Source organism: Puma concolor, chromosome D2 (assembly GCF_028749965.1).
Source record: "Puma concolor isolate L17-30 chromosome D2, mPumCon1.1.hap2, whole genome shotgun sequence".
Classification (NCBI taxonomy): domain Eukaryota; kingdom Metazoa; phylum Chordata; class Mammalia; order Carnivora; family Felidae; genus Puma; species Puma concolor.
This window is the reverse complement of record NC_141677.1, coordinates 32,784,772-33,031,084: the sequence shown is the minus strand read 5'-3', so window position 1 is coordinate 33,031,084 and position 246,313 is coordinate 32,784,772. Positions and strand designations below refer to the sequence as shown.

The 246,313-nt window shown below is 53.3% G+C and overlaps 2 protein-coding genes and 2 long non-coding RNA genes across 5 annotated transcripts; 1 reads left to right on the top strand and 3 right to left on the bottom strand.

The window, feature by feature from the left end:
- Positions 1-5,823: 5,823 nt before the first annotated feature.
- On the bottom strand, positions 5,824-49,725 carry SLC29A3 (solute carrier family 29 member 3). The gene is made up of 6 exons (XM_086679915.1): positions 49,587-49,725; positions 46,282-46,580; positions 24,708-24,790; positions 17,159-17,385; positions 13,470-13,632; positions 5,824-8,077 (listed from the first exon to the last, which is right to left on the bottom strand). Coding segments are annotated over exons 1-6 (1,428 nt in total). The 5' UTR covers positions 49,588-49,725; the 3' UTR covers positions 5,824-7,422.
- Positions 49,726-59,777: 10,052 nt separating this feature from the next.
- UNC5B (unc-5 netrin receptor B) lies at positions 59,778-141,633 on the bottom strand. Of its 2 annotated transcripts, XM_086679913.1 has the most exons (17): positions 141,502-141,633; positions 79,927-80,151; positions 75,929-76,072; positions 75,367-75,470; positions 74,429-74,609; positions 73,610-73,777; positions 72,637-72,801; positions 72,358-72,390; positions 70,399-70,593; positions 69,800-70,189; positions 69,063-69,150; positions 68,012-68,180; positions 67,601-67,834; positions 66,061-66,210; positions 65,205-65,369; positions 64,262-64,443; positions 59,778-63,427 (listed from the first exon to the last, which is right to left on the bottom strand). In XM_086679913.1, exons 1-17 carry the CDS (start codon positions 141,578-141,580, stop codon positions 63,262-63,264), a joined length of 2,838 nt encoding a protein of 945 aa, XP_086536039.1. In that variant the 5' UTR covers positions 141,581-141,633; the 3' UTR covers positions 59,778-63,261. The 2 variants fall into 2 exon arrangements, with proteins under 2 accessions (XP_086536039.1, XP_086536040.1); XM_086679914.1 differs by lacking the exon at positions 72,358-72,390.
- Positions 123,497-125,157, bottom strand: LOC147575977 (uncharacterized). Its single transcript, XR_015241637.1, has 2 exons — positions 125,063-125,157; positions 123,497-123,711 (listed from the first exon to the last, which is right to left on the bottom strand). It is a non-coding gene; the product is annotated as an uncharacterized LOC147575977 (long non-coding RNA).
- LOC147575976 (uncharacterized) lies at positions 141,605-162,579 on the top strand. The gene is made up of 2 exons (XR_015241636.1): positions 141,605-141,894; positions 162,289-162,579. It is a non-coding gene; the product is annotated as an uncharacterized LOC147575976 (long non-coding RNA).
- Positions 162,580-246,313: the final 83,734 nt, after the last annotated feature.

Below are 246,313 nucleotides of genomic sequence, written 5' to 3'. Positions count from 1 at the left end.
CAGACCTGCGCTCGGACCTCAGCTCTGCCCCTCAGCAGCTGTGTGTCTGAGTCTTGGGGTGGCATCTATAAAACGGGGATGATAACACTTCCTCGTGGTGGAGCTGAACAGATTAAGTAAGATTATGCACTGACATGCTTGGTTAATGGGCCCAACGGGCGGCGGCAGCTCTCCGTTTCTCTGGAAATCAGATTAGCCGGGGTAACCCCAAGACGGCCGCCTTGGGGGTGCTCACAGGCCACCTTTTGGATGTGTGGCTTCTGACTCATGCCTGAAGCCACCTCCAGCACCGTGTGATCCGGTGACTGGTTCCCAGTTCTGGACCAGGACTGACCCATTGTGGGTAGGTCTGCTTGATTTTCAGCTTCTCCAAAGGAAACTCTCCCAGGCGCGCTGAGGTGGGTTGCTCAGTGGGTTGAGCGTCTGACTCCGGATTTCGACTCAGGCCACGATCTCACGGTTCATGAGTTCGAGCCCCGCGTCGGGCTCTGCAGTGATAGCATGGAGACTGCTTGGGATTCTCTCTCTCTCTCTCTCTCTCTCTCTCTCTCTCTCTCTCTGCCCCTCCCCCACTGGCACATGTGCTCTCTCCCTGCCCCCCTCTCAAAATAAATGAATAAACTTAAAAAGAAAAAGGAAAGAAAACACCCCCACCTCTAAGGATTCAAATCGGGTAACCTGGCTCCAGAGTCCCGGCCTTCGGCACTGAGCTCTGTCCGGGGACACCATCTCAACAGGGCAGGTTGTTGGCATCCAGGGGGTCTGAAGCCTTCGCACGCGCAACCCTCTGTTTGACAACCTGGTAGATGCGGTGGCCCCTCTGCCCGGGAGAAGCACGCAAACTTCTGCACACGCTCTCAGGGTTCCGCGAACCTCTTACCGCACCCAGGGGTCCCAGGCAAGACTTGTGTGGCTCTTGGAAGTAGGAAGGGGCGCCTGGGTGGCTCTGTCGGTTGAACGTCCAGCTCTTGATTTCCGCTCAGATCATGATCTCACGGTTTGTGGGTTCGAGTCCTGCATTGGGCTCTGTGCTGACGGCACAAAGCCTGCTTTGGGTTCTTTCTCTCTCCTACTGCACCTCTCCCCGCTCCCCTGTCTCTCAAAACTAAATGGATAAACATTAAAAAAGAAAAGAAAGAAAGAAAGAAAGAAAGGGAAAGAAAGAAAAGAGAAAGAAAGAAAGAAAAGAAAGAAAAAAAGAAAGAAAGAAAAGGGCAAAGAAAGAAAGAAAGAAAAGGGCCAGGGTCATTAACATGTTCTGCCCTCGTTGCACTCCAAAGACCAGGCCTGGGGCCGGAGCAGCAGGGATGAGGCTGGGGGGCAGAAGGGCAGGACTGAGATGCTCAATCTCCTTGGGCCTTCAGGACTCGGTCCGCAAGAATCTTCAGAGCAGCACGGGCCGGGTGCCTGACAGTCTAGAGCAACCCAAGGATCATCCTGCCAACGGGCAGTGGGTGGACTTGGTGGCCTCAGGACCCCTCCCAGCTCTAGGTGCCTTTGAATCAGAGATAGAGGTGTGGTCGGCTCAGGACTTCCCACATCACCCTGCTCAGTGCCTGGGGGGGGGTGGGCCCCACCCCTGGTTCCTTGGCACCCCGGTGAGGATACACGTGAGGCATCTGATGTGTAAGGTCTAGGCAGTGACGCTCCCTGCCTGTAATCACATGCTCTGTAACCTTGCACTTGGCTTCTGCCCCCAGTGCCTGTAAAGCCTGCAGCCTTGGTAACTGAAGACCAGTGGCTCCACATCGGACACCACGGAAGCGCCGAGGGCAGGCTGGGTGACCGCTGTGACTCACGCTGGACTGGTTAATCCGGCCTCAGGAAGGCTGTACGCTTCATATTCCACACCGCCCGCCCAGCATGTGGCCCTGGGCTCCTCAGATCGGAAAACCTTCTAGAGAAAACCTTCTAGGCAGCAGGGTGACCGGGAGAGAAGTCAGGCTCTGGAAACTCACTGCCCTGGTCTGAATTCCAATTTGGCCTCTTGCTGACTTAACCTGAGCCCCAGTCTCCTTCTCTGTAAAATGGGAACGACCGCCCCCTCTCCACCCCCCCCCCCCCCCATGTGGTGTGGACCAGAAACACCTTTCTGGTACCTCCAACAAAAGATGGGTAAGTGAGGAGGGAAGGAAAGGAAAGCAGCTGCTTCTTAAAGACAGACTCAGCAGCCAGGGCTGGAAACTGGCTCTTTCTCTTACTCTTACTCCCAGTCACCAAAGCCACCTGCCTCCTGGGGCTGGGGCGAGACCTGATTCCCAGCCCACCCTCATCACCTCCCTTTTTGCTTCCCTTCTCCTTCCTCCCTTCCATTCTCCCCGCCTTGTCCTCCCCCCCCCCACCCCAGTGACTGTAAAACAATCAAGCCACATTCCTGGGGAGGGTCCAAGCAGCCTCTGTTGGCCCCAACTGTGGGAGGTGTGGCTTTGAGAGGTGGGCGGGGGAGGGACCAGGCGGCAGGCACAGGGGGCAAGCCCAGAACCTAGGGAGGGAAAGAGGCAAAGTCAAGGAGTTAGTCCTGACAGGTTAGTCAGGTAAACCACGAAGGCGTGAAGACAGAGTCTTCCAGAAGCTGGTGACCAGCGCCGATTACACCAGGCTCGATTCTAAAGGTTTTCTTTGTGTCAACACCATTCCACTTGCCGCACCCAACAACCACACGCCCCGACTGTCAGATGCGAAAATGAGTCAGGGTCAACTTGCCCATGGTGCGAGGGCAAGGAAGTGGTGAGGACCCAAACCTAGGCAGGCCGGCTCCAGAGCGGAGACTCTCAGAACCGCTTGGAGACGCGACCAGTGTCTAAAGGGCATCTGGCTAGCTGGCCACCTGTCAATGATGGAGCCAAGATGCGTGTTGAGGTGGCCATTTTTCCAACTGAGGCTTAGGAAGAAAGTGAAGTGGCCAGACCAGAGGCCAGAGTGAGGGGCAGAGTGTGGTCTGGGGTCTCGGATCTCCAGCTTTCTGCCCCATGCATCCTGCCCCGCAGCTCAGGCACGTCTAGGCAGGACCCAGAGAGGGTTATGGCAGAGCAGGTATCAGGACTGGAGGCGCGGGGCCCCGGGGCCGGGCACCGCAGGGAAGGAGTTGAGCATCACAACAGACTGTCCAGGCAGCAGCAAACAGCGGGAGGAAACACGTTCATTGACGATCTGCCACATGCTAGGCACTTTTACCCACAACCCTGGGGCTCATTTAACTCTCGCAACCGCCCCGAGAAGCCTCTCGTTTCAGAGGTGAGAAGGCATCAGCAAGACTGGGCCAAAGTGCCCAACCTAGAGGTGGTAGAACCGGAATTCCCGCAGTGGTCTGGGTGCCTGAAGCCTCCGACTGTCCAGTCCCTGACCCCACGCTGCAGGCCTGGAGCTCTCTCTCACTGGCAGTCAAGGGCAGGGAGCATTTGGGGTCAAGCCCACGGCAGCCTAAGTTGAGGTGGTCTCTCAGGCTGGCGCTCTTGAGTCAGCCTGTTACACACACTGTGAGCCCTGTTGCCACTCGGCCTACGTGGGCTTGGGTGTGTGTGTGTGTGTGTGTGTGTGTGAGACCAGTGGTGCCAGGCGGGCTCCGTGGCACAGTGGACGGTCACGTTCCGGAACTCCTGATCATCCCCTTTACGGACAAGGAAGTGCGGCACCAAAGGCGATGCGACTCACGTAGCCAGTGCCTCGTGGGGCTGGGAGCAGGGCTTCCTGACTTCCAAACTTCCTACAACCCTGGGTCCACAGATGGGTGGTGCAGCAGCAAGCAGCCACGCTGGGGTGACCTCAGCAGCAGGTGCGGTGTGGCAGAGGAGGGGCCGTGGGGACCAGAAGGGCAGAGGCTGGGGACCGGAGTGGACCGAACCGGGAAAGGCCTGGAAGCAGCCCAAGGTCCTGTGGTGGGGCCCGCAGGGACCCAGTCCAGCAGGGGGCCCGGTCAGATCAGTTAGGCCAGGGCCGGTGCCAGCGTTCTGGGCAATACATCTACTGGGCGTGACACTCCCACCAGGCCACGGAGTGAGGAGGAGGGGAGACGGGTATGAAGAACCAAGGAGAAAATCAAGGTTCAACCAGGGGAGCAGGAGAGCAGGGCAGGCGAGGACCTGAGTTTAGGAAGGCCTAGGTTTGAATCTTGTCTAGGCCACTTAGTTAGTAGCTGAGTGACCTTGGGTAAATTACTTAGCCTTTCGGAGCCTCACGGTGTTCATCTACGGATGGGAAAGTAATTGGGGTACAGTGCCTGACGTAGGGCAGCACTGGGCCAGGGGTTCTGGGCAGCTGGTGGCAAGGCGGCCCTGGACCCTGGGTCTGTGGCCAACTGACTACTCCCAGCCTCCACCTGCTGTGGGGCCGGAATTCGTTCTGGGATCCTGCCAGGGTCAAAGATGAACTAGGAAGCGGGCCTACCTCGGCCGTGGGTGAAAGGCAGCGGTGACCCGGGGCCATGGCCCTGACAATGCTGTCACCAGGGAAGTGATGACGGAAAACAGATAGATAGGTAAGCCTGGGCTGTAAATTTAGCCTCCACTGGAATAAAAGCGCTCAACTGATTTTTGGCCTCTTTCTTCTACTTGGGAGGTCTCTATAAAAGCGTTACATTGTCTCAGAAGCCGGGGTCCTGCAGTGACCTCTTCCCACATCACATCCAAGCTGATTAAGGGGCCCCAAATCTTCTCCAGGGAGCACTGGGCCGAAGACAGCAGAATGAAGAGTCTTTGCTAATAATATCCCCTCTTGTAGGAACAAGCATGTTCTTAGAAGCACCTGTCACCGCTAGATGAAGAGTCAGCTAATTTAGCTGCCTCCGGCTTTCTTCGTAGAATAAAAGGAGGAAAGTGAAGCTGTGCATGGTCTGGAAGGTATACAAAGGCCTGCACTAAAGGGGCGCCTGGGTGGCGCAGTCGGTTAAGCGTCCGACTTCAGCCAGGTCACGATCTCGCGGTCCGGGAGTTCGAGCCCCGCGTCAGGCTCTGGGCTGTTTCCGATTCTGTGTCTCCCTCTCTCTCTGACCCTCCCCCGTTCATGCTCTGTCTCTCTCTGTCCCAAAAATAAATAAACGTTGAAAAAAAAAATTAAAAAAAAAAAAAAAAAGGCCTGCACTAAAAACTGGCACGTGGGACTAAATCAGAGACTCTTAGGCAAAGCCAGCTTCTTGGGGACTCCCCCACCCTCACACTGAAAAACCCCCTTCTCCTTAGCAAGTTTCGTTCACTCCCCCAAAGCATGTGAACTAGTCCCACAAGCCTGATGGGGTCACGGGAGACTAACCCCATGAGCTAGTATAGTGACCGGGGACAACGGGGTCTGAACGTCACCGTCTGCCCTTTTGCAGGGCGATGCCGCCTTTGTCTCCTTCCTCCCTGCCCGGGAAGGAATGACCCTTTGTGAAATGCCCACTAAAGTGGGCAACAAAGACCAGTGAGCAAAAGTCTGGGTAACTCCCACCAGCCAAGCAGCAGCCGACGCCTCCTCTGCCACCCCCCGGCCCCCCCCCCCGCCCCCAACCAGGAAGCTGGCATGTCCCCCGTGCCCCCAGGGCTGCATCCTTGCAGCCGGCCACCCTCTTGCCCCCGGCACTCCACACTCATTTCACATCACGTCCCTAACAGGGACACCGCTTCGACTTCTGAGAACTAACTCCCTCCAGTTGAGCCCCCACTACTCGTTTGGGCCAAGGTGGTCCCCATCTCCAGGCTCAGAGACCGCTGTTCCACTTGAAAACAGACATGCCACCCACCTGTAACACACCTGAGGTCGTGATGGGTCACCACCCAGACCACTGCCCCAAACGACCACCAGCGTTAAAATCGGTGAAAAAAAAAAAAAAAAAAAAGGGAGATTTCAGGCTTCTGCAAGGGGCGGGAAGACGGGAGAATTTATTTTTAGTTAAAAAAAAAATTATTTTTTCAAGATACCAAGTTCCAGAAAACCTTTCAAGGTGTCTGTTTTAATTCTCTGGCTGAAGAGAGGGAGTGCGTACTAGCCTGAGCCGGTGGGGAACAAAAGCTGCTCCCACCGGGTGGATTACCGGCTGCTTCCCCGGCCGGTCGGCTGTCTGTGGGACACCAGGGCGCCCGAGCCCTTCGGAGAAGGAGCGGGCTGATTTATGGCTCTCAGGATTGCTGCTTCTTGGGGTGCAAGCTCTGCTCTCTCTGCACGACTCTCTCAAGAAAGAACTCCTGGTCTGGTCTAGTTCCTTTCTCTCTGATTCCCAAGCCAGCCCGTTCCCCCAAGGAACAGCCCTGCAGAAGCCCTCGAGGAACTGAAAGAAATGTAAATTGTAAGTTACTACTGGTGTCAGAAGATCGTGTGGGGGCCACACAATCTGAGGGTCGCCTTTTGAAACAACAACTTCAAGATACCCAGCTCTCTGGGACAAACCAGGCCAGAGTAGCACCGAGCACTGCTGGTCAAAGCTTCAGAGCTGTACTGATGTGAATACTAAGTAAATCTATGAAAGCCAGAGGGGCCGATGGCCCCACTCGGGACACCTTCTGTCCTTCCAGCCGAGGCTCTACCTCTCTGCCTGCTCCGTGGCTGTGGTTCAGTCCACAGGGGCCTTCGAGGAGACGGGAGGGAGAGAAGAACCAAGGGAATACACCTCCCGTGGGTCACGGTGGGCTGGATACGCCCCCTGCCCCCCAGCCCTGGCTGGAGGTAGAATGATCTTCCTATTTCTGGGATATAAAACACAACCCCTTAGGATTCCTACACCCACTCTTCAAATATTCTCAAATTATCCAATTTGAGTAAGTAGGCTGTTTCCTGCCAAGACCCCAACTAATACAGCCACCAATCTGGCTTTCATTGAATATCCAGGCATTTATGCCCTTGAACCAATGGCCTTGACATGTTGTAAACACGGACATTTAAAAGACCCCACCCTGACGCAAGCCACAGACCACTTTAAGGATCCTTGTTTGAAAACGCAGGCCTGGCATCCTCAGTCCCTAGCACAGGGATGACTTCCGGAGGCCCAGTTTAGGGAATGAAGGGTTCCTGGAAGGCCTGTCTTTCTGGGGTCCCCCGCCTGGTTGGTGGGTGCACTCTCACCCACAGAAAGCAGGGGTCCGCAAGGCCTTGGGTCTCGGGCCTGAGAACTGGCCGTTCCAGGGGATTCCCATTCCCCCCTCCGGCCCCGGATAGGGAGGACTGGCAATTGTCACATTTTGCTGTCCTCTGGAGGGAGAAAGTCTGGGACAGGCAAAGGGCCTGTGGTCCGGTTTCGGCACTGGCCTCGTTAACAGCCCCGAGTCAACACTGGCAACAAAGTTCCGAAGAGGCTATGAAACAAGATGGAATGTAACCAGCAGCTAGAAAAGGGCTGGGCGTGCCCAGCTGCAGCTCTGTCCTGCACGCTGCCCCAGCCCGGCCCGGCCCCCGCTCCCCATCTCCCTGAGGCTCCCGAGGGTCACACGGCACCGAAGTCCTTGCCATCGCCCCTCTTTAGATGAGGTGCACGAGCAGGGCAGAGCAGGCCGAGCCGAGTACCAAGCCCACGCACACGTAAAAGGACATCACCACCCCCGTGGCCTCGGCCAGCTCCCTGGGCACGATCTTGGGCCCGTACATGAGGGCCAGGGCGCTGAGGTAGCCATTGCTGAGCCCCAGCAGGGAGGTGAAGAACACCGGGTAGAGGTCGGACCGGAAGACCACCGTGTGCAGGTGGACGCGGGGCTGGTAGTTGCAGAACACGAACAGGGGGATGAAGCAGGTCCGGAGGAGCACCAGCCCGGGCAGCACCTTACTTCTGGGCCCTGGCGCCTGAATCCAGGCCGTGACCTGCCGGCCACACAAGTCCGCGAAGTTAAACAGGAGGAAGGTGGTGAGGGGGACGAAGAACGTGGTAGTCCACGGTGAGCCCGAGTCCTTGTCCAGGGACTCGATGTTGGTGGAGATGGCGGGGAAGACGAGGCCGGTGATGAAGAAGAGGTAGATGATACAGAAGCCCAGGCCGGCTGTCTTCTTCAGGATGGGGCGGAGGGGCGGGATCGAGGACGCGCCGGATCCAGGGGCTGCCGAAGGGGCGCTGGGGTAGTCCTGGGGTGGCTGCTCTTCACTGGGAAACACACAGGCCGGCCAGACAGGCCTCAGGTAGAACCTGCAGGGGGAGAGGGCTTGTGGTCAGAGGGCCCCTGAGAGCAGGGTCACCCGGGATTTCCAGGGACAAGGTAGGTCCCCTGCCTCAAGCCTAAGCCCCAGATGGCCGGCAGCCTCGGGATGCCCTCCGATGATGTATGTATTTCGGGTGGCCAGAGGGGGGCCTGCACAGTCCCCGGCCTGCCTGTCCTGGTGCTGCCCGAAAGGCAGGTGACCGTGCCACGAGCAGGGACGGAGGAAAGCAGCAGTAATCGCCACCTGGTGAGCCATTGGTTTTGGTTTGCTTTGGAGAAGAAATGGAGATAAAATAGCATTATAAAATATCAATTTTTAGGGGCACCCCGGTGGCTCCGCTGGTTGAGTGTCCGACTTTGGCTCAGGTCACGATCTTACAGCCCGTGAGTCTGAGCCCCGCGTCGGGCTCTGTGCTGATGGCTCGGAGCCTGGAGCCTGCTTCGGATTCTGTCTCCCTCTCTTCCTCTCCCCTGCCCATACTCTGTCTCTGTCTCTCTCTTTCTCTCAAAATAAAGAAACATTAAAAATATTTTAAGGGGAGCCCGGGTGGCTCAGCCACTTAAGTGTCCGACTTTAGCTCAGGCCATGATCTCGTGGTTCATGGGTTTGAGCTCCACGAAGGGCTCTGTGCTGACAGCTTGGAGCCTGGAGCCTGCTTCGTGGATTCGGTCTCCCTCTCTCCCTGCCCCTCCCCCGCTCGTACTCTGTCTCTCAAAAAAAAAAAAATTAAAAAAAAATTTTAAAAACAATGAAAAAAAGTTTTTAGACTTATAAAAATAACACATGCTTCTTGCAATGAACCCAAATAACACAGAAGAAAAATGACAAGAGTAGGATGAGAACTTCCACCCTGGGTCTCTTTCCTTAGAAGCACCGACAGTTTGGGGCGCCTGGGTGGCTCAGTCGGTTGGGCGGCCGACTTCGGCTCAGTCGGTTGGGCGGCCGACTTCGGCTCAGGTCATGATCTCGCAGTCCGTGAGTTCGAGCCCCGCGTCGGGCTCTTTGCTGACAGCTCAGAGCCTGGAGCCTGTTTCAGATTCTGCATATCCCTCTCTCTGACTCTCCCTGTTCATGCTCTGTCTCTCCCCGTCTCAAAAATAAATTTAAAAAAAAGTTAAAAAATTAAAAAAAAAAAAAAAAAAGAAGCACCGACAGTTAAAAGCCTGGAGTCTATTGTTGTTCCATGGGGGTGCTGACACCCCCCTCCCCGACACACACCCAGTTCCTAGTTCCATTTCTTTCTTTCTTTTTTTAATGTTCATTTATTTTTGAGAGAGAGACAGAGTGTGAGCGGGGGAGGGGCAGAGAGCAAGGGACACACAGAAGCTGAAGCAGGCTCCAGGCTCTCAGCTGTCAGCACGGAGCCCGACGCGGGACTCGAACTCATGGACTGTGAGATCATGACCTGAGCTGAAGTCAGACGCTGAACCCACTGAGCCACCCAGGCGCCCCCCTCGTTCCATTTCTTTGAAGCGAAGGAAAGTGGGATCAAGCTATACACGTTGTAAAACTTTCTGCAACAGGACCATTCCTAAATAAATTTTATAGGTCGTGTATATAAATACATTATATGACTGCCCGAATACGCACATAACCGCAATACCTAAATGCGTGCACATAGTTGCGTTAAGAACAAGATCTGGTGGGGGGCGCCTGGGTGGCACAGTCGGTTAAGCGTCCGACTTCACCCAGGTCACAATCTCGCGGTCCGTGAGTTCGAGCCCCGCGTCGGGCTCTGTGCTGACCGCTCAGAGCCTGGAGCCTGTTTCCGATTCTGTGTCTCCCTCTCTCTCTGCCCCTCCCCCGTTCATGCTCTGTCTCTCTCTGTCCCAAAAATAAATAAAAACGTTAAAAAAAAAAATTAAAAAAAAAAAAAAAAGAACAAGATCTGGTGGTTTGTCTTTACCATGAAGACGCGTGACTCGATGTGACTCGATGCCTCTCTGTTGTGTAGCTCACAGTAATTCGTTGTATAAACATACAATGTAACTGCTCCCCTACTGGTGGACATTTAGGTTAGCTCCATTTTCTCTACTGCAAATACCAGTGCGATGAATAATCCTATACAGACACCCTGTGCATGTATGCTCGTATTTCAGTAGAACAGATTTCTAGAAGACGACCTTCTGGATCAAAAGGTTTGGACCTTTAACATTTTGATAAGGTATCAGGAAACTGCTCGGCAAACAGGTAGGAACAATTTATCTCTGCGCTGTCCCACTCCCCCGCCCTATCGACAGTAACCTGCCCCTTTAAATCGCTACGCGATCGTCTGTCTCTGAAAAAACTGACCACGATTTGTAATCATTAGATGAGTTTACTGGTTTTATCATCTGGCTCCTCCAATAGAAGACAGCTCCCTGGGGCAAGGACCCTGTTTGCCTGTTTCCAGCTAAATCCCCAGGCACAGAGTGACCCTTCAAAACACAATTGTAACTAATAAGCCTATACAGGTGTCTTTCCCGCCCATATCCTCAACACTGAATATTATCAATATTTTCGATTTTTGCTCCTCTGACCAGAGTAGAAAAGGCTTGGGTCACCTGGCCTTGCTACCTTGCTGTGTGACCTTGCCCGAGTCACTCAACCTCTCTGGGCCTCAGGTGTCTGAGAGCCAGGAGCCATAGGCTGAGCGCGTGATCGCACCTCAGACCGAAGGCCTGGGGTGGGGTTGGGAAAGCGGTAGTTTGGTGGGTGGCTTGGTGGCGGCTGGCTTTGGTTTCAGCCCTACTTCTCTCTCCCCATGTGACCTTAGGCCAGGTACTCCCCTCTCTGGGCTCAGTTTCCTCCTCCGTAGCAGGAGGAGCGCTGCAGCCATGAGCTTCCGAGCGTCCTGCGGGTCCACCCATCCTAAGTGCCTACAGATGACAAGCGAGTTGGCGGGACGGTTCCTCCTCCGAGTCACATTTCCATGCGGTGCTGAGCTGGGCACTGCGGCCTTGAACTCTGTCTTGTTTCACAACCACTATTTAGGGAAAGGAGTTTTCTGACTTCCCCCTCTACTCAGCAGCAGGTCCCAGCCTTAAGTCCGTTCCGGGGAAGGTCCACGCCAAGTTCCCCTGGCCAAAGCCCTTCCTCATTAAGTTCTTTCAGATCTGTCTCATGTGCCCCCTCCCCCAGCCAGCAGTCTCCCACACGGCCCTGCGGCTCCGTTCCTCCTGGGGCAGCACCCATGGGCTCCCTTTTAACTACGAGTTAGTCTGAGCAGCTCCAGGAGCACCGGTGTCTCCAAAGCCCCCTCCTCAGATGCGCTTCTGTCAACCCAGAAGTCTTGACCAAAGTTTTAGTCAGCAAAGAAAGAGAAGCTTCCACGGGGCGGCGTAGCCCTTGGGCGTTCCCTGTCTCACAGGCTCAGCTGGAAAGGATTTTGGCCTGCCCACGTGAGACTGGAAACGAGGGTGACCCACTGTCTCTGCTGAGACTGCCCTGGTTTTAGCACCGAAAGCCCCTCATCGTGGGAACCCCTTCCGTCCCGGGCAAACGGGGAAGCCTGGCCACCGCAATGGAAACAGACCCGGGTGAAGCACCGTGAAACAGGACACAGGCAAAGAGCAGGGGCCCTGGGAGGCTCCTGCCTTCTGTCCACTCTGTGACTCGAAGCAGCAACGAGGTATCAGGCAGTGTGTGTGGTGTTGGGGACAGTGAACAGCCAGACCTCAGGGATCACAGGGACGGTGCCGTGCAGCACAGCTAGGCAACTTCTGATGAAGGGCCCTGAAGGTGCTGCGGAGGGGGTGGGTAGGCTCATGGGTCCGTGGCCACCTGGGACACCCAGTGTGGGGGCGCTCGGTCCCCATTCATCCCCGGGAGGCCACTGAGCCCTGCTGAAGTGATACCGGTCCTCCAACTGGAGAAAGAAACATGTGCCTCGGCAGACTCTGGTGAAGGCAGGGGGCCCTGGGGGTCACCGAGGAGACTTTCTCAACGGGACAGGAGGAAGGCGTGCGAAAGACCCTCGCAGTCACAAGCCGGGGATGCGGCATGATGTGGCGCAAAGGGCGCAGCTGTGGAAACAAATCCGGGTTCAAATCCCAGCCTGTGACCCACCAGGTGGGCAACCCGGGCATCTCTGTTAACTTGCCAAAGCCTCAGTTTACTCATCTGTGAAATGGGGGAGGGCAGTCACGGCGGCACGCAGTTGTCGCACACGATGAACGAAGAAAAGAAACGCGTGTAAACTGCTTAGCTCAGTGCCGCCACACCAAATGGGGTCCTGTGGAAGGGCTCTGCCAGTTCCCACACCGTGGGGCCACCGGCTGCTCCCCCAGCCTTCGCTGCCTCGGTTTCTTCACCTAGAGAATGGGCTAGACAATTCCTGCCATCTCCTACATGAAGATGCCTTGAAAAGCATAAAAGCCGAGAAAAAAAGCCGAGAAAAAAAGCCGAGTTAAGGGTTGTTTTTAAAAGAACAGCAGGAAGCAAGCAAGAAAGAGGAGGAGGGACGCCTGGGTGGCTCAGTCGGTTGAGCATCTGACTCTTGATCTGGGCTCAGGTCATGATCCCAAGGTGGTGGGATCGAGCCCCGTGTCAGGCTCTACACGGACTGTGGAGCCTGCTTGTGATTCTCTCCCCCCGCCCCCTCTATCCCCCTTCTCTCGCTTGTGAGTACGCTTTCCCTCTCTTAAATAAACAAACAAATAAATTAAGTTGGGACTTGAGAAAGAAAACAAAAAGGGGGAAAGAGAGAGAGAAAGCGTGAGAAGGACGGAAGTAAGGAGAGAGGTGCCGCAGGGTGGAGAGAGGCCTGGGAAGACAGAGGATAGAACGCAGGTTTGGAGTCGGGGTTGAGTCCTGCTTCTGCTGCTGGCCGGCTGTGGGCCTCGGGCAAGAAATTCAGCCCCTGGGAGCCAGGTTTCTCGTGTGCGAATGGGGACGGTCGTGATAAAGCGTAGTGCCTCACCCTACGAGGAACAGGTGCGTGAGCCCCAGATGAGAGATGGCCCGTCAGGCCGGGCCCAGCACAGGGCAGAAGCCAGCGCGGGCGCTGGGCGAACGGAGCTGGTTTTCATCGTGATCTCCCCTCGGTCCCACTCCCGCCGCCTGGCATCCCCGTCCGAAACGTGGCAGACCCCGGCCGGGCGGGGAGGCGGGGGGCAGCGCAAAGCCCACCGCCCGGATCCACTGGCCCGGCCGATGGATGGGACAAGTACGAGCCGGGGAGAGCTCGGGGCTCCAGGGTGCGGCACCGCGCGAAACCCACACTGTCTCTGCCCTCGGGGCGGGGGGGGGGGGGGGAGGCTCCCACCCCAGCGGGGCGGCGGGCAGGAAGAGAAAACAAAGCGGACACCCACTCGGAGGGCGGAAGACCGCAAGCGCATCACTGAAAGGCGGAAGCCGGGCCCGAGAGGAAGGCGCGGGCACAGGCGGGCGGGCCTCACCTGGCGTAGTCCAGCCGCGGCAGCAGCAGGCAGAGCCCCACGCACAGCCCCAGGAACACGTCCGCGGTCAGGAAGAAGGCCAGAGTGCTGTCCGTCACCTCGCTGGACGCGGCCAGGTCCACCAGCAGGGCCACGGCACTGATGGTGCCCCCCATGGCTCCTCCTGTAGAAAGCACGAGAAGGTCGGCGTGGGTCCACCCTCCCGGGCCCGGGCCCGGCCCCTCTCTGCTCAGGCTTAAAGGAACCAAGATAAAAAAACTCCCCCTGCTGAGAGCCGGCTGCGGCCTCTCCCAGGATCCGAGTGCGGGTGGCCTGAGCACCCACCCTATGACCGTGTGGGGTGTCAGGCTCCCGGGCAGATGGCTTGTCAGTCTGTAAAATGGGGCTAATACTCGTCCTATCCATCACGGGAGGGCTGGTGGGTATGTTGCACCGCCTGGCTGAATGGATGAGTCTGCCCACAACAGGGGATCGGGATACGGATTCTCAAGGAGGCAGGAAGGTGCTTCGGTGCAAAACGCAAACAGCAAGCCGGTCGGCGTGGGCACGGGCTGCTCTGTCATTGCCACACAGCTCTGATCAGGGGGCACTTTCCCGCCCACTGTTGCACAGAGCAGGAGTGGGGAGGGACAGTGTAGGGCCTCGCCCACACTCTGCCCGTACACCTCTGTGGCTCTGCAGGGAACAGCCCATTGCCCTGACGGACGACCCTTTCTCCCTAGCCTCAGGGTGAGCCTTCTTAGCCTGGGTGGGCCAGAGACTGGGATTTAAATTTTTTTTTTTTCAACGTTTATTTATTTTTGGGATAGAGAGAGACAGAGCATGAACGGGGGAGGGGCAGAGAGAGAGGGAGACACAGAATCGGAAACAGGCTCCAGGCTCTGAGCCATCAGCCCAGAGCCTGACGCGGGGCTCGAACTCACGGACCGCGAGATCGTGACCTGGCTGAAGGCGGACGCTTAACCGACTGCGCCACCCAGGCGCCCCCAGAGACTGGGATTTAAAAGGATTGCAAAGAAACGAAAGCTAGCACAGTCATGAAGAGCTCAGACTCTGGAACCGGAACACCTGAGCCCAATACCGGTTCTCCCGCTTCTGGCGGCGTGGCCTCCAGTAAGTCACTGAACCTCTCTGTGCCTCCATTTCCTCATCTGTAAAATGGGGATGCTACTCATACCCACCTCAGAGGGCTGTGGTGAAGATAAAAAGGGTTACTACACATAAAGCATTCAGAAGGGTGCCTGGCACACAGAAACGCCCTATCAATCCTCTCCGATTCCCAGTTAAGCGTTCGGCCATTTCCTGTCCCTCCTACATCAAAGCGGCAACAACAGGGTAAACCCCTTGCCAAGAGGGAGCCAACTTCCGAGAAGCTGTAATCCCCACCTGGGTGTTTTGTAAGAAATGGAGCTAAACTTCAGTAAGACACTTCCCGGCTGCCCTGAGGAAGAGATCTTAACATCACTGCCTATTGATTTCCCTCTCTCTCCCCAACTTGTAGGGAATTTACAATATTATCATCAACAACAAACCAGGCCTCGGGGAGCTCATCTTTCATGACTCCCTCCTTTTATCTCATCAGTTATGGAAATACATGCAAATGAGGGGTTTAAGAAAAACACCAGTCCAAAACAAATGAATTGTTCCTCAGATGCCAACACACACAGAATTCACAGATGGGCTCCTCTGGACGAAAAGCGATGGGGGCCGGTGGGGTGGGGGTGGGGGGTCTCTGGGAGACGGGGCCACCTCCGATTTTCCAGGGGGAGGGACACCCGATGGGGGCGCCACAGAGTGATGATACTGGCTTAGGGCCCAGGGTAATTAATACTGAAGCCTGTGTACCAGAATTCTCCACTTTTTCAAAAACGGGCTTTCTGAAAAATTCATAGGAGAGTCCCCTTTTCTAGAAGATTCACAGGTGGCCAGCTGTACCTGAAAGGCCCCTTGCAGGATGGAGGGAGAGGAGGGGACAAGGACTCCTTTCGGAGACTCTGGTGACAGAAGAGATTACATCCAACGATCAGGGCCATTTCCCTCAGGCTAGGCGGGTCCTTCTTGAAGCACTGCTAGGGGCTTATCGATTGTATTCCAGAAACTTAGAATAGGGACTCCTGGGTGGCATCCGACTTTGGCTCAGCTCAGGTCATGATCTCGTGGTTCCTGAGTTCCAGCCCTGTGTAGGGCTCTGTGCTGACAGCTCGGAGCCTGGAGCCTGCTGCAGATTCTGTGTCTCCCTCTCTCTCTGACCCCTCCCTGGCTTGTGCTCTCTTTCTCTCTCTCTTTCAAAAATAATAAATAAACATTAAAAAGAAAGAAGGAAGGAAAGAAAGAAAGAAAGAAAGAAAGAAAGAAAGAAAGAAAGAAAGACCTGGCAACGGGTCTCCTTTATTTTCCTTTAGGCCCCAGGATTTCCCGGGATACAGCCAAAAGCCTAATCTGATGGCGAAAATGGCAAACAGACTTGAGCTCACGTCTGAACTCCGATCTGGTGATATGAACACCTCTAGTGGGTGAGTTGAGAAGGGCTCAGAGGCTCAGGAGGCAAGGTGCGGATCTATTAGTGATGTCTGGCACTGGCATGGGCACACTTGTGCAGGGTATTTGTCATCCCTGCCACGTACAGCCTGGCATGATTAATTAGTGGACACAGAGCAGATTCTTCGTGAAATCCTTCTCGGGTGGGCAAATGCTTACGGCATTCCCTCACACAACAGGGACGTGCCCAGACACCGAACAGGGCAGCTGGGCCCCTGGTTCTGCCTTAAGGGATGGTATCTTCTGCAAAAGCACAGATTCTTACTGACCCACCTCCTTTTTATCTTGTTGGGACATCTGAGCGAGGGAGCAGAGCTGCCGAGGCCTGGACACCAGGCTTAGGATCAGCATCAAAGTTCAGCCAGAGGGGTTGGCCCGAGTCACACGTCTGCGTCCCCAAAGGATGCCAGAGTTCAAGGTTAATGGAGGTGTTTATTTGCTAGGCAGGCTATCTATCGGCTGCTGAGAGGCTGGGTCTCGTTCATCTGTGAATCCCTGGCACATAGGTCTTCTATAAAATGAGAAAGGAAGAAAAGGGGGAGGAGCTAAGAGGAAGGAAGAGGAAAGACGGAAGGGGACAGAAGGCGCAGGGACAGGGAGGAAGGGGAGGAAGGGATGCGGTCCCAGGAGGTGGCGCTTGGTAGGCACACATTCTTGCCAAAATTGGCTGAAACTGGCTTCCTCCCGCCTGCTCTCCTTACAGGATGATTTTCATGTTGTCCCACTGTCACACGTGGGTCTGTGTCCTCTCCCCTCAAATCCAGGTGGGCTCGTGGCTACGGTAGACGTGGCCCTAAATGGCTTCCTCGTCTAAGTCATGAAAGGAAATGATGCTTCTGCCTGGGTCTCCGGGGATGCTCACTCTAGAGACCCAGCAGGCACCATGCCTCGGGGAAGCCCACCGCCGTCCCCGCCGACTCCTGCCCAGATCACAGATGTGTGGGCCAAAGAAATGACCGTTAGTGTTTGAAGCCACTAAGTTTTGGGGTGCTTTGTTACTCAGTACCAGATAGTGGACACACAGCTAACAGTCGTTTCCTTTTCTGGAAGGACCACTGCATGCTCCCCTCTGCCTCCCCCCCCACCACCACCACCACCGCGTGACTCCCAGGGGGCCCGACTTCATCCGATGCCCGGAGCCCAGCTCTCACCTGATATCAGTGCCTGAGAATTCCTCATGGGGAAGGAGCCAGTCATGCCGAAGACAGTGCTACTGAAGACAGTGGACGTGCCGCTGAGGATTGCCATGCAGACAATGGTGACAGCAAAGAAGCCACTGGTCCAGGACGAGGTGTCCACCTTCACTAGCACGGTCATCAGCAAGAAGACGGCCAGCATGACGGTCAATGAGGCCAGCACACGGACACGAATCGGAACCCTGGAGTGGGGATGCCAGAAGCGGTCAGAGATCCCCTCGGGGCCTCCCACGCCAGACCAGGGTTGGCGAAGGTTCTCAAGGGAAGCAGGTGAGCTCAGTGGCTGGGACGGCCCACTCTGCAGCCTGGAGGCCTGGGCCTGAATCCTGCCTTTCTGGCTCACTGGCTTGTGGCCTTGGGTCAGTGACTCAATTGCTCTGGTTTTGGCCTCTGCGTCTGCATAGCAGGGAGGAGAACGGATCCACCCGAAGGGAGGCTCTGCAGAGGGGAGGGTGCAGAGTTCAAGGGCAAGTATCAGCTCAGGGAAGATGCTCCTTGTCATCTTGCTTCTTTTCATCTTGCTGTGAGGTCCAAGGACAGGAGGACATGGGGGCTCTCGAGGCAAGTCCCCGCTCCCCCACGACAGGGCTGAGCCCCCACCGGCTCTGTCTAATGTTTCCACGGAGCAACCACCCTCTGGGCTTCCCTCTCCCAGAACTTAGCAGCGGGGGGGGGGGGGGGGGGGGGGGAGGAGGGGGAAGGGCAGAAAAATCATCATCCTCATACAGCAATCACCCAGTGAGTACTTAATTTGTGCTAAGTACTCTTCGAAATGTTTTCTATGTGCTGGCTTGCTGAATCACGCCAGCCCCATAAGACAGGCTCTCTCTCCTCTCCTGCACAGACAGGGAAGGAAACTGAGGTCAGAGATGCTGAAGAACTTGCTCCACGTCACTGGGCTGAGACCCCAGGAGGTCTGGCTCTAGTCTGCGCTCTCAGAATGACACTCTACCACGTCCCCGGAAGGAAGGAAATACGGGTGGTCCAGAACTGAAGGATTCTCCTGGGATGGTCTCAGTTGTCACGGGCAGCCACTGATGCCAGGCTCCTGCACCCAGGGCGGACCCCCAACTGAGTAGGGTATACACTCCTCCCAGCCCCCATCTGCCCAGACACTGCCCTGAAGGGAGAAGCAGAGAAGGCTGGCTCTCTAAGAAACTGCACATTTTTATTCCAGGGAGTATATCATCTAAAGGGGCTGTTTAAATCATCAGATTAGACTAAGCTTTAAGCCGGATTGGATGTTTGCTTAATTTTCCCGCTAACCAGTGGGTGAGGGGCTGGGAGAAAAGCCAGATTAGTTATACACGGGTATTTTTCTTTTTTTTTTTTTTAATAAAAAAGAAAGACCTGAAAGGTAAAAAGAAAAAAAAATACATATATATGTACATAAATAGGTGTGAAATGATGAGCACGAGAAGCAAGGATTTTTCAAAGTGCTTTCGTGGCCCCAGGCTAACTTGAGTTTTTTCTGATCCTCGTTCTGATCCTCGCTGGAGGGAGAGCAGGTGCTGCCTCTGCTTTGTAAGGGGCAGAGGGGAGCCTGAGAAAGCCAACAGGCAGTTCAAGGTTGCGGCGTGAGTCCGTGGGGAGCGAGGATGAGGACCCGGGTCTGCTGAAGCTCTGTTAACACACCTTCTCTCTGGTGTGTTCATTCCACAAATGTGTGTTGGGCAACTACTGTGTGTCAAGCGCTGTGCTGTGTGGGACAGACACAGGACAGACAAGGGTCAGTGCTCCATCGGGAGGGCCACAGGGCATCCTGGGCACGTCCAAGGGGGCACCAAACCCACCCTGGGTGTCACACAGTCTTTTGGCAGGTGCTAAGCTGGAGTGTAAGGTGTGTCGGGCTGTGAGCACACGCGTCTTGTGAGAGAGAGAGCACGGCACGTTCAGGGAACTGAAGTGGCCTCTGGGTGCAGGTGAGATTGGGGGCAGAGGCTGGAGAGAAGCAGAGCCCTATCCTGGAGGGTCTTGCCTCCCTGCTAAGTGCCAAGACTTGATCTCCAGAGTAGGGTATAGAGTTGGAGTGCAGGCTTTGTCTGCCAGCATCCCTTTACCCAAAGAACACTCTTCCTGGGGAGCCTGGGTGGCTCAGTCGGTTGAGCATCCAACTTCGGCTCAGGTCATGATCTCACGGTCTGTGAGTTCGAGCCCCGCGTCGGGCTCTGTGCTGACAGCTCGGAGCCTGGAGCCTGTTCCAGATTCTGTCTCCCTTTCTCTCTGCCCCTCCCCCGCTCACACTCTGTCTCTGTCTCTCGCAAAAATAAATAAACATTAAAAAAAAAGAAGAACCCTCTTCCCTGTGTGCCAAGTTGTTCTGGAGAGGTGGCCCGCCATATTGTCCACACTGACCCAGCCACAAATGATGATCACCCACGTGATGAGTGGGTCTGGGGTGACTGGAGCGTCCCATGCCACCGGTCGCTGCACTGGGTTAGGCACTGCGTGCGCTAGGCAGGGTCAGCCGGTCCTCCCCAGGACTGAAAGGTGGAGAGAAGTTCACTCTCTGCCATGACCGTGTTGGGGGCTGCTGGTTGCCACCTGGCCGGCTGCACGGAGAGAGATCACATTTGGGATGAAGCCAGGCAGACACACACACAGAGCCCAGGGATGGTGCAAGAGAAGGAGAGCCCTGGGGACGTACGCAATCTCCTAGATCCGACAATGTGATCCCTTTTCGGGTCACTACTGTTTATTACCAAGAATGCCAACTAGCACCAAAGAGGCACCTCAGGGTTGCTAGCTGGGGAGGAGCATGGTTAGATGCTCCACCCCTATGCCCTGCCTCTACCAGGAAGCAGGCTGCAAGTGACAGGTAATTAACACGCCCCAAGAGCAGCTTTCAACCAATGATGGGGAAGTGGGTGGATAAACACCCCAGCTCCCTCCCCCTCAGGTGTGTGCTCCACACTGGCTCCCAGAGTCCCCGGGTCCAGCTGGGTCACTCTCTATGGGAGCTGGTTTGATAGGCATCCTGTGTTAGCAGCCTTCTCCTTCTATCCCTTTTCTCCATTCTTCTACCTCTACTTCCCAAGTAAACTCCTCTCACTTAAATCCCTGTTCCAGGGGCTGCTCCTGGGGAACCCCAAACCAGGATGCATCTTCCCAGGGTCTGCAGGGGCCTCACCCTGGGCAGGAGCTGATGGGCAGCAGATGGGGCACTTGGGCCCCTGGGGGCCCAGAGAATTGGGTGTAAGTGCACACCAGGTGCCCTGGAGGCTGTGGTCAGGCCTTACCTCTGATGCTTGGGGTAGTTCCACACATTCGGCCTTGTCACACCGTGCCCCCCACCCTCTCCCAGCAACTGGAACTGCCCCAACACCCCAAAGATAAGAGCTAGCAAGGGCACACAGCCTGGTTCAACATAATGTTCCAGTTTACGGTTATAAATGTTAAGGAAATCAAGTGGAGAGAGAGGCTGCGGACCGATGCCAAAAAGCTTTAACATGATCCTTGGGGCAGGAAGAAGGCCCAGGACAGCCTGGGAGACATGAGGAGGACAGTGGCCCATCTTGTTCTCCCACTGGCCCAGGGTGGGCACAGGGCCCGGGAGGCACCGGTGAGCATCTAGTGAATGCACAGGCAGGCAAGGGCTACGGGCAGTGCAAGGAGGCTCTCACGCTGGGCCTAACCCCCCGTCGCTCTCTGCTTCTTGACCCCCTCAGCATAGCAGGGAGACCCCTGGGAGCACTCGCAGCCCTTGAAGCCAGCCTCGGAGAGCGGCCTCTGCCTCTAACCACCTCCTCCCAGACCCGGCCTAAGACGAAGTCCACCCCAGGAATGCTGATGGCACCACGGGAGCTTCTGGGGCCTGCCACAGCAAAGTAATTAGTTGCCCCAACGGGAAGGTTGCTTTGGAGAGAGCTGGGGGGGCTTCTCACCCAGCACCCCCGGGGGCGGGCAGCCGAGGGAAGAGTGGGAGACGAGGAGGTAAACGCCAAATTCAGGACAAGAGCAATGCAGTTCCCTGCTCCGCTCTGCTGCCCCCACAGGCCCCTCACCTGCACAGGCTTCCTCCTTGCCTGCGAATTACCTGCCGCAGGACCCTTTCTCCTCCTGATCCCTGATCCCTGGGCCCCAGGACCTCAGGGATCTTGCCTGGGGCTATTTTCAATGCCCATAAAGCTTTATGGCAAGAAGCCCACCCCACAGGCACTAAGGGGGGGGACAGGCTGGCTTCACCCTGCTTCTTCCACTTCGGCAGGGAGCGTGGCCCAGGGGACGGCGATGCCGTTAGGATTGTGGGGAAAGTCCAGGCAAATGTTGCCCCGGAGTCCGTGGTTCTGCTCTCGGACGGGGGGATAGCCAAGATGACTGCTTTAGCCCCGGGACCCTGGGGCAGGCCATGTTAATATGAGATTCTTTGAGAGGGCTGCCAGCTCCCCACCCCCTTGCTCATGAGGGCTCAGCACCCCAGGGGACTGATTTCTTCATAAGTCTCTCAAATGTAAATCCTCCTCATAAGTATTTATGATGCTGCAGATTTAACATAATAAAACACTTGGAGATTATGGATGAGCCAGTCAGAGAAAGCCAGGGTTCTCCAGGAGGGGAAGAAAGGAGACATTTCAATCTCGCACATTAAATAAAAAACAGCTTAGCCCCAAACCATCTTCCCACAACCCAGAAACAGACGGAGGCCTGTGAGCATTCCCCACACTGCCCTCGCCCTTCTGCTGGAGGCAGGAGAGGGGCAAGGGCAGGTCCTGGGGTGGGCTGGACCTTCTGGAGGGTGCCCTGTAACGCCAAGCCTTCAGAGCCAGCTCCCTGCCTGACCTCGGGAGGGTGGCTGCCTTGGCCATCCACTGTCCCCGCTACACACAGACCTAGACCTTCTTCACCACCTCCTTCCTTCCGGGTCTGCGGTGCATCTCTGGCTGTAGGGAGGGGCCGGCAAACTAGGAGGCAAGTGGTCCAGGGGTTCCAGGTACAGGTGTAGGGCGAGAAGGGTCCCAGTTCTCATCTGGCTTCACCCTGCTAATGGCCATGTGACCTCCGTGAGCCTGCTTCCCATCTATAAAACAAGGTAACAAGTTTCCAGCTCTCGGACTGTTGTAAGGATTAAAGGAGATAATGCTCGGGGCGCCTGGGCGACTCAGTCGGTTGAGCATCTGACTTCGGCTCGGGTCACGATCTCACAGTTTGTGGGTTCTAGCCGCACGTCGGGCTCTGTGCTGACAGCTCAGAGCCTGGAGCCCGCTTCGGATTCTGTGTCTCCCTCTCTCTCTGCCTCTCCCTGCTTGCACTCTGTCTCTGTCTCTCAAAGTTGAATACAAGTTAAAAAAAAAAAGTGCTAACTCCTCTTATTAGAGATTACTCTCCTAGATCCCTGTCACAGCTGGCCCCTGACACCACTGCTGACCCCTGTCCCGGGCTGGCTTCTGGCCTGCTAGACCTCACGACCACAGAGGAGGCACTCCCAGGTACGATGCCAGCTTGGGCCATCCCTTACTGGTCCTGTGGTCTTGGGTACATCTCTTGACTTTCACCTGAAAAGTGGCTAATGTCATGGCCTCCCTCCCGGGTCGCTGTGTGTCACCAGGTATCAACCCTTTGTTATAGTTCAGACAATGACTCCAGATCTGTCACTTGTACGAGCCTGGGCTATCCCTGCTGGACAAAACCGCATCCCTAGGGCCAGCCAGGCGAGTGGACAGAGAGGATCACTAGAGTCCTGAAAAGGAGGGAGTAGTGAGAGACCCAGGGGCTCTCCACCACGGCTGTCACCCCCTCTTCATCCTCCTCCTCCCTTTGTGTCCCCTTCCTTTCTTCCTGCTTTCCCTCCGGTGAGCCTCTGCCAAAGACACAGCTCTTCCCTCCAGGGGCTGGCAATGCTGAGGGGACACGTGGCCCTGCTCTGAGCTCCATTCCTCTCCCTCCTCCTGGAAGCGGGGCGGGGGGGGTCCTCTGGAGGCGGCACCCCACCTTTGAGGACACTGAGGGTAGCCCTGTGCACCAGGGGAAGGCACAAGGAGGCAGGTTAAGGGTCAGCTGGTTTATGATTGGGGTTGCAAAGCCCTCAGGCCATCTGGACCCCATTCTGCTTCTGGCTCTTACAGCCTGCACCTTGGTTGTAAAATGGTTGCAAATCCTTTCACTTTCCTTCTCTCGACAGGCGGGTCCGTGTCCCCTTGAAACCAAGTGGGCTTGGTGAGTGCCTTGACCGGCTGAGTTCAGCGTCAGTGCCACCATGAGGCTACAGAGACCTTGTAGCTTCTGCCTTGCTCTCTTGGAGCACCTGCTCTTTAGCCACACCATGAAAAATCCTCCTGCCTGAGGCCAACTTGCAAGAGACCACGGGAGGGGAGGGGAGGGGAGGGGAAGGGAGGGGAGGGGAGGGGAGGGGAGAGGAGAAGGAGACAGGGGCCGGCGAAGGCCCAGCAGCTCCAGCCCAGCTGTCTGCAACCACATGAGAGACACAAAGCCAGAGCTCCCAACTGAGCCTGATGACTCCCAGATCCTGAGCGATACTAACCACTGTTACGGTCTTAAATCACGGTGCTTCGGGGTCATTTTAGCGCAATGACAGGGGATTGGAACAGCCCCATAGCTTATGTTTGGAGAGACCGGTCTATCCAGGCTTAGCACACGTGAGGCACACGTGCTGCCCTCTCTCCTCCCATGCGCGGAGCAGACATCACCAATCAATCGCAGCACACTCCCTGCGGCCGGACCTGCCTCAGCGTCCTGTTCCACCCGAGATCCAGGCAGTCACGATAAATGTGGCTGCACTGAATGAAACTGATTGGCCATCGGTGAGCTAAGGTTTCAGTAGGCTGTGCCCAGAGAAGCCCAGGTCTCTGGTGGTAACTCAGGGGCAACATAGGCAGAGTAGCTAGGGCTGTTGCTCTTGTGAACCTAAATGACAGTGGATGGCAATAGTCCCCCAGTGGGACTAAGGGCCATGCTAACTTGCCTGGCTACTTCCTAAATCAGTCCTTCCTCCACAGCTCTCTCCCGGCCCCCACTCTAACACAGTGTCAGACGTTCCCCACTGACCCTCTGCGAGTGGTCAACACGTGAGCCGGTGACCCATTCCCCCAGAGCGAGAGCCACGATTGGGGGGTGCCAGCCTCTCAACTTCCCACGGGTCTCAGAAATGCTTGGGAAACCAGCCTCCCTTGTTCCCCAGCCCCTCCCAACCCCCCGCCGCCATCTACATGCTGTCCTTTGGTTGCTAAGTCTGCGGCCCAGGTAGCTGTTGACAGGCTCCCATGAGAGGGAAAGGAGGAAGACCCACGTCCCCACATGCCTCCTGCTGGCTGCTGACACCATGCCACGGCGTGTGGCTGGGAAGTGAAAGACCAGCTCCCCAGCTGGGCATCCCATCGGGAGGTCACGGATCTGACTTCTCCACCGTTACGGAGGAGTGTGGGCTGCCTGCCTCCTACTTAGGCCGCTGCCCTTGAAGCCGGCAGAAAAGCAGCCGCTGTGAACGAAAGGCAAGTGGAGACGCAAGGAGGTGAGGGTCAGGGGCTGGCAGAGAAAGGAAGTGGCCTACCTGTTGACGAGCAGGAAGTTCGCCATGAGGCACAGCACGGAGGAAACGGTGGAGGCAACGGTCAGGTAGCTCTCAAAGTAGTTCTGCAAGCACAGAAGCGAGGAGGCTGCTGATGTCACCTGGGAGGGACGGGAGGGCCCCACTCGAGAGCGGAGCCAGGGCCCTCCTGGGGGGCTTCTCCCCACTGTCTTCAGATACGACTGATGGATAAGTCTAGCCCAAGACGGCATGGGCCCACCTCTTTACGACCTAGGACCACTTACTCGGTCACACAACAGACGCCTACATAAGCTGTGCTAAGTGCTGGGGACACAAGTTAGGATAAGACATTGTCCCTGCCCTCAGGCCGCCCAATGCTCTGCAGCCCACACTCCCACCTATTCTTTTTTTGTTTTCCACTCCCACCTATTCTACGTGTCCATCCACAGGGGAGGCAATGGGGACAGGACTCAATTGTGAGCACGTATACACAGAAAGACTGTGCCCCACCGGCCTTCTTTGCCCACTGCCAAATTTCAGTTATCCAAATGCGTGTTGTGACCCAGCCACATTCTCATGTTCCTGCAACCAAGTCAGGCCTGTGAGAAATACACCAACCCTGGGGTGCCTGGGTGGCTCAGTCGGTTAAGCGTCGGACTCTTGACTTAGGTCCAGGTCATCATCTCACAGTCGTGGGATCGAGCCCTGCATCGGGCTCCTTGCTAAGCACGCTCTCTGTCGGTCTCTCTCAAAATAAACATTAAAAAGTTAGTTTAAAAAAAAAAAAAAAGACATACACCAAGACTGATCCCTGTAGGGAAACTTTGTTCCAACTCTGGATTTGCTTCCTCAATAGAGCTGCTATCCAAGGTCAAAGCCATTTTGGAAAATGGCTCCTAGACTGGCCAAGATGAGGACAAAGGGCATTTTTCTAGAAGCAGTTCTGGGTTATTCTAGACGAACTGTACATGAGACCACACGACAAAGAAATCCTGATTATGAAGGCTGTAGGGCAACTGTGTGTGTGTGTTTAATTTTTGTTAAGTTTATTTATTTATTTTGAGAGAGAGGGAGAGCGAGAATGAGCACGAGTGGGGTAGGGGCAGAGAGAGGGAGGTAGAGAGAACTCCAAGCAGGCTCCACGCTATCAGCACAGAACCTGACTCGGGGCTTAAACTCATGAACTATGAGATCACAACCTGAGCCGAGATCACGAGTCGGACACTTAACTGACTGAGCCACTTAGGCACCCCAACTGTAAGCGTTTTTCGAAACTCAGAGAACTGTCCACTCATCAGAGTAGATTTTACTGTGTATCTGGTATCTCTCAATATACCTGTCTTAAAAAAAATTAGAAAAGGCTGACAGATCTTGGCTTTGGTTGTTGTATGTTCCACCACGGACCCCAGGTTGGTAACGATCATGGGTTCTGAACCGTGGTAATAGATTACACGTGTTAAGCGTTTACTGTGTTCCGAATACAAGGGCTTTATATGAAGTATATTGTTTACTCTACAAAATTAAAAAGAAGCTGTGAGTATTCTACTCTGGAAAGCTCACCAGATTGACTTCACTGAGGAAATATTTTGAGTTACAAATGTGCCAAGCACAAAGGACAATGTGTGCAAAAGCTCGCCAACGTGCAAAGAAGTGTGGCGACTGTAGGGATCACTACGGAGAATGAGACATGCTTCTTGCCCGTTAAGAACGAAGCATCCCACTGGGAGTGTCGGATAGAGTGTGAAGGTATTTTCATCTCAAAACACCACAGGAAGAGATGTCAGAATTCTGTGGGTTTTTTTTTTTGCCAAGTCAGAGGTAGGAGCAATGTGTTCTATAAGGGGTTCCGGGTGGGGGGAGTGGGACCGGGAAGGCGGATCACGAGAGAGAATGGGAACAAGTACCAGTTTGGGGAAAGGTCCCCGAAGCGCTGGGAACGGAGTCAAACCTTGAAAGAGAGGGTCAGATCTGTCCTTTCTGGGGGAGTCTGACTGCAGCGTGGAGTCCAAGAAGGAAAGATATCATAACGAGCTCCTCCTGGTCTGCAACGGATTGTTCCACGGTCGCTTTTTAAGCCTGCAGAGTGCTTTGCGGTCTTTGAAATCTGCACCCTGAATATCAGGTTGTGGTGGCCTTGCAATTAAAATGATAATCACAGCTAGTGCGGTCCATCAACCATGAGCCTAAGAAATAGCCTTCCTCCTTTGAGGTGCTACCTCATTGTTCCTGCCCTGATGGGCTCGGTAGAGCCTGGACTGGTCCGAGGCACTCAGTCAATTACGTCTTGACACAGTGGCTGAGCCTACGTGAGGCCAGGCAGGTGGCAGGCGGGAGCCATGGAGAAAGGCCCCGAGGAAGAGACAGCTGCAGGTGGGGGCCAAGCCTGCCCCAAATCCGAGCCCCCGGCGAGGCTCCCTTTACTCAGTGGCTGCTCGCTCCGTGGCCAGTCTACAAACGGCCATCACATGGGATGCAGAGTCTCCGTCTTTGTTTTTTCAAGCAAGCTCAGGTTCCCTGAACATTTTAGGAACGGGGATTTTCTAGGTAATTGAACGTTCTGGTTTGTTGATATTTAAGCAGAAAATTATCCTTCTAATGTTGGAGAGGGTTTTAAATATTGACACCCGAGTAGGGCTTGTGACTCCCTTTCTGTTGACAGAGCTCCTTTTCTCTGCTTCACAAAGAGCACACAGAAGGGGCAGAATGGACTTGACCCTGGGCCATTTGTCTACTGGTACAGATTGGGGACCGCAGATGGTTATGTGGGTTGACTCAGCATACCCCAGGGAGCTGTTTTTTTTTTTTTTTTTAAACTTAGTTCCTGATATAAACATGTGGGCGGGGGGGGGGGGGTTACTTACTTGCTGCTTTTGCCTGTGAATAGAGTTCTAGCAAAATGAGGTGTGGTGGGCAGACCCTCCCGATGGTCCCCACAGTCCCAGCCTCCTGTGTTCACACCCTTGTACGTGATCCCCTCTGCTAAGTGTGGGTGGGACCTGTGACTTGCTTCTGACCAAGCAAGGGGCCGACATCTGTGATTGTGTGTATGGGGGTATGTTACACGACATGGTAGCACCTGTCTCGTTGGACTCCTTTCTTCTCTCCCTTGGTGGCTTAGAGGGCACAAGTGGCCATTCTGGGGAACCCCATGTGGCAAGAACTGCAGGTGACCCCTAGTTGCTCAGAGAGGCTTCTGGCCAACACCCAGCAAGAAACTGAAGCTCTGAGTCCTACCACAACAGCAAGGAATTGCATTCTGCCAACAATCCAGGTAAGCCTGGAAGTGATCCTTCTCCAGCCGGGCCTCCAGCGAGACCACAACCCTGGTGACCCCCTTGATGGCGGCCGTGTGAGACCCGGAGCCGAGGGCTGTGCCCCGCCCCCGGACCACAGATACCGTGGGGTAATAAATGCGTTATTTTCAGCCACTAAAGTGTGTAGTATTTTGTTACACAGCAATAGATTCCTAATTAAAGAGGGCTTTAGACAGCTGAGGTCCTGCTATCGGGGTTTTCCTGAATACCGCCAGCTTCTTGTAGTTTAAACTCAGCGTCTCATCGGAAACAGGGACAGCTGAGCATGATCTTGCCAGACACGAAGACCAATATGTCTGCCCACGAGGGGGACAAAGGTTATGCTTGCTGAGGTCCTTGTCAAATCCTCTGAAATTAGGATCCTTTTTGCGGGTGGCGTGCACGGATTCCAAGAAACAGGACTCAGTTCATGGGCCACCACCAGATCTGCTCACCTTGCCTGGCTCTCAGGACATCTGCCTCGCTACCTGACCTCCCGGTCATAAAGCCACTGTCACTGCTGCCCCCAGAGAAGGAGCTGGCTGCTGAGGAGAGATCCCTGTGCCCGGGCCCTGGCCAGGCTGCGTCCCAGAGGCTCTTGCTCCCCGGGTGACAATGAGAAGGGTCAGGCGACACTCCCCGAAGTCGAGGAAGGCGAAGCCCCGCGAGGCAGGCTGTGCCCAGTGAGAGGCAGGAAATGGAAAGGAGACAAGAGATAAACTTCTTGACTTTCATCTCCCCCAACCAACTGTTCAAAAATGCGATGGCCCCACGTGGCTTCTCTGGATGCGTGCTGGGCGCCTGAGCAGCCAGCTGTGTTTCGTCGCAAAGCTGTGGCCAGCCCAATAATGCTGCGGCCTGCGTTTTCGCTCTCTCATCTCTGCCTCACTTCCCTTTTCCCTCACTCTTGCTTCCCTAGAACTGCACACCCTGAGATGGCATTCGCATGGAACGTGTGGCCTTGGGCTCCTTTCTAAGAAGCATCCCCCAGTGAAGGCCCTCCTTTCCATCCTGGATGATGCCCTTTGCAGGCTCGCAGCTGGCATTTCCCTCCTGGGTTCATCTCGTTTTCTTCCAAGGGATGTTGGGGCCACCGTCTCCTATTTTACCCCAGGAAATGCAAAAACGTTTGAATGCTGGTTCAAAAACATTGGTAACAGGCCTGCCCCCTCCAAAGCAACCTGTCGTCTCCATCCCATGGGGCAATCTTATGTCATGCGATGTCTGGGGATGGTTCATGCCATAGTTCGCCTGCACTTGGGACTGATTCCTAAGAGCTGTCTCAAAAGGCTCTGTTATTTATCACACCAGGTGCCCCCCAACGTGACTGACGAACGTGACCATGAACAGGGTGAACCCAAAGACCCCAACGCCCAGCTCCAGCCATGCAGGAGTGCAGGAATGAGGAGAACACTGGGGCAGTGGCACCAGGCCACCTCGGGTGACAGCGGAGGCTATGCTTTCCACACCCACAGGAGGCACCAGTCCTGAAGCTATGATATAAATGAAGCTCTTCATAGTTGTGCAACATGGCAGCCTTGTTTTTGTTTTTTGTTTTTCAAATGTTTGTTTATTTTTGAGAGAGAGCGCGAGTGAGCACGAGTGGGGGAGGGGCAGAGAGAGAGAGGGAGACAGAATCCGAAGCAGGCTCCAGGCCCTGAGCTGTCAACACAGAGCCCAATGTGAGGCTCGAACTCATGAACCATGAAGTCCGAAGTCCGACCCTTAACTGACTGAGCCACCCAGGGGCCCCACGGCATCCCTGTTTATAGGTTTCCATGGAAAACCTAAGTCCTAAGGAGATCGGTCTAGGGCTCACGTTACTGCAGGCAGAAAACTGATTCAGCAAGAAGGCAGGGCCGGAAGGTGGGTGGATGCAGCAGGGCGGGGCGTGATGAGAAGACAAGGCCTCTCCAAGCCGTCAGGAGACCCAGAGGCAAATCCCACGGCCCTCAGCCCGGCCGGGTGGCCACTGTTGATCAGATTAACAACCCCTTCCCTTGTTTACCAAAGATGTAGCCACCCCTGTGTGCCCCGCACTGTGCTGGTGGCTTGGTGTATAAGAGAGAAAAGACAGGGTGCCTGATGCCCTCTGGGAACACGTGGCCTGGCACGATCCTATAGCCTGAGCACAGTGGACACGAGATGTGGTGGGAGGACAGAAAGAGGGGCCGGAGGGCTTCCCACAGGAGGCCCTCTCAGACTGTAGCCTGAAAGACCGGGGGAAGTGTGCCAGACAGAGGGGGGAGGAGGGGCTGCTGGTGGAGGGATGGCACTCCAAGAGGAGGGAACAGCATGTGCAAAGGCATGGAGGGATGCTTCCTCGCCACTCACGAAGTTCCTTTGTTGGAACGGACTTCCTGGGCATTGACAGGAATCTGCTGAACTGAGACAAAACCGTTGAATCCAAACACGCTGGGAGAGGCAGGAATGTAACCAGGGCACGCCATGCCCTCCCCCCTTTCAGGGTGCTCAGGGAGTGGCCCCATCCGCCACCATTCTGAATTCGCCAAGCCCGTGGGAGGCGAGGCCCAGCTGAGGAAGAAAGAGTATCTTTCTTGTTGTGTATCTAACCTAAACTCCCCGCCCTCAACCATCTCCCTGCATGCTGCAGTTACCTGGGGGCTCGGGGGGGGGGGCTCAGCACCCTGGCAGCAGTAACACCAAAAGTCATCCTTGGCACTGGTCAGGCAACCCAAGTAGCAACACGGAACCCCTGCGGAGCACCAGGTAACTGCCAGGTGATCAAAAGCGCTCACACGTGGCCTGCACGGACCCCAGGCCCTTTGCTCTTGACGCAGCTTGTAAGAGCAAGGCAGCGCTGATGTGCTTCCGTTTTACAGATACGGAGCCAGAGACCCACAGAGGGGATCACCTGCACAGAGGCGCCTCCCTGGCGAGTGGCAGATCTCCTGATGCAGGCAGGGCAGGGGTGGGGTGGGGGGATATTTCGCCACTCTAGCTGCGGCCGCCTGCCTCGCAGATGTCCCCGGGATTGAGGCATGTCACCGGGCCGCCCCAGTGGCCGGCGTGGGCAGCCCATGCGTCTTCCCGGCAGTGAGCACGGACCAGCTCGTGGAAGTTGAGGTGCCACCAGGGAGGCATCGGCTCTCTGCCCCAGCCCTTAAACACGGGTGACCTGCCCAAGCCAGCAAACGACGGGGTTCGATTCCTCTCCCCTCTGCGGTTCACTCTCTTCTCCTTAAACCCCAACGGTCCCTTCCCCAGGGCATTTCCACAGGGCTGTGGCTCTGAGCAGAGTTAAAAGGAAACATTTTCAGAGAAGAGCCGTCACTTCTGTCAGCCACCCGAAATGGATGGCCACGGTCCGCTGAGGAGCACGGACCATGGTACAGAGGACATAATAGGTGGGAAGAGCCGGGCAGGCTTCCAGCTTCTCTCTTGGCTGTGCAAACTCGGGCAGCACCCCGCGCCCCGGGTTGAGGGGAGGTGGGGTCCCAAACCCAGACCAGGCACGGAGCCTGGCCCCGCGGTGCCAGCTAGGCGTGGGGGAGCCGCTCTGGCCTGGGTGCAGGGCACTCGATCCGCTCGTGATGGAGATGAGAAACTCATTTTCATCCGTCCCCACTCCGGCCCAGTTTGCGAACCCCAGGAAAAGGGGAGAGCCGTTTGGCAAACGCAATTTAAAAACCCATCGGAGCCAGCTGGCCAGATGTGAGGCCCATTTTACGACGGGGAACGCTTCCCCCCTCCTCCGCCACGCCGAGAGGCTCCGTGCTAAGCGTCTCTTCTGGAAGAATTTAATTCTGGGCTCCGAGTCCAGGTAAAGAGGTTTCTTCGGGCAGGGAGGCCCCGAAATGAGTCCGTTTATCTCTGGCAGGCCCTGGTTAAGCTGCTTCTCCCCTAAATGCTATTTGGGCACTTTGAAATAAGTGCAGCAAATTAGTCACGAGCTGCGGCAGACTGACTCGGTGCCCGGCCGCCCGGCGGCTCCCAGGCAGCTTCGGGCAGCCCCCACCTCAAGAGCGCAGTGGCAGAGGCAGCTGGCTCCTGCGGGGCGAGAAAAAGCGATTCAGGCCCGGGGGTGGCAGCTCGAGGCAGCAAAGCGTTACCTGGATCACAGGGGCATGAAATTAGCAGCAGCGAGCAGGCTGGAGCCAAGAATAGTTTGCTGCAAACTTGCTGCCTTCGGATGGCCGAGCTCTATGGCCTGGGATGCTGCGGGGAGGCGCCATCGCCCCGGCATCGGCCACGAAGCGAGCCGAGGGCAGGTGTCCCCAAGGGCTGCAGCTGGCCTCCTGCCTCTGGGTTCCTGTGGGGGCACTGGCCCAGGAAAGCTAACGGGGGCGCGGAGGGGCGGGGCGGGGGGGGCAGCTGGGCAATGCCAGTTTCAGGGCCCAGAGAGGTGAGGGACCCGGGAGCCCGGATCCACCAACGCCTGATGGGGTATCCAGGGGCCCAAGGGCAGAACAAAGCTGGGTCAGAATCGGACAGGTAAGGTCCGGAAAGATGCTGGCCAGACAGGCCCAGCCACTCAAAGGACAGACCTGTGTACTCGGTTCCCCCATCAGCCCACCGAGGCTCGGCCTCATGGATCACCTCCAGGCCCCGGTTCCTCGGGGCCACTGTAAATCTTGCTCACCCTGGAGGCCCTCCCCAGTCCGCGATCCTTTTTTACACCTCCTCTGGAATCCCCGCCAGGGGACAAGCAGAGTGGCTGAGATTTTCGGGAATGAGCCTCCCTGCCTCCCCCACCTCTGTTGTAGAGCACACCTTCTCCCCCGAGCCTCAGCTGACTTCTAGGAAATCTGCACCATGAACACTTGCCTTCCCTGCCTGCATTTTCCGTCTCTCCTTCGCTGCTGGCTCTCCTTCTGATCTAGCTAAGGAAAACAACCTGTCTGATCTCATTGCCTCCAGCCCCAGGTCCCTCTTCCCTTTTGCCACAAACTCCTTAGAAAGGCAGCCTATGCCCTCAATGCTTACCCTTACCCCTCCCAGACTGCTCCGGGGAAAGACTCCTCCAAAGGGGCCTCTTTGCAGCCCACCCATAACCAAGGCGTGGTCAGGCTCCTTATACCATGGGCCACCCCGGCTATAATGGGTTGAATAGCGCCCATGTCTAGCCAGGACCTCAGCATGTGACCTGATTTGGAAAACAGAGTCTTAGTGGATACAATTAGTTAAGATAGGGTCACACGGGACCAGGGTGAGCCCTAAATGCGATGACTGGTGTCCACATAAGCAGGAGAGGGCATTGGATGCTGAGACACAGCCACGTGAACAGAGCAGAGACCGGAATCGCACGGCCACAAGCCAGGGAGTGCCAAGGAGCCCCCAGGGCCTGGAAGAGGCAAGCGAGATTCTTCCTAGAGTCTTTGGGGGCAAGCATGGCCCTGCTGGCCTCTTTGTTTGGGGCTTCTGGACGCCAGAACTGTGAGAAGCAAATCCTGTGCCCACATCTGAGCGCCTGGTCACGGCAGCCACAGGAGACGGCCACACCTTCCCTCCAGCGCTCTGCACTTGAACTCCCGGGCCACCCCTCCTCCTCCTCTTTCGAGGCAGCTCAGTCCACCTCTGCTCTCTGCCACCAGAGGTGCCTCCCGAGCCGCACGTTGAGTTTCCTCTGTCCCACACTCCTGCCTTGGGACGCTCTTGTCTCCCGGCTTCGAGGAGTCCCAAGCCCCGTGCCTACATCCATCCGTCTCTGCCTCCAGAACAATTTTCACTGAAATTCAACAATTTTCAAATCCCGCCTGGGTGGCCTGCTGAGCCCCGGCTCCAAGCTCTCAAATCACAGGCCTTCAGGCACACCTTCAAGAGGACCCCAAGCCACCTCTCCCGAGGCTCCATTTCTCAGTGGCCCTCCTCAAAGTTTCTCTGCTTTCCTTCACCACCCCAGGTCGATCACTTGTCCCTAGATCCCACATCCCTAGAAAAGGACAGTGGCTTGCACTCCCACCCGCACCCCCGGACTCCCCTCTGCCACCCAGGGCTCCAGGCCCTCCCCCACGTTTCCACCACACCCCCTTGCTCAAGCTTCTCCCTGGGCCTGGCCACCCTCTGCCTCCCCAACTCCAGAGCGACTCTGGCCCTTGTCTGCGTTGCAGGGCTCGGCTACCTCCCCGCGCCTGTATGGAGCCTTGGCCCCCCAGTCCTCCTCAGGCTCTTCAACACACAGGCCCCTCTCCTTGGCCCCCTTCCAGGACACCCTGGGGGCTCAAGTTTGGTTAAATGACGGGGCATGTGAGGTGAGGGAGGCAGGGAGGGGAGACTACGGATGGTCTCAGGTAGCAGGCTGAAGAGGGGTGTTTGTCTCAGAAGGAACTAGGGAGCCATGGAAGAAGGCTTCTGCACAGCGCTGATAAGATCCGTGCCGTGCACAACAGGGGTCACCCGGCAGGTGAGGTGGACTGAACTCAGGGGGAGCAGCAGGTAACAATGGCTATGTGTTTATCCATTCACTTCTTCATTCAGGAAACAGCGAAGGCAGATAGAGCCCATTCACTTATTTGACAGTAACGACTGGGCACCTTATGTGTGCCAAAATGTGCTAGAGGCTGAGGATGCCATGAGGTTCTAGTGAGGGAGGCAAGAAAAAGCGTAAACAGCAAATTAAGGGGTGGGGATGGGGGAGACTATAAGTTATATTAAGTGCAATAAACAGAAAAACCAAGTAAGGGGCTATAATAGAGCCTCGTGGGGGTGCTGATGTTGGCGAGGGTGGTGAGAGACAACCTCTTGAGGGGCGTGATGTTTGGACCCGAGGATAAGCTACGCGAGGGGTGAGGGGACAAGCATTCTGGACAGAGGGAACAGCATCCGGTTGGCCTCAAGGCAGGAGTGAGTTTGGTGTGTTGAAGCAACTGACAAAGCAAGCTGATCCTGGATTACAGGGAGTAAGGGAGAGAAGGGGGAGACCGAGCTGGAGGCAGGGGCGGGGCGGGGCGGGGCGAACAGGCAGAGGTTGGAGTTTGGATCTTATTCTAAGTGCAGCAGGAAGCCACTGCAGGATCCTAACCAGCTGGGAAACCTGGTCCTGGCACACATTCCCAGAGCCCTCCCCGCACTCTGCTGTTCTGAATGCTTACAGCATCCCTCTGAGGGAAGATTCATATTGCAAATGAGGAAACTGAGGCTCAGAGAGGTCAGGCACTCGCCCAAAGTCACACAGCTCCAACCCAGCCCTCTGTCCACAGAGCTTGTGCCCTTACCTGGCGCAGTGGATGGCCTATTTTGTATCTCAAAGAGACCCCCTCTGTAGCCTCCATGGCCATGGAATTGACCTTAGAGGGCCAGCAGCCAGCAAGGCTGAGGCAGGGGTGCTGGCCACGGAGGAGAGAACCGGAGGCACTTGAGACGTTTCGGAAGCTGGAATGAGCAAAACTCGCTGACAGACCGGGTGCGCGAAGACAGAACGAAACAAAGGGGAACCCGGAAGTTTCAGGCTTGACCAACTCGTTGTTAAGTAGAGCACACGGCGGGTCGGGCAGCGGAGACTGTCTGCTCCGGTATCACCCGAGTGTGCCGGTCAAACAATGACCCTGCCGTGAGTCCAAACCCTGAGTGCGGGATCACAGCGCACAATCCTGAGACGAGGGCCCTCCTCCTGGTCCCTCTCCTCGCTGGCCCGGCACCAGCCGGGCCCTCCGCAAACCCTTAGAGATGAGGTCATCATTCTGCACGTATTGGTTGAGCTCAGTAGACATCCTAGGCACGCGGGACTCGGCCCAAGTTCCTGCTTTCATGGAACTGACTGCCTGGTCAAGGAGAGTTGGCAAATGCATGCACAAATAACTAGATGATACGTCAGACAGCGGTCAGCGTTCCAAATAGAACCCAGGCCAGGGTGGGTGCCTCTATAACAGATCTCAGAACACTAGTGGGGAAGACCTGTAAGGGAGCGCCTAGTCCAGGGCTCAGCAATCGGCTGTCCCCAAATCTGCCCGTCTCCAGTTTTGTAAATACTAGAAACCAGTCAGGCCCATTTGTTTATGGATTATCTGTGGTACAGGGCAGAGTAGCTTACAAAAGAGATCACATGACCCACAAAGCCTCCACTATGTACCATCTGGCCGTTTGCAGAAAAAGCTGGCCAACATCCACCTCGGTTCTTTTTTTATTTTTATTTTTTTAAATTTTTATTTATTTATTTTTTTAATGTTTATTTTCTGAGAGAGAGAAAGACAGTGCGAGCAGGGGAGGGACAAAGAGGGGGAGACACAGAATCCGTAGCAGACTCCAGGCTCCGAGCTGTCGGCACAGAGCCCGACGTGGGGCTCGAACTCACAAACCTTGACATCATGACCTGAGCCCAAGTCAGACACTCAACCAACTGAGCCACCCAGGTGCCCCCCACCTGGTTTCTTAAGTAAGGAAACAGAGCCCTAAGTCACCCAGCAAATTTGAAACAGCATAAGAAACCAAACCAGCTCTCCCCGACCTCAGGTCTTTCTACCGCTGGAGGGGAGCATTACTTCTGTCAAGCCTTCCACCCCACCCCTCCACCAAAGCTCTCCCAAGCTCTCCAACAAGGCAAGCTGGCCTCTGATTTTCATCCTTTCTGTTCGCCTACCCGCCCTTCAGGCTGAAATCTCAGGAGGCAGAGAAAGGACTCAGAACCAGATAGAGGGAAGGGCCAGAGACACAGTGAGCCTCGTCAATCCACGTGCAAGCGATCCTGACCTCTGAGGGGTGAGAGCTGACTCGGGGCTCGGTCACTGCTGATGTTCCGGCCGGCCTGTCCTTCCTCTTCTGCAGCCTGACCACGTGGCCAGGGCAAGGAGGAAGAGGAGGAGGAGGAGGAGGAGGAGGAGGAGGAAGAGGAGGAAGAGGAGGAAGAGGAGGAGGAAGAGGAGGAGGAGGAGGAGGAGAAGGCCTTCCAAGAAGACACCCCATCTACCCACACAGCCCTCTTCTCATCAGGCCCCTTCTGCAGTCCCCCGAGGGCCGACAGGCCTCAGTGTCCCAGGACTGACAGCGGGGCAGAGGGACCAGGCATACGGCATGTGGGGGTGCTCTAGCTGTTCTCCATAGAAGGAAACCCAGGACAACCACCGGGCAGAGGAAGAAGAGGGAGCCCTGAGTAGACCCAGCCAGCACCTGACATGTGTGCAGGGAGATGGAAACCACGGCCGCTCAGGCCTCAGGTGTGTGCACAAACAACACACACAGAGGACCCCCCGAGAGGCCAGCCGGGACCCTCCAGCCCTCGCTGCCTCCAGAGACCCCTTCCAGATGATGATCCCTGTAACGAAGGCACCAGGCAAAGACTGTGGTCTGGCTCCGCTCTCAGGATACACACGATGATCAATCAAGTTAAGGAGACACTTGAGCACTTAAGGCCCAGGCCATGTTCTAATTTGTCGAGGAAATCGCCTCTGGATTCCAAGGACGAGTGCGGGAGGAAATAAAATCGAAGGCGGAGGGGGGGTGGGGAGCGATCGATAGCCCAGGGGGGCCAGGGAGCAAGGCGTGGGTGGGGAGTGGAGGCCGCGAGCACGCTCGGAGAAAATAAGAAGAGTATTTGAGAAGTCGAGGCCACCAAAGGCATGACTGACAGCGTTTCAAGTCGGGCTTTTTCTCTCCCTCTGCAGGACGCAGCGAGAGCTAAAAACAGAAGAAAAAGCCATCACAGGTATATTTATTGGGAATAGCATGCTGGCTGGGCCTGCAGTTAGAATCAGAGGGTGGACAAGGGAATAAAAAAAATGACTCACGTTTGGTTCTAATTTTTAAAAATGGTTTAGGGCTGCCATCCCACTAGCCAAAGCCACTGGGCGGCTGTGGGGAGGGGCCTGCCCTCTCTGCCCGATGGCCACTCACCCATGCCCTGCACAGGAAGCCCGGAGTCCGTTCCTGTCCTGCGGGAGCCCCAGACTGTCTCTGCCATCTCCCCTTCAGGAGATCAAATCCTGCCTCGATAGACTTTTGGGGGGGAGGAAGGCGTTTCAACACCATTCTTTGGAATTTTGCTCTTAAATAGCAGATTCCCAAATGGAGTCCGTGCATTTTTTTTTTTTCCATTTGGAGGGATCCGAGTTGCACTAGGATTGGTCTGCAGGAACATGTCGATACGTCTACATTCTTCTGGAGGAACAGCATGTGGCATGGAGAAGTGATTCCCTGATATATCAGGGGCACCGGGCCCACCCTGGGGGGGAAGGAGCCAGCGGGGCGGGATCTGGGAATCTGGGTATTTGCCAAGGGCACGAGGAAACATGATGCAGGCTCAGATACCCTTGGGATGCAATCCTGCTCTTGTCTTCACAGTCCTGTGGCATCAGCAAGTTACTTACTGCTTCCACTTTCCTCCTCTGTCCAATGAGGGCAAAATGCATTCTCATGGCTGGCTCGAGGCAAACAGGTAGAACAGAGTTTTTCAAATTACAGGCTGCAAGCCACTGAAGAATCTGAGATCCATCTAATGGGTCACGACTACAGTTTTATTTCCTTTTATCGTTGGCTGCGTTCTCTCCTACGGATGAATCACCTGCATTCTTTTCTGGGACCCCCCCCCCCCACCCCGTGCACCGGAGCCGATGCCCTCCGCTCATGGATCGTGCTCACCGTGCGTCCTCCTCTTCCTCAGCACCGGCCTTCCCCTCTCTCCTGGGCCACTTGCATGAGCACACAAAGTGGCTGCTCTTTCTCCTGAGTCAAAAATAAAACCAAACCAGGAAATCCATACCCTCCTTGACCACACTTCCCTGGAACTCCTGCCTCACTCCTCTAGAATGAGAGCTTTGGTTCTTTTGTTTTGTTTTGTTTTGTTTTTTTTTAGTGTTTATTTTGTTTTCGAGACAGAGAGAGACAGAGCATGAGCGGGGGAGGGGCAGAGAGAGGCACAGAATCCGAAGCAGGCTCCAGGCTCCCAGCTGTCAGCACAGAGCCCGACTCCGGGCTCGAACTCATCAACCGCGAGATCATGATCTGGGCCGAAGTCGGACACTCAACCGACTGAGCCACCCAGGCGCCCCTAGAATGAGAGCTTTGAAGGCAAAACTCCGAGAGACAATTCACATTTGCTGCCTCCAGTGTTGTTCCTCTTGTGCCCTCTGGCTCACAGCCTGGGGTCCAGATTCTGTCCCTCCCCCTCGGCACTGCTCCCCAAGGCCGCAGAGGACCCGCGCGAGGTTAAATCCAAAGGCAGCTCTCCGTCCTCAGCCTAGGTGGCTTGTAGCCACTTATGAGATCATCACTGGCAATCACTGGCTCCTCTTTGCCAACTCTGACCAGAGATTGTTCTCGAGTGGATGCTACTGTCCCTGTCACAGACACAAGTCCTGCCCAGTGAAATGTGCACTGTGGTCAAAAGCCGTCTGAAAGCACTTGCAAACGCTGGTACGGAGGACAGGGTTAGGACCATGGACAGCATGGGTTCCGGCAGCCCAGCTGGAGTCCCAGTTGTCACTTAGTTCGCGCTTAGTGAGCACAGATTCCCTTGTTTTTTTGAGCCTTGGTTTCCTGCTCTGTAAAATGGGTATAATCCCTATCCCTTGGGGCTGTAGGAAGGACCAAAAGGGACAATGAAAATAAAGCCTCTGGCACACAGCAGAGTGTTTAACAAATGCTGTGAAACTACTGAACGAACCAGGACCCTCAGCACAGTGGCTGGGCTCCTGGGGAGCACTTCCCTCTGGGTGGTATCTCGAACACTGTGTAGATGCTGCCGGGGTCTGTGTGCACAGGGGGCCCAAAGCCGGCAGCCGAGGGGAGCTCTGATGACCTGTCCGGGAGCCAGTTCTTCCAGAGAACTCTCATCATGCAGCCTAAGTCTATCCGGTGGGTGCTCTGGTGGGGGCAGAGAACAGCTCCTCCTTACCCCACCCCCCCCATGGTAACGGTTCACTGGGGTCATGTGGCTGCATATTGGCCTCACCTGGAGAACGTAACAATGCTCGTGCCCAGGCCCCTCCTTCGATTACACCAGAATTGGATGGGTGCTTGGGGCAGGCAGGTAGGCTTTAAAAGCTCGCCACGGGATTCTAGTCTATTCCACCGGGGTAGATGGGGAGACCAGAGAGCACGCTGGTTGGCAGCACAGGCCCTGCTCACCTCTGGACTGCTCCAGAACCCAGTTCTGTCACTCGCTAGCAGATGACCATGGACCAGGGAGCCTCAGTTACTCCGTTAGGCAACTGGGGAGCACAGCACCTCACTCACCAGGTTATCCCGCAGATAAAGACAGTAGGTCCAAAGGCGGATAGGCATGGGCTTCATAGCAGGGGTTTTATAAAGTCAGCAGGTCATTGCCAAGACCCCTCTGATAACCTGTCCTCCAGTTTACTCTTCTCCAAACCAGTTACCCTGGTTCCTTTAACCCCACCTCTCTGGATTGAGATGTCTGTCCTTATTCATAGGAATAGCTTCCAAGTCACGCTCTGCTGCTTTGGCGGGGGGGGGGGGGGGGGGGAGTCTTGAGGGGCTGGGCCAGGGCGAGGGTGCTATAAATTATAAATGAGGGGATGTCCTAGACCCCCACCTGCTGAACTAGACCAACCTGTGTCCCTTCCCTACGTCAGGGTCTTGCTTCATGTCCGTGGCAACGCCCGCGAAAGGACTACTTTCGTGGTGGCCACCGTGACTCCCGGATCTTCTGGTCCTTTGCAGACCCGGGCCATCCCTATCTTGGATTGGGGTGATGGAGCTCCCCTCCCCAACCATACAAAAAGTAACGCAACAAATTTTTATTGTTGCTACGACGTGCTGGGCACTGTGCCGGCCGAGGGCACAGGGATATATGGTTAAGAGAGCTGCATTCACCGTCCCCAACGAGCTCACAGCTCAGTGGGGGAGGCGTGCCCATCGGTGAAGTGGGCACTCTCATCATGGATCATAACAGCCCTGCCTCGTGGAGGTGCTGCAGGGTTAAATGAGCTGAGGCCGGCAACGTGCTGAGCAGTGCCCTGCCCACCCCCCCCTTGCCCCCCGCCGACACTCAACATAGTGAGTCGTGGGGTAAGCACCTGATGGGGGTACACTGGGCTACTGGGGCTCCCTCCAGTTACGGGTTGGATGGGGCAGCAGCAGATTGCCAGGCCGGGGACCCAGCCCTTCTGACATCAAGGCAGACTGTAGGTTGCCCCCCCACCCCCCCAATGACCTGGCCGTGTCCCGCAGTCCCCTCGGAGAGGAGCCCTGGACAGGCCGAGGCACATAAGAAGAGTGTGTGAGGAGGCGGCCACGCAGGGCTAGTGGCAGGGAACGACCAGGAGAAGGTGCAGTCCCCCTCCTCTTGGGGACAGGCAGAGGGGCGTGTCTGGCTTATCCTCCCTGGCCCAGGGGCAGCCCAGACAGGCTTGCAGGAGAGGCCAGTGGAGGGCCAGGAATGCCCCGCAGGATCAGGGATGGCTTACAAACCCCAGAGCCAGGAGGGCGGGGGTGGGGAAGGGATCGGGGATGCCGACAGCTTGGAAGGTGGGTCCAGAATCCAGGGGCTGGATTCTGCTGAGGCACCTGTTCTCCCAGGGTGGAAAAGGAGGCCGGACCAAGGGCAGGTTCTCCATCTGGCGGAGTCAGGGTGCGGGGTGGTCCCCTCTCCGGGAGAGTCCCCTCTACGCCACTCTCTGAGCCTGACCAAGTTTGCAATCATGTGTTCATCTAAATTCTCCGTGACATTCTCTACAGCCCTTCCTCGCTATGTGATTTGAGGCAGGTTACTGAACCTCTCTGGGCCTGGATTTTTGTCTGAAGAAACAGAATTAACGAGAGGCGAGTTGAACACCCCTGCTAGCTCAGGGGGCCCAGAGTCGGGCTCAGCAAGACAGAAGACAGAAGACGGTGGCCACCGTGGTGCCCTGCGGCACAACCTTTTCAGAGAAATTCTTCCTTGTTTATGCTGTAATTTTGTGGGCTCTGGGCTCTGGGCCCAAAGGCCTGTGGGGGTTTATTCAAAGTTCTTATTCCGGGGACTAGAGACAAGGGGGCGGGTGAGCAGGACGCTTTCTAAATCATCCCCCAAACTGTTCTAGGCAGAAGGGAATGAGCCTGCGACGGGCGGTGACCTTGAAAGTGACATAAACTGGAGGGGAGGGGCTCTGTACAAACAATCCTACTAAGCCCAACTCCCCACCCAATGGTATCCATCCCTGGGAAATATTAAAAGGAAAGTACAGAAAAAACCCGACATCCAGACCCACAGCTTATGGAGTTGCAGGTGGTGGCTGGAGACAGACCCATCTGACTCTCCCCCTCCTTTGCCCAAAGTGGCCCTCAGGTGACAGAGCCGGCCAGCCCCTTCTTGCAGGGAAATCGGGAAGAGAGCAGGAAAGAACTGGGGAGGTGGGTGGCAGGAACGAGGAATTAGGCAAAGAAAAACAGCCTGCAAAATGCAGAGACGCCCCAGCATGCTCGCTTCCCAAACCCGGCCCATGAATCGAGGGGTGACAGGTCTCTCATCTGTGATGCCAAGAGCCAGGAGCTCCGGGCAGCCGCAGGTACTACATCTGCACCTGCCAGCGCTTGGAAAGAGGCAATAAAGCATCGTAGCAGGGCCTGGAATGCTAAGTGCCTGCAGCTGGGAAGGGACCGCCTTACAGCGAGAGCAGTTCGCGGCACACGTCCACTGCGCGAGGCCCCTCTCCCAGACACCGGCCTGTGCTTCCTCTCCTGCCCCAGGCAGCCTGCTCCCGGGGTGAGGGGAAGGGGGGGCGCTGGACAGAACAGGTGCACGCTCCGTCTAGCCCTGGGGGCTGCCATGGCCGGGTGCTGGCCCAGACAGACGGGGATCTTCTGGATGAAGCCCAAGTGGGCTGGGTAATTTACCGAGGCTGGCAGAAACCGGGATGCTTGAGTCACTGGTACATAAAAGCGGATCATAAAGCACCCCAGCCAAGCCAGACGTCTGGAAATACACCAGGGCCACACGCAGCTTAGAAGTGTGGGCCCCATCCCCCAAGTGATAATAACGATAATAATGTTTATACAGCAACTTAGAGGGGTAGCTTCTCCGAGCCTGTGCTCAGGGCTTTGTACGCGTCTTAATTTACTTAATCCTCGTAAGGACCCTAAGAAGCTGGTCATAGTAGCATCCTCCTGTCACATACCAGGGAGATGAGGCAGCACGGGGGCCAGAGAGCCACGTACAAACAAAGGCAGGCTGTGAACCCCTGCAGTCTGCTTCCAGAAGCCAGGCCCCAGGCAGTGTTTCCCAAACTCTACTGCGCCCCTCAGGAACCTGGGGGGCTTGTTAGCGTGCAGCTGCTGACTCAGCTGGTCTGGGGCAGGGGCCTGCCTCACTGCCAAGCTTCCAGGCGATGCCCCATCCGGGGACCACACCTTGAGTAGGAGGCTCTAAACTACTAGACAAAAATGATGGAAAGAGCCTAAATGTCCATCAACTGACGAATGGATGAAGCAACAGTGGTTTAGATACACAATGGAATACGACGTGGCAACGAGAAAGAATGAAATAGGGCCTTTTGTGGCAACGTGGAAGGAACTGGAGGGTGTTACGCCAAGTGAAATAAGTCATACAGAGAAAGACAGATACCATATGTTTTCACTCCTTTGTGGATCCTGAGGAACTGAACGGAAGACCATGGGGGAGGGGAAGGGGGGAAAAAAAGGTACAGAGAGGGAGGGAGGCAAACCATAAGAGACTCTTAAAGACTGAGAACAAACTGAGGGTTTATGGGGGGGTGGGCGGGGGGGTGATGGGCACTGAGGAGGGCACCTTTTGGGATGAGCACTGGGTGTTGTGTGGAAACCAATCTGACAATAAATTTCATAAAAAAATAAAAAATAAATAAAAATAACCTACTAGACTACTTTCCCATGACATCCCTTCAGCTGTGGAAATGGGTCTACACCACACTGCTCTGGCTCTGGGGGTGTCCACAAATTCCTCAGTCAATAGGAACAGGCATTGGCAGGGGGTCAGAATCAAGGGGCTGGGGCCAGGGGAGAGGGCGTGAAGTCTTAAAATAACCCTGTCCATTCCCCACCTCAGCCTAATTTGATCAGAATCTCTGGGGTGGGGCTCAGACCGGGATTTTTTTTTTTTTTAATTTTTTTAATCTTTGCTTATTTTTGAAAGAGAGACAGCAAGTGAGCAGGGGAAGAGCAGAGAGAGAGAGGGAGACACAGAATCCGAAGCAGGCTCCGGGCTCCGCACTGTCAGCACAGAGCCCGACGCGGGGCTCGACCTCACAAACCGTGAGATGGTGACCTGAGCCAAAGTCAGACGCTCAACCGACTGAGCCGCCCAGGCGCCGCAGACTGGGATTTTTTTCAAAACTCCCTGGGTGATTCCAACGTGGAGTCATGTAGAGTCCCTGAGACAGACAACAGGGCTGCTCCAGTCAATGAGTCAGATTTATCCCTACAAGACTGGGGAAAGTTCTTCAGGGTTCGGTCGGGGATTTCAAAAGTGCTTTCAGAAAAGGGGGTGGTGAGCCACTGCCTGGGCCAGTTGAGGGGCATGGCTCCGGTCTGCTAGCGTTCCCTCTTCTTGTGTCCTGGAGGAGACAGGCAGCTGGCAACCCCCAATCTGGCAGCCTTTCAGAGATGCCCCACCTTCCCCATCCGTGAGCTTTCAGGAGTAAGCAGACACCAGCCTAGATCGGCTGTGGGCACCGAGGCTCCAGATAAAGATTAACCAAACCTCTGAGTCCTCTTCTCCACTAGGCCTTGACCTTGGCCCAGCCCAGTCCTAGCAAGAATCCTGCTAAGTCAATTTCTCGAGAAGACCCCACCCTTGATATCTGATCGCCCCGGATATAGGGGCAAGCTCCACATCCCCCACCCCTGGTGGACAGGCCCTTGGCCTGCCTTTAGCAAGAATCCCCCTGCCCTTGAGGGCTCTTCATACTAATTTTTCATCCACTGAGCCCTCACCCTCCTCCTCGGCTATAAATCCCCACACGTCCTTGTAGTATCTGGAGTTGAGCACGACCTCTCTCCCTTAGTGGGGCCTTCCTTACCGTCTTAACAAGTGGCAGAATAGGGGCGCCTGGGTGGCGCAGTCGGTTAAGCGTCCGACTTCAGCCAGGTCACGATCTCGCGGTCCGTGAGTTCGAGCCCCGTGTCGGGCTCTGGGCTGATGGCTCGGAGCCTGGAGCCTGTTTCCGGTTCTGTGTCTCCCTCTCTCTCTGCCCCTCCCCCGTTCATGCTCTGTCTCTCTCTGTCCCAAAAATAAATAAACGTTGGAAAAAAAAAATTTTAAAAAAAAAAAAAAAAAAAAACAAGTGGCAGAATAATCTCTTCAACACTGCCCCTGCCGGAGGGAAAAGTCATACCACACAGTGAAGGGCCCCGATGGTGGGAGGGGGCGTGGTGCCACTGCCGACTAAACACAATGTCCACTCCTCACCTTGGCATTCAAGGCCTGAGCAAGGACTTCGGGGCCCGGGCAATGACCTCAAGCCTCGTTTTTCTCTTAGGTGCACCCCACATCGAGTAACGCTCGGTGCTTTACTGCCCCTCACACACCAGAACTTTCCCCCATCCTGCCTCTGCTCAGGTTTTTTTCTCCCACCTGAAAGTTCCTCTCCCTTCTTATCCACCTGCTCTGAGTCACAGCCATCTCTCCCCTGGTGACAAGGACTTATCCTCGAGTCTGCGTTTCCCCCCATCGCCTTTAACCGTACCACCTCTCAGCTTATCCGGGCACACGGTTCTCTGGGATAATGACAACATTTAAAGGCTACATTTCCCAGCCTCCTTTGCAGCACATGTGGTCATGCGACTCAGTTCTGACCAATGCGATGTAAGCAGAAGCAGTGAGTGTGACTTCCAGGAATGTGCTTATGCCTCTCTTCCTCCTCTTGCTGTAATGGCTGGAGCTCCAACAGCCATCTTGGACTGTGAGGGGATCCTTAATATGGAAGCTATACCTGATAGAGCAACAAAATTTCCGACCCCACGGAACGTCACACCAGCGCTGGGCTGGCCCCTCCAGACTTGAACACGGGAGAAAACTTGCCTTCCAGCTTGTTTTAGCACTGCTTTTTTGGAACTTTCTGTAACAGCTGACCTTAATGCGATTAGAGCCACCTTTTCCAATCCCCAGAGTCACGAACTCTGGATTCTTGGGTTCGCCCTGTGACACTGCACAGAATCACCGTTCGTGTCTTCCGCCCGAGTGAAACAGTAAGCAGTCTGAGGGCTGCCATCCTGTCTTATCCATTTCCATTCTCCCCACCACATGAAGCATGAGGCCTCACACACAACGCAAAGCATGTCTCGGGATCAAAGCCTTTCTACTGTGCTCCACACGACTCACTGGCTTGCATCCATATTCTCAGCATCCTGGAAACCCAAGCAAAGCTGCCCTTCGCCCCAACCAGGCTGCTTGCTCCCACCGCCCCCACCCGCTCCCGGGATGAACACTTCCTTACCAAGATGTCCGAACCCGTGGCTTCCTCCCCTGCAGTTGGGCTGGAGCAGTTGCGGAGTTTGAATAGCCAGTACTCCTTGGCAGCGACAAAGAAGTTCCATGGCAGTAGGCCACCGATGCCCAAGCTGAAGAAGATGATGTAGGTACCGTTGAAGCGGTCCTTGGGCCTCTGCAGGCCGGGCGGCGGGCGGTCTAGAAGCTTCTCAAGGAGCGCTTCCTGGTCAGCTCGGAGATTGCTGCCTGCAGGTCTGTAGGTGGCGTTTGCACTGTGGTGAAAGTCATCCTCTGAGATCATGGCCACTATTGGAGGAGAGGGAAACGGAGGCAGGGCAGGTGATCAGAAGCTTAGCCTGGGCACAGCTAGGGACGCACCGTCCTACAAGCTGACCACGCCCCCACCCTGGGTCACCAAAGCACGGTTAGAGAGCTTCACGTTTAAGGATCAGGGAGAAAGACAAGATATCGGAACGGTAAGTGACCAAAGGATCACCCCCCGCCCCCCGCCCCCGACTCCCACGCAGGCCAACACAGGTAGCAAATAAGCCAGAAAGCAGGGCTGGGCTGCGTGGGGAAGAGAATATATACACATACGTATGTATGTCCTCTGGAAGGACACACAAGAAATTTCAAAGAGTGGCTACGTCTGAGGCGGGAGGCTGGGGGCGATGGGGAGGGAGGGATCTTCACTCCCTACTCTTGTGTGCCTTTGGAATTTCGAACGACATGAATGTATTATGTGTTCAGAAATAAAACCATAAATAGAAGCAAAGACATTCAAAGTAAATAGCATTAAAAACACAACCACCGCCAAAAATCCATGGTGTCTAAGAGATCTAACAGTCCACTCGCTCATTTAATTTGCGGGAGCTAGAGGTCCGAAGAGTGGAAGGTCACACACCAGGTCCACGGCCAAGGCTGGGTTGGCAGTTCCTGCCCCGGCCCCCACCTCTGTCCCTCACATCCCACCGGGAGACGGCCACTCCCAATCTGCGATAGCACCTAAGACTAACCGAAATTTCTGCTAGGAACCATCGCCGACATGACCTTGGGCGAGTGGCCATGCTTCGGAGCCTCGATTTCCCCGTCTGCAAACCGAGGGAGGCCTTCTTACGATGGTTATACAACTGCAGCTGGCTGTCAGTGCCTGGACCGTGGGAGCAGCTCTTACACAAACGTCAGCGTCTTCCCCGCCACCGTGGGCTTGTCACCTGGCGGCTGGCTGCTGGATTCGGCTGAAAAGTCGTATGCCCGCTTCTATGCTCTATATAGCACCTAGGACATGGCAGCAGCTTGATAAATGGCAGTACTTCCAAAGAGCTGACGATGGGACACTGTAGTGTCTCCCGTAGCAGCTCCCCTCCCCCTCCGTCACCCAGTACATCAAGAAATAAACGCAGCGCAGCTCGGCTCCCATTAAGAGGCTGAGCCTTAAGTCACAGCATCAAGCCAGGCGGAGTAGAGCCTTTCTTCCCTGGGGACAGGGGAACACCCCGTCCCGCAGGCACAGAGCCTTCTCTGCTATTTCAGGAGGGCCACACAACATTCCTTGGAAGTCAGGACAGGAATTATTGCCTCCTTTTTTCAGGGGCGAAGAACGAGGCCTTGATTTGTCCCACATTCGAGCAGTAAGAATCGCCAAGAGTTAACACGCAACCCGGTACTCATGCAATGCCGGTCAAAGGCCCGCACTTGAGCCTGACAACAGCCCAGCGTGATAGGCACTACGCTGAGACTCATTTCGCAGAGGAAGAGAGAGTCTCGGAAAGGTTCAGTCATGTGCCCGAGGTCACACAGCCCCCCAAATGGCAAGAGAGAGGTCGCACAGCCAAGCAGACTGAGGCCCGGGCGGGAGAGGAGGCTGGCTGGCAGTGTGAACCCACGTCTGCTGGCTCCAAGTCCAGATCTCCTTCTAGAAGGCCTCACGGCCAGGGAGCTGTGAGCAGAGGCAAAGAGGGTGCAGGGCACCCTCAGCGATGTTTGCTGAATGAATGGATTTTGCGTGGCCAGGATATTCTCTCCTACCGGGGTAGCTTGTACCCCGGAGCGGCAAGCAAGAGGTACATACCTAAGCCTCCAAGCCAGCAAGTCTATTTTCAACTCCCCTGGTTGAACAGAGCCCTTCCTAGCCTTGATCCACAGGGAGCCCACCACTAACAAACTAACCAGGGTGGGCACACAGGCATGTGCAGACACACACAAATTTCTATATTAGTGTGGAAAAATGTAAAAATGATGACCCGTGTAGGACAACAGACATAAGGGCAAGTGGTTCCTTCCAGATGCTCCAGCTACAGGGGCGGGTGCGGGGGCCAACGGTGGGGTCACTCCAGCCCACTCTCATCTCCAGGCATTTATTTGTCCGGGACCATTCAGCCTTGACTGAGCTTCTGAAGAAGGAGCCAGAAATTTTCTCCGACCTGGGTCACAGGCCAGGGCATTGGAGTGAGCAAAGTCTTATTACGGTTCATAAAAGCTAGCTGCTGGCTTTTGGATTAAAAAGAAAGAAAAAGAAACCGAAGGAAGAGCCGTGGTATCGTCAGCACGGGCGGGCTGTGGCCTGGCGTGTGCCCCTCAGGCATCTGCAGGAGCCGGCCGGGCTTGGCCCTGCTCCCTTCCTGGGGGATGTGGGGGTAGGGGCAGCGCCCGCACCAAGAAGCAGAAGTGGGTGGTGCCTGGGGCCGCTGCAGGCCACCATCTGGAACTGGCTGCCGGTTCCGACCCGGTTTCTGACTGTGGCTAAGTCAATCTCCCCTTCGGGCCTCGATCTCCCCGCCTGTGAAACGGGGACAGGGGAGCTGGTGCTAACCTATGGGAAAACATTGCTGGGGAACACAGGGCGCCGCCCAGAGGCCGTGGCAGAATGGGCTTTGGGGCTGTGGACACCTCCAGCCTCAGACTCCCCAGTTGGAACTGAGCGTCAGCCACCTTCTGGATACTTTGGGCTCATGTGTCCATACCCGGGCCCCCCAGGTGGTGAGGTCCGGTCTCAGGAAATCCACGAGGAGGAGAAAGAGGAGGGCAGAGAATGGGGCGCGGCGAGAGAAAGAGGATAGCGACCCGGAAAGGGGGAAATTGAGGGCGAGGGGAGCAAGAAGGAAGAGAAGGGATGATGGGGTGGGAGACAGCGACAGGCGCCCAAGAGGAGGGGCCGGGGCTGGGACGGAGGCCCTGAGGTCTCTCCCGTGGAGCAGTCCCCGGGAGGGCTCGTGCGGGGAGGCCGCCGAAGCGCGAGCCCCAGGGGACCGCCGGGAGCCTGAAGAGCTGGGCGGGTGCCAGGCCCGCGCCCGACCTCCGGCCCGCACTTACTGTCGCCGCCGCGCCGCCGCCGCCGCTGCCTCCCCGGCCGCCGCGGCCACTGCGACTAGGGGCTCGGCGGGGCCGCAGGCCGAGCTCCGCCTCCCGGCCCCGCCCCGGCCCGCTGACGCCGGCGCTTCCCGGTTTGCAAACCCTCTTCTCCCTTTGTCCTGGGCCGGCCCCCGCGCGCCGGCGCCGGGCTGCGGCTACGCGCCCATTGCACGGGCGGACAAAGCGAGGCGCCGGCCGCCCGGTGCACCGCCCGTGCTGGCCCTGGAGCTCGCGGGGGCCCTGCGCGCTCCTTCCCCGCCCCACCCCCCCCCCCCCCCGCAGGAGCCGGACCCGGGGACCCGATCGTCTCCAAAGCCTGCACCCCGGGACCCAGAAGAGCTCCACCTTGCCCCCAGACTCCCGCAGAGGGCGCCCCCTCTAACTGCAGCGCCTCACTCCTCCCTGATCCCTCTGCTGGCCCAGCCACCCAGCTTTTGCGCATGGTGTCCGGCCTTCTGTATGCCAGGCCAGCGCCATGGCGCTTTGCCTTGTCACCGCCTTCCGGAGACTCCTTGTCTGGCTGAGGCAGAGGGGTGGCTGGGCTGGAGGGCACACGGTCCTCAGGATCGTCTGCCAGGCCCTCCCACCAGCCCCCAGACATTTGTGTCTGAGTGACAGGCCGAGGGGGCCACCTTTACCAGACGTACCCTCTCTCTCTGCCATGCCCCTTATGTCCACTGTGTCCTGACCCCTCACATGCCTGAGGGTCAAGGAGAGCTGGGCATATGGGAAACCAAGATGCAGCCGCGGTTCTAAAGCCCCTGCGGGCCTGTGATGGATGCCCCCCAAGGCACAGGGTGGGCTCAGTGCTAGGTGCCCTTGGGGCAAGGTGAGACTCAGAACACCGTGCTTCCTTCATTCAATAGGCCTACTGCGTGCCAGGCCCTGCAATGAGGACCTGTGATATCGTGATATAAGAAAAGAAAGCCACAGGTCCCAGATGGCCATTTAGACTGAGTTCCCAAACCGCAGCTTAATCCCCAAACTCAGCGCAGTTTCAATCTCCCCTCCAGAAAGGTGGCCTTAACTGGTCAGTCAGGAAATACTTCTTTCCGTCGGCCCCAATGAATCTGTCACCTAGGGTCCTCCCCATTCCCCTCCCTCAAAGAAAGATAAGGCAATCCGCATAATAAGGCTCTTGCTTTTCCCCCGGCAAACAACCTTCTCTGAAACAATCTTTATTTATTTACTTTGTTTTGCTAATAACGTTCTCACCCCCACCCTCCGTCTATAAAAACCTTCCATTATGTACAACTTTCCTGAGTGCCTCTCTCCTTGCTAGATGGATTGCTTCCCGGCCCCATGGATCATTTAATAAAGCCAATTAGATTCTCAAATTTACTTGGTTGAATTTTGTTATTTAACATAGGTCTGTCCCAGTTCCCGACGTGAGAGCTTCTGAAATTCTTGGAATTTCCTGGGCAATACGGGTGAGAGGAGCGGTTTTTGTTTATAACAAGCCCCTTTCAGTCACACCAGGGTTTATGCTAATCCAGTGACTCCTACTGGGCCCCAAGATAGCTTCGGGATGGGGGCTGGTTGTGCCGAGGGAAGCAAGTGTGAAATTAAGAGGTTGGGACTTTGAACACCACGCCCCACCTCTGCAGAGAAGAGGGGCTGGAGATTGACTTAACCACAATGGCCGATGAGATGAGTTAATTAATCATGCCGGTATGCCTCCATAGAAACCCCTAAGTGACAGAGTTCGGAGAGCTTCTGGGTTGGCAAACACATCTACTTGCTGGAAGGGTTGTGCACCCTAACTCCATGGGGACAGAAGCTCCTTTGTTTGGGACCTTGGACCCTGTTCATCTGCATCCTTTACGATAAGCCAGTGATGGTGTTTCTTGAGTTCTGTAAGCCATTCTAGCAAATTCCGGAAACTGAAGGGATGGGTGTCATAGGAACCCCTGACTTTGTAGCCAACAGCCAAGTCAGACAGAAGTTTGGGTGCCCTGGGCACCCCATGCTTGCGACTGGTGTCTCAAGTGGGGACAGTCTTCCGGGACTGATGCCAGCTCCCGGTAGTTCGCGTCAGAACTGAACTGAATTGCAGGACACCCCACGGTGTCTGGAGAGTTGGAGAATCGGTTTGTTGGTGGGGAACCGCCCCCCCGCCCCCGCCCCCCCACATTTGGTGTCAGAAGTATCGAGGGCGAGAATCCTGCCGAGGCCCAAAGCTACAAAGGGCTCGGTTCTCCTGTTGGAGGAGCTCCCACCCTCCGCAGGGGAGACAGGCCAGTGAGCGCAGAGGACACTGGGAGCCCTGCAGGGACATGCCTGGTGCAGCGGGGTCAGCGGTGGGTCGGTGTGGGAATGTATGGAATTTTCCTTTTTTGGTACAACCCCCCTAGGGTTCTCTAAGGAGCCTGTTTGGGTGGTCACCGTGGGCCCTTTTACCTTGCCCAAGCCTGTTGCCTAAAAAATAGCCTCTACAAAGGGTTTCTCAGAAGAGGGGATCTTGGAACTGAATCTATAGGACGCCTGTGGCCCATTGAGGAGAGCAGCGAGGACCTTCCAGAAGGAGCAGAAGGCTGAACAAAGGCAGAAGGCAGAGCAGCAACATGTCCACGGAGGGAGGGCTGTGGGGCTGTGAGAGAGGCTGGGCCCTGGCTGGGATGGTCACAAAAGCCAGAATGGACATTTGCACATCGCCCTGCAGGCCACAGCCTTCCATAAGGGTTTGCAGACGAGGAGAACGGGTCCCGGGGGGGTTAGAGAGGTGACCATGGTGATCAAAGTCAGGGCAATGGACTGGAGGCTGGGGCCACTTGGCTTCAATATCCGACAGATTTGTCCAGCCTAAGAAATCAGATCCACATTTGGGAAGTTTTAATTTAGCATCTTATCCCTTCTAGGCCTTGAACCGTCCTGGCTCCCAGCCCCGCCTCCGCCACCCAAGTCTATACAGTTGGTAACACCCTGCCCTGGACACCTGGACCCTACCTGCAATCTGGAGATGGGGTGGGCAGGAGGAGGGAGGTGCAGGGGGCTCCAGGACACTCTTTTGGGGGATTTGGGGGCCCCTGTGTGGTCGCTGGGAGGAAGGCAGAAGACCTGTCTTGAATCTACATTTGCTCAAGCAAGCTGGCTCTTCCGTGGAGCTGATGCGATGTCCAGATCGGGGAGAGCAGCCAGATTTCCCCAAGAGGCTCCTACCTATATACCATCCTGCACAGCTGAGACAATGGCCACTGTCCACAGGGAAATGACAAGAACCTAAAGGCTGAAGACTGTTCCTGGATGCTGTCCCTGATGGGGAGGGGGCACAGTCGGGAGGTCCCTCTTGTTGTACTTGGCCTCCCAGGGCTGGGCGGATGTTTTTTCGAGAGACCCAGAACTTGACTCAGAGCAACGCCACAGAGGAGGTGTTCAGTAAGCAGTACCGAATGCCTGGCAAGGAAGGCGAGACTTCACAGAGCTCTGCTCTGGCTGCCCCCGTCCCCCGCCCCCCACCCTGTCCCGCGGGGACCACCGGCTCGAGTCCAATGTACAGCTCCATGAGGGAGGTACTCTGATTAGCCTCATTTTGCATATGAGGACCCTGGGGTACGGAGAGGTTAGTATCTCGCTCAGAGTCGCACAGCTAAGTGGCAGAGCCCAGATTCAGATTGGCACCTTACTGAAAGCCAAGTCAGGGGCATCGTCAGAGGGGTGGGTCACACAAGCTCTTACCCAAAGCCCGCTGACCTGTCTGCAGGTTCTTCCCGCAGATTCACACAGCCAGCGCTTAGGAGGTCGGCCAAGTGTGTGCTAAGGCTTCCAGGCATGGGGTTGGCAGGCCATCTTGTGATCACGCCCCGTCACTGCAGTGCGTGCGGGCTGGCTCAGTGAGGCTGCACGTCCTGCCTTTCGGGGGTTTTTGCTGGGCCCGCCAGCGGGGCACGTGGATCCTGGGAGACAGGGACTCATCCATAACTGCCGAGCCTTAATTCTCTGCTCTCGCGTCACCAGTTCAACCCCTCCACTCTACCTCCCCTTCTGCGTCCAACGGCTCCCTTTGGGGGCGATTGCTGGAGATTCCTGGAGATGCCAGCCCTTGACCCCCTCCGTCTCCCCTCCATGCCTCGGGCATCTTTCCCTCCACCCCGAGTCGGCTTGGAGCCCCTGGTCCATAATTGCAATAGAGTCTCAGCAATGCCCGGCACTCCCACGCCCGTCCTCTCCTGGTGGTACCGATGGCCAACCCGGGATGCAGCCACCTACATCTGAGCGGATGAGCCTTGCTGGAGAAAGTGCGCAGCAGGCAAGGGTTCCACTCCGAGGTCGTGCTTACCAACCTGCGATGGGCCTCCGGGATGCCAGCGGTCCCGTGGCACATCTCAGCTCCTGCTCTCCGTCAGAACTGTTGCCACCTTCCTCCTTCGCTGGCTTCAGACCCCTGAACGCACCCCGCCCCGAGATGGCCTTGCCTCCCGCCTCCCACCCGATGAAGAACACAGAAGTCGCCAGGGAGGCACATCCTCATTTCTCCACACCAAATGTGCCCCATCGGCTTCTGTTTTCCTCTCTCCAGTTACCACAGGGCCGTTGCTGTCCTCCGTCCTAGGGAGGGGATGGGATCCGGAGCCAGGAGAGCGTCAGACCAAGCCCTGTGCTCAGCACCTCCCAGTTGCCAGCGGCTCTATGCCTCCCCGACCCTGTGAGGTTGGCCCATCGTAACGCCCCCGCAGGAGTCGAAGGAAGGGGGACAGGCCACCAGGAGCCGGAGGGAGAGCAAAAGAGCATGTGGAGGCCGACCCACGTCACGTGAGGACCTGGCAGTGTTTGGATGGAGGGAGAATGGCTTCAGGGTGGAGCGTGAGAGCTGTGTCCAAATCTTTGAGAAGCTGGCAGGGAGTGTAACACTTAGACGTCCTCCTAGTGATGGTAAAACTAGCTGAGGGTAAAATTAGCCCCTACAGGGGCGCCTGGGTGGCTCAGTCGGTCGAGCGTCCGACTTCGGCTCAGGTCATGATCTCACGGTCCGTGAGTTCGAGCCCCGCGTCGGGCTCTGTGCTGACAGCTCGGAGCCTGGAGCCTGCTTCCGATTCTGTCTCCCTCTCTCTGCACCTCCCCCACTTTCTCTCTCTCTCTCTCAAAAACTAACATTAAAAAATGTTTTTGTTAATTAGCCCTTACAGTGAAAATAAGTAAGCACCCAATCAATAACATTTATCACTATTCTTTTAGTAAGTAGTGTGTTCAGCATCTCTGGAAGTCGTCAAGTGGAGTCTGGACAAGCCTGTGTCTGGGCTATTGTGGAGGGAATTCTGGCATCAGGTGAAATGGAAGTAGACGGTGGCCAAGGACAACCCCCCCCCCTCCACCGCCCCCGACCTCCACTCTTCTAAAAGTCAGTGAAGGGGAGCCTGGGTGGCGCAGTCGGTTAAGCATCTGACTTCAGCCAGGTCACGATCTCGCGGTCCGTGAGTTCGAGCCCCGTGTCAGGCTCTGGGCTGATGGCTCGGAGCCTGGAGCCTGGAGCCTGGAGCCTGTTTCCGATTCTGTGTCTCCCTCTCTCTCTGCCCCTCCCCCGTTCATGCTCTGTCTCTCTCTGTCCCAAAAATAAAAAAAAAATAAAAAAAAAAAACATTAAAAAAATAAAAGTCAGTGAAACTGATTCCAGTGAACCTTTGCAGTTCATAGCGACAGCCTCTGCCCACTGTAACCCCCTTGGGTAATCACAGTATTTACTGATCTGAGTACTGGGCATCTATCTGTCCCTGGGGACCTGGTGGTAGGGGAATTGCTGGGGCCCCGGGGCCTGGCAGCTAAGCCCTGTCTCGGTTTTCATCAGGCGGTGGGGAAGCCCTTGGGAAGAGGACCAGCCACGGCCACCATCCCGTGAAGGGATGCGGAGGGGCACCGAGGCAGGCGCCACTGTCCCTCTGACGCAATCCCCGCCAAGAGGCACGCAGGCAAAGGCCTCTTGGCAGTCTGCACAGAGGGCCGGGGGCTCCGGACCGTCCCAGCCAGCAAAGCCCTGAACCAGAGCAGTTCTGAGCCTGACCCTCCCCTGCTTCATCACCTTTCTACAGCCCACTGGTGCCCAGCAGATCCTAGACTGGGGGGGTCTTATTTGGAACCACAACTTAGAGCCAGTGGTGAGGGCCTTCCTCTCCACTGGGCTGTATGGTCTCCACTTAGCTACAGTCTCCACGTCTCCCTATCGCTCCCTAGCACGCTGAGGCCACATGTGAGAGGCCGTTTGATGGAGATCCATGCTCCCAACAAAAGGAGGAAGCAAGCGAGCTAAGACGGCCTTGTGTCTCAAGAACCGGCCAAGGGGGCAAAAGTATTAATATGGCTGCTTCTCTATTCATGTCATGCGCAGCCTGGATCCTGGAGGCATTTGTTTTTGAGCCAGGCTTCTAGACCAAGCCCTCGACTCCAATGTTGAGGAACAGATCTGCGTGAACCTGGAGTGGGTGGCCCCTGGCAGCTGGGTCAGGATGGCCCCTCTGACCTTCCCAGATCCCAACCTGATCCTTCAGTCTCTCCGCTACGAGCTTTCTCACCTCCATACCTCTGATCACACGGTCCCTGCTACCTGATGGTTCCTTGCACCCAGCCCTCCACCCCTATCCCCCCACCAGCCTAGACACCACCACAAGGCAGGCAGCCGGAATGACCCCATCCCTGCTTCGTGTTCGTGCCGCGTTGGAACCACTCCCAGCTGGCTGCTTCCCGGTCCTTGTGTACTATGGAAACTCACTTTTTATTCTGCGGTGAGCTGCTAGAGGGCCAAGTCTAGGCATGACTTAACGCCCGGTATCCCCTGTGCTGTGCCCATCTATGGATTAGATCCATAGACATTGACTGAATTTCCAGGAATCCCGGACCCTCTCTTGGGGAAGCTCCCCAGGCTGAGGAGCTGTGATGGGTAGATTCAAGCTACCTGCAGTGAGGCCGGGGCTGGGTCGGGCCCTCATGGCTGCTGGAGGAGCACAGACTCACGGGTGCCCCCTCCCGGGGATTACCCCCATCTCCTGGGTCGGGGTCTCTGAGAGGTCACCACCTCACACTCCCCCCACCCCACCCCCCACACACCCAGATCGGGCCCTGAGACTATTTCAGCACCTGCGGCTGACAGCGGCCTTGACATCTGGCCCATTACCTGCTGAAGGGGCATCCGTATCTTCTCTTAGCAAGACATTTCATAAAAGAAAGTTGCTGCAGACTTTTGCCTAAAAGCATCTCCCCTAAAATACATAACTGAGAAACTATGGCTCAGGGAAACCAACCCCAGTGTTCTAAAATATCACTGTTCCAGAAAGCCTTTCTTGACTCCCAGGCTGAGTCAGCAGCCTCTCTGGGCTTCCGTGGCCCCCTTGTCCACCGGTTTCTCTGTCTCTCCATTAGGCCACAGGCTCTGAGGGCAGTGTGTGAGGCCTGGCCCTCGTGCCCAGGACTGACCGACAGACACGGTGTGCTGGATGACCGTGGAACCCCAGTCCCTGCCCCGACAGTTTGTGTTTGGAAAAGTTAGGACTGGGGAAGCTCCAAATCTCCGGTGCCTCCTGTCCCTAGAATGCTGAATCCAGGACAGGGATTGTGAGAGAAACAGACTTCTGTTGAAGACAGTCACTCAGTTCTCCAGGGCCAAGTGCTAAGAAGCCTGGGCTCTTGGTGTGAGATGCCTGTGCCCAGCTCAGAGTGCCGGGTTTCACGGCAGCTTCTCCCGTGGAGTGGTCTGGAGGGAGGCAGGTGCCCCTGGGCCGAGGCTGCGAAGGGAACAGCATGGAGAACAGGCAGCCGCAGCCACCAGAGGCCTACGCAGGCGCGCCAAAGGCTTTAGTTAAACAGGAGGCTGGAGATCCGAGATGGATGGGTTGAGCCTTAGCAACCAGAACGAGACCGAGACCGTCTTGATGACAGCAAGGGAGGGAAAAGTTAGGGACCTCCATGGGGACGTCATTAAGGGGGCCTGTTATCCTGTGGGAAACACAGTGTCAGCAAAACGAATTTCCAAGCAGTTATTGGAAAAATAAAACTATTTCATGTTTATACCTCAAGGGGTTGAGACTCTTGGCTCAGATCCATTATATTTAAATATTTACGTGCAGACGTGTGTGTTTGTATTTGCATAGATCTTCCTGAGAGGATATATAAAAAATAAACCAATTATCTCTCGGGGTTGGCGGTGGCGGGTGGGGGGGGTGGGGGGGTGGGGGGGTGGGTACTGGGGACAAGGAGGGAGCGGGGGGGAGGAGGTGATACCTGAGTGAGAGGCATCTGCTTCTTACCTATTCTTTTGTTCCTTAAAAAATGTTTTTAGCCATAAACATGTGTCACCTCTTGAAACGGGCAGGGGTTTTGGCCAGTTTGCTAAATGGAACTAGTTGAGGTCTCCCTATGCACGATCTCAAGCCCTAGGCTGGGGTTGGACTTGTTTTCTCATGGCGCCTCGTGGAGGAGGGGGGCAGCTGGTGGCCAGCTTCGTCACCTCACAGCCCTGCTCTAGGACACCTCATGGGGCAGCCAGTCGGTTACAGGGTCAGAACCAGCCCATCTTCTGCCGGCTTCTGGTTTTTCCTCATGCACCCCCGGGACTGTGACAGAGGAGGGACCACGGGTGGGGTTGTCCCAGCCCGCCTGGAACCAGGACACCCAAATTACGGAACTACACCAGCCAGAAGGAACTCACAGACCAGCGGGTCTAAGGCCCACATTTCATGGGTAAGGAAACTGAGGCCTCGGGAGGGACGGGGACCCACACAGCATCAGAACTAGAACCCAGGTCCCTGCTCCCCAGGCCAGAACTCTTGTCACCCGACAAGAGGCAGGTGGCAAGGAGAGGCCCTCCCACTTAGGTAGTGGGCAGAGGGGGAGTGGTTTAAATGGGTACCCCTGACTCCTAAGGGACCCCAGACAATCTGCCCGCTGGTGGGGGCTACTTGCATGAAATAACTGTCCCTCACCTGACTCTGCCCACCTCCTCCCTGCGCCGCTGCCTCACCTCAGGCGATACCCCCCTTCCTACACACCCGCCCCAGACGATGCGGATGTTCCTGGGTCCCCAGGGAATGACGACGATCTGAGTGGCGGGGGTGTGTGCCTTGACTGTCCTGCCGGCCCCACTAGGCCATGAGCTCCGAAGGGACTTGCCCACAGGTGCTCCCTACCCCTGGGGGGACGGCAAAATGACACCTGCCACAGGTTCCTGAGAGTCAGAGCTGGCAGGGCCTGTGCGTACCATATACGTATACTTCGGGGCGTGGAAAGGTTAAAAAGGCCAGATACACCGGGGACGCACTACATGAACATGAAGAGACCGGCTTGTTCTCATAGGACTTCTCAGAGTCCCTCTTGCGCTGATGAACACTATGTTTCTACTCTGAGACCAGAGGGTACTCTCACCCCCACACTTCAGAGATCACAGAATCCCCCGCGAAGCAGGCACTGCAAGCTGGAAAATGCTGGGACTAGACTCAACGCACACAGGGAGGCCTGAGGACCAACTCACAGGGCCCCTGCCGGTCATTCAGCACCTTCCTGCAAAGTGGGGGGAAAAAACGCCCCTTCGAAATACTTCCACCTATGGGAAAATTAACAACACCAAGAGGTTGATTTTATTAGAACAAGACCCTCTACTGCCACCTGCTGGAAACATCCCGCAATAAACGCAAGTGTACCCTCTGTGGGAATGGCCCCATCCCCGCCTTTAGGCATGGTACTCTTGTTCAGTGTGTAACCTGCCCAGCCACGCATAGCAGCCCTGGGTCCAAAGTCACGCGATCGCAGCCCACCCATCAATCCCTTTCTACGTGCATGATTATGTTCCAGGTGAGTACTCTAAACTGACCTCTCTGCCTCAGACGGGTATCTCCACCAATCACCTAGCCCACAGCAGGCTCAACGGACTGACCCCTGAACACGCTCCTTGGGTGCTTATGCATGGAGAGTGCTGACTGGGGAGCAGGGATTGGCATCCAGCACGGGCTCTAACTTGCTGTGCGACCCCGGAGAAATCCTTAACCTCTCTCTGGGCCAGTTTTCCCTTCTGCAAAATGAAGCAGTTGATGTTGATCGTTTCCAGGAGCTCAGAGAGCTCTGACAGCGACCGCCCCATCCCAAACCCGTGGAATTGTGAGGAAAGCAGGAAGGTCGTTCCAACTGCTGATAGAAAGACAGTCAAGAAGACAACAGAAGACAACCAGGGTTTTTTGTTTTTTTTTTAATTAGACTAGGAAATATAATTTATTTTGTAAAAATTAATTTTGTTACAATAGGAATGCTAAACGTTATTTACAGATCGAAGTTTACAGACTGAACAGTGGTGGGATTGGGCCATCCCTGCAGCCCTACATCCCTGGGACACATAACGCATGTCCACAGCCCAGGCAGGGGGTCCAGCCCTTTGCCCCCAGGAGATCTGCTCCCTGCAGCCGAACTCCTGGTCACCTTCCCTCAGAGGGCCTACTAAGGGACCTAGCTCAGCTGCCTGGTTGCTGGGGAAAGGACCAGAGGGTCCTGGATCGTCCAGGAGATGGGGTCCCCCACACCCTCAGGAGGACCCCTGGCCCGGAGCTCTGGAGCCCGGGTCACTGCGAGAGAAAGCAGAGGGAGAGGCACGTAGAAGATACACCAACTGACCCTGTGGACTCGGAGAGGGCACATGCTCGCACCCGGGTGGGGACACGTTCCCGGAGGGGTACCCTGATGTGCCTGCAGATAAAAGCACACGCGCGCGGGGCACGCACACACGCAAGCACACACCCCGGAGATGAGAGACGTAAACGCCCACGGGAGGGCCCTGCAAGCCTGCGGTGGCCCCTGATCTGCCACTCTTGGCGGTACACAGGCCACGTGGGGCTGCCTCTCAGGCCTGACTCAGAGGAGAAATCTTGATCCTACCCTAAGGCGGGCAGCGTAGGGACGCAGCCACAGCAGCCTCAGCAGAGGTTTGATTGATGGAGGCAGCAAACCCTTTCTCGGCGTTTCTTATAAAGCTGGACAATTTGAACCCTCCCAGGAGGCCCCAGCCAATCGGTTCTGTGCTCCAGGCCCTGGTGCACAATTTCTGGAAATCAGATGAGAAATGGCACGTGTGCGGCTGGCTTGGCCTCATCCACCAAGAGCTCCCGTCGTGGCTGCTGAGCGAGCGGGGCAGGGAGGAGGGGCCCGGCAGAACACGGCCTGGTTCCCTCCCACGAGAAACCCAGAATGACCGTGTGTGTCAGCACCCAAGGGCAGTCAGACAGCAGCCGCAGGTGTAAATAGGAAGTGAGGCCCAGAGAAGGCAGTCCTATGCCCAAGGTCACACAGCAGTTTACTGGCACAGCTGGAGCTGGGGTGCTGGTCTTTGGACTCCAGGCTGCCTGTGAGCAGAGACTGATGGGAAGGGTCCGGGTAAAGCCTCTCATGGCACTGGTCAGGCTGCTCTCTCCGGGCCATGCTGTCACCCCTGCCTGCACAGCTCAGGCCAGGACTCATCAGGGATGCTGAGCCCACAGCGGATGGGCACCTTTGGCAGGGAAGCCTCGAGGCCTGCGAGGCAACACCACACAGGCCCTGGGGCAGAGAGCCGTTGTTGCCAAGCCCTGAGTGCAGGCCCGGCTCCTTCAGCAGCGCTGATAGGAGAGATCCTCTCTCAAACCGAGCAAGCCTCTGTCCGTGGCCAACCTACCCCCCCCTCCCCGGGTCACCGGCAGGGGGCGAGAACCCCCATGAGCCTGAGTCCATGGTAGGGAAGGGTAGGCTGAGGTTGCCGGCTAGGACTGGAGCCCCCAAACCTGTTCTCCTCCCTAGAGACCAGACTTTCAAGGGCCAGGATGCGCCCAGGCTGGTCATGGACCAGCTAGGGCGAGCCCTGGGGTCAGTGCCCAGAACTTCTTGCTTTGCCCCGGGTGCCAGGGAGAGGCCTGCGAGGAGGCCTCTGTGCCAGCCGTCCTGGTCCCGGCCATGATCAGCCAGCCCAAAAGGGATCCTGCTGGGCCCTTGGAGCATCCCGGAGCAGGCTGGTGAGGAGGTACCAGCCCCCTCCACTCTGGCAGTCCCGCCTGTTCAGACCTCCCAGACTGCAGTGGGAGGGTGAGAACAGGGCTAAGGGAGCTGCCGGTGGAGGTCAGAGCTGGGAAAACAGCCCTCCCCAGGTCCTCCTTCACTGGGGCGTGCACGTAGAGCACAGCCAGCCCGCCCACCTCCCAGCCTCCCGGCCCGCAGGGCTGACTGCTCACACATTCCGTAAAGCCACGCTGAGGCCCAGAAGCTCAGGCTTCTGCCGTCAGAGGCCCGCTTATCCAGCCCTCCTGCTTTATAGACGGAGAAACTGAGGCTGGGGGAGACCAGTTCCCGGATTCCTGGGCATTAGCGGAATGTCAATTTGCGCCAGCCCACCTGGTGTGGGGGCTGCTAGGTAGGGGGGTGACCTGGCTGCTCCCACCCTGGGGTGAAGGAGGGAAGTGCCCATGGGAGACTCTCCCCGCCCACTTCTTTCTCTGCTAGAGCCCCACTTCTGGGCCCCACCCCCTTTTCCAGGAGCCACCAGACCGGGGCACTGGAAACATTGTCCCTGGCTCACAGCTGGCCTGGTCTGCCCAGTTCCCATCCCTGGGCTTCTTAATCTGGATTCTCCAGGAGCCCAGGGAGCCTGTGGGGCATCTGCCTGGGGATGCGGGAGGGAGGACCCCAGCCCACTCCAGATCTCAGGGCTCCTTGCCTTTAAAGATTCAGCATCTGCTCAGAATTTTAGAGGGAAACATGGTACCATGGCTAAAACCCCGTTTGACCCTGTACACCTGGGGAAACTGAGGCCTTGTAGGAATTTAGCCTAAGACAGAACCATTAGCAGCAAGGTGTTCCCTGTTCTCTCTCTCCCTGATAATCTCTCTCTCTCTCTCTCTCTCTCTCTCTCTCTCTCTCACACACACACACACACCCCCACACACGCACACACGCTCACTCCTGGCCAGAACCATGAGCAAGCCCACACTCATCCACACTCAAGAAAAGAGTTTTCTATTTTTTTGTGTTGTTTTTCATTTTCTTTTTTTTTTTTTTTTCTTAAAAAGGACTCATCCAAATATCTGGATAATAAATCATTTGCGTTTCCTAAGAAACTGGGTTTTTCTTTTCCCTTGTGGTTTTGGTGTTTCTCTTTTTTCTTCTTTGAGCCTGACTAGGGGTCTGAAGCTTTCTTTCTTCCTTTCCTTTTCCTTTTTGCTTTGGACGACAGAAAGCAGTTCGTCTGAATTGTACTTGACTCTTCAAAGAGGAAAACGGTGTGAAAGGAGAAGAGGACTTAGGCGGGAGGGAGAAACCAGTAACGGAGGAAGAAACCGAAGAACGCATCTAAGACAAATGTCACCCAGAGCTCCTGGGGCGGAGGTGGCTGGTGGGGGTGGGAGGAGGGAGGGAGGGCCACCTCCTGGCTCCCCTCGCTGCCTCCAGAGGCCTCGTCTCGGTTCCTCCACGGAGATCCAAGGGCAGGGGGGACAGCAAGGGGTGGAGAAGGAACACTGGGGCTTCCTGACAACAGAGTACATGGATTTTCTAAGGCTGGTCGTGGTCTGGGAATGGGGCAAGGGGAGGAGGAGGAGGGGGCGCCTCTGGCTGTGAGCTGGGGGGCAGCAGGGGCCGCACTGCCTCACATGAGGCTGCCTCCTCTGTGCCCGCCTCCTGCCAGCCCTCCCAGTCCACGGTCCGGGGCGGCTCAGCAGTCCCCGTCAGTGGCCATGGCCACCAGCATCTCACTCTTGCCCATCTCCTCCAAGGCACTCGCCAGGCTGTTGAGGTCCCCGTCATCCTGCTGCAGAGCTTCCCAGAGGTCCAGGATTACACCCGTGGGGCTCGCTTTGGTGGCAAAGTAGTTCAGGTACCTGGCGGAGGGAAGGAGAGGGTCACTGGGCTCCCCCAACACTCAGCACCTCCCGGGGGCTTGGAAGTGGACAGAGCACCAGGAAGTGGGAAGGCTCTGAGGTCCCCCGACCCTGGGTCGGAACCCTAGCCCCTCTGCTTGGGGGCTGTGTGGCCCTGGGAAAGCCACTGCTCCTTTCTGAGCCTTGGTTTCCTCATCCCTAAGATGGAAACTGTCTTGCTCATCATCATCCATCATCATTGTTATTATTACCCGTTGAAAGACACTGGCCCCAGGAGAGACTGTCCAAACCTAGCATTCCAATCTTTCCTCCTCCCGCATCTGTTCCCTGCTTGGTTTTGCCCCACACACTACCCCGAGAGCAGGAACAGAGCCTTAGACTCTCTGTAAAGCCCATCCATTTCTAGTCAGGTGTCTTCTACGTGGCATCTGCTCAATGCAGGTTTATTAAATGGTTTCTCAGTAAGTATAATGTAATTCTAATAATTACTATTGCCATTATATTTATGCAGCATTTTAGATTCTCCAGAAGGGCTTCGACACCAAAATACACCGTCACTCAGCAAACATTTCCAGAACACCTGTTCCGTCCTGGGCCCGGGGGTGCAGATGGTGATGACCCCTGGTGTCCTGGCCTCACCTGATCCTCACGGGCCAGCACGCTCAGTATGGCACTCCCCAAAAACGGGCTTCTCAGACTGAGCACACCCAAGCCTCAGCTCCTGATCTACCGCAAATGGAAGGATCTGAGCCTGGACTGTCGGGCTGCCTGCCCCACCTGCCCCTTGGGGGACAAAGGGAGGTTGGGGTGGGGCCGGCCTGGCCCAACACCCACCGGTCCATGGAGAGCTTCTGCGCCAATAGCCGCCAGTCATTGCCCCGCGAGTTGGGGGCATCCAGGCTGTTGCATATCTTCTGGCGGATGGACAGTGGAATCTTGAAGGCGTAGGGTCCCAGCTGGGTGGTGACCGTGCTGCCAGGGGCAGAGCAGAAGGCGTCCAGGGAGCCAGCAGGTGTCTAGAAGGGCAGGGGGCAAGGTGAGAGGGGCAGGGGGCTCCCCCATGCACAGCACTAGCATCCGCCCCTCCGACCTTCCTGCACGGGGACTGTGAGCTTGTGGAGGTTCCTCCCCACGCTCTGGGCAGGTCAGCTGCTCAAAAACCTCCTCCCCCAGAAGGTCGGCTTCCAAGGGCCAGGGCTGCGTGCCCAACGGTCCTTGCGGTGGACCAGGCGAATGCACTGTCCCAGGCTGATGCGGGTGCAGGCTCGTGATTCCAAAGCCATAAGGAGCCTCAGCCACAGTCTACTCCACATGGACGCACGTTTACACACGTGGGAATGAAGTCCAGAACGGGGAAGTGACTTGCCCATGGTCACGTGCCAAGTTCGGTAGAGAGCTGGGTCTAGGCCTCTGATCGGCGCTTTTTACATTGCCCAAGAAACTTCTCGCGCTGCTGGCCTGGGTGGCCTGGGTTTTGTAAACCTCAATGTGGATGTATAGTGGAGGAGAGCCATAGGCTTGGGCTAAGCACTGACCTGACACAAGGTCAATGGTCTCTTCCTCCCTAAGACCTACCTTCTGACTTAGTCATCTCATCTGTTGCCTGGTACCGGCCAAGCACAGGACCAGCCACTCAATAAGTGTGCAGAAAGTGACGGAGTCCCAGCTCAGACCTGGGAGCTGACGGGGACATATCTACGGAAGGCAGCATCCCCATGCACGCGGGTCTGAACGCTGCCTCCCCCGGCCCCACGGGGTGTCTGTCCTCCCGCCTCACCTCTGCCAGCGTGGTGTGCAGCTGGCAGATCTGGCCCTCTCCTTCCACCTGCCGCACACAGATCTTGCAGGAGAGCTCTGTGGAGGCCAGGCTGTGCCTCTCCAGGGTGAAGGTGCAGTGCAGGGCCTTCTGGTTGCCACTCCAAATGTGATAGAAGGGGATCTCCTGGGGGAGGGGCGTCAGGGTCAAGGTGAGGCCAGCCTGCCCTGCCCTGCCCTACCCTCAGGGAATGGAGGCAGAGGCCGGTCAGGGGGCCAACCTCAGGGAGCCATGGGACCCCCCCCCCCACACACCAGGGGGCAGGGCAGGCCTCTCCGTCCAGAGAGGAAGAGGAAGAAGAGCTGGTCAGGGGCCCTTCAGCCGAGAAAGGGAGCGTCTGGGGAAGGCGGCACAAGTCTGGATGCGTGCGCGCATGTGTGTATGTGTATGCACACACGCGCATGTACGTCTGGGGCTGGAGGCCCTGCAGAGTCCATGGGGTTGCTCAGGTGGGTGTAGGCACAGGGGAGTGACCATCCGAGACGACTCCGGATGGTCGGCCAGGCATGAGCACTCTTAGAGATGGCAAGGCCTCTTTGAAGATGATGTCTGTAGACATCTGTGTGTGGGAGTGTGACGGGGTGGGGGGGGGGAACGTGGCTGTCGGTGGCATCGAACGTGACGACGTGCCTAGGGACGACTAGGGGCATGGAGAGTGGGGTGGGAGGGAGACAGAGACTCGGGGAGGCAGGGGCAAGGCTAGAGGAAGGAGACATGAAGGCCAAGGCCCCGGGGCGGGGAACCGATCTTCCGCGGGCAGACCGAATGTTCCCCTTGCCCCGGCGTCATTCGCCACCTCCTGTGGCCCAGCCCTCACCTGGTACTTGGCCAGCAGCTTGCTTCTCCAGTGGGCATGGGGGATGTCGTGCAGAGACAGGCGCAGATTGTGGTAACTGTCTTTAAACAGCAGGGGTTTTGGCTCTTCCACTAGGTAGCCACCCAGGGTCCGCTCCAGTTCCAGCACCTCCTGTGGGCAGGAGGCAACGGGAAGGGGGAGCCCGTCATACTTGGCCAGTTGGGGTCTTTCCTGCTGCAAGCTCGGGGTGTGGGGACACAGGCGGGCAGTAGGAGCCAGGCTGTAAGACTGAGGGCAGGCCACCATCTGAGCACAGGGCTGGGCATTTGGTAAGTGCTCGGAGAAGACACACCGTGTGAATAGACGAGGGAATGGACAGATAATGGGACAGATGGATAGATAACTGGATTTATAGATGACTGGACAGGTAGGTGGATGAATGGATGGATAAATAGTTGGGTAGATAGATACAGACAGACGATGGATGTGTAGATGGATATGCAAACGGATATACAAACAGAAGGACAGACGGAAGGAAAGACGAAGGGATGGTTGGCTTTGGCTGCACAGACAGATGGACTGCTGAGTGAATGAGTATACAGATAGATGGGCAGCAAGCTGGATGGATGGATGGATGGATGGATGGATGGACGGACGGACAGACGGGGACTGAATAAATAAGTGATGCCATCAAGCTCAAATGTGGTGGCTTTCCTCCTGCCGTCCCCCCCATTCTCTGATCAAAGCTGGACACTGGCCAGCGCCCCAGTACTCAGAGATCCAGGCCGCGAGAGCCTCTCCTCGCAACCCCCGATCCCTTGTGGGCCTTCTGCAGTTTCAGGCCAGCCTGGCCCAGCAGAAGACACTCACTCTCCCATGAGGACTTTTCACCCATGTTGCATCAGTCCTCGACTTGGAGCTGGGGACAAGTCATGTGAGAGTGGGAGACAGGAGCTAGAGGGGACCCTAGACCTGGGTCAAGGGAGGTCTGGAGCTACAGGAAAGGCCCCGGAGGCTTCGCAGAGAGGTGGGCGGCAGGAGAAGGTCAACACAAGGCCAAGGGGCTATGCTCTTCCAGTGTCAGGATGAGCTCGAGGTCTTAGAAACAGCCCCTGCGTGCTTCGGTCACATGGGACAACACACCCGCCTTTGCGTCCGCGGCCGCGCCCACTGGGATGGCCTTCACCCTTCTCTTCCGGGCACCCTTCCTTGGCTTTTGGAGCACAGGTCTAAGGTTAATGTGCCGTGAAGCCTTCTCAGATCCTCTCCCTCCCAGGCTGGTGCTCGCCTAGCCCTCCATCAGCGAGGTCCCCTGTCATTTCCCCTGCCTCTAGCCTGCAGTTTGGTGAGGGCAAAACTGTATCTCGCGGGTCTGATGCCATTTCAATGTTTGAGCAATGAGTGATTAATGAGGTTGATGGCGGTAGAGGGGTGCCTGGAAAGTACCACGATTCTGGGAGGCGGGGGCACTGGAAGGTACCGCACAGCCGGTCAGCTGGGGGGAGGGGGTGATACAGCCACCGTGTGCCAGGGCTGTGTGCTACCGACGGCCTGGCCTTACCTTCAGTGCTACGGGCGTGTCCTCTAGGCAGTAGACCCTGAGGCTATACTCCAGGGAGGTGCAGAGGGCAGGGGCGAAGATGGCCAGCTGGAGACGCTTGACTGCCGAGCGGGAATAGGACTCACCCGTGAACACGTAGGTGCCCAGCTGGTCCAACAGGATGTGGCAGGACCTGGCCTCCAGCTGGCAGTAGCAGGGCGTGTTCAGGGTTTCCTCGTCCAGGGTCACCACCTCCTACACGGGGAGGCAAAGAGGTCACAGTCAACGCCATGGAGAGATCCACCCGGGTTGGGCTGGGAGAAGAGGGGCTTTCTTTCAGCTTCTGAGGCCTCCCAGGGCAGGTTCAGATAGTAGATCTGCCCCGCTTTCCCTGCCCCCCCCCCCCCCCCCCCGCCAGCCTTGGCTCCTCACCTCCCAGTGGCCCTGGTGGGCCTGGGTCTTGAGCTGGAAGATCCAGTCGCCGGCACGGACTTCAGCACAGTGGGGTACCGTGAGGATGACGGGGCGGCACAGCAGGAGGCCCGTGGGCCCACAGGTCACCGAGGGGCTCAATACCGTCTGGGTCCCTTCTGAAAGCGGGCTGGGGACAGGGCAGAGGGCAGGGGGGAGGCAGTGAGGGCAGGCCTGAAGCTCAGCAAGGGACCGGTGTGGGACTGCCACTTCTACCCCGGCTCTTGGGTGACAGAGGCAGGTCTCCACCCCTGGGCCCCCGGAGGTGAGGGGTTAAGGAGAGGCAGAAAGACAGCCTAGGCCTTGAGAGTGTGTTCAGATTTCTGCTATTCCACTGCAGCGTTCTCAGCTATGTCTTTGCTTGTATTTTCAAAGGTTCTGCACGCTTGGGATGCTTTTGGTTAAGCGTTGCTAAACTGCCCTCTGGGAAGCTGGTACCAGCCCGTGCTCCCTCCTGCGTGTCATGGGAGGGCCGAGGTCCCACACTCTTGTCAATATGGAGGTCAGGCCGTTTGAAAAAAATCTTTGCAAATTCGAGAAACAAAAAACTCCTAGTGTCTCATGGCTGTTTGAATTTCTATTTCTCGGACTACAAAGTAGGCTGGCCATTTTTTCATAATCTATTGGCCACTGTGTGTGTGTGTGTGTGTGTGTGTGTGTGTGTATATGTGCTTGCATCAGAGAGTATGTGTGAATCACTTGTTCGTATCCTTTGCCCATTCTTGTAGTGAAATATTTACTTTTTTTATTGGTCTCTAAAGCCTCTTTACATAGTAAGGATAAGCATCTTGTCGTATTGTAGCTACTTTGTCAATCGCCTTTCAGTTTTATGATTCGCTGTGTCGGCGCTGCACATTTTAAATGTGGACGTAATAAGATCTGTCAATGCTTTGCTTGGAGGGCTACTTTAGGATCTGGCTCAGATGGTGATATTTGAACCCAAGGTGGCCAGGCAGCAGGGAGAGGAAGAGAAGGGGGGCAGCCCATGCCAGACTGAGGTCTGTCCACTCACAGGGTGTTTTCTGCCTTGTTGATAAGGAGGTACATCTCGTAGAACTTGCCCTGGGGGATGGCTCCATTGGGTACCAGCAGGCTGACCCCTAGGGGCAGAAGGAGGTCAGCAGGGAGGGGCTGGAGGGAATCTAGGAGCCTAGAACGGGGCGGGGGGGGGGGTGGTGGTTGGTTGGCTCCTAGCTTGGGGCAGGGGGAGAAAGGCATCTCCTGAACTCCAGGTGGTCACCAGCAAGGTTGGGGGACAGAAGCTCGGGGACTAGGTACAAGGGGGAGCCCAGGCCACTGACCGCTGTGGTTGTATCCGCTAACACAGGGGCCTCTCGCACTGCGGTGGGGTATAGAGATGGGGCAAAGTGCCAAAGTTCAAAGGCCCCAGGGCCAGCTCCAGCCCCAGATCAGTGTGACACTGGGAAACTATCAGCTGATGGCTCTACCTTCTCAGTAGTGCTCTGTAGGCCTGTTGGATTACAAAGACATATTCCCTCCCACTTAACAGATAAGGTTTAGAGAGGGGCTGGTCCAAGGTTCCCCTGCTTTCATGAGACAGAAACGCCTGGACCCCAAGTCTTCTATGTTATAGTCCCTTCTTTCCCCTGGACCGCATGTTCCCCATTTGTGAAATGGGATCAGGGAAGCCCTATCTTCTGCTGGGGGGAGAGGGGGGAGGGGCTGGGGATGCCCAGAGGGGACATGCAGAGGCCGGGCTGACAGGCGAGCGGGGCAGGAGGAGCCCACCTGTGCCCGGGATGCTGAGCCTCCCACCCAGGCAGCCAAAAGTGCCGCTGACGCTGCTCCCCGGGTCTCGGGGCAGGCCCAGGAGCTGCTGGGAGCCGAGGCTGGCACTGCGCAGGTGCAGTAAGTGGGCATCCCGGGTGTAGTCGCCGGAATACGTGCCGGGCGGCAGGACCCCCAGCAGGTCAGCCGCATCTGGCAGGCCTGGCCCCGAGCCGGTGGTGCTGGAGTTGTAGACCTTGATCTTGAGACTGGGCAGGGGGTCCAGCAGGGGCGAGTTGGTCATGGGGATCTTGTCGGCGGAGTCCTGCAGGGCATACACGGGCCCGCGGTAGATGCCGGCACTGGCCGTGAGGTCCGGAGGCACGGATGGGTGCAGGAGCTGTGGATTGTCTGCAGGGGTTGGGGCTACAGTCAGACCCAGCTGTGCCTCGCTGGCCCGGTCCCATCCTCTGCTCCCGCCAGGGGCCCTTCTGTTGCAAAATCCCACCCAAAAGTCCAGTGGGGGAGGCCCCACTCCAGTCTGGCCGGTGTGGCTGGCTGCCGTGCCCCTCTGGGTACCCTGCCTGCATCTGCCACCCCGGGTACTCCCAGGTCCTTACTGGGCCTCGCAGTCTTGAAGTTGACGGGGTGGAAGCCGCCAGTGAGGGCAGCCGACGAGTCGGTGATGTCCGTGTCAAAGTCCCGGCAGTTGCGGCGGTAAACCACCACCCCCACCACCATGACGACGCCCACGACGACGAAGATGGACACCACGAGGCCCGCGTACAGCGCCACGTCCCCCGAGGTCTCCAGCACTGCGGGGACAGAAGGGCTGGGTGAGGGGCAGGGGCAGAGACCCAGGTCCTGGGACAGACCGGCGCCATGCTAGGTCCTAGTCTGAGCCCTCGTGACTGGCCGGGACCGCAGGCAAGCCTCAACCTCTCTGCGCATCAGTCTCGACGAGTAAAACGGCCTCAGATCCCCTATCTTGCTTCCCTCCCAGTGCAGAAAAACGCAAGAGGACTCATGGGCAGTCCCAACAGGTAACTCCTTGCTCACTGCTGAGAAAGAGACAGTGTCCTGTCCCAGCCAGGATGCAAACGGAGGCCCTCGCTGCGGCCTGCAGCACATCCCAGGGCCGGAGGTCCCGGCTCCCGGTAATCTCTGTAAGCAGCCACCCTGAGCTCAACTTGCATTCTGGGCTGAGGGGAGGGGATGGCGGCAGAGGGGGAGCAGGAGGAGGGAATGAGATGCAAGGCGATGGGGTGGAGAGGAGGTGAGCAGGTGGAGGGGAAGGAAGGGGCTCAGGGGGGGCCACCCACCGGCTACACTTTCCTCCCCCAGGCAGGCTGCCACACAGCTGCAAGGAACCCCACACGGCCCAGGCAGGGAGGTGGCATTGACACGATGACAGGCATTCTGTGTCTGCGTTGTCCCACGTGACAGCCACTAGCCACGTGTGGCTAACGAACAACTAAAACGTGGCCGCTCTGACTGAGGCACTCAGTCTTTAAAAATGTATTTAGTTTTAACCAAGTTAAATGGAAGTGGGAAGAGCCACGCGTGGTGAGTGGCTAGGACACTGGACAGCCCACAGGCCGAGCCAAGATGCCTGCTCTTCCCTCTTTTTTGTTTGGGGACCTCCAGGAAGCCAACGTCCAGTCTCCCCTCCTGGGAGGGCCCGCGGACAGAGAGGCCTGCTTTCCCTGCCTGGACCCTTCCAAGCCCCACTTTCCTGGTGCCGACTGAGCCTTTGGGAGGCAGGGCACGGCTCAGTCCTGGTGTCCGCCCACTTCTGCCACCTTCTGGCCCCATCTCTCCTTGGTGGCCCTCACTCTTGGGCTCCCCAGAGGGCCCTGGCGCCCGGGAGAGCTGCCAGGAGGCCCTCGGGGCTCGGCTCTGCCTCCTGATGCTCTCCCTAACCATCGAGGGTCACCTGATAATCGCTCACCAGTCACGAGCCTGGTCCCCCTGTGAGTTGGGCCCAGGGGCCCACTGCTGATTTTATGAACCCGGAATTATTTGGAAATTATGGTTTAATTACCAGAGGCCGATCTGCCCGGGCAGCTTTACTGCTCTGGTGTGGCCTCAGGACGGCCTGGGGGGTAAGTGGACCAGACCCCCTCGGGGCTGACGCTAGGAGAACCTCGCTGGGGGATACAGTAGGGGCACCGGAAGGGGGATGGTATGGGCCTCTGCACCGGCTCTGTTGTGGAGAGGAAGGCTGAGGGGACAAGGTTAAGAGCACCGGCGTGGGTCACGTAAGTACTGATGCTCAAATCCTGGCTGAGTCCGTGGATAAGTCCCTTCTCTCTGAGGCTCATCTTCTCCCGTAATGGGAGGGTCGGATGGTGTCCTTTCTGTGGGCTGAGGGTCTGCCTGTCTGCACATGACGGAGGGCGTGGCACGTGCAGCATTGGGGGCCAAGGTGGGGGGGGGGGCATGGACGGTTGGTGGGGGGGGCACCTTCAAGTCTCCCTGTGCCCTGCCCTGCCCTGCACCCCACACCCTGGAAAAGCCAGCCAAGGAGAGCAAGGGTCCCCCAGAGAAAAAAAGGACAGCCATGAAATGGGACTTACGGTGGCTTTTGGGGTCACTTAGAGTTTTCTTATCTGTCGAGGGAAATAAAGGGAAAGACAATGACATAGGTGGCAAAGAAAGGATGGTGAATGTGACAGGAAACGCGCAGATGAGGTGATGCACGTGGCGAATGGGCAGAGGCCCCAGGGGCTGCCCCACCGAGGCCAGCGCTGGAGGCCTGGGGCCGGCCTGTGGGGCGGGGCGGGGCGGGGCGGGGTGGGAGGGGCCTCATCCGGCTCGAGCTCCCGCCCCCGGGCCCCGCCTTCGCAAGGACTCACTCTGTATGCACAGCCCGTCAGTGCAGTTCTTGGAGTCGAGCAGGGTCCCGCTGCAGTCTCGGCCTCCGTTCTGGGGCGGGGGCGCCATGCACTCGCGGCTGCGCCAGTGGGCACACTCAGTGCTGCAGGCTGACCACTTGCTCCACTCCGTCCACGCTCCGTCCACTGCAGGAGCACAGCACACGGCACGTGGGGCACATGCGTGCACAGGTATGCGTGCAGAGCACAGCGGTGCACGCGCACGCGCGCGCGCACACACACACTACGGCAGGAGGCGAGCCCAGGGCACACAGCGGTGCGCGCGCACACACACACACACTCCAGCAGGACGGGAGCCCAGGACACAGAAGCCACACGAAGAGATCCATCCACCTATGGCCACATGGCCCCTTGCCAGCGCAGTCAGGGGCACCGTGCGGGCAGAGAGGACACAAACAGACACAGGAGGCCACTCACACAGACACAGCCCAGTGCACCCGCGAAGACACAAACCCAAGGGAAATATACCACATGGTTCACGCAAACGTGGAAGGGGCGGGACAAAACCAGGCGCGCACAGACCCACAGACGCGGACGCGCAGACTGAGACAAAGGTGAGGGGAGAGAGGACCTTTGCAGGATTAGGGGCGGCAGCCAAAGTCTCAGGCAGGAGGACAGGCTCTCTGACCCCGGGCAGTGCTGGGACCCTGGCCCACGGCCCGGAGGGTGGAAGGGCTCCCCTCCCTCCCCCCCGCCGGCAGACTGCAGCTCAGAGCCTCTCTCTCCGTCCCTCTAGCAGCCGGGCGCAGAACGAGAGGGCACAGGCCACAGCATCGTGTCCAGCCTGCTCGGCCAGCTGTGGGCCCCGGAACAAGCACCACCATGGGGAGGGAGCGGCTGTCCTGACCGCAGCAGACGCCACGGCACAGAAGGCAGGGCTGGGGACCGGGGCGGGCTGGGTGTGGGCAGGACGCCCGCCGGCCCGGGGCCTCACCTGGGCACACGGTGGTGCAGGCGGTCTTTTGGAAGGCCTGGCCCTCGCAGAAGGCGCCTCCGTTGAGCGGGGCCGGGTTGGTGCAGGTCCGTGTACGTTTCTGCCAGCCACGGCCGCAGCGGTTGGAGCATGGTGACCACTCCGCCCAGCTGGACCAGCCACCGTTCACTGCAAGGGCAGCACGTGTCACCTGGTCAGCCTGGCTCTGCGGCCCGTGGGTCCCCTAGACCCCATCTCCAGTCCTGACAAGGCCCTTCTGCTGAGGCCTTTCCTAACTGGACCCCACCGGCTGCGGCACTGGGGGCTCAGTTTCCAGCAGACAAATCTGGCTGCGACTGTCAACACTGGAGGGGACCGGGGGGCGGGGGGGTCACTGTCTGTTCCCAGCCCCATTGTGCGATGGCAAGCAAAGGTCCAGGGAGGGCTGACGCTTACCCAGGGTCACCTGGTAACGGGGGACCTGTGCCTGAAACCCGACGCAGGGTTCTTTCTACCATACTCGGGGCATCTCAGCTATAGCTCTGCCCCTCCCAGCGGAGGGAACAGCAAGGAACATCCTACAGGCCTGGGCAGCGGTTCCGCACTCTGCTGGGTCACCAGGCTTGGGAGTGAGGATGCTGATGAGGCCCTGTTCTAGCCCCAAGCCCACGAGTGCCTGACTCGACCACTAGCTGCTGTGTGATCTTGGGGAAGGCACCTCCCCTCTCCCGGCCGCATCCTCCCACGTGTCCACCAGGGTCCTGCCGACCTCCAGTGTAGGGTGGGGTGAGGTGGGCATATGGCCCAAGCTGCCCCCCCACCCCCACTCAGGACCCCTACCGAAGACAATGACCGTGGCAGTGGTGCTGCGACGCTTGGCCACGATGTTCTTGGCCACACAGGTGTAGTTGGCCGTATCTGCCAGGCGGGCCTGGCGGATGATGAGGTTGTGGTCGATGGTGAGCAGGAAGTTGGTGTCCTGGGTGGGGTCGATGATGTCCTCATTCTTGAGCCATTCTACCTACAGGGATGGGGGTGGGGGGCATGAGGGCCCGCTACCTGCTTACCTGCATCGCGGGGAGTGGGCCCTCTCTGGAGGGGAAGGGAGGCCCGGCCATAAACAGGACCGCAGTTCTATCCGTGTCTACCCGCGGTGGTGACAGAATGAGGCTGCACCTCCACGGGCCGGGCCCCGTGGCGAATACTGCAGAACACAGTGGTTGCGACGAGCACCCCACCAGCTAGACGGCCCTGGGGAGGGGCTTAACGCCAGCCTCGATTTCATCATTCGTAAGGCAGAATTTATTAGCACCCACCGCATAGGGCTGATGCAAGGATTAAACAAGTTAGTGTGCAAAGTGTGGAGGACGGTACTTGACTCCCTGGACGTGCAACACAAGTGTTAGCCCTTCGCCGTTAGGGCAAAGACCACGTGCTCGGACACATGCACGGTGAGGCCCTTTGGCATCCACAAAGCTGGGACTTCGGCTTCTGGGCGGGGGAGGAAGATACAGCCACAGGCACCTCCGTTGCAAGAGACTCAGCCTGGGGCCTGCTCAAGTAGCCCATGGGGATCTGGCCCCAGCTCTTCCCCATCCCGAGGGGTTATATCTGTGGAGGGCCGAGCTGGGGTCTAGCACATGCCGAGTTCTGCAGAGGCCGTAGTTCTCTTCTCTGTCTCAAGCCTCGATATTCCCATCTATGAAACGGGGAGAGCTCTGGAAGGCTGAGGCATCATGGTCTCTGCCATGCCGAGTATTCTCCTAGTCCCCGCTCACCTCAGCCACAGGCACGCCCTCTGGTGGGCGGCACTGTAGGAGAACCTCCTGGTCCAGGGGCACCTCCTTGCCCAGAGGCTCCTGATCGAAGTTCTTGCGCAGGTCTGGAAGAAGGAGTGGAAGAAGGAAGTGGGGTCACCAGGCACAATTGGGCGGAACAGAAGCCGCACGCGTCCCACTCTAGCCACTAGGGGGCAGTGCACGCCAAGGAAACTGGGCTCTGCCTGGGCATCTCCTCCAAAGTGGGGGCCTCACCAGGTGGGGTTGGGGGAACAGGTCTCCCTCCCTGACGCTGGGATCCTAAGCACACAACAACCCAGGCTGGTGAGGAAGCTGGCAGCTCCCTTATACAGACGTAGCTACAAAAAGCTGTTAGAAATCCTGAGGCCAGAGGTGGCTTAAGTTCTGGGTCCAGGAGGCCTTTTCTGAGCTGGCATCCGTGTGCCCTCACGTCTCTGCAGCGGGCAAGGGATGCCCCCACAGCTGTGGAGTTTCCTCTCCAGGGGGTGTGGGCAGGGGGAAGGGGCCCAGGGGAGCGGGTTGGGGTGTCAGGACGGCCTACATGCGATGCGGACGTAGGCCCGGCGACTCTTGGTGGTACCCGCGGAGCTCCAGGCCACGCACTGGCACCAGTAATCCTCCAGCCCGAACAGCTCCTCCACCTGCTGCCGCGACACCTCGATCTGTACCTCTCGTACCCGCAGGCCTGAGAGGAGGAGACAGATGGCATCAGGGGGCGGGTCTGAGGATAGGAAGCATGGGACGTGGCACCAGGACCTCTGTCTCTGCCAAGCGCTTCCATTTCCATCTATTTTCTCGTCTCTTCCGACTCCACCCTGGCCCCAGCCACCACTGCCACTCCCCTGGAGACTGCAAGGGCTAACACAAGCCCTCTGCCCCGTCCAGTCCGCTTCCTGCCCCGCAGCTGGCGTGCGCTCCTCACAGCGCACAATGCCACGCGTCCCCTGGCTGTGCCTCCAGTCCTCACGACGTGAAGACCCAGATCCCCCACGTGGCCTTCTGGCCCTGCACAGTCTATCCACTACAGCCTCACCGGGCATCTTTCAGTTCCTCATGGTCTCCCCGGCCACAGGGCCTTTGCACACCCAGTCTCCTGCCTGGAACTCTCTTCCGTCGCCTCTGTGCCCAGTGGACTCCCGGTCGCCATCAGCTCTGGGCTGGGCCTCACTTCCTGAGGGAACGCCTCTCTGACCCTGGCCCATCTCCACCCACTCTCAAAGCACCATACTGGACACTGGGCTGCGTAGTTATCAACCCCCGCCCAGCCTGACTTCCCCACGGCCCTGACTGCTATCCGGAACTGTATTATCTACTGATAATTTGTTTGTTAAATATTTCCCGCGGGAGAATAAAGCAGGGCTTTGCCCTGCTCACTGCTGTGGCCCAGGACCTGGCCCAGGAAAGGTGCTCCAGAAATACATGAAGAAAGCAGGTGGCCTGTCTCTGGTTAGGAGCTGGAGCTGGGGGGAGGCCCCTCTTCCTAGGACCTCTCAACAGCTCCCAACCAGGGCCTGGGGGCTTCCCTGCATAACAGCATCCACCAGCCTACCCAGAGAGGGTCACACACTCTCCTGCCAACCCTCGATAAAAGCCCCTTGTGCTCAGGGAACGAGTGAACCCTCTGGATGACGATGCCCATCCAAAGCTCTTCCCCAAAGCTTGTGGGAGGACTGTGAGGCCCCCTCCTCCAGGAAGCCCTTCCTGACTGTCCCCGTCTCAGAATTCCTAAAGCTGTTCCTCCCTGCCACGTGTCCCAGCTCACCCTCTTCTGCCCACACATGGGCTCTGATGGGCCTCTCGAAGGCGGGATTGTCAGCTCTATACTCTGTGGTACTGTGGCATGATGGTCAAGTGTAGGGTTGGGTGGCTGGGCAGGTTTGAGTCCTGGCCCCACCCTCACTCCCCAGCTGTGTGACCTTCACTAAGTTACTCAGCCTGTCTGAGCTTCTGTTCCCTCATCATAGTAAAACACTCGGGGTAAACTCTAGAGCGATCATGGCAATCACTCTGCCATAGCACCCAGCCAAGGCCGAACACAAATCTACTCGGGAAGGTCATTTGGGTCTCATCCAGCCCCTTCCTTCCACATATGAAGAAACTGAGGCTCAGAGAGGGTCAGTGGCAGGCCCTAAGTACCACCTCGAGATACCGGCAGAGCTGAGATCAGCTCTCTGGTATCTTGCCCTGGTTAAAGCTGTCTCCAGATGCATGACCTCTTTGGACCTTTCCAGTGAACTCATTGCCTTAACTCTCCCGCACCATGGGGTAGGATGCCCTTTGCCCGAGGAGCCCAGACAGTAAGGAAAACCCCCTCCCGACGGCCAGGGATCTAAATGCGAGGGGGCTGGGGTTCTGCCCCTGGGGAGCACCAGGAGGGCAGAGGCTGCTTCAGAGGGATGACGCTGGCTGCTCACAGGGGCTGCCTGGAGTCCTGGCCCTTTGAGCAATGCTGCATAGCCCAGGGCAGCACAGAGGGGGCCCCCACTCCTTATTCACTAGGCTGTGAAACTGACAGGGGGGTCCCTCTCAAGGGGGTCATCCATCCAGAAGCACCCAACCGCTGGACAGAGAAATCATCACCCAGAAGGAGGACAGGGACCTGCAGTCTCACTGACTTGGTCCCCAGCACCAGGTGCCCCCGCCCCCATGCCCACCTCCTCCAGCATGGTGATTAAGGGGCAGGTGGGACCTGGGCCAGGACACCCAGGACTGGGCTCTTGTCCCGACCTGGCACGAGCTGGTAGGGTGGGCTCGTCCTGCCTCTTCTGGCCCACGGCTATCATCCCCTGTCTTTCCAGAGCCACCGAGAGGGCCAGGGTGGGGAGCAGGAGGATGAAACCAGCCATACTGCTGCCAAGGGAGTGCCCACAGGACCACAGTCTATTCTTTGTAGCTAATGGGGACAAGAGTGCCCCAATTTCTCGGGCTGGCATGGCTCGTGAGCCCAGTACCAGGGGAGTAGATGCCATGCTGTTACTATTACTACTAATTGCAGGGTTTTTGAGAGGCCCCAGGGGGGTACACCATCCCTCTGCTCTGCCTGGACCCCCACAAGTGACCTCTGATACAGGCCGGAGGGGCTCAGGGGGACAGAGAAAGAAGGACAGGCTTCAAGAGGAAAGAGGCCAAGAAAAAGCCAGAAAGAGGACGGAGGAAATGGGGGTTTACTGAGCACCTGGCACTTAACGCCGTTAACATCCCAGTTTACAACGAGAGGACCTGGGGCTCAGAGAGGGTGGGTGACTTTCCCAGAGCCACACAGAACAGGGAACAGGGGCAGCTGGGGTATGTTCCTTTTTTTTCCTCTTTTCAACATTCCTTTTTTTTATTTTTAGATTTTGGGTGAGCCTGACACTCTAAATCTATTTTTTAAAATGCTTTCAGAATTTTGGTAAAATATACATAACCCAAAACTTACCGTTTTAACATATACGGTTTGGGGTGGTATTAAGTACATTCTGGGGTATGGTTTTAGGCCTGGGTGGTTCTGAAATCTGCGAGCTTTTTCCAGGAAAAAAGAAGTCGGAAGGAGGCAGAAAGGAGAGAGAGTATGTGGTGGCGGGGGGGAGGGGGGGTGGGTGGTGGCAGACAGACAGACATAAGGGAAAAAAGATGGACACAGAGAGACAGGGGTGAGAAGGGGGAGAGGCAGGAGAGACAGAAGTAGAGGAGAGACGGCTAAGAAAGGAGGAGAAGGATGAGGGAAGAGGTGAAAGCCTCAAAACCAAAGCTGAGGCAGGCTGTGGGGCGAAGGACCCCCAGAGCCCGGGCTTGGCTGGGCCTGCCCGACACTGGCCACCTGCAGGTAACCAGCAGCGGACGCCCCCTCCCTGGCCTGAACCCCGGATAGGCTCTCCACCCCAGAGGGTCCTGTACTGTAAACGGGGGCCTGGGGACGGATAAGCAACCACCTGGCCTCGGGGGCCCCACTGGGGGTGCCCCGGAGACCCCAAGTTCACCTCACCCTCGGGATCTGGGCTACATCCTATAGCGCACCCTCCGTGGTTATTTACGTGACATCACCAACCTCTTGTTTAAACTGAAAACAACTGATGTCTATGAAGGAAACGCAGCATTCTCATGAAAAGAAACAGAATCACTTCCCACAGACGCTGAGGCCCTCCCGCACTCACGATGGTCTAGGATTCTAGTTGCGTGCCGGTGGGGGGCTGGGGGGGAGCTCTTTGTTAAACGGGGAGCACAGCAGGTGCTGGGGTGTGCGTGCGTGTGTGTAAGAGCTCTAGCCCCCCACCCCCACCCCTGCCCCCAGACTGCTCCGTGATGTGAGACAGAGAGAAACCAGAAAAAGAGTGAGCACTCAGCAAGGATTCGGTGCACTTTCATTTGGTAACCCAAAGTCAGACTGGGACAACCCTTGGGGAAATACTGATCAAGGGTGAATCCCAGAGGGGAAACTGAGGCGGCGGATGGGGGCGGGGGGGAAGCTATGGCCATGTGAAGTCTCACAGGGAGCCCAGGGTGGAACCCCTGGGCCCAGGTGTGCTGGGGGTGACCGGACGAGGTGGGGGGCAGGCTCACCCGTGGCCTCATCCAGGCCCTCCTGCATGACGTGGTCATTCTGGCTGACCCACTCGCCGTTACACTTGAAGTAGATCTGTGTGGCGGGGAAGGCACGGCAGCGCAGCTCCACGGGCTTGTTCTTCACGATGTAGGCATCCTGTGGCTCCTGCAGGAAGTGGGGCAGGGGCTCAGCCGGCGCCGAGGGGAAGGAGTCGGGGAGCACCTCGCTGCCGGAATCAGTGCCTGTGGAGGGAAGGCGGGCTTCGTGAGGCTGCAGGCTCGGAGGAGGGGTGGGCAGCTGGAGACCAGCTGGGATGCCCTCCGTGACCTCCCGGGGGCCTCAGTTTCCCCATCCCACCCAGCTTTTAAGAGCCTGTGCTTTGGACACACCAGTCCTAGCTCTCTGATACTGTGTGATTTGACTTGTTTCCAGGAGGAGCAGTCAGGGTGGCCCGGGATGCTGAAGCGATCCGTCCGGGTGAGGATACCACCCACCCTAGCCCTCTCCAATGTCTCCTGCACTGGACCTCTGGAGCTTCCCTCCAGGGTCCCGCGGTGATGTCACAGCAGGTGAAGGGTGGGAGTGGGTGACTGTGCCTGGAGCACAAACCAGGCCAGCTCTGCCCTGAAGGCACAGCTGCCCTTTGCAGGCAGCCAGGCTGATGGAAGTGGGGAGACAAGCCGGGGTCCACAGAGGCGTGACAAGGGGTGACGTGGGGCGGTCGCGCCGGGCCTGGGCTCCTTGGTGCTTGGCCTGCCCCCTCCTCCAGGAAGCCCAAGGCAGACAGCCACATAGAAATGGAGCCCCTCTTCCCAGCAGCCTTTACCCAGAGCCTCCCCTCCTCTGGACTGTTGTCTCTGCCACAGCAAAATCCACACCCTCCACCCTAACAACAGACAAGGAAACTTCAGAGCCTGGGAATGCAGATAGGCTGTGCCCGCAGCAATGTCCTCCCCCAAAAGGGGCCAGATGGAAACCCTGGCCCGCCTGCATCCCTGGAAAGAACAGCGCCTCAGGAGGTGAGACAAACAGGAAGGGAGAGGGGCTGGCCACCACCAGTAGTGGGAGGGAGGGAAACCAGGCCAGGCCAGGCTATTGGTTTGCAATCCACTTAGGAAAAATGACTTTCCAACACCAAGTGCCAAATAATCAGGTGGCTGGGACAAGCAGTGGGGGGCTGTCCTCCTCTGCTAAGCTCCAGAGGAAACCATGAATTAAGCTGCAGGGGTGTGCACCTGCCCAGCCCCTTAGAGCCAACCGTGGCCCTGTCACTGTCCTAGCTTGATTTGGGGGGGGGTTCCCCAGAGGCGCAAGTGGTCCCTGGGATCAGGCACTTGTGTTTCAACCCAGGAGGCCACGATGGGACATGCTCAGTGCCAAGGCATCCCCCTATGGGCCAAGGGGGCTAAAATGCCCAAGCTAGGCCATCCCTCAGTGGACCAGGTTGTCACTGGCTGCTGGCTCTGGGTCCCAGGGAGGGGGGCAGCTGTGTGTGTGTGTGTGTGTGTGTGTGTGTGTGTGTGTGTGTGTGATCTATGGGAACAAAGGCAAAGCTGGCAAGAAGGTATGAATCCAGCTCCATCCAGCATGTTCTGTGTGCCCCTAGGACAGAACTCCGACGTCATTACCTCATCTCTGAAGATGGCAGGAGGTAAACACCGTCCTCTGGACTGTTTTGGGGACCACACGACAAGCCTGAGTGCCCAGGAGCAGCCTGGCGCACAGTAGGTACAAGTCGCAGCGTGAAAATGGCAACGAATGCTCACCTCCCACTCGGTGCTGTATTTTTAGTTAACAATTCTGTAAGGTATTTAATATTAGTCTTCAGTTTGTAGATGGGGAAGCTGAGGCTCAGAGAAGTTAAGCAACTTGCTCGAGGGCACAGAGCCAGCAAGAAGCAGACCCAATAAACAGACCCTGGCGTTTGGGGAGCCGCCCAGGGCTCCACACCGCCTTCACTGGAGTAGCTCCGGGACATGGCGGGGTGTCCCCACATCTGAGGATCTTAACAGATCCTGACACTGGCCAAGACCCTACAATTCCAAGAGCTCTCTCATTAAAGGGTCAGCAAGGCTGGAACTGCCCTTGTTTCAAAGCTGAAGAAACTGAAGACCATCCAAACGGGGTGATGACGGACGCGAGGCCCCCGCTTAGTGAGCAGTTGTCCCGGGAAGAGCACCGAAGCATTCCGGGTCATAAAACAAACTTCCCTCTGCCAGGCAGGGAGGCACCTTCTTGGTATGTAAACCGGCAGCCCCTAGGTTCTGGGAGCTTGAGCGGTTGATGGCAAGATGAAACAATGCCCAGGGAGCTGGACACTGGCCTCCCAGTGGCCAGAGCGCAGGGTGCAGCCAAGAGGTCGTGTGGGCGGCAGAGCCCCGTGCCCACCTCCCGCTGCCGGCACCCTGCTTCTGTCTCAGGCCCAAGGGGTGAGAGGCAGGTGCAGGCTTGAGACTGAGACACCCCTGGGTCTGAAGTCGCCCTTACTGACCTCAGGCACCCCGTCCGTGACATGGGGCACCGGGCCTCCCTCTGGGGGGTGGCGGCCATCAGAGAAGGTGCGTGGGAGCCCGTGGTGCAGGGTCATGCCAGCTCTGCCTTCCAGCCACGCGGCCCCCAGCCCCCAGGTGATGGCTGCCGTGGCTCTCTGCGGCACTGCGGGCTGTATTTACGACTTTGTTTTATCACCCTAATGCGGCTCATTTATAAAGCAGGCGCAGACGCGGCTGAGCAAAGTAAACATTAGACATCCATTAGTGCAGCAGGCCCCGAGTCTGGCGGCCCCCGGCCCCGCCCTCCTGCCCCAGCCCTCTTCTCCACCCCTGCACGAAGCTTCATCTCTGGCCTTGGCAGGGCATCCTCATCGATGCGTCTCTGGCATGGCAGTGCAGGGAGGCTCTAGATGTAGCTGCTTCCCCTTTGCGATGCCCCCGCCCCCCAGGCATCCTGGATTCAGATGCCGCCAGGAGACAAGAACCAGGTCTGACCTGAGAGTTCCTCCCCAGGCGGACCACCGGCAGCCTACAGCCTTGCCAGGCACGTAGTAGGTGCTCAGTGAAAGCAGATCAAATAAAAGTGGGGGTGGGGGGGTGCTGCCAGAGCCTGGGGAACAGCTGAGCTGGGTCCCCGCCCTCATCAGTGGACACTTCTCCTCCACCTTGGCCCCGGCTCGGGTCGTCGCGGCTGAGGGCCACCTGAGCCTGCCGTGTGGGGGCCAGCCTGGAGGGAGAAGAGTAATGGCGTCTCAGGGTTCCCGGATGCTTACCCTGCCCGATGCTGTCACAGGGCACTTCATACGAACTCACGGAGTCCCTGCAACAAGGCTGACAGAGGCCCCTCAACTTCTTTGGTTTTTAGCGTCTTGGTAATTTTTACCCCAAGATTCAAAAGGAATTCCTAATCGTTTATTAAGCAGTTAGCTCTGAACAACTTGTGTGTGTGTGTGTGTCCTAACAAGTTGGTAGCCGTTTGAAAAAATCATACACCTAAACCGAAAGAAACAAATAACAGTTGTACTCCATTCCTAAACCGCCCCAATGACTTACCAACGGGCGTGTGTGCACCACTTGGGCGCTGCACAAGTTCTCAAATCTTGGAATCAGACTGGAGCCTCCACCCTCCTGGTCTGTCTCAGAGTACCTCCAAACGCCCAAATCCCACCTTTGCAAAGACGTGAGGCCACGTAAAGGGAAAAAGTGCGATGCAATGTCAAAATCATAAGCTACCTCGAATCAACAGTTGCCGCTGTATCTTGCAGCTGTTTAGTGGGTCTGTGTTTCCTCAAAGGTTAATAATACCCCGCTGCGCCCCCTGGGAATGTGTCGCGGCACCCTGGGGTGCTTCGGCGCACGGTTTGGGAACCACAGCCCCTATGCCCTATTAGGCACGATCATTATGCCCATGCTACAGATGAGAAACGGAGACCAAGCGAGGTGAAGTAAATGGCACAGAGCGACACAGCTAGTCAGTGGCAGAGAGCTAGGGAGCAAATCTGGGCAGCCGGATACTGGAATCCGACTTCTGAACCGTAATTGGCATTTATTTCTACGACGAAAGTGTGGAACTACGTGCCAGGTACTTGCCACCCTTCACCCCATTTACTCCCCACAAACCCCAAGGTGAGGATTATCTTCCCATTTTCCAGACGAAGCCACGGGGCATCACGGGACTTGCCCGAGGTCGCCTCGTCAGTGGGAGGAAGCGCCAGGTCCCTCCCTCACCTGCCTCCCTGGTTTCCACTACGGTCCTCCCCTTAGCTCCATCTTTACAGAAGAGACAGACACCTCAGGAGACGCCCCCCGCGGAAGAGAGCTTGCACCTGCCAGGCCAGATCTGGATCTGGATTTCCTGCTGGCGGGAAGATGTCCCACGTGAAGTGCGTTTTTCTAATAGAACTCATTTAAAATGCAACCTGCCTTCGCAGCCACATACGCGGGTGGCCCAGCCGTCCCAAGATGAAGGTATGGAAGACGCATAGATGTAATCACACACGCTGGAGAAGAGCAACCCCTGGGGCCAGGGGCTCGGGGCTTGCACCCCAGCTGGGGACTGGCATTGCTCTTGGCCCCCATTTGGCCAGGAAGCTGGTCGAGCCAACCCCTCAAGGCCTACTCTGGTTCGATCACTTTGAGATGGAATCTGTCAGCGTGTGACGGTGTCCTACTGGGTAGATTTTTTTCTAATCTACCCTAAAGCGGGGTCCCCTTTTTGGCCACTGTTATTCCTAGCTCAAAGGCCCAGCACAGACTGTGGTCCTAAAGCAGAAGGTGAGGGGAGCCTGGGGGCAGGAGGGAGGGAGGAGGAGGAACTATTTGCTGCTGGACTCTCCCGGCCATGCCCAGGTTCTCCCGCCCCAGGTCTCAGATCGAGGACCGCCAGCACCTCCAGGTGGGACCTCTTGTGGGTGCCATTCAAACCCTCACTTCCAATTTCCCCATAGCTGCCTGCATGAGGGCTCCTGTCAGCCTGTCTCACTCGGATGCAGCCTCACAGGAATAGAGGTTACTTCAAGGGCCATCTTGAAAAACATCCCCCATCCACTCTATCCAACCTTGACTCACATACCTCCAGGGACGGGGAACTCACCACTGCTTTTCTCAGCCAGGTTCTCCTTTGAACAGACCTAACGGAAAAGTCCTCCTTACTTTCGGCTGAAATCTGCTGTCTGAGGTTCCCACCGTTGCTACAAGTTTAACCTCTGAGGTCACGCAAAACAGCGTGCTTCCTCTCCCGCATGACAGCTTCCAGCCTCTGGGGCGTGCAGCTGCCTGCCCTGGCCTTGTCGCCTTGCTTTCAAATATTCACGAGACACGGCTTGACACCCCCTCACCACCAAGCTGGCTTCCTCACGGACGAGTTCTGTTTTGTTCACAACCCACTTAAAATGCGGGAGGAGAGGTAACCAGGGTGGGTCTGGCAGCGTCGGTGTCCCCCCCCCCCCCCCCCGCCCCCGAAATGTTCAGGACGGGGTAACCAGGCCCTAGGAGAGGAGCGGAACTGGCAGAACAGAGCTGTGAGCCTGACAGGAGGACCCGGCCAGGTGCTGGACCCGGGCAGGACTCAGTGTGGAGACATAGGCTCCCACCTGACAGGGAAGAAGTCAAGGCCACAGGCTTAAGAGGTACCAGCACCTAAGCCGCTGGAATAAGCAGGAGCCAGGGCCTTGGAGGCGAAGGACGTGGCCTCAGGACCAAAGGGAAGAAACCGTATCTTCCAGAGCTGCCGCTGAGAGGAGCGAGAGGCTAGAGCTGTGTGCTCAGATATTCCTGAATGAAAAACCCTCACAGAGGGCTTCTGCTTCCCTTCCGGGGACCCCAAGAGGAATGGGTTCAAACCCCCACTCTGCCACTGAGACCTTGGGGAGGTTGTTTCACCCCTTGGGGCCTCAGTTTCCCCACCTGTAAGAAAGGGGAGAACAGGCAGAAGCACAGGAAGTCACAATCAGAGGGGCCTGGAGTCTCGCGTTCTATCAGCTCAGAGAAGGAAAGCGACTGATCAACATCACACAGCAAATCAGTAGCCAAGCCGGGCCAGAGCGCGGCTTCTGATTCGGGACTGAGGAGGGCAGACAGCACAGCCAGCGCAGGGCTGCGGGGAAACGCTCGGTCTCCGTAGGCCCCCTGCCTGGGATGGAAACTCACTACCATCCGTCTCAGCCGGGTCCGCTCTCGTCTGGCCCAGGGCAGAGACCTCAGCATGAGGCTGAGGTGGTACGCGGGGCCTTGACATCCCCGCCCACTCTTTTTGTCCCCAGGTGGGTGACAAGGCCAGCCCTGAGCCCCCTAGGCTCAGCACCAAGAGGCGGGCATCTCCAGGGCTGTGTCTCCAGGGCTGGCTGGCGGGAGGCGGTGCCCGCACCGGTGGGGCAGGACTGGGAGGAGAGAAGGGGAGCAGGCGGGAGGTGAGGGAGCGAGAAACACCCCACGCTGGGCACATTTATCATCAGCAATCAGTCTTTCTCTAGCCCCTGGACACGGGCTAATTCCCGCCAGACTTGACCTCCCACTGCATGGAAAATCTCTTCCATTCACCGCGAGGCTGATGTGCTCAGTGGGGAGCGGGGAGGGTGGGGGGGACGGAGGCCACTTATTATTATGTTTTAAAAACACATAAACCCCCCATGGAAGGACCCCTCCCTGGACACAAAGCCCTTCTTCCATCTGGCCCTGGCTTCTGGCGGCTGTGGGGTTCAGGCTGGGGCCCCCCTCAGAGGTGGTTACAATGGCCGTTACTGATGACAAATGGGGGCTGGCGGGCTTGGGGGACGCGGAGCTACTTCTAACAAAGGAGGCCCCTTGCGCAGCCCTTTTCCCATACCCTCTGTAGACCTGCCTGTGCCCATGACATCACTTCCTGTGCCGGCCACAGGAAGCGGCCTCACGGAGATGGCCAGCTGTGGCAGGAGCCTGCATCCTGAAGGGGGGTATCTGGCTGATCCTCAATGTCTCCCCTGGAAGGGCTCAGGGGCAAGCGAAGGAACTGACGGGAGGCTGGAGACGAGGCCCCAGGGTGGGCTCAGAATCCTGGAATGGAGCCCAGGCCCATTTTATTGGGGGTCCCACTGCTTACAAAGTTGGGAGGGACACTACAGTTACTGGGCTCAGGCTCCCAGGGGTACGTGGGGAGGCTGTATTCCACACTCAAGGGTCCAGGCCCTCCCTCCCCACCTTTCCTTCGGTCACTGGACTCCCTCAGCCTGGGCGTCTCTAGGGCTAATTTTAGGCTCCCTTCCGAGCCCCGGCTCCCAGCGTGTCACTACACCTGGAGGCTTGGGCCCTCAGGAGGGGGCATTCTGCTTCCCCCTCTTCTCTCTGACAATGGGCTCAAAGCCCTCTCATCCATCACATTCCAGATAATGACCAGTTGCCAGCACACGATGGGATAACACACATGAGCAGCACGACAATCCTGGGACGTAGGCGGTCCATTTCACAGATGAGGACCCTGAAGCTCAAGGAAATGAATAAAAAAGACATGCTCAGACTCATAGCTGCCAAGAAACCCAAAGCTCTTCTTGTTAAACCACAGGCCTCCTTTGGCCCACCATGCCCCCGAGGGATTAGCAGGGGGGCAGCTATTTTCCTGCCCACTTTGCAGATGAGCAAACGGAGTCTCTCCAGAGTTTACTAGCTTGGCTGGAAGGGAACAGGGTCTTGGCTTCCTGACCCCAGCACCTGGCCTCCCTACCTCCACGGGCCTGACAAGTCCTAGACTTGTTCTGGGTGCCTGGGCCAAACAGGGATCCAACCTCGCCCGGTGCAGCCCCCGAGACATCACAGTCAGACACGCATACTCACACCAACAGACACACGCAGACCCCATGCACGGTCCCAGTCCACAACCTCTCTCCCCTGGATGCCCAGGGAGCCCCAACTGGGCTGGGACAGTGACTCCTGTCTCTGGGCCGTTTACGTCCATGCTCTAAGACAACAGCAGTGGCTCAGGCCTGTGGGGACCCCTGTGTTTGGTCATCTCTCCTCCGTTCAGAGTTAGGATGGGGCGGGGGGGTCTGAGCTGCACGTTCAGCCTCTACCAAACACCCAGCTGCTGGGAGTCCTATGTCGGGAGGCCTCCTTTCTCTCCCTGGCATCCCACCCACATTGCTGATGGACCTGGAGGCTGCTAGATAAACCTTCTAGATGTGCCTCAACCACATGGCTGCCCCCACCACCCCCTTCAGTCTCCAAGCCCATGTGCTCCCACTCAGACCTCCTCACTGTGCTCCCTTCTTCACTCCACTCCCCTCACAGCAGCCGGTACCATCTTATGAGACAGAAATAAATTCCTCCCCTGCCTACCCCCTCCCCTCCCGTGGCTTCCATTTGCACCTGGAATGAAGTCCTACCCCTCACTGAACAGTCTGACTTCAGATGCTCACCCGTCACCGCTGTGCTCTAAGCCACCCATGCGTGTTTCCTGCCCCTTGAACGTGCCTCCTTTATTCCCACCGCAGGGCCTTTGCAGTTGTCTCCTTCTGGAATGCACGCGCCCCGCCGGCCAATCTCCCTGTGCTCCTGTGGTGACTCTCTGTCACGGAGACCTCAGTGCCACCTGCTCCTTCCCAGGTGAGGCCTTCCCTGACCGGCCAATGTACTCTGGTCATCCTCTGCTCTCCCCGGTGCTAGGTCTGCACTGTCCTGGGGTTTACGGTTGTTTTGTTTGTTTGTCTGTTTTTCTGGACAGAGTTCATCTCTCTCTGAAATACCTTCTTCCTGTATTTGATTGTTTGCTGTCTGTGTCTGGACAGGTCTGCTCTCTGGAAGGCAAGCTCCTGGAGAACCTGGAAATCCTGTTTGCATGTTTAGCTGGGCCTCCTGGGGACGAAGGACTTTCTCTAACACCTGGGGTGGCAGGTGGAGGTGGGAGGGAGTGGCCAGAGGGGATGCCCACCGGTTGGGCTGACCTGAGCCATGGGGGGGGGCAGCCCCTTTGGAAACCCTATGCTGAAGGATGCCACTAACCTCAGGGACCATCTAATTCCTGTCCTCTAGAATGGAGATCAGAGAGGGTGTGGCCTGGCCTGAAAATCACACAGCACCTGAGCAGCAGAGCCAGTAGAAAAAACTGGACTCTAGACTCCCAGGGGAGGAGAAGGGACTGTATTTTAAAAAACCTCCTTAGGGGCGCCTGGGTGGCTCGGTCGGCTAAGTGTCCAACTCTTGATTTCAGCTCAGGTCATGATCTTACGGTTTGTGAGGCTGAGCCCCCTCATCTGGCTCCAGGTTGTCAGCCTGGGATTCTCGCTCTCTCTCTTTCTCTCTCTCTCTGCCCCCCCACCCCTCCCCCCACTCTTGTGCACTCTCTCTCTCTCTCTCAAAATAAATAAATTAACATTAAAAAAAAAACTTCCTTGTCCTTCTAATGAAAATGCTTTTTTTCCCTTGGCCTTTTCTGATTACAATTTGGGAAGAAACAAGAATGAAAATAAAACCAACCCATTCCCACCCCCCCCCCCCACCCCCCGTGTCCCAGAATGAACACGGGACATCGGTCCTCTTGGACTTTTCTAGACACAACACATATTTTGTTACTTAATGAGGTGTCACCATATACAGCGGCATATTCTGTTTCCCTTGCAAGGCTGTTAACCGAAGACTTTTAAGCCGCTTTGAACCTACAGCGAAATGCACAAGGCATCTCTCTGGCGCTCGGCACAGTCCCACACATCACGTCACGGGCGCAGGCCAGCTGGCCCGTCTGCCCCTGGCACAGCTTTCCGGGCCGCCGGAGAAGCCGCAGGATGCGGACGCAGAGCTGGTGTGGGAGCCACTGGGCGGTGACATGAGGTTGGCTTTGCACGTTTGGGCGCTGGGCAGAAGGATGCCAGCATCCTGTCCCTGTGTTCTGGAAAAGTCAAAAAGCCCGTGCATGCAGCCTCTGGCTCGGGGGCTGCCTGACAGACTCCCCTTGCAGGCAAGGTGCCTGCATGTTCTCCCGGGAAGTCTGGAGTCAGGCCTGTTCTTAGGGCGCTCCGAGGCACAAATTTCCCCTGCCTTCTCGGCATCACATCATGCTCTAGGGCTGCACAAGCCCTCCTCGCAGGGGGGAGACAACTGCCAACACTTTGCAAAGTGGAAAATCTGCTACGATCCTTGCCCGCTGCCGTTGGCACCATCACCACGCCCGGCCAGACCCTGCCCCGGTGCTGGCTGTGGGCCCACCTGGCAGGCACCGGGGAGGCAGATCAGACCCTGGGCTGCGGGCCCTTAGACCTGAGTCTAAGGCCTTCACGTCCAGAGAGGAGCAGTGACTTGTCCAAGGGCAAACAGCCAGTCAGTGGCTACAGCGACCCTGGTATCTTGGCATCACGTTCGCACAAAGAGAACCACGGCAGGGACAGAGAGAAAGGGGGTGCAGACTCTGGCCTTTGCCCATCTGTGAAATGGGGCATGGGACGAAGGAGGAGAGATGAATAGAGGTGGAGGCCCAGTCACGGGGAGAGGAACAGAGGAAGAGAAACCTGACGGCGCCCGCGGCCGAGGGTGAGCCGAGCAGTGCGGGGGCTTCTCCTCGTACGTTTCCAAGCCTGGAATCCACCTGGGTTTGCACTCGGGCCCTGAGAGCAGGGGAAGAAGGTGGCCATCCATCACGGGCCTTCATCCACACTCCTACGCTCCTGCTCTGCCTCTTCCACGCGGCCAGGACGGGGCTGGGGTTCCGTGACGCCAAGGAAGGCGGACCTTGCAGACTCAGCCTCCCAGAGGTGGGAGCAACTGGGTTCAGGTCACACGGCAGGTTGGAAGCAAAGCTGGACAGGAACGTGGGCATCCTGGCACTCGGCCCAGTGCTCTTGCCCTTGCCTCCCTCTGGTTCCACTGGTGGAGAAGACCCTGGCCCTGGGCCCGGTGAACAGCTGAGTTGTCAGCAGTTAAGACGCGGGGAGACAGGTGTCTCAAGCCAAGGGGAAGACCCAGATGGCCGCTCGGGTATACCTCGAGGGGGACAGGGTGGTGGGCAGGGACTCACCCCTACTCTTTCATTCATTCATCAAACATCCTCGCCTCCCCTTGATCACGCCTATGGGAGGGCCTTGGAGAGCAATGGCCAAGCTTCAGTCCCACCCAGGAGAAGCTCACAGCAAAAGTTCAAGGTTAAGGATCCCAAATCTTGACTCAGGCTCCCGCTCCGTCTGCCTCTAGCCTAGCCTCACAGTCCTGTGACAGCCCTTCTGCCTGCTGACCCACCATCAGTGCAGAAACAGAGCTAGAGCTGTGTCTGAAGCTCCCTCCTTCTCAGTCAGGGAGCCGGCCCACCTCCTCCAGGAAGCATGCTTTGACTACTCCTACCTCGACTGCCATAGGGATTTCTCATTCTCCAGGCCCCCATAATCCCTCATATTTTTCTCAAGCCGAAACACATGGCGCTGTCATTGGCTTCTGAAGCAACCCTGGGCAAGCCGCTTCCCTCTGGGCCTCAATCTTGCCTTCTGGGAAATGGGGCCACTTTTACTTGTTTCCCCCCACCCACCCCCCCGCCCAGGGTTGTTGGCGCTATCAAGGTCCCAAGTGTGAAACTATTTTGCCAGGTGGGCGGCCCAGTGCTCCGGCTAATTCTTTATCGTTGTTGAGTTTTGCAGTAAGAAATGGTGGGCGTGCCTTGCCGGGGCCTGCCGGGATCACTGGCTGACATGACCAGTAGGTCTAGGTTCTTCCTCTGGGCCCGCCAGCCGCCCCACTCCCTGCCCACCCTGCCCCAGCCTCCCGGCCGCTGCCCCGGCCCACGCGGTGATGACAGGAGCTGCAAATGGCTGATGCAAGCTGGAAGAAGGGAATGAAACAGACTCGCGTGGGGGGGGTGGAGCTCCACCCCCGGCCCCGCGGGACTCCCAGCCCTGCTCCTGCCTGCTTGTTTGTACCTGCTGATGTAATCCCTGGGCCTCCTTGGCTCAGGGCTCGGCCTGCTCACCTTGACCTCTGAGCCAGAGCCAGAGGAAGGGTGAGAGGGCAGGTGTCTGGCCGGTGCACTGAGTGACGGAGCTCTTCTCCAGAGAAGGGCAGCTGGGCCCCAGTGAGGGCAGAGGGGAGGAAAGGGCCTGAAACACAGTGTGAAGAAGAGTAGGACCCGGTCAACCCCAGCTTTGCCACCGTGTCACTTCAGGGCAGATGTCCCATGGCTCTGAGCCTGTTCCACCACAGCCCTCAATGTGCCACTCTTTGGTGGATTTCTCCCGGGGGGTAAGGGAGTCTGAGAGGGGAAAGGAGAAAAGGGAGAAGCGTGGCTCCGTGGAAGGAAAAACCAGAATAGTCCCGGGCTGGCCTCCCGCTCACCGTGCGGCTAGGCCGGCTGCCTCACCCTCTGGGGCCTTGGCTTGTCTGGAAAATGGACACAATCTCATGAACGCGTGTGCTCACTTCGCGGCGAGAGCTGCGGCCACTGAAGCGTGTAGGTGGCTCGGGGGCCCTGGGGACAGTTGTGGGAGGGTTCCCACCAGAATCCTGGAGGGTAGGGCTGTGCTCCCTGCCGGGCCCGGCCCCAGGAGCCTCCTCTTGGGGAGAAAGGGCATGAAAGGGAACAGGGCTCCCCAGAGACCTCCAAGGAGCCGTCAAAAACACGCAGGTGGTGAGGACAAGAGCTAGGACACTCTCCTGGAAACCGCAAGGCCACCCGCGTGCAGCCGAGGGCCCTGACCCCATGAGCCCAAGGTCTGGAGATCTCCCTGACTCCAGACTAATTCTCAAACCTGGTTTCCCTGGAGACGCCTCTGCTCTTTCCCTGAGAAAGGGGAGGAGAAAAGGGCCTCATGCGGTTCATGTGTCTCTTTGATGAACACTGAAGGCTCCTGAAAGCCGGGGAGCCAGCCCGGTGGGGAGGAGGTCAGCCACCCTCGACCCCTCAGCCCCGGGCCAGTGGGGTTACCTTCAGCTCTGCTAGGCTGCTTCGGAGGGAGAGCTGCACTCCAGCTGGGACGCGTGGGCTTCCCTGGCCACACAGGTCCACCTTTCCCTTTGCAATGGCCTTGAGTCATAGCGGGTCCCCTGCTGTGTACAGGCCAGCCCGTTCCCAGACACTGCCCAGGGCGCTTGGCATACATCATCCAACTGAATACTCCCAACAACCTTTGAGGCACTACGATCCCCGGTACCCAGGAAACTGAGGCACAGAGAGGCTACGTCACTTGCCCAAGGTCACAGAGCAGGGTCGTCGGCACTTAAATCTGGATCTCGCCGACTCTAAGCCCCTGCTCGTTAACCTCTATGCCAGGCGTTCTCAAACCGCCGCATGCACCAGGGTCACCTGGGGGCTTGTAAATCCCAGCTCACCATGGCCTTCCTCCTCCTCTCCCACCAGGTCCCCCCCTCAGCAGGTCGGCAGCAGGGCATTTCTAACAAGCGAAACGTGTATTTCTAACAGGTTCCCAGGGGCTGCTGCCGGTCCTCTATGCTCTCGTGTCTCCCAACAGAAGTATCAAACGCTTAGCCCACCTAACAGTGCTTGATGGAGTCAGCTCCCTTTCCCTGAGCTTCTATGATTCCGCTGGACGCTTTTCGAAAGGAACCGAAGGAATCGCATGGCAGCATGGTGCCCGCTACCTCAGCTTTGACTCGGGTTCCGGCGAGTGGCAGTAAGGATAATGACAGCCGTCACCTGCACCTGTGTCCTTGGACCTTACTACTTAGCCCCTCCGGACCTCAGTGTCGTTATCGGCAAAACGGGAGTGATGACACCGCTCAGAGCAGCGCCTGGCACGCAGCACAAAGACGTATTGAGCATAAGCTGCGTTGTTGTTTTTACTGTCACCATTGTCACCATCTTTCCAACACTGTGACTCTTCACCTATCCACCTCCGCTGTTTACCCGAAGCCACTCGGGAGGGTGAGGAACTTGCCCGAGTCCCCAAGCAGCAGAGGAGAGATTCTAAGCCAGGTTTTGGGAGCCCAGTGGTAGGACCTGTCCCCGACAGGCAGAGAGATGCCTACTCTGGCCACTTCCTCCACAAAGGATGGAGAGTTGTTTTCTTATTTATGTTTCTTGCACTTCCTTCAACAACCCCCCCCCCCCAACCCTCCCGCTCCAGCCACTCGGCCCAGGGCACAACGGTGTCACTACTGAAGGGAGAAGGTCTCCAGTAGAGAACCAGAGCTGTGACAGCCAGCACACTTGGTGCCCTTGGCCAGCCAGACCCCTTCCCTCCCTGTCTGTCCCTCTGTCCCCTAGCCTGCTCCTCCTTACTGGGCACCCTCGAGGTGTGAGGGATGGCTTGGGATTGGCTGGTCCAGTCCCTGGGAGAGAGAAGTTCACGTGCTTGTCCTGAGACCCTCTTGTTCCCACGTCCTCTGGGATCTCAAGTTCAAAACAATAGAGGCTTCAGGTTGCCCTTGATGTAAAGGTTTAGTAGGTGTCTAATTTTAGCTGAGAAATACTCGGCATTTTCCCAGCCGCCGTCACTGCCGCACTCCGTGCTGGACAAATGGCCTTGCTTTTCCTCCCCGATTGTTCTCGGCTGGGGGGCTAGGGGCAGACTCCAGCTCAGGACAATTGCCTTTGTGTCTGCTTCCGGGTGGCTCTTAACTCAGCAAAGAGAATGGGACAGCCTGGAGTTCTCAGCCCCAAGCTCTCAGCCTCTCAGCCAGAGCTCCCGGGCCTCCCTACCCCCACCCCGGCTGCAGGGCCCTCGCTTCAGTCAGGGCGTCCCAAAATGTGGTATTTCAATGCGATTTGCTACTCACAGCCTCCTCAAATAGCCAGGGGTGGTGGCAGGGAAGGAGGGCTTGCAGGCTGCAGGGGCTTCCCAGGGGACAGATGAGGATGCCAAGGCCCAGAGAGGGTGTGACTGGCCTCAGGTCACACAGCACTCTGGCAGAGCTGGGCCGGGACTGTACATCCACAATCACGGTCGAGCCCTCTTTGCGCCACGTGCAGGAGAAATCCCACCGCATCTGCTTCCACCTGGCATGGGGACACCTCAGAGCAGAAGCTCCCAGCCTGCAGGCCTCCATTCTTTTGGCCTCCAGTGGAGACACCTGGAATGCTGCATCATCACCCCACCGTCTTCGCCTGGCTGAGTCCTTCTGCCTTCAGGTCTCGCCTGGAAGGTCACCTCTCCAGAGAGCCCGGCCCTCCCTGCCCTTCCTAGCTACACCGGGGCCCTGGCTCCTCCTCTAGTATTTCTTTTCCTTATTGCCCTCATCACCTTTTCGAGTTACATACTCATCCGTGCATTTCCTTGTTCAATGCCCGGGTCTCCACCAATCCTCGTCCCAGGGGCCAGATGCACGGTGGCAGTCGCAGCATTTAACCACCTGTGTGGGCTCTGGGCCAGGGTCCTCGAGCTCCTGCTGTGCCAAGTGAGGCTGGGGAAGGGTCCCTGGAGAGTGAATGGGGCAACTGGGGACCCTCAAGCCTCGAGACAGGGGCTGTTTGCCACCCCGGGTGGACATACTCAGATGTTTTCAGCAGCAAGATGTCCTTAGTGGCACTTTCTGCCTGAACACCATCCCTGGCTGGGTGGGACACGTGTGCCTCCTGCTGACTCCCAGTGCCAGCATGGCACACAGTAGATGCTTAATAAATGTTTTTTGCATGAACGGATGAGCCTCCTGGGCTCCTCTGGGTCCTCTTCTCCCTGGGGAAGAGGCCTCCATTCAACCTATGCCCCACCCTGCCCATGAATGGCTCTGGAAGCTAGAGAAATGAGGAGCCTTGGGGAACGCACTGCGGCCCCACCCCGGAGAGCCGTTTGCTGGCCTTGCAGTTCCCCCCCCCGCCCCGCTCTGCCTGGCCCCCCACCACTCCAGCCGGGACCCAGCATGCTATAATTAGAGTCCTCCTTCCAGGCTCCGGTAATGAGGGGTGTCGGGTGCCAGCCCTAATTACAGCCTGGTTAAAACGAACAGGAGCCGCCTCCAAGCCAAATTACAAAGTCTGCAGCCGGACTCCCTCCTGCCCTGCTCCCTTTTTATGGGGCTGGTTAGAGGGAGGGACCGGGGAGTTTACGGAGAAGCCAGCTCAGGCTGGGGCTATGGTTTCGGCACCGCAGAGCGCGGCGGAGAGCCGAAAGTCTGGGCCTGTGATGCTTTGAAACTGCCCTTGAACTTCCCCCGCCCACCCTCATCAAAATTCCCATCCAAAGCCCAGGTCAAGAATGGGCAAAGAAACTGGCTCTTCTGAGCCTTTCACAAGCACCCCCATCTTGGGGCTGAGCACGCTACACATGCAGTTGTGTTCCATGGGCACGGACACCATCACCCCCACTTTACCAACCACGGGTCAGTGCTTAACTGACTTGTCCCAAATCACACAGCCAGTAAAAGGGAAACTCCCAGGGCTCAGCCAGGTTCACACAGGGAGAAGGTTGTGGAACACGGGCACGCTCCATCTTGCACACAGCAGGGCACAAGAAAGGGCTCGGTGACCCTGAGAACGATGAGTTTTAGAGTCAAGGCCTGAACGGCTCAGTGAAGGCCTTCTCTCCCTTTTGGAGATAGAAAAATCGAGACCCATTTCCACTGGCATCTCAGGATCCAGAGGCAGCACCAGGATGTGGGAGGCCTTGTCAGACAAGCCTCGGAATCTCAGGATGGTAGAGAATATGAGGGTTGTAGAGAAAACCTAGTTCATGTGCAAAGACACAGCAGCAGGGCCCATCCAGAGGCTGTGGCAGACATTACTAATCAATCATCAATCTCCACCTGCCTGGACAGGGCCTCAGACTCCTTCTCAACACAGGGCTACACCCAGTCACACCAATCAAGTGATGAAAAACAGATTCCACTATCTCTGGCTTGAACTGTCCCCACTCACCCCTACTTAACCCAAGGGGGAAACAGGACCCAGAGAGTTGGGGGTGACTTGTCCCAGTAATGGAGCAGCTCTTACTCAATGACCAGCCTCCGTGGGTGCACACTGGCCACTCTCACTGCACCCTCAGCCCAGTCCCAACTCTGGGCTTCCAGTGTGGGGGAGACTCAAGAGACTCAAGCCCGCCCCCGCCCCCGCAGTACTGACCTGGCCGTCTGGTCTGCTGCCCTGACCTAAGGCGGCTTGCGTAAGGGACTGCAGAGGAACAGGCTTGCTCACCCGTGGAGGTGTCCCGGTGAGCCAGTGGCAACGTCTCCACAGGGCTGCCAGCACACCCCTTTCCTGGGCCTCTTGGCTGGGCTCTCCTCCCAGCCCGAAAAGCTGGCTCCAGCCACCCGCTGCCCACTCACCACAATTGGCCCGTGGTGACTCAGTCTTCTGGTTACCAACTCCCCCCCCCCCCCCCACCCGAGCGCCGTTCTGCCCCTGGCATCCCCCGCTCTAACAAGCCTCTTCAATAGTGCCTTTGATCCAGGCTCTCCGGACAAGGACAGCCTGGTGCCTTCAGCAAGGGGTGTGGGAGAGGTGGGTCTGGGGCGCCAGTACCCTGAAAAGCCGGGCACGACCCTGAGGTCCTCACTTTCACAGGACTCCCCCAGCCTCACCAGGATGACCAAAGGCCCTGAGTCTAGAGGCCCTCCAGAGGAGGTGAGAAAGCTGCTGAGGTTTCTGGGAGGGGCCTGCCTCTCCCAGCCCTGCCAGGCCTGGACCGGAGGGCATTTTCAAAAGGACACTTTAATTAGGGAACAGGGCGGCCAGCCAGCGGGATTACAGGCCACACCCGGTGCCATCAGAGGCCTCTAAACTCCCAGGCCCAGCCTGCCTCTTTTTGCCTCCACCTACTGCCATCTCCTCCCTGGGATTGTGAGGAAGGGAGGTGGGGGCCCTGAGCACCCCTGCTTGCTGCCCCCGGGGTGGGGCCCCCGGAAAGAAAGACTGGATGTCTCAGGTATGCTTTCTTGAGCTGAAGTTTTAGATCTCAGGCGTGGAAACACAAGGGCTGGAGACAGTTGGCAAAAGCAGAGAAGCCACCCTCTGGGCAGGAGGCGGGAGCAGTTCTGGGCCACCCCTGTGCTGGGCCATGAAACGGAGTGGGCCCTAGAGCTCCCACCCCTGGCCCTGTGTGCCCCCCACCTCTCTCCACCTCAAGGGCCAACGACGAAGGTCTGTCTCCTAGAGGCTCTGGCTCAGACCCAGACCGTGCTGTTCCAGGCATCAGCAGTGGTCCCACGTCCATGACGGCAGATTTGGAGCTGCCCAGGGTTGTCTGCCTCTAAATGCAGGAGTGGGGTAGGGGGCGTAGGCCCACCGACCTGGTGCGCTTGGCTGTGGCTGAGAGGCACTGTGCCCACAGGTCTTCTCTGTGCGCTAAGTTCCTTTCTCTAAAATGGGGAGGCGTACGTGAATCTCCCAGGCCTGTTGTTCAGCTAAACAGTCACATATGTAAAAGTAATCACAACGGAGTCTGGCCGGAGAGCTTAGGAAACTCAGTCCTGCTCATACATGAACTGGCTGTGTGGCCCTAGGCAAACCACCTCACCTCTCTGAGCCTGAGTTTCTTAATCTTCAGATGGGGTGAACGGTAGGTTCTCCTTAGACCTGTGAAAGTGCTTTAGAACCAGTAAAGGGCTGTCCACGGCTGAGATTAGCCATGATTCTTTTTCTAATGAACAGCTACACCTGCCCTCTCTTCACCCTGCCCACGAGGGGAGGCTGGGACATTTCCCAGCTTCCCACTCTCAGGCTCAGCCTACCTCTTGTCATTTTCCAGCTGGCTCTTGGACAGGTTGGTGACTGCGGGTCCTTGGACAGCGAGGGGGAAGAGGGGCTCAGCATGTTTAGTTCTCTGGGGAAGAAGTCTGTGCCCACTGGTGAATCCTCTGCTCATCTGGGCATCAACCCCAAGAGAAAAGACAATGTTGGGGTAGGGTAGGGACAAGGGTGGTGATCTGAGTGACCATGGGAGCAGGTGGGTGGGTGGGAGCCAGATGGGCAAAGCCCATCCTTGGTTCTTCCTGCCCTTTCTCTGAGGGAACTCTAGAGGTTCCTTGGGAGGCCCCAAGCAGTGTGACCTTGGGTCAAGTCCCTTCCTCTCTCTGGACCTTCTTCTTCTATAAGGACACTCTCCAAGGACATGGTTTGTCCTGCTGCTCTCGGATGCTGGGAGTAGAGGGCTCTGGCAAAGACACACTGGCAAAGACACAAAGGAAGCCATCCCCTCCACACAGCTCAGTGACAAGCCAGGTGTCCTGGGGGCCCCAGGGCTGGGTCTGAAGGGACGCAGGGTGGCCTCTGGACACTCAAGAAGCAAGAGTGGTTGAAGCACCAGGGCATCACTCTGGGACCCCCTGATCTGCAAGCCCTCGCCTCCCATCCTGCACTTGGCCAGCAGGCAGCCAGAGACAAGCACGAGGCAATGCGCGGATTCCTCCAGCCCGGACCAGGAGGTGGGAGCTCCGCTTGGAGCTGAGGGCACCCACGTCTCGCCAGGAGGGTGGGGGCCCTTGCTCTCAGCGGAAAGAGCCCCAGCACCCCGGGGGAGAATCTTGGCAGCTACAGTTGTGGGATTTTAGGCAACTGATTTTCCCTCTTCGGGCCTCGATTTCCAGACCTGGAAAACGGAGCTGTGAGGAGCCCCGGCCTGAAAGATAGCTGGGAGAAATGAGCGTGACCGCATGTGGAACGCTTTAGTCCAGTGCCTGGACTGAGACATTCACCAACCATGCCCGGTCACTGCAGTGCCATCCTGGGCCATGTCGCTCCAAGACTCTGGGCCCCTGTGCTGCATCTGTGAAGTGGGCATCAGGGCGTCGCCCTCCTCGAACAGACCACACGTACGGCAGGCACCGGTCTGGTGCACGGCAGGCACACTGGGCGTCTGCGGGAGCCTCTGAGGCTGGGTGGCCTGGCAGAGCTCCCCACACACCTGGCCGCAGCCTGCCCCAGCTCCAGTGAGGGAACAGAGCCTCGCCTCTGCCCTGCAACAGGCACAGGTTGGCTCCTTCCTTCTGGCTGTCAGGCCCAGATGGCTGCTGGGTCCCCAGCCAGGGGCAACACCTTCCACACCCACACAGCACCTCCGCACGGCACCTGGCGTGCAGAGGCGGGAGCTCACTGCCCGGTCCGGGATGCCTTCCAGCCCGGGAGCCCGGCGCGGCGGCCTCGATTCTGCCCATTCCACAGACGGGACGCATCACCGAAGTGGCTAGCCACCTACGTGACTGGTCTGGGTGACCTGAAGGGGAAAGGGGTCCCAGAGAGACACGGGGGTCCTTAGACACCCGATTTGAGGCCGGCGGCAACTCCTCACTCAGGCTTACTCTCAACTCAAACTTCCTAGTTCACCATCTGTTTGGTAGGGTGGGCAGAATGGTCCCACTTAACAGATAAGGAAACAGAGGCTCACAGAGGTTGAATGGCATGCCTGGCTCAGAAGCTGGGCTGGTGGCAAAGCTGAGATTTGACCCCGGGCTCTCCTCGTCCCACCACAAGGCCAGACACGCTGGCGGGGGGCGGGGGGGGGTTGCTAGTGGAGAGGAGCAAGGCGGGACCTAGGGGTGCTCGGCTTGTCCCTTAGTGCTTGGCAAAGGACCTCAGGGAGCACCTGCTAACTAACAGAAGGGATCCATCGAGGTGTAGCTTTCCAGGGTCTCCCCCTTAACCTGTCCTTGCCAGGATGGTATATACTGGCTGCTGGACCCCTTCCCCTCCTGCTACTGGGGCTGTCCCAATGCTCCTCCTTAGTATACTTCCTTCATCCTGCACCCCTCCCTCTCCCTGGACAGGACGGCCCACCCCCACATTCCACACTCTCCGCTTTGTCTCATACTCTGTGCCTTTTTTACGGCCTTCCTTGCCATCCCCCTGGGCTCCACACTAGCTCGTGTGTTCTTGTGACAGCCCAGGGAGGCAGGGGACCTGGGCTCCTGTCTCAGTTCGGTGGTCGACTGCTGTGTGACCTTGAACAAGTCCCTGACCCCCTCTGGGCCTCTGCTTGCTCGTCTGTCATCAAGGGGTTCGGTGAGAAGTTCCGATGTTCTGTGAATATCAAAATCCCCACCAAATGTTCAAGCTGGAGCGCCGGTGGACATCTGGGACCTTGGGCTCCTGGCTCACCTCTTGGCTCCCCACCGGGGCCCTGAAGAAGCTGGTCCAGGGACTGGACTGCCAGGCGGGGCTATCCTCTACACCTCTTAGTCCCTGCCTGGGTTCCATCTGTTTTCTCAGAGCCTTCCGTGTGCCTCTGTCTCTGGCCTCTGCTCTACTTCCCTCTGTTCCCTATCCCGTCCTCACCCCCAGGCAAGGGTGGTTGCCCCTGTCACCGGAGCCAACTCCTGGCAGAATTATTTCCCTCTGCGCTGGGCCTTCCATTAGTCAGTAAGTACACCGGGCCCGGGCAGGGCGCTAGGGGACAAGGCGGCCGTAAATCACCATGGCTCTCTCCTAGCCTGACTGCTGACCGCCTAGGAGCTCTGCTGGCTCAGCTGAGTCTCCTGTCCCAGAGGAGCCGGGGCCAGGGCTGGAGTGGCTGTGTGAGGAGCACTGGTGCAGGGTGTGGTGGGCTCACGGCCACTTACCCCGTCACCTCGGGGTAAGACATTGTGGCAGCACCTCAGCTCCCTGTGGGGTGCTACCTGGTAATCATTCAGGGAAGGGGACGTGGTAGGGACCTTGGCAAGTCATTGGGACTCAAAGCCTCAGTTTCCTGGTCTTTAAAATGGGGTGATCATACACCAACTGCATGGGAGGGCGCCTGAGGTCCCCCCCCCCCGGCCCACGGCGGCCCGCACACACACGGAGAACGCCAAAGAGTACACCTCAGTAGACAGTCCCGCTTTCCCTGTAGCAGGGGAGGGTGGCCTGTGTGCCTACGCGTGAAGCCATGTCTCTTACACTATACCCTTCCCTCCTGTAGCTGGACGGGGATAGGTCTTCTGCTTGGGGTGAAACAAATGCCAGCAGTGTTTTGGGAGTCAGACCCTGCCTGGAAAGGGTGAGGACTCAGCCCGGCTGGTGGAGCACGGAAGCCTCTGGCACCCTCAGCGAACCAAGTTTGGCTGCGAAAATTAAATGAGATCACAGGGGTGAGATTAAAAGAGCAAATTGCTTTAAAGGGCTTCCGCTCATTCCAGATCTCACTGCAGACGGATGGCGCTAATTACCAACGAGGAGGGACCCGCTCGGTAAAGCAGGTCCCTAGGGGCCCCCCAGTGTTTCTGAGGCAGGGCCCTGGCGATTCACATCCCCCTGCCCCATAACGAGGGGCACCTGGTGGGGTCCGGCAGCGTGTGAAGTCTGCAAAATACTGTTTTGCATTCATCGAAGAAGGACAACCTGCGGATAAACTCTTGCTACAAATCCGCAAAACTCTGTGGCCACGTGTGTCACGGACGGCACGTCCTCAGAATTCCACTTCTGGGAAGCTCTCCCGAAGAGCACTGCGGTGCTATTTACCAGGGCAAAATACCCAACGATGGGGGAAATGGTTGAGTAAATGAACGTATATGTCCCCAGCGTGGAGGATGCTGAAGTAGGGAGAGCGCTAAGTACGAAGTCTATGCAATCACACGGGAAAGGCTGGTGCGATCGGGTTAAGTGAGGAGGCCGGGGGGTGAGATGAAGTGCTCGCTTTGATTTCACCATAAAACAAACCGAGGCCTGAGCCTGGAAGTTTATACGCGGATATGCAATCCGTGGCTAGGTCTGGGGGGCGGCGGGGGGGTGGGGGTGGAGTGGGGAGGATTAGGAATGCTTCTTTTTCAGACCCTTGTTCCCCATTATCTGGGGCAAGATGGCAACATTATCTGGACTGTATAAGCAAGCAAACAAGCAAACAAACAAATACATCTTGGACCCAGTGGGGAGAGGGCTGGAGCCTGGTCTTTCAAAGAGCCTTACAGATTGTAACAAGTAACCCTCAGGCTGCTGTTCTGAGAGCCTAGCAAACATGAGCCAGGCTCATGGAGTGTATAACAGACTTGGGGCTGGAGCTTGTGGCGGCCAGAGGCCATCCCCCCTGCTCTGTGCACCTGTTGCCCCAGGAAGGCCTCTCTGGGGATGTCCCATTGTTCTCTGGCCAGAAGGAAGGTTGGGGCGGGGGGGGGGGGGGGGGGCAGGGAGAATGGCTTGTTCCAAAGCCAGGAAATAAATCTCCACAACCCAGCCTCTCCATTCAGGCCGGCTTATTGATGGGGACCCAGGGGGCCTGGGGAGAGCTAGTCACCTTCCCAGGATGCGTGAGAAAACCTCCCTGTGCTGGGCCCATGGCGTCTTATAGACTCTGGGGGCCCATCCTGGAGGCTTCCTCTGGCTACTTCCTGGCGTTGTCATCCCCGCAGCAGGACGCCAGGCGCCCACAGTCCCAGAGTCAACACACACCCCTCCTCTTTCACCACAGCCCGCTGGGACTCGAGCCTTGGGGTGGGCAGGATGATCTCCATGGGCCTTATTGGATCTGATCGTCTGTGAAGGGAAGAGATCACCATCAGCTCCCCTGCGACACCCCCCCTCCCCCACCATGCTAGGGGTAGAGAGCCATGGACATTTGCATACAATTTACATTAATTTGATAACCACCCGCTATAGTGGAAAGAGCACTGAACCAAAAGTCAGAAACCTTGGAGTCCAGTCCTAACAATACCACCAACTCGATGTGACCTTGAACAGATTTCCGGGGACTGCGCTGCTGGTCTGTGAGCTGAAATGATACAGTGAGCAAGGACACACGTGGAGCAGGGAGGGGGGGCCCTGGACGCCCCTCCCAAGCTGTGACCCCACCTGTGACAGGTGCTCCCTGAACACCTCTTGGGAGACATTCCTGAGACAGCTGCTCCAACCTCTGGGCGCCCTCCCGCCCTCAGGCTGTGGGGATCCCTTGGGAGGGAGGGCGGACGGGTGAGGGCTCACAGCCCCATCCAGCTCTCCTGCTCCTGCTCCCCGCGGCAGCCCTTGGGGAAGCCCAGCTTCTGACACCCTGGAAATGTTGTGAACCAGGTGCCGGGGAGCCTGGCAGGGCCTGAGGGAAAGGGAGGCAAAGCCCAGGCTGTCCAGGGAGTGAGTGGACTCAGCACACTTACGTACACACACTCACAGACGCAGGTACCACTCCCCCCAACACACACTCTAGCCTGGACCAAAACAGCGCCACTCCTGACGTGTAGCACCCAAGCCTTGCCTGCGAGGTATCGCCTGGGCAATGGAAGAGGGGCTGCTGGAGAGCAAGCCTCATCTCTGGAAAGTGCCATTGCTGCTCCTTGCATCAGGATCTCTGGGGCATGGTGCCAGGGGAAGGGCCAAAGCTCAGGGAACGGTCTACTCCGGTGCCTGGGCCTTGGCCTTGTGAGTGGGGTGGTGAGTATGGCCTTGCTGGGGGGTGGAGCACCTCTGATCCTCAGTGCTGGGAAGGGCTGGGCCTCTGGGGATCCCCTGAGCCCACAGCCAATGCGGGGTAGGGTGTAGGGGAGGAGTCGGGGTCTGAGCTGCAGAGGCAAAGAGCTAAGAGGGAGAGGGTAGAAAAGCCCTTAGACCTCAGCACCCTGGAGCCTGTGCTCTGCCCTATCTCCTCTCGCCCCCGAAGTCCTCCAGGAAAAGCCCCTCTTCTCCCCAACCTGTACCCTTCTTCCCTGCTTGCCCTCTACTCCTCTGGGGAGAACAGACTGCCAGGGTCTGACTTAGGTTCCGGTTGTCTCTGGAATGTACTTTAATGCCTCCACCGCCTTCACTCTCCCCCAGAGTTCACAAGTGCTGTCTAGTGAGGCAAGTCCCCATGAAAGACTCTGGACTGGGACAGGTCACTTCACCTCTCTGAGCCTGTTTCCTCCACTCCAAATAGGAGAGAGGATGTCAACCTCTTGCGTGATTTAAACAAGCTAAATGGGGGGGGGGGGTGATTTAAATGAGCTCAGCACAGAGCCTGGCACACGATAAAACAGTAACAGCCAGTGGCTGTTATTATTAGCAACCTCTTAGAGCCTCGGTTTCCTCTTTTGTACAATGCAATACAAGTCCTGCCTTCACATGGTGACTGAGAGTAGAAAGAGATTGGGGCGGGGTGGGGGGGGGGGGAGCGGAGGCTGGGTGGCTCAGTCGGTGAAGTGTCTGACTTCGGTTCAGGTCGTGATCTCGTGGTTTGTGAGTTCGAGCCCCGCGTCGGGCTCTGCACTGGTTTCTGCTTGAGATTCTCCCTCTCTCTCTGTCCCTTCCCCACTTGCATGCTCTAAACAAACAAACAAACAAACAAATAAAACAGATGGGAGAGATACGATACGAATGCATGCTGTAAACGTGCAGAGGGCATGAGGCCGTGTGCTCTGGGACTGATGCCCGGCCCCTGGGAGGCACAGGTTAAGCCTCCCCACCCTAGCACAGAGCCACAAAAGGGAGCCGCATACTGTGGCCAGGTGCTCCGTCACGATTTCTGCTGCCCCAAGCCCAAAGTCATCCTGTTTGATGGGTGAAAAAACAGAGGCCCAGAGAGGGCGACAGACCAGCCCACAGTCACGGCACACAGCGAGTGAGCAACTGTGAAGGAACCAGACCCGGAAAGATAAAACTCAAGATTCAGGTCCCACTGAGGAGAGCACTGCTTCACCTTTTCCCATTTTTAAAGGGCAGACACGGGGCAGAATATTGTAATACATACGATACTTATTTTAACCCAGATCGCAAGTCACTTTTTTTTGTCGAGGAGGGAAAGAAAGCGCTCACTTCACGTGCTTACAAAACTCCCTGCATCTCCCTTCATTTACTTACAAAAACGGCACTCTGCTGCTTTCAGAGTCCCAGAAAAGTACAGTCAGTCTGACAGCGAATGAAATGACAGGCTTGAAATATACATCCCCAGCCTGTGGATTTTTTTCAGAGGAAAAAAAAAAAAAAAAACCCACAACGCTTCCAGGAAAACAAAGATCATTTTCACTTCTTCCCCGCCTGAGCCCCAGGGTGTGCAGACAGAAGACCCCCCCAGCACAGGAGTTCCTGCTTCATTCATTCATCCCTCCGTCCGCTCAGGACTGGGTGGCAGAGGGTTCCGATGGAGACAGAGCTTAAGGTCTCCTCAGGGGCCGTATACAACTCTGCAACTTAGATCACCTTGTCCGCAGGCACGCGCGAAGCATTTGAGAGACGGCATGTCAAAGCAAACTTATTAAAGTGCCGGCCACCTTCGTGACACACTGGCCCAAGTCAGTCTCATCTCCCATTGTTGGGCAAATGGAAAATTGCTCTGGCAGATGGGGGGCTGTGTTCTGTGGCCCGCGAGTCCCAAGTCCAGGGCAGCTGCCGGAAGAAAATCCAATTTGCCTTTATTTATTTATTTTTTTTAACATTTATTTATTTTTGAGACAGAGACAGAGCATGAACGGGGGAGGGGCAGAGAGAGAGGGAGACACAGAATCGGAAGCAGGCTCCAGGCTCTGAGCCGTCAGCCCAGAGCCCGACGCGGGGCTCGAACTCACGGACCGCGAGATCGTGACCTGAGCTGAAGTCAGACGCTTAACCGACTGAGCCACCCAGGTGCTCCCAATTTGCCTTTAAATGCCATTTACAGAGTGTTTCTGTCACACCGACCACCTACGGTATAAAAGGGTGAGAGGTAAAAGTTTAAAAGCTGCACGAAGACTAATGAAGACCACAGCTATGGGGAGCAGACTCAGACAGACATATCGCCAGGGTGTCTGCCCGTGTCCCACTGACCAGCTGAGCAAGGACGAGGTTTACCAGGGGAGAAGGCAGAGTGTGTGTGCGTTTGCGTTTGTATGTATTTGGGAGCACGTGTGTGTGGGACCGTGAATACCGTTAAGTACAAGTGAAAACTGAATGGACTGGGAAATCTGCCGTCTATACTTTGACTATCTTAGCAGGAGCTAGGATTCTAGAACCATTCAACCAAGCGATGCAGTGGGGTCTGACGGAGTACCCCTCTCGGGGTCCTAGCTCCAGATCAGTATATTTAGAAGACTGAAATCGAGCCCAGACCGCAATACCCTGGTATCGTTGCCACGGCAGAGCCGGTAACAGACATCACTAGCTGCTTATGGCACTCTCTCCACTTTCCAGCTGAGCCTGATCTTAGCCTCAGAATCAGCACAACTCTTGGAAGTCACTACTGCTTGGTCAGGGTTGGCTGGCAAGAGGTAGCCTATCTGTCATCCTTGAACTTGATGGTCTCTGGGGTTTCTTCCACCCCTAGCATACTCTTAAGTATTCCCCTCCTCAGTTTCTGCTACATCTAGGCCTATGTTAGAATCTGTGAGGGGCAGAAGTAAGTTCTGCCCTATGTTGTTGTGCTGGGGGTCAGGAGGGGGATAAGCCTTCGTGAAACCACGAGACAGTGGTTAACAAGACCGTGACGGAGGCCTAGAATGGATGGCAAATTCCTGGCCTCAGCGCCACCAACTCTAAACTCGTGCCCAGAGCAGACATTCCTAACTGAGGCCACTTTTACAGACGAGGCCAGATGCGGCCCTAGAAGTCTTCTGAATGTCACATATCAGGCGGTCACCCTCCGACTTTCAAAACAGCCACCGGAGATGAATCGTTTTTGCCATTGCTGCCCTGCATTTTGAGCTACAGGCTACAGGACTAGGGAGGCTAGGGTTATCAGGGAAGGCTTCCCGGAGAGGCAGGAATTAAGCTGGGACTTGGGAAGCACCCAAGCACCCAAGCCAGACCAGACAGATGAGGGAGAGAGAGGCCAAGGCCGGGAGAAAGGCAATGGTGGGAATCCCCAGGAGGACTGGGAAACATACCACCTAAGGCGGGGAGCATCCTGTTTGGATAGAGCAGCTGGAAGGTCAGGATTGTCCTGAGGGCCAAGTCGAAGGGGCTCTGGCGTCTGACCCACTGGCACTGCCCCCACATTAAAGGCATTCTGGGAACAGGAGCTGGGAGCCGGGGCCCCCACAAGTAGGAGGCCTTCAGCAGCCGGGAGACCCAGGCCCAGTGTACCCCGGGCTCCCAGTGCCCCTGCCCTGCTCAGGAGTGGGGCAGTGCTTGTGCTACGGGAGCCTCCTGAGGGGGCAGGAGATGGGCACCTGTGGCCCACACGTTTTCCACCTGGCTCCCATGGCTGTTCTCCTGAGCCCGGACATGTGCTCAGGGAAGAGAACCATATCCCTACCCCAGCCCAGGTAGCAGGGCAACAGTCTGAGCACCAGGGCAGGAAGAGAGAAATCAGGGCTCCAAAAGGCCCCACGGGCACTGGGATGCATGGCCAGTACCCTATGAGGGACTTTTCTGGGGGGGTTCTCTAAGTGCTATCCCATGACCTAAGAGGCAGTCTTGGTTTTCCCTCTGTATAATGGGCTTGCTCCCACCAACTGGAGGCTGCACTGCACAGAGGGCCACCTGTCCCCTAGCCAACTTGTGCTTTGGGGGCTGTAGGGGACAAGTGGGACGTGATGAGAGGGAGGGGCCATGCTGGGGGCTCTCCTAGAGCTAGGGACGACAGCTTGGAAGCCACAACCTCCAGGACAGTTCTGGATCCAAAGCGGCTTGCCTGGAAAGCACGGTCTCAGCACAGAGCCGCAAGGTACGTTCCCACAGGGCTAGGGCCCCATCTCAGCTGACGAGCTCGGAAATACAACACTCACCCGAAGGAACACTGTTTTCGGTCATTACTGTCCCCCCCCCCGCCCCGTCCCCGGAAAGCCCCCGCCCTTACAAGCTGGCATTGGGGCAGCTGGGCCAGGATTGGAGGGGCAGCAGGGAGCTGGCAATCCCTAATGGGTTCCCCTTGGCAGCCTAGCTTCGGGGCAGCCTAGCTTCAGTCTGTCGTGCCCAGGCTGTAAGGCTCTGTTGCCAAGACTGGGTGGGCAGCCCAGTCTCTACCAGAGACTCGTAGGAGTCTGGTGCTGGTGCCAGCCCATGGTGTGTGAGTGGGGTGAAGACGTGGCCACGATCTTGCTCTCATGTGTGTGTTCAACCCCGGGCTCGGTCAGGCACCCACGTGGGGCTGCGCACGAGGGATGGAAAACTAGGGCACAGAACGGTCCACCTGAACGCCAGCTGGAGCCCACCCACCTCTTTGCCAGAAGGAGCTATATTTGGGGCCACCTGGCCAGCCGATGCAAATACAAACATATGCAAATACAAACCATTGCCCGTAGGAATAAGGAAGGGTGGACAGTGGGGTTGGAGATTGTAGGCCAATGAGGTGTGGGCTTTACATCTTGCTGTGTGAGTGTGTGTGTGTGTGTGTGTGTGTGTGTGTGTGTGTGTGTGTGTCGCCCGTGTCCTCTGCCTCGGTGTACGTGCATGTAAGTGGGTGCACGTCAGTGTTCACCGTGAGTTCAGGCATCCTCCCCTGGGCACACATGACCCCGTGCATGGGGCTGTGTCAATGTACATGCACAGGAACTGCTTTTAAAACAAAGACCTTGGGCTGCAAAGGAAAATGATGAGATTCTTAAGAACATCAAGTGCAGCAGATACTAGCTGGTCTTCTGGGGGCTGTTACACTAACCGCGTGTCCATTCTGCCTAATACATAAATTACTAATGTAAATTAAAGGATAATTGAAGCCCTTTAGGCCCAAATATTTATTTTTTTTTTTTTTTTTTTTTTTTTTTTTTTTTTCAACATTTATTTATTTTTGGGACAGAGAGAGACAGAGCATGAACGGGGGAGGGGCAGAGAGAGAGGGAGACACAGAATCGGAAACAGGCTCCAGGCTCTGAGCCATCAGCCCAGAGCCCGACGCGGGGCTCGAACTCACGGACCGCGAGATCGTGACCTGGCTGAAGTCGGACGCTTAACCGACTGCGCCACCCAGGCGCCCCAGGCCCAAATATTTAAATTATTTAACAGGCAGTAGGGAATGGGAGAAAAAGGAAGAGCTGAGTTTAACACCCAGAGAAAAAAAAAGTGCCAACTCAGGGGAAGAAGCGGAGGGCGGGCCTCCCAGCGGCCCACCCCTCCTGGATGAGAGTGAGGATGTGTAGGTCCCAAGAGGAACCCGGGCAGTGGAGGGCCTTCTCCTGCTCCGGGACTGGTCTCTCCACACTGTCTGTACTGCCTCCCTCCTTGTCTTCCTCCCTCCTCTCCGGCTGCAGCCTCCCAGGGCATTCCTGCTTGGGTAAGCGCTGCTGAGGCCAGAGGTAAGGCTGCCTGCCCGGGGGGGGGGGGGGGGGGGGGGCTGACTGTCCCCTGCTCAGAGGCTGTGCCACCAGGAGATGAGAGCTGGTCCAGGGGCTGGGGCCCTCAGAAAGGTCCCCAGGGTGAAGCCAGCATCTCCTTCCCCGAGGTATCACACACCTGGCAGGGCAGCACTAAAAGAGGGACTCTGGGTGGGGGTCACGAGTCCCCCCCCCCCTTGTTACACAGAGGAGAAAGATAAAAGCACACAGGAGGAGGGACTCGGCAGCTCGCCAAAGGCAGAAGTGACATTCCCTGTCCTCTCTCCTATTCCGAGGCCTTGAGAGGGTCTCCTGGAACACAAGTAACACCCCAAATCACTGGGGAGCTTTACCCCCTGGCAACAGACACCAGGGCAAACCGAAGAAAGCACGTGTTTCCTAAGGCACTCTGTCTGATGTCTGGAACTTACTGCCGGTTTCTCATAGACCCATACGGCACGGAATTCCCAACCACGCGCAGGTTCCAGTGTGGGGAGTATGGTCATTGCTTATATCCTCGCCAGGGCCCAGGGGCTGGGGGCGCAGAGGCGAGGAAGACCCGGTCTCAGATCAACAGTGCACAGGGACAGGTCTGGGGAGCTCAGAGGGGGAGGCCCCCGGCTGACAGTGCCCCGTCTGGGAGCTCATCCAAGAGTAGAGCGTTCAGTGGCAGAGAAAAGAAACAAGCCAGGCCTGCCCATTCACCTCTCCTCTCCAGCATGTTACCGGGCCGGGGTGGTGGGGGCCTGCTCAAGTGGCTGGCCAGATCGAACGGTGCCTTCTCCACAGGCCCCAACCCTCCCTTCAGGCCCAGCTCCAGCGACACCTGCTCCAAGAAGCCTACCCTGATGTTCTGGGGACGTCTGCACCACAGCCCGAGCCGCTGCTTGCTACCTCTGCACGACCGCTTTGTTCTCAGACACCGTGGGCACCTTTGCAGCAGAAACCGTTCACTATCCTTTATTGTCTTGAGGAGCCACTGACAAACAGCTGGTGCTCAATACATGCTCAGCGACGAGCTTCCTGGACAGCGCTGCTGGGCCCGGACATGCCTCTGGTGGACAATCAGGGCCACTGACTTTCTCATTTGATTCGTGCTGGAGTCTGGGGACGGAAGGGGCTGGCCGTGCTGGCGCCCACGTCCTGTGAGCCGCAGGGGCATGATGAGGCGGGCTGTGGACTGCCTGCAGGGTCGGGGAATGGGCCGGGGAGGGTGGATGACTTGGTGCCCAGCCCCCCTCCGCGGCGGGGCACTAGGAGGCAGGGGTGCTAAAGAAGCGCTCTTCGTGGGAGACCGCTGGCAGGTCAGCTGCAACTCTCTGGGTCTGGGTCTTAGTCTCGTGGAGAAATACTCATGGCTTTTCTCCCGCAGACGGCAAGCGTGGGAGCAAAGGCATGGTGGGTGTGAGAGGTTTCGACAAGTATAGAATGTTAGGACGATCCTTCCACCCATCCATCCGTCCATCCATCCATCCACCCATGCACTCGTCCCCCCGCCCCCCTCCATCCACTCACTCACCTGGACACTCATCCACTGACAGCCAATGTATAATGTGCACCTACTCTGACACACGATTTGGTCACCTTCCACGGCGAAGGAGCCAGAGTGCCCGCAAGGGCAGTCCTCACCCGGGTCCCACCTCCTCAGGGAGGGCCCCAATATCATCCTGAGCCCCATCCCATGAGGGACTCACCTCGTGCCCTCGGACCCATCCCTAAGGAACCTCTGGGGGCCTCTCGCCCTGGGGTCTCCCCCTTGCTTGGGCCTCTCCTCATCCTCACTCCCTCAGAATCTCACCTCTCGAAGCCTGTAGCCCCCCTCCCTGCAACCCCATCTTGGCCAGGAAGGCATTCATGTCCTTGCTCGATGGGCAGCCTTTGACAGCTGGTGGTCTCCTGGCCTGGGGCTGAATTTTTCCTCAACCTTCCGAAGGCGGGAATCTTGTTGCCCCCACTTAAGCCACCAGTTAACCTGAAGTTGAGCCCAAGCCTGGGTCATCACCTTGGAGCTTGTTGCAATGTAGACTGTGATTCAGGAGGTCTGGGGCAGGGCTGAGACTTCACATGCTTAACAAGCTCTCAGGTGATGCTGGTCTGGGGACCACACTTTGAGTAGCAGAGCTCTAAGGGGCTCCGTGCTCTGAGCCCCAGCTTCCCTACAGTCTTCAGAGATGCCCAGCCTCAGCTTCCCAGAGAGCCAGCGTCACAAAGAGAGGACACGTCATGTAGAATAAAAAGAAATCTTTTCAAAAGTGGTCCCCGAGGGTGGGGGGAGCAGAGGTCAGACAGAAGAGAGCCTGGGGACAATAGTGAATAGAGTTGGGATTATTTCCTGAACTCTGACTCGCCGTGGGAACGGGGTTATGAAAAGCTTTTCTTAAAATGGTTATTATTTAGTGGGCTGTCCAAAATAAACACACACACGAACTGCACGGAGCCAGGCAGGAAGTGAGAAACATCTGGGAGACATCTGGCTGCCGGAGAACTGGGAAGTGGGTTGGGGGGGGGCGCAGAGAGAGCTGGAGATGGTCTATGTGCCGTGATCACCCACAGATGCGCGCTGCCACGCCAGCAGGACGTGGGGCACGCGTGCACGCACATGCATACACTCTCCCCCCCTCTCTCCCTCTCGGAGCAGTTTCAGTGACCTGCAGGATCCTTGCTCACAGTGGGTCCGGAGAACATGGGTTCTCGGAAGCGGACATCCTTGCTCTCAGCATCCGCCTCCCCTCCTCCCTCGTCTCCCCCTCCTGGATGTTATTATATTTATGACTCGCCTCTCTACGCAAGCTGAGAGAGCTTTCCTTCCACCTGCTCCCTGGTTATCCTAGAAAAGCAGCCGCAGAAGCGCGCGCGAGAGACCTGGAGGAGGCGTCAGGAGAGCCGGGGAGCCCTCCTGCTTTGCCCTGAGCAAGGGCATGACCGAGGCCGAGTCTTGAGGCTCCTCTAAGTCTCCATCCACTCCCCTGAAAAATGAGACGTGATCCTGCGGCCTGGCTCACCGAAGACAGAACGCTAGAGAATGTTCATGCAACAGATATTTGCTGCAAGCCTTCTGCAATGCCAGAAAACTGCTGGGTGCTGGGTGTCCTCTTAAGAGACTACGATACAAACCTCGGCATCCAGGTTTAGGGCGCAGTCATAATGGCTGAGTGGCCCCAGGGTGGGAAGCCACCGTCTCCCTGGGGGCTTTGGCCGCCCAGGCTGGCAACAGCCCCTGCACACCCTGTGGAGGCTGGAGCTCACACAGCTCGGGGCATCCCTTACCACTTCTGTACAGGGAGTGATGCGTGAAGGAGACTTGAAGGGCAGGGACCCGGCACCGTACAAGTCCGTGTCCCCAGAGCTGCCCGGCCCAGGGCTGGCCACAGAAGAATAGTGGAGGGTAAAAAAAAAAAAAAAAAAAAATGGGGCCACAGGGGGTTGGGAAAGGGCATGGACTCTGGAGACAGACAAACCTGGGTAAGGATGCTGGTGCTGTTGCACGCTAGCTGTGTGACCTCTGGCTGGTTGCTTCACCTCTCTGGGCCCCGCCCGGCACCCTCCACTACAAAACAGAGAGAACCATGCTCAGCTGTAGTGGCGCGAAACGTCAGGCCCTTCGCACGGCGTCTGCTGCTCAGTTAGCACTCGATACGTTGCCACTATGATGAGGCAAGGGGGAGATTTTAAGATTTTAAGAGCGAGCGGCCGCCACCATCCCCGACCCCCAGCGCCGCAGCTATGGTTTTCCTCTGTGTTGTAGAGAGGGCCTTCCTGAGCCAAGCAGACAGACTTCTGGCCTGCCCTGGCCTCTCTGGTCCCCCTGCCCTGGCCATCCAGGTCGGGTGGGGTGGGGAGTGGTGTCTGAGGAGCCCCTGTGGGGAGGAGAGAGGGGACTAACTCCCCGGCGGATGCTGATGCCGTACTAGACACACAACGGATGGCATCTTCCCAGAACCTCCAGAGCCGCGCCATCCGACACGGCCGCCACTAGCTGTTTAATCTTTAATTAATTAGAATGAAAAATTCAGGTCCTTAGTTGTATAGCCATCTTTCCAGTGCTCAACAGCCACATGCAGCCAATGCTGCCAGGGCTGAACAGTGCGGGTAGGGAACACGCCTGTCACTTCAGGGAGCTCCTCGGGGTGGCCTCCTGGAGCACCAGGCCACGGGTGAGCGTGTCACTAGGAGCCGGGGACTCCCGGGGAAGTCTTACCTCCTCATTCCGTGGCTCCGGGCCAGCCCCGCATCCTCTCTGGGCTGTAATCTCATCTGAGGTGGTGTGCGAGATAACAGGGCAGGGGCCTGGGCTGTTATTATCCCCATTGTTGGAGGTTTATTATTAAGGTGAACCTGGCCTTAACCCACTCAAATGGCCCAGGAGCACCATTATGATCCCGTGTCCTTGGGTGGCACTTACAGGCTTGGGGCCTCAACTTGGGCCACGGGGATAGAAGGCTCCTTCCGGCTCTGACAGCCTGTGATTTAAAGACACGGATCTCCTGGTGCACTGCCAGGCCGAGAAGAAGGCGAGCCTCGTGTCTTGGTGCCCGTTACTACTGTTGCTGTTCAAGTCCAGGCCGTGCTCCCAGGGACAAAAAGCTAGTATGCCTGATAGCACCTTGCCCTGCGCGCCTTCCCCCTACTCAGCTAATCCAGGGCTACCTGGACAGCGCTCAGCGTGGGGGAGGACAGCAAGGTCATTCCTAAGGGCGGCCCTCAGCCCTCGGGTTCGCGTGCTTGCTGTGGCCTCTGGCCCATTCCTCGAACAGACCGAGGGCCGCTGGAGCCAGCACTGACCTTGGGACATGGCCAGCCACCAGGCTCCCTGACGCGAGCCTCTGATTCCAGAAGGCTGAGCTGCAGTACCAACCTGGGGTGGTGGAGGGGGCCTTTGCAACAAGCCGAGGCAATGTCTAGGATGTCTGCAGGGGGCCCCTGCTGCAGTTGTGGTCTCTCTAGGGGGTCCTTTGGGCACGTGTGGCCCACCAGGCTTCTCAAGGATGCTTGGGCAACCTCTCCTCTGGCTGAAGCCCGTGACAGGGAACCGAATCTCAAGACACAGGCTCTGGGCACCACAGAAGGCAGCCAGGCATAATGCAAGCACGGCAGCAATGCAGGGATTATGGTGTGGGGTCTGGAGGTGTGCTGGCAGAGTGTGAAACCCCAGCTGGGCACCCGGCTTCTCTGGAAGATGGGGACAGAATTCCTGCCTAAGGAGGCTTTCGGGATGAATGGGGTCGATACACGGAGAGCGCATGGAACTCGCAGACGTGGAGGATCGCTCCTGTGACGACTAACTCAGAAATATCAACCCCCTCCCCCCCCCCCACCCGGCGCCCGGGTGGCTCAGTCAGTTAAGTGTCTGACTTTGGCTCGGGTCACGATCTCACGGTTCATCAGTTTGAGCTCCGCGTCGGGCTCTGTGATGACAGCTCGGAGCCTGGGACCTACTTCCGATTCTGTGTCTCCCTCTCTCTGCCCCTCCCCTGCTTGTGCTCTCTTTCTCTCTCTCTCTCTCTCTCTCTCTCTCTCTCTCAAAGAATAAATACACATTTAAAAAAAAAAAAAAAAAAACTTAGAAATATCAAGCCCCAAAGCAAGAAAATCAGGGAATCGTGGACTCCCAGGCTGTTAAATGAAAAGAAGCTTAGCAGGCCTGCCTGAATCCCCCTCCAGGCAGGAATCCCTACCAAAGTTGTCTTTGGCTCTTGGGGACTGGTACCAAAGAACCTGCCTCCTCTTACTTCTAAGGGCCATCAAAGGAACTTTCTTCTGATTTCTCAGTCACAAGCATTCTCAGGCTAGACAAGGATGGCCAGAAATATCAAATATGCCTTCCGCTTGCCTTTGCCCCCATCACCCGCCCCCCCCTCCGCCCCGATCTCCTAGAAATGAGACCACGTAGTAGGAGGAGGAATGGGGGGGCAGATGGGAGGGCAGGAATGGGGTGGGTATCTATCTGCTCGGGTCAGAGAGAAGGCAGGCATCTGCTGGGCAGGGAGGAAATCATTGCTGCTGGCCTCTGCTTGCCGTGAGCCTAACGGGAAGCAATGCATGGGCCCCTTGGGAGGCTGGAGTCAGAGGGAGCAGAAAGCAGGGCGAGGGATAAAGCTGGCCCTTCCAAGCCTCACCACCCACACCCTCCATGCTGGCCCTGTGCCCACACTGGAGCCTACCAGAGGCAGGCCACACGCAGTGCCTCAATGTCTGGGACCACTGGCCATGCCCTGGGAGCTTCCTTCCTCACTGGGGATATTTGGGTCCCAGGGAAAGGGGAATTTAAGGCTCAGCAGGTTATGCTAGCAGAGGAACCATAGCGGCAAGTGGCTGGCCCAGGGCCAGCGGGTGGAAGCCAGAGGAGGCAGATTTAGGCTTGACCGACAGCTGCCCAAGTTGTCCCAAAACGGAGCAGGCCACATGGCAGGAGAGCAATAGTGCCACTCGGGGGTGTGGAGCAGGTTGGCACGTGAGAAGCGTGGCTTACGATGTCTGGGGCTGTTTCGGAGGCAGAGCTTTTTGGCGGAGGGGAGAAACCACAGCACAGGGGTGGGGAGAGGAGGGGAGGCTGGCTCGACATCCAATGTGCTGCCCTCCTGCACCAGCCTGAACCTCCTGCAGCCCAGCTGTTCCCGCCTCCCAGCACCCCACATAGGATACCTGCTTATTTTCCCTCAAGGCCAAGGCCAATCTCCCCCGCGGAGCAGAGAGCTCCCCGAGGGCAGGCCCGGAGGTTTACATGTACAGGGTGCGTGTGGAGAAGCGGGAGAGAGGCCTATGTAGCTGCCCTGAGAAATCGGGGCTTCAGACTCACCAGGAACCCTCCGGCACTGGCTGTCACTCATGGCCCAGGAGAAGCCTGCTGCCCACTGCCCACCTGGGGAAACTCTCTGCTCTTGTGCTGCTGAACAGAGAACGGGGCAGGGTGGCAGGAGGGGTGACAGAATTGGTTGTCTTGGCTGGGCCCTGTCTAGCGTAGCCCCAAATACTACTAGCCCGCAGGCACTGGGAGGGACATGGGGTGCACTTCTGAGCACTTCCAGCCTCCCGGCCCTGGGCTGAACTTCTCGGGGCTCCTCCAACCTCCTTTGAGGTAGGTGCTGCTGGGAAGGGGGAAACGGAGCACAAGGTGAAGCGATCTGCCCAGTGACACACGTGGGGAGCTCCTGACTGCTCAGCACGACGAGGAACCACAGCCCGCTCCCCAGCCGTCCCTTTCCCCCCCCCCCCCCCCCGCAAATGAGTAGGCTACTGTCAGCCTCACTCACCCCTTGGGCCTGAGCCGTCCTGCTGCTTCAGGAGCCCTTTCCCCATGGGGAGAGGTCTCTGTTGACCTCAGGTTCGGAAGAGGTTGCCTCTTCCCAGGGCCGCTGCCAAAACTCACCCCGCTCCCCGCAAAGTTATCTGCTGCCTTATAAACCCCAGACTATGAGGTGTCTGTGAGGTGAGAGACAGTGAGAAGCCAGCTTCTCCTGGGTCAGAGGCCCCTCCCCGCCCCGGGGGACAGAGGGCAGGTTTATGGTGGCCGGAGGAGGACCAGCCACTCAAACCTGAACCCACCCTCTCCCCTACCATCCACCATCCAGGGCGGCTCAGTGGCGGGGAAGTTAGCCAGGAGTTATCGGGCCTCAGTTTCTAAGTCTGGGCCCAGTAGGCCCCGCAGGAGACTGTAGATGGAATGGGAGGGGGACAGAACTCGTGGAGCAAGGTCAAGGCAAGTGCGGAGGAGAGAGGACAAGAGTGAGTGTGAGCAGAAAAGCCTGCAGTCGGTGGAAGCTTCGGGAAGACAAGAACATCTCTCGGGAAGCCGCCCAGGAACAGGGTCCCCCCCCTCCCCCCCCCCGCCCGGGCCATAACCAAGCCTGTGTGCCAGTGTCCTGGCTATCACGTCCCCTACGGGAGCAGCAGGCACTTTCCAGAATGGTCGACCCCTGTGTGCAGTCAGCAATGCCTTCCTGGGGCTCCAGATCGCTGGGAGACCGGTGTTTCCACCTGGAGCAGGGCGACTGGGTCTGTCTTATTTTTAATGATCACACTCCTATTTATTTCTTTCATTGCTGAATGGACCCCCGATTTCTGCCTCAGGGAGTTTTAGGCAGTCGGGCTATTTGCGGTGGAGTTTAATGAAGTGACACAGAAGCCGCCTTCTCTCCCACCCACTGTGGGAAGACAGAGGAGGCCCCTCCGTCCCCAATTACCTGCCCAGTGGGGCTGCTCCCACCTCACTCCCTCTCCCCAGCTCAGGTGACCGTCCCTCCTCCCCCCCCTCCTCCCCCGAACCACCCAGCTCACCACAAATGAGGGAAATGGACAGGCATTTGTTTTTACTTGCCTTAAGGTAAGCATTAAACATTTCTCAAGACGGGGGGGGGGGGGGAGAACTTAAGGAGGAGCCCTAATAAAGACCATTCCTGCTCCCAATAAAGCCGTCCCTTCCCGACCCCATAGAGGCCACAAGCTGAGGACGGAGACACCGACCCCGAGACAGATGCTGTATGTGCGCCGCTTTACAGACGGGAGAATGGGGGCCACCAGAGGTAAAATGATCACCCAAGGCCCTATGGTCAGAGAGGGGTGCAACTGAGTTTTGAATCCAGGCTCCCAAACTCCAGAGCCCCCTAACCACCGAGTGATACCTCCCCTCTCAACATAACGTCATTTCAACTTCACGGCAACAGGTGCTATGGGAGTAGATTGCTACTAATTCCATTCTGAGGTTGAAGGGGGGTGTCAGATGGGCTGACGTGCCTAAGGACACACGGCTAAGGAGTGGGAAAGGTGACAACTGACCCCTTCTGCTGCCAGAGCTTGTCCACATAAGCGCCAGTCTTGGTGACCAAGAGAGAAGGGTCCTTGCACATAGAAGAAACCAAGGCACAGCTAAGGGTGGCAGCAGGAGGAAGCACGGGTGACTGGTGGCTCAAGCGGGGGGCCCAGGCAGAGGGAGCCCCACAGCCGTCAGGGTGGGGTGGGAGAGCCCTGGGCCCAGCTCCGAGAACCACATTATGACTTTCTAAGTGGGCGCTCTGCTGACAGCTTAACGGCCAGATCCTCTCAGCCCCGGGCTTCATATTTACGAGCTGAAGGCTCCGGACGGGGAGGCTCAGGAATTCAGCCCACACCACCCAATCCTCAGCCCTCTGGCTCCGGGGCCAGGAAGCCATAAAAAATGATCTTGCATGGCTTCCCTTCCCCCAAATGGTTTTAGGGGGCTGGGGGAGGGGATGGCGAGCGGAGCTTGGGAGCAGGGAAGATGTAGGGCCTTTTCCAAAGCCTGCACGGGCAAAAAGACTCATGGAGGGAAATGGCTGATCCCCAGCCTCCTGACAGACCGCCACCCAGGCTCCTGCAGCGGGCTTTGCCAGTCCTGAGGTCCCTGCTCATGGCCGGACACGATCGTTTTTATGGGGCACCTACTCCAAGCCAGAATATTACCTCCAACACAAGGCCATATGTCCTCATCCCACGTGGGCTGCCTCCCCAGTTTACAGCTGAAGAGTGTAAGGCCCAGAGAGGAAAAGGAACTTGCCCAAGGTCACACAGCATGTTAGCGTTAACACACTGACCTGAATCTAGGGCTCCCAACTCCCAGTGCAGTGGATCCGTGATGCAGACTCCTGACCCCTGGGAAACGGAAGAGCATCCAACTTGCCAGCGGGCGATAGGGGCATGATCCCTTCTTGCTCTGAACAGATCTCCCTATCTTGCCTGAATATGACTCGCTGCTCTCTAGGGGTGGCCCTGGCAGTCTAAGGCTGGGGTTCTACCATGGAGCCAGGTCCTAGGCCCAGGTGATGGGGAGTCACCCCTCATTTCCTGGTTGAAGCCAGGAGGCCCTGCCAGCCCTGGCCATCTCTGAGACCAGTCCCCAGAGCTGGGGGAGAGGCTCTAGGAGCCCTTGAGCACCCTCCCTCTTCTGTCCCTAAGTGTCCTCAGCCCCTGTCTGGCCTGGGAAGGGCCAGCGTCTCCCACAGGATGTGGCTGTCTGGCTGGCTGTAGCCGCTACCACATCCCCTCTGGGCACCATCCAGGCCCAATGCTGAGGAACGCTGACCACGGAAGCGACCCCACCCTCTGGCCCACTCCGTCCACATACCCCTCTTCCCACTAAAGTGGGTCAGTCCACCCAGAGATATTAGCCTTCAGCTCTCTGCTAAGCTGAGGGCTCAGGCTAGAGTGAGGGCTTAGTAAATGGCCGTCAGGCCCCCAGATGCGTGCAGGGGGTGAGGGGGGGGTGGTTCTGGCCAGCAGGGCCTACTGGTGGCTACAGGCCTCCTGGGCACCACCCCCTCCTGTCTTTCTCTGTGAGCTGGGCCCTCTCCCTGGTGGCCCCCCAGTGAGGGGCTGTCTGCAGATAATCAGGGAACAGATTCGGAAAGAAGGAGGAAAAAAAGCACTCAGGCGCCAGACAGGATCCTTATCTTCTGGGGCGGGATGTCAGAGGCAGCAGCAACAGGGCAGGAGTCCTGCAAGGAGGCCCCGGCATTTGCTTTGCGGCAGCCAGAGGGGAGGAGGGGACCTGCCCTGGGTGCTGGGGAGGAGGGGGATAGGGTGGTCTGTTCTGGGCCTGCAGAGCCTGAGGACCAACGGAATCTGGCCCTGCCCCGGAGGGGGTCTAGATACCAAGGCTCCAGGCCAGTTCAGGCTGGCCCTGGGACCTTCAGGAGACAACAGGAGAGGAGAGCTGAGCTGAACTCCCCCCTCAGGTTCCCAGCCAGACCTGAGCTGGCTGGGCCGTGGCCTTAGCCCTCAGACCCGGGCCGAATTCCCTGACTAGCTGTGCTTTGGTGCTCTCACCTGTAGGATGGGGGCTAAAACCACCACTGAACTACTGGAACCCTCCATGGAGACATGGTCCGTGAAGACTAAAAAGGGCCACGGAAAGGGGGGCTGTGTTCTGCCTGGTGCTGAGAGCCTTCTATGCCAGGAGGCTGCCTCTCACCTCTCACACAGCTTGGGGGCCTGCAAGGCCACAGAGGGACTCTGCTTCTTGGAACTGGCCCGTACACTCTCAGTGAAACCCCATGACGTGACAGTGGTCCCTTTCACGAAGCGGAAAAGTTTTCTGATGGGGCATTGTCTTCCCAGGGTGGTCCATAAACTAAGAATAGCACCAAGGAGCCTCGTTCTCCCAGGCTTGGACTTCCCCTCTGGGGCTAGACTGAATCCCAAGGATGACGGGTCATCTGTGGGGCTCCAACAAAGGCCTTGGGAGGAGAGCACTGTCAGTGGGGGTCAAGGGCACAGGCCCTACATGTTCATTCAAATCTAGCGGCTCTGCCACTTTCTAGCTGTGTGACCCTGGGAAAGTGTTCCTCACCCCCCACATGCTCACCTGGGGCCTCAATTTCCTTGTCTATGAAAAGAGAGAGAGCTCTGACAGTCTGTGATTTTATGTTTGACCTGACAGTTGGGTCTCTGCTCCTATAAATGCTGAGCTGTAACGCAAAGAGACAGGAAATACACCCTCATATACACATCAAAGCACTATCACTAAGTGTGACCAATGGATCCTGGAGCATCCTGGGGCCACCTATGCATCCCGGGCCCTAATTTCCTGCTAGCCTCAGCCAGGAGCAATCAGAGTAGAAGACTTCTTGCTGGAGTTGGCTAGTTCATCTCCCAGGGAGGGGGCTGGCAATGCTAGGGAGGATCCCACAAAGAAGGAAAGACTTCTGGCTGGCACTGGGGATTAAAAGCACACCCCCCAGCCCCACCCCTAGCTGCATGAGGGTCTGGCTGGTGTGAGCTCCAGCTGTCATCCGCAGAGCCATGAACTAAGGCCAGTCTGGGACAGTGCCTGCCTCTGGGGCTGGAGTGAGTGATGGACAGTGGACGGGAGGGGGAGGGGAGACAGTGCGAGGAGGAGGCACAAAGCCATGGCCAGCGGGAGGGGTGAAGGTGAGCGCTGGCTGGAGCCCCAGCATTTTCCGGGCTGTTATTCTGGGCAACTTTTTATTTATTCAGAGGCTGGGGATGCGGCTTAGCATTTGTTGGCTCAATATTTATTACATGCACTTCGGCCTTGTACCACGGATCCCGTGACGGGGCCACCGTAAGACCCTCCTCCCCAGCTTCTCAATGCTAGAGCGCACTCGGAAACCTACAAGGGGCAGCTAAGAGGTAGCACCTTCCCGAAAGACCACCTAATCCAACTCTTTTGGTTTATCTTTGGGGATACTGAGGCCCCAAGAGGGAAGCAGCCTTGCTCAAGGTCATCACAGGCACTCGGATACTCCGTCTCTGATCTCTCGGCTTTCAGGTCACCAGCACAAATACCGATGGAGTAAAAATACTGCAGGGCACACAGAGATGAGATGGTGATCTGCCCTCCAGTCCCCCACCAGGTGTAGGCGGAGCCAAGAGAAATTTCGGCGCAAGGTCGCTGCTCTGCCATGGGAGCCTTTACGAGGTACTCAGCGCTCCCGAGCCTCAGTTTCTTCCTCGGCACAAGCGACGTAATCACACCCACCTCACAGAGTGGCTGGGGGGAGTGCAGGACGACACCTTGGAACCTGTAGAGTCCTGGACAACTGGAACTGGTTTATTGATGTTGATGCCATCAAAAAGAAAGAACAGAGGCAGGACACCGCGGGGGAGGAGCCGCATCTGTCCATGGCCACCGAATCCCTCCCTTATCACAGCCTCCAAGGCGGGGCAGGAGGCAACTAACAGGTCAACAGCAACAGCAACTGACAACATGTAAATGACCAGGAGCAGCACAGTGGAGGGCCCCCCCCCACCCCCCGCTGGCAGAGCTGCTGGTGACCTCACACTCCCACCCAGCTCCGAGCCTTCCAGCAGCCATGAGGTCAGCCGGCAGAGCGGGGGCACCTCCCCCACCCGCCACACGCTGAGCCCAGAGGAGCATGGCACTACCAGGGCCGGGGCAGGACGCCAGCTAGGATTCCACGGGTCTCTCCTTCCTCCCTCACGCCCCCTGCAGCCACTTCTCCTCCAGCACCCCCCTCTTCCCTGCCCCCCCCCACTACGTCTCAGTGCACTTCCCCACGAGCCCAAGACTGCTGCTTCTCATATAACACATAAGCTGTGGTGTGAACTTCTGGTAAATGAAGATCTTATTTAAAGCTGTGTGCTACCAAGGGAGGGGAAGAGACAGGTTCCAACACAGCTCAGCCCTCTTGCCAGGAAAAGGAGGTGCTGGGCTGTGCACAGAGCCACCAGTGCTCCTGGGGAGTCGCTGGAGGAGAAGGGCCACGGGGCCCTGGGCACACCCCTGCCTGCCTGCCTGTGAGGGTCAAACAGGGCATCGCTTTCTTTATCTGTGCAGGAGGGTAGGGCAAGGAGGTTCCCCCCCCACTGGAGGTTTGGGTTTGCCATGCGGGACACAGAGTGGTTTAAACTTGCAGGGCTTTCCAAGAATGACAGAACTTTGCACCAGAAAGGCCTTGGAGAGGATTGGATCCTGGGCCCTCTACCTTAGCAGCAAAACAGGATCACCTGGGTGCTTTTTAAGATTCCCAGTGCCCAGGGCAGACCCTAAGACCAATTAAGTCAGAATCTCAGGGTGGGGGGACCCAGGCAGAGGTGATCCCATCATACCACCGAGCAGGTCTCTTCTCAACAAGGGGTGTGCGTCTGAAACGTCAAAATTCGTATGCCCAGCCTCCCTGAGTACGAACTGCCAGGGGTGAAGGCCAGACATGTGAATTTTGAAAAAAACTCTAGGAGATTCACACACACGACCCTGCGTATTCATTCACCGAGCCCCTGTTCACCAAGGGCCCACTCTGTGCCAGGCACTGTTCCAGGCCTGCGGGTATATTACCGGGTGAGGGTGACATATGTGGCCTGCCTGCGTGGACTTTACATGCTGGAGGGTACAGATAATAAACCAGCTAGCGTGGGAGTCCGTGCTCGTTTGATCATCCCAGGTGGCAGTAGGTGCTAGAAGAAAAGTAAAAGGGGCAGGGGATCAGGGAAGGGCTCTCTGAGGAAGGGACAGCGGGGCTAAGACCAGGATGACAGGGAGGAGCCAGCCGTGCCGAGTTCAGTGGGTTGAGGGGGGCACTCTGTGTGGAGGCATGCCTACAGACATGGGGACCACGCACCCCTGCAGCTACAGGGCCGAATCTCTCATCAGCCCCTCTGTTGACAGGGTCCTGGCTAGACAGGATGTGCTGGGAAAGAGCCAGTCAGTGTCGCAACTGCCCTCTTGGGACCTCAGGAAATTCTACAGGCTGCTGGGCTAAGGGGGGGGGGGGGGTAGAAAATGTGCAGCTGAAAGCTTTCAAGGGCCTCAGAGTTCACAGGTTCAAACCCCTCACTTAACAAACGGGGAAACCGAGGCTTAGCAAGAGGCAGTGGTGTGCTCTGATGTGGCATCTCAGCTCCCAAGAGGGTGACGTGGGACAATGACTCCACTGTGGAGCGCGCCTGCCTGCTGCGGTCAAGCTTACTGTCTTCCCCTCCCCCCAGGTGCTGTTTGCTGCTCTTCATAGAAGCAACCCGTGTGTCCCAGCCATGGCCGAGACCCGTGACACACCCGGGGAGCTTCTTCCCACACCAGGAAGCCCATCGAAGGCCAGACAGAATGGTGCCAGAGAAGGCCATGGAATTCAGAGTCTAGTGGGATCCGGAATTTCCCTTCGCAAGCTGTTTCCAGCTGTTCACCCGTGGTGAGCATCCATGGGAAGGGTGTGACATATTCCGGGGAGGGGACAGGTGGCCCAGGTACCCAGAGTCAGAGGCCTGATGTGGCAGGGAGGGCAAAATGGGCAGAGAGAAGGCGGCTGCCTGTCTCTGCAACACTTCTTCCCAGAAGCAAGCTAGCTCTCCAGGTCACTCTGCACAGACCGCTGAAAGCGGCCACTGGCTCAATCTTCCTCGAGCTTGATTTCCTTCTTTGGATGTGGTGTAGCCAGGAGGGGTAGAGGCTGGTGGAGGTGGGGGGCGCTGCCTATTCTGGGACCACCAGCTTTCCCAGGCCTAGAACAGGTAAACACCCTTAGCCTCTCGGACCAGTCAGACCTAAAGCCCCAACAGCCCCTCTCAACTCCTGCTGAGCTCCCTGGAGGTAATACCTGCAGGTACAACAGGGTGTCCTGGAAAGGCAATCTAGAATAGTCTCAAATGATTCTTTTCTTAACCTTTCTCAGCTGTGCAAGGGCAGAGAGGGCCTGGTAAGGGTGAAAAACCAGCCAGCCACAAAGCAACACCCAATAACTCGGGCAAGCCATCCCTCTCTCTCTCTCTGCCTCAGTTCCCCCACCTGTAAGAGGGAAGTGAAAACACTCACCCTGAGGACCTCCTGGGCTGTGAAGAAGCTCAGATTTCCACCGAAGGTGCTCTTTGCTCGAAGTGCTCCACGCCAGTGAGCAATAATGGGCACCACCTTGGCATGTGGTGGGCAGGAGAGCCAGAAACGGGCCCTCACAGGCCCCTTTGCGAGGTCTGCCGGGCTGTGGTTTCTGCGAAGCTCTGAAGGCTGGCCCTCCCCCACAAGCACTAGGGTTCCCTAGGAGAAGCCTTGGAAATGAAGTCCAGGGCAGTGAGGTGGACAGGCTCAAGCTCCTGGGAACTTGTTCAGCCAGCTCTTTTCAGCAGAGATCCGCAACCCCCTCCCCCCCACCGCCAGGGGCTTGGGCGAGCACTCTGGGCCAGTGGGCCGTGCTGGAGAGGTGGGGGAGTTACTTCAGGCTTCCAGCGGCCCCTCTCCCTGGAGAGGCCAGACCCTGAGCTGGCCAGGCCCTTCCCTCTGCAAACTGCACAGGGCTCAGGGCGGAGGCAGAGGAGGACGCTGTCAAGGGTGTAATAAACGACTTATTGACTGGTAAGCAGAGTTCTCAGGGCTCGGAGCATGACCTTCCGGCAATTATGCCCTCCACTGCCTGCCCGAGGCCCCCTCCCTCTCTGTGGAGGCTTAGGCCTGCCTCGGCGCCTTCCCCTCAGACTATGCCCCACCTGCAGGGGCCCGAGGCATGCAGACAAGGTGCCCCCGGGGCTGCCAGTGTTCCTCCTCATGTACCCACGTGAGCATGCACCCTCTTGGACCAACCCTTAAAATGGCACAGGCTGGAGAGACAGGTTGGCGTGCTGGCCGGTAAAGGCCGGTGGGAAGAGCCCAGTTCTGCACATCAGCTCTTTACTGAGACCACTGTCACCCCGGTGGGGCTTCTGCCTTTGGCAAAGCGGCTCCGGTGCTCCCGAGCGTCACCACGCAATCACTCCAGACATCATCACTGCGTGGCCAGCTCTCATGGGGACATCCAGGGATGTTCACAGGGGGAAGACCTGCTCCCAGCCCGGGCAGTGGATGCAGAGTGGGTTCCTGGAAGGAACACGGAATGTGGAGTCCAGACTAGGGGAACACCCAGACTAGGCTCTGACATAATTGCTGGAAGACTGGGGTGGGTCATGTCACTTCCCTGAGCCCCGGTTTGGTCCTCTAAGACCTTCTTCGCAGAGTCATTAAAAGGACGAAATGAGACAGCATGTGCAAACTGGCTGATGGGGGCAAGAGAACAGACCCAGAGCGGGAGGGAGGCCGGGGCCGCAGAGGGCCTACACTACACCTGGCACACAGATGGAGTGCGTGCGGGTGGGACCCTCACTAATCAAGGTGAAAGCCAACTAAGCAGCCACCTCAGCATGTTCTGCGGCTCTGCATAGAATGGAGGGGTGTGTGTGTGTGTGTGTGTGTGTGTGTGTGTGTGCGCGTGCATGCGTGTGTGTGGCAAGGGACTGGAAAGGGAAGATCCAAGGCTTATCTGAGGCCCAAAGATCAACCTGCGGACCCCGGGGGTAAATAATAAATAACGTGCAGAACCCTTTGCACCATGAACTGTGATGACCCCACCTCCTCTCTGCGAGGCAAGCGGTGTGGGATTCATTAGCCCCCATTTTACAGAAGGGGAAATCGAGTCCGAGGGAGGGGGCCGACGGGATGCGCTCAGGACCACAGGAAGCCAGGGCAGGGACAGCACCTGTGGGTCCTGCCCTCTCCATCTTCCCTGGGAGCAGCACGGGAAGCTGTCCCCCCACGCGGCGCTCACTGCTGGGACCTACGAGCACGTATGAGGAAGCGGAAAGTATTCAAATGGCCGTGAAAACACAATGAGAAGGCAGGTGCGGATCTGGCCTGGTCTCGCACCCACTTCTTTCTTACGTGAAAGGTAGCATCCTATAGATACTATCTTGTGCTTCCTTTGCTTCTCCATACGTCCGGGAAGTCACACCCTATCAGTCCCCAAAGAATGCTATCATTTTTCATAGCTGCCTTGGTGCCCAGCATGTGCTTGTCCCATAGCTGACTCAAGGCCTCCACCAGGGCACTCCGGTGATTTCCAATATTTTGCAATTACAAACAACATGCGTATGTATTTTTGTATTGATAAAGGTGTATCTGAAGGGAAGATTTCTATTTTTTTTTTAAGTTTATTTATTTTGAGAGAGAGAGAGAGAGAGACAGAGAGAGAGACGGAGAGAGAGAGAAGGGAGGGAGGGGAAGAGAATCCCACGCAGGATCCACAGTCAGTGCAGAGCCTGATGTGGAGTCTGAACTCACAACCGCAAGATCATGACCTGAGCCGAAATCAAGAGTCAGATGCTCAACCGACTGAGCCGTCCAGGTACCCTGAAGGGGAAGATTTCTAGAAGGTGGTTGGGCCAAAAAATATAGGATGCATGTGCGGTTGTTAAATATCGTCAGATTACGTACCCGAAGGCTTGCACCAATGAGCAGTTCCAGGCAGGAACATGCGCCAATGTGATTCCAACACAAGGTGTGGTCATAACTTTTAATGTTTTCCAGTCTTACAAAGCGGAAAGTGGGATCTCAGGGTTGCGTTTTAAAACAGTCTGCGTTTTTCTTTTTTTTTTTTAATTTTTTTTTTTAACGTTTATTTATTTTTGAGACAGAGAGAGACAGAGCATGAACAGGGGAGGGGCAGAGAGAGAGGGAGACACAGAATCTGAAACAGGCTCCAGGCTCCGAGCTGTCAGCACAGAGCCCGACGCGGGGCTCGAACTCACAGACTGTGAGATCATGACCTGAGCTGAAGTCGGACGCTTAACCGACCGAGCCACCCAGGCGCCCCTAGTCTGCGTTTTTCTAACTATGAGTTTTAATGTTTTCATGTGTTTAAGGGTCATTGTTTTATTATCTTATCTTGTGAATTATCTATTCATGTCTCCCCCCCCCCCCCCCCCCCGCCTTTATCTTTTTATCAGGTTTTTGGGCCTTTGTTCCTCAATATTTTAGAGTGCTTTCTGTACTGGGATATTAGGGTTTTTTTTGTCTGAGGTATCCGTTACAAACATTTCCTCCTTGTTGGTCACATATTTTGTCTTTCGACTAGTTTTGGGTGCTTTATTGTCAATTTTTTTTCTTTAATATTTATATGATAAACGCGATCGTTCTTTTATTTTGTTGTCTCTAGATCCTGAATCCTAGTTAGAATGCCTTTCCTACCCCAGTGTTAAAGAGGAATTCACCCTCTCTTTTGTATAGTATCACTCTTTACATCTGGACCTCTAATCCATTTGGAGTTTTGTTTTGTTTTGTTTTTCTCTATGGTACGAAATGCGGATCAAAGTTTACCTTTTTCCAAATGACTACCCAGTTGTCCCATCACTAGTTATTTCAAAGTCTGGCCTTGTCCCAGTAGGCCGTCACACGATCTTTGTCGTATGCTGGATTTCTCTACGCACTGGGTCTCATTCTGGACTTTTCTATTATGTTTGACTGGCCTGACACTTCACACATTTGTGCCACAGCTTTAATTATGCAGGTGCTCCAGTATGGTTTTAACATCTGGTAGGGATAGTTTTACTTCATTTTTACCCATTTTTATGCCTCTAGGTGATTTCTCATTTAATCACATTGGCTAATGCTTCTAGCACAGTGTTGAATAGAAGAGATGATGGGTGCCCGCGCTTCACTAGTGATCTCAATGGAAATGCCTTTAGTGTTTTCCCATTAGAGAAGATACTGGCTTTAGGACTAGGGTATGTATATATTTTATCATGCAAAAAAGAATCCCTTAAGTTGCTGGTTTCTTGAGTGTTTATATGATGAAAGGGTGGTGAATTCTGACCAACGCTTTTCAGCATTTATAGAGCTAATCATATGATTTTGTTTCCTTAGATTCATAAAGATGGTATATGGTATTAATTTGGCATATGTTATTAATATTAATGGATTTTGAACCAACCTTGCATTCCTAGAATGGACCAGAGTTGGTCATTCTGTATTATTTTCTTAGGAAGAAAAAAAGAGAGAGAATGGAAATGGAAACCAAGGATGACAACTACCATTTATTGGATGCTTTCTCTGTCCTCTGCATGCCTTATTATCTGATTCAGTCCTCAAGAGAGCTATGTGAAGCAGGCTTTATCATTCTCATTTCACAGATGAGGAAACAAAGACCAACAATGTCGAAGAAACCTGGCCGATATCACACAGCTAGCAAATAAGAAAGACAGGACTGGATCTTGGGTCTTGGAAATAAGTGGATAGCATTATGTGGCTGTTACTTAGATATATTAAAAATGCTCACTACACGACAAAATGTGGGAAGGGGAACGTCTCTGTAGCAACTGCGGGAGGGTCTGCCCTTGCTTCCCGGAAGCGTGAGCTGCCCCCCTGGCCCCACCCCATCAGAGCTCAGCAGAGGAACGAGCAAGGGGCTGGTGAGCTGCGGGCCAGGTGCCGTCAGCAAACAGCCTGCCGGAGGCCCCCGAGGTCTGCGAGGCCAGGCAGCAAGCAGCCCTCGAGGCCCGCCACGTCCCCACCCAACCTCGGTCTTGCTCTGACCCTGAATTCATGTCTCGGGCACCGGATGGTGTGGGAGCAACTCAGAGAACGAACACCGGGCTGGGGAGGTGAGGGCTGCCAGGGAATACAGTGCAGAGAAGAAAACCCTAGTCCTCTACTCCCCGTTGGTCCTGCCTGCCCCGTTTTCTAAGAACGGGCAGCCGGCCGAGGGATTATGTAAGTTCTGGTGGGCATGGCAGATGGTGTGCTGGCTCAGACACATCAAAGCCGGCCCTGACGCTAACCTTCCCTGACGTGGCACCCCGGCCTCCTCTGCTCTGGGGTGTGGAGCACGCAGAAGGATGGGAAGTGACCCAAACGCTGTCATCTAGCTCAATAGCCATGGCCAGCCGGGTTAGGGGAAAGGCCAGGGCCTACCTACCAGTGGGAGGTTCCAGCCAGGGAAGTGAAATCATGGGCCCTTCCAGCCCCATAGCAAGCAGTTCTTGGATGAACCGCACGGTGTCTGGGGCAACAGACCCTGCTCTGCCCACCTCCTTCCATCGCAGATCGGCTCTGGAAGTTTGGAGAACGGTTTGTCCAACTCCGGGGGGGGGGGGGGGGCGGGGGGGCGGTTCTCCTTTGGCCCTATCTGACATTCAGCTTCTTTTATTCCTTTTGCTGATGGGTAAACTGAGGCTCAAAGAGGGTGAGTGACTTCTCTGTCACACAGAGTTGGCCTTAGAGCTGAAGCTTGCAGATGTCTAGTCCAGGGCTCTTCTAAATGCATAATGACCCGCAGGCTTCTCGCCCTCGCTGTAACCCCAGGTGGATCAACCAAGTTGTGCTGTGGGCCACCCTGTACCTTATGTCTAATGCGCCCCAGGTCAAAAGGGGACTATTAGAAAGAAGCAAGGGGTGTAACCAGCAACTTGAGATTGATTTCTTCCTCGGCAGAAAGAAAAGGAAACCAACTTTTACTGACCGTGCCCCATCTCATTCGATCTCCCCAACAACCAATCAGGGCTTCTTTTTTTATAGCGAGGAGATGTAGGCTCAGAAAATTACAGTTAAGGACGGAGACAGGACTTGAACCCCGTTTTCTAATTCTAGGGCAGATCCTTTGGACAGAGGAGGGCACTGAAGGCCCAGAGAGGGAAAGGGACCACTTTAATGCCACACAGCACATTAACTGTGTAGGCAGGATTAGAATCCAGGCTTCCCAACCCTTAGCTCCGGGCTCTTTCTGCTGCACACCAGCAGGAGAACATGGGGCCAGGTCAGATGTATAGCAGGGGTCACTGTGCCCAGCAGCCCTGGCTGTCCGGCTGCCAGGCAGGAATTCCAGATTAGCCTGGGACAGGGGCTCCTGGCAAGGACCAGGGGGTGCCCAGCTGGGAGCGTGATACTGGCCAGGGCTACCGCGGCCTCAGCCAAGGGCCTCAGGGTGTTTAATCTCCCAGGGAGGCTCCCTGAATGTTAGCGCTGAACACAGAGCCAGGGACGACCTGGCTCGGCCACGCCCAGCAGCCAAAACTGCTCCCCTGCACCAAACCCAGCTCCAGCCAAGGAGCTGGCAGTAGCTGCCATGGAAGGCGAAGGGCTGCGGTCAGACCCTACCCATGGGCCTTTAGAAACACCCTCTCGGCCCACACCTACTCCCGGGCCCCAGAGCCCAGGTGCATGCGACAGGCGTTCTCTTGAGCCCTAGAAGGCAAGCTGGAGGGGAATGATCGATGGGCCTGGGAATGCAAGCAGGAAGCAAACATTGCGCGAGGGCCTGGGCCAGCTGCGCCTGGTGAAGGCCACCTTGCAGAGAAGTACAAAGTTTACCAGCCCGGCAAATGCCCGCTAGAGTCCCCTCTCTCCACACAAAGGGGTCAAAGGCACTTGACTGCACTACTTGGTTAATTCCTTGTGGCTCCATTGGACTTAGTGAGTCAACTCTCTCACACCCGGGGGCTCTGACTTTCGTCACTGGTACGTAGTAAGTGCTCCGAGGCAGAAGCAGAAGAGGATGAAGGGAGAGAGGCAGGCAAAGGCGGGGGTGGGGTGGGGGTGGGGAGGCTGCAAGCAAAGCAGCAAGAATCTTCTGGCTCTTTGGTTACGTCGACAACTGTCAAGTCCAAACACGGTAGGGACTGAATCGTAGCGGCACCTGGGTGAGTAAGGCCTGACCGCGAGTTCGCATCCATCCGTTCTACGAGTGTTCATCGAGCACCTTCTAGGTGCTGGGGTCTGTGCTGGGTGCCAGGGACACACAAGGGAGTGAACTCAGGTCCAGTCTCCTAGTCACCTAGTGTCACAGCTGCTCTTTCATTAGCTGGTTGTTCAACCCCATCCTGCCTCCACCCAGGTCCCCGGGGCCCTGGCTCAGTGACAAGGAAAGGGAAGGGTGCCAGGCTGTCCCATGGAACCCTTGCCACCTGGTCCTGGGCCACTGCCCACTCTGTGAGCCTCGCTCTGCCCTGCTGTGTGTCACAGAATGCTCCAAGGTGGGATGGGGGAAGGAGCCAGGCACGACTTTCCTGGAATTTCTGACTGAATTTCTGGTAAGTTCTGCATCTTCCATGGGTGCTCTGGCCCCAGGCTGGGCAGGCGGGCGCCTCTGATCACATTACAGAGCTGCTTTCCTTCGGCTGTCTCCTGACTCCGGTAATGCCTCTAGACGCCACTCGGGGCCTCAGGGGGTTGCTGGCTCCTGGGTGATCTCAGTAGAAGATGTTCCTCCCAGACCTTGGTGATGCCTTCCTCCCAGACCTGGTGATGCCACCAGGCCTAGGGAACCAGAAAAGGCAGGCAGCCTCTCTCATCCTGCCACCTCTCCCATGCTCTCTGGTCAACCTAGAAGCTGTCACTCTCTGCCCGCTTGCTCTCCTGCCCAGAGATGTACAGGGAGAAAAGCAGGGGTCAGCCAGATCAGGGTAGGGGAGAGGCATATGCCATCTCACAGCACACCAGGGCCCAGTGAAGGTGGCAGGCCACCTCACAGGTGGGGATGTGCAGGTCCAGAGACACTGAGCCACCTGGCCCAGGCACTCAGTGAATGAATGCTTTCAATTCCAAAGCCGTGGCTCTTTCCACAGCACTAAGGGACCCCTGGCCCCAGAATTCTTACTGTACCAGATGATCAGATACTAATCAGTGGCTGAATTTGGAATCTGTTTCCTGGATGGACATGCCAGATGTCCCCACCCCCAGCCGGTCGCAAATATACCCCCTCGTAGGAACGCCCTCTCTGCTTACCCAAACTCCGCTCCTCTTTCAAAGGCCAAACGACACCCTTCCTCCTGCAGGAAGTCTTCCCTGACCAGCCACGCAGGTGCTCAGGAGACTTCTCTTTTTTTTTTTAACATTTATTTATTTTTGAGACAGAGAGAGACAGAGCATGAACGGGGGAGGGTCAGAGAGAGGGAGACACAGAATCTGAAACAGGCTCCAGGCTCTGAGCTATCAGCCCAGAGCCCGACGCGGGACTCGAACTCACGGACCGCGAGATCATGACCTGAGCCGAAGTCGGCCGCTTAACCGACTGAGCCACCCAGGCGCCCCCAGGAGCCTTCTCTTAACAGGAGCAACACTCCGTGTTGTACCACTCAATACGTGGCACCAGTAATAATGACGCTGAGGAGGACAGCAAGGCTACTGAGCACTTGAGAACGTGCAAAGTTCTTGTGTGTGTGACCTCGTTCTTCCCCACAGCAATCTGACGAGGACTGGCATTGTTAGCAGTCCCGCTTTACCAATGAAGAAACCAAAGCTCAGGAAGGGAGGGCAACTTGCTCTAGGGCACACAGCCGGAGGGTGCCCCGGCCAGGATTTGAACCCAAGCGGTCTGACTGCACAGCCTGCCCCCTGAGCGTGGCACTGGATCCCTCCCAGGCCACACGTGGCCTGGCTCATCTTTGAGTGAGCTCCTCTCCGCAGCGCACACCTGATGCACGGCTCGTGCGTCAAGAAGGGACACAAACCAATTCAAGGGTCAGGCCCAGGCTTTGCCCAACTTTCACCGCAGAGCCCAGTGCCTGCTCACTCTGAACGAATGTGAGGGTGCACCAAGTTTTAGGGCTGGGCCAATATTCCAGGGGGGAGGTGGAGACAGATCCCTCGTTCCCCACCCCGAGATCAGTCACCCTCCATCCCTGAGAAATGAAACAATGAATGGTCTGGCTAGGTCTGAGAGTGTGTTCCTCCCACATCCTCCACGGGGCCCCCCTGAGCCTGGCAGGGTCGGGGAGAACAAGGGCCTCTTCTCTCAAATGCTAGGCTGTCTGCCACAGGGTCCTTCTCTGTCCCCTGGGCCCTGCTTGGCATCTGGGGCTCTCTGCCTCTGAGACAGGAGATGCTTATGGAACAGGAAAAAGGGACTGAGGTCCTGAAGGGTAATTTATGGCTTCAGAGAGAGACCCAGGGCCACATAATGCTCACAAGGGCATTCCAGTCGATATATTGATGTTCTAGAGGGGCCTCTGTAAACACAAGTGGTTCTGGGCCTCAGCTACCTCTCTGTCTCTTGCTGGCTGCTGGGGCCTCTTCAGCTGGAATCAAGCAAAAAAAAAAAACAAAAACAAAACAAAACAAAACAAAACAAAACCTGAGGCCCTTAAAGGTCATCCTTCCACCTTCCCCAACCTTAAACTTACAGAAGGGGAGACCAACCAGGACCCAGAGAAGAAAAGGCACTTGTCCCACAGCGGCAGAACAGCAAACACCAGAACTTCCTAATTCCCAGGCCAGGAGTTGCTGGGCCTCCAGGCCATAAGCCTCCATCCTTTCTCCTCCCCCCAGGCCTCTAGAGGAAGCCGTCTCTGGCGTCACAGGGCTGTCTCCTGAGGAGGATGCACCCGAGTAACCACTGTGTGCCATGCACTGTGCGAAGTACTTTATCATAACCAGGGCGCAGGATCCTTGAAACAGCTCCATGAGGATGGTATTATTGCCCCCATTTTACAGATGAGGAAACTGAGGCCCGCGGTAATGACAAGTGAACCTTCCCCTCTGGCCGGCTCATAGAAGTTCCTGGGCACAGGGTTCTGTCCTTCCCTTCTTGTCTGCCCTGGGGGCACAACAGAAGGCACAGAAGCATACCACCCCATGCTCCCACCCCCGACACCATGCCTTCTAGTGCTTAAGAAGTATTTTCTGAGCTCACTCCATCTTTAAGAGCCACAGGGAACAGGGGCGCCTGGGTGGCGCAGTCGGTTAAGCGTCCGACTTCAGCCAGGTCACGATCTCGCGGTCCGGGAGTTCGAGCCCCGTGTCAGGCTCTGGGCTGATGGCTCGGAGCCTGGAGCCTGTTTCCGATTCTGTGTCTCCCTCTCTCTCTGCCCCTCCCCCGTTCATGCTCTGTCTCTCTCTGTCCCAAAAATAAATAAAACACGTTGAAAAAAAAAAAAAAAAAAAAAAGAGCCACAGGGAACGAATCAAAAAATGAGATTATCTTTTCCTCTCAAGCCTCCACCCCAGGTCCCAGCCTGCAGTCAGAGGTAGCTGAGGGTCAGGTCCCCAAGGTGCACCCCTTCGGATGAGGCTGAGAGGCCCAGGAGTGGAAATATGGCCAGGGGGTGTCTCACCAAGGACCGGGCTTGCCCAAGACGGTGGCCGAGCAGATGCCGATACAGCCAATTCTCTGAGAGTGGGAGAGGCCTGGGGCCGGCCACCCCTGCCCAGGTGCCCCAGCTAGCTGGCTTAGCCCCCATCCCATCTTTTCAGGACATGCTGTTAGAAAGACCTGAAAAAGAGAGAGTCAAGGTCTGGCTCCCATCACCTCCTCCAGGAAGCCCCAGGGCTTAACAAAGTTTACACTTTGCTGTGCTCTCCCTACCTATATGGTCACTGCCCCCATTTGGCATCTGAGGCTCCCTGAATGGCATTTCACGGTTCTGAAGTGGACATCAGCATCCAGCATAGTCACCACCTTGAGGGCTGGGGCCAGGGCGGCTCCGGCTCTGATCTGGGTCCCAGGTCAGTTTCCTAGTGAGCGTCCTCCTGTCCGGTGGGGTTCTTACAAGGACCAAGTGAGGTCCCACCTCTAAGAGGGTTGATAACACTAAAGCCATATGCACCAGCAGTGGGGCTGTGACTTTCCTATAGGTCTCCCTGCTCCACATTGGCTCATCTCTTATCCGAGAGCTAAGGGTGGCAGTCAGTATAGGCCAAAGCGCGAAGGCAGGGGGAACCCTTGGTGACCAAGGAGGTGGTAAGACAGTGGAGTAGGACTCCTGTGTGTGTCTGGGTGCACACGTGTCCTCCTTCAATCGCCTCCACTGAGACCCCCGGCCCCAGCCATGCCTGCTTATGTTGCTTTCCATCAGGGGTGCCACTCACTCCAGCTCTGCCTGCCTCTTCTCTAGCAAATTCCAGAGGAGACCCCACTGCCCCTAGAGGGCTGCAGCATGAGCCTGACCCAGGTCAGAGAGCAGATCTCCAAACCCTAGGTGCCGCCACTGTTCTTGGTAAGCTGGAAGTCAACCGGAGGCGACCCAAGGACTCAGACGCTTGTCCTGGGGGCTGTCAGTCAAGCTCCTGGACTGGCTTTAGGACCTATCTATGGCTGACCTTCCTCCTTCTGGGGCAGCGGGACCTATACCCTCAATCAGGCCTGTTCTATCTGTCCTCAATGGGGGATGCTGGCCTCTGCCCTTCCAACTCTGGAACCTGGCACTTGAACCAAATCCTGCTCACAACCCCCAGCACAGGGCAAAATCAGGCCGCCTTAGTGCTGAAGGGCAAATGGCCTGGGTCCCACCAGGAAGAGACATCCCCAACAGCATACAATGGATGGAGCTTCCCATGCCTGGTGGTGACTCACTGTCCCCACACTACACATACCTATTTATACACAAACACACCACAGCTGTGCCCATATGCACATTGCACACACCCAAACACACATAGCCACGTACATCACACCCCCATATACAAAAGGCATACCTCTCCCCTACACATCGCCTCCTCCTGCACCTTCACCTCCACAGCCTAACACCCCCCACCCATCCTCACCTCCCACCGCACACTCCCACCTCGGCCCACGTCCCTAATACACATTTTCACGCCCACAGCTTGCCTGCTCTGAGAACCGAGCCACAGGGCTCAGGAAAAGTTGTGAGGCACTGGGGGCAGCCCGTTCAGGGAGGTGAGGAGGGTGGCTGGGCGCACTGGCGCTGTTGGGAGGTCGAGAGGCGGTGCAGTGTGGACGGATACAGCTCAGGGGAGGGGAGAGAAGAAGGGAAGCGGGTTGGGGGGGGGCGGTGCTGAGGAGGAGCGGGAGGAGCTCGGTGGGGTGCGGGAGAGAAGAGGGAGCGGGGACGCCCAGGTGCAGGGCCCCCAGGTAAGCGCGAGGCCGGCCGGGCGCCACGGAGTCCACCCCCGCGGAGAGGGCTAATCACGTTCAGGGTCAGGCTCAGGCCGCGCTGTCCGCAAGGGTCGATTCGGGGGCTTCCAGCACCTCGGCGCTTTCGGAAAGAAGCAAGAGGGAACAAAAGGGGTGTGGGAGCAGGGAGGTGGTTGATTTATGCCTGCACTTCAGCATGTGTTTTCGCTGCCATTAGCGAGAGAAAAGCCCAGACTGGGAGAGAAAGGAGCGCCGTGGGACCCGCGGTTTGCCCACCCCATGGGGGCGCATTGGCCGCGACGGAGCGGGGCCGAGTGCGAATCTGACTCGCCCGCCCTCCCGGGGCCCGGCTCCGCAAAGTGGCTCGGCAAAGTGAGGGTCGGGAGGCATTCCCCGGGCGGCCGGGGCTCCCCCCGAGCGCAGGCCCACGGGGGGAGGGGGGCGCCCCAGCCGCAACTCCGGAAGCAAATCGAAGGGGGCAGTGCATGAATTCCCCCCACCTGCCCGAAAGTGCCCTTCCTCGTATTATCTTCTTTACGGTATTTTAAATTTCCCTTTAAAAAAAAATAAAGAAACGAAACAGAAAAAGCACAGAAGGCACTTGTTTGGTTTCATTCTGCCTTCACAGCTTTAATGACTCCATTTGTGGAAGCTGTTTAGGAAACTGGTGAAGAGGGGGCCGGGAGAGGCGCCGCCTGTGGCCTGGGATGCCTGCTTCCTCCTTTCTCCCCCCGAGGCTACCCCAGCCGAGGCACCTGGTTGAGATGACTCCACTCCCCAGCCCCAGTCCCAACCCTGGCCCCTGCCTCACCCCCTTTCCTACAGGGTGTCTCCAACCCAACTCCAGAGCTGAGAGTCTAAAGAACGCGCTTAGCCGCCGGCAGGGGAGGAGGGGGGCGCTCCAGGTCGGGCCATTCAGAATCCCTAAAGTTACTCTAAGCACTTGGGAACAGAAGGGGTCTTCCTCTAGCCTCATCCCCAAATTCCTAGGCAGCCCACGCCCTCCTTAGAAGACACTGATGAGGAGGGAAGGAGAGATGGGAAGCAGATCTCATCTTAGGCCCGACAGCCAACAGCCACAGGGTAGGGAGGAGATGGAGCCCCCCAAAGCTTGAAAATAGAAAGTAAAAATATATTCTGCCCCATTTATATGAAGGCAAAGCTTTAAAATGTAGAGCCAGATAGTCTCAGAGCCCAAAGGAGCTTGGCCTGTGATTCGTCTCACCCAGGGCAGATTAGGCACCAGGAGTGGAGCAACCTTTGGGCACTTCGCTAGTCTCAGGACCTTACTTCTGATGTCTGGCCCAGCCCTGTTCCACCCGTCTGGGGTCTGAGTTCCTGACTCTATCTCTTCACCCACTCCCCCATCCTGCTATACAAGTCCCATCTGACCTAACTACCTAACAAACCGTATCTTTAGCCGCTGGCCTTCTGTGGGGCCTCAATTTGGCATCTCGGTCCCAGATCCATGCTGGCCAGTCTGCAGGCTAGTGGAATGAAGGAGCCACAACTAGCCTGAGGTTTGAGGCCTGAGTTCAGATTCCAGATCTATCCCTGAGTCCCCGAGTAACCCCGGGGGGGGGGGGGGGGGGGGCACGTCCGGGCCTGTTCCAAAGCTTCAGCATAAATAAGGGGGTTGGAAAAGAGAGGATTATTTTGTCCTCCGGAATTCCTGAGGGGTGGGGGGGGAAGGGGGGGAGGAGAGAAATTACCTCCGAAATTCCTCCCCTGCTGTGATACTTTCACTATATGAGAAATCTCATTAAGACCCTCTAGATTTTCCATTTTTTTGAGATGGGTGTTTGCTATCGTGTAGAGAGAGACACGGATGGGCCACCACACCACACTACACTACCATCCTCCCCCCCCACACACACACACACATGCACACAGAGCAGAGACACTCGGAAAACTCAGATTTTTAATTGCATCTTAAAAGGAAATGTTATCATGACACCGTGGTCCCTTCTCAACCATCCCAGCCAGAGGCCATGGCAAGACTCATTAAAAGCTCCAGGAAAGGCTAACAGGTGGGTGGGGTGACAGGAGATCCTCAGGGCTAACCCAGGCTTTTGAAGTGGCCTCTGCTGGCCAGTCACTTGCTGACATCCTCTTCTAAGGGTCTGGGGTTTTATGGTTCTGGGTTTGATTTCTCCACCATCAAACTTTATGGCTTAAAAATCCTCAGTGCTGTAAAGGGAGCTCATCTCCATATTTACTGGGGAGGGGGGCGGTGAGAGGAAAGAGCGGCGCCTGCTACCTGAGGGGAGCTTGCACATCTCCCAGAAAGACCCCTCCCCCCTTCTATGGAGACAGCCTTATCTCCCTCAGCTTGATATAAACCTCGAGGCAGAGGTGGATGGGGCCCCGAGGAGGGCTCCGAGGAGGAATCCAATGTGACCTGAACCAGCCTGACTATTGGAGAGGAGCAGCCCTGTGCGCACGTCTGCAATCTGTGGTCAAGTGAAGGCAAGATTTGAGGAAAGCCAACACGCTGGCCTTGGTGTTCCCCATCAGTGAAATGGGACTCATGAAGGATCCAACGGGCAGACCCAAAGAACATTCTGAAAGAAGTTCTGTGCCTGTGGCATCAGAGAGATGAGCTGTGTAGGAGGAAGGCGCCGGTTCTCCCTCCTGAAGGCAGATTTCTAAGGGCTTTACACTCTGGGCAGAGGGAAGGCTGCAGGCCAACCCCACCAGTTGGCCCCTCTCTAGGCTGGTGGGCAGGCAGCCCCTGCCGTGCTAAGTAATGAGCACAATTCCAACACCGGTTCTGCTCACGAGTGAGAAATCAAAGCCTGGTATTAGAGGCCATTTCTGGCTGGGCTCCGTTTGTGCCCAAATCCATCAAAGCCCTGGGCCTGGGGTTTCCTCTGGGAAAGGTGGGGGCTGGATGCTTTGTTAAGCAGGAAAGGCAGGCCACCCCCAGCCTCCCCAGCGGAACCTGGCTCCGGAGAACTCTCGGCCAACCAGTCTTGTCTTTTTCCTGCCCAGCGGAGACCCTCCCCCCACCCTCAGTAACCTCAGTATTTATTCCCCATCCCATTGCCCGGTTGGTTCTAAAACAGTTTCCCAAGCGCCAATCCTGCCCAAGTTCACAAAGACTTCACCCTACCCTTCAATCACCTCCCCTCAAACACCCTCAAACCAGAAACCAACACCCCAGCCCAGCACCTCCCGCATTAAACTGCGCTCTTTAAAACAAGGTTGGTCATTCAGCAGCCTGCCCCCTCCCCCACCAGTACCTTCCAACTTCAAAACACTGCTTTAAATACCAGAGTCTGCCCAAATCGTAATTAACCTGGATCAAATGATTGTGTCGTAACTTTACAACACAGGGCTGGGGAAAAAAAAAAAAAAAAAAAGTGGAGGATGTGCTAAAACCAAGCCCTCGCTCCAAGGCCGTGGGAATCATTAATTCCAGAGTGAGGAATCTTTGGCTATTGGGGTGTACGTGGGGGGCGGATGCCAACAGCACCGCGGAGGGGGAGGGGGAGGGCTGCGTCACCTCGTCTACTTTCTGCGCCAGGTTTCCAGCCCCATTCTCAGCCTCAACTCAGAGGGCTCCGCGCGGGACGCCCCCTACCCATCCCACTCCACCCCGCCTCGCCTCGCCTTGCCTCGCCTCGCCACGCCTCGCCTCGCCTCGCCCCGCCCCGCCCAGGGAGCGGAGGTGTCCGGCCGCCGCTGCCAGCTCACCTACTTGGGTTCCGGCACCAAAGAAAGGTTGGCTCCTCTGCGTCCACCGGCTCGCCGGGAAGACACAGCCCAGACAGCGACGCGGGGCCCAGCCACAGACGAGGGAGACGTGTACACGACCACAGCGAGGTGCTGGAGGCGGTGGCGGTAGGCACTTTATTTCAGGAGCCCACCAACCCCCTTAAGGCATCCTACAGGCCCAATGTAGACAGGCGCACCTCGTCCGCTCCCCGGACCGGGAGAATGTCAGTGACCCATTTAGACGGAAACTTGGCAGGATCACTATGTACTCCCCTCCACCCCAACACACATACATACCAAACCCCAGAAAATATCCCTCCAGACCAGCGGATCCTGCGGTCGCAGGGAAAGCTGTGCGAGCAGTATTCGGCCCTTCCCCCTTCGATAGCCAAAGCCTTTCAAGCCTGCCTCCTCCGGCAGGCCGAGCAGACCCGCACTTCCAGTGCTCCGCAGGTTTCTCTATCCCTCCCTCCCGTTTGCTGATTCCGGAGGGTGCAGCGCGTAGGAGCCTGGACGAGCCCGGACCCCGACTAGGAAGTTTCCGGCGAACCGCACATAAACGCAAACCTGACCGAAGCGGCGAGTCTTTCCCCCCCGCCCCCCGGGTCTCCGTGCGCGGGGAACCTGGGGTCCCCTGGAGGCCAGTCCTCCGGTAGGAGCAGACCTCGACTCGGGCACCCGTTCCAAGGAACAGAAGTGATCCCTTCTAGGCGGGGGCAGGAAGCTTACTCTGAACCACCTGGCCTGCGCCGCCCGAGGGGTGGCTGCGCCATCGCCCACTTTGGTGGGCGGAGAAATCTACCTTCTAACTTGGGTGCCGTGGCGCTTTCCCTGTGCACACCGACGCGGTGATGGACCACTTCAACTTCGGGAGACTGGGGCGCAAATGTCCCCTATACGTCCGCCCCCACGCCCGATCGCTCCCTACCTGCTTGGCTCAGCCTCGGGTCCCAGCAGAGCAGCAGCGCCAGCAGCAGCGCGCCCCGCGCTCCGCTCCGGGCCCACATGCTCCCGCGGCCAGGCTCGGGCGCCTCTCCCCCGGGGCTCTCTCCCTGGCCCCAGCCTCGCCGCCGCCGTCTCCGCCGCCGCCGCCTCCTCCTCGCCGTCCTCCCCGGCGCCCGGCCGCGCCAGCCCGTGCCCTCCGTGGGGGCAGCGGCAGCCACGCTGCGCAGAGGGCTGCCGGGCGCTCGGAGCGCAGTGGGTGCCCGGCGCCCGCTCTCCCGCCAGGCTCCGGCGCGCCCCTCTCTGCGCTCCTCAGGCTCTGGGGCTCCGAGCGCTCCCCGCGCTCCCACGCCCTGGCTTCGAAGTTGCGAGACAGAAGGTGAGTGCACTCAGCGACACTCGCAGCAGCCCGCGCCGCGCCGTCCGAACCCCCTCGCGCGCCTCTCTGCGCCCCGCCGCTACCCGCGGCTCCGGCGCCCTCGCCGGCCTCCGCCGCCTGCCACAATGCCGAGCGCCGCCGCTCGCTCGCCCTAGTGAGTCCGCGAGCGGAGGGGGGACGGCTCGCGGCCGGGGCGGGGCCTGGGCGGGCAGGGGCGGGGCCGGCAGGGGGCCCCGGAGGGGGGGAACCGAGGGCCACCCGGGCGCGGCCTCTGCCGAGCTGGGGGCCTTTCAGGGGGGGTCCTCGCGAGCCGGTGGGCCTGGCGACTTGGAAAACCCGGCCGCTGGAAATCAGCTGGAAGTGGAGTCTGGCCAATTTTCTTTTCCAAAAACTAAGGAAGTGTATCTAAGCTCTCCTTTGGCTTGGCTGTGTCAGCTTTCTCATCTGATCAAACTGAGGAGTCTCACTTTTGGCTCGCTTCGTCTGTATTACGTCCCATGCCTTCTACATGCTGGGATGTTTCCAAAACCGACTCTCTAAATGAGAAAATCTTGAACGCCGCCGAAGTCGTGATCAAGCTGGGGCTTACAGCTATGTGAACTTGGGTATGAACTTGGGATGTAGATCATCCTGGATGGGTCTACTTGTCTGAATAACCTCAGGCAGAACTGTTTACCAGACCCCTCTAAACCTCTCGTAGCACTTTAGGGGACTAGGGCGTTAAAAACTTGTCCTCCAAGGAACAGTGGGGTAGAGGGCACGGGTACAAACATTTTTGGCTCAGAGAAACTTGGGCTCTGTTCCTTACCTTCTGTGTGACCTTGAACTGAGCAAGTTACTTAACCATTCTGATGCTCCCTTCATCATCATCTAAAATAGAGAAAAAATTATAATTATTTCATAAGGGGGCATAGGATTGAATGAAAAAAAATTATGTATGGAAACTGCATTAAATGTCAGTAATCTCTCTTTCCAAGATCTCCCCTCCCTGCCAGGCTGCTTCCTGGGGGGTATACCAGTCCTGGCCTTCCAAGGGTAGGCCAAAGGCCATTTAGGTGGAGTTTGAGGGATGGTGGTATTTTAAGATTGAAACACAGAGACGTCAGAAGGGGTGGGCCAGCTAACACTGGCAAACACTTGTGCCCCAGGAATGGGGTTAAGCACTTGATACGCATTACCTCAGTCCTCACAACAATTCTATCCCCATTTTATAGATGAAGGAATAGAGGCACAGAGATGTAAAGTCATTTGCTCAAGATCACACAGCTTGGAGAGAATGAGTGAATGAAGGGGGCAGGGAAGATGGGATTAGAAAGAAACTCTGAGCTGGGGAGCCTCCACCCCCCCCCCCACCCCACCTCTCAGGGGCTGGCCTGGCAGAGAAGGATACTGCCAGCCAGCAGGAATGCCTCTTCTCCCTAGCTCTGATCTGTTCTCTACTTGGGATTTTTCTGGAGCTGGGATCTAGAATAGCTCCTCAAATACAGGTGCCGTGGGCAGCTTCAGGAAGGGTTGAAGGAAGGCTGAGATTGGTCCAGCTGGGCCGAGCAGCCTGTAGGGGATGGGCTGAAATAGAGCCAAGTATGCCCAGGGATACTTTCTAGGCTGAAGAAGAAAGGATTTGGGGACCAGAGGGGACCTGGTGGGGACAGAGGAACAACAAGTATTGCCCATACCCTCCTCCACACACCCTGCCCCACAGGTTGGGGTCCGGAGCCTCTGGGGCAGGGTTCCTATAGTCAGTCTGCCCCTTCCGCCCTCTGTGGCTGGGTACTCAGGATCAGGAGGGTGGATGCGGGTAGTGCCGGACTCCCTGGGAAGAACTTTGGCCAACCGAGAAAGGTCCCTGTGGGCAAAGGTAGGCGGGTTATTTTTAGCTTGGCCCAGGGCAGCCCAGGCAAGGGTAGTGGATGAGAGAGTCAATAGCTGATCACACCAAGCCAGCTCCACCCGTCCATATAACTATAAGCACACATACGTACACATACCTCTGGACACAGTTACAGGCATACCTCACTGATACACACCTACAAAAGCACACACAGGTAAACACACAGCAAAGACCCACAGGTGCAAATGCAAACTGACCCTCCCAGAAACACCTACAAATGGGCACCCAGCTGCAGAGACAACCACATACCTAAGACACAGGACCAAAAAAGGCACACGCACACCCCTTGTCACAGCCACAGACATATACACAGACATACACCCCCAAAAGAACAAACATACTCCTAAGATGACACGGAAGCGGTAGATACTTAGATGCCTGACTACCACGAGGAAACCCATACGGGAACACAGGTACCGAGACCCACAACTGACCATCACCGTCTGGGTGCAGACACATGGTCAAGGACACTATGCTGGACAACTCGGCAGGGAGGGACCTCAGCAGAAACATGGCAGGCGGGGATCACAGGGCTGATGTGCACACACGTGCTCGCTCTCTCTCTCTCTTTCTTAATCAGAAAGCCGGTGTGAATTGGAGATTTTTCCAAAAACTTTCAGTCCTCTGGACTTTGCTGTTCAGGCAGTAGCTGCACCAGGTAGGCCCTTCTAGCCTGGTTTCATGACTTTGTTTAATTCCTGGCGGCAGGGCAGGGGGGGATGGGAGGGCAAGCAAAATAAATGTGGTCATTTATTTGCCCCTCTCCTCCCGGCTGTCCTACCTTCCTCCCCAGCCTAAAAACTCTGTCAACTCTTAAAATATCCCCATGGAGGGGGGTGGGGGTCCTGGGCCCGGTTTTCCCTCCAGGACTCCAGCATCAGGGTGGGGAACTTACCACACTGGGGATCCCTCTGTAATTCCCTGCCCCCCTGCCATGCTGTAACAGTGTGAGTGCTGGCCCTCGGCTGGGGTCAGGGAAAGGCCTTCAGAGGCCCTGAGCCCACACCTTTCCCTGGGATGGGTGAAGAATGGGCAAGGCCCAGGCCCTGGGATGACTCATTAGTGTAACTGGATTAAGAATTACCAAGGTGTTCCCAAACCCAGAGCCATCACACTCGCAGTAAAGGTGTTCCTGCTGTGAGTTAAGGAGGAGGAGGAGGAGGTGATGCGCTGCTGCTTCGAGGCAGGGCCCCTCCTTTCCTGTTCACTATCATGTATCTGGCTTGTAAGACAGCATCCTGCACATGGTAGGCCTACAATCAATATCGGTTGAGTGGAAACATCAATGAGGCTGGAAAAAGAGGGGCTACTGAGCAAAGGGTCCCCAGACTTGTCAAATGGGCCCTAGAAGGAACCTTGCACCTCCCCCTCCATTTCCTGGGGGCCTGGGACCTAGGGCTGGAGGAAGGTGGGCGGGGGGGGGGGGGGGGGGGGGGCACCTTTCTGCAACACTGCTGCTTTGAAATCAGTTCCAGAACCAGCTCTGACCCTCATTGGGGGCTGCAGATGCTTCCACGGGCTACCCTCATTTCTCCCGAACCAGAAGAGCCTGTGGCAGCCAGAGTTGTGGAATCTGGAGTTGAGCTGATTGACGTTTGATGGTCCAGGGACAGCTCTTACCTGCTGGGAGAAGGGGGGGGCTGTCTGCTGAGCCTTTCCTAGCATCAGTGTCCTCGATTGTAAAATGGAAACACTATCTCCTAGAATTAAAAAGAATACACACAAAGCCCCTTATCTGGCTGAACACAAGCTATTTATTTAGTAACAATGCTGATTTAAGAGCCGCTGTCGGGGTTGTCTCGGCCGGCGGGGCTGGCGGCTCCGGGTTGGCCCCTCCTTCTGTGACCAGGACCCGTGTGCTCGCAGCTGCCACTAGGCGGCGCGCTGCAGCTCATTTCCCGCGGCCTGCCGCTGCAACCTCCGTTCTAAGGCCGCGGGTAAGGAAGGGAGAGAAGGGAGAGAAGGCCACGGGTCAGGAAGAGAGCCTTGCTTCCACCCGGGAGCCGCCCAGGAGTGGTTCTTGGGCCCCTAGGTGGTCTGGGGAAGGGAGCTCTCAGACTGCTCGGTTTCGAGGATCTTGTTGCGTGAGGGGGGGAGAAGGGGGTAGGGGGGCTGGGGAGTGGGGTTTGGGATGGGGCGGGAGGTTTAAGGATGAATTCGTAATCCCCCCCCTGGCCCATCCAGTCCATTATGGACCCCAAACACCTGGACCCTGGTGGGGAGGCACCTAACGTTGAGGCCTTTGAAGCTCTACCGTCTCTTTGTAATATTATTATAGCTAATGTTGATTGCTTTCTATGTGCCAGGTACTATCCTGAGTCCTTTATATGCTGACAACAACCTTATGAGACAGGCACTGTTACCCCTATTTATTTGCCAGATAAAGGAACTGAGGCACAGAGAGGCAACTGGCCCACGGTCACATACAGCTTGCAAATGGGCCAGTGGAGATTCAAATCCAGACGGAATGGATCTCAAGCTTATACTCTTTCAATTTTGTATCACATGAAATTTATCATTTAAGAGTGTACAATTCAGGGGCACCTGGCTGATCTTGGGGTCATGAGTTCAAGCTCCATGTTGGGCATTGAGCTTAATAGATAATAAATAAACAAACAAATAAATAAACAAATAAATACGATTCATTGTTTCCTAGTATATTCATGATGCTGTACGGCCATCATCATTATCTAATTCAACAGCAATCCTGTCCCTCCAAAAAAGAAATCCCACACCATTAAGCAGTTACCTCCGCTGTGTCCCTTTCACATTCTTCCCTCTCCCAGCCCCTGGCAACCATGAATCTACTTTCTTGTTTCTGTGCACTTACCTATTCTGGGAATTTCGTATGAACAGATGCATAACACTATGTGACCATCAGGCTTGGGTTCTTAACCTCCGCTAAATACTGTGACAGCCCCCACCCCCACCCAGACACACATCTTTTCTCTTGTCCCCAGGCGAGGGCCTTCTCCCTGGGGTTCAAGCAACAGAAGCAGTTAGTCACAAAAGCCTTGGGGTCAGGCAGATCCGGGTTTAAATCCTGGCTCTGTCTTGGACAATTTACTCATTGTCTCTGCTGTTGCCTTCTGTTAATTAATTTAAAAAAATTAAATTTTTTGCTTTGTTTTGCTTCTGTTAATTAATTAAAAAAAAACTTTGAATTTTAAAACACTTTTAGATCTACAGAAAAATTGTCAAAATGGTATAGAAAGTTCTTATCCAGTTTCCCCTACTTTTAATATGTTACATTAGTACGTAGTATGTTTGCTACAATTAATGAACTGATATTGATATATTATTATGAACTAAACTTCATATTTTCTTAGTTTTTACTTATTCTTTTTCTGCTCCGGGATCCCATCCAGCATGCTACGTTACACGTAGTGATCATGACCTCAGAGGCTACTTTTGGCTTTGAAATTTTCTCAGCCTTTTCTTTGTTTATGTGATCTTGACAGTTCTGAGGATTATTATTGGTCAGGTATTTTGTAGAATGTTCCTCAGTTGGGATTTGTCCATCTTAAAATTCTTAATAACTTTGGAACAAAGAGGCCTCTTCAAAATAATTTTGCATTGGGTTCTACAAATGAAGGTCCTGCTTACAGGACAGAGAAAAGGCCCCAAAGCAGGGCCTGGGATGCGCCCCCAGGCTGTGGCTGGCAGGTCTCCGGCCTGCCCTGAGGGGCCTTTGAGCTCTGTACAGGGAGTGCTGGATGAAAGACCCAGGGTGGGGGGCGCCTGGGTGGCGCAGTCGGTTAAGCGGCCGACTTCAGCCAGGTCAAGATCTCGCGGTCCGTGAGTTCGAGCCCCGCGTCAGGCTCTGGGCTGATGGCTCGGAGCCTGGAGCCTGTTTCCGATTCTGTGTCTCCCTCTCTCGCTGCCCCTCCCCCGTTCATGCTCTGTCTCTCTCTGTCCCAAAAATAAAAAAAAAAAAAAAAAAAAAAAAAAGAAAGACCCAGGGTGGGAAGGAAGCCATAAACCTGGAAGAAGATTGCATTCCAGGCTGAGGGGACAGTGTGAGAAAGATTGCAGGGTCAGGAATGTGGATGGTGTGGTCAGGGTGTGGCGAGGCCCTTGTCGCTCCACCAGGGGACAAAAGGGCAGAGAGGTCAGGAGGGGAAAGCTCCCAGCAAAGGCAAGGGTTGCTGTGCTAGAGATTCTGTAGGAAATGGAGAGTCATGGGTTCTGACTGAGCTGGAGAAAGGCCTGATGGGAACTGAGCTGTGGGAGCATATTTGAGGCTGGGGTGTCGGGGGCAGACTGAGGAGGACAGCCCAGGGCAGGGAAGCCAGGGGTTTGTTGCCCAGGCAGTGTGACTGGCCTGGGGCAGCAGGGGTGGGACCTGGGGACTCTGGACTTTGGGCCTCACTGAGCGTGGGAACTTGGGGCTAGGGGACAGAATGGGGGCCGGGGGAGCCGGGCAGGGGAAGGCAGGATTGCAATGGCAAGAGTAGTAAAAAGTGTTGGAGGGGTGGGTTGGGGAGAAGGTGGAGAATTGCGGTCTGGACATGGTAAATTCGAGGTGCCTGTGGACTCCCCAACGTACCTGTGTGAACGCAGGACTGACCAGTGCTTAGGGGAGTGGCCACTGTCTTAAAAAAGCCAGCTAACGTGTACTAAGCACTTACAGCGAGCCAGATGCCAAGCCAAGAGCTCTACATGAATTAGTTCCTTCGATCTCCATGATGACCTGCGAAGTGGATGCTATGCTTATCCCCATTTTAAAAATGAGAAAACTGATGGGTGCCTCGGTGGCTCAGTCGGTTGAGCGTCTGACTTCGGCTCAGGTCATGATCTCGTGGTCCTTGAGTTCGAGCGCCGTGTCAGGCTCTGTGCCTTCAGCCTCCGTCTGAAGTTGTGAATGGGGAATTATCTCTGTAGAGGGAGGAGGAAGAGGAGAGGGTATGGTCTAACAAGGACTTGCTATTATTAAAAGAGCGAGATAGACCTTTTAAACTTTGGTATTCTCTGTTTCAAACATTGTAGTTTATGGGGTGCCTGGGTGGCTCAGACGGTTGAGCATCCGACTGTTGATTCAGCTCAGATCATGATCCCAGGGTCATGGGATCAAGCCTTGCGTCAGGCTCTGTGCTGAGCGTGAAGCCTGCTTAAGATTCTCTCTCCCCCTCTCTCTCTGCCCCCCTCCCCCACTCCTGTGCTTTCTCTCTCTCTCTCTCTCTCTCTCTCTCTCTCTCTCAAAAAAAAAGACTTGGGGTGCCTGGGTGGCTCAGTCGGTTGGGGATCTGACTTCAGCTCAGGTCATGATCTCACAGTCTGTGAGTTCAAGCCCTGTGTCGGGCTCCGTGCTGACGGCTTAGAGCCTGGAGCCTGCTTCGGATTCTGTGCCTCCCTCTCTCTCTGCCCCTCCCCTGCTCATGCTCTGTCTCTCTCCGTCTCAAAAATAAATAAAAACACTAAAATTTTTTTTAAAAAAGACTGAACATTCTGGTTTAAATGTATTCAGGTAACATCAAGTTAGTTTGTCTAATGAAAACATCAAGACGCTTCATGTTTGTCTGAAAACTATAATAATACAGCACTTGGCATGTATAGGAATGCCTTTTGCCCTTTGATTTCAGAACTGCTCATGTGATGCTTCTAGTATTGTTCATGGAATAATGGGCTGCTAATCAAATTAAACACAGTATTCATACTATCCAGAGAGTATAAGATAATTCACTTGCCGAGATTAATATGTAAATCGACTTTATTTACAAATCACTGTCTTGATAATTACAATTCTGTAAAACTTTCATCTGGGCAAAAGTATAATTACTGAGTTCTAGCAGTTCCTCGAACTGAAACTGAGAGGTTATTCAAAATTAATCTGTAAGAGACAAAATTCCCATGTTTCTGGGATTGCGGGGCTCTGGGTTTTCAGTAGCTGGTTCTTTTGAAAGTAACTCACTACTATTGTCAGGGTAAATGCCAAAGAAATTATTCTGGGGAGAGTATTCTTGAGGTGGGCCTCCCAAGTTGTGAATTGGCTGCACGGGCAATGAACATCTTAATTGGAGGAAGAGGGAAAGGAAAAAATCCCCGTGGTGGAATAGACTGTGTGTGTGTGTGTGTGTGTGTGTGTGTGTGTGTGTGTGTGTATTTGAGGAGAGGGATAGTATAAACCTTTCCTTTCTGTTGCACACTGACTCTACGGCGAAGGGCCATATAGGGAGCACCCCTTGTCACTTCCTCTGCCCCATCTTGTAATATCAGCAGTCAGCTCATCTGGTTCTGGATATTTATATTTCTCTTTGTTCCACTCTTTTGCCATAAAATCGATTCCACTGTGAACTATGAATTTAGACCTATTAAGCCTTTCATTGGTTGCTTCTCAGTCTGCGGTTGCTGATGACTCTTTATCACTGCTAGTATCTTTTAAGCAGATGCCGAGTCTGCGGGTGTGCATGGGTATGCATATTCTTTCTTAAAATGGCTAAGCTTTTCAAGGGCTTTACCTTTTCTTTCGAGTAGTTAGGTAAGTTGTATGGTGAGAGATTTCTAAACCAGTGAGAACTTCTGCTCCAAGTGAAGAGAGCTGTAAAAAATTCTAATGATTGCTGTCCAGAATTCTATCACTCAAGGACCAGGGCAGTGGAGTGCCTGGATGGCGTAGTCGGTTGAGCTTCTGACTCTTGATTTCGACTCTGCTCGTGATCCCAGGGTTGTGGGATCGAGCCCCGTGTTGGGCTCTGCGCTGAGTGTGGAGCCTGCTTGGGATTCTTAATCTATCTCTCTCTCCCCCTCTGCCCCTCTTCCCTTCTTGCCTGTGCGCTCTCTCTCTCTCAAAATTTAAAAAAAAAAAAAAAAAAAAAAAGGACCTGTGCAGAAATCGGTACTTAAACTGGTGCTTTCTGGTTGGAGTGACCTACTGGAACCAGGAGATCCCAAATGGTGGAGGAGGTCAAGGTCAAGGAAAGGAAAGTTCAAGAACTGATACACCCACATTCCTGCCCACTGCTTCCTCTTCTTTTAAAAAATTCGGCTGAGGGGCGCCTGGGTGGCGCAGTCGGTTAAGCGTCCGACTTCAGCCAGGTCACGATCTCGCGGTCCGGGAGTTCGAGCCCCGCGTCAGGCTCTGGGCTGATGGCTCAGAGCCTGGAGCCTGTTTCCGATTCTGTGTCTCCCTCTCTCTCTGTCCCTCCCCCGTTCACGCTCTGTCTCTCTCTGTCCCAAAAATAAATAAACGTTGAAAAAAAAATTAAAAAAAAAAAATTCGGCTGAGGTGTAAGTTACATACAAGGAAATGCACAGATCTTGAGTGTAGAGTTCTATGACTTTGACAAGCAAACACACCTAGTAACCACGCTCCCAATCAAGGTATGAACATTTCCATCATCTGGGAAAATTCCCTGGTCTCCTTCCCAGTCAGTCCTCACCCTACAGAGGCAACCACTGTTCCGTTTTTTTAACAGCGTAGATGAATTTTGCTTATTCCTGAATGCCGCATGCATGGAATCAGATAATGTGGACGCTTCTGTGACTGGCTCCTTTTGTTTACCGTAATGACTGAGATCCACACTCCAGCTTGCTGTGGTAACGAAGTTCCTTCCTTGTTATTACTAAATAGTATTAATTATTCGGACATATCCCGATTTGTTTATTCACTCTCTTGTAATGGACATTTGGATTGTTTACCAGATTAGTCTGGTAGGAGTAAAGCCTCTATGAATATTCTGGAACAAATTCTTTTTTTTTTTTTTTTGGAAACATAGGTGTCCATTTTTTCTACAGTAAGCAAGAGTGAAATTGCTGGCTCCTCAGGGAAAAATATATTTAATTTTAGAGAAAATGGCCACAGCAGTTTTTCAAAAGTGATTGTTTCAGTTTGTGCTCCCGCCTTCAATGCTGGAGAGCTCCAGTTTTAGTCCTCACCAGCATTTGATATTGTCGGTGTTTTTGACGAAACCAGAGGGTGTGAAGTGATATCTCATTCTGGTTTTAACTGTGATGCTGGCCACCTTTTCATATGCTTATTAGCCACTCAGTGTCGTCTTTTATGATGGATCTGTTCAAACCTGTTGCCCAATCTTTCTTGGGATGTTTCTCCTTTTACTATTGGTTTGTAGGAGTTCTTTGAACATTCTGAGTACACATCCCCTGTCAGATGAGTCCTTCCGCCTATAGTTTGCTTTTGCATTTTGTTACAAGTGTGTTTTAAAGAGCCGACATTTTCAATGTTGACAAAGATCGAATGCTTTATATTTCTTCTTTTATGATTACTGCATTTTGTGTGATAGAGATATTCTTCTGTTGCCTTCCAGAACGTTTATTGTAATTAGCGTTTTTGTTTAAGTCTATTATCCGTCGCTAATTATGTTTAGTGTGTAGTGTGAGATGGAGGTCGAGGATCATTTTCCCCCCATATTTTTATTCACTGCCTCCAGCGTCATTTTTTCGAAAAGACTTTCCCTTCCGCATTGAATTGCTTTGGCCCCCTTTATCAGAAATCAATGAACTGTGAAAGTGTGAATCTATTTCTTGATCCTCTGTTCTGTTTCATTAATCCATTTGTCTATCCTTACCCCAATACCACACCGTCTTCACTACCGTAGATTTACAGTTAACCTGTTAACTCTCTAACCTTCTTCTTTTTTTTTTCAATATTATTTTGAATTCTAGATCACACACGTTTTTATTACCTTTAGAAGCAACTTGTTAATTTTCATTAAAAAAGTTAAGATTTTGATAAGATGTCATCGAATGTATACATCAATTTGGGGAGAACTGACCTTCTTAACATTGAGTTTTCCAGTCTGCAAACAGGCATCTCTTCATTTTCTTAACTTCTCTGGGCCTTATTCTGTCATTTTCAATGTAGAGACTTTGTATATTTTTATTAAACGTATTCCTATGTATCTTACAGGTTTTTATGCTATTAAAATGGTTTTTCTGACATTTTCTAATTGACTGTATAAACATACAATTGATTCTGTATAATGACCTTGTATATTGTGCATTACTAAATTTACTAATTAATACTAGCTGTTTTATCTGGGTTCTGTTCATGCGCAAACATATCGTCTGTGAATAAAAAGCATTTTACTCATTCCATACTAATTGTTATGAATTATATTTATTTCTCATGCCTTATTGTACTGGCTAAAATCTCCAGCACAGTGTTGAACAGAAGTGATGAGGGCAGACATTATACACATGTTCTGGATCATAGGGGGAAAGTGTTCATATTTCATCATTAAGTATGACGTCAGCTGTCCGTCAGCTTTCCACAGCTGTTTTCCTTCTATTTTATTCCCACTTTGCTTAGTTTTTATTTATTTATTTATTTATTTTTATTTTTTTAGATCATGAATGGGGATTGGATTTTGTCCGATGCTTTTTCTGCATTGATTGAGATGATCATAACTTTTTTCTTCTTTCTTTGGTTCCTGTGGTAAATTACAGTGATTTATTTTCAGGTGAGAAGCTAGCCTTTCATTACTGGGATAAACCACATTTTGTCATCCTATATTATCCTTTTGGTATCTTTCTGAATTCAACTTGCCCATATTTTGTTAAGGCATGTTTACATTGATGTTCATGAGGGATGTTGGTCTATACTTTTATTTTTTGTAATAGTGTTGTGAGGTTTCAGTGGTGAGTCAGGCTGGTATCATAAAGTGAGTAGGGGACCATTTCCTCCTTTCTAGTTTTAGAAAAAGTTGGTATGAGATTGGCATTGGTATTATTTCTTTTTTTTTTTTTTAAGTTTTTTTAAACGTTTATTTATTATTAAGAGACAGAGAGAGACAGAGCATGAGCAGGGGAGGGGCAGAGAGAGAGGGAGACACAGAATCCAAAGCAGGTTCCAGGCTCTGAGCTGTCAGCACAGAGCCCCGTGTGGGGCTCGAACTCACAAACCGTGAGACCATGACCTGAGATGAAGTCAGTCGCTCAACCGACTGAGCCACCCAGGCGCACTGGCATTATTTCTTCCTTACATATTTGAAAGAATTTTCAGTGAAGCCACTTGAAACTAGTGTTTTCTTTGTTGAAGGTTTTAGTTGTTAACCCAATTCTATAATGGATTCAGGCCCGTTAATATTTTCTATTTCTCCTTGGGCCAGTTTTGGTCATCTTTACGTTGATGGAATTTCTCCAGTTCATCTCAATTGTCATATTTATTTGTGTATGGTTTTAGTACAGAACTAATTATATCCCCTGTTTTGTTTTTGGTATTGGCAATTTGAGTGTCTTCTTGTTCTCTTTCTTTCTTTTTCAGTCCAGTTAAGGGGTTATCAGTCTTTTGATAAGATCTCTTTCAATCTTTCAAATGACCAGATTTGTCTTTGAGGACTTTTTCTTTTATCTATTTTTTATATTATTATTTTTTGCTCTATTTTTTTAAGTTTATGTATTTATTTTGAGAGAGAGAGGGAGAGAGAGAGGGAGAGGGAGAGGGAGAGGGAGAGGGAGAGGGAGAGGGAGAGCGAGCTTGGGAGAGGCAGAGAGAGAGGGAGAGAGAGATAGGATCCCAAGCAAGCTTCACACTGTCAGCTCAGAGGCCGATGCGGGGCTCAAACCCACAAACCGTGAGATCATGACCTGAGCTGAAACCAAGAGTTGGACGCTTCACCGCCTGAGCCACCCAGGTGCCCCTGTTTTCTGTTCTATTAATTCTTTCTTTCTACTTACTATGGAACTTGATCTTCTTACTTCTTAACATGCACTCTTGGCTCGTTGATCTTTCGCTTTATTCCTGTCTAATACAAGCAGTTAGAGCTACGCTTTCTTTTTAGCAGCACTTTATTCACATTCCATTCATCTTGATATGTTTTCTTGTCCATCTCGTTTAGTTTCTTCAAATACTTACAAGGAGGAAGAAAAGGCATGGGGCGACAAAGGAATAAGGAACAGAATGAACGAACAAAACAAATAATAAAGTGGCCAATGTAAGCCATAACATATCAATTATTACTTTATCTTTTTAAAAAGTTTGTTTGTTTGTTTGTTTGTTTATTGAGAGTGTGCTGCAAGTGTGAGTAGGGAAGGGGCAGAAAGAGAGAGAGGGAGAGCGAGAATCCCAAGCAGGCTGCGGGTTGTAAGTGCTGAGCCTGATGTGGGGCTCGAACGCATGAACCATGAGAACAGAACTATGACCTGAACAGAAATCAAGAGTCAGATGCTTAACCAACTGAGCTACCCATGTGCCCCTACTTTATTTTTTTTTTAAGATTTTATTTGTAAGTAATCTCTATACCCAATGTGGGGCTCAGACTTACAACCCCAAGATCAAGAGTCACATGCTCTACTGACTGAGCCAACCAGGCACCCATCTAATAATTACTTTAAACGTAAATCATCTAAATACATCAATTAAAAGATGGTGATTGGCACAGTAGATAGAAAATTACCTAGTCATATAGTATCTACAAGACACCCACTTCACATATAGCAATATAGGTAAAAAGAGAAAAAACTATACTGTGCAATCACTAATTTTTAAAAAGCAGAGTGGCTGTATTAATAAGATCAAGTGGACTTCAGAACAAAGGAAATTACCAGGGACAAAGAAGGACATTAAATATTGATAAAAGGGAAAACACACCAAGAAGACATAGAAATCCTAAAAGTGTATGCACCAGACGACAGAGCTTCAAAATCTATGAAGCAAACACTGACAAAACTGGAAGGAGAAATAGAAATAGATCTATCTGCAGTTACAGTTGGAGACCTTAACATCCCTTTCTCTCTACCAGACAAAAAAGAATCAATAAGGATATAGAAAAAGTGAGCAATAGTGTCAGACAACAGATCTAATAGGTATTTATAAAACACTGTCCCCAAACAGTAGAATACATATTCTTTCAGGTGCTCATGTAAAATTCACAAAAGTGTACCATATCCTGGACTTTAAAGCAGATTCCAACAAATTAAAAGAATTGAAATCATGTAGTCTGACCATGAGGGGAATCATACTGGAAATTAATAATAGGATGATAACAGGAAAATCTCCTAACACTTGAAAAAAATACCTAGAACTGAATTATAATGATAGTACAGCATAATTGTGAGATGCAGCAAAAACAGTGCTGAGAGGGAAATTCATAGCCCTGAATACTTATGTCAGAAAAGAGGAAAAGATCTCAAAATAATTTCCCTTAGTTCAAAATATTATCTAACTTCCCAGAGCATTATTCTTTGACCAATGAGTTATTTAGAAGTGTGCTATTTAATTGGCAAATATGTGATGTTTTCTAGACACCTTTTTGTTATTGATATTTAATTTATCCAAGTGTGGTCACAGAACAAACTTTTCATGACTTCAGTCCTTTAAAATTTATTATAATGTGGAGCGCCTGGGTGGTTCAGTCGGTTAAGTGTTCAGCTCTTGGTTTCGGCTCAGGTCATGATCTCATGGTGTGTGAGTTCGAGCTCCACATTGGGGTTCACACTGACAGTGCAGAGCCCGCTTGGGAGTCTTTCTCTCTCCCTTGCTCCCTCTCCCTCCCTCTCTCTGCTCCTCCCCTGCTTGTGTTCTATCTCTCAAAATAAATAAAATAAACTTTAAAAATGTTTAAAATTTACTATAATGTGTTTTTGATGAATATCTGTAACCATAATCTATATAATATCACAATAAGTATTCTGTGTACATATATAAATAATGTATATTCTATAATTGTTAAATGTAATATTCTATAAATGTCAGGTAATTTGTTGAAAACAACTAACAAACTGATAGTTTTCTTCAAATCTACTTCCTTTGTTCAAATCATATTTCCTTTTTAATCTTATTCAAATACTCAAAGAATAATGTTAGAGTGTTCTATTGCTTTTAGTTGTCTGAATACTCGCTTCATGTACTTTGAAGCACTTTGAAGTACTTTACAACATAGACATTTGGGAAGGTCAAGTCTCCTCAATAAATTGACCATTTATCATGGTGTAATGTCTCTTTATTGCTAGTAACACTTTCTTTTGAAGGCTGGTTTGTCTGGTATTACCATAGCAACAACCTTTTCCTACGTAATAAGAAAAATGTGTTTTATATGTTAGAGTACAATATTTTAAGTAGAAAATATAGCTGCCTTGAGCAATAAGAGAAAAGGCAAACAAGTCTATCAAATTGATTCTATAAACTTTGTGTATTTGTTATACATATGGACCAGAACATATACTCTAAACAATGTGGACAGTTTTATTGGAATCTAAATGTATGTTAACGTATAATAAACTGCACATATTTGACGTGTATAACTTGTAAGTTTAGACACCACCCATGGAACCATGACCACCCCAAGATTGTGACCCTATCTATTGCTCCTGCAAGCTTCCTCATGCTCCTTTGTAATCCCACCCTCCTGTCCCTTTATCTTCCCCACCCTCCCAAGCAAACACCAGTCTGCTTTCTTTCACTGGGTGTTAGTTTGCGTTTTCTAAACATGGAATCACACAAGATGTACTCTTCTTTTGTTTGGTTTCTTTCTCTTGGCATACTTATTTTGAGACTCATCCATGTTGTTAAGCATATCCATAGTCTATTCTTTATTATTGAGTAGTAACATATTATATGGATATACCGCAATTTGATTATTCAATCGCTTCTCGACATATGGGTTGTTTCTAGTTATTACAAATAAAACTGTCCCGAGTATTTGCATGTAAGTCTTTTTTTAAGCATTCTCTATACTCAAAGTTGGGCTCAAACTCAAAACCCTGAGACCAAGAGTCAGATGCTCATCTGACTGAAGCCGCATCTGCCCCTGTGTGCAAGCCTTTATATGGATACGTGCTTTCATTTCTCTTAACTATCTAGGGATGGAATCCCTGGTTTATACACTAGGTGTGTATTTAAACTTCTAAGATACTGACAAACTGTTTTCCAAAGCGGTTGTACCAGTTCACCTTCCCACCAGTAGTGGGTGAGAGTTGCGGTCTTTCCACATTCTTGCCAATGTTTGGTATGGTCAGTCTTTTTCGTTGTAGCCATTCTACTGGGTACGATGAAACACCTGTTTCAGTCTTTTGTTCATCTCTCAATTGGCTTTTTATTTTCTTACTGTTGAGATTTGAGAGAGATACATTTATATAATTGAAATATATATACACGTTTGAGATATGTATACACTGGCTCAGAAGAAAGGAAATCCTGCCATTTGCAACACCGTGGATGAAACTTAAGGGCATTATGCTGGGTGAAGTAAGTCAGATGGAGAAAGACAAATACTGTATGGTATCACTTATATGGAGAATCTTAAACGGCCAAGTTTATAGAAGCAGAGTAGAGTGGTGGTGGCCAGGAGCTGCGGGAGGGGGAAATGGGGAGATTCAGGTCAAAGGGTACGAACTTCCAGTTACAAGATCGAGTAAGTTCTGAGGATTTAATGTATTATAGCTAATAGTAGTATATTATAGACTCGAAAGTTGCTAAGATCTTAAATGTCCTCACTATAAAAAAAAAAAAAAGGAATTTTCATTATGTGGTGTGATGGAGGTGATACCGTGTTTTGCAATAAACGAGTGTATCAAATCAACAGGTTGTACACCTTAAACTTTCACAATGTTATATGTCAATTATATCTCAGTAAAGCCGAAAACATTATATAGGTTCTAGCCGGTACAATTAGGCAAGGAAGAGAAATCAGAGGCAAGGAAATTGGTGAGAAATAACTACCACCGTCTTTATTTGCAACATGATGGCCTATGTGAAAAATCTGACGGAATCTCTAAGACAGCCACAAGAATTAAGAAGCAAATTTTGTGGGGCGCCTGGGTGGCGCAGTCGGTTAAGCGTCCGACTTCAGCCAGGTCACGATCTCGCGGTCCGTGAGTTCGAGCCCCGCGTCAGGCTCTGGGCTGACGGCTCGGAGCCTGGAGCCTGTTTCCGATTCTGTGTCTCCCTCTCTCTCTGCCCCTCCCCCGTTCATGCTCTGTCTCTCTCTGTCCCAAAAATAAATAAATGTTGAAAAAAAAAATTAAAAAAAAAAAAATAAAAAAAAAAGAAGCAAATTTTGCAAGGCTGCAGGATATAAGATCAATATATTTAGAAATCAATGTGTTTCTTTTTTTTTTTAATTTTTTTTAACGTTTATTTATTTTTGAGACAGAGGGAGACAGAGCATGAACGGGAGAGGGGCAGAGAGAGAGGAAGACACAGAATCGGAAACAGGCTCCAGGCTCCGAGCCGTCAGCACAGAGCCCGATGCGGGGCTCGAACTCACAAACTGCGAGATCATGACCTGAGCCGAAGTCGGACGCTTAACCGACCGAGCCACCCAGGCGCCCCACGATTTTTTTTTTTTAAAAATTAATTTAATTTAATCTTCCTTCCAGGGCAGTCGATGTAGTGTTACAGCAGTTTCAGGTGTACATTATAGTGATTCGACGGTTCCAAACGTCACCCAGCGCTCGCCACGACAGACGCTTGTGTGGCCTTAAAAAGCCCTCTAGTCTGGCTAACCCTCAGTTCCCTCTCCGGGAAGCGGGAAGCGGGTGCAACACCTGCCTTGTGGGGTCATGGTGAGAAGAAACTGAGTTGGGCTTTGTGGTATGAGGGCTCGGGGGCTTGACACACATCAACTCCTAGACCTGAGGTCAGAGTACCTGTCTCTCTCTGAGGGGCTGCCTCAGTCCCAACCCTTAGCACTGGCAACAGCAAAGGGACCTTGCAGGACCTTTAGTTCCCCCCCCCCTCCACCCCGTAATTGCTACCTGTCTCTGCTTCCAAGCTGTCCCCCACATAATATAGCTTGGTAAGGAAAATAAGGACTTTTTTCTCCAGCTTATAGGTAAGTCTGTCTAAAAGCACTGTTACGGGTTGTGTTGTGTCCCCTCATCCTCAAGAACAAAACAAAACAAAACAAAAACAGGTATGTTGAAGTCCTAACTCGCATTATCTCACACTGTGCCCTATTTGGAAATAGGGTCTTTGCAGATGTAACCAAGTTAAGATGAGGTGTTTGGGGCGGGCCCTAATCCAGCATGCCTGGTGTCCTGCAAGGAGAAATCCGAACTCACACGGAGGGAAGAGGCTGTGAACAGGCAGGAAGAGCCACGTGAAGACAGAGGGTGGCAGCCACAGGCCAAGGGAGTCTGCCGGCCACCTCCAGAAGCCAGGGAGAGCCGAGGAGGGTTTGTCCCCAGTCTCCGCGAGAGCCCTTGTGGACACGCTGATCTCAGGCTTCCAGCCTTCAGGGCAGTGGGACAATAAATGTCCTTTTTAAAAAAAAAATTTTTTTTTAGTGTTTATTTACTTTTGAGAGAGAGACTGTGTGTGAGGGGGGAAGGGACAGAGAGAGAGGGAGACACAGAATCTGAAGCAGGCTCCAGGCTCTGAGCTGTCAGCACAGAGCCAGATGTGGGGCTTGAACTCACAGACCATGAGATCATGACCTGATCCAAAGTCAGAGGCTTAACCGACTGAGCCACCCAGGAAGCTAACACAAGTACCTTAAAGTGCTGCTTTAATACCTCTACATACAACCAAGTGCAAGTCCCCTACCCGCCCCGCTCTGTGCTCCCTCAGTATCTGAGTGTCTTCCCCGCCCCCGCTCCCCACCCTACTAAGTGGGGGGGGGGGGGGGGGCTGTGCAGCTGGATCTGCCCAGCCCCACCCAGACAAGCAGCTACCGGTTCCCCTGCATCCGGCTCCTTCCACCCCCACTCTCTGGTCCCAACCTGCTCTCACTTGCGAGGAACCCCCTCTCTCCTCACTGTCCAAAGGGGGAGACCCCGACCCTCCGGGAGCCCTCCTGGGCTCTGCAGTAGGTGGTCCCGTGGGATCCCACAGCCCCCTTGCACAGGAGGGTGCTGCCGGCCCAGTGCTTAGGCATGGAGACACCGAGGCTCACGGCAGTTGGGTATAACCTGCCTGAAGACGGCCGGCTCATGAAGGGAGCGTCAAGAACCAGGCTCAGGGGTCACTCATCACCTTCCTCCGTGCGGTGCCCCAGGCCGGTGCCAGTGCCGCAAGCCGGCCCCTCCCCTGGGCTGCTGTCCTCCCTGAGGCCATCCCGGCAGGCCTGCAGGGCCGGCTGGACTCTCCCGCTGTCTTCAGGCATTCTTGCTAGAGAAGCAAGCTCCTTTCCTCGTGGTTCTGCTCAGGCAGGAGCCCCCCCGCCCCGGGCTGGGATGGTCTTTTCCTGTTGAACACTGATTTACTGTGTTTCGCACTGAGCTTACTTACCCCAGGGAAAAACACGCTGGGAAGCAGAGAGCAGCAGCTTGTGAAGACAGAGCGTCCTCCGAGGTTCTTTCCTCCCCGCCCTCTTTTTAAAAATCGCTTATTCTGATGTTAGTCAATTGCATAACATCCTATTAATTTTTTTCCATCCTCCATCATGTGCCCTGGAAACTTCACTGATAGCTGACTGGATCTCACTGGGGTGCACAGGGCACTGGGAGGTCGGGGGTCCAGTTCTGGCATGTGTCCTCACTCCCTGTGTGAACTTGGGCAGGTCACCCTGATGCGGACGGTCCCGTCTACTGGGCGCTGCTCTGCTCTGGGCTCTCTGCACCGGTCACCTCACCCGTGCTCACAGGGTGTGGATGGATGTGCACAAATGGCTACAAGGGGTGTGGGAGCCTCACTAGCAAACGTGGGCGCTGAGGCTCAGAGAGGCTGAAGAACTCGAGCAATGCCACCCAGTGAGTAACATCAAGGCCGGGGTTTATGATGAGACCAGTCGACTCCGATTGTTTTCACCACACCGTGCTGGGTGCCCGTCTCCCCAGCTGTGAAATGGGGGAGCGGACCAGGTGGCGAGCTTTCTGGACACATGCCTCTACACTTGTCCCCTTAAAAATCCCTTCTTCATCCCGCAACCAGTGACCCTCTAAAGCATAAACCTGATCATAGTACTTGCACAATCTGCAGGGACCTTGTTTATTTGCTTACTCGTTTATCGCGTGTCTTCCCCCGAGGGCAGCGGGCAGTCTGTCCTCTCAGGGTCGAATCCCGGCACAGAGAACGGTGCCTGGTGACAGCAGGTGCCCGGGCCGTGGCGGCTGCTGCTGTTCAATTCGCACAGCGTGGTGGCCGGGTTGAGAGGTGGGAACCGGGCTGGGGTGGGAGGTGAGTCTGTAGGGCAAACTTGGCTGCCCTGGGTTGGCCTTGAAGTAGGTCCGGACCTCAAGTTTGCCCGGCTGATCATCATGATGAAGTTGGTGAAGTTAGCCTTTGGTTCTTGGGATGCCCCCTCTTGACTGCCAAACCAAGCCCCTCCCTGCCAGCTTATTTTCACCAGTGTCTTACCGATGAGCTATTTCTGTTTCTTCTCTATAGCTGTCTGTATTTTCATGAGATCTGAGTGGAACATAACGTGCTGGGGATCCAAAGGGATGCGGTGCTAATGGTGGAATTTTAGACATTGTGAAAGACTAGAGGAGACATATTTTGGGGCAGTTAGTGTCTAAGCAGGACCTCAAAGCCTTCCTGGTGTGCAGTGACTCACTCCAGATGGGGAAGAGATACGGCTGCTCCCTGGTCACCTGTTTCAGGAAGGGCGAGGCAGCTGTCTCACCCATGCTAATCGTCACTGTCTCCCTTCTCCCCGTTGTAGGATCGTGGTCATCTCTTCTGACTCACCCACCCCACACCCCTCGTTGGACCAGAATGGACCTGAAGCCCAGAGAGGGTAGGAACTTGGCCGAAGTCGCACAGCGCGACAAACGGCCTATGCTACGTAGCCCTATCTTTCTGACTCCTGAAGCCCAGAGAGGGTAGGAACTTGCCTGGAGTTGCACAGCGTGACAAATGGCCTATGCTATGTAGCCCTGTCTTTCTGACTCCCAGTCTTTGTTCACCCAAGTGATTTTCAGTCTTATCATCGTAATAAAATCCAGTGTGCTTTTAGCGTTGTACTGGCCACTTTTCATGATAAATATTAAATTGATGTTTGTTGACCGAATAAGTGAAAAGGTGGGTCTATTCCTGTACAGAGAAGAAGCGGAGATAGAGTGGGGGGTGGGGGAGGGAGAGCCAGAGGAATCCTTGAAGAGAAGTGGGAAGCAGGATGGCTGTAGCTTTCAATTAACATCTTGCTTTGCAGACCGAGCTCTCCACAGGGTATCTGCTTCCTTTGGGTATTGGGTCTAGGATTGGGTCATCGGCCACGGGCTCAGGTCTCCAATCTCTACATGCTTGCACTGGCAGACCTTCCTCCCTGGCATCTCTTCACTCTGTAGAGGTCTGGTCCACGTCAAGTGTGGGACATAAGAGGGGATTCCGGCATTATCTTCCTGCTTGGGAAAGTAGGCACAGAGAAGCAGAGCGACTCTCCCCCAGGCCACACAGCAATTCCTGTCTTGCACTGCAGCCCCTAGAAACTACCTTGTCTGGAATTTTGGCCTTTCACATTCTCTCCCTGGGAGCAGGGCCAGGTTAGAGGTGGTTTCAAGGACTGTGTGAAAACCTGCTCCACGCAAACGGTCCAGAGAAACTCGGGACAGAGGGAAATGTAACAGGACAGGCAAGTCCATCTGGTTCCTCTCTGGGCCCAACTCCTCATCCCTCAGGGTCCTCTCCCTTCAGGCAGATCCGTGATAAGCTAGAGAGTTTCTGGCAGGCTTGGGAGCCCGAGGGGGCCCTGCACACGGGTGACCCAAGCCCAGATATTACAAGGGAGGAACTGGGGTCATATTTCACTGGCCTGTATATCCCTCCTACAGCATCAGCGCTGACAGGCCTGTCGTGTGTCATGATGTGCTCCCCTGGGACTCCCCCCCCCCCCCCCCCCCCCCCCCCCGCCTCCGCCGCCAGCACCCGGCCACAGGAAGCCTGCGGAGGCCTGGCCTGATGACGCCTGCCCCGGTCCTGTCTGATGACGCCTGCTCTTCACGCTTGGCTGGATTTAGGACAGTCTGGGCATGGGGCCTGCTGACAGCTCAGGGTGGTGGCGTGGGACACCAGAGCCTAGAAGCAGAACCCCAACTCACATGCTGCAGTCACAGAGTGCGCATCTCGAGTAACATACGCTTATAAAGCCTTAGAGTCAGAGTGCTTTTTTGTTTTTCAATGTTGAGATGCACACAGGGGCCTCTGGAAGCACACAGAAGGGGCCCTACTCACCTTTGGGGAACAAGGACGACTTCCAGGGCCAGTCACATGGGAGCCATTTAGTGGGTAACGTGTATTCTCATGTTAAATTTAGGCCAGCATTCAAGACTCTGAGCTCTGCACAGCTAAAATATAAAACAAGTCACGTATGTAATGTAAAATTTTCCAGTGGTGCCTGGGTGGCTCAGTCGGTTGAGCGTCGGACTTCGGCTCAGGTCATGATCTCAGTTCGTGGGTTCAAGCCCCGCCTCGGGCTCTGTGCTGACAGCTCAGAGCCTGGAGCCCGCTTCAGATTCTGTGTGCGTCTCTCTCTCTGCCCCTCTCCCGCTCACACCCTCTCTCTCTCTCTCTCTCAAAAATAAACATTTAAAAAAAGTTAAGGGGTGCCTGGGTGGCTCAGTCGGTTAAGCGTCTGACTTCAGCTCAGGTCATGATCTCACGATTCGTGAGTTCGAGCCCCACGTCGGGCTCTGTGCTGACAGCTCGGAGCCTGGGGCCTGCTTCGGATTCTGTGTCTCCCTCTCTCTCTGGCCCTTCCCCTCTAGAGCTCTGTCTCTCTCTCTCTCAAAAATAAACATTAAAAAAATGAAATAAATAAATAAAGTTAAAAAAAATAAGTAGAATTTTTGAGCAGCTACATTTTAATTTTTTTTTTTTTCAACGTTTATTTATTTTTGGGACAGAGAGAGACAGAGCATGAACGGGGGAGGGGCAGAGAGAGAGGGAGACACAGAATCGGAAACAGGCTCCAGGCTCCGAGCCATCAGCCCAGAGCCCGACTGAGCAGCTACATTTTAAAAAGTAAAAAGAAACAAGCGGAATTAATTTGATGATTTTATTTAACTCAATATGCCCAATATATTTTTATTTCACCGTGTAACCAATATGAACACTGTTAACAGTTATTACATTTTTTAAGGTGCTCACTCTTCAGAATCTGGTGTGTATTTTATACTTAAAGTATATCTCAGTTTGAATTCTACGTTTCCAACTGAAATACTTGATCAGCGTTTACATTTCACACAATTTACAGCAGCAAAGTATCCATGTTGTTCTAAACATACTCAAAGGTTTTCCAATAAGTGAATTGAGTATTGGTTTTTAAATTTACAGTAAATTTTAAATGTAAATGCATCAAAATTAGTTTTTTAAAAAAAAAATCAAAATTAAAAAATTAAAACGGAAGTTTCGGTTCCTTAGTCACTGTAGCCGCATTTCAAGTGCTCGGTGGCCGCTTCTGGCTGGTGGCTGCCTCATGGGACAGCGCAGGTAGAGTGCCACCTCCGCCCAACGCTCATCTCCCCTTCCCTCCACCTCCCCTGCATGTGCCTGGGGACCCGTCCTCCTGTCCCGTCATAGAGATGCTCCCTCTCCTCCCTTCCACATGGATAAGCCCTCTTCCCAGACCCCACCGGGGTCACCCCCACCAGCAGGGAGTGTGATACAAGACCCTCACCCTGATAGTCCCTGACTGTCACTGTCATTTCCTGTCTCGAAGCCTGTGAGGGCTGTCTGTCATCACCCGGAAAGTTGGCAGGAGAGCTGGGACCGAAAGTTCCCTTCCCTTTTCCCAGATCTCCCCCCACGTCCCCTTTCCTGCATCCTCCTGGAGCCTGGCCAGACAACAGGAGGCAGGTATGGCCACGATGCTCTAAGACCTAAGGCTGGGCATTCTCCCTGATTCCCTTATCTAGGGTTTTCCAGCCTTGCCCGCAGAGTGGATGGCCCACACAGCTTGCTCCCCTCCTCCAGAAGGCTGAACGTAGGAGCAGAACAATGGAGGGTACCGTGGGGGGCTCACAGGAGGCATGAGGCTCACCCAGGGAGGTATGGCCGTTACCCCAGGACAGCCTCTTTGGACCTCAGTCTTTCCATCTGCCCAACGGGAGCTTCTCATTCTTTTAAAGAGGTGACCTGCGAGAGGGACAGCAGGGTGGCTTGCCAAATCCAGGACATGCTTGCAGCTGTCTCCATGGACACCAGGAGCATCTGCTCAGCCACGCCCCAGGTGTCCCATTCAACCCAGATGGGAGCTGAGGCCCTTCTGTCGTGCTCCCACCTCACCACCAGCTCCTCCCCTGTCCATTCCCCATCCAAAGAGGACCAACTCTCTCTGTCCCTGTTTCTTCCCCTTGGGGGACTTTCCCCCCCATTCTGGCCTATGAGCTTATATGATGTCCTACCAGCTCCAAACAGTGAACGGGCCGGTGTCTCTGAGCCTTTCAAGAAAAGTCACTTTCCCTCTGTCTTCTGTGGGAAGACAGACGTATCTATAACAATAGATTTGTTAGCTGGGCATTTCCCAGCTGGACAGGACTACCTCATCCCTGGCTGAGGCCTCTATCTGTCCCATCCCTCCTCCCAGAGAATAGTGACACAAGCATGTCAAGAGGGGGAAATGGAGGAACATAGCATAATGTCTGGCACATATCGGGGGCCTGATAAGTGGAAAGAGGGCATAGACCTGGTCTCCTTTGAGTAGCTCAGCGGTCCCTGTCCTCAGCACGGAGCCTTTGGGCATAGACCGGAAAGGTGACAGAAGGATCCAGGGAGGGAGGCGGAACCTGGGTGGTGTCTCTGACATCACTGTTGAGTGGGTGATTGGATCTTCCCAGAGCCAAGGCCAGTCCTGCCAAGGAGCCCGGAGCCACCTGTCCACGGGGACCGCTGGCTGTAGCCCTTGCCAACGGGGTGCCCAACACCCCCTGGAGGGGGACACTGCTCCCAGGCAGGAGCCCTGGAGCGCTTATCCGCCAGCCACTGGGATTGCAAGTAGTTTGCTAGAGGCATAAATTTGCCCGCCGTGTTTCGTTCTTTTTAAAGTTTTATTTGTTCTGGGTGGGGAAAAAATAACCCATAATGTCATCACTTCTTTTTTTGGATTATGTAAAACAAGATGTGTTCATTCTCTCTTAGTGTTGTCCTTGCCCGGCCGACAACCAGCCTCCTAATCTCCATGAGCAGCTTCAGGGGGCCCTTTCAAACCAAATCCCCAGATTACACGGACGCATCATTGATAGCAACATGGCTCAAATATGTACTTTTAAGCACAAAATGGGTACGCACGCTTTAGATCGGGACGCAGTCTGTGTGCCCACCTAACGTGATCACGCTGACGTTGTGAGGTCACCACACAAAGATCTACATCGCTCCTCGCGACGCCCACCTAGAGGCCTGGGTGACAGTGAGGACGGTGCCGTGACTTGTGTGCCCGCCGCTAGGAAGGAGGGCGGGCAGGGTGTGCAGATGGGCGGCAGGCCCCATCCCAGGCTCCCACTCCCTCCTGGATGACTGTGGTCATTCCAGGGGGAGCCAGGGGTGGTGAGGCATAGGAGAGTCTCTCTCCTGGAGCTGTGTGGACGAGAAAAGTCTCTGCACACCCAGGCTGGGGACACTAATCAATCCAGGGAACTCGGTGCCCAGAGGTGAGAATGGTGTTCTGGGAGGCACTGTCGGGGCTGGGAAGGGCTTACGGGGTCCCTTCTGCAGTACCAGCCTGGCCCTGGGCCCGGCTGCCGGCCCAGCTGCTGCGGGCAGAAAGAGCTGAGGTTGGGGCTGACCCTCGGTCCTTGACGAGCCACAGGACAAGCTGCCAGGCCTGGCGGACAAGCTGGAGGCGGCCCCACACCCCGTGCCCGTGCTCCGGGCCCTGGACTTGGATGAGGTAAACGGAGGTGGCGACACTATGTTGACCTCTCCCTCCAGCCTGCAGGAGGGGGTATGCTGGGGTCGGCTGGCCGCCTTCTTCCTCCTCCTCCCCTCCCTCCTTCTAGCCTGCTTGGGGAATGCCCCTGGGGCTGCCGACGGGTTGGGGAGGGGATAGGTTAGAGGCATCAAGGGACTTGGGAGGAGGGGAGATGCTATTAAAAAAGTAATTTGTTGTGTGTGTTTTTTCTGATTACAAGCCAATGCATATTCATTGTAGAAAATTTGGAAGTAGAGATAAGCGCAAAAAGCAAATAAAAATCCCCCCCCCCCCAATCTCCCCATTCAGGGACAGTCTCACTCACATTTCCAGGGTAATGGTTAAGAGGCCAGCCTTGGGGTCTAACTACCTGGGCTGCACTAACTGGCTGTGTGACCTTGGACAAGTGCCTTAACCCCTCTGTGGTTTCCTCCTGTCACTGCTGTGAGGAAGAAGGAAACAGGCCTAACGCTCTCAGCACCCACTAAGCGATGGCCGTCGTGGAGGTGAGGAAGCACCACTCCGCCTCCACCCAGAGGACTGACAGTTTTCTCAGACCCAACCTGACTGAAACAGGATTCTGTGTTCCAACCCGCCCAACGTCTGTTCCCCAGCTTTGCCCCATCTTGGGCCACTGTGCCCCCGGCACTTGGGTGGCCAGCACTTGGCATTGTCCTTGAGGCCGCTTTTAGATGCCAACTGTCTACCAGAGGCCATCTTTGAGGTCAGAGAGCAGGAGCCGGAGGAGGACGAGGAAGAAGGGGTGGGAGGGAAGAAGCAAAGGTGTGTAGGAAGGGGAAATCGAGGAACAAGTGACGAATCGTGAAGGAAAGAGAGAGACACACACATATTACTTTTCCGCCTGGGGGTGAACATACGTGCATTCTTCCCCCCCTCCCCCCACCTGGGTCCTCCACCCTAACCCACCACACCTCACCTCGGCAGGCATTATGCACGTGCTGGCCCTAGCCGCCTCCCCTCCGCCCAGGCTGCAGCCCCCACCTCGCCATTCTCTGGATCCTGTCAATAATTTATGGCTTGCAGGGTACAATAATTATCAATAATGCACAGGCAATAATGTTCTACAGCTCTCACACAATTGTGTTACTCCTAATGTATGCAGGGCTGGGTTCCTCCCCCTGCAGGACCCCCCCCCAGTGGCTCAAGACAAGAGCTGGGCCAGCCAGGGCGGGAAGGGATGATGTCAGGCCGGAAGGTCCCCTCTGCCCACCTCACGGAGCTGCCTCTTCCAGATCCCGTGGCCAGACCAGGCCTCACGTCGGGCCCCTCCAGGCGCGGCCTGCCTCCCAGCTCTAAAATTCAGACAAGCAGCGAGGGTCCCCAAAGCCCACCCCAGTGGACACCTACCAGTTTATTCAGCTCCAACCCCGCACCCACTCGCCCATCAGTTTCCTCATCGGCGGAATGGGGCTGCTGATACCCGCTGCTCCCCTTCCTGCCATGCTTTGCTGTGGTTTGGGAGGCAGGTGTGATACTGCCTTGGGGAGCTGGGAGAGCATTTTGCAAGCATTTTGCAGACAGGATGTGTGTCTGAGGGTAGGCACTATTGCCATTTAGCCAGCATCTGGGCCAGAAGCTTTGGGGGCTGCTTAGAAAGGGGGAGAGAACAGGGGCGCCCGGGTGGCTCAGTGGGTTAAGCGTCCGACTTCGGCTCGGGTCATGATCTCACGGTTCGTGGGTTCGAGCGTTGTCTGTGCTGACGGCTCAGAGCCTGGAGCCCGCTTCGGATTCTGTGTCTCCTCCCTTTCTCTGGCCCTCCTCCACTGGCACTCTGTCTCTCTCTCTCTCTCAAAAGTAAATAAACATTAAAAAATAAAAAAAATAAATAAATAAAAAGGGAAGAGAACACAGGAATGCAGAGACCCTGCCCTCAAAAGCCTCCCCCCCCCCCCGTAGGGGACAGGCAGGTCACATACAGTGAATGAAGCTGGCTGGGTGTGAGGCTATAGGGAGTGGTGGGGATTGTGGATTGTGGAGAAGTGGCACATCCCATCCCAAACAGGTGCCTACCAGTGTTACCATATTCACTTCCCTAGCAGGGAGAAGTGGGACTGTGGATCTCTGTGAGAAAAATCTGTGACCTTTATCTGAATGTGGGTTAAAAATTTTAAACATTGAAAGGAGGGGTGCTGGCAAAGCGAACCCGTCAGTGGGCCACACCGTGGTTGCGTTGTCTGGGTTCTTCCAAGAAAAGAATTCATTCTAGCCAGCACAGACCAAGTAAAGGAGCTTTGGAATGGGAGTCGGGGACCCTGGTCTGCTCTCGGCCCCGCCTGGTTGTTTTGGATTGCGCGATTTCTCTTCTCTCTCATCTCCCCTCTGTGCGATAGGGGTGCCGGACTTGATGCCTGGTGGAGGCTCCCTCCAGCGCTATGGCTAGCGTGGAAACATCCCAAAGTTCCAGACGGGCTGGCCGCGTCTAGGCGCTTGGCTTTTAGCAGGTGTCCAGCCAGACAGTCTGGGGTTGGGGAAGAAAGGGCTCAGACGTGCCTCCTAGGAGTAGAGGAAGGGACAGGAACAGACAAGCACGCACGTGTGTGCACGCATGCGCGCGCAAACACACACACACACACACACACACACACGCACACGCACACGCAGGTCTCCCCAGCCTGTGGGTCACTCTTTGGAAGCCCCTCCCCCTTGAGCCTCTTTGGTCTTTGGCAATTACCTGCAGGTAACCCCTCGAGGGCCCGATTCTGCCTGGCAGACGGATGCTGCTAAACTAACCGTGCGTCTTCACGACGAAGACGTGAGAGAAGTGTCCAATCCTGTGAGAGAAGTATCCCTACTTAAGAGGGCAAAAATAATAATAAGCAAAAACTGGCGTGCCTGGGTGGCTCAGTCGGTTAAGGGTCCGACTTCCACTTAGGTCATGATTGCACAGTTCATGAGTTGGCGCCCCACATAGGGCTCTGCGCTGACAGCTCGGAGCCTGGAGCCTGCTTCACATTCTGTGTGTCTCTCTCTCTGCCCCTCCCCTCCTTGTGGGCTCTCTCTCTCTCTCTCATAAATAAGTAAATAAACATAAAAAATATTAAGAAAAGATAATAAGCAGAAACTCCTAAAGCTCAGAGAAGTTAAGCCACTTACCCCAGGTCACACAGACCGTGAGACAGTGAACGTGAGAGCCATAATTCAAACCTAAGTGTACCAAGTTCCAAATCTCAATCCCTCGCTGCCTTCTTCTGACTCAAAGTGGGTTTTAGATTTCTGTTTTATGGCTCTTATCCTGTCTCACATTTAGGTCCTTCAACCATTTCGAGTTTATTTTTGTGTATGGTGTGAGAGAGCGGTCTAGGTTCAACCGTCCGCATGTTGCTGTCCAGTTCTCCCAGCACCATTTGCTCACGAGACTGTCTTTTTTCCATTGGATCCCCCTTCCTGCTTTGCCAAAGATTAGTTGGCCACACATTTGTGGGTCCTATTCTGGGTTCTCTGTTCTATTCAATTGGTCTACGTGTCTGTTTTTGTGCCAATACCATGCTGCCTCGATGATCCTGTCTGGAGCGGGACTCATCACTATGGGTAGGAAGGAACAGTGTTATTTCCACGGAGAGAAGCCTGCCCACCCTCTGCCAGGCTGGGATGAAGCCACAGGGTGGTCCGATGGGGCTTTCAAGGTCACTGCCTCCCAAGTTCCTCAAGACTGCCCTGGTGGGGGCAGGGCAGAGCAAACCGTAGCCATTGTCCAGAGGGGAATATTGAGGCGATGGTGGAGCTTTGACCCCATAGTGGCGGAGCCACGGGAAGAGCACAGCTCAGGGGATGGTCAGCCTAGATTGGGGTCCTGGCTCTGCCGGCATCACGGCCCTCAGAGGCTCTCCTCGTCCTGGTAGGGCTGTTGCCACAATTCAGGCTGACGGCATACGTGGAGGTGCCTGGCTCATGTTAGGTTCTCCGTAAACATTTGTGCAAATGAGAACGTAGAAAGAGAAGATGGGTTTCTTGATTACCACTCCATTTCCCTGCTGTCTTGGTTGGGGACAGAAACATGGCAGCTGTTAAAATAAGGTGACCTGCTAGGCTGTTTGATGTGACATACTGGTTAAAAAAACAAACAAACCCAAAACTGTTAGAAAAGGAAACAGAAAGAACAAGAAAGCTGAGGTGGGGCTGTGAGTCCCGGACTCTCAGCAAGGGAACGGAGCGGGGCTGGTCTTGGGCGTGGGGGGGGGGGGGGTGGGGAGGGTTGGAGGAGATTGAGGTCTCATAGGGGAGGGGCCTCCTGGTGGGACTGCTGGCTCGCCTCAGGCTGTACAACCCGTGAGCCCATCCTGGGGACGAGACCTTTAACTGGGGGCAGCCTTTTTCCAGAGCTAGGACTCAAAGGACTCATCCCAGGCCACGAGCTAGACTCTGATGCATCAGACAGGACCACAGGGGGGCTGCCTTGGGGCTGGCTGCCCGGGGAGCACCCTGCTGGCTGAGTCTTCCCCGGGCCTGAGGCTGAGGTGGGGCTGGGAGCCAAGGGAATCACTTTGAAGGATTCCGGTTAATTCCAATTGGTCTTTTATTTCTCATGGCTCATTTTAGACTTTTCTTACCGCTTTACACCATGTGGTCCTATACGGACGCCCACCTGATCAGAGCAGTGTGTGAATAGTAAGCCAAGTAAGGGTTCAAGTTCTAGCCTAATCGGTGAATTAACACCAATGAAGCCCGGAGAGATGACCCCACGTGTTCAGGTCACACAGCAAAATCGAGGCTTGAATTCTGAAGAGTAAACGCCTCATCATAACGCCCCGTCCAGCCCCAGCCCCTTAGTCCGCTGCCAAGCATATACTCCAGATAAGCCTCGTCTGGGAGAGGGACCCTAGGGTCCTGCCTCCACACCTGCGGCCTGGCCCCTCCTGCAATATTAATCTGGCGCTTATCAATGTTTCATCTGCTTTCTATCCCACATCACCCTGCTACCGTCTTCTCACATTTGAGCTCGGGATCATGAAAAATAGATGTGTTTACTCCACCCGCCCTGACGCTTTTCTCCAGGTTTGGGACTTAACAGGAGGTGATCTTGCTCAGATGTTCTCCCAATCACCCGCTTCCTTGGCCCCTCCGCGCCTCCTGCAGAGGGTACCGAATGTATCTTGTTCTGGGCCCGGCTTTCGCTTGTTCAAGGCACGCTCCTGCACACTGTGTTCCTGGGCAGGCACAAGGAGCTATCTTTGACCACTGGGCTCAGAGATGCTAACTCACTTGCCCAAGGCCACACCGGAGATTTTTAATGGTTTTGAAGGGGCACGAGTCAGCGCTGAGTGTTCTCAGCCTCTGATCTTCTTGTCCTCCCAAAGCGACGCCTTCTAACAGGATGGGCTCTTGAGATCCAGCCCTTCTTCCTCGTTATCACATGATACAAACAATAAAATCTAGGAGGGAGAGAAGAGGCGGGAGGAGGCTGAGGCTGCTGTAGCTGGTACTCAGCTTTGACATGTCATGCCCCTCCTCAGAGACCTTCAGTGGCTCCCCACTGGCCATGAGGAGAAAGCTAAGTTCCCTGGCTTCGCAAGGAAAACGCTTTGCAAAACTGGGCCTGACCCACATTTCTACTCTGTTACTCCTGCCCTGCCCGTAGTCACCACGGGGTTTCACCTTTCCAGGACCCCTGTCCGTGCTGCCTCCCCAGCCACCGGAAGTGCCCATCTCTGCCTGTCTCTTTGGACATCTTTTTCCTCCTAATCCAGACCGGTGATTCCCCAAGCACCCAAGGATTCTGCACAGAGAGCCTCCTGATGCCTGGGTCCTGCCCCCCCCCCCCCCCCCAGTCTGCTGGCACTGGTCTGGGATGGAGCCTGGGCATGCATATCTGCCCCCACATGACACTTGGCCAATTATAAGCTCAGGATAAATAATAAAACACACAGTCTGCAGTTTGCCTCGGACTGAGCCTAGCGGGGGTGGGGAGAATAAGTTTTTAAAGCTGAATTTCTCATCTAGGGATCACCCTTTCCCCTAGAAAGCTGGTGTGCTTGTTTTGCAGAGCTGGGGAGATGGCTTGCCTCATAATGACTGCGCTGGCCTTTTCCCCCTGGCTGCCTTTCCCCTGTCTTCAGGTCCCGGGTGGAAGGACCCCCAGCAGGGGAACAGGAGGGGCTCCCTCCGCCGCCTGCCTTCGCCCCCTTTCCTGTCACTCCCCCAGGCAACAAAGGGCTACAACTTCTACGGCCGCCTCCCGGCACACGGTGCCCGCCACACAGCATGCACTCAGTAAAGGTTAGCCGAACTGATGACAGATGTGGCCCAGCCCCAGCAAGCGACTACCCACGTCCCGGGGGAGCTGGTGGCCGAGCTGGGCAGGGGACGCATCAGCTCTATTCTCCAGGGTGTGCTCCCCATATTCTCCACCCCCCTCTTTACCTCGTCTTCTCCCACCTGCCAAGACTCTGCTCCAGGAAGGCCCAGACATAGGAAAGGGACGAGTGCCCAGCACTGCCTTCCCCTTCCCAAGAGACATCAGTAGCCCTTGGGGTTTGTGGAGTTAGGGGCCCCAAAGCCCTTCAAACCCACGGCGGCCCACTCTCCTTATCCAACCCTGAGGGACCAACCCCAGAGCAGTAAAACTATTCCTATAAACCCAGCTGCACCTGTGTCTTCGTGAAAGGGGGAGGCACAGGCCCTCTGCATCTCTGGAAATTCTAGAACAGTGCTTCTCAATGTGTGGGCCTCACACTCACAATATTGGTACCACTTGGAAACGTGTTTGAAATGCAAACTCTCCAGTCTTACCCCAGACCTACGGAATCAGAAACTCTGGGGATAGGGCCCAGCAATCTTGCCTTAACGAGCCTTCCAGGTGATTCTGATATAGGTTAAAGCATCTGAGAACTACTGTTCTAGAAGAGGCAGGATCAGAGCCCTATAAAAACCGTCAAGTGGACCCTTGTCTGGGCTGATGGGTTCGCCTGCCCGCCTAGGGCTGAAGTGCTCTGCGTCTGAGTGAAGAGGGTAAAGCTCATGGGCCATGACCAGTGGGTGAGGAGCACTGACTGCCTGGGACTGAAGGAGACTCTAGGCTCTACAACAGCCATGACCTTGGGAGGACACACACACCGAGCAAAGAGGAGAGGAGATGTGACCGAAGGTTTGGGCTACGGGATGTGGTCTCCTGACAGCCGAAGACTGCCTCTCCAGGTGATGTGCTTGCTCTGGGCTGGGAGAAGACCCCTGGCTGGGTGACTGGCTGTGCCTCCTTGATTTGGGCTGTGGATAAGGACCGTGTGGGAACCCTGAGGGCCAGCCTGCCCTCTGTGGGGTTCCCTAGTGAACCAGTGCTCAGCGGGGGAGGCTGCCAGCCGGGGCACAGGTGCTGAGGGGTGTGGGTCCCACCTCGCTCAGCGTCCTGCACCCACCCCCCCACGATGCTCTGGTTGGATGGGGCCTGGTAGCCTGCCTCAGTGGGGGGAATCCTGCATCCCCCTTGCTTGGGGGAGGGGAGGTGCCTATGGTGCTCAGTCCAGCAGCCACTTTGAAAGAAAGTACTATGGAGCTGAGAAAGCCCTGGGGCACAGCTGTGCAGGGCTTCCGCCTGATGAAAGTGGAGGTAGGAAGGAGAAAGGAAGCTGGAGCCTGGTCTAGAAGGGACCCTAACCTTGGCTACGGAGTGTGCGGCTGGAGCAGACCCCACCAAGAGGTGGAGGGGAATGGCTGCTGGGTGCAGTCTCTGGATGGCCCTGAACTCCAGGTGTGTGGGATAGAGACTGCGTTCCTAAGGAGGTCTGGGCCAGTCTGGGCTGGGCAGATCTCGGAGAGCTGGCCAGGAAAAAGAGGCCATCCTGACATTGGCTGCTGAGCTGAGACCGGTTCCGGGCCCTGCACTCCTGTTCTTAAAGGGGCTGCCATTTACCTGCTGCCTCAGATGTCTGAGTAATGTCACCGGCGGGATTGCCGAGGATGCTCCTGTTGCACCTGGGGTCACATGCTTCAGGCCTGGCTGTTAGAACTAAGTCCCCTCTGAGCAGGGCTGGGTTTTGGAAAGGAGATCGGGGTCTTTAAGCAGCTACTTGGCTTGTTAAGCCAATGATGAGGTGGCCAGCAGCCTCGCTTTCTCCTGAAGACCCACATGGGGTTTCAGTCCGTGGCTCTTGGGAAAGAGCTGGCGAATGAAGGCTCAGCACACCTGCCAGGAGTCTGGCGCTTGAAATGCGGCGCTACGTGGAGACCCAGGTCCTGGGTGTGCATCTCCTATGTGGGAGCCCTAGTCTTGGACTACCTGCTGCCCCAACATCCAGGCTTCGCTGGTGGGCTTTGGTGTGTAAAGCAGGCAGAACTTTCGTCTGTTCCTCGGTGCTGCCTGGGGAAGATGAGCTTGTGGCCAGGAGGCCCTGAAGCTTGGAAGTCTAGACTGGTGGCTTGAGGACTCCCTACTCTGGAACTAGGGCCAGGAAACATCCCCTCGGTCGGATATACCGAGGACCTGCTCAGCAGTGTTCTTGAGCTGTGCCTTCTGGAGAAGGAATGGCTGAGAGCTCTAGGACCAGGGAGCTTGACCGAGGAGACCAGGCTATGTGTTTGTTTCCTCAATGAGCAGTCACAGCTCTTGGCCAGCTGCTCAGATGTACATGCCTCCTTGGCAGGAGATCCCTCAAACACTGGGTGGGGTTCTCTCCCCCTCTCCCCCGTGTCCCTGGTCTCTGGCCTGGGGCAGCCCCTTGGATTGCCTCGGAGGCCCCTGCCTCCAGGAAGCACGATCCTGGCCCTGTGACGGGTGCTAGAGCCAAGGATGAAGACCGTCTTGCTCTGTGAGCTGAGAGGCCAAATTAGCTGGCTGCTGGGGAAGAGCAGGCCTAAGGGTTCTCTACGGAGTAGAAGGGAGGTGGGGTGGCTGCGGGGGGGGTGGGGCGGTAATCATGTTCTCTCCCTGACAGCAATGAAGGGTGTTAGTGCCCCTCCCCTTTCTGGAGAGCAGCCGGGCTGTGGGACACCCAGCTGAGCTCCACCGAGGAAGCTGAGCCTCTCTAGAATGAAAGCTGAGGGCGAGGAGAGTGGGTAGGCTATGTGTGGAAGGACAAGTTACTGCAAGGGGCTGGAGGGAGGCTGGCTCCAAGCTAAGTACAAGCAGCTGGTTAAACGGCATCGAATGTCTAGGAGGGGCCTCCTCCCCAGCTGGCTAAGCAGATCCTTCAGCCGGGCAGCCCTGCCCTTCCCAGGCCTGGGTCAGCACTGGGGGCTCCATGAGCCAGGCTGCTCTGTTCCCACAGCCGCCCCTGGCTGTCTCTGCAGCCCCTACGGGGAGACGGGGTGCTTCTGCTTTGGCCACGATGAGCCTTTCTGACCATAGCCTTGCTGTGATGGGCCCTTGTTTAGGTGCCCGGATCTTGGCCATTCTCTGGGCTTCAGGAGGTCTGTCCCCAGGCAGGTGCAGCTGTGTGTGCCCTGGCAGTCCTCTCCTGGCTCTGTTCTCTGGAAGCTCACCACCTCCAGAGAGCCTGGCCTTGCCCCTGCTCACCCATCCCGACCCCCCCCCCCCCAAAGCTGTCACAGTGTGCATCTGCCTTCCTCCAGCTTCTGACTTCATAGTAAAGTAGGAGAATCTCCCAGCCAACTCCTCTGGGCCTTGGGGTTTTCCTTCTCTCTTCCTTCCTTGCGGCCCTGTTTACGGTCAACATCTCTGAACCTTGGGATGCTTTCCTCTACATACTACTGAGCTGTCGCTTCCCTGGATATTGGCCTACCTTCCATGTCTTTGCTTTTCTTACGTTGCTCTCCTTCCGGAAGACCCTTCAACCTCAAGTTACTGTGGTGGGTTCCTTAGTGGGGTCCTCAATTATCTATTTTCATGTGTAACTTAATACAGCTGATACCGTTAAAACCCTTGTTGTGCTTAAAGCTTCTACCTCTGGAATCTGCTAGAATTAGCCATCTCGAACTAATTGAAGTCCTTCTCACTAGTGGCAGTGCCTACTTCCAATAAGGTCTGTGAGGGGCAGAGGAGGCCAGATGCTCCAAGGGCTCGCTGAGATGGTGTAGATGATGGGTGGGAGGGGAGAGAGCCTCGGGATGGAGTAAGCAGATGCTGGGAACCCAGCTAATCCTCACCCTTCACCCCACAAAGGGCTTGCCCCTGTTCGGGCAGGGCCTGCCAGGCAGAAGGGCATTAGGCCGGAGTTAGGCTGCAACCTCCCAGTGTTGGGGAGAAGGTGGCAGAAGGGAGGAGGTTCCTTTGCCAAGCGATTCCCAGCCTCTGTGCTTAGCTCAGGGCTTCCGCCTGGCTGTCTTCCTGAAGACCCCTGGTCTGGAGGCATGAGTGAGAGACCTGTAGAAGGCCAGGTAGAGGGCAGGACCTGTCCCAATGTCCTGGGGGAGATGGGGAAGCAAAAGTCGAATGACTTTGGTTCCTAACTTCCACAGCCTGTAAGGCTGCCTCCTGTCCTGGAGGAGAGCCCCCACCTCACAGGTTCACATGGTCCCCACCCTGAGGGTACTCAGCTTTTTCTCCACCTTGTTCCTTGTCTTGGCCTGATCCTGGTAGAAGGAGCTGGCGGTTGTGATCAACAATCTTAGAGCAGGAACGGGACCCAACTCCTTGTTCCTTTCCGAAAGGGGTTTGACAAAGTCTCATATACATGACTGTTGGTTGTGACCATTATAGCAACTCGAAACCAAATATTTAACAAAATGTACTAAGAGGTACATGGTGAAATTCCTAGGTCCTTGCTGCTTTCCTATAACTGCCTCTCTAAACTATCTTAAACTATTTATGGAAGGTCCTCTAGGCTTTCGCTGCCTCTCTGGCAAGGCTGCCGACCCTTGATCCTGAGGCCTGTCTTTTCCTTGGTTTATTCCCATTTTCCCGTCTCTGCTTGCTCAAGTGTTGTGAGGACATCCAGACCAGACCTGGTGTCTTCACTGCTAAATGCAAAGACTGGCCAACAGCTGATCTTGGGCCAGTGGAAAGGCCTAGGAAACCCTGTGTAAGGACTTGTACGTACAATCAGGTCCAGCATCTTTGGAAGATGCAAAATCCTTTGCAAGATCCAAAGGACTTAATTACCTTCATTGTTGAAAGCCTACTACAGTCTTCTGTGCCCAAAGACCTGGTGAGCCTTGTCCAGGTCTTCCAACCCTGCAGGGAGAAGTTGTTCTAGTAACCGGCTACTCGGATATGCACCTTAGCCTTCATTGTGGGACCGCGGTGTTCGTGCTAACTTCTCACGGCTTCGGTTACGTGGTCCTACTTTCTCTGAATTGAGACACTTCGTTCTGACCTGAGGCTTTCCCTGTGAACTGTGTTCCTTCCAGATGCTTGGGATTCCACCCGAAACCCCTTGCCTTTGGGCTTACCTGCCCATACTACTTAGAGCTGGTTAGCTGGTAAACTTCTCAGCTTTTGTCTAAATCTCCTTCATAAGTTTTGAAGGACCTTTGTCGGGAGGCTTTCCCTCTAGACTGTAGAGGTCATCCTAGTCTTCCAGCTCTCTTTTTTGAGAAGTCCATCATGAATCTTCATGGTCTTTTCCTTGACTGCTTTTGGGGCTTGACCTAATGACTTAAAGTCTAGGTGTATCAATTTTGATCGTCTATTTGAAGTTTGAACTTCTTGGCTATCTGGGCTTGTCTACTTTGGAAAGCTCTAGGCCACTTGCAACATTTTGTCCCATTCTCTTCTGTGTCTGACCACACTTGGAAGATCTTCTGAGTCCTGGCTCTGGGCATAAAGGAAGTCACTGGAGTCTTGAAAGCCACTTCAATTCTAGGTTTTTGCTGAAACTTAACCTGAAGAAAGGTGGTCTTCTGCTTCCTGAGCTGGGGGCGGTGAAGTTTCCAATACTAGGGACAATAAGGTGGGAAGCTTAACCTTGAGCTGGGAGAGCTGCTTTAGGACCTGGAGGGTACAATTAACCAGCAGGTACCTTTCATTTTGGAGATCATGGAAGAAAAGCCTACTGGCTCGAGGCTTGAATGCTAGTGCCTCTGGAGATGAAGGCTTAATCCCTTATCTTCTGGCTTCTGCTTCATGAGCCACTTCTAGGGAACAGGTGGGACAAATACTATACACCTGGTAGGACTTGAAGTATTGGAGAAGAAAGATCAAGGTCCTTCAACTAGACCTTTCAGCGGCTTTCCTGGGGCCAGAGAAGATGGTACTGTGACCAAGACCAGAAAGGTGTCCTAGATCAAGTCAGGGTAGACTGCTATCCAGTAAAGCATAAGCCATGTGAACATCCTGGTCCCCTTCTGTGGGTGTCTGTACTGGTCAGAAGATGTTCTCTTCCCGTGGCCCCTCCTAGGTTCCAGTTGTGTTAGGGACTAACCCTCCTGCTCCCAAACATCCAGGCTCTACCTGGGGCTCCTAGTCCTATTCCCTAACTGTCACAGCTGCCTGATGCCTACTCAGGAGGCCCAGTCCCTTACCCTCTATCAGCTTTGCCTTTTGCTTTCGATACTTGAAGGAAGAAAGCTGGCTTTATTTTTTCTTGGTGAAAAGGCTGGGTTTACTTAACATCCAGTGCTGCTAAAACTTCTAATTCTTGACTAGTTTCTCTAGACCCTTTCATCTTAAGAATTCCTAGTCTTTAAAGTCTGATCTTAGGTGCATAAGATACTGCCCTACTGATAAGAGTGAATTCCTGTGGCAAAGTACAGGTATCTGGGAAGGGAACCCAGGTTAAACTGCCAGCTAAGACTTTGGGCATCCTTTGTGATTCCTGACTGTCTATCCCTCCATTGTGTTGACCAGAGGCTATGGGAAGAAGTGGAAGGTCTATCTAGGGCCATGTTGAATAGGCCAACTGCCCACTTTACCTGCAGATAACTTGCCTGGCCTTGGACATGGCATCTGGGTAGGTTTTCCCCTTGCAGGGGAGGAAGCTTCAGGATGGAGCTAACAAGACTAGGATACCTGGCCATTTAGAATATGCCTCAGAGTCCTTACAAAGGAGAGTTGCAGGTCTATAGTGCTAACTGCTCCTTGCCTTGAGCTTAGGGCATGAGGATGCACTGAAACTGGGCAGTCTCCCTAAGGTTCTGGGAGATCATCAAGAACATGCCTCAACTGTGAGGAAAGTAACAAGTACAGGAATACAGAGCCTACCTGTTCTCTATTCCTCCTGAGCAAGTAAGCCAGCAGAAAAGAGGCCAGCACTGACCCAAGCCAGGAGGCCAGACTGGGCAGGGAAGCCCAGCTGGTCCTCAGGTGCAGCCAGAGAGGTAGGGATGTGTAGAGAATGGAGAAGCCTTTAGAGTTCTGCCTGTTGGCTACGGACAGGATCTAGGGATCGAGGACCTGATGTGTGGCTGATCTAGGAGCCTCTTAATTCCAGGAACACTTTGCTCCTGAATCTTTGGGGAAGAAGACTAACTCAACACCTGCTGGTCAGGGATTTGGGTCCATTTTTAAGTTTTTCCTCTTTGTATTTGAGGATGAGGCTTCTATTGGCCTAACTTCAAGTTCTCCATTCCTTCCCTTGGTGTCGGCTCTACTGAGGAGCCCAACAAAGGCATTCTATTCGTGTTCTTGATCGCCAGCGTTTAATCCTTGGAGTTTCCATCTCTGCATGTTACTCCTCTGCTGTGGTGTATTGCCTTTTTCCGTTTGAGCCCTTAACATATTCACCAGTTATCTTAAATTCTGTATTTTCTAACTCCCAAATTGGTCTATCTGAATCTTCCTGGTGTCTACTCTTAGATGGTGTTTCATGCCTTTTTGACATGCTGTGTGAGGGAGTGGTGAATGTTGAAAGTAGGGGCTGATATGATTAGATTGGACAAAATATGGAGGTAGCTGTGAGGACTGGAGGCTTTAGTTTCCTCTTATCTTCCACTGTTCCTCACTTTCCCTATGAACTCCTTCTTAAATAGGGTCCATGTCTTGTGGCTCTCTGTTGTAACCCACTCTAGACTAGAGCCCTACTGGGTATAGGGGTAAGCCATAGCGAAAGTAATGCACAGTCTCCTGACTAAGCTTTAGAACTTTTAGTGGGCCTGGGTGCTTAGGCTGAACTTCAGAAGCCTAGCTCGGCTTCCTTTCTCCTTTCAGAGACGACTAGAAGGGCTGGAGTTAGCCAACTAGCCTTCTCTTAAGTAAGACTCCTGATGTAGTGGTCCTTGGAAGACCAGCCTCTGTCCTGGAGGATGTTCTGGGCAGATCGCAAAATGGTAACCCTTTCCTTCCATCTGCCTGAAATGAGACTTTTTCTTGTCTGACCTTAACCATGAGAACCCGGTGGGATTTATGAAGGTAAAAACTCTACAAAAGTAAGGGACCCCCACCACTGCAACCCCTAGAATTTCTCACTTCAAGCTAGTCTAGCAACTTGGCCTCCAGCAGGCTGTCGAAGTGTTCCTACCAGTTCCAGTGGCTTCTGCAGGGAAGTTGGCCTTGGCTGTGATTCTGTATATCTGTCTCCATGTCCTAGGGCAGCAGCTTGCTTTTATGACCCCAATAGGCTAATGGATCTAAGGAGTTGTTGACTTTGCTCAGTGTTCTTGCGTGAACCATCACTTCAAGTTCTTCACATGCTAGAACTGGCTTTCATCTAAATAGCTTTATCTCTGTTGGTCACAAAACGTGGCATGCAGCCACTCTCTCCCATGATTTGGAGGGCTCACATGGCAAAAGGACCCAGGCTGTCTCTGGGCCTCTTGTGGTGGAGCTGGCCTTCCATGTCTAAGCCAAAGCCATAACCAAGCGTGACGGGACTTCTGGCAGAAGCTAAGTGCAGTCAGGAGGTGGGGCCCCCTTTTTCCCTAGCCCCCAGTATAGGTTGGGGACTCAGCCTCAGGTACAGCATACAGAACACTAGAACCCTCACCACTGCCTGGCTTGTTCCCAAGTGGAGGTTGTATACTTGGGGGGAGGCAAGCTGTCCCCTTCTCTCCCTAGCTCTGCTGGATACCAGCTCTTCGGCCACATTTTTTTTTTAAAAGAGGGCTTTGAAGTTGTTCTCCCCTCCGTGATTTTGTTTGGGGTTCTAACCTCTCTGGTCTGTGTGGGGAAGAATTCCCTCTGGCTTGGATAGAGCTGGCCTTCTCAGCTTGGTCTCTTCAGAGGACCTGCTGTTCGCTGCTGACTCCGTGTTTTCCTGAGTTCTGGAGGAGTCCCTAAACCAATGATAAGCCAGTAACTCCAGGGACTCTGACTTGAGTTAAACTTAGCCTTATACCAATTGACCAACCTGCTGGTAACTCTTGGCCATGGTGCATATGAATTTGGTTTGAGGTCTTGCTCTTACCTGAAGTATTCTGTGCTCCTTTGTTCTTATGTCAAAACTTAATGTCCAACTCTTTCTAGATTCCTGTAGAAGCTTCGAGAATTTACAGCCATCAGGAGAACCTCAAATCCCAAATAAGTGCTCTAATAACATGTGGCCCGGGGAAGCTAGGCCTGGTCTATAGATCTTGGGCTCTGAACTGGAGAAGCTTATTCAATCAACAAGCATGGCTGTCTCTTGGCCTGTGTTTTGGTCATGGGCTACCCCACTAGTGTCAGACTTGTGGTGTCCTTGACACCTTGGAGCAGTAGGGATTCCCACCTCACTCTATTGTGGGGAATAACTAAAAACTCATGTCTAGGGGAAATTCCTATGCTGGGAGGAGTGAGTTTATCCTGGAGGGTGGCTAGAATATGTATCTACATAAATAGTAGGCACATGTCTCCTGGTCACTTCTGAAACTGCTTCATGCTGTTGCTATAGAAGTCTAGGCATTAACTGCTAATAGCATAGCCCTCCATTCAGTGCAGCTTGCCTGTTCATGCTTAACTGACTGCTATGAGGAATGGAGGGGCTTTAAATGTCTTACATGCTCAAGATCTGAGGTATGTACCTAACCTGGGAATGCTGCGTTATAAGGGTATTCGGTGTCCTGAAAGACTACCACTCCTCAGAGTGGACTATGTTTCTACCTCTAGATCTCCACCAGAACACCCCCTTCTTAACCTGATCAGTAAAAGATGACCCTACAAACTTGTATTTCTGACTAATAAAGGAGTATACCCTATCTGTAAGTCTTTTTTCTGAACTACCTGTTGCTATAGTCAATCTCTTTTATTGGCATTCTTTCCTTTGGTGGGAGTTCCCTGTATCTTCTAGATAACCCTTGCCACTTTAAGTGCTGCTGACCCTTTTTTTTTTTTTCCAGTCACCAGTGGAATCTTGATATGGCTGATAAAGAACAAGCCTAAATATTCTTGTTCCATCCTCTCCTGACTCATGACTTGGATGTTAATGGATTTCTTACCCTCAAGGTCAAACATTATTCCTTTTTTCTACTAGCTTTAACAGTACAGAACTTCAAATGCCTATAAAAGTAGGATAGCCTCTCAATTCTGAAATTCCTGTGGGGCTGCTATCAATGGTGCTCCTACTTCCTTGGACCCTAACTAATGTTGTGGCCAATACTGGACTTCTCCCCTGCCCTCAAAGGTCTGGGGTGTGCATCAACAATCTCCGACTTTGGAGTTCTGCCTTGAGCACACAGACTATGCTTCCGTGACTTCCCTGCAATGTCCTGCTGGAGCTGCAGGTTTGCTTCGGTCCTGAATTTTAATAACTCCGTATCATAGGACTACCGGACATGGGGGCTTTTCTAGAAAGTCCCTATGGAGGCAGGAGTTCAAAGAGACCTGTATTCCACTTGTATGGAAGGCTGCATAAACTGGTCTTAAAATGTTTACAGTTAGAGGTTACACTTCACTGTGTAAAGACTTAAAAAGGAGTGCTTGTTTGGTCCACTTTTATGCCCAGTCCTCAATCTGAGTATGGTGGGCTATAAATATCTTCAGTCTGTAGAGTAACTAGGGGAGGGTGGAAGGAGGCAAGGAATTGAATCTACTTTCTTAAGCCTTCAATGCCATAGTATCAAAACAAAACCTCCGGTCTCCTGGAGAAAGCCTGATCTATTGGTGTTACCAAGAGCTAGTGACTGAAAGTGAATGTAACAGGTCTCTTGACGCAGCTCTTACTTCCTATCACCTGATCTGCCAGCTCTCAAGTGAGCTAATCTTAAGTAACCAGCCATAGCTAACTTTTGGAATTCACACCTAAGTTTAAAACCGTTCTAGTGAATAAGGCTTCAGGGGCTGTGAGATGGCAGTACCTCCCATGCTTCTGTGTTCCCATGTGGGATCTTCACAGCCTGTAAATTGAATCTTTCCTCTGGAAATAGTGAGAGGCTTAGGGAAACTGCAAGGAGACAACTTAATAGCAAACGAAGGCAACCAAGTTAGCTAAGGATGTTGAGGTTTGGGGTCGCCGTTCCTTCCAGCCTAAATTAGCTGTTGTCCAGTTTCGGTTCTTGGTCTGTTAAATCCAAAGACCACCTGGACGTGAGTATGGTCACATCTTCAACTGAAATATCCTGCCTGTCTGGGGTTGGGGGAGCTCTTCTATTATATTCTAGACGTGAAAACTTAAGTATGTTGCTGACCTAGAGTAGGCTAGAAGTTTTTGTGATCTCTTTTCCCTGAGAACATAGGTTGGCAAACCTTTTCTATAAAGGTCTGGATAGTAAAGATCTTAGGTTTTGTGGACTGAGGCAATAATTGAGAATATTCTTGTGGTACTAAGGATGAGGAAATTTAAGACTTATAAAACTAAACCCGGTATGAAAATTTGTACAGCTTTAATAAGAAAAATAGAACTTTGGAGACCTGAGGTTCAAAGTTCGTGGTCCCAATCAAATTGATAGCAAAAGTTGACTTGTCAATGCTGATCTAGAGCAAGTCTTTTTCAAATAGACCTGTATTACAAGAATGTACTTCATCAGCTTTGCTTTATACCAATAAAAGCATCAGCTGAACTATTACAGGAGTAGGGGTCAGGGGCATGCTTGATACAGGTGGTAAAGACGGGGATAGGGTCAGAAACAAAGGGGGTGCATACAACCCATTCAAGGACCCAAGGGGATTGACCTAGATAATCTACCAATACCATTTCACTCAGTATATTGACAACAAAGACCGATAATGGAACCAGTCATCGGTGAGGAGCTGGGGGGGGGGGGGCAGTACCCTCTCACACTGCTAGTGAGACTATAGAATGGTGAGACCATAGCTATTAAATAGCTGTTCTATGACCGGAAAGAATTGGTGTGTCTCTAACCATGAGGCTGAGGTCTCGATCTCCCTTGGATTTCAGTATAGAACTGCAACTACCCTGGGCCATAGCACAAATAATGGGGTTGTTGGGATGTAGAAGACCAGGCTAGGTATACTAGGACTTCCTGTTCTTTGACCTAGCCTCTTGGTTGGGTCCTGAAGGATATCTGGCGGATCTTGGATATCTTTACCTCCAGTCCTCCAGGCTGGTCCCCTCAGAGCTCAAAAGCCACCCTAATTCCATTTGGTCCTTGGGCTATGAAGGCAGGAGGGTGGGCAGTAGTGTTAGGCAATAAAATACACCTTAAAGGACAAAGAGGCATAAAATGTGGTTAAAGGTAGATTAGGGGAAAGAACCATGTATATATAGTAAACATGGTATATCCAGCTTCCTGTACTGCAGAAAACGGGAAACCAATCTTTGATCTCTTTACTTCTTCTAGTTAAGACTAGACATGCAGTCAGTTTCTGCCAACTAGATGCACTTGAGTCTATCTCAGCAAGCCAGGATCTGGGAGTATCCTTCTTGTTTGAGAGGTGTTCTAATACTGGCACTAGCTTGTAGGGGTCAAGGAATTTGGGTAGCTTTAGTTTCTCACCTTCTAGGTCCTGGCAGAGGTATCCGGTCTCCTACTGGGCAGGTTTCATGGTGCTATTCAGACAATCCTTCTTAGACAGCTAAAATCTGCTAGTCTTCAAAGCCCTCTTAAACTTAATCTTGCTTAAGATCGCCAGAATGGCTTGTTTCCTAGTCCTCGACTCCCATCCAGGACTTAAGGTCATGTTAAGAATACCTAGCCGTTGAAATAGGTAGGTGTCCTCAGTTATGGTAAAGGTCATTCTGGTTGCAAGATAAAGCACTGTAGGGGCTGGCTTCCTAACTTGTACTGGCTGGAAATACTGAATGGAAAAATGGAAGGATTTAAGATTTGGATAGAAGTGAGTGGGCTTAGTGGTGAATTTAGGAGAAAAGGAACAACTAAGTGGTGTCAAATACTAGGTAATCAAAATTAAGCATGTAGATATGCTAAGTTAATGAGTTAAACAGCCGTGTGCTAGTTGGAGGATTCAGTGGGAAGGTCATTAATTCAGTCCCAGGCAATCTTGGTTTGTATTGCCTGTGGGACATCAGTACAAACCTCAAACAGGCAATTAAGACCACTGAACTTAGAATCCCCTGAAGCAAGGACTGTACCCTGAAGGTAAACGTGGAATTCATGGTCTAGGGAGCACATAATTACCAAACCATTTCCCAAACTGCCCATGTGCCAAAATGGGGCACCTAGAAAAGTCTCTGTGCTTAATGGTTGGGCAGGGACACAGGCAAAAGGGGGAAAGTAGGTGGTCGTGAAGACTGAAGAACAAAAAGACTACCACAAGGTGATCAAAGGAAAGCAAGAGAAGTCAAATGTGGGTGTCTGAGTTGAATGGGATCCTGTCTTGCCCTTATCAAAACGGGTAACTTGGTGCCCATAGATACTGTTAAAATAGTGGAACCAGAAGCTTGGCTGGACCACATAAGGAAGTAAAGATGGAGTAGAGCAACTCTTGCACAATAGAGGGGAAGAAATAAGGGTGGTATCTTATGGAGCCTCAAGATGAGAGCTGTCTCCTATTAATCTATGGGATCACCCTCTCCATTATCCTTAACATACAAGACTACCTAAGATAGGGGATTGCAGAGAAGTGCAAAAGGTTTGATGTAGGCAGAGAACTAGGCTTTATAGGAGAACATGCTGTAAGAAGGTAGATCAGTCATTAGAGACTATACATAGGCCGGTGACAAAGTTCTTCCTGCCACCTTAAGGAGAGAACAGTTGTCAGAATGGAGACAAGCACGTGCAACGCGCTCTCACACCCATGTGTATCTGTTGGTCACAAATGTGAGGTGGGTGCTAGGGATGGGAGAAGATGGTCCGGATACACTAGCATCTAATCCTGCTTGATCCAGGAAGTTCTCTGCCATGTTTTCTTGGGGCTTGGGCATGGGCTTTCGGCTCTTAAATGTTCTATGGAGTGATCCTTATCTTGTTTGTGTGGCTGTGGGTGCTGGGGATATTCTTGGATATTCTTGGATATATTGCCGGATATTCTTGGAGGTAGACAGAGCAATAGGGTGCTTAAATGAGCTAGCCTGACTTAGATCCAGACACTTTGACCTTCCCTTGGCCTAAGGGGTACTAAGAATTTCTCTGGAGAAATGTGCTGTGACCTTCTAGGTGCTGTTCTGGGAAGCCTCTCCCACATTAGCCTCAGAAAAGGACTCGGGAGCATATCAAATTGGCTATCTCCTGTCCTAGTGTCCTATAAACAGAAGGCTGACTAGTCCTACTTCTAAAAATACTTGCTCCTTAAACTTATTACAACTACTTCAGTATTTCTCAGACAGGACTTGGGTAGGGAACCCTAACTATACTACTGCAACCAAACAAAGTGATCACTAATCTCCAAAGTCCTGTTTTACCAGTTACCTTCTAGTTCCTTCCACCCCTAATTGGAATTAGGGTCCTTTGTAGGGTCTATAGGCTATCCCATTTGGAGTCTTGTCTCCATATATAGGCTTCTCCATCTTTCCTTTCAATTCTTTTGAAGCAGGTTCACCTGTCCTACAGAATCCTCCCCATTTGGGACTTTGCCAACTGTATCTCTGGTGTACTTCAATATATTTCCTTCCCTGTGTTTCCTGTAAGTCTGTGGTTGGCTCTGAAAGAGGAAATTCGAGTTTACTTCTTGAAGATTGCCTCTTCCATAGCCATGTACTACCATCAAGAGATGTGTACTGCTGCTTGCTGAACTTCACATGGATTAGGATCTAGGTCTACTTCCTAGGGATTGCAATTAGGCAGCGTTCTCTCTAAAGAGCTAGCCCATTAAAAAGCAGCATAAATGCAGGATTCCTTGCCTTCACCTACTAGTTCTATCTTAACCAAAAATAGTCTCCTTAAATAACTTTAGCTGATGGAAGCCAACTGAAACATCCTCGTGGTGGTCAGCTAAATATACAGAAAGGTCTCCTGGAGACCACTGTCCTGCAGCAATTAGAAGGCATGGCATTACAGGTGCTCAAAGAACATGGCGTGCTTCTATAGAAATCTGTAAAACAGCATTAGTTTGTATAGGTCACAGCTGCCTGGGAGTAAGATTGTTGGCCTTTGAGAATAAGTAGGAGATTGAATCCTGAGCAAAACAATGCTGTCAGGTTAAAACCTATATATACATATATGTATACATGTATATATACATCTACACCCACCCACATAGAACCACTTTTAAGAGATGCTTCTGAAATGCCAGTACTCAAGATTCTTAATGCTAAGGAAAAGCAGAATTCTGAGGCACTGGGGACCTATTAGTCCGACTTCTAAAGTCCTTGAATTTTGTACTTACACTGATCTGATCAGACAAGCAGTTTGTTTAAAAGGAAACTACTGATCCTGTCAGTAAAACTCTAGTTTCCTCTAAATGGTCAATGACTCTTAAAACTTGTTCTGTTAAATAGGATTTAGTGTGGTATATTAGATACCTACTCAGCTTTCAAAGACCCCAGGCTTGATTTTTTTTTTTCTTAAATGCATATTCTCAGGGTGTACACTTGTGCTTGAGATTGTTGGTTTCCCCCAGCATGCAAGTTTCCTCCTGGATGCCCAGCTTGGCCAGTTTCTAGCCTCCCCTAGACCTAGCTATGGTCACGGGCTGAGTTCTGGCCAGTAGAGCATGACCAGATGTAGGCTACTTGCGTGAGGGTAGCCTATGCTTCTCTTGTGATCTTTTTTCTTGGCTGAGTAGTACCCTCTGAGGAGGCTCCTCCCACAATCTGAAGGGAGCCTCAGTCCCTGAACTGGCATAAAGGAACCAGGTGACCAGAAACCCTCACAGTCTAACAGGGATGCGAATGAGACTCTTCTCAGCCACAGAGTCGGAGGTCTGTTGAAAAGGCTAGTATTAACTACTAACCCAACCAACCGCACTGTTCAACACAAAATGCTGCTTAGTTTCCTCTAAGCTTTTTTAATGGCTTCTTCTAAGCTAAAAACCTCTGTTAGGCATGAGCCACTAAAAGTAAATCAGGTATCTGAAAGCCTTAAACTAGCTGAGTGACTTTTTAAAGGGGGAGTTTGAGATCAATCCATGTGGACGTGTCTGAGTGGGTCTAGCACACTTGCTGGAGAGCTATATACAAGAAAGGGTGGCAATTCTTAGCTGCTTGGCTCTTAAGTGGGAAGGAAAGTCTGACTCTGTTCCTCCTTCACCCATCAGCCACTTCAAGTCCCAGTGCATCCGGGTGCAAAGCAGTTGGGCAACTGTGGGTAACCTATGAAGGACCCTGTGGTTTCCCCAAGGTTGTGCTCTTTAGTAAACAGAAAAGTGTTACAACTTAAACAATTCACGAATACCGTTGACAGTAAATAGTCACAGAAGTGTCAGTTTGACTACCACGAGAGTAAAAACCTACACCTGTCAGTACCCTGGACTTCCTTCTACATCCTTGACTACCTTCTCTTTTGTTAACACAGCCTAGCTCCTAGGGAAACTGTCTCCTTTTCCTTTAATAGTAGATGTGGGGAATTGTAGATAATTTTACTCTGGACATGCCTGCCACGAACATCCTAGTACATATAAGACATGTAGAAATGTGCACAAATCAAGCCTATAGCTGGATAAACCTCCAAAGCGAACATTCATGTAACTGGCACTCGGAGGAAAACAACCTCTTGCCAGCATCCTCAGAAGCCCCTCTAAGGTCTCTTCCTGAGGGATAGTCCCTAGCCCAAAGTACTAGTGTCTGGACTCCTATGGGTACAGATGAGTGTTGCTCACTGCATTTTGTAATATCTTCTCCCCTGGTGTTTGAGGGGAATATTTCTTTGAACTGGTACTTCTGGAGCTCTCACGTGCCAGGTGTTAACGAGCATCTGAAGGTACATTATACTCTAGAGAATACCAAGTGGTTCACTAACTGCTTATTCTCAACCCCTTGAAGGTAGATCCTATATAGTTCACACATGAGAACGGAGGCAGAAGTGTCTCAGACATGTTTTAAATATCAACAGAATTAACACGTCCCAGGGATGTGGAACACATGCATATGTATCATCTTTACACTTGAAGAAACTAATGTGAAGGTTACTTACTGAAGGTCAGTCCCTTCTCCCCAGATCAAGGACCCAACCCTGTGTCTCCCTTGTGACCATCCTTGTGCTGCCACCTTTAACACGGAAACCTGAAACGTGGCTTTTTCTTCTGTAGAGCTGTGCTATTCTTATTCTATGGAAGGAAGCTCCTAATGGTAAGATAACTGAGAGCCTACAGGTAAAGCAGGGGTCTGTCCCCCTGGCTACCCAGGGTCGGTACAAAACTAAGGAACCTTGCTCACTGGCTTAGTCCTGCTCTGCTTTGAGAATTTATAGGTGGCTAGTATCCCAAACTATCCTTAGATTTTCAAAAATGGTAATGAAATCCTATGGAATAAACTAAGGATTTAACTTTGAGCACTGGAAACACAATTGCTCTGTTCTGGTTAACTTTGTGGAAGGGAGTCCTGTCTTGACCTGGGAGCCAATTTTGGGGAACTTAGTTTGTTCAGGAAATCAGAAAATGCTGGCTTATATCTGAATAGTTAGGGTCATGTGTGTGTATACATACATACATATATACACACATTTATATACACATGTGTAAATCTGTCCCTCTAACTTTTTTCTTAGAATCCAACAGTTTTGCGACTCAAACTATGTGTCTATTAAAGGAACAGCTCTTGAAGTAGAATATTTCCTGAGCAGGAAAATTAAAGGAAGCTTCTTTCCTTCAAATCTCTGGTGGTGGTGAGCTGGAGACCTTCCTACTTAAAAGCTACTGAATCTGCCTCTTCAGAGAAGCAGTTAAGATGTAGGCTACGCAACAAGCCTGCACTGGAATGAATGGCTAAGGGCAGTTTAAATTACTTTTTCTACTTAGTGTCTCTTGTATACCAGCTTAGAGTGGTCACCACTGGGCAACTTGAAGTCGAGAGCCCAGAGAATGTCCCATCTGCCCATGGCCCGCAGGGGGAAGGCTGTAGTGAAGGGGTGAGCCCAGAGGCCACAGGCCCTAGAGTTCATGGGGGTTGGCTCTTGACGGTCTTCTTGAGTCCAAGTGCCCTGGTCATCCTGTGTCCTGTGTTTTTTGGAAGCTTGTCCTCAGATTTACATATTGCAAATGTATTCAAGGAACATCTGGTCTTCCACAGAAGGGTGTAGCAGACCATATATGCAGGGTATAGGTGTTTTTCTTCATAGGACTTCTTGGGTTTGTCCAGCCAAAAAATATAAAAATACCCTACAGATAACCACTCCCTTTTTCAGGGAACAGGGTTAACAGATAAAATGCAGGAGGTCTGGGACACACTCCTACTAAACCTGATCTGTGGTTCATCTGAAACCTGACCTTCAGCATTTTCCCCTCATGAAGCCTGGTAACCCTAGCAAAAAGACCTCCCCCATATTACTACTCCCCACTTGACACCTACGTTTCTGTGTGGCACTTGAGAAAGCTGGGACTGCTGCCTTGGCCTCCTGCACTCCCTGTAATTGCTGAGGGGAAAGCAGTGTTTTCAGGTTGAAACAGGTACTATAACTGGATCCACTCCCTTAGGGGGGATATCTCCCTCAGCTTGCTTCTTGAACTTCATAGAAATCTACTTAATCTAGATCTAGACCAGAACGCTTTGACTAGGAAATCATGTTGGTCGAGTTATTTAGATTTTTAGCTTCATACCGTGGATGTTGAATTTGAGCTGCTAGCTCAAGCCTGGGAGGAATCTTGATCCACAGAAATGGCTGGAGACCAAAGGTGATTCATGTCTTTAGGTTTTGGCAGTCTTTGAACTGTATCCTCTTAGGATGTGGAACTTGGCAGTCTCATTTGACTTGCCCCCACATTGAGCTACTTTAAGTAGACGTATGGGCATACCTTGGAGATCTTGGGGGTTCTGTTCCAGACCACCACAATGAAGTGAATCAAATTGATCTTTCCTAGCATAAAGAAGTGTTGTGTTGACACTAGACTGTAGTTTAAAGTGCACAATAGCACTAGGTCTATAGCCATGTATATACATTAACTAAAAAAATCATTGCTTAAAAGCTAACCATCAGAGCTCTCAGGAAGTTGTAATCTTGCTCCTGGTGGAGGGTCCTGCCTCCATGTTGATGGCTGCTGACCGATCAGGGTGGTGGTGGCTGCAGCAATTGCTTAAAATAAGACCACAGCGAAGTTTGCCACATTGATTGCCTCTTCATGAATGTTTGCTATAGTATGTGATGCTGTTCTACAGCATTTTATCCACAGCAGAACTTGTTCCAAAATTGGAGTCTGGCCTCTCAAACCCTGCTGCTGCTTTATCAACTAAGTTGATGTAATATTCTAAATCCTTTGTCATGCCAATAATCTTGACTGCATCTTCACCAGGAATAGACACTGTCTCCAGAAACCATTCTCTGCTCCTCCATAAAAAGCAAACCCTTTCCTAAATCTTGAGATTACAGCCATGCAGTCCCATCTTCAGGCTCCACTTCTGGTTCTCTTCCTATTTCCACCACATCTGCAGTTCCTTCTTCAGAAGTCTCAAACCCCACAAAGTTGACCATGAGGGGCGGAATCTACTTCTCCCAAACTCCTTAGTGTTAGGTTGGCTTCTTCCCATGAGTCACAAATGTTCTTAATGGCGTCTGGAATGGTGAATCCTTTCCAGAAAGCTGATAATTTACTTTGCCCAATTACTTTGGTGAGCAGAATGCCTATCTATGGTGGCTATAGTCTTACAAAGATTGCCTAAAAGATTTGAAAGTCAAAAGGACTCCTTGATCCATGGGCTGTAGAATGGATGTTGTGTTAGCAGGTGAGAACACATTAGCTACCTTGTATATCCTATCAGAGCTCTCAGGTGACCAGGTGCATTGTCAATGAACAGTAATATTTTGAAAGGAATTTTTTTCCTGAACAGTAGGTCTCAATGGTGGGCTTAAAATATTTAGCAAATCCTGTTATAAACAGATGTGCTGTCATCCAGGCTTTGTTCCATTTAGAGCACAGGCAGGGTAGGTTTAGCATAATTCTTAAGGGCCGTAGGGTTTTCAGAACAGTAAGGAACGTTGGCGTCAACTTAGTCACCAGCTGCATTAGCCCCTCAGAAGAGTCAGCCTGTCCTTTGAAGCCAGGCATTGACTTCTCTCTGGCTATGAAAGGCCTGGATGGCACCTTCCAACAGAAAGCTGTTTTTTTGTCTGCATTGAAAATCTATTTAGCATAGTCACCTCGATGAACCAGGTTTGCTGGATGTGGATTGCTTGCTGCAGCTTCCAATCAGCACTTGCTGCTTCACCTTGTACCTCTATGTTAGAGACCACTTCTCTCCCTAAACCTCACGAACCAACCTCTGGTAGCTTCAAATGTTTCTTCTGAAGCTTCCTCCCCTCTCTCGGACTTCACAGAATTGAAGAGCATTAGGGCCTCGCTCAGGATTAGGCCTTTGCTTACGGGAATGTTGGGACTGGTTTCATCTTCTATCCGGGCTGCTCGAACTTGGTCCATGTCAGTGATAAGGCTGTTTCACTTTATCATTCATGTGTTCACTGGAGTAGCACTCAAGAATTTTTCCTTTGCATCTATGACTTGGCTGCTTATTGGATGCAAGAGGCCTAGCTTTCAGCCCATCTTGACTTTTGACCTTGGCTTCCTCACTAAATCCATCTGTAGCTTTTGATCTAAAGTGAGTGACATGTGGCTCTTTTTCTTGAACACGGAGGACACTGTAGAGGTTAGGCCAATTAATAACCCAATGTTGTCTTGGAAATAGGGGGGCTCGAGGAGCAGGAGCAAGGGAACAGCCAACGGCAGAGCCATCAGAACATCTACCTTCATGGATTAGGTTCAGTCTTTTATGGATGGTGGTTCATAGTGCCCTGCCCACCCCACCCCCCAACAATTACAATAGTAATATCAAGGATCAGTGGTCACAGATCACCATAACAAATACAACAATGAAAGCTTGAGATACTGTAAAAATTGCCAAACTGATAGGACAGGAAGTGAACAAATGCTTGAAAAATGGCCTCAGTAGACTTGCTTGGTGCGGGGCTGCCACAGACTTCAAATTTGTGGGTTTTTTTTTTTTGTTAAATATATCTGCAGAGTATAATAGAAAATATGCACGTACTTGAGCTAGCTCTGTGTTCACTGTGACCTTCAGGTTCTAGGACAGACTGGGGTCTGATGGAGAATCTTTCCTGAGGCCTCTGAGCCGCCCACCTCTTGTTTGAGCCCCTCATGCTCAGGAAGAACAGCTCCATTGATCCCAAGAAAACCTAGCTCCTCTCAGTATGGACTCTCTGAACTCATAAAACCCTCACTGTAACTCTTTATACTGGAGTCTTTAGCTATGGTATAAGTAACAGTAATAGTTCATGTCTCCTGCTATGGAGGATTCCATGGCTATACAAACTGCTGACTGCTCAATCAGATTCTTGAGTTTCCTTTTGGGGGTTACTACAGAAAATGGTGGGGACTGGCTGGAAGGGGTGTAGGGGTGCTTCCTGGCAGCCCAGGGAAGAAACAGGTACGAGGCAGGACCTTGATCAGAGGTCAGCCTCTGGTGTCTATGGCTCAGTGGTCAGGGATGGGCTGTCTGGCTCCTGTGTCTATGCCACGAACAGACCTGTCTCTAGTGGCCTGGCAGGTGGCTCTTTTGGATGTTCTGTCACTTTCAAAGCTGTTTTCTTTATAGGCTTCAGCTGTATAGGCTGCCTCATGGCGGGGGGATGCGGGTGGCACAGTCCTTGATACTCCCCCCTAGCTCCTTCCTGGCTGTGGATCCTTGTCTGCTGGGTTATCTCTCCATTCCTATTCTCTCCTGTGTCCCTTAGTGGGACTGTTTGAAACCCTGGACTCTGAAGTAGCCAGAGTGTCCATTACATCCCATGGTACTGGGTTGGTCTGTGGTCCGGTGACTGGCCTGAGCCAGTGAGTCAGATCTTCGGGGAAGAGGCTTACTAAGTTGGGATAGATCAAGCTCTGTTCTTGGCCACTTGTCTCCATTAGCATTAATGTCTTCATGCTGCAGCCCCTTGGTATCCAGGGTCTGGTGGTAAAATGGTTTGGGTGCCTATTTTTTCCATGTGGGCTGATGATCTTGCTGGTAGATTTGGACTTCCAGATCTACCTTAGCTGTGAGACAACTGTGGTCCTTCTCTCTTGGCACTTCTCCTTTGTGGACCTTGGTCTAGCCTAATTTCTTGTTCCATCTGGCTAAGACCAGGTCCTTCAGGCCTTTCTCTGAACAGAGACCTTGGTAGGAACCCCTTTCTGTCTACTGGCCTCCAGTACCTCTTGGGTAGTGCTTGTTCTCCCTCAGTTCTGTCCTGTTCCCTTCTGCTGGGGTCCTTGTGGCAAGGACCCCTGAGCAGGTCAGTAGAACGTTCAGATTCCCCAGCTGGGCCCACTCTCGAATTCCAGGGTACAAGACCTGTAGTCTTGCCATATTCTCACTGTGTGGTAGTATCTGCTCTATAGGGGGTTATGTGGCCTCTGGTGTTCCCCTTGCCTCAGGGCCACTTGTTTCTTTCTCTCTTCCTTACCCATGCAATCTCTTAGCCTTCCTTCTGGCCAGGACACCCCTGCGCAGCTACAGGCCTCAGGAACACAGGCTACCTGCCTGCCTCTATTTTTGAGCCCTTGCCCTGTGAGGAAGGTAGCTTCCAGCCTGTATTCTAGTGCCTTTCATCCTGGGATCCTTACCACTCTGTGCCTTGGGTCACCTTCATTCACTCATCTTCTGGGTCTGACTTCCAGGGCCATCGACTCTGGTTTGGGATCAGTCTAGGGCCCAGCCTCTGCCCTGCCCTACCAGGGTACCATCAGTTGCCTTTTAGTCTCCATTTATTTCCCTCCATCCACCTGCTGCCTTACTTGGTAAGTGGAGTGTCCTCAAGCAGTCTTTCCTTCCTCTAGACACCAAGTCCCTATTCTTAGGGTATGGTTTGAGTCCTGCTCTCCCATATCCTTTTTGTTCTAGAACTATATCCTTCTCTATAGCTGGTTGCTGTCTACTTACCCTTGTCATAGTCATGACTTTATTCCAGAATAAAACAAGGTTGATGTCCCTGACCTCCAGGTTTTTTCTTGTGCTATCATTTCTGGACCATATTCTTGGTTTTGAAGTCTGAACCTGGCTTTAACGATAGGACTGAAAAGTCAAGGACTTCTTTCCCTCCTCTGTCCCCACCATTCCCCATCCCCCCTCCACCACCAAGGTAGTATAGTTCTAGGCCCATGGGAATGACACCAGTTAACTCCCAGTCACTAAGCAAGATTTCTCTTCCTGAGTGCTGAGAAAGCACTAACCAGGGCAGGAGGCAGGATATGGGTGGACTATGGTACTTTACTACTGGAGTGACTACATTTGGTTGGAACTGGCACCTAAGAACAACAGGGAGGTTAGGACAAGACCATGTCCTTCTCTCCTGACCTCTATATTGAATCCTGAATTAAGAGGACACAGGGACTCATCAGCTTCTAAAGAATACCTGGTCTCTGCAAGGCAAGATAGAAGCACAGCCTTGGGCCACATTTAACTGTAATTTCTATCTTGGGGCATGATGTCTGAGAATTCCCACAGATCCTGAGGTATACTTGTACCTCTTGGGTGACCCTCAGCTCTAGCATTCTCAGAGGAGCAGGAAGAAAGAAGCTCCAAGTTTGAGGCTCTACTGGAAATATCTTCTAGAAGGATCCATTTTCCACCCCCAGGAACTTCAGTTTGAGGTTACCCTCCTGGGCCTGGATGGAGTCGAAGGCTCTGTATTTTCTGGTATGGGAGGATCCCATAATGATTCTATGCTGCCTTGTGTTCCATTATGTGTAGAGAAGGAAACTTCTTCCTTGTAAGAACCTAGGTCTCTCCACAGCACAGATTTCTCGTGGCATTTTGAGACTGAAGATTCAATACTTTATACAAGTTTGTACACTACCTTAAAAGTCCAGATCTTTCCTACCTATAAGATGTCACCCTTCACATGAAAGCATAAAAGATACTCATTCTGTTAACTTCAGAAGTCTTAGAAAACCCTACAAAAACTGTTATGTATACTTTCAAACTTGATTCTAGGCCTACCCAAGTACAGGCCCTCTCTTAAATTGGATCTGATCATCCAATGGCTTGCCCATTGGCCAAGTGAATCCCAAGGTTCCAGCTGCTCCTTCTCCCAGTTACGCTGGTCTTGATGGGATTACCTGTGGTGTCCTCCTCTAGCCCTACTTTTGACTAGACAGATGGCCTGGGAGCCAGTGGTCTGTGAGTCTCCCTTGTGCTGAGTGATGCTGGGATTTTATTCTTAGTGTCTGCCTAAGGCTAGCTGTTCAAGAGGCTCCATGCAGTGAGCCTCAAATTGAGCATGTGGCTGGAACATGTGATCTATGCTGGGGGCCTCTATCTTGGGCACCTGTGGCCCTAGGGATGCAAGCATAAGCCCCACTAGGCTCTTGCCATAGCTCATGGTGGACTCTGCCACCACACCACACTTGTTTTCCATTTTCTACAGCCTGATAGGACCACTTCTCCTCTACAGTCTCTACAGAAGACTGGTTGATAGTCTTCTTGATCATTACTTCCTTGTCCTGATGGTTTGAAGCTTATCCTCAGCTGTTTAAGATCTATTATCCCTACTTCTATCTGGGATGGCTATTCCTGTTAGAGAATGTCATGGTGTGGTTACTGCCCACAGTCAAGGCAGCTTGTAGCTGCCTGCTCTGTCCAGGGTGGAGTCTCTCAGCGAAGTCTTTTTTCTAATCTAATAGTTCTTGACCTTTTAGACCTGAGGTTCTCAGAGGGTCAGCTGTGCTTTACCATGTGTGACAAGGACACCTGGGTTTGAATAGCATTGACCATAAGGTAAAATGCCCAGATCTTCCCATTTCTAGGCTTATGGCCAGTGTTCTTGGCTGAGAATAAGGTCTGGGCTACATTAGAGGCTGAAAGCCTAGTGTGAAGGTCCTTGATGGCATTTAGTCTCCTACAGCCTGGTGCCCCACTCCCTGGCCCTATAATAACATGGGCTTTCTTTTTAGACTCTACCCTTTCTCCTTATGGCCTCTCTGCTGAGGGTTGCCCAGGACTAAATGGGAAGCCTTGGAAGTTGCTGAGGGTATCCCTCACCTTGGAGGATTACTGGGACGCAACAACAGGAGAGTCTCTTTGAAGCTAGCCACCATCTTGGAAGCCCTAGGCAGAGAAGTTCTGAGAAGAGTATGAGGCTCTGGTCTGAGGTCCATACAGGGCTTCATGTTTTGGAGCCCAGTGGTCCTTGGTGTCATGAGTCCTCCTAGGACCTTCTGCTATCCTGTCCTTTAAAGCTGCATGTGGAGTTTGGTTAAGTCTAAGACTTGATAGGTTTTCTTTTCCTATGGGGACCTCCCCTCTGAGTTGCTGCTGTAGTGAGAAGTCCTGGGTGTCTCTGCTGCTCATGCTGCCTTTTGCTCTGTTCTGTGTTTTCTGAAGTTGTATATGGTTCTCTGCTGTTTGTTCTCCCTGGGACCACCATCTGAGTTCTTCGGAGAAAAGTGGCATCAGGGGAATTGGAACTTATGCTCAGCCAAGTAAGGGACAGAACTAGGACCTGTCTATGACTCCAGGTAAGTCTCTGCAAGGTCTTGATAAGACTGTTTCCTCAACCTCTGAAATATGGAGCTTTTCTTAGTACCCAGGCCTCATTTAAACATGCCATAATACTTCTAGAAAGAGCTCTTGGTGTCTGTGGTTGGTCAGAGAAAAACTCAGATCAGATCTTGGTTTCTTTATTCCGTACTCAGGAGCCTGGCCAGTGGTGCTTGGGCCTAAAGGGATTTGTATCATCAGAGCTTTTACTTACTGTCATGGTCGTCTTCCTGGTTGAGCAGGACAGGGGCTCTTTGGGTTATTTCCTTCTCATATGTAATACTTTGCTAGAGCTGCCATAATAAAGTACCACAAACTGGGTGACTCAACTGACAGAAGATCCTTGTTGGTGTTCTGGAGGCTATAAGTCAAAGATCAAGGTGTCAGCATCGGTATCCTGAGGGTCAGAGACCATTCTGTGACTCTCCCCCAGCTTCAGGTGGGCTGCTGGTAATTGGGGGTTCCTTAAGTGTGCACCACCTTGATATCTACCTTGATCTTCACGTGGCATTTTCCCTATCCAAAACTTCCCTTTTTATAAGGACATCAGCCCTATTGCATTAGGGCCTACCCTAATAACCTCATCTTGGTTACCTTTATAAAGACTGCCCTACTGCCCATCTCCAAATATAGTCCTGTTCCGAGGTAATAAGGAGGTAGAACTCCAAAACAGATTTTTGGGAGACACAACCCAACCCCTAGCACTGCAGTAGCCTAAGACCCCAGAGTCTAAGTCTAACTTGATCACAGCATTGATCAACAGGTCCAGCAGTGGGCTCTTGGCTTCCCCTCATTCAGGAAATGTTGCACTAAGGAGATGACCCAGGTCAGCTGACTAGTCAGCTTAATTTTGGTCTGTGGTAGTTCAAGTTGTTTGGCTTTACCCTCTTGGAAGAGGTGGCACCTAATTTTAGAAAAAGGTGTGGAGGGTGTCCAAAGCTCCCCACCCCCACCCCACTAGCCAGAGCCGAAGGTCGGTCTCGTTCTGGTTGTAGAGCCTAGTGGCCTGGGCAGGGCTCAGGTGTTCCCAAGCCCTGAGAACTTGAACAGGCTTGTGCTGTCAGGTTGTGCTGTCAGGAAGGACCCTGAGCTTGAAGTTGGAAGATGCCAAGAGAACTAAGTTATGGTGGCTGGTCTCTGCCAGGTTCCAGAGGGGTTTAAGAACTTCAGGGCCTAGCTGGGACTAAACTACATTCCTGCAGCTCTGTTTCTCCAAACAGAGGCAGGTTGGTAGAATACACTAGAAGACAGGCAGGCAGAATTAGGATTCTGCAGGATCGAGTCCGTTCCACTTGGAAAGAGGAAATCCAAGGGTCCTGCTCTAGCAATGTCCTTCCCAGGGAATGGCATTGGAGAGCTGGCAGAAGAGCTGTGGCTGGCTCTCTGAGGGGGGCAGGGAGACCCCAACTGAAGAAACAAAGAGCAGTTGTAGTTTTAAATGAACCAGTAGTTGTAAATGCATGGAGACAGGGGTAAGATGGAGGGCTCTTTGCCAAGCCTGCTGCATAGCTGTGAACAGACCTTCAGAGTGTCCTGGATTAGGATCCCCTTCCCTACCTGAAATCCATAGCAACCAGATAACTAAAAACCAGCTTCATTCTATACACCTTCCCCAACTTGGACTGGATCAATCAGCCTGGTCATAAGCAGCTTAGTGGAAGTGGCATATGGAAAGAAAGTCTGTCTGGTTTGGGTATCAGGGTAATAGTGGCCTCACAGGAGTTGGGGATGTATTAGGATTCTATCCTCTGAAAAACTGTAGAGAATTGATATCCTTTCCTTAAATGTATGTAGAGTAATATCACCTCTTTCATTTCTGATAACATGCCTTCTCTGTTAGCCTGGCTTTGAAGTTTTATCAATGTCATGGATCTTCTCAAAGAACCAACTTTATTTTAACTCCTCTGCCCCACCCCCACCATTGATCTACTGTTCTCAATTTCATTGATCTCTGCTCTAATGTTCTTTGAATTTAATTTGCTCTTTCTAGTTTCCTGAGGTGAAAACTTAGATGACTTTAGATCTTTCTCCTCCAACATGTACCATCCATGCTATAAAGTTGCTTCTAAGTACTGCTTTCACATCATCACATCTTTAAGTTTTCATTTCCCTCTAGTTCAAAATAGCTCTCTTCCTTGATCCACGTTCAAAGTCGGTTTTAGTCTCCAAGTATTTTGGGATCTTCCATCGTAGTGTCTGCCATTGTGGTCTGAGAGTAGACGCTATAGGATTTAAAAGAATAGGAAACTGTTAAGGGGTGTCTTATGTCCAAGAACATTGTCTATCTCTCAATTTTTTTTTAATGTTTATTTTTGAGGGAGCAAGTAGGGAGGCGGCGTGGGGGGAGACAGAATCCGAAGCAGGCTCCAGGCTGAGCTGTCAGCACAGAGTCCAGTGAGGGGCCTGAACCCACGAACTGCGAGATCATGACCTGAGCTGAAGTCGGATGCTTAACCGATTGAGCCACCCATGTACCCTAGAACATGGTCTATCTTGATGTAATGCTCCCTCGAGCTTGAGGAAAAATCTATCCTGGTGTCAGATGGAGTCTGTAGGTGTCCTTGGTATCTAGTTGAGTAGTGTTTAAAGATGTTTATGGGGCGCCTGGGTGGCGCAGTCGGTTGAGCGTCCGACTTCAGCCAGGTCACGGATCTCGCGGTCCGTGAGTTCGAGCCCCGCGTCAGGCTCTGGGCTGATGGCTCGGAGCCTGGAGCCTGTTTCCGATTCTGTGCCTCCCTCTCTCTCTCTGCCCCTCCCCCATTCATGCTCTGTCTCTCTCTGTCCCAAAAATAAATAAAAACGTTGGAAAAAAAATTAAAAAAAAATAAAGATGTTTAACAAACATCTTTAATGTTTGTTCTTGAGAGTGTGAACAGGGGAGGCACAGAGAGAGTTCAATGGTCCTATCTGCTGGGTTCCTCCAACTAGAATAGTGGATTCACCTGTTCCTCCTTGTAGTCCCACCAGTTCTTTGCCTTGTGTAGGTCTACACTTAAGTAAGAAGTGTGGTCTTCCTGGAGAACTGATCCCGTTAGCTTAGCATTCTACAATGCCCTTCTTTGTCCTTAATACCTTTCCTTTGAAATCTGCTCTTTCTGAAATTAGTCAGAAGAAAGCCAGGAGTAGCTGTATTTTAGTGTTAGCATGGTATATCTTCCTATCCGTTTCCAACCTGTGTCTCCGTAGGTTTCTTCTAGGTAACCTAGCTGGGCCACAGGTTTTCATCCACTGTGGCAATCTGCATACTAAGTGGTTATCAGTGGTCCAAATGTACCAATGTAGTAATGATTGGATTTAAATCTGCCATCTTTTGGGGATGCTTGGGTGGCTCAGTCAGTTGAGTGAGTCTTGGTTTCTGCACAGGTCAGGATCTCATGGTTTGGGGAGTTGGAGCCCCACGTGGGACTCTCACATGGACCACACAGAGCCAGCTTGGGATTCTCCCTCTCCCTGCCCCTTCCCCATTCATGTTCTCTCTAGTCCTTTCAAAATAAACTTATGTGGTCATTTTTTTGTTTTTGTTGTTTTAATCTGTTGCCCCTGTCTGGTCTTAACTGAGCATTTAGGTTCTGATCTCCCCTTAGTGCACCAATTATACTTCTAGTGTTTGGCCTATGCATTGCTTTGTTTTTTGTTTTTTGTTCAATATACACTTCACAAGTAATCTAAATCCACCTCCGAATAACACTATAGTGCTTCACAGATAGTATGAGAACCTAAGAAAGTAACCCTATTTCTTCCCTCGCCCTTGTATCACTGTGGTCTCTTCTGTATAAACACGCATATGCTTACATATGTATAAGCATACATAAATGACTACATTGTTAACCTGAGTAAACAGTCATCTGTTAGAGCAACCAAGAATTTTTAACTTCTTAGATCTATGTAAGAGAAGAATATCAGGGTTTCTGACCTTGTATCCTTTTGAAAGAAACTTCCTTGCAAGGTAGCTCTACTGGCAACAAATGCAGTATAGAAAAAAAGTATTTCTACATCTTTAATGTTTGTTCTTGAGAGTGTGAGCAGGGGAGAGGCAGAGAGAGGGAGACACAGAATCTGAAACAGGCTCCAGTCTCTGAGCTGCCAGCACAGCTTGAACTCATGAACCACGAGATCATGACCTGAGCCAAAGTCGGACACTTAACTGACTGAGCCACCCAGGCATCCCTTTTCTCCATTTTTTTAAAGGATAACTTTGGGGGGGGGGCTACAGAATTCCAGGTTGGCTTTTCCCCCTTGAACATTTCAAATATTTCCCTCTACTTCATTTACTTGTATGGTTTCTGAGAAGTAGGATGTCCTAACTTTTTCTCTAGAAGTTTTCGTCCTTCCCTACAACTTCCACGAATTTTTTTTCTTTGACTTCCTGTAACTTAAATGATAGCATTCTTTAGGCATTTCTTCTTGTTGGTGTTCTGAGTTTCCTAGATCTCTGGCTTGGTTTGACCTCCATCTGGGGAATCTTTTGCAATCATTAAGTTCTTTCCTTTTAGTATTCACATTATGAATGTTATACCAGTCCTCAGATTTTTTTTTTTTTTTTTTTGAGGATTCGATTGGTCCATCCTCAAAGATTCTTTCCTTCTCACTGTCCAGCCTAATAAGCACATAAAAGGCATGACACGTTTCTGTTAGTATGGCTTGATCTCTGGCACTTCTAGTTAAGATTTCCATCTTTGACTCCACTGCCCATCTGTTCTTACAGGCTTTCTACCTTGTCCATTAGAGTCCTCACCACATTAATCAGTCTAACAAATCCAACATTCCTGCCATATCTGGTTCTAAGATCTGTTTTCCCTTTAAAATGTGTGGCTTCCTTATATGCTTTGCAACTTGATAGCCAGCCTTGATGTACTAGGTAAAAGGAACTGTTGTAAACAGGCTTTAAAATTTTTTAATGTTTACTTTTGAGAGCTTGTGAGCAGGGGAGGGGCAGAGAGGGAGACATAGAATCCAAAGCTGGCTCCAGGCTCCGAGCTGTCGTCAGCACAGAGCCCAGCATGGGGCTGGAACCCCACAAACCATGAGATCATGATCTGAGCTGAAGTCGGCTGCTTAACCGACTGAGCCACCTGTAAATAGACTTTTCACGTGCTGAGCAGGGGGTGGGCAAACCTGTAGTCCTGTGATTAGGTCTAGGTCTCCCTCTCCTAGTGAGCTTGTGCCTCTGGACCAAACTTCACAAGTGTCTCTCAGTCTCATCACCTCCCCATTGCCTACCACCCTACCTCCTGAGGTGGCACAGGCTGGTTAGAGTGGAGTATTTCCCCAGGCCAGTGAGGCTGTGATACCCAACTAGGCAGGTTAGGGGCTAGGTAAGTAAGCTTCCCCTGGGGCAGGTATATACTCTGGCATATTTCAAAAGGAGTCCTTTTCCCTTCTTGCTGGAGCCAGAAGGAGTTTTTCCTAATGTTCACTGTGGGGAACTTGGGCAAGCTCCTTGAAGTTCTACAATACTGCACACAGCTCCCCCATAACAGGGTCCCCTAAAGTTTAAGTCTGCATTGTGCACTCACCAGTTTGTGAGGTCTTCCTACCCTGGCACGCCCCCACAGCTGACTTCGGCTCTGGAGTCTCTACTTTGGTAACCCACAGCTGCTTATGTTTGCTAGTTTCCCCAGTCTTTGGGACAGCACCTTAACCTGTGTCCTCCTCCCTCTTCTGGGAACTTCTCTGAAGGGGGTATGCTCAGCCTTGGACCGAGTGGCAACTTCCAAGCTCTCCCTACATAGAAACAGGAGATGCAATCGAATATTATCTTTTCTTAATTTTTTGTAATGCTTGTTTTTGAGACCGAATGAGCAGGGAGGGGCAGAGACACAATCTGAAGCAGGTTCCAGGCTCTGAGCTGTTAGCACAGAGCCGATATGGGGCTCAAACTCATGAACCGCGAGATCATGACCTGAACTGAAGTCGGATGCTCAACCGACTGAGCCACCCAGGTGCCCCAAAGTTGAATATTTTCTAACCCAGCTTGAGGGATCATGCGTTTTGGGATCTGTTCCTCCTTGTCCACCACCCATGTAGAAAGACCTGTTTCACAAGACCTATAGTCTGAAGTTCTGAGCTTCTGTCCTTGTTGCTAAAAGCAGACAGTGTTGTAATGGCAATGGGATGCTGGGCATGTGGCTCACAGTGGCAAGTTCTATGTTCAAGTCTAGAAAGCATCATATGGCCTGAAAAATCTCCCTTACCTCGAGTAACTACTTAACCCTTTGTTAATGAGCGCTTCCTATAGATACATCTTCGTGTGACCTCTTTGAGAGCTGTTTTAAAGGTGTCATGGACAAAACTGAAGATCTCAAGTCTAGAACAGGACTTGGTACACCCAGAAACAATTAGCGTGATCCACTTGCCACATCCAGCCCCTCACATAGTTGCCATTTGGGGGGAGAACGTAATACCGCCTTGCACGCTGGAAACATGCTGAGACCAGATACTTCACTTCTCCCTGCCTTTCCTCCCCTGATCTGAGGGCCCATCCCATTGGACTCTTCTCCATCTTGGGGCAGCGTGCCCTCCTGTTAGCTTTGTGTCCAAGTGGCCCAGAGATGCCAAGACTTGGCACTTCCATCAGGTGGGCTGCCTTCTGGGCTGCCCCACCCGGGTCCTGCAGGCCGCCACCTCTGAAGCATCTGATCCTGTCTCCCAGCTGTGGCCCTTTGTTAGGCTGGCATGTTCCCTAAGCTGTGTGTCCTTGTCCTGGCCACGGAACCTATACTTCTGTGATCGACTTTGAAGTCCTTTATTGGTTTGTTCTGGACTGGTGTTACCCATAACTGCTCATGCTTCATTTTCTCTAACAGTGGCTTCTCCTAGAGCTAGACTTCGGTGGTCAGCCACATTCATGACCACTGAAGGTTATTGGCATTCTGCTGTATGACCCCAGAAGGCCAGAGGTGAGGGGAATCTGGACAGGTGAGACCAGGAGCATATCTTCTTGCCATCTTTCCCTCTTACCCCTGGAATCCGAGGTCTACGGGAATAAGACTGGTTCTGAAGTCAGGCTAGGGGGCTGAGGTGCTCCTCTCATAGGTGAGGGTGGCATGCTGGAGGTAAGGTGAGAGATGTTCTCGAGGCCCTGAGTGTACTGGCTGAGGGGAGGGGGGGCTCCTCTATCTGTCCTCTAGTGCAGCTTGCGAAGGTAAAACCTAGGAATCCTCTGGCTGGCGGGTGTGGACTCCAGCAAGGTGTCGTTGGGACCCTTAGGCTTGAGATCCTAGTACCTCTGGGACCCCTAACGTTTAGAGGAATGGCACCTAGTGCCTTCAGGAAGGTAGAAATATGGAAAGTCCTGAATGTGAGGCTCTGAGATACCCTGTGCATCTAGCTATAGGCATCTTGTGCCATTAGGAGGAAGTGGAGTTCTGGGCTGGACACTTCTGGCTGGGAGATGGGTTAGTTTTCTGGGCCTAGATAGACTGGAATGCCCTGAGGTCATAGGGGGTCACTTAGACCCCTGTGTCCCCTAGAGATGTCAGCCATCACCTGGCTTTGCCTCAGGCTGGGGACCTACCCAGGCCTGACTGCTTTGTGTGCCCTGCTGTCTTCATTTTCCAGTTGTGCTTCCTGGGGACATGCCCACAGGTGTAATACCACCAGATGCTGGAAACCAGATGTCCCCATTGAAGCCTTTCCTGTGGCCTGGCTTATCTGCATGTCCCAGACTTCTCTCTCCCTTCTACCTGGGACCCCTGTCCTGGGTCCTATGGTATCAGGATGGTGTGTAGCTTGTATTGCTTCTCTCTGGCGTGTTTAACACAGGTCTGATCCTTCAGTGAGAACTGGGGTCTTCCAGACTGTTATCTGGGATTCTAAACATGCGATTTTGCTTTTTTATAGGATCTACCTTTCCAGGTAGATGGTCTTACAATATGTTATAAACCAGGCACTCGACATAGAGTCTGTCAGGATAGACTGTTGGTAAAGGTGCTTGGTTTCTCCATTGTTCCACACCTAGGTAGGTAGCTGGCGTCTGGGCCAATGGATGTGGGTGTATATACAGTGTTCACTATTTCCATCTACTTCCTCCAGGCTGTGCACGACTAACTCTCCCTCATGAGCTCTAGCTTTCCCCTTCCATTCTCTAACCTGAGAACAGGAGATTAAAACTCAAAACTCTCTAAAGCTGAACTCCAACACAGCAGCCATATTAGGTCATAATGTGTTCAGAAAGGCTGGTATTACCAGGTCAGAGGTCTGGATGTACCAACATGTACTTCACTAAGTATCTCTGGTTCTTTAAACAGACTCGGCCTCCTAGTCCTAGGAGTAAGAGGCAAGGAATCCTAGGGAACAGTGAAAGGGCCCTTTCTGACCTATCTCCCTCTTTGGCAGAGCCTGGGTGGGCCAAGCAGCACAGGTCCTGGTGGCCTTGAGCATAGCTCAAATGGTTCATGGGAAAGGGTGTCTTGGATTGTGCTGGAAACTCCAGGGTCTAGATTTGATGCCACTGGGGTGGCTGGTTTCCTTGGGCTCACCTTGGAAGGTTTATACTTTCCATCAGGGGCAGGCTTCACCTTCATGGATTTTTGTCTGAAAGCTAAGACAGAAGACCTACTGACAGCAGCACTGGGATTCTGGTGGGGATGGGCCTCTCTGGGTCAATCAGTGACTGGGAAAAATCTAGACTCTTAATCTAGCCTTTTAGGGGGATTGACAAAAGCTGGTTGGTAATAGATACTAGAGGGGACCAAGCTAAAAGAGGTAAGAATCCCATGTTATCAAAGGAGCCAGTTGTGTATGCAGAAGATGAGTTGCTTGTGTTGCTTGTGTGGGTCATGGGCAGGAATGGGATCTGGGACTGTTCCATTGATAGGGACATAATGTTACAGATGCAGGTAAGATCTGGTTCTGTAAGGAAGAAAACCTGACTGTTAGAATCCTAAGCTTGGCTGTTGGATTTATTGGTCAACCTGGCCGAACAGGAGATCATGGGAATTTCCTCTAACACCCAGAAGACTATTTCTAGAATCACCATGTGGGGGTGATGGAGAGGTAACCTTCTGAGGTCCTTAAAATCCAATTGTCTTTTCAAAAGACTCTTTCCTGTCCCTCAAGTGAGATCGAGTATACTTGGATACATGGCGCTAAGCAACTGGCTCATGATGGCCATCTCTAGAGGGGTCATGAGGTCCACAGTGCCACTTCTGGGTTGTTTCTTTGTCATTCATGCTGTCACTGAGCTGAGTCTCCTGGAAGATGTGTTCTTTCTGGGAGCTCTGTTTCTTGCCTGTGTCTCAGGGTGTCTTCATTCTGGGGCCCCTCCTACTCCTGTTCTCAGCCATCCTGTGAAATGGGCCTATTGGGATTATTTCTGTCCTGGTTTTCTCCTGTTTTGTCTCTAGAATTTCTGAGGCTGGGGCTCTCCATCTGGTTTGGGGTGGTTCTATCTTCATACTGCCCCTTGTTAATATTTACGTATTGCCTCAGTTGGGCAACCTTGTTGCTGCTTTCTGTAAACTAGCTACAGGGTCCTGGTTAGGTTAGTGTGAGTGTCATTGGTCCTGCCTGACCTCCACCCCGTGTACCGCCCTCAACAGCACCCTGACAGAGGCTCCCCAGTAGAGTTAAATTGGAGTCCCTTTTTGTTCTCCCTTGGCTTGGGCCTTTAGGCTGGTAGATTCTTACTGAGTCTGTTCTCACAAGACCCTGTTGTCTTAGCTTCCACCATTGCTCCTTGGGACCATTTTTCTTCTGCATCTCAACATATGGTAAGGCAGAGCTCTCTATCTTTGAAAAGAGAAGCATCCTGTCCTCTTGCAGTTGTGTAGAGCTTTCTTTCTGTGCTTGCTTATGGCATAATTGAGAGTCTAACTTTGCCAGGGATTTTGATCACTATCTCAAGAACATAGTAAATGGTTCTTTCCATACTAGAAACATCTTCCCACATGATGAACATTATAAATGGTTCTTTAATTTCAAGAATGTATTGATGACTGCAGGCTTTCAATAATGCTATTATAGTGAAAGAAAATAGGACATAACTACTTCTGTAGAACAGATCATTCCAGATCTAGGCTTAAGGTTTTAGTTCATACACAGAATATCTTCAGTTGGGATCATATCTTGTAATATCATGGTAGAATACTTGTTAGCCATGTGAATTCTTCCTAAGTTGCCAGTTGACATAATGTCCATTGGCACTGGTCCCAATGATGGGATGAACATGCTTACAAACAAGCTGTTGCTTGGCTTTATCTGCTTTGATCATTGTCTTTGACTAGAAGGATGGCCTGGAAGCTAGCCACAGGCCTCCCTTAGGCTGGAAGATTCCTGGGATTTAGTGGAGTACCTAGAAGGCTTTTCTCTAGATGGATTTTCATGAGATCCAACACATAGGGTATACTTGGATATGTGGACTTCCTTTCTTTCACTTCCACTGAGGAGCTTTATCTCTTTTCCTAAGAACTATCAAGAATATCTACCAATACAGAAACCTGAATCTGGGCATCCTTGCTGCTTACGTTCTGGTGCCTTGCTCTTCCCCATTGCCTTTCTCTGTAGGGTCTTTCCTGACCTTACTCTTTGCTACCTGAACCCTTGAATGACAACAATGGAGAACAGAAATAGTGGCTGCAGCCACTCACATTAAGACTGGCAGCTACGTTCTTTTACGTTAAGCTGGGCATAGGCCTCACCCTTTTCTTGGTCCTGATTGCTCTCCTAGACCTTTGGAACATGGCATCTTATATACTGTTAAGTTCCAGAACCCCATCTAAACTCTTGTCCTAGGTGTAAAGAATAGACCCTTGGCCAGAAAGGCTGTTGCATATGGCATCTGGGTTTGACATTTCTGGCTGACAAATGACACAAATAAACCTTTATCCCCTGCTGCCATGGTCACTTTCTTCTGCTTGACTGGGTCTTGTCACTTTTTTAGCTCTCATTACTCTCAGTACAAGCATGTTTGCAGGCACACATCCCTTTCCATTAAACTGAGTCACAGGTTTGGTAGGGACCACTAGACCTGGTCAGTGGCCTGGAGGTCAGAAATGACCTGCCCTGGTGTCTTCAAGCTAACTCCTACATCTCCTGGTGATCCTCTAAGCTGACATTTGGCTTTGTTTTTTTCTGGGCTCATGGAGCAAGGAAACCATAAAAATCTCTGGCTAAGTTTGAGGTCTGCCTAGTAAAGTCTGGCTGGCTTATGGCCCGGCCTAGATTTTCTACAGCAGGTGGTCAGGGTCTTAGGCTGTAAAGGATTTGTGCTGCCAACTAAGTCATGGTGCCTGGTCACTTGACAGAGGAATTGAACTTCACAGTGGGTGAATCCTATTTAGACTTTACCATGAATGTTACTACATAGAAACTGAGGTAGAGGCACAATTGGAATTCTGGACATGGTCTGGATCAGGCTATATCTGTGAGAACATGACAAACTAAAGATCTTACTTGGGCTCCTCCTAGGAGCAGGGCATAAAGGCTGCTAAGAAAGAAACTGGTATTGACCCTCAGAGGAGACTCCTGCTAACTGAAGAAACTGGGAGGCTCAGTTGGATCAAGAGAGCCCTAGGGTGGGATCTGAGTTCCTGCAGCAAAGCCTGGTTCATAGCAAAGAACAAAAGTTCTTGAAATTAATCCTGTTGATGGGAGCTTAATATATAAATAAGACCCTTTCCCCATCCAGGACTGTCTTATCCCTGAATCCATGGGATTCCTAATTATGGATACCTTCCCTAACATGGACACGGTGTCTGCTGGTCAGGATAAGACAGTATGGCACATGGGAATGAGTGTGCTTTATCACACCTGAGCCAACAGGAGTGGGATAATACAGAGGGGGTGAGAATTCTCTGCTTCAGGATAACTCTAAAATCTAGGTTAAGATGGCAGATGAAAGGGGCATCTAGTGGTCCTGGAAGTACTGCCTGATGTGGGAGATGGAGTTCAATTCCACATGGCAGTAGGAGTTAGTACAGGGCCACAGTGACTATATGTCAATATATCCAGACCTAAAAGAACATGGAATTCAGCAAGGGTACTCCGTAGACATTCATAATGGCTTACTTCCCAACTAGAGCTCTTGATCCTTCTAGAGCTAATGCAAGAGCAGAATTGTTGAGGCTGGAATTGTCAACAATCATCTTGGCATCTATACCAGGTTCCTAAAAAGGTGTTCTTCAAACTGCCCATGAGGGATAAGACCCATCTTAAGTTGTTGTACCTCTGTCTTGTAAATCCTCCTACCAGCTTCTAGTTCCTTATGCCCTTGGGTTAAGGTGGTTCTGTCACTTCCCCTCAGGTGTTTCCCTTTGAACTCTCATGGATCCTAGAATCTCATTCAGGGGTTAGTGGGGAGAGCAGGCTCTGATTAGGTTGACCGAAAAGGGCCAAGAAGAGACCAAGGGCTCCTTAAAGGAGGAGTCTTCTTGTGGCCTGTGCTACTGAAGAAAGTTAGAACTGCACAGGGATGTGTTCCTAGGAAACTGAGCATGGTTGCTAGGATTATGCACAGCAGGAAGCCTGCTCAGTCAAGATATCCATACTAAGAATCCTTGTTTAGGAGGCAGGAGAAACTGGATGTATTACAAAGCAAGGCAGGGGCTCTTTAAGGTTCTTGGGTATCTTAGTAGAAGAAAGAAGAAAAACAAGTCAACAGGCTTAGCCTCCTAGCCTGCCATGGCCCTTTGTAAATCCAACGTTCTTCCAAGATGGTATCCTTAGTTGTCAAAGCCTCCAGGAGAGACAGTTGAGTTAATCATGCCCATTAGCTTGCGGCACACAAGCATTGTTGGCCTACATAGGGATCCTTCTTTATCTCTGCAACAACTCTTCTCTTTCCCTGTTACCCACAGGCAACCAATCCAATGTGTAAGGTATCTGAAGGATTCTCTTCCATGATATATAAAAGGTCTCCTGTGTATATTAAGGAGTCATCCTGCCTCTTCCCTACTGGGTCTTATATTCCCATTATGTGTATACCTGGTCTATTTTTGTCTGTTAACTGATACTACATGGCTTGTGGCCTCCACACCTTTCCTAGCTGCTCTCCCAGGGATGGACACCAAATTACCTCCATCTGTCCCCACAAATATGGAAAAGAAGATCCTTATACATGTGCCCCTATCTACCTATAGGACAAACATCTTGGGTTTTACCCCCAGGAATAGAATTGCTTCATTTTACTAAATGATACCAGATTGTTTTCCAGAATGGCTGTCGCAGTACATAGTCCCATGACAGTGTGTGAATATCTGTATCCCTGTGTCCCTATCAATATTTCACGTGCCAGCTTTCTAGCACTTGCCAGCTTAATGGATATGAAGGGATCTCCACATCCTTTGAGTTTAGACACTTGACTGCGTTTTGGGTATCTTTGACTTTGCCTTTTCTTTTGGGGTTCCCATCTGTCTTATTTAAGGACTTCTTCAAATAGTCCCTTGTTGGTTTAATATTGCACTCAATCTGTTGCCTGTCAGAACTCTGTTCACAGTACCTTTCGTTGAACAGAAACTTAAATTTGATCAAAAGAAAACTTTGCCTTTTGGTTTTTTCTGGGGTAGGGTCTTACAAAGTCCTTTTTATCACCAGGTCATGTAACCTGTATCCTCTATTAGGCCTCTAATCTAGACTTCTATAAAAACCATGGCTAAAGGGCTTTTCTAGACTAGAAACCACTGTATACCACTGTAGGGTATTCAGCTATTCTCCAGAATAAGCAGGCATTCCCCATACTAAATCAAGTTCATCCTTTACCCCTGGTCTGTGGTAGCCCCATTTGTCCTAGTTCCTATGCACACTTGGGCCTTGTTTCTTGGTCTGTTCTTGTGCAAATACCATACATACTGCCTCTCACTATAGTGCTCTATTGCTGAAGCAAGTCCTTTATACTTCCTGGTAGTTGACTTAGCTATTTAAGGACCTCTTATAGGTTCTAAAGTCAACTTGAGTTCTTCAAATTAAGCAAGGATTTTGGGATTACTTTGAATTTATGAACTAATTTAGAGAGAACAAAAGTGTTTAATCCTTTCATGGACTATTCACTTATTCAGAATCCTATCAGACCCTTTCTTCTTAGGTTTCTAGGGACTAAGAACTTTTTTTTTCCTTGGTAAACTATTCTAAACAGGTAAACTATTCACTTGATTCCCTCCCCACCCCCCCGCCCCCGTATATTAACATAGCAAAACCTTAGTTTCTTCATTTGAGCTCTCCCTTTTCCTGGGATAAAACCTACTTGTTCACATGGTAGTCCTAAATACACTACCTAAATACACTAATGGAATCCTAAATTCCATTAGTTAACTCTAGTCATCTGCAGCCATATTTGTAAACAGAATGGTCCTACCATTTCTCCTGGCTGGGGACTAAATCTGACCCTCTATAGAAGTGAAGCCATCCTTCTGCCACAAAGTTCTGATACCGATTACCTTTTAGAATGCCCTAGAATATACTCAACCATGGGGGGAAAGGTGATCTTCCATCTCCTCGCACAGGCCCAGAGGCATCTGTCCGTTGTGGTGGGCTTTCTGTGGGCAGAGCTGGGATGCCCACGTCAGCCTGACTGGAGCCACTTTAGGAGTGTTTTTGCCAGTGAACATCTATTACTTACAGAAAGCCAAATGAGCTGTCCTCGTGCAGGTATAGCAAGAGTTTGAACTTGTGGGATCATTTCCAAGAACTTGATATCAAGTTTTCAGGTTTAGTCAAGTAAGGTGTACCATACTCTTCTAGATTATCTACAGTAACCTTTAATTCTGTTCTAGCACAACTTTACTATAGAAAGACCAGCAACAACCTCACTCTGACCACCAGAGATTGCTACTGCAATGGGTATAGTACTGCCCTTCCCAGATCTTTACACACAAAATGAGACCAAAGTGCATCTACCTGTTGTCAGTCATTTCTTTTTCTCCTCAGGAAGAGCTCCTCTAATTCACATTTCAGGTTTTTAAATTAACACCAAGATGTCTTCTATAGCCTTCCTAAATACTTCTCAATCTAATACAAAGCCTTATCCGGTAATACCTAGTACAGTCCTTCTTGATTTTTTTTTTTTTTTTGAGACAAAGCTGTTCTATAGTGTCCCACCTTCTAGATTGGTTTGGTTGGTGCTTCTTGGTGGTGTCTAGCTTGTCCCTCTACCCTTCGTATATCCTGGAATCTAGAATTTGCATCTAAAGGCTTGTTGTCCAGCTGAATGTTGAACTTGAATCTGTTCTAGGTAATTCTAATATTCCATCACATCAGAAGACCTCCTTAAATGACAAAAACTTCTGGATCAAGGTGGTGGTCTCCTTCAATCATGGTCTATATTTCATCTCCTTGTGATTAGAAAGAAATCCCATGTCCTCACTTTAGTATTACACAAATATCCAGTGTTATACCTCCATTTGCTAGCTATCTTCAGGTAAACGGACAGTTCTTGCCTGGATCTAGGATGTCGTACCTGAAGGCAACACTGGCTCCCAGAATCCATTATAGAGGGTTTGGCCTGTCTGCAGGAAGAGCTATATCCTGCTTCTTGGGTTGGTGGATGTGGAGGGGGGAGGGCAATCCTTTCACCTTCTTAGGTGAACAGCTGTTTCACATCACCATCTGTTCCAACAGTGAGTTTGCTCAGATTTACTGTTTACTAGCAGGAACCACCTAGGTGATGGAAGGGTAGCCTCCTTTTATTAAAGAACACTTTAGCAATTTTTAGGTTTATATTCTCACTGAGGTTCCTAAGGGTGCTATCTTGGAAAGCAGGCACTTTGATTGATTGAGCTTACAGCTAATGGTGCTAGTGACATTTCTCTAAATGTACATGGGCATTCATGCTGTGGCACTACCATGGGCAGTGGATGTGGCAGCAAATGGCAGGTGAAGGAGGCTGTATGAGATTGCAAACCTTCTAGCACAAAATGCCATGGAGACACGGGTCAGGCCATGGCCTGGAGGTGGTCTCACAGAATCTTATTCAGACCTACTGTGGCTCACATGGGGCCAATGCCAACTGCAGCCCGTGGGCCATTTAAGGCTGGCACGTCTGACTCCCAAGTTCTGGTGCTGTGCGGGTAACTTCAGTCAGATTGCAGGGAAACAGACACTCAGAGGATGGGCAGGCTTTGGCATAGCCTGACATGCTCTGATAGGCTTTGCCCTGACATGACTTGACTTTGTGTCCAAGGGAGAGCTTTGCTTTTTGGTCCATCTGTATTCAAGGCCATTTCTTTCTTTTCTGTAACATCTTATTTTTTTTTTAATATATTAAATATAATTTATTGTCAAACTGGCTTCCATACAACACCCAGTGCTCATCCCAACAGGTGCCCTCCTCAATGCCCATCACCCACTTTACCCTCTCCCAAGGCCATTCTGAATGTTGCTGGCACCAGAAGGTCTTTCTGTGCCAGTATCTCTAGCCCTAAAGGTGACAGGTGAAACTAGACATGCATGAGGCTGCCTCGGGCATCCCTCCTAGTCTCTGGAAGGCCAGGAACTGTGTTCTCTCAACTCTGTAGCTAATGTGGAGCAATGATGCCACTTCTCATATAAGCATAACATGTAATGACTGCGACAGGAATTTGGGCATCTTGCTGTCAGTTAATGCTATATGCACATCTACATGCCCTTTATTTCCCAGTCCCCAGGCATTGTGGGTCCCATAATTAAACTCTCACAGATATGAATGGAAACGGCCTTGCTTCTGGTGCAAGACCATGGAGGGTAAGTGTGCCTTCTCTGCTTTCTCTTGTGTGTGGAGGTGACCCTGAAGGTTATGCACTTGAAATGCTATAGCTGAAAACAGAACAATTCCTGGGTCCTAAGAGAGCCTTGTACAAAGCACTTTACCCTCAAGACTTGCACCTGGAAGTAAACATTCATGTTAAGCCACTTAGAACTGAATTGTTAGGAGACCATAGCCTAGCGTTACTTTGACTAAACCATATCCTTCCTGGATTGGGCAGTATTCTCCCTACCAACTCTTACCACTGCCCTCCCCCCGCCCCCGTAGCCTCCGGTGTGACCACCATTGCTGTGTCGGTGACAAACCCAGATATTTTCCAGGGCTGTCATTCTGGGGTCCAGTCTGTGCTCAGGGGTTGAGGCATCAGTTTCCTCTGTCTCTGCCCTGCTCCTGGAAGTGATCTAGGTGGCTGTTATGGAACCCAGACTCTCCTGGGCACTTAGCCTATGGAGGCAAAACCCAGAGGTTCTGTTCTCAGGGGCTTAGCCTCATGGCACAAACAGAAACAATGCTGACTGGAGGGCTTCTAATGGAAACAAGGTAGATACCAGACACAGGGAGCAGCATCAGGACCCCCCCAACCCCCGCAAGGGTCAGTTGCCTTTGGCCCTCCTTCTAGAAGCCTGTTGCTATCCTAGGAACAGCATCTTTTTTTAATATGAAATTTACTGTCAAATTGGCTTCCATATAAGTGCTCATACATAGAGTGCTCATTCCAACAGGTGCCTTCCTCAATATCCATCACCCACCCTCCCCTCCCTCCCACCCCCCATCAACCCTCAGTTTGTTCTCAGTTTTTAAGAGTCTCTTATGGTTTGGCTCCCTCCCTCTCTAAACTTTTTTTTTTTTTTTCCTTCCCTCCCTCATGGTCTTCTGTTTCTCAGGATCCACATAAGAGTGAAAACGTATATCTGTCTTTCTCTGTATGACTTATTTCACTTAGCATAACACTCTCCAGTTCCAACCATGTTGCTACACAAGGCCATATTTCATTCTTATTGCCAAGTAGTATTCTACTGTGCATAGAAACCACACTTTCTTTATCCATTCATCAGTTGATGGGCATTTAGGCTCTTTCCATAATTTGGCTATTGTTGAAAGTGCTGCTATAAGCATTAGGGTACAAGTGCCCCTATGTATCAGTACTCCTGTATCCCTAGGGTAAATTCCTAGCAGTACTATTGCTGGGTCATAGGGTAGATCTATTTTTAATTTTTTGAGGAACCTCCACACTGTTTTCCAGAGCGGCTGCACCAGTCTGCATTCCCACCAACAGTGCAAGAGGGTTCCCATTTCTCCACATCCTCCCCAGCATGTATAGTCCCCTGATTTGTTCATTTTAGCCACTCTGGCGTGAGGTGTGGTATCTGAGTATGGTTGATTTCTATTTCCCTGATGAGGAGCGACATTGAGCATCTTTTCATGTGCCTGTTGGCCATCTGGATGTCTTTAGAGAAGTGTCTGTTTTCTGCGCATCTCTTCACTGGATTAGGCTTTTTGGGTGTGGAGTTTGGTGAGCTCTTTATAGATTTTGGATACTAGCCCTTTGTCTGATAGGTCATTTGCAAATATCTTTTCCCATTCTGTCGGTGGCCTTTTAGTTTTGTTGATTGTTTCCTTGGCGGTGCAGAAGCTTTTTATCTTCACGAGGTCCCAATAGTTCATTTTTGCTTTTAATTCCCTTGCCTTTGGGGATGTGTCAAGTAAGAAACTGCTGCGGTTGAGGTCAGAGAGGTCTTTTCCTGCTTTCTCCTCTCGGGTTTCGATGGTTTCCTGTCACACATTCAGGTCCTTTATCCATTTTGAGTTTATCTTTATGAATGGTGTAAGCAAGTGGTCTAGCTTCATCCTTCTGCATGTTGCTGTCCAGTTCTCCCAGCACCATTTGTTAAAGAGACTGTCTTTTTTCCATTGGATATTCTTCCCTGCTTTGTCAAAGATTAGTTGGCCATACTTTGGTGGGTTCAATTCTGGGGTTTCTATTCTATTCCATTGGTCTGTGTGTCTGTTTTTGTGCCAGTACCATGCTGTATGGATGATTACAGCTTGGTAGTAGAGGCTAAAGTCTGGGGTTGTGATGCCTCCTGCTTTGGTCTTCTTCAAAATTACTTTGGCTATTCAGGGTCTTTTGTGGTTCCATATGAATTTTGGGATTGCTTGTTCTAGCTTCAAGAAGAATGCTGGTGCAATTTTGATTGGGATTGCATTGAACTTGTAGATAGCTTTGGGTAGTATTGACATTTTAACAATATTCTTCCAATCCATGAGCACGGAATGTCTTTCCATTTCTTTAGGTCTTCTTCAATTTCGTTCACGAGCTTTCTATAGTTCACAGCATACAGATCTTCTACATCTTTGGTTAGGTTTATTCATAGGTATTCTATGCTTCTTGGTGCAATTGTGTATGGGATCAGTTTGTCTTTCTGTTGCTTCATTAGTGTATAAGAATGAACTGATTTCTGTACATGATTTTTGTATCTTGCGACTTTGCTGAATTCATGTATCAGTTCTAGCAGACTTCTGGTGGAGTTTATCGGGTTTTCCATGTATAATGTCATCTGCAAAAAGTGAAAGCTTGACTTCATCTTTGCCAATTTTGATGCCTTTGATTTCCTTTTGTTGTCTGATTGCTGATGCTAGCACTTCCGACACTATGTTAAACAATAGTGGTGAGAGTGGACATCCCTGTCGTGTTCCTGATCTCGGGGAAAGCTGTTTTTCCCCACTGAGGATGACATTGTGGCCTTTTTATAGATGGCTTTTATGTTTAAATATGTTCCTTCTATCCCGACTTTCTTGAAGGTTTTTATTAAAAAAGGATGCTGAATTTTGTCAAATGCTTTTTCTGCATTGATAGGATCATATGGTTCTTGTGAACAGCATCTTCTATAGAGCGTTGTATGTACCAAAGCCTTGATCTTAGAATGCTGGGGCAGCAATGAGGTGGAGGCTAGTGTGGGTCAAGGCTACTTCTTGAGAGTTATCTAAGCCTATAGATTGACACAGTCTGTGGCAGTCTGGGAGGGGCCTGGGAAGGCTGCTGCCCAGTGGCTGGCTATCTTCTTAGACTACCCTATCAGAAGCCACTAGAGCCAGACTAGTGCTTGATCTCCATGGGCTATGGGAATCCTCAGGCATGGTTCTCCTCAACTGGAACTGCAAGACTGTGCTATTTTCTCTTCCTCCTCCATTCTTGCCCCTGTACATTCATTGGCAGGCTCAGGCCTTAAAATAGGCCTGAGCCCTGGGAACTTGGGCTGCCCCGCTCCACTAGCCTGAAAGCTCTGGTCCATGAAAACATGGGTCTCCCCTATTTGTGTATTCTACCCTAGGATGCACTCCAGTCAGAATTCTTGCTATTCTGGGGTGTGGGTCCCCTTAGGTTTCCTTTATTTACTGCTCCTTATTGTAGCTGTAAGAACTTTAGGGCCAATGGCTTGACTAAGAATTGAGTTTGGACTTAGAGTCTGCTGTGCCTTCCTGAACTCTACTTGTTCAGGCTTCTGTCCATGCCAGCATGATCCTGTCTCTTATAGCTTGACCTTCTCATAGACTTCTGTCTCTTCAGTTACATTCTGAGCCCTTGAAACTCAGGCCTGGCACTTGTTCCCTCAGAAAAAGTATTCCTTGACATTCAAGCTCCAGTGTGCATGGCTATATACCCGTCTCAAGTAGCTGGGAGCCCCGGAGGGTGATCTACAATCTTTTCAGATGAGACTACTCCTTAAATCATACACCTTTGTCTATACATGATTTCAGAGAAACTTCTGCAAGTTATACACCTAACCAGCTCTCACTACATAGAAGCTGTGCTTGAAGAATGGCTTTCCTGTGACCTGGTCCTTAGATATGGACTTGGTAAATTAGACTACAAGTTCTCCCCAGGTACCAAGATTAAGTCCGTGAATTCATCAGTTGATCATCCCCCTCTTCCATCAAAGCCCAGGAATGGCTTCCTGACAAAAACTGGGTTTGAGAGTTCTCTTCCAGGGAGCATCTAACTCCTCAGTGGACTTTGAAATTGTTGGGGGTATTGAGGGTACAGGTAAGGCCCAGGCTGTCTGGCAGGTGCCTGTTCATCACAGTTATAGCTCTGGATGTCTTAGCAAGACTATTGATGAAGTTGTTCTTTCCTAGAACTGGGGGTGGAAAGTCAGGGCAGCAGAGACCATATCCATCTGGAAGATGGCAGTACAGGACTTGGACATGGCTTCTGTAACAACTGCTTCTGGCTGAAATAAAGAGCCTGTCCCAGGGTTGCAGGGGACTGTGAGAGCATCTGGGGCTGATCTTTACCAAAACTGTATTAAATCAGTGGCATGCAGGGGGTCAGAGAGGAAAGGTACTTTAGCCTTCATACCAAAAGGTGGCATGGGGGCTATAAAGTCCAGGTTGACCCAGGGCAGGGACTTAAGACCCATAGACATCATCACCTACCTCCCCTACCACTCTTGCCTACACTTGACACCTTAGGTGCCATATCTATGGGAATGAGAGTTGGCCTGCAAGGTGTGTGTGGGGGTATATGATGTGCTTGTCTGGATGCTCAGACTAGACATGGTATATAAATGGAGTGCATCTTTTAATCTTGAGTGACTGCAGTTGGTTTGTTAGGGGTAGGGTGGTATCGTGGTGGTCAGAAAAGGAGGTTAGGGAGTCCTAGTGTATCCATTAGTCCTAAGGATTACCCCAAATCAACTAAGGATCTATAGACACATGCTAATAGTTCACATGTGGCTTCATCTCATGGTATCTCTAGGCTAGGCACCTGCAAGACTCCCATAGCTCAGAGGCCCCAACTCACTTAAGCAGAACAGCTCCATAGTCCAGGCACAGCATTATCAGTTGCAGAGACTAGAGATAGTACTGGAGAAGGAGACTGTCTCCTTCCCAGACCACAGGACTCTCCAGAAGCTATGTCTAGATGCTTGAGTGTCTGGTGTTAATATCTTTGAAGAAACTGAGATACGGAATTGCTACCAAATACCCTAGTTTCCAGGGTGTTCCTTGCTCAAGGGACTTGTTGGAAGTAAGTTGCTAACTGTTCTCCATTTCTCTTCAGGTCAAAGGTATCAAGGCAAGTGAATGCCAGATAAGAAGTTGGTATGACTCACACGTAAGGGAGCTATGGTTGACACTAGAGACTTAGGCCAGGGTCATACCATGTAAGTTCTTTGAGGCCAAGTTGAAGACTTGGCTGTGTATCCTTAGAATGATAGGAAGCCCTAGAAGAGATTTACAAGGGTATGGGAGATAGGTGACCTGATAAGTTTTAAGATAATCATTGGAGACTTCATGGAGTTTCAATGAGACTAGCCAGGAGGTTGGCATGAGGGTTTGAGTGACTGGTTAGAAGGAAATTTCTTGTGCTTTAGACAAGAGGCCAGAACTTGGCAGGGAAGCTGAGGTGGAATAAAGTAGATGGGTTCAGGACATGATCAGAAAGTAGAATTAAACAGGATTAAGGGAGAAAAGCAGAAAAAAGCTTCTGGTCACCTGGTACCTTTGAGTCTACAGCATGACCTTGGCAGAGACGTTGCTCTCTAGAGTCCCTTAGAGGCCAAAAACATTCAGTGTAGGGCCGTTTTGGTTTGGGTTGCTGGATTCTCTAAATGAGGGCATCCAGCAGGCAGGTAGAACTCAGTCATTGGTGTACAGCAACGGTAAATGAAGACCTGGGAGGTTGAGGTTGGCCCATGAACCCTGTACACAGACCTCTCCTCTGCCTAGAGTTTACAGCTGAAGGTTCAACAGTAAAGGTGAGAACAGGAATGTCCTTGGGGACTTGCTACTTACAGGCTACTGGGGACCTTAGGGAGAAGATCAAGCTAGGGGTGGATGGTCAGTGTAGGTCAGATAAAATGTTGAGATGGAGAAGTATGGGCTGCTTAGCTGGAAGGTTACAGAGTACAGAGGTTAAGTATCTAATTCCAGAAAAATGAGCCTCTTCCATGACTATGGGAAGTGTCCAGTGGCAGACAAGTTGAAGGGTGGGGAGAAAGTCTATCAGATAAGGCCTCCCTACTGAGAGCAGGAAGTGTTTGCTTTAACCTCTCAGCTGTTTATTGTCCAGTTCCTGTCCCTGCTTTAAAGCTAGAGGTGGTGGATAGAAATTGGCCACTGGCCTTGCTCTGAAGAGACCTCCTGGTATCTGCCTCCGTGGACGTCCAGTCAGGTGGATATCTGGGGATGGCACCTTAGGCATCTCCAGGATGTCAAGAGCCCCCTCAGAAGCCCCCTCAGCCTACCTCCTAGGTGGGTGGTGGCTCCCTAAGAGCCAAGGTATGGGGACAACTTTTTTGTTCCAAAATCTGGATGGACAGCAGGGCCTCATTCCAGCTGTGGTTCTCAGGACTTGATCTAATGGCTTTTGTCACTCCCTTCCCCTTTGTTAACTGTAGCAGATGGTGGCATCTGGGGACCCTAGCTGTGAGCATTCTGGCTCCTGGCCTGCTCAGTGCTGTATGTGGAACTTTGTCTTCAGGGCCGCCTTACTGCTCTTCTCAAACCTGTTCACCTTTCTACCTGGGACCTCTGTTCTGGTGGCTGTGGCCTTTGGCATTAGGGCACTCTGCTTGTATGTAGTCTCTTGCTATACCACGTGCTGGGCTCAGACCTCTGTGAGGTCCACTTTGATCCTAGCTGGGGATGGGCTCCTTTCTTCAGAGCTATTTTTTTCTGTTCTGCCTCTGAACCTAGATTCTTAGCAGTTGTGGTTTGCTCCTAACCTACAGGATAAGGCATTGTAGGCCAAATCGGTCTTGTCATCTTTCCTGGTCCCCTAGACCTGTGGGCCAGGTTCTAGAGGGCAGGAATAGATGTGGCTAGAAGTCTTCATGGCCACTTCCCAGCTGGACTAATCTGTCCAAGTATCCTCTCCTTCTGGTCTTTCCTGAGAACTCTTGACCCTGGGAGCTGCTTTAGAATTTCTACATATGGAGATCCTGGCATACTGGTCATGCAGCTCTGTATGTATCTATAATATAGACTAAACAGTAGACGGTCAACTTGAGATGCCTAGAGTTCATGAAAACCATGAGGGAAAATTATCAATACTGTAGATACTTGGTCCTATCAGAGAAGATTTGGCTGTAAGTGTTCCCTTTGACCAGGGGGCTTCTACAAGATCCAGCAGATAAGCATTTAGTGTTCACTTGGACAGAGGCCAGGCCTAGCGCATAGCCTAGGTCAGTGCTATTTCATCCTAGGTCTTCCTAGGAACTGTTCTACCCAGCCTTACTTTGCTTGGAATCAACAGCCAAGGTCACTTATGATTCCTTAAGCTGTCCCACAGGCCTTCTAAGTCTGTTACCCTACAACATGTCACCTATGGTCTTGTTCTTCAACCTGAGACTTTCTAGATGGTCTACCTTCTACAGTAACTCTGCATGTGTGACTGGACACAGGCTGTCATGACCTGTGGTACAGACATCACAGTCTGTGCCTTTAGGGAAGCCAGTGTAAGGACTGACAGGTCACAGGTAGCATGTGACTGTTCTGGGCTGTGAAAGTGGCATGGGAATTAGGCTCCCGAATCAGGGTTCAGAATTGCATCTCTTCTCAGGAAAGAACAGCTTAGTGGAGGCCTCTAGTAGAAAGTAGATCTGCCTAGCTTCCTTCAGGGCTGGGGGCGCTAGTCAATGCCAGGTGTCCCTAGCTGAGTATTACTGACTTGAAGCCAGAATACTCAGGTACCCACTGGGCTGCAGGGCCATGTGTTCTCAAGAAATGTATACTGTATATGGCAGTGTCCCCCTCAGGGGACATGTGGCTTAGGCTTTCATCTTCTGTTCAGCCTCACTGGTTCTCCTCTGCCCTCTCCCGTAAGTGCCTCCCCTTGAACACGCCTCCGGTTGCTTGGGGCCTATGCCCGTGTGGGTTCTGGATTGCTCACAGCCCTGCCTGTTTCAGGTTGGAGCCATGGTCCTGGGATCAAGCCTTGGATTCCCTTCTTATACCTTTAGCATTCTCTATCCCCAGGCCCATACAGACTCCTTACTATACCTGAAGAATATTCTCTGGGGCCCCTTTATTTTTCCTTTGCCTTCCTTCTTTCTAGGAGCTCTGAGGTCCTCAGGCTTGTCTGACATTCAGTCTGTGGTCTTGTTTCTAGACTCTTGACCAAGACCTACCTGTTGCCTCTGAGGTCTCTAACTTTCTTGGTCTGGCTGGGGCTGCCCTCTCAGGCTGGTTTGGCTCACCCCTTTGGCTTTGCTGCCAGCACCTGTCCTGTGATGATCAAGATCTCTGAATTCCTCCTGGAGGACTAGGGTCTTCTCCATGAACATCAAGTCGAATGTACCAGTTTCACAGCGAGACAGACTTCCCTTCCATCAAGGAGTGAGACTGCATTTCCTTGAGTTTATAGGGAGAAGCAGCAAGTTATAGCCTTTCTGGGATCACTGGTTCTCCTGAGTGGCACATGAATATTTCCAGAGATACTAGGTTAGGCAGTGCCCGGGGGTCCCAGCAGCTGGGTCTGTTGGCCTGGGCTGGCCAGGGAGGTCCAAGGCCAGATACAGAAGGTATGGTGGCTGATCTTAGCCCAGGGGTCTAACGGTATTGTTAGCATAATATGGAGAGGAGAGGTGGAGACAGACTGGCATCCCTTTGAGTCTTAAGCCTTCCCTACCCTCTTCATAGCCTCAAAGGAGTGGTATAGAGTATATAATAAAGAACAGGGCCTGGGAGGACAGGGAGAGCTGAGTTAGGTACGTATTTCCATGGTAGAAGGCAGCTTGCTTATGGCCTTTTAAACTTGCATCTCCAGGAAACCAGCATTACAGTCCTGGAGAGTTCTGGGGAGATAGGACCTCTGCAGGCTACTTCTGACCCCTGTGTTGAGGATGTGTTGAGGTAGGAACAATGCCTCAGGCAGAGGGCATCAGTGGAGTACAGGTGACCAGCAGAAGGAAGGGGATGGCATCTTCTGGGATCTGCCTGACTGGACCCAGGCAGCTTTTCTGGGGATGGTGGCATTTGTTTCACAGGGTAGAAACTGGAGAAGGGGGAGGATGGATCAATAGGATCCAATGTGTTCACAGTTCTAAGGTCTTTACATAGGCCTGAGGCCTGGCCTGAAACAGAAGAGTGGAACTGTCACATGAACCAAGGTTGCTAAAATTAGTGTCAAAGGGCTTGAGCCAGAGGGCTTGTGGACAAGACTGGGACAATTGGGTCCATCTAAGCATCTCTCCTGATCCCCAGCCCTAACATTTGTTGAAATGTTAGTGTCCCAGTCATGCTTCCAAACACCAAAATGTAATCACCTGGGAGGTAGAAATAGGCTCCTGGTGTCAGACCCTCTTCTGTAGAGGGTCTCAGCACATTTCTCCCAGGTGCTGTGGCCTCCCAAATTTTCTACTTTTCCACAAGGAGATCATGGTGCTATTGTGAAGCAGAGACCACTCTGTATCCAGTGAAATCCTGGCAGCACGGGTTAGAGCAGGTCCTGTATCTCTAGCAGAAGGGCAGCTCTGAGCGAAGTCTGTCCAAGCCATCTTCCTCTCCACTCCACCTGAGATCAGGCTAAGGCCACGAGTGCAATATCCCCTGAAACACAAGGGGGTGCCTTCTCTTCTCCCCAGTCTGACCCTTTTGTAGAGAGATGGGGGAAATGTAAGGGGGGGGGGGGGCTAGGCAGGAAGGAGGACCAACCTTCTACAGACCTGAGGATGGTAACCAGAATGGTGAAGGGAAGTGGGGCCATCTTAGGTTGCCTACCCCTGTCCCCCACCCCGTCCCACCCCTGTCCCCCAACTCATGGACCTTGTTTGGAGCCAAGCAAAAATTGCTGGCCTGAGGCACTTGCAGCTATGAGAAGCCACTAGAATCTTCCAGAAGCATTGTAGAAGGCATTTCAAGACCATGATCTATGTCCGTCCTTGAACCAGAACTTGTTTTGGGGGACTGGAGCCCACTGGGCTTGGATAGAGGCCCCTGGTCCATACTGCAGGCAAAGCACAGTGTATCACTTTGGTCAGTGGCGGCCCTGCAGCTGGCTGTCACATCAGGACACTGAACAAGTGTAGCTTGGAATAAATAAGCAGTACATTCCTCAACAGTCATTGCTATGGAGCTTCCAAAAATCTTCTCAGCAGGCATGAAACATGCACAGAAGGAAAGATTCCTAATTCTCTCTTCCTGTGCATGGCGATGGACACATCCTTCTGCTGGAATCTGGGACAAGCAGGTGACTGAGCAAACTCTGCCAGGCTGGCTCCTGTAATGGCTGTGGCCTTCTGGCCACAGACAGACGTGCTGAGAAGGCTAAGTCCCCTCTGCTTCCAGGATTTGCAGCCCTAGTGTGGACTTGCACCTGCATTACACACTGGGCTCCTGATCTGTCCAAGAACCCACTGTTTCAGACTGTGAACTAATGTCCTAGAAAACTTCAGCCTGGACACCTCCGATTCATGCTATCAGAAGTGGCTTTTCAACTCTGGCCAGAGACTTTCTCCGTATGCTAGTTACTGCCCATGGAGGTCTATCCAGGTAAACACTCCCCACCCCCCCCATCCCCCCACCCCATATCAGCCATGGGATTTGGGTTTCTGCATATACCTAACTGGGAGGCCCAGACCACTCCCCATGTGAAGTTCCAAGGGGCACATGCCTCAGGGAGGCTGGGTCAGTAGCGAATCTCTGCCTCGACAGAACCCAGTCATGTTACCAGGTGCTGGAGCCTTGTGCTGAAATGGAAGACGACCTCCACACACATGTCACCGTGGTGGGTGACTGGCTTGTTACTTGGGATCCCTGTTCTTGCCTCTCCTTTACCTCTGTAGGTTCTTGAACTCTCCAGCAAACCTAGCTCTGGCCCAAATCTTCCTTCTGATGTTGAAGGACAGAAAAGGTAGCAAGTGTGTCTGCTGGAGACCAAGAGTAAGGAGGAGACCAGGCCCAGTACTACATGTGAAACCCACTCCCCAGCCATGAAGGCATATCTGGAGGCCATAAGCCCTCACACCATAGCCTGTGGCTGAAGGAGGCACAAGCCCATTGTCTGGGGGTGGGCAGTAGTAGATGACCCCTCACATGCCCCTGCTTCTAGAATAGCATGTGACTCTTGAGGCAGGAGGATCACAGATAGAACTGTAACAGCTATGTCATAAAAGACAGGGGTGGAAGGGGGCCGAGTGTGGCAGGTGTCATCCTAACAAGGCCGTGAAAATCCTTTTCTCTCCCCTCCCCCTGCTTTCTGCTCGGAACCAGCATGCCCTGGCACCCTGCTGGTGAACCTCATAGCTCAGACCTCTGTGTGGAAGCTGGCTTTTATCATGGTGGTCATGATGTGGCCTCAGGAATGTATGCTCAGTGACTCAGGGCAACAAACCAGTAAGTATCTGCCAGAAGTAGACTCTGGCCCTCCATTACACTTGGCAGGAGGGCTGGTGAGGGGTTTCTTTCTTGCCTGAACAGGTACTACCTGGTGTCTTAGTCTGCCAGTGGCTGGGGAAATCTCCACCCTTTCAGCCCTAGTGGGAAGCAGCACCCATTTGCCACCACAGAAATGAAAATTTGGATAACCCTTTACTGACCTCTCTTGCAGGTAGGATCTAGAGGTGTGGTGCAGGCTCTGTTGTTCAAGTGTGTCCTCCCTAGATCTGGAATAGAAGCCAATGGGGCAAAGCTTCCAGGACTTCAAATGATCTTCTCTCTAATAGACCTGTGCAAGGGGCTCAGCTCCAGGCAGCAGTGGAAACAGCCGCATCAGCGTTCCATCAGTGGCACCGGATGCAGTATCTGGTGTTCAGTGGTGGGGGCTGAGGTGTCCTCATGAGACAGGTCTACTGGTTGACCTCGGAGCCCTATCCTCCAGCCATCCTGAAGATGCTATAAGCCACCCCCAGCCTTCATCAGGAGTCTGGTTTTTTTTTTTTTTTCTGCTAAATGACCAGAATTGGTTTCGTTGTTATGACCAAGAACCCTGGCAGCAAGAACCAGACCTTATGGGAAGCACACTGGCATGCTGGCCCAGTTGAGGCTGAAGGCAGTGATGGTCCAGTTGGTATGAAGGGCTGAGTCTCAGCCTGTGGCATGTGGAATGAGGTGCCTTTAAAGCTGTCCCATGACCACTCCAGCTCTGTCTTGACTTGCTACACCTTTCATGCTTTTCCAAGGGAGTAGTTTGTCCTCCAAAGCCACACTCTAATGGATGCACTGTTGTTGGGCCATCCTTCCATCTGCTAATCAGTAATAAGCACAATACTTGGTACATGGCTTTGATTTTTTTTGAAGATAGCATGTGCTGTTTGCTCCGGCTTCAGTGGTGACCTGAAGGTTGACTTTGGCATCCAGAATGTGAAGAGTTGCCAGAATGGGATGTAGTTGAGCAGCTCTGCTCCTTGGCTCCCATGACTTAGAAGGATGTTGGTGTCTAAGTGTCTGTAGTCAATTGAGATGCTCTATGGAACTCTTGGCCAGCTCTAGTTAGAGAATCTCAGTGGAGGCCCCTAGGGTTTTAGAGCAAAGCTAGGCTGCCTTCTGCAAGTAACTGCTCCTGAAGTAGAGCTTGACCTGCTCTTTGGTTCCTAGTGGAAAGTGAATGCTGCCTTATGTGAGCCAGGTGGTTGTTGATATACCCAGACATCATTGAGCATGCCCAGTGGTCCATCAAATAGAAGTCTTAGGACCTACTTGGGCCCTAGATCTTAAGAAAACCTGTAAATTACATGAAGAGTTGGCTAACAGAAGGACTATACCTGTCACTGCCCATCCCTCAATCCATACCTAGGACTCCTAGAGAAAACCTAGACATTGTAATCAGTGCCAGACAACATACTGGTATCAACTGGATATAAACTATGGCACTATAGCCCGTTCAAGGGGACCATGAAGGACCACAGGGAAGGCATCTTAACAAGTAGGACTTCGGGCAGGCCATCCTTTTTTGCCTGGAAAGACACCTGCTCTAAAATATCTAATGTAGATCTGTTGTCAGATGCTAAGAATGTGCCTGGCTTATCATGGACCTAGAAGAAGCAAGATTACATGATTAGTGACAAAGAGGCTTAGGGAGGAGGCACATAGGTAGAATTCCTAGAATGGACCTAAAGCCTGGAGATATCCCTTGCAAATGCTCACAAAGGCCCCACTCTAGAGGATCTCCATTAGATGAACTAGGGGGTCTGCATTTAAACCAATAAGTTTCCCTTAGGTGCCTAAGTGCTTGCTTAATGGACTCATGAAGTGCGACAGGAGCAAGAACCAGGTTACACATAGATCACCTTGAACTTCTCACAAAGGCTGAACTGACATCTGTTAAGAGACCACTTGCCAGCAACAGTGACTCTGGACCCTTGATAAGCACCTTAAACTTGGGAGAGCAGTCAACTACCTAATGTTGGGTTCCCTTCACTGGAATCCTATCATGGAGCGGGTGGCTATTTGCTACCAGAACAGATCCATAACTAGCATTTGCAACTTTCCCTGGCCAAGAAGTATGTCAAAGCTATTCATGAATTTGGATGTAACATTCAGCGTTGTCCCCATGCTGCACTGCACATGAGGAAGGAACTTGCTTCTTAGCCTAAATCAATAGGCTGAAGCCCTTTGAATTCTCTGGTGTTAGCATACATTTTCTCCCAGAAGGAACTGGCGTTGTAAGATGTTGAAATAGTCTATTGACACTTCTATCATGGTACCACCTGGGATTCACTGCCTTGGTAGGCTGGAAAACTGCCTTGTAGTAGGTCTTCTAAACCAGAGATGAAGGTTATGGTGTTTTCATCGCCAGACTGCTTGGATCCAGGTATTATGTGGCGGACGCGAACATGGTACCTCTTAACATACCCTCCAAGGTTCCATTCTGAAAACTTTTGATTGCTCTTCCTGGATTTCTGGGCTTGGCTAGTCTAGAAGCTGGAGTAATTAGAGGAGAAAGACAGCACCAGAAGAACCTCACTTCTTCATTGAAGTGGAGGTAGAGACAGGGTCTGGTGGTTTCTTTGCTACGTGAAGCAGGCAGATAAAGGTGGGGGGCGGTGGTTGGTTTCTAATGTGGGCTGGGGTAATCGACTGTCAAAACAAGATTCCCCTGTGAAGGAGGGGGGGTGGGAAGCATGGATCCAACCCAGGGAACCCTCCAAGGAAGCTGGAAATGTTCAGGCAGAGTAGTAGGCTCTAGCAGCCTCACACTACTGGTGCTACCAAGGGTATACTCCCCTCTGTACTGACAGTTTGGATCATTCCACCATCTAAATAATCCAGGCAGCTGAAGTTTTAGAGGAAGGGAAACAATGGAGTTGGTTTTGGAAGATGGATCCAAATAACCTTGGCCTTGTAACCTCCCTAATAAAAGTCCTGAACAGTGATCTGTATTTATCCCCCTTAGAGGGACTACCATCTATCTCCCTTTATAATGTATGTTGGAGATGGAGGGTACCTTTTCAGTCCATAAGTCACTTTATCTCAACACGATGGGAACAGAATGGGTATCTTATACTGGACTGCAGCAGAATGTAGCCCACATGGCTGCTCCTAGAACTGGGGGGATAGGCATCTGAGTAGTCATGTCGTCATAGTCAAAGTATAGGAGGAAGAGTAAATATTGATGTTAGGTGGTAAAAGGGGTAGACTTAGTGCATACTTAAAAATATCTCTTTGCTGTGAATTTATATTCTTTCTATCTGGGTATTTCCTTTCCAGATGCGTTCATGTCTTCCCATCATAGAAATGGAAGTGTCTTAAACTTTCTCAGCTAATTTTGTAACTCAGGCTTGGAGGTGGTGGTGGTGGGTGGGATCTTGAAGCAGTTCTAGGCTGTGCTCTTTGGGTGTGGTTTCTGGCTGAGCTCTGTTCTCTGGCCCTGAGTGATTATCCGGACTTATATGTTCCCTAATAAATTTTCTTGCGCTTAAATCAGTCTGTTTCTTATGGCTAACGTGGAACAAAACTTGAGATGGTCTAGATATGTGTTCTTTGGCCTTGACAGGGCCATTGCCCCATTCCCTAAATGGGCTGGAGGCCAGCCTATCCCTTCCAGCCTGTGTGCCCTCTGGCTCTTACCTCAGAAGCTGGCACCTCTGATTTGTTATTTAACCTTGATACTTACATAGTCCACATCTGTAGGGTCATGGTTCGATCTGCTCCTGAACCTGCTAGTATGGGTGTATGACCTTGTGTGGTCTTGAAATGGGAAAGCTACCTTCAGAATCTCCTGTCCTGCTGATCTTGTACCGCAGGTATGCTCAGAACCCCTCCTGATCGCCAGGCTCAGGGTCCTAAGTGCCCTTCACTTTTAACCTGGAGAAAGCTTACCAGGGCGTACATGAAACCTGTGTCCCTCTTGTCCTGGATCATTCTGGGTTTCGGGGCTCGTCCAATCCAGAGGCCTTATTCCTGACTGGAGCCATCCAGTAGATGCACAATCTTGACTGCAAGATGCTAAGCCCTTCTCCAAAGCCAGAGGAGCAGAAATGGTCTAGTCTAGTCCCCTTCTTAAGGCCCCTGTGGGCAGCTTGGGCACCAAGAATTCGGTACCTCCCTATAAGACTCCCCCTTCTCCCTCTCAAGTTTATTCTCTCAAACTTACTAAGCTCCTACTTAGGTCTGTGGGGTGACTGGATTTGATCAGTCCTGTTCTAGATGACTTTGGTGGTAGGTGGGGCAAAAGGGCACCAAGTGAATTTAATAGGCTGGCTGGTGCTGAACCTGCCGGGCCAGACTCAGAATAAAGGCTCAAGATAGAACACTGAATAATATCCTCTTTGTAGACCCAGAAGTAGGGGAAGTCCTGCACAAATTCTCTACCACTGCTTGCCTTAGGGAGCTCTTGCAGTAACCCTGCATAGACCAAACTGGTCCTCGGGTTTCCATTCTCCTTCCCTGCTGTCTGTCTACCATAGTTCACTATAGTTGTCCTAAGCTCACACCAATGTGGTTCTCCCTGATGGAGCCTGTGGCCCCTTGTGGAAACACAGGTGCTTTGTTCAGCAGGACTCTGGTTACCTCCAGTAACTGGTGCCTTCAGAAACTGCTGTCCTGCCTCTATGCCTTGTTGGGCTGTTCCCTCTGCCTAGAACCCAAGGCAGCCCTGGTGCCAAGGAAGCAGGAACACCTACCCTCTGTTGGGTGTGAAGTTTGGGAAGACTTAATTCCCTTCAGGCGGAGGAAAGCAGACCGGCAGTTATTTTCCTGCGTCCCTATCCCCAAGAGAGCCTTTACCCAGGCCACCAAGCTCCCTAGTGTCTGCTCAGGGAAACTGAGGGTGAAGAGGAAGGAAGGGACTTTATCAAGAGGAGGACCCCAATTAAAACTCATCTGGCCCTTAGGATGCTCCCTGGGGCTTCATATGCCTTAACTCCTCCCATCTTCCTGATAACACCGGGGAAGGTACTATTGTCTCATAAATGAGGAAACGGAGGCTCGGAGGTTAAGCAATTGGCTTCAGTTTCTTTAGTTGGAAGTGGTAGGGCTAAGATTTGATTTCAGAAGGGTTAGTTGTAGGTATTCGTGCTCTTTGGAGAAATAGAACCCATAGGATATATACAGCTTTACTACGAGGGACTGGCCTACACCATTGTGGAGACCAAAAAGTCCCGTGGTCTGCTAGCTGGGGACTCATCTTGGATGGTCTGCACTTCCGGTCCCCACCTGAAAACCAGGGGAGCTGACGGTGCTAGTCCTAGCCTAAGTCCGAAGGCCTGAGACCCAGGAGTGCTACTGTCCAAGGATAGGCGATGGATGTCGCAGGTCAAGCAGGGAGCAAGGTTGGCCTTCCTCTGCCATTTTGTTCTATCCAGGCCCGTGAGGGGCTGAATGGTGCCCACCTGCATTGGTGAAGGTGACGGTCTTTATTCAGTCTACAGACACAAATGCTGATCTCTTCTGGAAACCTTCTCCCTGATGCACCCAGAGATGTTTTGCCAGCTTTGCAGACATCCCTTAGCCCAGGCAAGCTGGTGTAAAATCAGCTATCACAGGAACCTACTGTCCCCCAATATTAGGAATTCAGCCCTTTTGATAGAGTTCTATAGTGAACACCCATCTATTACCATTTCAAGCTTGTTTGATTGCCTATCTGTGTATCTCCCACCACCCTTCATTCTTATTTTTGATACATTTAGAAATAAGTTGTAGACCTTTGTATACTTCCCCTAAATTGAGAGTATTAGCTGGAATTTAATACTTTGTTCTTTTGATGTAAAATTGACATAAGCCGACACTTTGAACCACCAGGCTCTATCTCTGTGCACAGGTAGCACGAAACAGACAAGGTGGTCATTTTGCTAATGTTTGCTGAATTTCCACATGCGGGAGGATCTGGGGTTATGCAGGCGGATAAAAGCCACTGCTAAAGGAGCTCACGTGGAGTGCAAAACTGAGCAACACTCAGGAACATGCAAATGCAGTGTAAGCACAAGAAGGAGGCTGCCCACAGAGGGGGGAAATCAGGGGAGGCTTCCCAGAGGAGGTGCTGGGTAGCGTTTTAAAGTAGGACATTTGCAACTTGTCCGGTTCCTCAGGTAGAGTATCCTGCTGGCTCATTCTGTGGTCTAAGGTCCCCTAACCCAGCCTTTTTCTTGGTGGCCCCTCCGTTGGGGGCCGCATGCCTCTCGGCCTGTGCAAAGGCAGGGAGGCGGGAAGTGGGAGGACTCACGACTGCGTGTAGCCTGGTGAGGTGAGCACATAGAAGGGACGCAAGGTCTGAGACTTCTTGCTGCTGTGACAAATCATCACGATCTTGGTGGCTTAATAAACTATTTTCTTGCAGTCCCAGGGGTCAGAAGTCTGTAATGGATGCGACTGGGCTAAAACGTGGTGTTGGTGGGGCTGCGTCTCTGGAGGAGACCCTGTTTCCCTGCCTTTTCCAGCATCTGGAGGCTGCCTGCATTGTGGCTCGTGGCCTCCCTGTGCCTGGGACCTTGGAGGCTGGCAGCGGCAGCTCTTTCTCACGTGCGTGTCTCTGATCCTGCCTCTGTTGTCACTTCTCTGACTCTTGTAACGACCCTTGCAATGACATTGGGCGCACCTGGATAATCCAGGATAATCTCTCCATCTCGAGATCCTTAAACACACCTGCAAAGTGCCTTTTGCCGAGTGAGGTAACACAGTCGCAGTCCCAGGGATCTGAGTGAGGCCATCTTCAGAAGGGCACTGGGTGACGAGGCCTGTCAGGGCTATGGGAACTGGGCTTGGCCTGAGGCTTTGGGAGGGGACAGCCTTGGACGGACTTGGAGGAGGAAGGATGGACCGGGTTGAGTGTGGAGAAGGGGGGGTACTCCAAGTCCTGCCCTGCTTTTCTCTACCTGTTGGTTTGGCACAGGAGAGCCCAGGAAGGAGGTGGGAAGGGAACAAAGGGTGAGGTGAACCTGGCTGGTGGTGGGGGCGGTGGGGGGTGGGGAACAGACCCTCTGCCAAGCCGGCTCTATCCGGGAGGGAGCCAGGGACTGCAAGCAGGAAGGTGGGTTGCTTCTGGGAGACCCCAGCGTGGCGCCCCTCTCCACGCAGCGTGAGGGTTAAGACAAGTCTATTACTGTTTCCTTGTCACTCTGTCACCCATCCAATGGCCGTCGATAGTAGTTGAATGAGAATTGATGGGGAGATAGATTTAATTAACCCTGGTGTCAGCAGCTGCCAGGCTACCGGTTTGCGTGTTAATAGAGCGGCTGCTGGCCCTCTCTCGGGCTTTGCTGGGAGCCCAAGGCCAGCGGAGCAATTGGGCTTGTCAGCGGAGGTGGCCAGGCAGAGGGGAAGCGGAGGCTCAGCCTGGTGGGCCGCCCTCCTCCGAGAGCAGGCAGTCACCTTGTCAACCTGACTACCCCCACCCCGGCTCCGCTCTCTTGTCTAGAGCTCCAGGAGGGGTGCCGATGAGGGCCCCGAGCGCACACCAACTCCCCCAAATCCGGCCCCATTCTTCGTTTTACGTTTTGATTTTCAGTGTAGTTAATGTACAGTGTTCTAGCACCGACCCCGTTCTTGATGGCCCCCGACTTGCTGGCCTGTGCCTTCTGTGTGATCTCCTTTCTTGATGTCCCACTTTGCCCACTCCTTCTGTTTCCCCAGGCTGCAGGGGGCCCCCTCCTCCCCTCCCCACCCCCCCCCCCCCCGCCCCAACCCCTCCAGCCTCCCATCCCCTATCCTCCACCTTCTCTTTCTTTCCTGCTGGGCTGTGTCCTCCCTGCCCCAGTGCCGGCCTTATCCTCAGTCACTAATCAACTGGGAACATGGCCAAGGAGGGCCTGGGGGACCTGGTGCCTGGAGGCTGTCCCTGCTCAGCCGCTCAGGTCCGAGTGACGGTGGACCCTGTCTTCCCATTCTGTAAGGTGAGGGCTTGGGTGAGTGGCAATCCTGGTGGGCAGCCAGCAACTGGGGCCAATCTGGGTTCCTTCGGTCTCCTGCCACGGGGCCCCACTGAGTGATTGGTGACAAAGACACTCGGGGAAGGACTCTGCTTTGTACTCTTCTGGGTGGTAAACTCTGAGGGCGAGAACCTTGTTGTCGTCACTATGGCCGTGTACCCAGCGCATGGTAGGTGCTCCATCACTCTTAAGTAGATGCCACCCGGACAGTGGTCACCGCGTGACGAGACTGGCTGCGTCGGAAGGGAGAGCCCAGTGTCAGCACGCCATAGCTCTCAGCTCTGCCCTCTGTGGCCCTGTGACCTTGGGCAAGTGCTTTCAGTGCCTGGAGTTGGAGTCTGTGGGCACAAAAATGGTGTCTCTTTTGTAGGTGTGACACAGAATTCAGGGAAATGGTAAGTGGGCCAGCCCCCGGGCATGTGCTTGGTCAGTATTAGTCCCTTGTTCCCAGCACGTAGTAACCCCACACGAGCTCTGACAGGGAGAGGGCTTTGGAGCCTGGAATCCAGAGGCCCCCCGGGCTCCTTCCTCCGAGGACCCCAGGCCACTCCTGTTGAAGGAGGATCCGTTTACCCTGGGCGTCACGGTACGGGTCACCTCTGCACTGACTTTGCAAGGCATTTGAGGATTGACAGGTTGATGAACACAGACGTTCTCCCATTCTGGCGTTTCAGCCCCTGGCCTGGGCCCTGCCACTCTAGGTTGAGGGAGCGGGCCCATGACTCTGCTGGCCGCTGCTTCCTGAGGTGGCCGGGCACCCAGGAGGGCCCACACTGACTGCGGGCGGGCCTAGGCCACGTGGGCTGCCAGCCACCCAGCGTCCCGTCTGGCGGTCTCCATCCTCGCCTCACACCTCCACTGCCTTTCATTTTCAGCTCTGATTGGTTTTCTTGTTTTAACACATACCCCAGGCCCTGTCTTTGACCCCGGTGATGGATTCAGCCGCACTCTGGGACTCCAGCTGCCAAGCGCGTCTGGAGCCGCTGGGGGTGGGAGGCATGGGGGGTGGGGGGGGGTGGGGGTGGAAATTATCGTCCACGTTCCAGGCTCCGCGGGGTGGGGAGAGGCCCCCTCCCCAGAGCCAGGAGGCAGCTCGTGGCAGAGCGGGAAGGGGGCTGGGAACCGTCAGGCTCTGTCACCAGCGATGGATTTTCCCTCTCCGGGCCTCCACCTTCCCTTCTGTACAGGGGAGTGCGGTGGTTACGAGAGTCCGAGTCCTTGGATAAATAGCGCATTGATTTTCCTTCGTGCCGTGCTCCCGGTTGTGTCTGCTCTAAACGTCGGCCTGCTGCTGGCTGGCCCTCCAGAGAACGAGCCCAGAGCTGGCCCTAAACTGCCGGTGCCCTGCTGGACCTGGAGGGAGCCAGAGCCCTCTGCCAGGGTTCTTGTACAGAAAATGACAGATGACAGGTTGAGGGGGGCTGTACGCCAGCCACGTGGAGGGGGCATTTTGGCCCATCAGATGTTTGGTGTGCCCAGCGGTTATTTGGACATGTCCGGATGTTCCCTTTTTACCCAGATGCGTGATTGCGGGCTCTGTGAGCCCGGAGACCAGGGGGAGGGTAAGACTGGAGGTGGGGGCGCTAAGGTTTCATGTTCTCTCTCTCTCTCCCTCCCCTCCTGCGGCTTTGTGGTTGATTTACTCTTTCTTTTAAAGCCTGTAACAAATATATTGTCACAGATGAAAGAATGCAGTGATAAAGGGAGCAGTTACACACACACCTGGCGTAGTTTTTACAGACTGAATGTTCGTGGTCCCCTCCTTCCCCGTTCATAAGTCCTAACCCCCAAGGTGGCTGTACGTGGAGTTGGGGCTTCTAAGGAAGCAATTGAGGTTAAATGAGGTCCTAGGCTGGGGCCTTGATCCTATAGGACTAGCATCCTTATAAGAAAGGACACCTGAGCAGTTCTGTCCCACCCCTGGACCCCCTTGCACTCAGCGAGGAAAAGTCACGGGGAGGACCTATCCAGAACGGGGACGTCGGCAAGCCAGGAGGAGCACCCACCAGATGCTGAGTCAGCAACACCTCGATCTGAGACTTCCAGCCTCCAGGACCGGGAGAAAATAAAATGTCTGTTGTTGAAGCCACCAGCCTATGGTATGGTGTTACGGCAGCTTGATCTAAGATTCTCCGATAATGTGTGTGTCTAAATAGGATCGGGCGTCACCCTGTATCTTGTGGCTGTCGAGGCTGTGGGACATTTGCAGGCGTCATTCATTCTGATGGCTGTCTTACGGTGAAGAGAAACCCACCTACAGATACGCCTCTTTCGCTATGGGCACAGGCTGTACTTTCTCCCCCTCGTTTGTCCACGACTCCCCTCCCCGTGCCCCCCATCATTCAGGCTCTGCACATGTGGGAATAAAGCCTCAGTGGGGAGTCAGGAGCCCAAGTTCTTCTAATGCCGCCACCAGTTGGCTGTTTGACGTTGGCCAAATTGTAGCCTCAGTTTCCCCATCTGTGAAGACCTTCTGTGTTGGCAGACTAAGAGTCAATATTTTCAGGTGTGTCCCTGAGAGGGGTTGGGGAGGGTGTTCCCCACGGGTGAGCAGGGTCCAGCCTCACCTCAGGGATGAGGACCCAGCAGTGCAGGGGGCCACTGACCCAGGGCACGGGGAGGAAGCAGCAGGACCCCCACCTCGCATCAGTCCGGAGGGGAGGTGACCTCCTCCCCTCCACAATCTGGCAGCTGTCCCAAGCAGCCACCCCGTCCGGTGTTGGGCCACAGGAATGAGTTTGATGACCTGGCCTCCTAGGCCAGTTCTCCCTCTAGCTGTGGGGCTTCTGGAAAGCCTCTCTGATCCTCATTTAATTCATCCTTCCAGCTGGAGCGCTGGTGGTGCGGGATGCGAGGGGACGGTTATGAAAGTGCTTTACAAACTGTGAAGTGTGATTTGGGCATTTCATTCTTTTCAGACCCTGAGGCAGCACAGCCGGGGCCTCACCTAGGATCCAGGTGGCTCATGTCCTCCCTGCTGCAGGGTCTCCAGCAGAGTCTGAGAGAATCACCACGGGCCCGAGCCCGAGCCCTCAAGCCCGCAGGAGGCTAAGCTCCGGGCTGGGGGGTGCCAGTGAGCCATCACACAGGCTCCTACTTCCTGGGGCCCTGGTGTCTGACTGGAGAAGCCAGCTCTGTACCCATTACAGAGAACCGAGAAGTGTGAGCTGTGTGGCTCTGGGGGCCCAGCTTCCAGAAACTCAAGGAAAGGGAAGGGCAGGGAGGCCAAGACAGCTTCCTGGAGGAGGGAGCGCTGAGCAGGGCATGAGGGGCAAAGGGGGGGGGCTCCGGCTAGGAGTGGGGGAAGCAGGCGCGTCCCAGCCTGCCTGGAGTTGGACAGGCCCATGGATGTGATCAGAGTTGGGGGGGAGGGGCTGCTCTTCGAGCTCTGGGACCTGGGGTGCCTCGGGCTTGGAAGGTCAGGCCGCAGACCCTGGGGGTTGCCCCTCAGCAGGGCTGTCCTTCTATCACTTGTGCAAGTGAGTCATTCCCTGTCTCTGTCCTGTCCCCTCAAGGGTTCTCTTCCAGGAAGAGGTGTGCTTCCTCCCGCCCTCCTCCTGGGGTACTTGTACAGATCCTGCCAGAAACCCTCAGCCCAAGTCAGTAGAAAATGGCTGAAATCCGTGAGTAGGAAACAGAAAGAGCGTGTTGTTTAGAAAGATGTGCCACCTGAAGGAACAGCTAAAAGCGTTACACACGGCGTCGTCCGGACAGCTGGACTGAGGGCGGGCTCAAGGCGGGCGGCTGTTCTCATCGAAGCCTATAGACACTGATTTTTTCGACAAAAATGAAAAACCATTTAACAAATCTGCTTGCCCAGCCCAAATTCTTCCTATTGCCCTGGAAGTCCGTCTCCTGCTGTCCTGTCCCCAGGGACAAACGGGTGGGTAGTGGCTTTGGGGGATTCCCCTGAGACTCCCATGAATGACCGTGGGGGACGTCACTCCCCCGAACTTGGGGCTATCACGGCGGAAGGATTTGCTTTGGTCCCCTATTCCCCGAAACCTGATCACAGAATGGAAGACCAGAGCTCCAGAATCTTCAGGGAGCCCGGGCCATCCTGGGACATGGGGGTGCTGGGACCCAGCCCACACCACCAGGCCTCAGTCCCGAATCTCCGCGGGCCGGCCGGCCCATCTTGGGCAAGTTACGAACCTCCCAGTGTGGCCCCAGCCTCCCCTTGGGCAAAGCAGGGCTCTAACACGGGAGTAGTTTCAGCCTTTCCAGAGGCGTGAACAACGCGCCCTCTGCTTACGCATGGAGCCCATGCGTTACTTGGATTTGGGCGTGGCCAAAGTTTATAAAAGGCCAGGGTAGTAGTTGCTGGATGCGGAAGGAATCTGAAAGATCACGTTCATTCTGTACAGAGAAAACAGGTTCAGAGAGCCCGAGACGGAAGAGTCAGAGAAGAACCCACAGTGCCATCCTCAATCCTCCTTCCCCGCAGCAAACGGGAGGAGTGGGGACCCTGGGGAGGGACTTCAGAGCTGGAGCAGACCTGGGCCCACGGAGAGTGGCAGAATGGAGGAGGGAAGGAAGCAGGAAGCAGATGCCAGCAGAGGGTGGACGTGGTGGCAGGAGACGAGATAGGTGCTCTGGGCTTCAAAGCGTGGGACAGGAAGTGCCCCTGTGGCAGGAAGTGGCTGGGAGCTGTCCTGTGTCGGTGTATCACCTGTAGGCCTGGAAGTTGGCTGGGCGAATGGAACCTTCCTGGGTGACAATCCCCTCAGACATATTCTCAAGGGCAGTAGGTGTCTGGAGCCCCAAGGCTGGCACGGTGACTGAGCGGTACCTAGACCTGTGCCTGGAGGTGACAGGGGTGTGTGGTGTGTGCTTCCCGTGACAAGCTAATTCTGAAGGCATATGACGCTCCCTGGTCATCAGCTTGTCCGGTGGCCCTGAAGGTGTCACGTGATGTGAGCGGCCTCCGGCCACGGAAAGGGGTGCCTGAAGGGACAGAATGTCAAGTTTTTTTTCGGAAGTCAGCTCCTCCCCAGCCAGCCTTACCCCCAAGGCATCCCCAGTCCGGGCTCTGCTCAAGGGAGGCTCTGGGTCCTGCTTCGCCTAAGGAGCTCGGATGGTCCCTGAAAGTGAGACCAGGCACCAGATGCTGGGGACCTCTTCTCTGTGGGCAAGAACCAGGCCCTGAAGTGAATTTGGGACCCTCCCGATGGAGGGTGAGGGGGAGAGGATGTGTCTGAGAAGCACTACGGGGGGGGGGGGGGTCCAGTACCTCCACTTAGAAGGGAGCCGTCAGGCGGGGGAGCTAGGCCTTGTCTACAGGCTGCATTTACATTTGAAGGTGACCTTGAACTTTTATAGAGTTTGAAACTACAGCAAAGTGATCTGCTCCAGCCTTGCTCCTGGGCCAGAAGTGGCCAGGCAGCTCCCAGCTGGGCATGGATCTCTGACCCCTGGGTAGTCTGCTATCTAGAAAATGCTCTGTGACCCCAGTTTTCCTCGTTATAATTGTACCAGCTGGATCTCATTCGGCCAGCTGGAGCCAAAGGACATCATCCGCTGCTCTGTGTTCTCAGGACGGCCCTGCCACGGTTAGCATCACTAGTATGTCCCCTCAGGTCTGTTCCAGGTGAATGTCCTGCTCTTGGAACTGTTCCTCAGCATGAGGACAGCCTGGAGCAGAGTAGAAACAGACCCTGGGGGGCCCTAAGACTTTTCTTCCACAACCAGGCACATCCAGAATTTGCATATCTTTTCCCCCCTAGACTTACAGCCTTTAGCCAATAGCTCTCCCCAGCTCTGCCTATTCACACCTCTCCCCACCAAAAGGCAGGGTTTTATATTTACCCTCTTAACCCTGTTTTAAGCTGCTGCTATCTTTTTGTATCTCGATTCCAACATCCCATTGTATCAGCTTTCTCTCCTAGCCTGTGTCTCCTATAAATCTGATAAGCAGCCTTCTGTGCCTTTATCCAAGCCCCTGATAAAAGCATTAAAGAAGACATGGTCAAGTTCAGAGAAAGCCCTGTAGCCTCTAGAGAGCCCTCCAATTTAATATTGATTCATTAATTAGTCCCTTTGGACATAGTTGTTCAACCAGCTATGGATCTGGCTATCATCCTGTCCACAGGGAAGTCTGAGTCTATCAAGTGTCCTCCTCAAACCCAGAAGTTCTAGATCTGAGCAGTCTTCCGATTCATCTGTCCAGGACCCCAGTAAAGATGGGGAATAAAGATTCTCCTGGTGAATCCATGCCGGCTCCCGATGCCCATATGCCCTTTGATAGTTGTTGCCAAATTACCTGCTTAGTGATTAGTACTTGGTCAGAACTAGCATAAAGCTAATTTGTCCAACATTCCAGAAATGAATCTATCTTTCTCTTCTTTCGAAAATTGGGATATTTATCGACTTCCTCTGGACCCTCTAGTTTTCCCTGATTTGTCAAGGACTGCCGTTTCAGGTTCTGGAAACATATCCGCTAGTTCTTCTAGAAGCTTCAAAGATAACTTTCTCATGCTAGCAGGCAAATTTGGTGTTTTTTTTTAATGTTTATTTTTGAGAGTGTGCAAAAGGGGGAGGGACAGAGAGAGTGGGGGGAGACAGAGAATCTGAAGCAGGCTCCAGGCTCTGAGCTGTGAGCACAGAGTCCAACTCAGGGCTTGAACTCATGAACTGTGAGATCATGACCTGAGCAGAAATGGGGCGCTTAACTGACTGAGGCCCCCAGGTGCCCTGCAGGCAAATTTATTTAAAGCAGCTTGCTGCCTGGACACCATAAAGGAAAATGTCCTTGTGTTTGGCTATATAAATATATCTATGAAAAAATACCCCTCCAAAATAAAAGCCAATTACCAAATGCTTGTCACAAATATGGCACGAGACTAATTTTTCTATCATGTAAGAAGTTCTTAAAAATCAAGTAGAAAATGAGTAGAGGACAAGAATAAGTATTTTATAGCAACAAGAAATGTAAAAGGCCAATGAGCATATGAAAATACTCTTAATCTCACACAATGCAAAAAGACAAGGCTAAATCTGTATGTTATCAGATTAGCAAAAATTAAAATTGGATACAACGTAGCACCAGCAAGGACATGGAGAAATGTGCACCTGCGTACATGGTTAATAAATGCGTAAATCACTGCAATATAAATTTGAAGGATAGTTTAATATCTATCAAAAATTTAAATGTATATGGTTTTGTCTTTAGGGATTTGGCCACATATCGCAAATGTATGTGTACTAGGATGTTTACTGCAAGGTTGTAATGGCATTAGAAACAAAGGTTTGTCACTATGTGGCTGGTCACATCGACACAGCTGTAAAATGAACCATTCAGCCTTTGGACAAGATGAAGTAGACCCACCTGGGCTGATATGGGCTTTGACACATTAAGTGAATAACAGGTGCAGAACTGTCTGGAGGCATGATTCTATTTGCGTAAAAACTGTGTGTGTGTGTGTGTGTGTGTGTGTGTGTGTGTGTGTGTGTGTATAAATATCTTGAAGGGTATGTGAGAAACTATCAATATCTCTGGGGAGTGCAACTGGGGTTTGGAGAGGGGGGAAGAAATTTTATCTTTGTATTATATCCTTGTATATAGTTTTGTTACTATTTTTATTTATTTCAAATGGTTATTGATTTATTGTGACGGGGGGAGGGGCAGAGAGAATGGGAGAGAGAGAATCCCCGCGCTGTCAGCACAGAGCCTGATGCGGAGCTGGAACTCATGAACTGTGAGATCACGACCTGAGCCACTCGAGAGTCGGATGCTTAACGGAGCCACCCAGACGCCCCATCTCTGTATGTGGTTTTATTTATTTATTTATTCATTTATTTTTTTACCAATACCAAGCACATGCATTTGTTTTATAATTTAAAAAATTGCTCTTTGTCTCTGGCTGTCCCTGCCACTCAGGTGTTCACCAGAAGCACCTTTGTCAGTTTCCCGATCCTTCTCCTTGATGGAGAACACCAGACAGGACTCAAGTTTCCTTCTTTGTCTGTCCTGCTTTAATTCGGCACCACCTGCACCTTCTAGTGACTCCAGGCTCTGAATGTGGTTAAAAGCCCTGTGGTTGCCTTCTTGTTTTTCTATTGTTTTTGGTGCAGTATTTTCTCCTCAATTCATCCTCATTCTGGGCGCAATCCTCCAAACTCTAGGCTCATTTCAAACCATTTGTGTCCTAACATGAGCTGTGTCTCTCTTTCCATCCTCTGCCTCGGTCCCTGGTAAACCTTAACTGATATTTTATAAGCCTTTCTGTTTCTTCTTTCATATCAACTGTTTTCCTGGGTTGTAATCAGAGCACAGGATGTGGGACCATATCCATCTTTGCTCGGAAAGTTTTCATCTCCGCCTTCTTGAAGTGCAGGATCTCTTCATTCAGCACAAACCCATCGGGCGCCAGGGTACTAGGGAGCCACAGTGGGGATTAGAAGGAAGCCAGCCCTCAAAGGACTCCACCAGAAGCAGAGTGCATGCTGATGAATTATAATGTAGATTATTTAAAATTTCATTGTGTCCACAGTAATGTTCCAACACACCCTTGACTTTCCTTGCAGACATTGAAGTCTCCTGGGGAGTGGGGGCAAGGAAAATGGATCATCTGGCCTGCTTCCCCCATCCCACTCCTAAGCTGATTGTAATGCTGTGGAGATAGAGCTTGAAAGGAAAGGGTGTTCCAGTTCTGGTTCTTAGGAAACCTCGGGGCACAAAGAGAGAGTAATTGGTAGGGACATGATTGTTCCTTTTCAGTTGGGGTTTAGAAAACAGAGTGATTAAAAGGTCTCTGAGCTTGGGAGAAAGTGTGTGTGTGTGTGTGTGTGTGTGTGTGTGTGTGTGTGTGTCTGTGTGTATGTCTGTGTGTGTGTGGTGTGTCCCCGCATGCGGAGAACCTGAGTTTGAGAATGAGGAAAGTGTGCACGCGTTCATGAAACGGGGTAGAGAGGGTGGTGTAGGAATGTGGGGAGAGCTCAGGGTCCCTTCCCCCACTAGCATCAAAATTGCAGTAATCGCAGATTAAGTGCTGCTGACCCCAGGAGACAAGCTGCTCTGTTTCCAAGGGAACCACTGGCTCAATCAAGGCCCCTGAACGGGAGCGGGAGCCAGGATGAAGCGGTCTTTCCACCCTCCAGAGCAGCAGCCCTGCGCAGCAGAGCCCTGAACCCTGCTTCAGGCTGCTGAGGGACCCTGGGCAGGTCACTTACCTCCTGGCTGAACTTTCACTGGCAAGGATGCCAGGAGCAGCTGTGCTTCCTTGGCAGGCCCCTGGTCCTAGGAGGGGCGAGCCAGTGGCTGGAGAACATGGCTATCTCACCTGACCCCCTGCCCAGGTTTCTAGTGAACCTGGGATAGTACCTTGGCCTCTCTGGGCATTGCTTCCCCATTTGCACAATTAAAGCATCGGACAAAGAGGAACCTGCCAGTTCGATGACTTTCTCTTAAGAAAACTCCCCTCTCCTGTTTCATCCAGACCCCCTGGCCCAAAGTGTGAGTGGAAGGGAGGACCCAGGATAGCCAGTCTGCTCGCTGATCTGCCCCTTCCAGATCGTTCCAGCTGTGCCATCTTCGTAGCAACCAATGCTTCCTCATCCTTAGGGGATGAGGAAGGAGTCCAAGGGGCCAACCGTGTTTTTCTCAGCAGCCTCAAGCAGGAGCACAGTTGGGAGTTGAAATGTCAGGAGGGGCTCTGAGTTGAGGAAAAGGTGAGAAGGGCCTCCTCTTTCCACAGCCCTTCCGTGGGGCCACAGGAAGATCAAGCAGAGAACCTACTCCCTGTCCAGGGAACCCTGGCCCGTGGACCTGTCCAGCTTCCACAGAACCTTCCATAAGGCGGTTCAGAATCTGAGGGGCAGGTCAGAGGGGCGTGGCAGTGCTGTGAAGCGGAAAGAGCCCATGGAGTCAGGCAGGCTGGTGTCACTCTCCACCCTAACCGGTGGTGTGTGTGACTAGGGGCAGTTCTCAGCCTCAGCCTCATCTGTAAAACAATAAAGCCCCCTTAACAGGGTTGTTGTGAAGATTAGATGAGATAGATAGGTAAGAGCCTAGAAGAAAACCTGGCATGTGGCAAGCACTCACCAAATGGCATACTTCCTATTAAAAAGTGTTTTTATAGATCATTCAGGTCAATGGCTCTCAACCCTGGCTGCACATTAGAATCACTAAAAGAGCTTTTAAAAAATGCCCAGGTCTGCCCCAAGGACATCCTGGGATGGGCTCCATGCTTCAATATTTAAAATATTCCCCCAGAGACTTCTGTTTCTAGCCTCAGGGAGTAATAGGAATTGAATTTACCTCTCCATCTTAAACAACTAGAAATGTGGACAAAATACAGTATATGATGGTTTTTCAGACATTGAACAATGGGTATGACAGGACCATAATTGCTTAGGGAAAGGAAACAAAGAAGGTGAGCCCTACAATTCATCAACTTACCACTCTGAGTTAAGGAAATGGAAATTGAAGTTCAGAGAGACCAAGGTAGCTAGAATTTGTGGGGCAGAGTACTCAGGAGGTGAGAACTGCAAAGAGGGCTCCTGGGCATTGCAAGGGGTCCTCAGGTCTTTGGCTAAGAACTCATCTGAGCACGTGTGAAAGAAAGTTATCAGGAAAGGAACCACTAGAATACAATAGACAAGATAATTTCCAGAGCTGAGACAGGGCTGGGAATTGTTCTTGTTCACCCCAGCCAGAGTGGGAAAACCTTGTGACACAGAAGACATCAGCTAGAGTCCCCAGAAAGGTATTACCTTAGTTGTAGGGCTAAATTAGCCCTGGAATAAAGGGTGGTCTGGAGTCACCCTAAAAACAGATAAAATAACCCTTGAGAGGATCCAACTATTTTCAGGTAACTTACTTGTGTTCCAGAATATAATTTGGGAACATTTATGGGAATACATAAAAACCCAGCACCCAGCAAGGTTCAATTCACAATGTCTGGCATCCAACCAGAAGTTACAAGGTGCATTAGTTTTCTATTGCCATCTTACCACAAGCTTAGTGGCTTCAAGCAGCACCCATTTAATTTCTCACACTTTTTGCAGATCAGAAGTCTGGGCACAGCATAGCTCAGCTAGGTGCTCTGCTGAAGGTCTCACAAGGCTGCAATAAAAAAGTTAGTTTGCTTAGTTCTCCTCTGGATCTTGGGAATGTCTTTCCAGCTTAA

Bases quoted from the DNA above. Each gene is read 5' to 3' on its own strand.
- SLC29A3 (XM_086679915.1), bottom strand. The intron at 17,386-24,707 runs GTAGGCCACTTC...TCCCCACTCCAG, and splicing joins AACTTCCTGCTCGTCAACAG to GGTTCCGATTCGTGTCCGTG. The intron at 8,078-13,469 runs GTGAGGCCCGCC...CTCCCCCTGCAG, and splicing joins CCGCGGCTGGACTACGCCAG to GTTCTACCTGAGGCCTGTCT.
- UNC5B (XM_086679913.1), bottom strand. From the start codon at position 141,580: ATGTGGGCCCGGAGCGGAGCGCGGGGCGCGCTGCTGCTGGCGCTGCTG. The intron at 70,594-72,357 runs GTAAGTCCCATT...CTGTCCCCGCAG, and splicing joins AAGTGACCCCAAAAGCCACC to TGCTGGAGACCTCGGGGGAC. The intron at 65,370-66,060 runs GTGAGGGCTGGG...CCCCTCCCCCAG, and splicing joins AGCTGCTGGCCAAGTACCAG to GAGATCCCCTTCTATCACAT.